General features: G+C 39.8%; 29 protein-coding genes and 1 pseudogene across 46 annotated transcripts; 20 read left to right on the top strand and 10 right to left on the bottom strand.

Moving 5' to 3' along the window:
- Window positions 1-429: 429 nt before the first annotated feature.
- On the bottom strand, window positions 430-6,223 carry cxcl12a (chemokine (C-X-C motif) ligand 12a (stromal cell-derived factor 1)). Its single transcript, XM_075478210.1, has 4 exons — window positions 6,088-6,223; window positions 4,445-4,562; window positions 3,377-3,460; window positions 430-1,715 (listed from the first exon to the last, which is right to left on the bottom strand). The coding sequence occupies exons 1-4, from the start codon at window positions 6,152-6,154 to the stop codon at window positions 1,688-1,690; spliced, it is 297 nt and encodes a 98-aa protein (XP_075334325.1). The 5' UTR covers window positions 6,155-6,223; the 3' UTR covers window positions 430-1,687.
- A 27,803-nt stretch (window positions 6,224-34,026) lies between these two features.
- On the top strand, window positions 34,027-40,344 carry tmem72 (transmembrane protein 72). The gene is made up of 5 exons (XM_075484236.1): window positions 34,027-34,202; window positions 36,882-36,948; window positions 37,517-37,588; window positions 38,225-38,364; window positions 39,625-40,344. The coding sequence occupies exons 1-5, from the start codon at window positions 34,127-34,129 to the stop codon at window positions 40,065-40,067; spliced, it is 798 nt and encodes a 265-aa protein (XP_075340351.1). The 5' UTR covers window positions 34,027-34,126; the 3' UTR covers window positions 40,068-40,344.
- A 1,902-nt stretch (window positions 40,345-42,246) lies between these two features.
- rassf4a (Ras association domain family member 4a) lies at window positions 42,247-62,770 on the top strand. 3 transcript variants are annotated; one of them, XM_075478206.1, is made up of 11 exons: window positions 42,247-42,334; window positions 49,646-49,714; window positions 49,857-49,932; window positions 57,226-57,332; window positions 57,977-58,047; window positions 59,180-59,349; window positions 59,764-59,865; window positions 59,943-59,994; window positions 60,081-60,202; window positions 60,919-61,016; window positions 62,317-62,770. In XM_075478206.1, the coding sequence occupies exons 2-11, from the start codon at window positions 49,662-49,664 to the stop codon at window positions 62,384-62,386; spliced, it is 921 nt and encodes a 306-aa protein (XP_075334321.1). In that variant the 5' UTR covers window positions 42,247-42,334; window positions 49,646-49,661; the 3' UTR covers window positions 62,387-62,770. The 3 variants fall into 3 exon arrangements, with proteins under 3 accessions (XP_075334321.1, XP_075334324.1, XP_075334322.1); XM_075478209.1 differs by lacking the exon at window positions 42,247-42,334 and adding an exon at window positions 42,781-42,801; XM_075478207.1 differs by lacking the exon at window positions 42,247-42,334 and adding an exon at window positions 49,416-49,480.
- Window positions 62,771-64,276: 1,506 nt separating this feature from the next.
- LOC142392517 (peroxisomal N(1)-acetyl-spermine/spermidine oxidase-like) lies at window positions 64,277-69,935 on the top strand. The gene is made up of 10 exons (XM_075478205.1): window positions 64,277-64,577; window positions 64,884-65,060; window positions 65,153-65,283; window positions 65,397-65,584; window positions 66,237-66,418; window positions 66,841-67,010; window positions 67,356-67,441; window positions 67,568-67,680; window positions 68,002-68,156; window positions 68,251-69,935. The coding sequence occupies exons 1-10, from the start codon at window positions 64,424-64,426 to the stop codon at window positions 68,401-68,403; spliced, it is 1,509 nt and encodes a 502-aa protein (XP_075334320.1). The 5' UTR covers window positions 64,277-64,423; the 3' UTR covers window positions 68,404-69,935.
- A 404-nt stretch (window positions 69,936-70,339) lies between these two features.
- Window positions 70,340-77,465, top strand: LOC142392489 (peroxisomal N(1)-acetyl-spermine/spermidine oxidase-like). 2 transcript variants are annotated; one of them, XM_075478203.1, is made up of 10 exons: window positions 70,340-70,553; window positions 73,702-73,878; window positions 74,302-74,432; window positions 74,547-74,734; window positions 74,845-75,026; window positions 75,237-75,406; window positions 75,506-75,591; window positions 75,697-75,809; window positions 76,346-76,500; window positions 76,610-77,465. In XM_075478203.1, the coding sequence occupies exons 1-10, from the start codon at window positions 70,400-70,402 to the stop codon at window positions 76,760-76,762; spliced, it is 1,509 nt and encodes a 502-aa protein (XP_075334318.1). In that variant the 5' UTR covers window positions 70,340-70,399; the 3' UTR covers window positions 76,763-77,465. The 2 variants fall into 2 exon arrangements, with proteins under 2 accessions (XP_075334318.1, XP_075334319.1); XM_075478204.1 differs by lacking the exons at window positions 76,346-76,500; window positions 76,610-77,465 and adding an exon at window positions 76,061-76,334.
- Window positions 77,466-78,246: 781 nt separating this feature from the next.
- On the top strand, window positions 78,247-84,181 carry mtg1 (mitochondrial ribosome-associated GTPase 1). Of its 2 annotated transcripts, XM_075478200.1 has the most exons (11): window positions 78,247-78,470; window positions 78,601-78,667; window positions 79,581-79,683; window positions 79,789-79,875; window positions 79,987-80,043; window positions 80,721-80,811; window positions 80,899-80,960; window positions 81,066-81,162; window positions 81,294-81,375; window positions 81,491-81,603; window positions 82,039-84,181. In XM_075478200.1, exons 1-11 carry the CDS (start codon window positions 78,368-78,370, stop codon window positions 82,134-82,136), a joined length of 960 nt encoding a protein of 319 aa, XP_075334315.1. In that variant the 5' UTR covers window positions 78,247-78,367; the 3' UTR covers window positions 82,137-84,181. The 2 variants fall into 2 exon arrangements, with proteins under 2 accessions (XP_075334315.1, XP_075334316.1); XM_075478201.1 differs by lacking the exon at window positions 78,601-78,667 and having other exon boundaries at window positions 79,576-79,683.
- On the bottom strand, window positions 82,292-84,685 carry sprn (shadow of prion protein). The gene is made up of 2 exons (XM_075478202.1): window positions 84,599-84,685; window positions 82,292-83,941 (listed from the first exon to the last, which is right to left on the bottom strand). Exon 2 carries the CDS (start codon window positions 83,939-83,941, stop codon window positions 83,477-83,479), a length of 465 nt encoding a protein of 154 aa, XP_075334317.1. The 5' UTR covers window positions 84,599-84,685; the 3' UTR covers window positions 82,292-83,476.
- A 747-nt stretch (window positions 84,686-85,432) lies between these two features.
- On the top strand, window positions 85,433-88,385 carry echs1 (enoyl CoA hydratase, short chain, 1, mitochondrial). Of its 2 annotated transcripts, none has more exons than XM_075484214.1 (8): window positions 85,433-85,605; window positions 86,233-86,433; window positions 86,543-86,670; window positions 86,963-87,062; window positions 87,136-87,240; window positions 87,563-87,682; window positions 87,770-87,837; window positions 87,944-88,385. In XM_075484214.1, the coding sequence occupies exons 1-8, from the start codon at window positions 85,515-85,517 to the stop codon at window positions 88,007-88,009; spliced, it is 879 nt and encodes a 292-aa protein (XP_075340329.1). In that variant the 5' UTR covers window positions 85,433-85,514; the 3' UTR covers window positions 88,010-88,385. The 2 variants fall into 2 exon arrangements, with proteins under 2 accessions (XP_075340329.1, XP_075340320.1); XM_075484205.1 differs by having other exon boundaries at window positions 85,497-85,605; window positions 86,236-86,433.
- Window positions 88,386-90,577: 2,192 nt separating this feature from the next.
- On the top strand, window positions 90,578-96,904 carry fuom (fucose mutarotase). Of its 2 annotated transcripts, none has more exons than XM_075478198.1 (6): window positions 90,578-90,843; window positions 91,006-91,074; window positions 91,158-91,228; window positions 92,246-92,344; window positions 92,445-92,518; window positions 94,508-96,904. In XM_075478198.1, the coding sequence occupies exons 1-6, from the start codon at window positions 90,759-90,761 to the stop codon at window positions 94,584-94,586; spliced, it is 477 nt and encodes a 158-aa protein (XP_075334313.1). In that variant the 5' UTR covers window positions 90,578-90,758; the 3' UTR covers window positions 94,587-96,904. The 2 variants fall into 2 exon arrangements, with proteins under 2 accessions (XP_075334313.1, XP_075334314.1); XM_075478199.1 differs by having other exon boundaries at window positions 92,593-94,579.
- LOC142392405 (uncharacterized) lies at window positions 92,894-112,205 on the bottom strand. Its single transcript, XM_075478197.1, has 6 exons — window positions 112,098-112,205; window positions 110,901-110,980; window positions 93,940-94,001; window positions 93,784-93,838; window positions 93,645-93,682; window positions 92,894-93,547 (listed from the first exon to the last, which is right to left on the bottom strand). The coding sequence occupies exons 3-6, from the start codon at window positions 93,945-93,947 to the stop codon at window positions 93,007-93,009; spliced, it is 642 nt and encodes a 213-aa protein (XP_075334312.1). The 5' UTR covers window positions 93,948-94,001; window positions 110,901-110,980; window positions 112,098-112,205; the 3' UTR covers window positions 92,894-93,006.
- A 1,220-nt stretch (window positions 112,206-113,425) lies between these two features.
- Window positions 113,426-114,869, top strand: msx3 (muscle segment homeobox 3). The gene is made up of 2 exons (XM_075478196.1): window positions 113,426-113,929; window positions 114,342-114,869. Exons 1-2 carry the CDS (start codon window positions 113,566-113,568, stop codon window positions 114,746-114,748), a joined length of 771 nt encoding a protein of 256 aa, XP_075334311.1. The 5' UTR covers window positions 113,426-113,565; the 3' UTR covers window positions 114,749-114,869.
- A 1,726-nt stretch (window positions 114,870-116,595) lies between these two features.
- On the bottom strand, window positions 116,596-119,255 carry znf511 (zinc finger protein 511). Its single transcript, XM_075478194.1, has 6 exons — window positions 118,969-119,255; window positions 118,506-118,579; window positions 117,817-118,018; window positions 117,578-117,699; window positions 117,082-117,321; window positions 116,596-116,807 (listed from the first exon to the last, which is right to left on the bottom strand). The coding sequence occupies exons 1-6, from the start codon at window positions 119,116-119,118 to the stop codon at window positions 116,735-116,737; spliced, it is 861 nt and encodes a 286-aa protein (XP_075334309.1). The 5' UTR covers window positions 119,119-119,255; the 3' UTR covers window positions 116,596-116,734.
- Window positions 119,256-119,991: 736 nt separating this feature from the next.
- Window positions 119,992-129,564, top strand: adam8a (ADAM metallopeptidase domain 8a). Its single transcript, XM_075478193.1, has 25 exons — window positions 119,992-120,119; window positions 120,231-120,340; window positions 120,448-120,521; window positions 120,923-121,001; window positions 121,431-121,507; window positions 121,838-122,069; window positions 123,006-123,083; window positions 123,230-123,298; window positions 123,652-123,821; window positions 123,899-123,980; window positions 124,081-124,223; window positions 124,338-124,515; window positions 124,602-124,691; window positions 124,863-125,058; window positions 125,154-125,235; window positions 125,338-125,518; window positions 125,619-125,705; window positions 125,794-125,878; window positions 126,215-126,326; window positions 126,455-126,653; window positions 126,967-127,014; window positions 127,104-127,160; window positions 127,273-127,323; window positions 127,424-127,504; window positions 127,792-129,564. The coding sequence occupies exons 1-25, from the start codon at window positions 120,002-120,004 to the stop codon at window positions 127,834-127,836; spliced, it is 2,724 nt and encodes a 907-aa protein (XP_075334308.1). The 5' UTR covers window positions 119,992-120,001; the 3' UTR covers window positions 127,837-129,564.
- Window positions 129,565-129,672: 108 nt separating this feature from the next.
- Window positions 129,673-133,564, top strand: spef1 (sperm flagellar 1). Its single transcript, XM_075484195.1, has 7 exons — window positions 129,673-129,848; window positions 130,067-130,178; window positions 131,024-131,171; window positions 131,288-131,333; window positions 132,406-132,484; window positions 132,590-132,695; window positions 133,085-133,564. The coding sequence occupies exons 1-7, from the start codon at window positions 129,740-129,742 to the stop codon at window positions 133,196-133,198; spliced, it is 714 nt and encodes a 237-aa protein (XP_075340310.1). The 5' UTR covers window positions 129,673-129,739; the 3' UTR covers window positions 133,199-133,564.
- A 5,495-nt stretch (window positions 133,565-139,059) lies between these two features.
- On the bottom strand, window positions 139,060-145,384 carry erlin1 (ER lipid raft associated 1). Of its 2 annotated transcripts, none has more exons than XM_075478191.1 (12): window positions 145,257-145,384; window positions 144,250-144,378; window positions 143,746-143,827; window positions 143,313-143,359; window positions 143,161-143,222; window positions 142,943-143,068; window positions 142,766-142,839; window positions 142,555-142,613; window positions 142,316-142,407; window positions 142,069-142,158; window positions 141,886-141,965; window positions 139,060-141,395 (listed from the first exon to the last, which is right to left on the bottom strand). In XM_075478191.1, the coding sequence occupies exons 2-12, from the start codon at window positions 144,360-144,362 to the stop codon at window positions 141,231-141,233; spliced, it is 990 nt and encodes a 329-aa protein (XP_075334306.1). In that variant the 5' UTR covers window positions 144,363-144,378; window positions 145,257-145,384; the 3' UTR covers window positions 139,060-141,230. The 2 variants fall into 2 exon arrangements, with proteins under 2 accessions (XP_075334306.1, XP_075334307.1); XM_075478192.1 differs by lacking the exon at window positions 145,257-145,384 and adding an exon at window positions 144,971-144,992.
- Window positions 145,385-145,510: 126 nt separating this feature from the next.
- Window positions 145,511-153,039, bottom strand: LOC142392314 (inhibitor of nuclear factor kappa-B kinase subunit alpha-like). Its single transcript, XM_075478190.1, has 22 exons — window positions 152,780-153,039; window positions 152,198-152,333; window positions 151,999-152,093; window positions 151,802-151,919; window positions 151,656-151,725; window positions 151,474-151,562; window positions 151,274-151,363; window positions 151,038-151,162; window positions 150,722-150,829; window positions 150,491-150,626; window positions 150,169-150,369; window positions 149,525-149,627; window positions 149,139-149,262; window positions 148,910-149,061; window positions 148,747-148,808; window positions 148,559-148,668; window positions 148,262-148,311; window positions 147,909-148,017; window positions 147,632-147,779; window positions 147,455-147,504; window positions 147,135-147,234; window positions 145,511-146,816 (listed from the first exon to the last, which is right to left on the bottom strand). The coding sequence occupies exons 2-22, from the start codon at window positions 152,300-152,302 to the stop codon at window positions 146,757-146,759; spliced, it is 2,205 nt and encodes a 734-aa protein (XP_075334305.1). The 5' UTR covers window positions 152,303-152,333; window positions 152,780-153,039; the 3' UTR covers window positions 145,511-146,756.
- Window positions 153,040-159,104: 6,065 nt separating this feature from the next.
- On the top strand, window positions 159,105-162,820 carry LOC142399475 (salivary plasminogen activator gamma-like). The gene is made up of 11 exons (XM_075484184.1): window positions 159,105-159,221; window positions 159,833-159,926; window positions 160,021-160,051; window positions 160,150-160,288; window positions 160,365-160,447; window positions 160,553-160,798; window positions 160,888-161,068; window positions 161,192-161,337; window positions 161,437-161,577; window positions 161,663-161,811; window positions 162,018-162,820. The coding sequence occupies exons 2-11, from the start codon at window positions 159,876-159,878 to the stop codon at window positions 162,210-162,212; spliced, it is 1,362 nt and encodes a 453-aa protein (XP_075340299.1). The 5' UTR covers window positions 159,105-159,221; window positions 159,833-159,875; the 3' UTR covers window positions 162,213-162,820.
- A 3,853-nt stretch (window positions 162,821-166,673) lies between these two features.
- LOC142392252 (vinculin-like) lies at window positions 166,674-192,700 on the top strand. 4 transcript variants are annotated; one of them, XM_075478185.1, is made up of 23 exons: window positions 166,674-167,145; window positions 174,232-174,302; window positions 175,178-175,328; window positions 175,922-176,030; window positions 177,450-177,572; window positions 178,733-178,893; window positions 181,797-181,887; window positions 181,986-182,133; window positions 182,254-182,407; window positions 182,684-182,859; window positions 183,762-183,952; window positions 184,266-184,292; window positions 184,585-184,784; window positions 185,005-185,133; window positions 185,284-185,433; window positions 185,533-185,641; window positions 185,773-186,075; window positions 186,161-186,285; window positions 186,729-186,914; window positions 187,956-188,132; window positions 189,164-189,367; window positions 189,859-189,963; window positions 190,848-192,700. In XM_075478185.1, exons 1-23 carry the CDS (start codon window positions 166,978-166,980, stop codon window positions 190,992-190,994), a joined length of 3,405 nt encoding a protein of 1,134 aa, XP_075334300.1. In that variant the 5' UTR covers window positions 166,674-166,977; the 3' UTR covers window positions 190,995-192,700. The 4 variants fall into 4 exon arrangements, with proteins under 4 accessions (XP_075334300.1, XP_075334302.1, XP_075334303.1 ...); XM_075478187.1 differs by lacking the exon at window positions 187,956-188,132; XM_075478186.1 differs by lacking the exon at window positions 184,266-184,292 and having other exon boundaries at window positions 166,675-167,145.
- Window positions 192,701-193,033: 333 nt separating this feature from the next.
- On the bottom strand, window positions 193,034-198,220 carry ap3m1 (adaptor related protein complex 3 subunit mu 1). The gene is made up of 9 exons (XM_075478189.1): window positions 198,041-198,220; window positions 197,384-197,661; window positions 196,171-196,342; window positions 195,938-196,075; window positions 195,747-195,832; window positions 195,504-195,637; window positions 195,035-195,242; window positions 194,577-194,721; window positions 193,034-194,023 (listed from the first exon to the last, which is right to left on the bottom strand). Exons 2-9 carry the CDS (start codon window positions 197,654-197,656, stop codon window positions 193,923-193,925), a joined length of 1,257 nt encoding a protein of 418 aa, XP_075334304.1. The 5' UTR covers window positions 197,657-197,661; window positions 198,041-198,220; the 3' UTR covers window positions 193,034-193,922.
- Window positions 198,221-199,212: 992 nt separating this feature from the next.
- adka (adenosine kinase a) lies at window positions 199,213-210,015 on the top strand. 2 transcript variants are annotated; one of them, XM_075478182.1, is made up of 11 exons: window positions 199,213-199,343; window positions 201,408-201,482; window positions 202,914-202,967; window positions 204,655-204,733; window positions 204,838-205,010; window positions 205,102-205,210; window positions 207,492-207,662; window positions 207,764-207,799; window positions 207,902-208,016; window positions 208,102-208,188; window positions 208,327-210,015. In XM_075478182.1, the coding sequence occupies exons 1-11, from the start codon at window positions 199,252-199,254 to the stop codon at window positions 208,449-208,451; spliced, it is 1,116 nt and encodes a 371-aa protein (XP_075334297.1). In that variant the 5' UTR covers window positions 199,213-199,251; the 3' UTR covers window positions 208,452-210,015. The 2 variants fall into 2 exon arrangements, with proteins under 2 accessions (XP_075334297.1, XP_075334299.1); XM_075478184.1 differs by lacking the exon at window positions 199,213-199,343 and adding an exon at window positions 200,153-200,304.
- A 926-nt stretch (window positions 210,016-210,941) lies between these two features.
- On the bottom strand, window positions 210,942-212,605 carry LOC142392194 (cyclin-dependent kinase 4 inhibitor B-like). The gene is made up of 2 exons (XM_075478180.1): window positions 212,341-212,605; window positions 210,942-211,439 (listed from the first exon to the last, which is right to left on the bottom strand). The coding sequence occupies exons 1-2, from the start codon at window positions 212,467-212,469 to the stop codon at window positions 211,188-211,190; spliced, it is 381 nt and encodes a 126-aa protein (XP_075334295.1). The 5' UTR covers window positions 212,470-212,605; the 3' UTR covers window positions 210,942-211,187.
- Window positions 212,606-218,133: 5,528 nt separating this feature from the next.
- On the top strand, window positions 218,134-219,702 carry LOC142392210 (dual specificity protein phosphatase 13B-like). Its single transcript, XM_075478181.1, has 4 exons — window positions 218,134-218,365; window positions 218,596-218,721; window positions 218,812-219,053; window positions 219,482-219,702. Exons 2-4 carry the CDS (start codon window positions 218,597-218,599, stop codon window positions 219,700-219,702), a joined length of 588 nt encoding a protein of 195 aa, XP_075334296.1. The 5' UTR covers window positions 218,134-218,365; window position 218,596.
- A 47-nt stretch (window positions 219,703-219,749) lies between these two features.
- On the top strand, window positions 219,750-220,739 carry LOC142392177 (dual specificity phosphatase 29-like; annotated as a pseudogene).
- Window positions 220,740-220,762: 23 nt separating this feature from the next.
- Window positions 220,763-224,968, top strand: LOC142392141 (dual specificity phosphatase 29-like). Of its 3 annotated transcripts, none has more exons than XM_075478177.1 (4): window positions 220,763-221,035; window positions 223,485-223,672; window positions 223,768-223,991; window positions 224,117-224,968. In XM_075478177.1, exons 1-4 carry the CDS (start codon window positions 220,976-220,978, stop codon window positions 224,338-224,340), a joined length of 696 nt encoding a protein of 231 aa, XP_075334292.1. In that variant the 5' UTR covers window positions 220,763-220,975; the 3' UTR covers window positions 224,341-224,968. The 3 variants fall into 3 exon arrangements, with proteins under 3 accessions (XP_075334292.1, XP_075334294.1, XP_075334293.1); XM_075478179.1 differs by lacking the exon at window positions 220,763-221,035 and adding an exon at window positions 221,050-221,322 and having other exon boundaries at window positions 224,117-224,966; XM_075478178.1 differs by lacking the exon at window positions 220,763-221,035 and adding an exon at window positions 221,050-221,322 and having other exon boundaries at window positions 223,457-223,672; window positions 224,117-224,965.
- A 626-nt stretch (window positions 224,969-225,594) lies between these two features.
- On the bottom strand, window positions 225,595-229,149 carry LOC142392099 (dual specificity protein phosphatase 13A-like). 2 transcript variants are annotated; one of them, XM_075478174.1, is made up of 5 exons: window positions 228,709-229,149; window positions 228,407-228,621; window positions 227,544-227,673; window positions 226,831-227,048; window positions 225,595-226,721 (listed from the first exon to the last, which is right to left on the bottom strand). In XM_075478174.1, exons 1-5 carry the CDS (start codon window positions 228,927-228,929, stop codon window positions 226,510-226,512), a joined length of 996 nt encoding a protein of 331 aa, XP_075334289.1. In that variant the 5' UTR covers window positions 228,930-229,149; the 3' UTR covers window positions 225,595-226,509. The 2 variants fall into 2 exon arrangements, with proteins under 2 accessions (XP_075334289.1, XP_075334290.1); XM_075478175.1 differs by lacking the exons at window positions 225,595-226,721; window positions 226,831-227,048; window positions 227,544-227,673 and adding an exon at window positions 227,964-228,315 and having other exon boundaries at window positions 228,709-229,145.
- On the top strand, window positions 229,129-235,322 carry LOC142392047 (sphingomyelin synthase-related protein 1-like). Of its 3 annotated transcripts, none has more exons than XM_075478170.1 (6): window positions 229,129-229,411; window positions 231,681-232,307; window positions 232,465-232,560; window positions 232,661-232,778; window positions 232,988-233,138; window positions 233,841-235,322. In XM_075478170.1, exons 1-6 carry the CDS (start codon window positions 229,335-229,337, stop codon window positions 234,143-234,145), a joined length of 1,374 nt encoding a protein of 457 aa, XP_075334285.1. In that variant the 5' UTR covers window positions 229,129-229,334; the 3' UTR covers window positions 234,146-235,322. The 3 variants fall into 3 exon arrangements, with proteins under 3 accessions (XP_075334285.1, XP_075334284.1, XP_075334286.1); XM_075478169.1 differs by having other exon boundaries at window positions 231,678-232,307; XM_075478171.1 differs by having other exon boundaries at window positions 229,129-229,823.
- A 154-nt stretch (window positions 235,323-235,476) lies between these two features.
- Window positions 235,477-237,706, top strand: LOC142392125 (beta-microseminoprotein-like). The gene is made up of 4 exons (XM_075478176.1): window positions 235,477-235,578; window positions 236,262-236,367; window positions 236,735-236,837; window positions 237,465-237,706. The coding sequence occupies exons 1-4, from the start codon at window positions 235,576-235,578 to the stop codon at window positions 237,586-237,588; spliced, it is 336 nt and encodes a 111-aa protein (XP_075334291.1). The 5' UTR covers window positions 235,477-235,575; the 3' UTR covers window positions 237,589-237,706.
- A 127-nt stretch (window positions 237,707-237,833) lies between these two features.
- On the top strand, window positions 237,834-243,695 carry npy4r (neuropeptide Y receptor Y4). Its single transcript, XM_075478173.1, has 2 exons — window positions 237,834-238,024; window positions 241,568-243,695. Exon 2 carries the CDS (start codon window positions 241,638-241,640, stop codon window positions 242,973-242,975), a length of 1,338 nt encoding a protein of 445 aa, XP_075334288.1. The 5' UTR covers window positions 237,834-238,024; window positions 241,568-241,637; the 3' UTR covers window positions 242,976-243,695.
- A 310-nt stretch (window positions 243,696-244,005) lies between these two features.
- mcph1 (microcephalin 1) lies at window positions 244,006-275,523 on the top strand. Its single transcript, XM_075478166.1, has 15 exons — window positions 244,006-244,096; window positions 245,227-245,291; window positions 245,381-245,472; window positions 245,565-245,683; window positions 245,806-245,890; window positions 248,721-248,832; window positions 248,913-249,044; window positions 249,144-249,224; window positions 250,182-251,309; window positions 252,703-252,818; window positions 255,947-255,984; window positions 256,140-256,302; window positions 256,403-256,480; window positions 274,697-274,934; window positions 275,023-275,523. Exons 2-15 carry the CDS (start codon window positions 245,258-245,260, stop codon window positions 275,073-275,075), a joined length of 2,469 nt encoding a protein of 822 aa, XP_075334281.1. The 5' UTR covers window positions 244,006-244,096; window positions 245,227-245,257; the 3' UTR covers window positions 275,076-275,523.
- Window positions 257,778-268,664, bottom strand: angpt2a (angiopoietin 2a). 2 transcript variants are annotated; one of them, XM_075478167.1, is made up of 9 exons: window positions 268,162-268,664; window positions 265,092-265,247; window positions 263,896-264,017; window positions 263,555-263,793; window positions 263,200-263,327; window positions 262,587-262,688; window positions 261,684-261,850; window positions 260,482-260,612; window positions 257,778-259,277 (listed from the first exon to the last, which is right to left on the bottom strand). In XM_075478167.1, exons 1-9 carry the CDS (start codon window positions 268,423-268,425, stop codon window positions 259,105-259,107), a joined length of 1,482 nt encoding a protein of 493 aa, XP_075334282.1. In that variant the 5' UTR covers window positions 268,426-268,664; the 3' UTR covers window positions 257,778-259,104. The 2 variants fall into 2 exon arrangements, with proteins under 2 accessions (XP_075334282.1, XP_075334283.1); XM_075478168.1 differs by having other exon boundaries at window positions 263,206-263,327.
- Window positions 275,524-276,186: the final 663 nt, after the last annotated feature.

Below are 276,186 nucleotides of genomic sequence, written 5' to 3'. Positions count from 1 at the left end.
CAGTCACTTAATGCAGTGATTACATCTGATCATTTTCCATTCTTGACTGTTACATCAGAGCTACTGTCCGCTTCAACTGGATTTCAAAGCTAATCAGTTGCAAAATGGGCTGCAACTCACATCCCTTTCTCTCTGATGTTTAAATCAGCACACCCTCTGACCCCCTGGTACAGTAAGATTACAGCAGCTGCATGTTGGCCCTGGCAAAACTTGCTTTACAGTGATTTAAGGAGTTGCTTAAAAGAGCGGCGTATATGCATGCATTAAAGAGTACAAGTATGATTATGCATGGTAAAAAAAAGGCTTATAATATGTACAGGAAAGCACACATTAAAACTGCAAAAATTTTAAGATTTCCTCTTTCCCTTTTTTTTTTGACTCACTAGCTGAATACAAGTTTCCCAAAAAAAAATATACTGGATGGCTCAATTGTGAGAGTAAAGTTCCTTCATATAAATGTTTGGATTTAATATATAAATGCAGAAGAGTACAAAAATAAAACATTTGTATAGCATTCATTTTACATATGAGAAGGAGATTCACACGAATTCATGTATAGATCTCCAGATTTAAACAGTTAACTGCAGCTACAGATTCAGTGATCACTAAGAAGAAACAGAACAGACACAGAACGATAATAAACACAAAAAGCACAACATAAGAAGAAAAATAATGATCAGACTTAGTGAGTAATTTGCTGTTATCGCATGAATACATCAGATATAAAGTGCATTACTATCTGCATGACAGTCATAGGTAGTCACATCCATCTACACCTACAAATTGTCAGTTTTGGTACTATTTTCTGCAGCTAACAGTGGTACACTCTGTGTGTTAATTGTGGATGTGGAAACAGCTGTCCAAATTGTTGTGCACCCTTCTTTTAAATTTTCATTCAAACAAGTGAAACTGATACAAAGGCCATCAACTGTGAATGTTGTGTGTCAGGATGTTTTCTCCCCCTCTGCTTCACTTCCAGTAAGTTTTAAATTATTTGTTGCCAAATTAAAACTTCTTGGGAACCAGATGTTCAGCTTTTCGTAATGATTTAAAAAGTACACACCAGTAACTCTGGGTCACATAATCACAGCCACAGCTCAGCTCAGGAAATGCTCAAGCTCTTTTGGCATCTTAATTTCCATCACAAAAACATTGTAACTGCCATTTTTATTAGAATCTTGTGCACATCTTACGTTCAGTCTGGGGTAGCTGGCACCCAGTGAAATTCCTCGGTGCCAATTAAATCAAACCTAACTTCTTTTTTTAGGGAAGAAACCACTCATTGTTCATCATTTTGTACAATTTTAAAACAACGACAAGGATAAACAGATCTGCAGCTCAGCAGACCAAACTCTCATTCTTAAAAAAGGGATGTAAAGTCATGCTCATTGCGGACGCACACCTTTTCCCTGTTAACAAAGTAGTTAGAAAAACATACACCTACAGATGTAATGGCACTTTGCATTAATAATATTTGCTATAAGTGTTGGGAGTGGTGATGGTGAAGACGGTGGTAGGACAGATGGCCCGGAGTTCATGGTGAAGAGTTGTGGGTTCATTCCATGCAAAAGGCTGCAGCAGAATAGCTGGGATAAGTGCTGTTCAACATACCAGATGATCTCAAGTTACATATCTGTGATGGCGGTCCAAATCCTCAGTGATGGCTCAGGAGGATCTCTGCAGCTTTTTAGTTGCCCTGTTTGGATTTCTTCATCCTAGAAAGCAAATTGGATTTAGAAGACGTACAGTGTTATGGAGACAACACTGTTGGAAGAACTCATTAGAGGAATAACTTTGGCAAAGTATCAGTATGGACCAACATCAAGATGTTAACCTGTTTCTAGTAAACATCGTTTTGAAAATGAGCGAGTATTTGTTCAAGTACAAATTCAGAAAACATCTCACTCCAGGTTGTCAAATGAAAGCAGCTGCATCACATTTACGGGGCCATAATGTTGTTATCAAGTAATCATGAGCTTAACTTCAACCCTATTAGATTTCATTTTAATTTTCCATTCTGATTTGATAAATTCAATGTTCAACAATGCATTTATGGAGAACATTAATTTGCAGAGTGGTATACGCATAGCTCTGCACGAACCGTGTACATTACACCAGCATAAACATTTGAACATGGGTGGGCTGCTTATTTGTTGACACTGGAATAATGCTTGGCCGTATTTAAATTTATATATTAAAAAAAAAGGTAATCATAGTTATGTTTACAAGACCAAATCTGAGCACGAGGATTAGTTAGGACGATGTGCATTGCTACACATTGTAAAACAGTTGATCCTTTTGACTCCCCTTTGGCCGTATGTGTAATTGGAAACACATTAGGTCTAGACCCATTGTAAATGAGCACCATCTACGCTCTACACGGGCTGTTTTGTTATGCAGAGGGATGTTCACACCTCAGCAGGCCAAAGACTCCACGATCTTCCTCAGACAGACAGTCTGACTGCGCTATCACTGCAGGACCATTCCCCTCTGGGTGGATCAGTCACTTGGTATTGGGCAAATACTGGATTGATGCAGGACTGAGTTTTGTTTTTTTTTAAATCCCATTTTCTGCATTTTTAAATTCTTTTATCTGCTGCCATAACACAGTTGCCAGTTTATTTCAGTTTTTGTAAATATAACTGCATATAGATGGCAACTTGATTCTCTAAACTTAATAGTGACATTTTATTTTGTTTAGCAAACAGCCAACTTTCTCAATGCAGGAAGGAGACAGTCATTGTTGGCAGTGGCTTGAAGCCCCCGCAGTCTCAGTTTGACTTTAAAATGAATGTCGATTGCCAAGTTGCTGTATTAATGATGACATAACTGGCAAAAAACAAAGCTACACTATTAAGTTCCACAGTTTCTCTTTTTTTTTTTTTTTTACAATATTGTAAAGGTAAACCTTTTTTATCAACATAACATCAAAAACCCTACACAGTAAACAGCAAGCATACTACAAAGCTGTATTTTATCAATACTTGCAGATGTAGTTCTTGTGTGAACAGTGACAGCCAGAAATTAATCCACAGCAGCAGTTAAGATCAGAATAAATGCCTTTTTAAGGTTGGTGCATCATCCCACATCAAAACCACTATTTGTGCGTTGAAGTGGAATTAGTCTCAACTCCCACTTGGTCATGTAGCTGCATGTTTAGAATTTGGGCTCCAACATAAATTGGGCAATACAGCGCTGTCTCTCCCACAAAAGGATATTGGTAGATGTCCAAATGCGGATTTGTTCTTTTGCATTCATGCATTCTATTCTTTAAAATTTCTATAGAGTGGAAGCAATTTCACAGTGCACCAAATGAGTTACAGATTTAAGCCTGATACCAGCTAACAGAGAAATGTATTGTCTTATTGGAACTCACTTGTTGATAGCATTCCTCAGGTACTGCTGCAGCCACCGAATCTCTGGGTTCACACACACCTCTTTGTTTGTCTTCAGCTTGGCACTGATTGGAAAAAAAGAAAAGATTTCAGTACAAACCTAAGATAAAAATGAAATAGTTAATTCTGCAAATTCAGGGTCACTTGATGATCTGATAATGATAAAATAGACTGAAATTAATACTGTCTTGCTAGTTTTACACACGCAAAGAAGTTTGTATTTTTTTTCCTCAAAAAGAGGCTTTTGACAGTAATATTAAGTAACCAATTACTCCTTTACAGCAATTCTTAAAAGATATCACCCCTTTAGTTTCATGGTTTACTCTTAATTGATAAAGCTGTTAATGTTTCATTACACTTTGGAACCCCAGCCCAGGCTGCGCTACAGTCTTACTTCAAATCCACAATAGAGCTGTGGTTATTAAAATAAAGGGTTAAAATTGGTCAAATGTCTTTGAGTGGGAGAGCAAGTTTCCTTTCATGCCTGCGCCTTGCTCTTGAGTGACAACATGAAATAATTTCTGTCAGTCCGGGCCTTTGTGAGATCGGCCAACTTTATTTCCCTCTCTTGGCGTGGGACTGTTGATGCTGTTCTCCTTCTCATAAGTAAACCATCTTCTGCTTCTGCTGTTGAGCACTATCCTCTGTGACTTTTCTCCACACATGAAATAATGATATGGACTGGAACCAAATGCTGTAAGCAATGTAAGGGGACCATACACAGTTGCAAAAGCCAAGATTAGTGTTCTCCTGTTGAAAACTAAACTGCATCCCCCTCTTTTTCACATTCAGTCATCGGACCACTTCCTGCGGATGCATCAATGTAGCCAGTTGTAAAAACGTCTTCCTTTCTGTGTATATGTGAGTGAGTGACAGCGGGGTGTGGGTGTACATATATATGCGTAGCTCTTTTCTCTGGCCTGTCACCACTCGGAGATTGATGGTGAGAAATGTCTAACTGGTAGGAAACCTGTTTAAGAGTTTTTAGGAGTGTGAAAGAAAACGTGTTGTCTGCTAACTCAACGCTGAATAAAAGCAACAACACTCACATCACTTGGAAGGGGCAGTTAGGCGTGTGGATGAACCTGAGCTCTCGGATGTAGCCTCGTGGGACGTTGTTGATGGTGGAACGACAGTAGCATCGCTCCACCAGACTGATGGGTTTTGCTGCAGAAGCAAAAAAAAAAAAAAAAAGTTGCTGTTACATGAAATGATACTCACAGCAAAGCCTGTTTTCAACAAGCATTAAAACGTGTTAGGTTACACTAATGATGCCCTCTGAAATTCAGAGATTACATCTGTTCTGTTGAAGAGAAATAAAAATAAACATTTGTCAAGCAAACTAAATGATTTACAACATCTTCTTTAACAGATCAACAAGTTGAAGCATGCATTCGGGCCTCTACAAACTGAAAAAAACAACAGCCCGTGAACTGTATTCTGGATTTGCAGCTCAAGTTTTACACCCATCCATCAACTGCATCATCCACTTGTCTCTTGCAGGGTCATGAGGCCTGCATTAATACCAGCTTTGAGTAAGAAAAAAAAAATCATGTTTAACCCGCATAAATTCTTGTTTTGATTCCCAACAGAACACACACAGAGGAAGGTGATAATCAGGACTTGTAGACTCACATTGAACACTGAACTCTTTTTGTCACACATTGGTCTGCACTGTGTGGTCTTTACATTTCATAATGGATGTTCATAATTTCCATTACAGTCTCGGCTTTGGGGGCTTGCAGACAAAGATCTTAACTATGTTAATTAACGTGGAAAAATGAATATGAATGCAGCAGCATAGAAGTATTTTCTCTCTTTTTCTTGAAACTTTCCCGACAAAGTGCACATATAAACAGGTGAGCTGTAGAAAAATACAAGAAACGACGTGGTATCCGCTCAGTCGTTGTGATTTTAGAATGAATACAGCAACTACAACTGTTTTTTGTTTCTTGTCAGTAAATAATTTTAAAACCAACTCGACAGCAACCGGCTCTCGCAACAGATGGTGAGACATGCCTCTGCAGATTAAACCCCAATGCAAATTGTTTTTACACCTGATCTAACGGTATTAACATGATAAAGGGCGCAACAGCCCCTAGTTGGGCCACCGATGACGCCACGTAGACAAGCACAAACCTCGTAATGCCTAACTTGTGCGTAATTAAAGGAAAACAAAGGCAGAACAAATGTTGATCAGTGATCCGACAGGGAATCTCTTGAGAGCCGAGAGCCACATTTGCAGCCTATTGGCGCTTTACGCATGCCAAAAAAAGTGTCTTTCCCCACTCCAGTCAAAGCTCGAGCACGCTTTAAAAAATGATGAAAATACTCGAATTTATGCTGCTTTTAGACCACATTTGCAGTTAAACTGTGCCTTAATAGAAATGATTAAGTGAAAGAAATATCCGAGTATTAATTAACAAATGTGTTTTCTGTGAAAGAAAATAGCCTGCAAAGCTGTGCATCTAATTCGTGATTAAATGTCATGAATAACATCACAAATTTACCTGGGTTGTGATGCACAAAAACCAACAAAAATAAAAAAGGAAAAGTTCATTTGTCCCTTTTCTTTTCTCATACATGGTCCTGTTCTTTATTTTTTTATTTCTTAACTCCACATGATCTGTTGTGACAGACAAAATCTAACCCGTGTCACAACATCACAAACCAGAGAAAAATAAAATCATACCTTGGGATGGAGGTGCATATATCACCATTGTGAGCGCAGCCACGACTGCCAGCAGCTTCACATCCATTTTGCGTAAAAGTCTCTGTGATTTGATCCCGCTCAGAGTAAAGTCCAGAGGAGTTGTGACGGACGGGACGCCGGCGAAGTGTTATAAATTACGCACCAAAGTCAAGTTGTGTAGACGGGTGAAGGAAAAGACTTCCGGTAGAAAAAGTAAAAGCCGTAAAGTGTCAAACGCGTCATTTCGAACAGTAATCATGTGATAACGGATTACATTAAAACCAACATTAGACAATGTTTTACAGCTCTGTTTTTTTATTACGTTTATTTTGTACATGGAACATGTTCGTCTCCCCTCTTTTTTTACTCAAGCCACCAAATCACGCACAAGGAAGGTCACGATACCCACTCCTCATCTGCGCTTGTCAACAAAAAGCAGAACCTCCCAGAAAAAAACCCTGAAAATCAGCTGATAACTTTTCCTTCGGGTTTGCATTTATTTAGTTGGGTTTATAACACGAACAAGTGGCCTTTCCGAAAATGTGCTCAGTATTATTCATCGTTTGTCTCCTAAAGAACTTGGCCCAAGTGGATACAAATTTTAAAGCATAATCAGAGAGGACTTACTTTCTCTTTGCTTTCTCTTATGAAGTGTAACGTTTTCTGTTACTTTGAAAGTTCCAGTAAATCAAAAGTGTTGTAGAAACACCTCCCAGCTTGTGTTTGAAAATCAGCAAAGTCCTTCTCAGTTTAGAATAATTCTTAAACAATTGCTTTTGCTCTGCCCTGCTTTAAAATCTTAATTGTGTTCCTGTGCACACACCCTGCCTTTTAGGCTATCAATTAATGGAGCATTTAATGGAATACAGATGTGAGTCAGTCTTCAGACGTTTGGCTTTCATCAAACACTCCAGTGTGTGTGTGTATGTGTGAATATCACACAAATGTGAACCTTCGGGATGTTTTGTTATGAGAGATAATGTTAGATAAGATGTGCATTCTGTAAATCCTAGCTTACATGTTAATACATGGAACAACTTTCTTTTTTTCTCTTAACAGGCAACTAAATGTCGATTAACAATGAAAATATAACCTGAAAGCCCTCGCTCAGAGGTCGCAAGAGCTTTTATTTACACAGACTGTTTTGCTACGTTTCTGTCTGAATCTCCGAGCAACATGAATAATGTGAATGTTTCTCGTTGTATTTTCTATTCTCTCTTTTTTTCAGTGATTGGAGACATATCCTCTCGTCACGCAACTGTGGGAAAGCAAGCCACCTGCTGACAGCACGCTTATCATGAAAATGTGTGAGGAGTAGAAAAGGGTTGTTCGAGTATAAATGTTTTATACTTGTGATTAACTGAATCTTTATGTACAAATCTTCTTTTATGTTAGTTTTTGGACAGTATCAGAATAATGTCTTGAGTGTTAATATGGATGAAGGCTGTTGATGACAAAGTGCCTTTTACAGCAGTTTCTTATATAAATGTTGGTTCATGATTTGATATCAGTGGAAACGGTCTGTGTTATGGATCTTAAACAGTTGTTATAGAAGTAACCATGGAGATAGACTAGAGGAGACGCACACAGGGTGAAATCACTTGACAGCTGAAAGGACGTATTGACTTCTCTCACAGGCCACAAAGGCTGCCTCCAAGTGTGTGTGTGCCTTTAAAACAGAACGATAGAACAAGCAAAGAGTTAAACTTTATTTGAGTAAGATTCTCTCAGCTTGGAGTGAAGTTTAACATCAGAGGGTTCCAGTTCGAAGTGCTCCCATCACAACAACTCATCAGCTTGCTTTCTCTCACACAGGACTCCATACTTTACCTTCACTTCTCTGCTCTGTCCAAGACAGACTTGTGAGTCTGCACAAAAAGGCAAATGCATTCTGTGGGATTGGTTTCTCTTCAACACCAATACACACACGCACGGGCAGATAAAAGCTGTAAAACAGAGGCCAAACTCCCATGTCATGGGAGAGAAGTGAGAGCACATTCAAGTACTTCAGCATTTCTGTCACAATCAGACAGATTTACTTTATCTTATTGGAGTGAATGAACTTTTCCAGTTTGGTTGCATAAGAACATTTGGCAGCACATTGCCCAATTGTGTCATTCTTGTTTGCGAACAGCATCTTGTTGAAATGAAACAGGTCTTTTCTCGGCACAAGTGATCATTTACATGAAATGGCCATTGAGAGCAACTTCTTTAAAACTGAAAGTAAAAGACGGTCCTATTTTTAGGTAGTTTTAGCGTCCCAGTAACAACTGTGACTATCTGGTATCAGGGTAACTTCTTGTTGTTTTTGGGAACACATTGCACACATTTTGAACATATATGCTACCTGTTATGAATTACTCACACCTGTCCACTGTCCACTTTTTCTTTGAGTTGCAGTGTAGTGCTCTGCGGCCCATCTGTTCGTCTGTTTAAGGAGGTCTCACTCCAGGGGTCCATCTCCTGCTCTCTGCATGACACATTTCTTACTGTACTCTCAGAGAGCTTCTTTGACTGCAAGAGTAAATCACCAACAGGTTTTTCTCTGAAGTTCAAGAAGAGTAACAGGTGTTTTCCAGGTCTTGTTAGAGACCCTAATGACTGATCAGCTTTATATTCTCTCCTATTTGCTTTATTTTCATGACATTTAATGACATGTATAGCAAAGGTAAATGATGGAAGAAAATGGAGGATGAATTAGAAAAAAGAATTGGTAATACACAGGAAGAATAATGATAAAAAAGACCCAGATTTGATAATATCTTGTCTTTGTCGCAAAGTTTAAAAAAATATATATTACTGTTGATTTTTGCTGTTATGAGGCGCTAGAAGAGTGTGTCAACTACTACAAGATTTTCCTTCATGTTAATTGATTTGGAATGCCATAAGACATCATTTTAGCAGAATAGCTGATATACCATGTTACTCTTTAGTAATGGGAGAAGATCTAACATGACCTGCATTCTCAAAATAGAAGGAGTCACGCAACACCAAAAACCTTTTGCAGCTCTTCATGTTTAATTCTTAATTTAGTTTGTCTTTGTTTCGTTAAATGGACACTAGATCATTTCTATAGCTGGAATGTTATCTTCCACATTTTTATTTGCATTGTGCCCAAGGCCGACGAATTTAATGTTACCAAATGGCAAAGAGGCTGTGCATCACCACGAGCTAATGTTGACATGCCATTATTTTGTTATGATATCTATTTACTGTTGGCTGTAATGAATGCTGGCTCTCAGACAAGTGTCACGCCCAGGGACTCTCATTTATAGTTTCATGTTTTAGGTTATGTTTTTGTGTTCAGTCCATGTTTAGTTTAGTCATGTCATAGTTTCCCTGCACTCTGTTTACTAGTTCACTCACTTCACCTGTGTTTTTTCCCTCAGCTGCACTCACTCTCCAATCACTCTCACTCCCTATTTAGGTGCTGTTTACACATACCCGGGTATTTTGATAAACGCATATTTTCTAACCTTCGTTTTAAAAAAAAACTAGGTGCACACAGCCCCGTTTTAAAACAAAAACCACGACTACATTGATCCGCTTAAATACGCTATCAGGAGCTGTTAAATTACGCCAAGCCTGACGGTGGCAGTGTTAGAACAATGAGAATTCCACACAAGCCAATCAGAAGCCTAATAGAGAACCGCTGACAGGAAGAACTTCCGGATCCTTTTCAAGAAGAAAATATGGCGCCAGGCTCATGTGTGTGGACTGATAGCGAGACTGGGCTACTTTTACACGTTGCGCTGGACTATAAAACTGCTAAAGCCGTGAAAAATGTCTTTGTTGTTCAATACATTGTATGACTGTAATTTTCAAAATCACACAAGCGAGTATAGCTCTCAATAACAGAAATGCTGCTTGTACCTCCATGCTTGCCAGATAAACAATGAATGGCGTTATCACGCTAGCATCCTGCCAATATGGCGGTTAGGGGCGGGGCTCTGTACTATGACGACAACTCCGCATTCCATTCTGAAAACTCCGTTTTCGTCTCTTTCAACCAGCTTACACACAAACGCTAAACGGAGTTTTTAAAAAATCTCCACTTTTGCTGGAGTTTTTTTTAGCTTCGTTTTCGGAGGAAAAAACTCCGTTTGTGTATAAACGAAAGGCACAAACGAAGGGAAAGGTCTTCGTTTTTCAAAATACCCGGGTATGTGTAAACAGCACCTTAGTTTTCAGCCTCCCCTCTCGTACCCACGACAACGGTAACGACAGATAAACGTAGAACATTTCGACAGATGTGCCTATCTTGCACACGGCAATGGCGTTTTTAGGAGTTCAAAACGGAGAAAACGCAAACGCCCCCCAGAGTGGAGATCTTGAAAACTTTCCAACCTCTCGTCGCCGTAGGAACAGTTCAAAACGCAGAAGTGCGTTTTTTGCACACGTTAAGTGGGTAGTTCTCCATGAACGACTCCCATATCTCACTATATTTATTTTGGACACTCTCCCAATCCACATTATCCACTGCCTTCCTGGCTTTGTAGTTCAGTGTCGTGTTCAGGAGCAACTGGACCTCATCATCTGTCCAAACAAAGTTTGAAGGCGAACTGTTGTTGCCGCCGCGCTTCGCCATTTTCTTCCAACTGACGCGGAGGAAGTAGCCACAAAACAGGCATTTCTCATATTTATTAACATATAACAATATAACTCATATAACAATACCAAAGGTATTGTTGCTACTGCCACCTACGTCCGGGGCGTGCATACTACATAGGCAAACTATGAGTTTTATACGTTTTCCCTGTTCCCATATCCACCCCCAAGATGCTCGTGAGAACGCAGATAAATTGTGGAGGAAAAAAACGGACATCTGCGTTTATGCTTCAGAGCGTTGTCGTGGGCACGTAGCCTCAGTTTGCCGGATCTTTGTCTACCTACCTGACCCGTTGCCATTCATGCCTGCCTTGTCGTCTCACCCATGCTACCAGTTTTGTCCAAAGTTAAGTACTTATTTATTTCATGCCATGTCCTTTTGTTTGTTTTGTTCATATCTACGTTTTTCTCTGGCCCAACCGCATTTTATGTTGATACTTTGTTTTTTGTATAATAAACCAAGCCTTTATTTTTGAAAGTCCGCATCCGTGTCCTCCCTCCTCACCCACACTTGACAACAAGTCCCAAAGGTTTTCCTTATTATTGTTATTTGGTGACATGCTTGGCTTGAATGATTTCATCCTCACTCTTGTGTGCTGTGCAATCCAGAAACATAAAGAAACAATAACAAAGATGAATGTAGTTATGCTGAAGAATGAAGTCTGACACTGATGGATAATTTATTAATCACAATAAACCTGATTAATAGTCTTCTTTTGATCTGAGCCAAAGGGTGACTCTTAACTGAACAGGTAATTTGGTCCATGCTTACATGTCCTGTGTTGTAACAAGAAACAAGTTGCGTCTTTGTTGTTGAGGAACTACAGACTGTGTAAAATCAACAGGCCTGTACAGATTACTATCTAACCTCTGGACAACAAAGCGACCAGTTAGTCATCCCTACAAGCAGCATTGGCAGACACTGCATGTGTCACATTTGTACTTATTTTTAACAAATTAATTTGTAAACATGTCTTTCTCAAACACAAACAGTTTATTCTGCACATACTACACCGAATTTCCTGTTCCAGCCCCAATTTCAAACCTGAACACATCAAACACTCTAATCATTACAACACTTTCATTGAGCTATTTCTAAAAGACTTTGCCATCTAAATACTTGAAAAGCTTCCATTACATCCCGGTGTTCATAAACAAATCTGCATGCTGTTGGAGACAAGGCAGAAAAACACAAATCTTCCCATGCCAATAGCTTGTTGAACATTCCTCAAGTGCTTTTTACTTTAAAAAAGGGACTGTGTGCCCAGGGGGGGGGGCTGGAGAATGGATGGCTGCACGTATTATGGTGAAGTTGCCAGTTTCCATAGATCAGACTTGGGTCTGAGAACGTACAGGCAACTGGCCCCAGTAGGGGATCGGCCACTACTCCATTGAAGCCGTGACTGGCTAAGGGCCTGCTGGCTCAGCCTTTTGTCTGCTTTCCTCTACATCCTTGAGAGAGTCACGAGCCCTGTGCCTCTATGCCACCATATGGACCACCTCAATGACCTGTCAACAAAGTCTTTAGCAATAGATGTCGAATCAAAGGAGAAATAATGCCCTGGACAATGGCTTTCTAATCAATGGTCATTTTTAAGATTCTTTAAGTAGAGTGGCAAAAAAAAGACAGTTTCTGCCTCATTTCACACCATCAAAATTTCAAGTCAAATATAACAGGAGAATTCCCCCATTTTTCCCACCTTGGCCTTTACAGAAACAATTCTTTCTGTTTTCGTGTTTTAAAAAAAGAAATAAACACTGTTAAGTTTTATCTTCTATATCATCCATCAAAGGGGTTTGTGAACCACACAAAGTCCTTCTTGCTTCATAATGCTGTCATCACATAAATAGTCACATTTTAATCTATTTCACAGCAAACTAAGTATGACTCAAGATTCTGCCACTGCAGGCAAGGCACCAGAAAAAACAAGCAACAGTGGACTGTCTGCATTCTGATAATCCTTGAGATATAGCAAAAAAGCGGCTCACTTTACACAACGCCATAAAGTCAGATTTAAAGCGAATGTCAGTTGTGATAGTTTTTACGATTTCAGCTGTACGTTTATGCCAGAGAGGACCACATGAAACACAGCTGGTGTAGATCTGGTTGATGGTGAATCCATTGAGTTTGACACCTGGTGCTGTCTGACCACGGGAATAAAAACCCCTCAGCTGCTTCAGTGATGTGAAAGAGGAGGAGCCGAGAAACAGTTCAGAGACACAATAACGCTCACAGAAACACTACTAAACCGGCTTCTTGAGGTCAAGCAGGATGATATACTGTTGTCATGCAGTTAGGGTTTTTTTTGTTTTTTTTTCGTATAAACCAAAGGAATGCTGCTGCGGTACATCGTCTTGATTCTTTTCTGAAAGTTTTTAAGTGGTTCAAAAAATATTTTCAACTCACTCACACAAGATGAACAAAAGAAGATTGTAGTTTACAGATTGTGCTGAAAATGTCCTGGATTCAATCTGATCTGTTAAACACATCATCTTGGTTTTGTTCCTTTACTGTAGTTTCCTAATTCTGTATAAGTTGCAATCAGTGAACCAAGAACTTGTATATGCAGAAGCATTTGTCCACACAATTGTTGCTATGTTGCAACTGTACATAAACACACATTAAATACGGAGACGGACTTTTTCTCACAAGGAAAAGCTCCTGCAGTTTATTTTGTCACCAGAACTGAAAACCACAACACAAACATAATGCCCCATGCTTTAGTCCCAGCCACATGTTTAGTCCTAGACAAAAAACACTGACATACAATCCCTTTCCACATTTAGCTCCCTTTTCTTTTGGTCTTGTACATTAGTTTATGTGTTCTCAAATAGTTGATGTTTTTGGCAAATCCTTAAACCTGATACATATCCGTGATTTAAAAAAAAAAAGCCTTTGAAACACATGGTGCCTGTTCATATTTCATTATTCATTCAGGTCAGTGTATCATACAGGTAATAGTGTTATGCACTACTCTGTTTCTGTCTGTCATCAAGCTGGTAAGTGGCCGTGTCCTCTAATGTTTCTACTCGTTCTGTGCAAGATACTAAAACAGGCATGGCAAGGCAATTTTATTTATAGAGCACAATTCATACACAGGGCAATTCAAAGTGCTTCACAGCTACATAAAATCACAAGGCAATAAAATCATTAAAAAGAAATAAAAAATAAAATAAAGAAATTAAAAACCCATTAAAATAATCATTAAATAATTAAAAAGCAGGTGGGTAAGTATCACAACACAGCTGAAATTTACTCAGACATGTGTTCCCTAGTTTAGGCTAAACAAAGTAGATAACAGAGCTGGCTGTGACTTAGATAAAAAGTCCATTTAATATCAAATTTCTTAAACTAATCTGGGAGAGATTGTCCTTCAGGGCCACTACTTACACACACTGTGTAAGAAAGATGTTTGTTGTCGGTTTTTGGATACACTGGATAACAGTACTTCATTACCTCAGATCTGCATGAGAAAATTAACCCACAAGGCAATAGCTCACTAACCACTGCTTGTTCAGTTTTCCATGGATTTTGCCAAAAAAAGCACAATGATTCTTTTTTTTCAGCAAATAGGAACATCCCTTATTATTCAGGAATACAAGATTTATAATAAATGAATTGCCCAGACAGTAAAACCACTCAGGTGCTTAAATTTAGCTGCACTTCTATTTAACTTTGACAGTATGATCTAAAACTCCCCCGTCCCAGAGTCCCAGGACAGATGTACTTAAAATTTGGAAGTCATACTAGAAACTCATCAAAGGCTAATTAGAAGAGTGGGAAAATTCTGTTTGATAAAACAGGAAAACTCAGTTCATCTGTGAATCTGTCTGACCTGCAGATTGTGCAGATTAAAAATGATTACACGTGAAACAATCAATACAGCCATCAGTCTCTACTGGATGAATTTGCCGAATGCACTGGACATATCGTGTTTCCTAGACTGATCAATTATCATGGAATCACAGCATATTTTCAAGAAAGCCCTTTCCTCCAATTTCCTACCCCCTTTGCCAACTCTGTTTTGGGACAACCCCCCAAACTCCTTCTATTCTCAGTCCTCCGCTGAGCTGTAACATCACAGCTGCTGCCTTTTTTACTGCTTTTTCATTCCCAGGTCACTACATAAGACACTTAAAGACCGTTTAAAGGGAGAGGTTACAGCTGTCAATCAGGATGATAGAGCCTCTAAACATGACTGTCACTTTTATGTGTTCTCTTTGTTACTTAGCAGGCTATAATAGTAAGCTGCCATACATCGCCCTGTGCTTGGGCATATGGCTGTAGCTGCAATCAAAGACCTATTTATCAGACAGAGGAAACAGCACCGTCAGAGGCGCAAAGACAAAGTATCTTGTCCCCTTTCACATTGACAAATATGAGATATTGTTACAAGCTATTCATCCTGCATGGCGCCTTTGAAAAAATTCCCAAGATGGGGAACTGATGGTGATTTGTCATGAGGGCATAAATGAACATGTGTACGGATTTGCTTGAATGTGCCTGCACACACACAATGACGTGCACATGCATACAAAGACACAAGTATGAGTTTATATAGACATAAAAAATGGGTTTCCTGTGTTTGCAGGATATAGACAGAGTGGCGAAATTACAAGCATTCCTTAACTGCCTGTGCAGCGAATGTTGACATGGTGGCTGGCTGGCCTAGAGGTATTTGCCTCTGCTCCTATGCTATTCCTAATAACCCGTGTGATCACAGAGGCCTCTTATAGGCCCACTAAGAGCAACTTACGTATGTCACCAGCATGTGGAGCAGAGTGGGTAACAAATGAATACGGGAAGTAAAGGAAAAGACAGAGAAGAGAGAAAACAGGAAGCCGAGTCCACAGCGGGTAAAGACAGAGGAGAGGAGCGGTTCAGATGATGTTTGGGGAAGGACAAAGTAAGAAGAGGTGAGGGAGAAAAATGAGCAGCCAGCTAAAGGCCTGTTTCCAGAGCTGGCTTTGATTAGTGACTGTAACCATGCTCTGTTCTTCATTAACTCACCCTGGCGTGGAGGTGCAAAACAGAGTAAGCTGAGTCTTTCTGAGAGGTTACACAACAAGTCTAAACTCCTCTTCTGCACCCCCCCCCCTCTTACACCTAAGGTTACCATAATTCAGAAACAGCTTCTGATCTGATTGGAGTTTCCACTCTGGGATTCACACCTTTTACTGATGATAAATATGCGTGTTGGAATAAAGTGATCTTCACAGGGGAACCTATGACCCTTCATACGATAAAAATCACAGGCATCTTAATCAATGGCGCAAAGCTGCCAGAAAGATATCCAGTTCTGTTTATCTTGGTCTCATTCTTCTAACTATTCAGTTGTGGAACAATATTAATTGCAGTCTTGACGACAGCATCAGCCCACTGCTCCTCTTTGGGACACATTGAAATTTCGGAAGAGAAATCTCTTAATTCCTATGCATAGGCGGTCAAACTGAAATAAAGTTGACAAACAAACAAACGGTAATCAGGCAAATTTTTGAGGAAAAGAGAAAATATGCAAAGATTTTTTTTTACATTTTATATCCAGTGTACAAAAAATAACTAGCAATAGTTGTTGCATATACAAAATATAATGGCACACTTAGTACATCCATATTTTAGCACTGCCACAATGCCAGATTTCTTTGGCATAAACCTCTGCGGAAACTTCAAAAAGATCGATTCATTCATCATGATGAGGGGACCAAAATATGTTGAAGTGATAAGCAGTCAATAGTGCTTCAGTTGAAGTCATCTTCAGAAATGACTTCAACACTCCCTTTCTGCTGATGTTTTTTTTTTTTTTTTAATCCTCCATAAAATATTTTCTAAAAAGAAAACAACTACGAGTCAAAGTGGTATTTACATGTCGACCATTTATGGGTGGTCTTTGAAGCAGCCCCATCAGCCACTGCAAGTGCTCTTTTCAACTTTCTCCACATGTGTTCTGAACAGTTGAGCAAGCCTGATCTGTGTTTTTTATGCTTTAAAGGCCATAAACAGCGAGCATGTCACACACCTGCACCGGGGAGTCAGTGTTCTGCTCATGCTGGCAGGTGTTATCAAACCCTGTGGTGAAAAGAAACAGAAGTTGGTAAACTTTCATAAGGAGTTTGTTTCTGTTGCAGCTCACGATTAGATGCATAGCTCTAAGAATCCTTCAAGGCTTCCCTTGAATAGAAACTTAAATAGACTCCTGCGTGGTGGTAAGACAAGATGGCACTGCCATTAAAAAGATAGTTAACAGGAAAACAATAGTTTTCTGCAGAAGTGAAACTGATCTTTCAGGAGAAAGTGCGATGTTTAAGATCACCTGCCACCCCTCCTTCTTCTTCTTAAAATCTTGATTGCTCCTAAACTGCTATAAAAAAAGTTGGTCATGCTCATCAGCAAGTAAAAAAGAAACATATAATACAATGAGGTTTTAAAGGGTTTCACAGTTTGTTCACAAATTTACCTTTTTTTAGTACACATATCTAAGTGATGAAGGTGTTCATCTCACAAGGTTTCAGTCGTGTTCTGACCACATGAGAACAACCGGAGTATGAAAACAGAGCACAGAAAATCGTTTTGAATTACAAAAGAATTCAAACGACTTTCAGACTAAGTTTGAAATTGTAAGTGGTTTTCCATCATTCCTGTTGCTTTTTGTTGTCTATCTTTGTACGAAGCTTCACCGTGGAAAGTTATTTCCATAGTATTCATGATTTCAAAGTGTAGAAACACAAAATGTAACACATACCTAAGTTTTGTTTTAGTTTTTTTTGCAAACTTACTTATCAGTTTAACTGAATCAGTGCATATGAGAAGGTGTGGAGGTTCCCAGCAGCTTTATCTCTGCCCCCTAACAACATTCAGTTAAACCCAGACTCTCCACACAAAAGCAGCTTTGTGTCTGAGGGCTGTATGTGAGGTGAAAAGATTTTAGAGAGGTGAATGAGAAATAAGGTTTTTTTCTCTTTTCCACTTTTTCAACTGCCATTAACAGGGAATGAACACCATTCAGGAGGTGTATAATGGTAAAGAAGCTGTGATAATCCACTGTTCAGATGTTGGCTGGCTGGAACTGTATGTTTTTCAGTGTGCTGGTGTGGCAGCTATTCAGCAACAGTGGCTTTCACTTGGGTCCTAATAAAGAGGACATGAAGAATAAAAGTACAGAGACCAATCAGCATAGAAAACCTTTTCATTCCCCACACCTCAGTCTCCCTTAGAAACCTCAATTTCTTTGTTTTTCTTTGGCCTTAGCATCAATAATAGTCATACAGACAAAAGCCACCTCTGCATTTATTAAGTTGCAATCATAGAAGGCTGGAGGGGTGACTAATTTAAATGACTCATGTACACTCACGTCCAAAAAATGAGATCCTGGGCTAGATAGAGTTAACTCTGGGTATTTCCTCTGAATCTAGACAAAGCTTTAGTTGTGTGGTCCAGTTAAGATGTCGAGGTTTTACTGAGAAACCCTGTGGAGAAAATGCACACGTTAAAATGTCTGCCTTCCAGCAGATAATGTCTGTCTCCCTAACAGCAAGTCTCCAGATTAAGTTATATAGAAGAGTGAGGAGAGCAACTGATTGCTTTCTGTGGCAACACAGGATTCAATCAATTGGCCTGTCTTCACATCATTAACATCTTAAGAGATTGTTGTTTAGAATTTAGAATCCAGATAAAACCCTTTGTGTTAATCTTGCTCTTTGATGCATCTCTTCCTTTCCATATTTCACTGATCCTGGCAACCTCCATCTTTTCCTCTGCTTGTACTGAATCGCCATTATCAGGTGAGATTAGTTAGCAGGTCTGTGTCACACTGGGATTTTGATAAGATACATCTTGTTCCCGAGCCTGCATAGGCCAGCATGGAGTGACCCCGTATCAGCTTCCTGCTGTACGTCAGGCCTGGCCAGACCTCAGAACCAGCAGGGGGCCTCTGGGAAGCATCACAGCACTAAGTTGCTATCTTGAACCTAATAAAATCTGATAACCTGATGGGAAAGGCCAGAGGAAGAGAGGGTATTGTTAGCTTTTACTTTGTCCAATTTTAACAAGTATAGAAGTAGTTGTGAAATGGTTAAAAGAAGATCAAAAGAAGCTGAAATTACACTGTAGACCAGCAGGACTGACTCAGGTACTCACTATAGTCGTTTCTCCACAGAGATTGTGGAAAGAAGACTTTGTTTTGTTTACCTTTTGCTTTTACTGACCAAATACAGTCAGATTTACACTTTATCAGTCTGTACTTTCAAATAGCCTCCTCTTGATGCACATACATCAAACTGCCAGCTTTATAGAGTGCCATTTTACACAGTAGTTGCACCGTTTCTGCATGAAAATGTTCCTCTGTGGTTGTTCATACTGCCTTATCAGAGGCTGTTTAGCACCAGATAAGTGTATGCTTCTAAAAAGCAAGCCAGCATTAGGGAATTTGCTGAATGACAACAGCCTTGTAGGTCAGAGCATTGTGTTCCACCTTGTAAGTGTAACTTACACACATGTGTCTTTTGTTGCTGGGCCTTCAATTGGAATACTTGGATTTAACGAAGGTTCTATCAGATAAAGTGTGAGGCCACTTTTAGAGAAATGCATGGTTAAATTGAAACATCCCGATTAAGTGAACATTTTACTTGTTATACCTAAGCTGATCCATCCTCAGATCAACCCTCTAAATATGATGCACCAGCCAGCAGCCAGCAAACACGACTCTATTCAAATACAAACTCACATTTTTCTCTAAATTTTTCCTATGTACATTCTAAAGATAAAATAACAGTCATGTTACAGGGATTATGTGCCAAACTATTTCTTGAGATGACAGTTTCCTGTCTTTATGAGGAATTAAGCCACACAATTCAGACAGATGCTTATATGTCACAAGGCATCGCATAATTTCAATTTCAAATGTTAAGTTATGTCTTCATGGCTTTTCATAGTAGTATAATGAAAATGGTGTCATCCAGCCCTCAGGACATGCAGTTAAAAAAAAAATCTGTTAACATTCCAGTCAAAATCTTGAGGATAAAAAACATCATTACCATATCTCTTTGATCTTCAGGATATGCTAAAATACTATACAGATACTTCTGGAAGATATTAGAAAGCTTGTCTTTGACTGGTTCCATATCCGTGGTAGAAGCTCCACTTGGCAGTTTCTATCGTCTAGAAATATTAGGCATCCCTTCTACATATCTCAAGTCTAGGTTTTCAACTCTAAATGCATTGGCTTATCTGTCAGTGTCTGCCATGGGTTTTAGTATGAAATGAAAGCTATACTCCCCATGGGTAAATCGTTCATATTTGCGCAGCTGGCCCAGGCTGTGTGGAAAAACTATTATAAGTATTTGGACAGTTAAACAATGTTAATTTGAAACCTATTAACATTCTACTTTGGTTCGGGTTGAGGAAGATATTTTCAACGCTTAACAAGCACCGAGAGCCGCATTTGTTTCCTGTTGAGGTGGCTTGCCTTACATTTTTATCCGTGAAATCACAATCACCATGCTGCAACCCCACCACACGATTTTTAGGCTGAAATGCAGGGCAAGAAGCGATGAGCAAACTTCAATTTGTTTGTTGAGTGTCTGTGACAGTATTGTTTTTTGCTGTGTTATGTAATTGTAGTAGAGCTAATTATTTTTCCTATAATTAAATCTGTCTGGGGCTCAATGGACTGATCCCGAAGGAGAAGGCTGGTTTCATGTCATCCCTGCCCCCGAGACACATACACACATACCCTCTTCTCAAGTAGTTATGACTTGTAACGTAAATACAGCCCACGGCCATAATAAAAATTGCTATCAAGCCAAACGGCATCAAAAAGTAGCTTTCACTCCCCTGCTGCAGTTTAGGATGAGGATCAGGATCACAGCTCAGGGTGTTAAATGGGTGTTCCAGGGGGCCTAAACCACAGCCCCCCAACAGATATCATTCATGGTAAGCTTCTAGAGAAAAAGGTTTGCTCATGTAACTATGCACTGCTAGGGTAAGTTTACACCCAACACTTGGGTCACTTTGATTTTTTTCAGTGCAGTGTTACAAGAATTGATACAGGGAGTGTGACATAGCTAAATTTTCTAGACAGCTGGAAAATTCCAGATGTAATATTATGAATACTAAATCATAAGAATAAATCAATATAAAATGTTTTTTCCCGTGAGAGAAAACAATTTATGATATTTCTGTCATCTACATTTTTGTGACTGGTACTCAGACAGAACATCCTTGTCTTGTCTGAAGAATAATAGCTCTGCAGAGTTAAAACAATGCAATATTGTCAACACGGTATGGTTTTGATAAATACAAACAAGTAAGAATTTGGTTCTATTTTTCAGGAATGACTGTCGCTAAACTTCTTCATGATATTGATGTAGTGGAAAATAACTTTTGTTTCACACCATCCCCTTCAGTTGTGTCTTTTATTATTCATTACTCTTGCTAATCTTTCAGAGAGACTAAATGTATTTTTCATACATCTTTCTTGTTGATACATATCTGGGTATATAGTGCACATTTGCATGTGTTTTTGGTGTCAGACAAAAGATATTCACATTGGGTTTATCTGTCTGGAATTTGTTTAGACTGTGGTCAGGCTTTTTTCATGGAGTCTTGCGGAAACATCTCAAACACAGACTCAAGTTTGTGAGGCTGATCTGCTCTTTTTCACCTTAAAACAGAATTGTTTTGTGTAAGTGTACTTGGGCTTTGTCAAGTGTAGGCGAGGATCTACATCAAGCAGGTGGGTTTTGAAGAACAAAATGGGCCAAGCGCCCATTGAAAGTGTTTGTTGTAAGTCATCATGCATCTGATTGCTTCTAATTGACTTGCCAGTCAAAAGTTCCTTTCCAAAAGACCAACTGTGATTCATACATTGACGTATTTCAGGAGAAGAAAAACATTTTGTCACAAGCTCATTACAACTGTTTTGTACCATTTTTTTATTTGTTCAACTGAAAAAGTAAACACTCATACAGCCCCATTAACAAAGTCAACCACTATTTATGATTAAGACGTAAAACAGTGTTCAGTCATTTTTTATCATGCTTGCATCATTTGTTTGTGTTACAAAGCTGATAACCCAACTGTTCTGATCTCACACATTATGCTTTTCTTTCGTTATTTTTTTTCTGCATCCGTGACAAATGGTAGACTTTAGCACTTGTTTTTATAAGAGAAACCGTGACCTCTGCATCAGTTCGCACAAGTCTGGCACATGTTTGTGTGTGTATGCAGAGAAGAGGTGCTCCATGTGTGTGTTGAAATTCATTTTTGTTAGTGTAGTAAAATAAGTGAAGCCTGTCATTTGCTTTACTTTGTTTGCTTTCTTCTCCTCCCCAACTCAACCTGTGATTGCATGTATTGTTTCCATTATTGTTCTCATGACATTCCAACAGGATGCTGTGATATTTGCTTTGCGATTTTTCTTGTTTGACATAACATTCCAAATTAAAGTAAAGCCTTCTGTGTGACAGTGTTGAGTCAAGATGGCTTGTGTCTGTCGCCAGCGAAGCTCTAGCTGTGATCTCACATCATGTTTGGATCACTCATTCACCGTTTTTTGTGTGCGATCGCCAGAGAGCACTGTGTCAAAGGTCAGGACTGTAAGGATATATCACAGGGCAACCCCCATCAAACAAAGTAACCATGAAATTTGGACAAGGTGCAGCATCAGGCATCACAAGCCAGCTAATCGATGAATGTGGTATGTGGAGATTTAAAAAGCTTGCTGAATTTCCCTGTACATGCAATTTAGAATTGACTTCAAGGGAAGTCAATTCCACAATATTATTAAAGTGCTAATAATGAGTTACATTTGATTGAACTTCTATTTAATGACCAGTGTAAATACTCAAAGTCAACTACTGATGTCTTATGTTTCATAAAAGCCATCATTAGTTTTACTTAATTCAAGAAATGGCCAACAATGACGAATGTTATGTAACTATAACACAGTAAATACAATATATTCTATTTTATTGTAAATATCCGCATATTGCATAGCAGCAAAAATGCATTATTGTGCATCCATAATTTTGTCCTTCTTATCCTTTTCCATTGCCATAGCCATAAATGGGGATGAATGAAACCCCTTTAAAGTAGATAGTCATTGCTATCCATTGCAGTGTCTCCATAAAAAACTTATACTTAAGAGTTACTTTCAGTATCAGCCTGTCATCCATCCAGATAAATAAATATCTAATCTTACTTTACACCATTGTTATTTTTCTTTCACGCCTTTTTTTCACAACTAGGCTGCTAACTGTTTGCACTGGGTCATATGTGCCTGCTTGATAAATATGCCAATTATCTGGCATGTTGTTTTTGAGTTTTTCTGTATCTGTTCTCAAATACTCATCCATCCATCCATCCATTCTATACCCACTTTTCCAATTTCAAAACAACCATCCACGCTCACACTCACTCCTAGAGACAAACTAGAGTCACCAATTAACCGGGAAGAAGCCGGAGTACCAGGAGAGAACCCACCCATATACTCGGAGAACATGCAAACTCCACACAGAAAGGCTCCAGCCAGGATTCAAACTAGGAACCTTCCTGCTGTGAGGCGACGGTGCCAACCACCACAATTTAGTATTTACTGCATTCTGCTGCATGCTGAAACCTTCCTAATACCAAGTGTCTATTTGGGAAACTAGGGTTGGGATGAGAAAAGGATAAATTATACTGTAAGTCATCAGGTACTTGTGGTAGTTGGATTAACTGCCTTTTGTGTTCTTGAAACATGGGACTTTTTCAGGTGGATTTCAGAGGTGTTGAAAATTACAATTATTGTAGTACTTCACAGAGGAAATCATGACTTGGTGTGGATGAAATCCAGAGCTGCTCTAATCAGAAGCTGACATTTCAGCACTGAAGATATTCAGAGTGGGAGTTAGACCATTGGTTCATTTTATAGTAGAACAAATAATCATGATTTTATTTTTCTTTCCAATGGAGACCACTTTTGCTTTAAGGTTATGTTATTCACGTTGGGTGATCATCAGCACCTACCACACTGGGAAACAATTACAGTCATTACCACTGATGTTATAAATGTAACAGGATCGTGTTCCCCTTTATTTACTCAACCTTTTACATCTACAGCACACGTTTAACTATTGAGTTTTGTTGCTTTGTTGTGTTAAGTGTGAACACCCATTTCATGCATGACTTATTACTGTGCTGAATTTCTATGTTTAGACAAATGGCACTGGCTGAAAGGAGGCCTCAGGGATTTTGCACCTCATATTCACCACTTCCAATAAACGTAGAAGCTTTATGCATAATGATATCTGACTGACCTGTTAACCTTCCACCAATGACTCAAATCGATCCTTTCCTCTTTCTCTTCTGTGCTTTTACATTGGAGTATCTGAGTATCCAATATCAATCAGGCTTCTTAAGTCACTACTTACAACTGACCCAAGCAAGGATCAGCCTTGTAGTCAGGGTCACAAGGAGACTGTTAAGAACATCCTTGCACTTATACATATGTCTTACAACATCAGAGCTGGTGCAGCAGAGAGGGTTAAAGCGTGGCCATGATCCTGCTGATGAAGTGCTTCTGTGTGGTCAAACAGGGTCGTAGGTTCAGCGAGGACCAGCGAAAGGTTAGGCAGGAGCGATAGGACACCAACACATCCATCCAGTTTGCATCAGTTGCTTACTTATTCTTTTATATACCTATACTTATGTATTCAGCATTGATTTTGCTAAGTGTGTGCATCAAGATATGTGAAACATTTCATAAATTTTAGCATTTCTATCTGATATTCTAGAATGGTCAATTTGAAAATATACATTATGAGCCCCCTCATTACAGATTTATGACGCACAGAGTGCATCTGCTTTCGCTCAAAGCTCGTTAGCACAGCTATGGAGGGAGAATAATTAAAGAACATTCTTCCTGTGTGTCCTCTCGTGTGTCTGACGTGATTTATGGAGGTGACAGGTGTTCAACAAATATACACACTCTCCAAAGTGTTTCTGTTATTCCCATAAAGTCAAAGCTCTCCTTTTATTAGGCCAGCATGTTTGTCCATGCCAGAATAAATGATTTCTAAATTTCTGTCATCAAATCTGTCTATTCTCATAACACCACAGAGAATTACTTTTCCTAGGAAGTATGTTAAATTCATGCTTTGGGAATTAAAATATTGGCCAGCATTCACAATACCATGAGAGAACTGTAGCCCATTGACCACAATGTACTGACTTATTTTTTTTTAAAACTGATCCAATAATAAAGCTAAGAAATCAGTTTCATTATGATTGACTCAACTCTTGCAGCCCCACAAAACGAACCAAAACATTTCATTGGCTCCCTGAACATTGATTACATTTTTTTTTTAAATCTCCATTGAGCGCACAAGTGTGAATAAATGGTGCATATTCCAATTCCACATGCCCCTGAAGCCTTTTTATGCACACTTGCAAGAAAATTGAGCAATCTGTCTTTCAAACTGTCCTTGATTGAGGCCTCATCTTAGTGGTACAATTCGGTAAGCAGTCGCAGTGAGATAAGCCCAGCAGTATGGAAACATTTACCAGGCTGAAGGATGGCCCTCACCCTGACCACCATGCACAAACTCATAAAACACAGCCATGTGTAAAGGATTTGTGAGGATCAAGACTTCTCTCGGCAATAGGCATGTCTAATGACATTGTGTTTATGGTGCAGAATATAATGAGACATTGTTCCCCTTTCTTAACCTGGATCTTAATCATCCAATTTGTTGCCTGTCTTTAAGCAGAGCAGATGATTGTAAATGTCAGCAACAGGATTAGGGATCGTGTTTTTGTAGAGTTTTGCTAACATGTCTGTGGGGTGTCTTTTTACACTGTCTAGAAGACATGGAACACACCTACAGTATGGTCAAATTTCCTCCAGAAAAGGCCTTTTATCTCTCCTGGAATTTGAAACTTTGTCAAACATGATTCCATCTAAATCAAGATGTAAAAGAAGTAAAACAGAAGCAAACTTTGTCTTGGTCCGTTTCCAGTGGCCCTGAAACTCAGAAATACTAAACTTATTAACATCTGTTCAGGCTTCTTCTGGCTGGAACTGTACAGTGAATTAGAGTCAATGTATGACTGAGGGCATAATGTCAGACTTACAGATTTATCATTGATGCTCATTTTTGTGCTGATACCTACAATGTCATGAATACATAATGTAAGCTATAAGATAAAAAATCAGAAGCTGTAAATTTTGTGAGCATGCACACTAGGGCACTTCAAACATCTGGACAGTTACACCTCTGTTCATCATGGGGTCATTCAGACGTTCCACGGTCTTAAGGGAGCTGGCTGACTACAGTCTGCACAAAGTCTGATGCTGACATCTTTGTTCTTATATGTAGTCCCTGTGGAGAGTATATGAAAGCCATGCGGTCAGTTGTAACTTGATGAGAGCCATCTTTGTAATAGTATTTGGTATATGTACATGTATATATCTTTGATGTGAATCTGTTTATCCCAATCTTTTGACAGAGCATTAAGTTGCTACATTGATTTACAGTTCAAAACATTATAGTGAAAGGCTCAAATATTGTACAATTACCAAATTTTCATCTGTCTGTTCCATACACAGATAGAGCTTAAGTTGTGATTTGCTGAAACATCAACATTTTTCATCAGCACATCTACATCCCATGTCTCCATACCTCTGCCTACGCAATGACGTCCACTTTCCACACTTCACTTGTGTTTGCTTGGCCACAAATTGAGGGCCACAAAAGTTCAACACCACTGACCTTTGTGAAACTCTAAACTCTTTTGTGCAAACATTACTGGTTTCAGACTTGTATATCTGAATGTTTTCAGCAGTTATGTACTTTTCTACTTCACTCCCACTTGTGATTCCTTACTTTTCTACTGTGCTCTCACATGTAAATGATTTAGGTTACATATCAAAAGTACATGGTTGGGGTTAGAATTAATGTACATGATTAAGTCTACATGTTACAAAACACATAATGAAACACAGTTATGAAAGCCTATGTAATTACAACTAACACATTTTTATAGTCATGCTTCCTCCTGTCCTGTCAAATAATGTTGCCTGACATAAAATTACTGCGTATTGGATAAGTGGACAAACATATGCATTACACATTTTCTGGTGATCTATTACAGATTTACTGTGTATGTGCGAACTTTAATTGTCTTCCATTTCCAAAACTGTCATTTACATGCAACCCTAAGGTTTGCCATGACAATCATGCAAAAGTGATCTTTATTATACTGAGAAATCTCCTGGTTGAATAAAGGATACATAAAAGTTCAGACCAAGTCTGGACTCTTACATAAAAAGTTTAACCACGTGAGATTATGCTGTGGTCTCAGATAAGCTTCCAGCCATCAATATTAATAAAATTCTATTTTATCATCTCCAAAATTAGTCTGGTTACAAATACTAAAATACCAGTGGGTAAAAAAGCATGCACATAAAGCCAATTACAATATGTACTGCGATACTGAAGATGATTTATGGTGCCTCTGTGTAACCTTTTATATCACTAAAGTTATCCATTTGGTAATGGTGTACTGCATGCGAACCATGGATATATTTTAGAACTCCCATGCGAACAATGAAGGAGGTTTATTTTCCACTTAAACTCCAAACAGTCCCTTTTTGTGTTACTTGATGGGAACGCGAATAGCCAGGTTAGCACTGTGACTCTACACACACACTGCACAATGATATACAGCTCACTATCCTTTGGAAGGAAAAGCCTGTCTTATCGATTGTCATGTTCTGGAAGCATGTGGCACCCAATAATGCCTTCAAGATTTCCGACTTTGGCTTCACTTTCTTCCACTCGTTTTTTCCCTTTCTTCTCTGAAAGCTCTTTGCTTTGTGAAATACAACTTATGTCTCTGAAGACCTCTTAGGAAAATCTTTTCAGTGAGGCCAAAATCCTGCGAATGCTTTTATTCCACTCCTGAGCTGAAATAATGTGGAAATGAAGAGCAGGTTTTTATGACAAAGGTCAATCAATAAATTCTGGGCTGTGCTATATATTTGTTCTGTTTGCAATGAAACACTGCACCATCTCAGATGTTATCACATTGCAGATTGTGCTACACGAATCTATGCTTTGAAAGAAGAATATTGTGGCATATTTTGAAATGATTTCAGATCCTTCAGTCTGACTTTAATAGCTGAGGAAGGCATGTACTGCAAAGCCAACAGGGCCAAATGAGGTTATCATCAGTCTGAGGGGAACAGTGGTATCTGGGTCTGTGCTACAGCCTCTTGGTTAAAGGGCATTTACTTGATCGTTAAAAACTTTACACGCTACCCACAGAGTAACTGCTCATGGGACAGAAATGATGTCTCTCAGAGAGAGAAAACGTTAAAGAGGAAATATCTGAACTTTGTGGTGCTAAGGCCAAAACTCTAAGTTATGTTCCCTGGTTATTATCACTGTGTGAATCTAGTTGTGTGCACACATGTGTGTTTAGGTTTGAGAGATATTGCCCTCTCATGCCTCATTTCTTAACCTTGCCTGTGCTGCACCGTGTGTAAGGATACTGCAGCCCTGTAAGTGCTCAAGATTATGGCCTGGTATAAAAAGAATCGGACAAGTCTGACAGGGTGTCTTTTGTCATCCTCTCATTGACCAAAAAGAAGTTCTTCACTGAAACTGACAGCTCATCTAATGCCATTTGTAAGAATCAAAGACTTGCGTTGTTTCCGCAAATTAGTCCTGTCTTAAAGATGAAAAACAGACAGATGAAAAATCTTTATGTTCAGGGTGAGACAGATTATGAGCAGGATGATGGAAAAATGAGATAACAGTTTCATCATAGTATGCTGGCATTTAAACTAAAATGGATAGAGAGAAATTTGCAGTATGGGCTGAATACACAATGCAGGGTCATATTTTACTATTGCAGATGATATCACCCTCTAAATTCAGACCTCTTCAAAGCACAAGTTGAACAGAAAATAAAAGTTAGGATTAGTTTTAATTTGAATGCGCATCAATGAAACTGACCCATATTTTCAAAATAACATGCATTGTCATGGAAAAATTTTAACCACATGTCCTCAGTGAAACAGAATTCAACCTGTTCAGAAACAACTGTTAAGAATATAATTGTTAAATTAGATAGGACTGGATAAATAATGTAAGTGAGGTTTTTCAACACCATCTTGTGGTTGATTTAAACCATTTATTACATTAAAAAAAAAGAGAGACAGTTTTTTGTTTTATACTATGATTGTTTTATTTAACAGAGCTAAATATGATTAGTATTTTCAGGTAAGAAAGGATGCTTAAAGTATTTTATGATTTTTCATAGTGGATTTAATTTAGAACCTTTAGAGACTTTAGAGTACAAGAGCTGCAGTATCATAGTGATGTTGGCATTGCATTGATAGTAGTTATGTCAGTTTGATCTAATTTCACATTTCTCTCGATGAAGTTATGACAACTTAGATTAAAAAGTAATAATGATAACGTTTATTTTGACCTAAAAAAAGAGTTTTAAAGCTTAGAGAGAGTTTGCCCCAAGACAAGCTTCCAGTCATTTGCTTCTGTTTGTTTGTCAGGTATTGTGCAGCCCAACGAGAGTACACAACCATGTAATGAAAATCACTTATGTGTGACAGAAATAAATCATTAAGGAGATTCATCCGTCTCAGAGATGTAAACTCTTTAGATTTGAATTGCTTATTGTCACCCCAACTGATGTGAAGCAAGCAAATGTGACAATTGATGGCAATTATTTGCATTCCTACCATCTCTTTTCATGTCCACGTACAGCCTAAGAAACACAGACATTAGTGGTGAAGCATTGGTTAAAACATTTCTGTATGAACAATGGATCATTTGACTACAAGCACATGTTATTGATTCATTCATAATGATGATTTCACCTCTCCATGTACAGACACTAGCTTACGCTTAATAATAGAATCATAGAATATCTCATCCCATATCTTTTGTGTTAAAATAAAAGCTCCTGTAAGGCATTCACAGAGTTGCATTTGGCTGTGCACATTAAAGACATGACATCAGTTATGGTGACCTTTTTTGTCATTGAGCTGCCTCTCCAGTAAGTCTCTCATCCCATGGATGAACTCCAACTCCAGATGGCATTGATAGTCTCTGTGCATTTCTCAACCAGAATCTGCAGCACATAAAGAACTCACGCAAAAGGCCTTCTACAAAGCTCACAGAGTCTGCAGTGCAAAACAAGGGCTGCTGTCACACACTGTAATCAGTGGAGATGAATTAGTCTATCCAGACGGGAGAATCACTGGAGAGACAGCTCTGTGAGGACAACCACAGCAGCGATGTAGCCAGCTCAAAGATAAAGATTGGACAAAAAAAAAAACTGACATTAGCTACTGACATTAAAAAAAATGTGTTTAGAATTGCCATATTGCATAAATAAATCATACTTAAAGTGATATTTCAGTATGTTTGAAGTGGAATTGGGTGAACTAATTATGAGGAGTAGACAGTAGTCAGGGTGCTCTCAGTACTCCCATTCTTCTTCTTCGCAGAAGAATGTATTTCTAACAGCTCAGACCTAAAAAAATCTCAAAGATGCATCACTTTTGCAACTGAGGGACTTCCATGTTATGTTGCAATGCCTCACTGCATGTCTGATGACTGTTGGATAGCTTACTTTTAAAACATGCTACATATGTGTGGACCAGCATCCTTTTTTTTAAATGATCTTTACTTCTTCTTACTTTCTCTTGCCTGTACTCCATCTCTTTGTTTGATGCAGCTGACTTTTTTGTATCATTATTAATGGTGTTTGAGAAAGGAAAAGACAAAAACAAGACAAACTCTCCAGTTCATTGCCAATGAATCAAGCTGGTCAATGACCACCAGGTCGCCTCCAGGCTGCAATGTATTAGTACCCTTCTACCACTAGGTGACTCCCTGTATTTGTAAATGTTGTACGAGGCTTCACCACACAGCAGTATATCTGGTACATAATCCCACATTTGTGGTCTTGCAATCACATTTTGCCTAGCACGGTGTCTGCTCTCCCTTGGCCTTAAGATAAAAAAGCATGTCGGAAAGGATAAAAAAACAGTAAATCAGGATAAGAAAGCTGCTGCTGTAATTAGGATTATAGCTGATTTCACTGGTTTTGACAGGCACCAGACACTCACCCTCTTCAGTTTCTGAGTGTCGCAGCAGATGCTGAAGAGGGTGATATAAGGAGGTGATTAGAGGGTGAGAGGACGTGTGAACAAGTGAGGAAACGTTTGAGAGAAGGGTGAGGGGTCAGGTGGTCAGTGATGCTAAAAATTGAGAGAAGATGTGTCTATGGCTACACAGAGCAAATCAAAACATGAGAACGTATTTATACTGTAACATGAGATTTACAGTCTTGCTAGATGGTAATCTCTCACAATTACTTAAACTGTTCCACCCTCTGGCATAGCCTGATGATTGCAATGAAAACTCACAATCAAAGGCCCTGGATTCATTTCAGAGGTGAAGGAGTCAAGAATTGAATACATCAGACATAACATGAACAACACAAATTTTATGCCTGGGAAGACCAAGACCCCTATTTGTTGAGGTTGAAAGACTAGTGCTCTAACATACAATGTCCCTTTGGCTCTCTTATTTCTGGTAGCCATCACTGTGAATAGAAGTCTGCATGATAGTGTGGTGGTTAGCACTGTTTTCTCAGAGCAAGAAGGTTCCAGATTTTTATCTTGCCTTTCTGTGTGGAGTGTTCCTCTTGTGTGTGCTTGGGTTTTCTCTGGGGGGAGACAACCTGCATGGTAAATTATTTGGTGATTCTAAACTGACCCTCGGAATGAGTGCATGGTTGTTTTTCTCATTTATTTTTGTGGTGGCCTGGTCATGGACTGGCGACCTGTCCAGGGTGCTCTCTGCATTTCTTTTGAAGGCAGCTGGGATAAGCTCTAGCTCCCCCGCAACCCTGAATATGATGAAGTGGGCATGAAAAATAAAAAACTGATTGAGTCTTTGTGATGTAAAATTAAATTCAACTAATCACCACTCAACACAGAGTGATTTATAACCATTGGTTGTGTTTTTATAAAGCCATTAATGTTATCCAGATTGCCTAAGATGACAAATAAGAATACACAAACACTCCGCTGTGGCCATGATGGGCATGGTTTAGTTAGTAGTATGCATTCCTGGCTTATGTTAATTTGATTCATGTGTGTGCGTAATGCATAAAAGTGTAAATATGCATGTGATTTAATCAAGATGTTCTCAGAATTTGTATCTCTTTAACAATGAATTCATATAAAAAGTGTGGTCAAACCTCTGTGTTTGGTCCAGCCATTTGTTTTATGTAAGTTGTGCATGAAGTGCAAATTTGGTGGTTACTCTCTTCCTGCTACACCTCCTCCCACTCTTCACACTTGAGAGTGGCCTTTAGCGAGATGCTGAGCCATCATCTGTGTATCAGCACATTAAGTGTTACAGAGAAACAGGCATATTGTAAAGCACAGTAGATGGACTGTATCATTTCAATGCAAGCAAGGCATTCAACATCAAGCAGCTAATCAGCAATCAAAATAAACCATCAACTCTACAATAATAAGTTGTGCTCTGTGTGCTGCAAAGTTCTATTTCTTCTCCTTTGGTCATCACTTCTGACATGTAAATGAAGGGAAGAGAGGTAGTCTGTAAAAAGAGGACCCAAAAGCCAGCACACAAAAATAACTTTTCTTAAATAAACGAAAAACCGCTGCTACGGCTCCGTGTCCAAAAACAGAAATCCAAAACATAAAGAAGAACGTGGCAGAAATGGAACGAGATTTTTGCATGTAGGAAAACTCAACACAACAATTCACACAAGAACAACAACAACTGTGAGGTTCCAGCACTAAACAAAGGAAAACTAGTAGAATATATACCGAAAGAAGTGATGATTAATACAATGCGGATGTGTGGCTTTCAGTAACTGGGACCTTGTGTAAAATAAGAGTTGGAAGCTAAACCCAACAAAATCAACCATTTGAATTGTTTCGAAATATAACAGGAAATAAGATGAAATAGGGAACAAGGAATAGCAGAGATTGAAAACAAGCACAAATAGACAAATAACAAAACAAAACCCATAGACCATAACACAATCATCAAAGCAGTGGAAAAATCCAATTTTTTTCCGATTATGGTACCACATGAAAGGATCACCGACATTTTGCACAAGTTTTTTAATTATAATGAAATGTCAATGAAACTTCACAAACTTTAGAGAAAAGTAACTAGTTAAAGGAATTCCAGCATAGCAGCACAAATTCTCATAGAAATATGTCCAAAAGATGTTATGACATTTCATCTGTACCCAAGAGAAAAGGCTGACAAACAGTAATATCAATTATAGCATTATATTTGGCTTTACACATTTAGTCTCAGTAGTTTTGTCACTTACACTCAGTATCGTAAATGCCACAAATACCCTGGATGCTAAGCCGGAAACAAGTGGAACTGGTACAAAAACACAAAAGTGTCTTTGTTTGAGATTTAAAGAGATTTATTTAGCTTACGTTGGCCCATTCCAGGAGTCAATGTGTGTTTGTGTATATGTGTATGTGGACTTTGTGACTGTGAGTGCTGGCTCCAATAGGCCTCTTCTGTGTCTGAACAAGCTTACACCTCAGCCAAACTTGCGTCAACCGATTATGTGGGCTTGCATTCACTCCTGTGTAAGTATGTCAAAGGGTTTCTGTTTGTTCATGTGCTGTTTTATCCCACATCCACTGTACTCTTACACCTCCCACAACATGTGCAGAGTCATTGGTGCGTTGAAGTTAACTGCATATTAAGTGGTCTTTGTTTATTATTTTTTCAAACTTGTAGATAACGCTTTCTGCACAGTGACGCAAGTTGTAGTCTATTTCGTCAATGCTTATTCTTACTGAAACTGAGTTCTGATCTGCAGGTGAAATTACACAGAAAAAAAGAACAAGAGAAAGTGGAAGAATAGGGGAAACAGTTGGGTTAGTCACTGATGCCTTCTACCATTCAGGCTTGCACACAATTTGCTATCAGTTCTGTTTGTGTATGAGGTAGTTTTCTATTAATTGTCTTCATAGATAATCTTTAACCATTTTTAATGAAAAATGTGACTAACTGAACACCCTGACCCTGAGCTGAACTGTTTCACCTTGATGTACAAGGTAGAAAGCGTGTGTGTGAGTGTGTGTGCGCTTGTGCGAGCATGTGTGTGTGTGTGTGATTAGCAGTTACTAGAGCAACGGGAGCACTGTAACAAGCTTTCTGATGTGAACTTGTCCAGTGTAAGAGGCTCCACATCATGGCACTGATGGATTATGCAACTTTAGCAGTTTTACCATCCATCCAGCTAACAGTAGACTAAAATGCCAGTAGAATACTACTTTAGAAAGTGTTAGACCACCAACAGCGCTTCAGTTTTTTAAAGCAAAGAGTAAAAAAAATATTTGAGGTCATGGGGAACTCGGAGAGTGCAGGGTGGACTATAGTGGAGTGTGCTTGCAGGATCCTTGGTGTTTCTACAGCAACTGGTGAGATGAATATAAAAATAAATTCTTAATAAAATTGCGTACAAGGAAAAATAAATTTTTTAGAATTCATATCCTCTCTCTGAAGTTCTGAGATCGCTGCTTTAAATTCACAGTATTTGCAGTTACAGTTTGATGAAGTACAACTTGTTCTGAATGTTTGTATCCATCTCATCCCCAAAATAGATTTTTTTTTGTTTTTTTGAAAATCTAATGAATCCAAAATGTTAAAAGACAAATTGTGATGTACACCAACAGTCTTTTTGACCTTAAAGACCACTAATCTGATTTAAAGTGCATCAAAGTATATGTGATCTTTTTAGTATTATTGTCTTTCCTCCTATAGTCTCTTCAGGCACAAAGCGACTGATTGCACAAAACCCATCAGATCTTCATGAGAGAAATAGCTCTTTGGTTGCTGCCACCTTGACAAAATATAGGACCCCCTATTTTTAAATCCAAACAGCTGCAGACACTGAGCATTAACTCGGAGACATGTGCCTCACATCATACCAGCACTTAGTCTCTGTATCCAGCTGTGTTATTTGGCCCAAGCGATCAAGCTGTTATGCATTCACACCAACAAGAGCTTTGTGTGCATTGTTTTCATGTGGGTGTTCATGTGTGTTTACTGTATGTGTGCACGTGCCTCTGTCTGACTGACTCCGTGCACACATGTCTGGCTAGCCAGTCTGTTCTAAACAGAAATTCATGCAGGGGAGCACATGTATGTTAATATCCAGCTGGGATATATGCAGCGTTAATTCCTCTCACACTACCACCAACCATTTAGCCACATTCTTGCTATTTCCCTCTGGTGGAGATTGCATCTTTGAATTTCTGGTAAGCTGGCAGGAGAAATTGCTTCCATGTGTTTAGTAGTGATCACTGGTTAATTGTGCTTATTTCACTGGGAACAGACTGGTTAATAAAATGGGCCTTCTTTGTGATTTTAAAGACTTTGTTGCCGTATCAATCTTCATCTACAGTACAGTCAGATTTGAGGATTACCTATGAGAGCTGCTGGCACAACGGCATTCAAGAGTTTGTGGTACTCCATTTAAAGTTTTGGCCTGTGTGAGAAGCTAAACATAGAAGCTTGACCTGATTTCCAAAAAGCAGAAAGAGAAACGTTTCTTTAATATTTCAAGATGAAAGTGTTGTGTTCTTCTTATAGAATTTCAAAATATTAAAAAGTCTGATGATAAAAGTTTGGACACCTTTATGACTCTTGCAAGTATCACAGTTTTTAAGCACTTTCGGTAGCCAACCAAGAATCTCTAAGTTCTTGTTTGGGAGTTTTTCGCCCATTCTTCTGTACTGCTGCAGTGATATTTATCTAGAGATTTTCTTATGATTGTGTGCCAGGGGGCTGTTCAAAACCTTAAGATTGTACCCCCTAAGATTTTCCATAGTCCATTTTGAGATGTATCACGCTTTTCTAGTTTTCGTTATTGAATTCAATCATTTCTCTATCAGTGCAATGTTCCCTGTGTCAACATACCCACAAGCTTAATAATTGTATTTTTTCCCGTGAAATTCAGAATCCCTTTCTGCAAACATACCTCTGCTCATTGTGGCCAAAATGCATCAGGCTTTTGATAGTAGAAAGGTTTTCTCTTCCATTAAACCCACATAAGAGCATGTGTTGCTGAGTACTGGAACATTGCAGCAACACTCCAGACTCTTTAGTCTTTCTGAACATCTTTTGCATCCAAGTAGTGTATTCAGTTAGCCTCTTTAGTAATCCACAGTGATAAAAGAATTTCTTGTTTTTTTTTTCTTCAAATACTCAACTTGACCACAACTTCAGCTACCATTCGTGTTAGCAGCTTCTTTTTCACATTAACTTTTTTACATCATCCGGATGTTATGCAGCTGCTTAGAAGAGTAAATGGGTGCTGATTTTTACGACATGGAAGTCCTAGTAAGTCAGTCACAATGTGAAAGTTTTTTAAGTTGTGACAGCTAAAATCTTGTGGGGTGCCCAATCTTTTCATTAGTCCTTTTTTCCTTCTTTTGCAGACTGACACTGTCTAAAACAAATGTGATATACTGCTTAAAATGCTGAGAGAAATGTTTTGTCTTAACTGTATGTCATAAGTTCATGTACTTTTAAGATCTGTAATGGACTCAAATATTCATTCAAATTAAATTACGTTGCTTCCTGGCACTGATTTGGAAATTGTAAGCATGAGTAAGTTATTATCAACATTTTTCAACCAAGGCAGAAACAATTATGATAATTACCAAATGACGTGTTCTTGAACATCTTTCAGAATTGTACTTCATCAGACCGTCATTACTCCCTGCCTGATAAACTATGGCTTGAACTTGGCTCTTTTTGTCACTTTAAGTGACCAGCCTTTTTTCTTTAATCATAAGGGAAAAAATGTTTTTCAGCCATTACGTTAGTTATCAGTTGTATAACAAATATATAGATTATATATAAAAGTGCACAAAGATCAGAGCAATAAATATATATTAAAAAAGTCAATGAACCATAAAAGCAGAATATTTCAAAGGTGCGTCATTGCAGTATTTATCTAGGTTTGAGACCTTTCTCCTCCACTTCAACCCTGCCTCCAGATCATGTACCAAGTCTGACATCTGGTGGACAGAATCTGCTCATAAGCTACTCCAAGAGTAAGAGAAGAAATGTTTATCTTGTCTGTTTTTCAGTGTTGTGTGGTGTGGGAATAGAAACAGTACAAGAGGGGAAATTCAACAGCCTTGGAATCTACCTAATGTAAGTGCTTAAGTTATGAGTTACGTCATGGCATATGCCACTGTGGGAATTCAAACCCACCAAAGCTAAAATCTGACCTACTCAGAATAAACTGGTGGCATTCATGCGCTACAAATATCAAACCAAAGAGCATGTGTGGCCTTTGGGCTTTTAGAAAACAGTTAATGTTGCTGTGTTCATAATCTGTCAAATACACACACTTGCTAGGGGATGAAAAAAAGTCAAAAGAATGAAAAGAGAAGCAGAAGGAGAAGGGGAAAAAAAATGCCCTCCTATGCTACTTCTTATTATCTCTGTGTGTCACAGCTCAACTCCCTCAGAACCACAGGAAAACATCTCCCCAAGGAGTCCAGAAATGCAAGACTGTTTATTCTATCAGTACACACAAAGAAACATAGATGGATGCTACACACACACTCAAACAAAAAATAGAAACTGGAGTTTTCATCTGTGGCTCCAAATACATATTAACTGACCTATTTAGATTAAACAGACATAATCTAAAAAAACCAGATTGTATCGCTGAGACTATTAGTTTCGCTTCACTCACAATTTCTCCCCCCTATAGAGCTTCATCAGTTTGCATCATGATGTTTGAGCTGGCCTACTTCCTAGATGCTCTCCTGTCCATGTGTCTGCCGTAAGTACATAACCTTTAAATCCGCTTGCAAATCATTGTTTTTAATGGAAAATTCCACAAAGACCACTTGTCAAATGTTGAGACTGAAATCTTTTGAAAGTTTTTTGAAAAGTTCTTTCAGTATTATTTAATTTAACTATTAGTTTTTCCATTTCAAATATGGTTCCTATTGAATCGAAGTGAAGTTTGAATGTGATCTGTTGGTTTCCTGAGCTAGGCAACTTTTTTAAACTGAAATTATGTGAATTTGACGAATTTGGTTTTTAATACTTTTGATTTCATTTGTAGATAATTGGCTTGAATTGGGCTGTCAAGGGCCCTGTGGTTATTATATATATATATATATATAAAAACTGAATAAACTGCACTTTGGAAGTTGCATCAAGCTAAACAGCAGTAATAGTAAAAGAAAACATCGGGTGCAACAGCACATCTCCAAGGTTAGGTTAGCATCCCAGAAGAGCTGGGTCATTCAGAAGTAAAGATTGGGAGTCATTCACCAAACTGTGAAAGACTGGTCTGGTAAATTGTTCAAAAATCTAAAAAACCTGAATCCATGGTGAAAGTCACAACACTGAATCACTACATAGACTGAGGAGCAGCACTGAAAACCATTGTCACTCTTTGTCTCCACAGCTGTCCACCAGACTGGCAGCTGTTTCTCTTGTGGGGGAAGATGGCGCGCATTGGAGGCTTCCATAAATTTCTATATTACTCCATCATGTCAGTTGTGTGCTTCTTGCACCCTGTGTTGATGTGGCATGCAACTATCCCAGGTAAAATGTCACCAGACACAGAAAATATTTAGTACAATAATGCTTACTGTCATTTATATTATTATTTAAAAATGTTTTAGTCATGATGAAATTACACCATTGTCCAATTCTGAGGTATCAGGACATAATAAAAAAAAGATATTTGGTTCTCATCAGAGCTTTAAATGAGGTGAATATGATCTCAGATTAACAAAAACACATGACACAGTCATTATTCATCTGACAAAATTTAGAACAAAGTGTTGAATCACTGTGTGGAAAAAGTGCAACCAAAGAAGCAGGGAGGTGCTGCTAATCAAATGCACACAAGCCAACCTTGTGTGGAAATAAAACACCTCTCTACAGCGGTCATTTGGTAGGGGGCTGAATGCCAGTTGATTACTTTCACATTGTACTCAAGAGCCAGATGTTAGTTGATGTTGGCAGATATTTTTTGACCGGAGTAAAAATGACTTTAGCAAAAGACTGAACAAGTTTGGCTTGTTGCCAGAAGAAAGCCCCTTCTCTTAAAAAGAACATGGCAGCACAGCTTTGGTTTAAAAATTTGCAACTGAACAAACCTCAAGACATTTGAATGGATAATCGAGACTAAAGTGGAGATTTCTGGCCACGATGCACAACACCACATTTGGTAAAACACTAGAAACAGCATAACAGCACAAACCAAATTTCAAGATCAGTGTGCTTGCAGTCACTGAGTTGACTATTTTTAGGTTCAAGTATCAGGCTGTCCAAGTGGAGGACGATCCCAAGCACATCATCAAATTTACAATAGAATGACTGAAAAAGTCAAACATCAAGGTGTTGCAGTGGCCCAGCTACAGTCCCAACCACAACCCAGAGGATTTGATGTGGCGGTAGTTTAAGAGAGTTGTGTTTGAACAAGTGCCCACAAAGCTCAAAGAACTGAGGTAATGTTGTAAAGTAGAGCAGGAGTAAATTCCTCCTCAATGATGTAAGACACTGATAAGTTTTTGTTGCTAATTGGGGTTCTATGAGGTTCTAATACATGGGATAAATTTAGAATCTTACGCACTGCTTCAGCATTTTGGCCTAGTGTTTCTTTAATGGATAATGACATTACAGTACTCATAAAAGGTTGTATTTGACTAATTTTAAGATCTAGTAGGTATGATTTTCTCCTTCAATTTAGTGTGAATTAAAAGCTTAACACTGACAAAAGGTGTACTTTTCTTTTCATGACTGTGTTCTGTTGGGGAAAAAAAGCCAATTGGACTAGTATATAGTTTCTGAATGCAGGGTCAATGCTTCTGGTGACAGCCTTTTTCAACTTCATACTAAGCAAGAAAACAAAGACCAAGTCTCCCAAAAGTCCACAAGAGAGCAACAGTGAACAAGGGCCAACCACTGTGTACGTGACAGACAGATCAGGCTCAGACAGCACAGTCTCATTCCTCCATGCGGTGACAGGACGAAGGATAGAGGGGCTGGCCTTCTCCGACAAAGGCCGCTGCCTTGGAATGGCGGAGAGAGGAGAGAGTGTTCAAGCCATGTTGGAGCGGGAGCAGACATCTGAACCTAAAGACACAGACGGGAAGAGAAGGTGGAAGTGGAAAGAGAGGAGACCGATATGGTTGAGAGGGAGGGAGGAGCCTGTGGAGAGGGAGATGGAGGAGATGGATGGGCACAGTGAGCCCGGGCCAGAAACCACCTCAGACACTGCACCTATGATTACAGACTGAACGTCTGCCTTGCACTCAGATTAAGCTCTTCACTGATAACACACAATAGAAAGCATGCATAATGTATTCCATACTGACTGTTTGCAATGAGCTAATGCTATACAGAATTTCAGCTGAGGTTGCATATTCTTTTTTCATATATATATATATTTTTTTTTGTCTGGCAATTTTGTTTATTTCATGTGATCATGCATCTTGAATATGAAGATTGTTGTCTGTGCTGATATTTTTAGTATTTTTTTCTCAAAAAGAAAGATACAAATCTTGTATTTTTTGTTTTTCTTAATAGCTATTTGTAAATTCTAAGAAATTAAACCATATGTATCTGCATGTGCATGCGTTTGGCTTTTAGTCCGTCTGTTTTTGCAAAGCCGGCATTGATTGAAGAGCAGACGTTAATGCGAAGCAATCCAATCCAGTTACGGCAGCATGCATTATTCATAAGGTGATAAATTGGATCAGCTGTTTCGTTCATTCAAAGAAAGCATATGAGGATGTGTGAGAGAGTGGCAGGCATTAAAGCGTGTGCAGATGCATGTGTTGGTCACATTCAAACCTTCTCATTGTGCGTTTGTCATGTGTGAGCGGTGACCATGGAGACAGGGCCCAGGGAGGAGCGCTCTAGTTATTATGATGATGAGAGCGATGGAAGATATTCCATCACAAGTCGGTGTTTCACCAAATCATGGATTAATAACATGTCATAACATTGATAATATTAACAAGGTGGGTAGATTGGGCCAAACCTTATAAATCACGATAAAATGTGTGACACAAGCGCTGATAAGCCAGTCTTAACATTTCAGTTGTTTTTCTGCAGGTTTTCATCACCGTACTACAAAGGATATGTTCCTCTACACACACATTCCTCTTTTGTTCAGGTCATAAATCAATAGTTTTGTTCTGTCAAAACACACATACAAGCACACACACTGTACCCACTGTACCCCTTAGTCCTTTGTTCACTGAACTGTAGGTATATAACATGCAGGCCTAAAAAGCAATCTCTCAGCAGCATCAAAACTACAGGGAGAATCAATAAAAGCAGAGAGCCTCATTCATCAGAAAGCTCCTCAGTGAGAACTAGAGGCAGACAGCAAATATGTGCAAAAACACATTAATAGCCTGAAGACAATAAAAAGAGTTATTTTCTATGTTTGACACAAATTCCATTCCCATTGTCTCACACATCCCCTTCAACTTACTTTTTTTTTTCCACGTTTTGTGTTTTGTCACATGAATCCAGTCAGGAGGGATGAGACGTTCTGGTATTTTATGGCAAGAACACAGAGAGTCTTTGTCCAGAGTTTTCTGAAGTCGCTCACTGAGCTGTGTTATTATGTTCACAATCATCTGTCGTCAATTAGCAGCTGAGTGACCCAATAATACAATGAGGAAGGAAAAAGGGCACCAGTAGCTCCAATCTGCTTCCATAAATGTTGCACCAGCTTTGTCACATCCTTTACAATGATCTGTTCTCTGTGAGGGAAGCTGGTCAGCTGCTGGAACAACTTACTTCCTCTTTGCACGTTAAATCATAAATCCTATTCAGACACAGGGAGAGAGAGACTTCCTACAGTTTGTGTTTCCATCCTACAATAGTTTCCTAGATGGCAGGTCCAGACTCAAAAACAGGATGAGTGAAATAAATCTCCATGAGCCACAGGAACTTTTTCCTTTCTGCTCAACTCACAAAGACAGAGAGGGTCTTTAGAAATGTAAGAAAATACCTTTTCTTATCAGTGCATATGCAGTAACACAAAATCAGATATTTGTCAAATTCAAGCATGATACCAAATAAAAGCAGTGGTATGACAGAAATCTGCACTTTTGATCGCAGGTAAGCAAATTCTTTCCCATTTTTAAAAATCTGGTGCATTGTAGATACATTTATTTCTAGGCTCCAGTTGCACAAGAAAGAATACATATGGCCTAACTGAGTGCACTCACATTAAACATGAATTGTCCTGTGTACACCCCTCATTGCAGATCAAAATAGCAGAGTTAGATAAAGAATAACCTAAAAACTAAATGGCAATGACCTGACTTTTGAGACTGTGTTCAAGAAGAGGTACCACGATTCGCCCCTCACGTACGCTGATTGGCTGATGCGGATCGGTATGTTTTTCTATTGGATCATTCTCTGGTCAGTCTTATCCTCAATCTCTGAATACCGCTTTTGCAAGGAGGCATGAACACTGACAACGATAAACGGGACTCATCGTTGGTAGATATACGGAAGAACACGAGGGACACGCTCTGTTATGGTAAGAGACAAACTAATCAAATGTATTGCGAGAGTTACTTTTAATACAAGTCAAATAAGCAGGCAACTTCAGCGAGGCTACATAACCCCGAAAACCTTTAAATGCTCCGATGACAACAAATGTTCAGAAGTTGGATTCGGGGTTAAAAAAATAATAGGATTCCGTTTTCTGCTTTTAAGAAATATCAATATCTTAAATTGGCTGGTTTGAAAGAAAAAAAATCTTCATCACCTCCCATCAGCTGTAGCTACTCATAGCTTTCAGTTTATTACAGCATGAGCTACAACAATAAGCGATATCACCGCACCAAGGGGTATGCAAGATGCTTTCTGACCAGTTGCGATTGTCACGTAATGTATTGTTGTTTAAAAGAAAGGTGTAGTCAAAATTGGCTTTGTGTGCGTCTTTAGATCTGTCCTGGATATTTTACGCGTGGGAACGTTTTTTCATCGGGCACAGCTGCAAAAGTAGGTGCGATAATTGGATACGAATCTCAGGATGATCAAACCAATTAGAACCTGCAATGAAGGTTCTTTGTCCACCGAGGGAGCTTATACACATACGGACTATAAAAGAGCTGATGTACTTATAAAGAGAACAGAAGAGAAGAAAAGAGTCACATAATTTCACCTAAATCACCTCAGTACAGTGAGTGACCCCTATGTTCTCCTGCCAATAAGCTTTTGGCCTATCTCCTATGCAGATTTGTTCAGTGGCTGAATAATTCATTGTAATGGTGACAGACTGAAATCCTTTAAATTATGGAAAATTTATACATCCATTATTGTGTATTAATATGTATGAGAAGTAGGCTGACCATCCCATTACGCTCATATTTTATCAGTAGTTTTCTTGGATGACAGTGGAAATGCGCAGAGGTCATTAGAGGACGTGTTGAGTGCAGACAGATGCTGCTATGGCCTCAATTAACATAATTGTTTGGGATTTTAGCTAAGATTATAAAAGAAGCCAATGTGATAAGATTGAATTTGATTAATGAACTGGATTGATATTATAGGAACAGCAGCAGTTTAACAGATATCTTATCAATTTTCCCTCCTTTTGTCGTTCTTATTGTGTTAAGCGGAATTAGTGCATCACCTCTCAGTGATCACTTCCCAGTCAGACAGTACTGGACAGTCTGTTTCCTGGTTTTTGTGGTGGCTATCATTGCTCATGCAAGCAGTTTTTTTTCTTCTTCTTCTTCTTCTTCTTCTTTTTCTTCTTTTTTTAACAACCCCTGTTTAAGTTGCAAGAAATGCAAAATGATCACTTCCTGTGCGTTTTCTTCTGAAGGTTTTAGCTCATTCGCATGAACGAGGTTTTGCTGGCCCAAGCTGAAATCAATCGGAATGGTTTAAAATAAAACTGAGTGTATCAGAGTGTAACTTTCATTACACAAGCCTCATATCATTAGTTCAACTAATTAACTTCCCCTTCCTGTGACCAAATGATAATCTGCAACTACATGGATAATCTCAAAAAGTACTGAATCCTAACCAATCAGGCGACATAGTTCTCTGGAGTAAAGTATACATTATAGTTGCCATCTACCGTGCTGGCTGTGAACCTTAAGGTGCTATCAGTGATTTAAATGATTTCCCATTAAACATGACAGAACTGCCCATCAACAGAACAGGCCATCAATGATTAAGAAGTGTGTGTCATCTTAAAGACACTAGATGGCACCATAACATCATCACCATCAAGCTTAAATGCCTTAGAGCAGGGGTCTTCAACGTTTTTCAGGCCAGGGACCCCCAAACTGATGGAGAGTTGGAGCAGGGACCCCCCTACTTTTTATATGGCATACAATTGTGTTTTCTATTTAACGGGGCCTAGTGCCGTGTATAAACATAGCTACTCTGTTATTGTACATTCAATACTAAGCTATTCAAATAATACACAGGTTAATATATTCATGTTTTTATTTTAAACATGTGCAAGGTACAAGGTGGCCGTGCCACTGCCATTTATAAACAAACATCTTGCATACGACAATGAGCTATTCAAATAATCCACAGATTTTAACTTTAAACATGCATGTAGATGGGACAATGAATCCTCAAACCATCTGTGGATGCATATGCCAACTATGCGGTCGCTTAGGGCCCCCACGCCACCAGGGGGCCCCGAGAACAATTTTGAATTTAATTTTGATTACAACTTTATTTTTCTGTAAGATAATGTGAATGTCATTTGATTCTATTTTGTATTTGGATTTTGAACATTTTGCACACCATTGCACATCTGAAAGAAATTAAACTATTTAACGTGTTTACTATAAATGCAGTCTCCAGCCTGCTGATGTTACTTTCAAATAGTTAAATTAATGAGCCATACTTATACATCACTCTTTATGTAGAAGTTAATTAAACCATATTTATGAGTTTGCTGACACCTGTATAATGTAAGATGATTACAAATAATGCTAATGATTGTGGGTCCGTTACACACATAACAAGTGTAGCCTATGGAATAATGAGGCATCTGGAGCTGAGGTGATGGTAGGGCAGCCCCAAATGAAATTCTGCTTAAGGCCCCATAAATGCTTGGGCCGGCCCTGTGTGGATGGCACACGTTTGCACACAATTTGTGAGAAAAAACTGTTTAAAAAATAAAAAATAAAAATTTAAATTTTTTTTTTAAAAATAATTTTTTTTTTTTTTAAATCGTCTAAACAACCAAATATTTCGCGACCCCCCTGCAGTACCTCCGCGGACCCCCTGGGGGTCGCGGACCCCCTGTTGAAGACCTCTGCCTCAGAGGCAAATGTTTAAATAGCTAAGTTTATCTAACATGGATGTTCATACTCAACAACTGAATATTAACTGAATATATCCCTCATAATTTTACAGAAGAATAAAGCAAACCATGCATCCATTTACACACGCTCTTACATTCATACTTGCACATACACATTTTTCACAAATGCAACATATATACATTTTATAAAGCAATTTAGAAAAAAACTAAAAAAGACACAAGTTTGTGAACAAACCTGGCTTTAGCTGATTTTTTTTTTTTTTTTTTCTTTCTTTCAGTACTGCATTGTACAGTTTGATCATTGTAAGCAGACAAGCTGTTTTCAGTCTGTTTGTTCTGTCCTGGATGAGTGTCTGTTGCTGCTCTACTAAAGTGTTTGTGTTGTCAGGTCTTGCCCGTGAGGGAAAGCCATGAAGTGGATGTTGTGAATTTGTTATTTTTTCTCACAAGAAAAATAAGTGCTTGTTCCCTCCTGCTCTAAAGTGAAATGTAGTGCTTGGCTTTGGCCTCTGGATTCAGAAAGCCCTTGTTTGTTTGATTTCTACCCTGTCCAGGTGTGGCTTTACCACAGCATCACAAGCTATAACAAGGTCTTTGCAAAGGTATGCCTTGTCTTGTTATGTAGCAAGGTCTGTGGTAAACTATAAACTGATGTCAGAGAATTTAATGGTTGAAATATATCAAAGATTGGACATACAGTATTAAAGCTTTACTTTCAGATAAGACAAGAACCACATAAGTTTGTCATGACTACTGTACCATTGCATTGTAAGAACCATTTTCATATGGCTGCAGTTTGTGCTAGTAGTCTCTCCATTAGGTAACAAAAAGAGAAAAAAAAAACTTTTAGCTGGTTATTGATATGGATCTTTTTTTTCTTTTTTTTGTGTTTTTGCACAAAGGGATTTCCATGTATAAATTGAATTGCAAAAGTAGTGGATGAAGTGGAGTAGATCTAGTTTGTGATTTTCATGCTGTGCTGATGGGCACTTAAATAAGTAAATAAACACAATAAAGCAACACAAACCGAGGTTTGATGTACTGTACTTAAAAAAAATAATAATATGAACAAAAAAATCATTGAAGATTTTTAAAAATAGATGTCTGAAAGTATTAACTAACTGGGCTTAGTTACATCTATTGATTAAAAAGGGGTTCTCTTTTCACATAACAGTTATCTTTACAGCTTTCCGTGGACCGGCTATGTCAGTATCCTCTGTAACCTGATCCCACATGAGTAATATTCTACTTTCACTCAACTGTCTTCACCGTGTTCACTTAAAATACAACAGGAATGAAAAGTCTCTGTCCATTTATGTCGGTGACAAAGCTAACTTTGTTGTGCAATTTACTTTCACTTTCCCGTTTACCCACCTATTTCAAGCGGTGACTGGGGGCAGAATCACTTGATAGTTTCGCAAGAGTTCACATATCAGTGTAAATAGAGATGTCTGAATGAAAGCAAAGCAGGTTAGTACGTGCTTTAGTTATTCACTTTATCCAGCCAACATCGACATGGGTGAAGGACAAAGTATTCTGAGTGTGAGTGGGGCGGTTGTAGTTGTGCATTAATACGCACATTTTTTTGGCTTTAATTGAGTCTATCCAGTCACGTGATTTACAAGAAATCTCCACTGATTATGAAACACATTGATAAGCCACAATAAAAGACTTCTCTCCGGATGCCCCAATTAACCTGGACAATACTAAAGAGTCTATAGTGCAACACCAACGACATAAAACTATTACTCCACATGTGAAAAGTTTTTTTTAACAAAGAAACCACTTCTGCGGATTTTCCTACAGATGGCTATATTATTGAAACAACACAGTTTTCTTCTGTTACAACTTTGAGTTACAGTATTTTTATGGAATGTGTTTGCTTTGTGCCCGTTGCTGACTCATATCCTGTAGCACATTAACTAGCTGGGGTCTAAATGACCTATTGTGTTCTGCGGAGGAGGGAATCATCCTCCCCTTCCTTTAACTGTGAAGGAAGATCAAAGTCTTGAACAGAAAGTCACACAACCATAGCATTGTTCTGATATATTTATTTAGAAAACAATGTCTCAAAAATTCCCATATTCATACAAAAATAAATAACCAACAAAGTCTTTAGTCAGTCAGATTTTCCCGGTGCTTATATTGGACCATTTTACAATACTTTAAAGCAAAATCTGCCATCTTTTATGACAAGCTTCCAGAGCTTAATTTTTGACATTTCATCACTCATATGCACAGGACAAAATAAAGCCCCCTGCTGCTGGCCTAGAAAGAGATTTACAGCTCAGACAGAAACTCAGACGAGCATAATATCTGAGCCTTGTGTGACATCTGTAGAAAGAAAAGTGGCAGCGTGCTGTTTACTAACAGCTACTGATGGACTGAATTTACATCAACAGCCCACAGTACAGTAACAACCTGTACACATGTCTCTCCATGCTGTAGCTTTGTACCATTTTTCATTCTTCTTAAGTATTGGGAGTCTCAGGATTATGTTTTTTGTGGCCACCTCTCCTTTGTCGTGGCTGCTGGCGCCGTCCACCTTTCCCTCTCCTCCTCTTCAGACACAGCTTCAAATCACGGCCCAACTTTTGAGCTCTAGAAAATACATACAAAAGCACAACACTTAGCTTTGCTCTATGTATGAGGGTAGAAACTCCAGATTTCAGATCAAACCTCTCTGGTCAGATCTAATTTCTAAATGTAAAACTTGTTCTTGAACTATTTAATCTTACCTAAATGTTTGGCTATAATGTGCGTGCACTGGCAAACATAACCTTTGTGGAGGAATCCTATTTAGAATTTGGGGTTGTAAGATAAAATTGGTTGATTTCCACTGTTTCTTTCAGTACTAACTGACACTCTAGTGTCTCCCGAGTAACAAAAGCTACACAAAAGATCAAGAAATTGCACAACCCGTTATTACAAGAACTGGTTTGACAGCAAATAAGAAACTGTTGGTTATAGTCTATGGGAAATAGACCTATAAGGTGGGTGGATTACTTCTATTATCCCTTTTGGCATTTAAGTTGAGTATTGCATATTCCTATTTCTTATGCAGATTTTCCTTGTATTCTAAATTGAAGCAATGCATCTAAGTGAGTTTCCATGAGTGCTCATCCTCTAAACCCGCTATACACGTAAGGTTTTCAGAATACAACTAGGTTGATAAATGTGTCTATTAGTTTATTATAAAGGGGTATTGACCAAGGCTCTCACCTATTCCAGCAGCGAATCAGCTGTTTGCCCATCGCCGCCTCTGGATCCAGACACACTTTCACATTATTCCTCTTCAGTGTCACCCTGGAAAGCACATGGAAAACCACACATTTAGCCCAACGCATGTGCTTCAGTCTGTTTGTATGCATGTGGATGGGTGCATGTGAGCCTGCAGCCTCTGGTACTCACATGACTGTGACATTGCTACAGCTGGCAGTTTTTGCCATAACTGAGAGGTCTTTCAGTTGCCCCCTGACACCTGGCTGCGTCCTTGGACACAAACATCTTCCTGGGACAAACGCACTGTTTGACTCCCGTACTGCACAGAGACGATAACAAGAGGTTAATTCAATACAGCACAACACAGACAGAATTCATTTATATCATGCTCGCATGGTTTGACAGCTTTGCCCAGGAGAAAACAACTATCCTCGCTTTAAATATAGCATGAATCAATTCTTATATTCTTACCTGTGGTCAGTACACAGTAAAGACTCAGGAAGACGAGCTGACTGACTAGCTGGGGATTAAGCTTCATGCTGGAGACGAGCTGATCGTTTCCACTGAGCTTCTGTTGAGCCACATGTTGCTCTTTATACTTGAATCTCCTCCCCCACCTCTCAGAGCTGGGTTTTCCAAACCAGGAAATTCCCCTAATGCACCTTTCCTTCTTTCCCTCTAAAAAAAAATATCTGGACACTGAAATCCGGATACAAGGATCAGGGACGGCATTCTTCTTGATTTTTCAGATAACACTTCAAATATTGAAGGACTCACTGATTAATGTTTCCTTGTTTTCTTCTATGCACTGAAAACTGAAGTTTTGTAGTAAAACTCCTCTGAAGTGAGGAAGGTTTATTTCCATGATGATTTATTAGCAGGTTAAAGTAGCAGCAGTCATCCTTGAATGAGACAAAGACGCTGCTCTCAAGGCTTTGTATAACTATGCAACAACACAGCGGTTCTATCTCCCAGCTGGCTCTGTGTCAACAACCCCATGTGATTTCTCCTAATTCCCTGCCCCTGCCCTTAACTCTGGAGCAGTTGCTTCCTTAGCTTTTCTTTTAAAGAAGACTTTCCAGTCCTCTAAAGTTAAATTAAAAAAAAGGCATTCGATAATTTTATACTACTGTGCATATTTTACAATAGAAGCATTAGGTACTTTGTAAAATAAGTTGTCTATGTCTGATAAAATGTTTTTGTTTATTGCCTTTTTTTTAATTCAGATTATTTGTACCTGCATATCATTTTCTATAATCTTAGACATTTGTTTAGATTATATTCAAAGACCATATAAACTTTATTTCTCTTTTTCTGCAACAGCTGGGCTCTATTTAAAATGGGTGAGCAACGATCCTATGTGAAGCTGAGTGAAGAGAAGCTCATACCAAAGTAAGTGCTCAGTTTAATCACTGCACATTTAGTATGAACAATGAAGTGAAATCCAAGTGGAGATTACATGTATTATTTTTAATCAATGCTCACTTTGTCTGCGAATTCTTAGCACTAATCTAGCCTTTGTGTGCATATTCAGGTCTGACATCCTGTCACTACTAAGGACCTACAATTGTTACCACGAGGGAAAAAACTTCCAGCTGAGGACTCGCGAGGTAAGAAGAGCTGAGAGTCAGGAGCTAGTGCGACTGGAAATAAAAAGGTGAACAGAGGTTGTCGCAAACTGGCATGCTGCATTTAGAACGATCCCGAAACATTTTGGACTTGAAGGTAGATGGTGAGAACTGAAAACCTAACACCAGATTGGATTCCCCTGTGGTCAGTTCTGAGACCAGACCTGTGAATTCTGGGTTGTTTTCCAACATGGCAGGCAGCTGGTAAACCACAAAAAGCCCCCATTTCCCCTCAAAATGAAGATGGCAGGAGAGGGAGAGTCTCACATTTCGGTCATAAAACCCGACTTCGCAAAACATTTTCCAAAGCGAGCGTTTTGCTGTTGCGTCTGTCAAGCTGTTAGCAAGAGTGCGGTTATTTGTATGATAATCATTCTATGGGTTTTATGGTCGGGAGTTCCCCTATGGGTTCACCGGCATGCTTTACAGTGGGAGCAGTTGCATGTATGTTTGTTTGTGTGTGACTGTATAAGGGCTAGGCAGAGTGGTCTAGATGTGTCCTTCATTTTTGTCCCCCAAGTCAGACCCACTACATTTCCAGTCTACATTGTCACATTGTGGGAAAATCCCCCACAGCCACACAATATGGATAGGGGAGAACCACTGTTGTCACAATAATGATATAATATCAACCACAAAGGATACAGCATATCTGCCCTCTTACAAGAATGAGCCGTAGCATTCAGTAAGGACAATTTAAAGAGATTTATGTTAATTCGGATATTATAGACAATGACTGAGCGCAGATTGACTCAGCACTGGATGGAGTGAACACAATATGTCAGAGGCTGTTTCAAGCTTTGATGTGGGAGAATTTTAAAAATGTGTCATCCCTCAACTTTGCTGAGGATTAAATAAAAGTGAAAGGAAAAGAGTGTTAATGTCTTTTCACAAAAATTTTCTCCACTGAAAGCTCCATATCTACACTGGTGACAAATAAAAAGTCCCCGCCTGGATTTTACAAAAAAAATTATCTGGAGTTGCTTCAATTTTTTTTCTTGACTGATGGCATGGGCATTTTCCAAGATGAGAATGCCAGGATTCATCCTGCTCAAACTGTAAAGGAGTGGTTCAGTGAGCATGACGCATAATTTTCATACATGGATTGGCCACCACAAAGAACAGACCTAAACCTGATTGAGAATCTTTGGAATGGGCTGGAGCAGACTTTATGCTGAGGACCAGCTCTCCAATCGTTGATACAAGATCTTAGTGTAAAATGAATGCAGTTCTACAGGGAACAATAAATAAGAGCAATTTCCTTCTGCACATTTAATGTAGAGATAATGACCATGTCATCTCTCCTGATCTTTTACCTGGTATCAACCCCATATCATCAATGACTGTGGAACGACCTGTATGATTTCCTTTTACAGCCTTCCTATTTATGTTTGTACTAGCTCCAGATTTTAGACACAGCCAATTTGCCACACTCCAAATTGAATTACCTTTTTAAAGGAGTATTGTCCTTTCTTATGCATGGGTTCTGTCTGGGTAATCCAGCTTACTCCCACTGTCCAAAAACATGCATTGGTGATTCTAAATTGTCCTTAGATGTGAGTGTGAGCCAGGCTCTGGGCCAACGACTGTGTACCTGACAGGTTCTTGTGAGTGTGTGGACTTGCCTACCCATTTGCCTGCTTGTGCACATACACTAAATAGTTATTTCTATAGATTGTGATCTACTGAACATGTACAGACTGTGGTCCTTCCAGTGAATACTATCAGAACAACAGCCTGTCCCAGTTGTCTACAGTCGGTCTTGTAAATGTCTCCAGTTAATCATTACAGGCCTTTAATGTGTATCTTTCAGTCTTTCAGTTTTGTACACAAAACCAACAAAAAAAAACTACATCCTGGAGCTGCAGAAGTTATACTAAAACAATCTGATCATCAAGTGATATGAAATAGAATTAACATTCTAGTGTAAATAAAAATAAGTTTATTTTTGTTTTACTGTTTTAGAATGCAGCTTTTATTCCCCGTAAAGTTCACTTTGCACAAGATAAAGTAGGAGCTACTTGCATCTTGGCTGTTTTTTGTAGTCTTGCATGAATGCTGTCACAAATTGAATTCCTGAGAACTTGATTAAGGTCAACTCTTTTTTTCTTGGTTCTTGAAGAAGTCTAAAAGAAGTCCAGTTGCCCTTATTCAAGCTCTAAGGATATTCACATGACCTAGATAACAACTTGCATGAAAATCAACACAAGTGTACATATTAGATTTCACTGGTAGTAGGCTTAAGTTAATCTAAGTCTACATGTCTGTTCATACAGTAAGTAAGATCTGTACATTATCTATTGTTCTTTACCTATTTGTCTTCTTTGAGGGCTTTGCTTCTGTCCTTTGACTCTGTCCTACTCCACCTTCCGGGGCAGAATGAGAAGTGGGAAGAACCGAGTATTTTTGAAAAGATTATTGCCTTCACAACAAAAAAGTATTAAACAGATTATTTAATCAATCATGAGCCCAATAAACCTGCTTTAAACTTAAATTTGATTTCTGACGAACGGCAATTGGCAAGGATCTCTCAAGACAAAGTTAAGCTGCATCTCATTTTCTGAGGACTGACTCATTATATTTTGTGGGAATGAGGAGCAAAACATTACTCAGCAGTGACATTCTTTGGTTAGAAGCTTGCCTAAAGAGTAAAGTGTGGAAATTTTTTTTAAGTAAATATGTTGACTATGTGAATGAGACTTGCTCCGTCACCCCAAACAGAGAATGATTAAGATATGTCTGATGCAAACAGGTTACGTGTGGAAAAAGAAGAGGAAGATTGACCCCGTAGGATATTTGTGTTGTTTCAAAGATTAGGGCATGACCGCACTTTGCAGGTGCAGTCAGGTGACGTGTTAGTCATGTTGAGGGAGGACATGTCAGGTGATTTAACTTTGCAGTTCACTGTCAATCAGAGTAAACTCATCCCAAACCAGGAAACATGTTCTAACACGTTCAACCACTCAGGGTATAACTGCTTTCACTATTATAATGCACATTTCCTATGTTGTTGGATGCTCTATATATTTTCCATTGACTGGAGTAAGTCTGAAGAGTCGGTATAATGTAATTTTCTTGATCTAGAGCAGTTTGGCATAGTTGATTTATTTATTTATTTATTTTAAGTGCTCCACACAGGTGGTACAATGTGAGGAAGGCTTGCATAGAGCAGTGTGAGACTAATTGTTTTCTTTGAACCATTTGAACACTTATGTTGATGAATTTAGTATATTTGTTTTATGTCCTAATTTCCACAATCATTTTGTATGCTCTTATTGCATTATAGTTATCTGTGGATCCTTGAAAAAAGTGACCTTGCTCTGCTAAACTAAACCCTGAGTTCCTTTTTTTTTTATTCAGAATGCTAAAATCATATGAGTCTCAATGTGTTTGCTCTGGCTTGTGGTGTATAGTATCCCAAAAATTAGTATACAGTACGATCATGTAGCTCACTCTAGTGGCAATATCTGGTACTTTTCAATTCAGAAGGCCACCACTAGATGACAGTGGATTGCTGAGATTTCATGGAATAAATCATCCATCCATCCATACCTGCTTAATCCAATTCAGGGTCGTGAGGCGGGGCTGGAGCCGATCTCAGCTGTCTTTGGGTACACCCTGGATGGGTTGCCAGTCCATCACAGGGCCAGACAGAGAAACGAGACACACAACCATGCCTCGGGACAATTTAATCACCGATCAACCTGACTATCTTTTTGGACGGTGGGAGGAAGTGCTAACCACCACACCGCTGTGCAGCCCTGGAATAAATCAATCAATAGATAAACTCATGTGGGTTCTTTATATATTGCAGCGGTGACAGTAATCAGGAAGTTATAGCACTTAATCTACATCAATATACAAAAAATATATATAGCACAAGCATGTACTATGTTTTTTTTTTTAACAAAGTACTCGCTTTGTATTGTGCTGAGTTGTGACCACTGATGCTTTAACATGTCAGTAGCATTTTAGTGTAGAACTTTGTGTGGCAGATCTTATGAAGTTATTCTTAACAACTGTGTCAGAATTTACATTTTTTCATTGGCTTTGTATTAATTGGACTAATTTGGAATTGAATTAATTTAATTTGATTGGATTATGATTGGATTCAATTTCAAGTGGATTGTAGTTGGCTGGAATTGGACAGTATCTTTGAAGTGCCTTGAGATGAGGTTTGTTGGAATTTGGCACTATGTAAATAAAACTGAATTGAATTGAATTTATATTAAATAAAAGCAGAAAAATATCAGCGTGAAATACAATTTAAGTAAGAAGTGAACACATATTCATTATACAGAATGCTACATATCATATTATATTTATTTAAACTACAGTACCTCATCTATCTATTGCTTTCATTTGTCATTTCCTGATTATTGTACTTTAAAAGAAAATATATGACATTTTCCCTTTTTGGATTGGAGTGAAATGACATTTTACAGATATATAGATGTAGCCCACAGTAGAGAGTAACCTTTGGGTGAATATGTTTCACTGCCCTGTACATGTAAATAATGGATACAATAGTGTAAATAGTAAATAAATAACTTAATAAATCAATAAATAAATGTCACAAGTTTCTCAAGCCCAAGAAAATGTCTTCAGATTTGAATTTCTTTCTTTTCTTTTTAAAATTTTGTCTGACCAGTCTTTCATAACCTAAAGCAATTCATCTAACAGTGTAGAACAAGAGTCACAAAATATTTGGGTTTTTAACTAAAAAACATCAAACACGTTTTATTAGATACCTTACATCCAAATAAAATAAAAACTATGTAAACATATAAACCTGAGTTCATAGTGCATAGAAATAAATACTGTAGATCTTCACTTTTGTTCTGAGCTACATAGTAATGCAGCCTGTTTTCAGCCACGCACCCAGTGCGTTTCCTCCTGAGGTTCCTCAAGTCTTGTTTGCTTACTCCGCCAAAGTACTCACAGGGCTTCCCAAAACAACAATGCATTTTTTCAAGTTCTTATCTGTCCAAACAGCCAGTCTACGGGGTCTTTGCCCCTGGAGTCTCTTTCTCTGCTGATCCTGGGGGAAAGATCCTCTGTGCTGTTTGCATTCAGACTGGAGGGTCTGGAAGTCCTTAGTGTGCGAGGAGACGCACGGGCAACTGAGACTGAGACAGAGAGCTTCATCTGGCCCTTTGAGAACTGCCGTAGCCGGGGCAACCTCTGCAGTCTGACAGGACCATAGCTAGGGGCCTCAACAGTGCATGCAAGGGCCTGAATGCTCGACATGTAGTCCTCTAGAGACTGGGACCCCTGGGTGGGCTGCGTGGTAGAGGGGTGGACAGGCAAGTCCTCGAGCGTCTCAGTAATGGTGGGTAAGAGTGGCAGTGACGACAACCTCCTGCGTTTCATGCTGTAAAAGGAAAAAAAAAACTATTAGGCTGTGGTTTTTCTTCATTTAATAATCTTTTTAAATGGTCCTCCTGCCTTTCATCCTTTGGTTTATTTATTGTATCTATCTGTTTTCCCTTTTTCTTTTAAAAAGTATGAACTACAAATAAGAAAAAGTGTTGAAATTGGTGTCAAAACAGTTAACTCTCAAATAATTTATCATGTTGCTGCCACTAATTTATTACCATTGTTTTTTAGATTGAGAAACTGTACATTCTCTCCAAGAAAGAGCAGCTCTTAATGAATAGAGAAAATAACTATTGTGCTCACCTGTGGTGCTTGAGGTGTAGCTCTTGAAGGCTGAGATAAACGAAGTGATGTCTGGTCTGTGTAGCTGAGTATGAGTGGACTTTTTTGTGTATCCAGGCTTTATAGAGGCAGGCTGCAGCAGAGTGATTAACCGCTCCTTCCAAAAATAGCCCAGCTGACCTTACTTCCATCTGTGTGAATCAGTGTGTGCATGTGAGGGTGTGTTCATGCCTGCTCAGGAAACTCAGGAGTGGCGGGTTAGAAGGGTCGAGCGCTGCAGCTGTGTTGAATGTTTACATTCCAGAAACAATGAAGCTCTGTAAGAACCACCAAAAATGGTTTATGTTCTTTTTGATTTTCTTTCGAGCAAAAATGATTCCAATGAAGATTATCAGGTTTTTTTTAATACCTTGCACATTTCTCACTATCAGTCCCCCACTTGGTATAAAACTATGAAAGGCTGTTTAGAATTGTAAAGGGGAAAAAATGTGTCAGTCACAAGTTATCCACGCAAATAAAATCACTAACTGTGTAAGAAAAGAAGACATCTACAGGGCACAACAGAAAGAAAAATGATTAAATTTTGTGGCTATTAGGAAGCTAATCTGCATGTGACTTCACTTGTCACATGTTTCAAGAAGGTTCCCTGATTAAATCCTACCTGCTACAACAATATATACACCCATGTATATTTTTAATACCTTATGCCATCTAGATAAGATTTTGACTACTCACATTGTTTCCTATAGTTTTTTTTATTATTATTATTGAGCTTAAACATTAAAACTGCTTTTTTTTTATTTTATTTTTTTTTTAGAGATTTTGTGACGCTTTTACTTATTATTTTATTACCTTGTATTTTGTCAAAAATTCTCCAGGCTGACAACAACTTTTAATTTGATCAGAATGACTGCCTAGATTTAGAAATGTTCTCTCTTATCTTTATTTTACTTGAGTGTTAAGATCTCTGTGAGGAATCGATTTGGACTTTTCCATCAGCGAAATCTGTGTCAAAAGGTCTGCAATTTATTATGGATTGTTGAATCAGTTATGATGATGATATAACAACCTGTGTCAGATTAGATAAAAGTCAGTGTGACAGAAGGCAATTACAACATTATCAGCGGTGGTGTAGCATATTTTTTATTACTGGTTTAGGTGTTCAGGCGTCATGATTCAGGTCTGATTTTGAAGATTATTATTACAGTTATTTTAAGTCTTATTGCTTCCGAATAATGTGCTTTTAATTTAACGTGTAAACTGTCGCAGTTTTTTTCTCCAAGCACGTACAACTCGATAATCATTTTTATTCTAAATTTAGAGTTTCATAAATGCGAAATGAGACACCTCCTACTTCATCTACGTGACCCACAGTAGTCATGGCTCTTTCACTGCTGCCTTCACAGACATGACCTCACACTTGATCTGTGGAAAAAAAAGGGTGGGTCGAACCTGAGAGAGTTTCTCAAAGATGCAAAAGTTCACCCTGCAGCTGTGTGCGACTGTTCCAGCACGTACACCTGATATTGAGCCGCTGTGGCGGCCAGCCAGCAGGATATCCTTTGGGACACTGAGAGCTGATAATTATTGTTTTGTGTGTTTCTATGTGTGTAGGAGGATGCAGAGCTCATCCTGGAGGGGCTGCTGAACATCTACTGGGGTCTACGCCGACCAATAAGACTTCAGATGTACGATGACAATGAGAGATTCCGTCTCAACAGGTACAACCTGATGCAGACTGGCATACAGAGGCCTTAATGGGCTCAACAATAAGATGTGGCCCTTGTAATAAGGAAGCTTCTTCCAGGGACCTCTCACACAATAGCAGAAAAAGTCAAACACCAGGAACTTTAAACTCGCCTAGTATTATTCAGAAGTGAAATTAAAAGACATTTTCAAAAAGGCTTTGAAATGTTTTAGTGATGAGTGATACATTTATCAAGAAATTGAATGAAAGGCTAATGAAAACTGATATAATTGTTTTACTCGCTGACCATTTTCTTCCGGTCTTCAGGTTGAGGAGCTGAGCTAATCATCTTTTTCTACTAGCATCACATTTTTCTGCCAGATATAAATCTGCTTATCAAGCTCAAGGGAAAAAAATCTAATAAACTTAGTTGAATGTTTTTAGGATTCTTTTAAATTGGTGTCTCTCCACTACATTTACATCTTCCCTTTTTCATACACCTTTGTCCAAAGCAAATTACAAATAAGAAAACACTGGCAACATCCAGGCTTTAAGCCTTATGTGTCCTTTCCAGAAAGAGTTAACACAATACATTACGATGTAAATGTTGCTGGAAACATTAAGTCACAAAGATAAAACCTGCTTCTTTCCTCTGTCTTTCTGCATTTGAAACAATAGATCTGTTGTGGCAAAGCATTCATCTGCAGAGTCCAACAACAACTCCCTGAGCAGAGAACCTGGATCAGCTGGTGAGTATAAACATGTGCAGCCCTTTGCACATGCACAGACCCGCCGGATTAATCGAGATTACTTACACGCTCACATTCTCAAAGAGATTACAGTTTCACAAGCGCTTCCTTCAGTATATCTGGTGGAAAGGAAGGCTCACGTGTTGCAGTATCTTTAGATGCTGCCCAGATCAGTTCACCAATGCTATACATAGGCAGAGTAAGGCTACTTACTCGTGGCCCTGAGAGCTTGCATCTGATGCTCTCCCTGGACCAATGATATACAACTCAGCAAAAATATAATTAATTTCAGTTTGTTCCTGAAATGCCATTTTCACTGGCATTTCTCCAGTTTTGGAGTGTGTCATGATTCATTTCCAACATACAAAAAATTAAGAGGATGTAATATATAACTCCTTTATCAATTCATATTTTTTAATCTTTTGTTACCATTTTTACTGACTGTAATACTTAAATCAATGGTTTTATTTCAGAGGAAGGTTTGTATCACCTAGACTTCAAAAGTTATTATTTTTTATTTTTTATTTCGATACCTGCAGTCACTGACAACTTTATGAAGCCAGTTTAATGCAATCCACTTTCACTTTACCTTGTACATTTTAAGATTTTGTTGCCGTGGTAAAAAAGATGACAGTTGAATGCCATGTTTGTTATCGAGGTTATATTGGGTGCTGATCTGGATTACATATGAAAATGTTACTCTTATTGAAACCAAACTCTGTATGTGAACTACCGCAACTGTAAAAATAAAGTTCAATTCAATCATGGCCTTTTTTATGTTAACTGAGGATTAGGTGAGTTGACATGAAAGGACCCTTTAAAATCTGTATTAATTGTATGAAACAAACAAAAAATAATTTATTTATATAGTGTCATTGGATGTGTGACCTTGGGTGGCATTGTTTTTTGTTGACGCGGACATTTGTATGAGTGATATTAAAATGATTGTTAAAGAAAACAGTTGTTGTCCCACTGGCGACTGGCGATTCTACAAATGAAGTGAAACAGAAAAGAAGAGTTACCAGAAGCTTGTCTGGGAAAGCACTGAAAGGCTTTATAGACCGGACAGAATGATATTACTACTTATGCGTGTGTGACCAGAGATGTGTTCTGGTTTAAATGCATCCTGGAGGTGGTGACTCAGGGAGCCAGGAGGAGGAGGACTCCCCACAGCTTCTGAGGACCAGAAGTGATGCTTCCTTTATGCGGGTTCAGAGACGGTCAAACACACACACTGCCAGAGACTTGCAGCGGCTGCGCACACACAGATTCTCAATCAATGGTCACTTCTACAACCACAAGGTACAATGAACCGAACACACAGGCTAGCATACATTAATGTATCCCTTGTTGACAGATCTCCAGGTGCAGAGGGGCAGAGTTTCCTTTGACTGTACTTGTGCTGAGCTTCACAATAGCCTGCTGCAGGCTTACTTCATTAATGTGCTACCAAAAACAGCATACACAGAGTGCCTGCATTAGCTTTTCCTGGATACCTCATGTATAAATGTTGATGTTGAACAAATTCCAGCTGCAGACGGAGGGATTTCCTGTTTTAGATTTCCTGGTCAAAATGTCCAAGGTGTTCAAATGCAGGAATCTATACACAAATCAAAGAGTGTACTTGATGTCAAGTAATAACTAAGGACACTGTGTACTCTAGCAAGATATTAACATTTATATTTGTCTGCATGTTCCCTTTTTTCTCCTCTCCAGACATCTGTATTTACTCCAGCCTATGGTTCGGTCACAAATGTTCGGGTAAACAGTTCTATGACAACTGGACAAGTGCTCAACCTGTTGCTTCACAAGTTTAGGGTGAGCACTAACTACTGATCTCACCTTATGTGGTCTGTAAGCAAAACTTGACATAATTTGTATCCTTTTTTGTCAAGGTGGAGAATAAATCTGAAGAGTTTGTCCTTTATATGGTGCATGAGACTGGAGGTAAGTCTTGACCATTATTGTGGTATTGTAACTTTTTGATTCTGTGCACTTGTTAAATGTTTTTCTTTTTGTCTGTGACATTGTAGAGAGGACCCGGCTTAGGGATGGTGAACACCCTCTGGTGACTCGTGTGCTTTATGGACCCTGTGAGAAAATCTCTAAGATCTTCATCACGGAGGCCGACCTGGGAGAGGAAGTCACATATGATGTAAATATTGACCTTGCGGTACAACTCTCTGTTCTGTTCTTTGATGTTGTTCATAATATGTGACTATTTTGCCTTTTTTTTTTTTCTTTCTTTTTGTGTAGTTCTAAACATAGATGCTCAACAATGATACAATAGGCCACTGATAGATAGTTGGGTTAAATTCAGCCGCGCAAAGAACAATATCCTGTTTTGGGACAGATGTAACAATGGGCTGAGATGATTGAATGCATGTTGTGACCATGCTGAGTAATATGACTTAGGACGTTTGCAGTGTAACGTTTCTGAATAGTTTGTCACTCTCATTTATGTATAATCTCAGTTACACATCTTTAGAGGTCACTTCTTCCTATTTAAAAAAAAAAAAGAAAAATCAACAAATTGATTGAATATTGCTCACCTTTAGCAGCATGTAATTTATTTATAGGTGGATTGATTTTCAACATCTTTGTATTATTTCTTTCTCAACCCAAGTGAGGCAAATAGACAGTCGTTTGTGTTACTCAGAGTATTAAAAGAACAAACAACAGAACTGCCTTCATTTTAATAGGAACAACTTTGCGCTGAACTTTTTTGTTCATTTTTTTAGAAACATACATCTGTGTTGGCTATTTAAATATAGTTTGAAATGTTTTTTTTCAGAATTTACTATTAAAAGTAATTCACAGAGCAATTGAGGATATCACCCATGCTGATGTTTGAATTTTCTTTTTCCTTAGGTTGCCCAGTATATAAAGTTTGAGACCCCTGTTTTAGACAGCTTTGTAGAGAAACTTAAAGAGGAAGAAGAACGGGAGATTATCAAACTGACCAAAAAGTAAGTCCCGTCTCTCTACTCAGCTAAAAGAGCTAAAAGAGTCTACTCAGCTAAATGAACTGTGTAATGTCATTATGTAAAGCTAACATGTGTGTCTCCTGCCAGAATTGTGAATTCAAAGCAAGCAGCAGACCTTCAATGAGGACAGTGTTTGTTTGAAATGCTTGTCACTCACTGTTTGAAGGCTTGTCCGATCAGTCAACTCATATGACTGAGATTTTAGTCCACTAAGACTCCCGTTGTGTGTTTTATTGCTCTTAGAGTGACTATAGTAACCAACATTATTTCTTAAATTGTAAAATCTTAGTATGAAGGCTGGATTTAAGGTTAGAGTAAGGTTGTGCTTGGATTGAGGTAAATGCACGTCTCCGGAAGTTAAATGTATGTTCCACTCATAGTTACAGTTCAATGTCCGCATGTGATCTTAAAACATTGTTGCTGTTTACTCCATTCTTAATGTTTATACCTTAAGAAGAAAGCTTGTGAGGGAGAGAACATTCTTGGTTTGTTGTGGGATTTGATTAAACTAAACATGAACACTAGCCTTGTCCTTTAAAGACCTCATATTAAGCTTGTTTGCAGGTTTGGAATGATATTTTGGGAAGGTACAAGAGCAGGCTTACAAGGTTTAATGTTAGAAAAAATGTTTCTCATACTAAACACTCGTGAAAGACACTGATTGGTTTGTTAGTCCTGATGAAATTCATTTTTTTAAAAAGAGAGTACTTCAATAGATGTTGGACTTTTAAACTTTTCAAGCTTTTTACATGGACAGAAATGCATTATGACTCACTGAAGAACAGAGGGAAAATCAATACATGATTTCTTTACCATCGTATGAATATTTTGTGTGTTGTGTTGGCAGAAATGATATGTCATAATTTGTAATTGAGGATTAAAAGCTTCTTTTAATCAGTGAAAAATCAGCTGAAAATATGATAGGCTGTGTTTCATAACTGTGGAATGAGCTATTTACATTCAAAGACACCACCGGTCCCTTTCCTCTCCCCATGCCATGTTGTAACTGCCATATAACTACAGTGTCCTATAAGGAAAAAACAGCCACAGCTCTGGAACAGGCATTTAGCATTTTTGCCACTAGTTTTTCCTACATTAGCAGAGAGTAAAGGGAAAGTTTGGAGAAATCTATTGGTAGGCATCTCCAATGTATGCTGCTTTTATGCTTAAGTATAATATCACTAATTCCCACGTTATACACTGGAAAATAATGATGTGTGTTTTTGAATTTGTTTGCGGGTGACATGTGTCTGTAATTGTTTGTATTTTTCCCCTTCTCTAGGTACAGTGCTCTGAAGTCAATGATTCTGCATCAGCTTGAGGGCGGAGCTCACACCAGTGACAGAGTATGAGTGTTTCTGTTGGTGTCGACTAATGTGTGTGCGCGTGCGTGTGTGTGTGTGTGTGTGTGTGTGTGTGTGTGTGTGTGTGTGTGTGTGTGTGTGTGTGTGAGAGAGAAGGGAAGGGAGGGTGCAACATTAATGATTGTCAATTTACCATGGGAACATTGCCAAGTACTTTTGTAAATGTAAAGGTGAACATGTGTTACTACTTCTCGAACTCAGTGCTTTGTACGATCTCTATTCTTATTGTATGATCACAGTTTTGGTATCTGCTATTAATATATTCACATTTTGTATGAAATCTCCTTCTGCACATATACATATTTATACAAAATGCTTTTTGTAATGTTTTTCTCTGACTTAGACCTTTTAAATAAAACTGCTTTAGTGTCACCTTCTTGGACCTTGTCATAAATCATTGTAGCATTGTACATATGCTTAACCTCTACTGACAACAAATATTATACCAACAGCAAATTTCCCACAAAAAAGAAAGAAAGACAGATTTTTAGTATTTCCTGTACTTCCATGGACTGAGCACAGATTAGCATTGTTCTTGAGCAACCGACTTTGCCAGCTAGTTCCCATGAGCTTTATGCGTGTGTGTGTGTGTGTGTGATTATCACTATTACACAATGGGGGTATGCTGAGAGAGGAGACTGGTTCCTTTTTCCCACAGTTTCACAAACAGAAAAATTTTTGTATTATTAGATGGACCCACCTTGACCATAAACACTGACCTACAATCAGATGACCAGCATTGTTATTAGATTTATTGGATGGTAAAAACACATGCATGCGCGCGCACGATTTTCAAGATGTGAAAAATTCTGAAAGTCTGAAAAATCATGCTCAAGACACTTCTTTGTGAAGAAACTCAAATGAATGAATATGCTAAGATAAAGAAAATTGATATCTTATGAACTTTATTGTTTATATTCGAATAAAATTAATCAAATTGACAGTTTACTACAAGTGATGGATTAACAGATAAAATGGTCTTTTGGAAAATCAGCCTGCCACACATCTTACTGTGACAATACTTTCTAGTGGCCATGAAAATACTTATTAAAGCACAGGTGCTGCAAGTCTTGTGGCATTGTTAAAGGGCCTCAAAAGTCCAAAGGACATGAGCTTATTCATACTGCAAGCTCTTAACTACAATACTAGTTAGTTACCTGTGATTATCAGTCTTGAACATCTTTGACTTTTTCAAGTCGAGTCAAGTCTTTTATTGTCAGATACACAGAACAACAGAGTCGGACTGGGCACTGAAATTCTTAGGACAGGACACCGTACAGCAGCTACCATAACAAGATAGGACATAACATGCCGTAACATGTCATGTCATAAGTACTCTACTAAAAATATTTACAAGACAGTAGAATAGATAGGCAATGTGGAGACCTATACTAACTATAATATAAGGAAAATAAAAAAAGAAATACAAGAAAGAAGAAAGAAAGGTTTTATAAAAACAAGTTTCGGAAATGTACAGAACACGAGGTTAACAACCTGTTTGATCAAAAGTTAAAAACTATTTTGCTTTCCAACAAAGTTGCAGTCCATAACTGCTTCTCTTTATCCCAATGAAACCTTGTTTTATTCTGTTAACAGTGGTTTACAGATTGTTTTTCTGTACGTGAGCCTCAATTCCTTCAGCCTATTTCTTACAATATGATCACAATGGGCCACGTGGGCTCTTGTTTCTGTCTTTTTAGTGTAATTTAATAGTTTATAACTGTGTTTTTTTATTATTATTCTCAATGCATGTTGAGCGCTTTAATAAGATGTGTACAGCATGTAGAATGCGCTGTTCTATACTGCAGTCCAAAAGGTGGCGGTAAATTGGCTATCAGCTGATTGTCAAGCGGCAATAAAAAGCCAAAAAGTAAGAAATACGAGACGGTTTAAAACTTTGGCATGTGATCGAAGTACAATGCGATAATGGTACAATGGTAAAAGAGATATATAATGCAAGGTGAAGAGTAAAGATAAGCAGAGGCGAGGACGGTTCACAGGAATAAAAGTCATTGCGAAGCAGCCATGGCTCCAAGTGTGAGCGCAAACGTAGTTATTATAGGCAGCGGGATGGCAGGTGTAGCGGCGGCGCACAGGCTCGTCAAAGCTGGCTTTGAAAACGTGCAGATACTTGAGGCGACTGGAAGAAGCGGGGGACGAATTCAAACAAGTAGACTCGGTGAGCAGTCGTACATTTTTTTTTTTAAAAAAAGGCTGCAGTTACACCATCTGTCGATTTAAACAAGGAGACAACATATGCATTAACTTATAACCCATTGCTCTTCACAGTTACGGGAATACGAGAAAAAGAAAAGAAAAGAGAAAAACTCAAATATTAGAATCCACACTCCACAGACCTATGTATAAACACTTCTTATAGAAAATATTATTCTTATATCAACACATAGACAAGATGCTTCCAAATAAAGAAACACAACACATAATGAGCTGTATTCATGGCAATGTTAAATCTTTTTCTCTTTAGGTGAGACTATTGTGGAAATCGGGGCAAACTGGATCCATGGTCCATCTCAGGAGAACCCATTATTTTGTCTCGCTCGTGACTATGGCCTCTTGGATCCAGAGGCTCTTAAACCAGAAAACCAGGCAATGGATGTTGAGGAATATCCTCCCTGGGTCTCCAACTGGTTCAGCAGTTCAGGTGACCAGATGCAGAATCACATCACTACACCACATTTGCTATGGAATGGCTGGGTGAAAAAATATGGTTGTGATGAACGTTATGTACTTCAGGTCAGAAGCTGAGTGCTAAGTGCATGAAACCAGCTCTGCAGTTTTTTTTCGAGCTTCTGGACAATACTCCAAAATCTGCGAGTTCTGGAAAACAATCCTGGACCAGTGTTGGACATTTCATCCGATCTAAGGTCCATTTTCTAAGATTATATCTCTGTTCTTGTTGATTAACTGAAGGCAAAAAGTATTTTAGCCTGTGTCTGTGCATGTCTGATCAGAGCGAGTGTTTTGGTATCATGTGCAGGCACAGCAGCGAGCAGCGAAGAGGTGGAAAGACAAGGACGAGGCAACCAGGCAGCTTCTGCTGTGTGCCATCAGTACCATGCTGAAGGTGGAGTGCTGTGCAAGTGCGACTCACACCATGGATGACATAGACGTGGTTGGATTTACTATGTACAAACATCTGTCTGGACTGGACTGCACATTCCCAGGGTTTGTACTCCATCATATCACACATGCTCTCTTGCAAGACAAATAAAGGTTACAATCATGTCTGTCAACAGAAGGAGGGACTGACGCTGCCATTAGTTTACGCTAATGGGGACGGGTTTATGCAGTCAGTCGCTGTTATTGGCTGACATTGGACACATGGGAGAAATTCAGACGCTTTTTTTTTTAGGTTTTAATTTAATATGTACAAATTACTCTACAAATTGGGCCTACCTCTGTTTTCAGCACTCATCTTGCTGAAGGTGCTCGTATTCAGCTGCTCAAATAGTGTTGCCTCCCTCCGTAAGCCAGATGCCATCCTCACTGATTAAATGCCAAAGCCCCCTACAGTTCAAATCAAGTTTAGCGTAGCTGGGATTTTGTATAGAAGACTTAACATGGGCAACATAAACAGTTTTTCAAGTAAGGAACTGCAGTACACTGACTACAGTCAAAAACTAAAAAAAAAACAAAAAACATCAGTGTAGAGTCAGAGAATAGCACAAATTTGTGAAAAGTGTCACATTTATAGAATATCTGCATTGTTACTACTGCAACATAATTGTAAGTAATAGTAGTGATCTCTACATAAGTCGGTGAGAAGGCTATGCAGATGGACCCAAGTAACTTATCTGTCTTGTTTTTTTTTTTTTAGAGGCTTTGAAGGCTTCATCAGCAACTTGATGTCAGAGCTCCCCTCTGACTTAGTGACCTACAATCGACCCGTTCGCTGTGTCCGGTGGAACAATACGGAGAGCGGAATGAATCCTGTGACAGTAGAGTGCGACGATGGGGAGAGGATTGCCGCCGATCATGTTATTCTCACAGTGCCTTTAGGTAGACTCCTGCTCATATTTTAACTTAGGCAACCTCTCTGTGTTGAGGCGCAAGTCTGTTTATGTTTATAAAAAATACCCTAAATCCTTCCCTCTGCGGGTAATGAAAGCAGTACATATGAATATCTCTTTGCGAGCATAAATGGACCCTTAAAGTGAATGATTTTGCGAGTAAAATTGGAGATTAACTGCAAGGTGAATGAGGAAACTGGCAAAGAAAACAAATGACCAAAAGTATTGAGTGCTCCAGGCTCCACTCCAAAAGCTGAACTCCTAACAAGCACTGTTTTGTGCTACATTGTTTATTCCTGTTCCCTGTGGTGGCAGCACAGGGCTGCAAGGTTGTGACCTTCCAAAGGTTTTTTTAGTCTCGGGAAAAAATCTTTGCTCAGCTTGTAAAGTTTTGTTTTGTTTTTCTGTCAGGTTTTCTCAAGAAGCACCACTCAACCTTGTTCTCTCCTCCACTCCCTGTCCACAAGCTGCACTCCATTCACAAATTAGGATTTGGAACGTGCGACAAAATATATGTTGAGTTTGAATCACCGTGGTGGGATGCTGACTGCGGAATCATCTACCTGGTGTGGAAAGATGAGGTCTGTCGCGTTGCCTTGAGCGAAAAGGATATTATAAAGTTATTTGTTTATTTAGAGCCTGTGTATAAATTCATACGTCAGCACAACAGATTGTTTCCACTACTTTGTAGACAGGATTACACTGACATGCGTCTCTAAAGCTTTTAACATCAGCCGTTTTGTACTCATCAAAACACGCCACTACTGAAATGATTTCCTGTGATTGGATTTAGTTTTTCAGTAGAGCAGAAAACGGGTCATCTTTGAAAATTCTACATCTGCAAATAAGCTAATGATCCATTTCTGTTCATTTGTGTAACCGTGGTTTAGAGAATACATATTTTGTTTTATGCTCTTTGTCATCAGGAGGATGTTTCAGACCAGGTGTCGGATATAAGCAAATCCTGGACAAGGAAGATACCTTCGCTCACTGTGCTCAAACCCTCTGAAAGGTGAGCAACACATTCATCACCTGAGCGGTGACAGTTCTTTCTTTTCAAATGTTTCTTTAGACTTTCAAGGATTCATGAAATGAACCAGCCAAGTGACCTTTCTCTTGCTAACTTTCACACTCACAGCGGAAGCCATGTTCTCTGCGGCTGGATTTCTGGGCATGAGGCAGAGTACATGGAGAAACTTCCTGAGCAGGAAGTCAGGCGCGCCATCACAGAGCTCATTCATACATTCACAGGTGAACCTCACATCTAATCGGAGAGAAATCCAAATTACTGTTGTGCTGGCTTTGATTATGGGAATTACATAAATTAACATTTTATAGGTCAATAAGTATCAGGTATTACTAATATCTTTCCACATCAGTTTATATGGAGCAATACTGCTACATAATGAAACCCTAGCTGCCTTTTTCTTTTTTTTCTTAAGGTGTAGTTGATAAATCAACTTCTAATTCATGACGTGCACTTAATTTCTTGCAGTGATGATGCTTTCTAAAATGTTAGAGCCTTGGTCATTTGAGGATGCACCATGTTAGCATAACTTTGTGTGTTTTTAGGAGACTGCACCATCACACCAAAGAGAATCCTGTGTACCCGGTGGTTTCACGATCCCTGGACGTGTGGCTCCTACAGTCACCCGGCAGTAGGTTGTTCAGCGCAGGACTTCATGAACATGACGGAGCCCTTGCCTACGAAAGAAAAGCAGTTACAGGTACACGGATGATTTTATTCGCACACTAATAATTGTGTACAAAATATCACTTCTGCAAATCTTTTTTGATATCAGTGTCTTGGGTGTGCATCAGCCCCTGCAGGTGTTGTTTGCTGGAGAGGCGACTCATCCCTGCTACTACTCCACTGTCCATGGGGCACTTCTCAGTGGGTGGAGAGAAGCTGATAGACTCATCTCTCACTACTCATCTGTCAATCCGTGTAACGACTCAGACCAGAAAAGTTGAAGAGCCCAGCACAAAATTGTCTTTCAGTGTCTTTAAATGACATCAAGTGATACTGAATAGTAAGCGTCTTCATACATGTTTGATACTCAAGCCTAAAGAAGGTGAGGCTGTGTTTCAGTTTTATGCTCCTAAAATCTGGAACATTCTTCCAGAAGATGAGACAGGCCTCAACTCTGACAATGTTTAAATCCAGGCTGAAAACAGTTCTGTTTAGCTGTGCATTTTATCTGCACACTTCCCTTTTAAATTAATTCATTAATGATTATTTTTTATGTGTTTTTGGAATGATTTTATTGCCTTCTTTTGATTTTAAGTAGCTGTAAAGCACTTTGAATTGCCTTGTGTACGAATTGTGCTCTACATATAAAATAGCCTTGCCTTGCCTAAAGCTGCTGCTCATAATCCACCCAAGTCTGCACCTGCACCTGTCTTTAGAGGAATTGCACTGAGGGTAAATTAGTACCAGATTTCACAAATAGGACAAAGGTATGCAATAAAAACAGCTTCACATTAGTACAACAATTCTGTTGATTATTTAGAACAGCCTATGCTGAACCATTTTAGAGTAAACAAATGAGAAAATGAAAACGTCAGTAACACACAGGCATACAAAAAAAGTGCCAAGTTCATGTTAAGGAAAAATTTGTGTTCAGCAAGAGGTAATCGGGAGCACAAGTGAACACAAAAGGGGGGCTCAACACATACAAAGTCCAAAAACTGCCAGGTAATCAAACAAAGTGGATCAGTGAAAATTCTGTGGGGATAATGTGTTAAGTTCCCACTGGAGATTAATGAGTTGGTGAAACTAAGAGCAGTCCACACCGATTGTTTCCACATATTTCTGATACTGCCCCCAAGTGGCAACTAAACTCTGTAACATGTAAGCGTGCATTTGCAAAGCCCCAAGGCAGAGAGCCCGCAGAGTTGTGTAAATGTGTGAAAGGGATAGAACAATGAAATCAGTGAGGTAGGAAATGTTTAACAGCTTTTCTTACCTAATTGGTTAAAGCTGCAAATGATTATCCTCGTATCCTCAGATCTATGATCTCAAGTGTTCATATACCAAAAAAAAAATCAAACAGGCTGGAATTTTCGACACAATGCCAAAGTCTGGGGATGTATATTGGGAACCATTTTAAAGGATAAATCAAATGAACTGTAAATGAGGTTGAATACAGGAATGGCATGAAAAAAAACAATGCTATTAGATGCACTGTAATAATCAGATGAGTAACCAATTATAACTAAATCTAAAATTAAATATTGCTTAATGTTCTTCTTTCGCTGTTTTATTTGCAGCTGTAATGCCACTTTCAAGGTGAAAGGGTTAATGAAAAGCGAATAAAACTATTAAAGAAATTTCTTAAAAGTATGATCGTAAAATGAATTTTAGGAAGTGACTGAAAGTGGCAAAGATATCAGCCAGCGTGTTTGTGTCCTGTTATGTTAGCAGTCTTTTCTGAAGAATTAAAACCAAAAAAATGCCATGTTCTTACTATTTTCTATATAAATGAAGTAATGTTCGGACCCATGCAGGACTCTGCTTTCATGTCTAATTCCAAGATCTACAATGTCTTATTGTACAGAGGACTGATCACTGTCATAATTTAGCGTGTTCTCTGAGACTTTTATTCATTTTCATGTACTATCATTTGATATAAATATTATGCCAGGCCAGGCCATAATAAAGGCAAAAGCAAATGGGAAAAACTCCAAAACTAGACTTTTTATTGACTTTCTCATTTTGTCACGCATCCCATTTATGTTATCACTTATTTATTTTCTGCGCTACAATTCCAAACTTATTTTGTTAGAGTCCCATCTCACCATTAACATTATTTAGAATCGCTGGTCAACACATTTGTACATTCGAAGTCTCTGAAAATTAAAGCTTATTTTGAAATTCTTGACCGGAAAACGTTTCAGTCGTCCCTTTCGCTTTGCTGTCTGAAGAGGAAGTGGAGCTCGGTGTAGCGGTAACTAAAGTGAGTCAGCTATGGCCTGCGGCGTAAACTCAAAGGTAGTTATAGTAGGATGCGGAATATCAGGGATAGCGGCGGCGCAAAGGCTCGTTAAAGCCGGATTCCATCACGTGAGGATCCTTGAAGCCACTTCAAGGTGCGGAGGACGAGTCAAAACAGGCAGTTTTGGTGAGCGAAAGTGCAGCCACTCAGTCAGCGGCAATCAATATGTTGTTTTTTTGTACTGTCGATTTTTAGCTGAACGGAAAACCACATTTTCTGGCAGGAGGTCAAAGGTCACGATATAATTTCAACACGACTGGATCTCGCACAGGCTGACAGTATTTCCTGTTACAAAGTTACAGAAGCTTATCAAAGTGGTCACAACTCGAGCGGGCGCAAGTTGGGGTTAATGATAACGGGTTGTAAAAACCGAGACCTTATTGTGAAAGAAGAAGACAAAGCATCGCGTGTCATGTCTACAAGGTGAACTCTCTCCCAGCGGCTGTTGCAACGATACAGAGCAGATGAAAGTGCATAAACCAAAAAGAAATACACAGAGTCGATGAATTGAAACATCCACACCAGAAGAGTCTGAAGTTCTTTAGCATTTTATCTGCTTTAGTTTACTGTTTAACGGTAGGATTTCATACATGTAAGGAAAAAAAAATAAAAATAAAGATAAAATGAATCCTAAAAATCCAACTGCAGAAGCTATTTTTGAACTGAGTTTGTGTATCCAAACCGAAACCGAGAGCTCATACATGACACCATAATGGAAGGGTCACATCACTTCAATAACCCTCTCGGTAAGGTTATTTGCACCCCTGGTACAAGCAGCACTGTATGCTGATTGTACCCTGGTGCAAATAGAAGTGAATGCTATTCGTACCCCGGTGCACTCAGCAATGTGTTCTATTGATACCCCGTCTGGTGCAATTAGAAGTGTATGCTATTTGTACCCCAGTGTAATTAGAAGTGTATGCACCGGGGTAACTTCAAATAGTTTAGCCTCTCCAAAACCGGCGCCAAAATGCCTCTGACCAGGGCTCTTCTCTACGCTAACTTTTTTTCCAGGAGCACTGTGCACCTAAATTAAAAAAAAAAAATGCCTCTTCCTCTACACATATTTGATCTTGAACGCGAAAATGGAAACATTTCTCAAAACATGGACTTTATATCCAAACGTGAGGTGATCAATAAAGGGATACCAATACCGGAGGTTAGTGATGCTCCGATCGATCGGCTGCCGATCAGATAATGCCCAAAATAGCCTGATCGGCGATCGGAAAAATATGCCGATCAAAAAACCGATCACGTGACGTAAATTACTAGCTTTTTTTTTTTTTTTTTTGAGTAAATTACTAGCGACCACTTTCTAATGTGGTACCTGATGTGTGTACAGAACCGAACAGGCAAAACCTCTACAGTGCATCTCAACAACATGACCTCTCCTGTCTGGAATTTCTTCAAAGTGTGCAGAAAGATGTGAAACTTACTGCGGTCATGCCATCTGCGCTTCGGAGAGGCACGGTCGCGCTAGCTACACTTGAATCGAGTGCCAGTTTACATCGCGTCGTACGATAAAGCGTGTGAGCAATTTATGGTGCATTCAAGTGCACCCCGTAAACTCAGAAATCTATATCGAAGTTATATTTTTCATTTGTTGGAAAACATACACCTGTCATTACTTGGTTGTTTTTTTACTACATTCTTTTTAATGATTAAAACGAAATGATAGAACAAAATTATTGAAGCATATTCAGAATCAAACCAATTTCTGCATAGTCAGATTTGAAAACTTAATTTAGAACCAAATCAAAATGTTCTCTGCCGACTCCACCAGATTCTTGTTCTACATGTCCCCAGCTACCTCTGTGGTGATTTTCAAGTCATTTCACTGCATCATCGTTTAATAATATGATGTTGAAATCATACCCAATGAATGGTGTATATGGGCAGATTAAAATATTAATAGAAAATAAAAAAAACAATTGTTTTCTGCAAACTTCACCAGATTCATGTTCTACATGTCCCCAGCTACCTCTGGTGGTTTAATTTCTATAAATGGTGCACTCTCTGCTAGATGAAAAGCATGGAAATGTCAGATTCCTTCCGTGATCGGCAGTGATCGGCAATCGGGCAGATCATGATTTTGGTGATCGGTGATCGGTCCAAAAAATGCTGATCGGAGCATCACTACCGGAGGTCAATATGCTTCAAGCAACAGGGCATAAGATATCTCAATCTACTACTCGCATTCAAATTGAACCCAAGGATGATTATGAAAAAATAAACTGAAATGGCAGCTAAAGTTTTGTTTCATGGTTGCTTTGGTTATATAGCTAATAATCATAACGAAAAATGGGAGAGGTGGTTTAGCATGAAATGATAGCTAGTTGAACTACTGTCTCCAGTATGGAGGATTACGTCGCTATCCATTAGGCCAGAGATGTCCTCAGCTAAAAGTTAAGAAAGACATCTATATTTCAATTTTAAAAAGATATTAGTGCCATCAGAATTCTTCGCTTTCTGATGAAGAAAAAACGAATGTCCGCAATGGCCTTTGTGCTCACGAGCAAGGTGTTTTTGGTGGTAATTCACCTGGTGTGAAGAATCACAGATCTATAAAGAACCTTCTTTATAGATCAGTGGTGTGAATAGTGTAAGGCTATTGTACCAGGGGTGCTAATAGACATTCAGAATAATGTAAGCTATTTATAGCAAAGTGTGCTTTTTACAACCTGGTGCACTAGCTAATTGTTGCAATCAAAACTTCCGTTTGAGAACTGAATTGTTTTTCAAATTGCGCGCCTTCTCTGCAGAGACGTTGGTATGCACACTATCACCTCTCACTGGCAAAACGCATCGGGCAAGAATCGAACCTGGGACTCCTGCATCTTTGCCCAAATCGCTTACCACTACGTTAGTTGATCCTATAACATATCTGTGGTGTGCAGGTAATTTTATAGTTCATATGGCTGAACGTCATGATCGCGAAATTTCTAAAAGCTAACAAACTGACGGTTGTAATGTGTTCACTGAACATAGATTATGAAAATAAAACACAATGTTTCCATCTAGTTTTTAATTGGAACAGATATTAGTGCCGAAACCTAGCAGTATTCTTCACTTTCTGATGACGAAAAAACGGATGTCCGCCATGTTTTTTTGTGCAAGCCATGAGCTTTTATTTTGGTGTTATGTCACGGGGTGTGAATAGCTCAGCTGTGTGGCCAAGGCTATTTGTACCAGGGGTGCAAATAGACACTCCGAAAATGTAAACAAAGCTGCTGTGGGGGAATGTCTTTATTTGTCAAAATCTGTCTCTCTTTAGGTGATAATATTGTGGAGATTGGGGCAAACTGGATCCATGGACCGTCCGAGGAGAACCCGGTTTTTCGTCTGGCCCGTCAGTACGGGCTTCTGGAGCCAGAGGCCCTCACCCCAGAAAACCAGGCTTTGGACATCGGAGGACACCCCCCCTGGGTTCCTAATATCTTCAGCAGCTCAGGTTGCCAGATGTTTTGAAGAATCAGTGTCTGTTTTAAATGTAGATTGAATATGAACACTTAACAGACAGAATAAAAGCTTATCATAGAGGGAATCAAAATGTCAGACACTATAGAATTTAAATTGTCACCATTCCGTGGAAACTATGAAAAGATAGATGAGGTTCTAAAAGGGCAATATAGGTGAAATATAAAGGCATAATGTGTTTTTGTTTAGTTTTTTCATCTAGTTTGGTCACGGCCAGTTCTGCTGAGACGGGATTGGATTTCAGCTGTAGATTTTAATTTTTTTTTTGCAATCACTGCATTCAATGTTTACAAACGGCTTACCAGTCATTTCTTCCTGTAGCATGCAAGTGAAGTAATAGAAGTTGGTGAAATCGAATGGTATTTTTTCTAATCGGTATCCTTTTTAATGTGTGCAGGTCAGAAGCTGAAGGCCGAGGACGTCTATCCAGCTCTGGAGATGTTTGCCGAGCTGCTGGATGAGAGTTCAGAGTTTCAGAATCAAAAAGGAGAGCCATGTGCCTGTGTTGGAGATTTCATACGCACCCAGGTCTTCTGCTTTCAGTGATGAGGAAAAAATGACTGTCGGCGTGTGTGTGTGTGTTGATCTTCTTGCAGAATCTCACATAATTTAAGGCCTTGTTGTGTCTCTCGCTGTCTGGAGGTGAAACAACGAGCAGCGGAGAAATGGAAAGACGTCGACATGGCCACCAGATCTCTGCGACTGTGTGTGATCAGTAACATGTTGAAGGTGGAGTGTTGTGTTAACGGGACCCACAGCATGAATGAGGTGGGCCTGGGAGCCTTTGGACAATACAAGACTCTGCCTGGACTGGACTGTACATTCCCAGGGTTTGTACATTGTAGTGCAGCAACCTTTCATTTAACGCACTAATGAACTGAATGCTTCAGCGCACAGTCTTTAGGACACTGGCTTAAAGATTGTTCTCTTTCATGTGCAGTGGCTATGAAGGTCTCATCAAGAACTTGATGTTGGAGCTCCCCGATGGTTTAGTGAGCTACAACTGGCCTGTGCGATGCATCTACTGGAACAACTCAGAGAAGAGAGAGAACCCTGTGATGGTTGAGTGTGATGGCGGGGAAAGAATCGCTGCAGATCATGTTATTGTCACAGTGCCTTTAGGTATTGGCGGCTCAGTCATTCTTCTTTCGAACACTCACACATGTATCACAATAAATCATCATTTTCTTGTGAAATTCTACTAATTTCTATTAGAAACTATGTCCTGTCACTCACTGCAGTCTCAAGCATTACCTTTTTGTCTTCCTGCATGTTAATCAGTGTTAAACTTTTTTTTTTTTGTCCTAACCTAAAACCGTTGTGTTTTGTCAGGATACCTAAAGAGACACCATGCGACCCTTTTCCACCCTCCTCTCCCCCTACACAAGCTGCACTCCATCCAGAGGCTCGGATTTGGAACAAACAATAAGATATTTGTGGAGTTCGATGTGCCATGGTGGGATGCTCAATGTGAGGTCATTCATCTGGTGTGGGAAGATGAGGTGAGATGCAGCCACAATCTTGAATAAGACCGCTTTGGGCCGCAGAAATGCTATGATTCAGCAGGATTACACCGAAACACCTCTTTTGTCTCTTCTCAGGATGCCATGGTAGATCAGGTGCCCGACATACAGAGATCCTGGATAAAGAAGTTGTTTGGCTTCACTGTACTCAGACCCACTGAAAGGTGAGCAGCCAGAAATAGCACTCAAAGGCTGATACTCTCCCTGCTTGTTTCTGCTGCGATTGATGGTGAATGACAGTGAAATCGTGTTTGTGGTTCAACCTTTAGGTATGGCCATGTCCTCTGTGGCTGGATTGCTGGGCACGAGTCCGAGTACATGGAAACACTGTCTGAACAGGAGGTCACACAGGCCGTCACGCAACTTATTCGCAGGTTCACAGGTGAGTTTCGATGAGTCACAAACAACACCAAACCCTTGTAGTGAGATCTTTTCAGATTCATTATATTCTCCGACCCAGCAGTGAATATATTATCCGTACATTTTCTGATACATCAACTCTTTCCCTTTTTATCTTCTTATAATGAAGTAAAATGTAAAATGTTGCTGTTTTGAGTTACATTCACTAAAACTTTTTTCTTAGCCCTCTAACCTGATCTCTGTTCCCCTCATGAACTATTCCTTTATGTTCAGGGAACCCTACCCTGAACATTTTTCTTTGCATTTTATGTGAAATAAGAAGATAACAAACAAACTATTGAATCTTAGTTGATTAGCCCAATCGTGTGGGAACCAGTGTTTATTTATTGTAACATGCAGCCAATGATGTGTGATACTGCTGACTGTGTGTCCTTCGTTGCAGTAAAATACAAATGGATGTCGCTGGTTCTGTCAGCCCAGGCATTTTGATGAAATTCATCAGATACAGATTTTAAGAATACACTCTGTTCCCCTCATGAACTAACCCTTTATGTTCAGGGAACCCTACCCTAACCCCACGAAGAATCCTGCGCTCCCAGTGGTTTCATGACCCTTGGACATGCGGGTCCTACAGCCACCTTGGAAAAGGCTGCTCCGAGCAGGACCTAGACAACATGATGGAGCCACTGCCACCAAAAGGATCACAGTCACAGGTACCTCTAATATTCATACCCAAGCATAAATATGTGCCCCGTGCATACACTCCACCTGACACATGATTAAAGGGTTGACTCTCCTTACTAACCATTCGACCTCTTTCAGTCCATGGAAGTGTTGTTCGCTGGGGAGGCCACACATCCCTGCTACTTCTCGACTGTCCACGGAGCGCTTCTCACTGGGTGGAGAGAAGCCGACAGACTCATCTCTCACTATTCCTCCATAAATCCATCTGAGGCTCTCAAGTCAAAGCTTTAAAAAGAGCAGTGCTGCTGTGCCAGGAATTTCACAAATTCACTGTCATTTCATCTGGTTTTATAGATAATTGCAGCTGAGTGTCATCAGCACAGCAATGGAAATTTATGCCATGCCGTCTAATATTGTTACCGAATGGAAGCATGTATAAAGTGAAAAGAATTGGTCTGAGCACAGAACCCTGAGGAACTCCATCACTTACTCTGGAGTGCGAGGAAGATTCTTCGTTTACAAGAACAAACCCGAATCTATCAGATAATCTTATCTCTGCATTTTATGTGAAATAAGAAGATAACAAACAAACTATTGTATCTTAGTTGATTAGCCCAATCGTGTGGGAACCAGTGTTTATTTATTGTAACATGCAGCCAATGATGTGTGATACTGCTGACTGTGTGTCCTTCATTGCAGTAAAATACAAATGGATGTCGCTGGTTCTGTCAGCCCAGGCATTTTGATGAAAGTCATCAGATACAGCTTTACCACTAATATACCATAAAGTCTTTTTTTGTATATATAATTTTTTAAGAATACACTCGTAGTCCTGATTATAAATCACAACTTATATAAATTTGTATTGTCTTTGTAACGTCACTGTTTAAATATAATTTCCTGTTGGGATAAATAAAGTATTTGCTTAATTTCATTGATAATGATGGAATTTTTTGATTGAACAGTTTTGCTAAGTACTTCACTTTGTAAGTGATTTTCATTCATGAACTGATGCAATTAACTAAATAAAAATTTTTGATTGAACATTTATTGATCATTGTTTTTTCTTTGTTCTATTTTTTTATTGATTATTGTGTGAATTCATATAACTAGCTTTTAAAGTTACTGGCCAGAGTTATTCTGCGAGAATTTGCCATCATAGGCTTCTAAAAAATGACTGTTTATTAGAAGATCTTACTTGTGTGAGAAGTGTGTGTTGTTTTCCTCTCTACAAGACAGTCAGTGCAATAAGAGCAATTTATCTTAATGGACCAAACTGGATTTTTACTTATTAAATTGTTACTTTTCTGTATTCAGTTTAAATGCCAACATCTCTATGACTGTAGGGAAATCTATGACTATGACTCTATCATCCTTTTACAGAAAAATGTAAAAGGATGCGGCGCAGTGGTTAGAGTCGATCATCCATTAACCAGAAGGTTGGTGGTTCAATTCCCACTCGCGCCACTCAAAAAACATTGGTGGAACTGATAGCTGTAGGGGTGTCAGTCCACCTCCTTGTCATGGCTGCGGTGCTCCCCATGCTCCCCGGGTGCTTCATGGCTGCCCACTGCTCCAGGTTGGCATCTGTCTCTGAGTGTGAGACCCTGTGCATGTGTGTGTCAACAGGTGGCAACCTGGATGGGTTAAAAGCGGAGGACAAATTTCGTGTGTGTGCATGACCAATAAAGTAATAAATATTTTAGCCAGCAAGGGGCAGCATTGTCTGTATTAAAGATGTGTAGCGGAACGGAATCTTTCGAGAACAGATTCAAGTCGGTATGTAAACAGTGGAGCACCCGAGTAAGACTTTCACGCAGCTTGTAGGGACAGGATACCTATTTACATACGACAAAATGACAGCCGGTTGTTATCTTTTGTAGATTAGCTGTAACCATGAAACTGTACCAGGTTCTCCGTAATGTCGACAAGTTCAGGACCGTTTTCGACTTTGGTGGACGGGATGTGGCCCACTGGTTCCCCGGACACATGGCTAAAGGTGACACAAGGCTTAGCTTAGTTACTTCCAGAGTAAATAAAGTGTCTGTTGCTTGTGGGGCGTAAACTCTCAGATTTGTAGTACAATGTCCCGGTCACGTATGCGTTGTAATAATGGTTATAATCTGTAGGTCTAAGGCAGATGAAAGCCAGCCTCAAGAATGTGGACTGCATCATAGAAATCCATGATGCCAGAATATCCTTTCCAACGCGAACAGTGTCCTTTTTTTTATTTTTATGAATTATGGGTTCAACTAATAGCCTGTGAATTTTATGTTATCATATAGTGTCAGTCGCATCCTTTCAGTCCACAGTTTATGTGTTTGCTCTAAGTTGAGTTTTTCCCTTTTCGTGCCACTCTCTGCTCCAGTTGCTCTACATTTCAGTGCGAAGGATTGTGAAAAATGAACATTTTTGCACACAAAAAAACTTCAGAACTTAGAGAACCTAAAAGAGCTTACAAACTTAGAAACACCAAATTTATAAGTGGCGCTGCGAGGATTAATATTATTATTAAGTAGTCAACTAACAGACAACTAGCAACTATTTTGAACATTTTTATAAAGAAACTGTGATTACTTGGTATTTTCACAATAATAATAAAGTCAACTCGTGCAGAAAACAGCTACCAGATTGATCCATTTTTTTAAGCGATCAGAAATCTCATTCTTATGCCTTACTCCTTCAAAGTGAGCTTCATCTTTACATTAATCTATTAGTAATTATGAAACAAAAGTTTATTATTTAATACTGCAACAGTCATAGGACACATTTTTCTGTGTAGATGTGTACATTATAGTAAAGTAAATATGTACTCTTAAACAAATAACATTTTCACTAAATTGTCCGTTCTAATATGGCACCTTTTCATTTCTTTGAGGTTTTACTCAGTACTTTAGAATGCGTTTCTCGTTCACCCATTCACACACACTCAGAGAGCACCTCTTCTTCTGTACATATAATACTGTTTCCTCTCTCATACACATACCCTCACAGCGATTTAAACATTGGGGACAGCATTGGGTTCAGTGCTTTGCTAAATTAAAGTGCCCATAAGGGTCCCAGCCGGTTGGTCTGAGGATTGTTGGTTTTTCTTTGACATGAAGCAAATCCCCTTCTCTGGAAGAAACCCTGTGTTTCAGGACACACTGCATGTGAAACCACATCTGCTCATTCTCAACAAGATGGACCTGGCTGATCTGTCCAAGAAGCAGGTCAGAAGTCTCGCTGGAATCTTCAGTAGTCGCATGTCAGCAGCATTTTAAGATAAATTCACAAACGCAAAGGTTTTCTTTTGTTTTCTGGTTTTCATGCTGCAGAGAATCCTAAAGAAGCTTGAAAAAGATGGCATGAGGAATGTTCTCTTCACGGACTGTTTAAGGCAGAGAGATGACAGCATCAAAAAGGTAAAGCTGACTTCACTAGATACAAAACGTTTGGCTGGCTGAAGCTAAATTAAAACTATGAGCCAAAACACGGTTGACGGTTGTTTCTCTCTTTTTTTTTTTTTTTTTTAGTTGTTTCCAGCGGTGCTGGAGATCATTGAGAACAAACCACGCTTTAACAGAGAGGAGGTATACCTATTTTGGGGGGGCTTAAACAATCTTTTGTTTGTTTTATTTTATAGATTCTGCTCACATTTGAGACAAATTAGTTCAGTTCTACACAATTTTATGTCTGTCTTTGCTCATTGTGGCAGAATCTGCCCTCTTTCCCTGTTTCTAAACAACCTCAAATGTTGTTTCCTGTCACTTTTCTCCAAAAAAATCTAAACAATAACATGCTAATCTACTTAGAAATTACATACAAATACAAAAGTAACACCTGTCGTACTCTCAGAGAGGTATTAGCGATGCTTATCAAATAATATAATTCCTCTCCCCTTATCGGATTTGGCTCTTTGAAGAGACGTAAAGGCTCATTTCATACACGGGATGAAAGTAGTTGCCACATAACAGATCGGAATAGTATAATCCAGGATTTTATTCTTCATTGTGCAAAATAAATCTGGTGGAGTTTTATAATAAATTAACATTGTAGGTCTCTTGAACGTTTCATACTACAATCTAAATTAAAGTTCTGTTTTAGCCAGAATTATGAAAAATAAGATGTTGAGCAAATTGCTGCATCAGTGGCTGTTTGGCGCTTGATTTCTGTACCTTCAAAGAGCTTAAAACATATCGAATATTAATTCCCACTTCATAGTTTTTTTGACTTGCATCCTCACATCTTTTTCATGTTAAACTTTCAGAGCACAAATTACTGCCTGATGGTGATCGGAGTGCCCAATGTTGGAAAGTCGTCACTTATTAACTCAATGAGGAGAACAAACTTGAAAAAAGGTTTGGAAAGAGGAGTTGATTGTTTATGTTATTGCATGATAATTGTCTTTCTAGCAATATATTCTGTGATTTTTGCACAAATTTCAGGTCGTGCTTCTCGTGTGGGTGGGGAGCCAGGAATAACTAAAGCGGTCTTAACTAAAATTCAGGTGCGTAGAGGACACATTTGTCTGTTATTTGGGATCTGTTTTCATTAGTTATTTGTGTGCGTGCACTCGTACCTGTACAGTATTTCTCGCTCTTGTTGTACTCAGGTGTGTGTGAGACCCTTCATGTACCTGCTGGACACACCGGGCGTATTACCTCCTAAGATTGAGAGTGTAGAAACGGGCATGAAGCTGGCTTTATGTGGTGAGCAGAATGTTGTTTGTTTAATCTTTCTCTGACATGTAAAGTGCTGTTATGTAGGGAAAACAATGTGGACAAGTAATTGTGTTTATAATGGCTGGAATAACTGTCACACTTGTCTTTTTTGCCTCCAGGAACTATTCTGGACCATTTAGTGGGCGAGGACATTATGGCTGACTACTTGCTTTATTCCTTGAACAGACTAGGGAAGTTCAGGTGTGTTTTTTCTTTTGTTTTTGTTTTCTCTCTTTCTTCCTAATGGTCTGGTAAACTTGTTCTTTTCGCCTTGCATTATTCTAATTATGTCCTGTATGTGTGTGTTTCTGTGTAGTTATGTAGAGAAATATAATCTCCAAGCGCCCAGTGATGACATCCAGCATGTCCTCAAGCACATAGCTGTAAACCTCAGAAAAACTCAGCGAGTCAAAGCCATCACTGGAGTGGGTAAGAAAGGGCAAATCCTGCTCCTGCTCTTGCTGCGTGCAGTATTTTTGTCTTGCTATTTCTGACTTTACTCGTTCTACTTATTACCTTCCTAAGGGAGAGTAGCACTGATACAGTGAGCATTAAACCACAGCCAGCAGATGGTTAACTTAGCAGAACAGAAAGATTTGAAACAACTAGTCAGGCTTTGTTTCAAACAGATAAAGTCAACTCACCCGCACCACTACTGTAATGCTTACTTAGAATTCAGAGTTCTTTTAAAGTCTGTCACGGTTCGAATAGCTGGAATAGTCACAGGTTTGTGTAAGTTTGTTGTTTAGAAATCACTAAAGAGAAATAGAGGTAAAACTCACTCAGTCTGGACATGCTTGCTTTGTTTACCAAGATTTTATACTTGACATAATATAATAATAACTGTTCCTCTACCCTTTTTAGGGAATATCACTGTCACCATCCCAAACTACACAGCAGCAGCTTATGATTTCATTAGAGCCTTCAGGAAAGGAGAGCTGGGACAAGTAATGCTGGACTGACCCGAGCCGTGTTTATGTACTTCACTACTACAGTGTCATCAAAAGAAGATGGTCTGTCTGCCCTGATGTGATGCAGTGATCAAACCCGTTTTTGTTTGTTTGTTTGTTGGTTGGTTTAGTAGGGCACACAAGGCAGATGCCTGGCATACCGTAAACAGGATATTTATTAGCATAAAGACAGTGATAACAAACTTTATTTAGTATGTACATACAGGTGGCAGAATATAATTGAGTGCACTTATAGCTATGGAACAGTCTGTTGCTCCTGAGTGTCTTATACATGGATGACGGGGTCCTTTGGGATGATGGACATACCAGGAAAACTGAGAGCAGCAGCTAGTCTGCCATACTCTGCTCATACACAGCTTTGAGACAGTGATTTGCTAAATTCAAGGTGTTAGAAACAGTTATTAAAAAGATGATTCAGCTTTTCTCTAATTGGCCAGTCTTCTTTATGGCAACGCAACAGGCTGCCGTCATTAATCATTCAGGAAAATGAACATGATCTTAAAACCCAGGCTGGAAATTACATTGAGTGGAAAGAAGGAAAAAAGCAATGTTGTTCGAGGTTGGGCGATTACTTTCCTCTCTAAAAACAAAAGTCCATCTGACCAGAAAATCTCTAGTTGGGGTTTTAATGTCAAACAGAATAATGTTTAATGGAAAGACAGTTCACCTACAATCCAATAGTGTGCGGTCCAAACACGGCCCACAATGACAGTGCTGCTGTGGCCTAAACTCAGCCACGTATCTGACAGACATGGCCCAAATCTGCATTTCCTTTGGGCCTTTGTGCCACATCAGGCCCTCCCAACACTTGCTGTAGCCCATGTAAACACAAATTCATGACATCTGGCCCACTGAAGTAACCCAGATTAGACTCCAGTGTGTCATTTTTCTCAGGCGTGCAGAACTGCAGTAGAAATCTCTTTGCGTTTTTTTTAATAATAAAAATAGAGGGTTTTGGGTTATCGAGTTTGTTAAACACTGTTAACTGTGGCAGGAAATTATTTGATTCGACGGTTTGTGAGGGTATTTTTACATGTTTCAAATCAGTTGGATACAGGAATCAAACTTTTTTGTCACATAGGATAACACAGTTTTGACAAAGGTCCACTCTTCGACAGGTGAAATATGCCCAAAAATACAATGCTGGTAATGCATATTTGTCCACTTACATCAATGACTTTGTGTAAAAACATACAGTTCAGTGATGTCTTTGTGATTGTATCCTTCCACCACGGTATCGCACCTCTAACTGGTCTTCCCAGCGCAGCTTCTGTCCTGGGTTCAGTCTTAAACCATATCTGAGTTTTATCCTAAGATTTTCGCTTGAACATCTACAGTATATAGTCCACTAGTCCATATTTGGGGGAAAATGTTGCAATAATGATGGAAACCACTTGAGAGAGAAAAGATCCATTTTGAGTCGAGCTTGACATGAGCGCATCAAAATAATTGGTCCTGTTGTAGTAATCTAGCTCCTCCGCGGAGCTGTCGGCGTTGCTGCGGCGGTAGGCGGACGCGTACCATTTGTCCGCCGTCAGTGCCACCGCGGCCCCCGCAGCAGCCGCTGCGGCCACCCTCACCGGCGACGACCGCCCTGCTGCCCTGAAACGGGAGCGAGTCCCACCGTAGGCGCCCCCTCCGCGGTAGCTCCCAGCTGTGGAGCTGCGCGAGGAAGTTCCACGCGAAGATCCCCGGGACCCCCCACGGCCTCCTTTCGACAGCGCAGGCTCAAAGAGGAAAGCAGAGAGCAGGAGGCAAGTCCAACATGTTGCAACCAGCTGGTTCATCCCTGACATCTGCACGAAGAGGAAGCAGTGAATGAATGCATCCATGAATTATGAAGAAAACATAAATTACATAAATAAACAGATTATTTTCCACCTTGGTTTCGGTGGTGGTACAACATTTCAACAAGAAAACTGGCTCCTTGCTCGTGTTGTAGCCTATCTGATTTGTAATGGAGTTCGCTCTTACGCTCAGTGTTGCTGAATAAATTCACGAAGAAATATTTTTTGTGTTGCACGTTGCTTCTCTCCATTAAAGTGGGTCACTGCAAAAACAAAATATTCTCAGTAGAGGATATGTCTGTTGTCTGCAGGCTTTTATGTCCATGGCATAGAATTCCCTCTGTGTAGGCTAGGACTATGTATGAAACACTCTGTGTTTTGGTCAAGATCAACCATAAATTTGAAATGCGTGATTGTGTTAATAGGTAATTGGGTAGAACTGTTAATTATATCTTTGCTATTGAAAGGATTTACCAATATGGACAGTGCAAATAGATACATGCATGCATTAGGGTCGTCTCGCTGTATTCTCATAAATTAGCCTGCAAGCTACCATTGCAGAATGAATGGATCGATGCATTTTTATTTATTTTTTTATGAATAAATGCATTACATTCATACACCCATAGCCGTGTTAATGGCAATCTCCTAGTGGCTGCTACTTACCTTATTGCCGTGTATTATCCTTGCTGTTTTTTTGGCCCACGGAAGAGAGATGAAAGGCAATATCGCAGACGATGCCAGGTTGCTCACGCAGACGTTTGTGAGAACGCGCAGCGCGCCCACACAGGCGCATCCGAGGATTTAAAGTCAATCGTCAACTAGCTTTTACACAAAGGATTTCACTAGTCTCTTACCTTTCCTGAGTTAAAACATCTTGTTTTGCATGTCTGGTCATTTCAATTCGTTTCTGGTCGTTTCGCATGGCTTTATGTGATAAGTTTCCATTTGTTCCTAGCTCATTTCAGTATATGTAGAGATGTGGCATCCATTTATGTTCATTTTGCATCTCTAAGGTATTGTGTCTGTAACCATTTTGCTTCCCTGTGCCATCGTTTTGTGTCTGTTTGTGGTCATTTCTCCATGCCCCTGAACATTTTTACATCTCCTTGTTAATTGTCTACCTTTTATTGTGACATATCATCTCTTCCCTTTCAATGACGCGTCTGTTTATGGTCATTTATATCTGTCTTGATGCAGTCTCTACAGACAGACGCCTTTGGTCTCCCTGATCCATCAGCTGCCGCTGTGCACGCCAGTTTAGTACATTTTTACTAATGATACTGTTATGGAAAAGTAGGTCAAAACGGCAGGCTAAAACAATTAAATAAAACCCTGGAATAAATAATAAAAAAGAAAGCGTGCTGCAGAAATTGCATTCATTTAAAAGAGATTATTGATCATTAGAGTTTTGACGAGGGTAACTATGGCAACTACACTCCCTGTCTTACCTCACGTTGCCGCCAGGTGGCGGTGACGTGACTTGCTGGAACATTCCACGATAAACACCAACAAAGAAGACTTTGCAGAAGGAAGGAGCTTCCTACGGTTCTGTGGCAAAGTTCAGTGTCATTCTGCTATCATGGCTTTTCTCTGCAGAAGTGCCGCTGTCCTCCTGAAGCCCTCCAGAGCAGCGCCAGCTCTCCTGTCTGCTGCCCGCCTCTACAGCTCAGGTGTGTGGTCAGAAACCAGCCAGAGGTCACTGTGTTGTCGCTGCCCGAACTGCTGGCTTCACCACAATGCCAAAAAAAACCTGCGTCACTGAATGTGTGACTCGTGGAGCACACAAACAGATCTTGAACTTAAGTTTGTTGCAACGTTGTATTCGTGTTATTTTCACCCAAAACGTTTCTTGTATAAGCATCGCGTAAGAGCCCGAAGTGTGTGAAGGGAAATCGCACTGTAAAAGTGTATTCACATGTGTCATATAAATGACATCGAATGGCTCAGAAGTCAAGATGCTGCCGTCTTAATCAAGCGGCTTGATTATCACAAAGTGTCCGAAGTCCAACAACGTGGTAGCGTGCAACATGAGAAGTGTTAATACGGTGATTTACAGATGTATGTCCTCCTCCCCTCATAAAATGATCAAATCATGCCGACTTCTCATATGCCCAAGTGTGCTTTTTCATCCTTTTTGTTTAAGTACCTGTAGATGTGTCTGGCTTAACTTTTAAAAGGTTTTCCCGATTAGTGAGACAGTTACTGTAAATACTGGATGAACTGCATACAAAATACTTCTTAAAGGATTGACACAAATACAAGCTCATCTGATCCTCACTGTTGGTTTTATTGTTAAGCAGGTGGTCAGTATGAGTACATTTTGGTGGAAAAGCGAGGCGAGAACAACAACGTGGGTTTCATTCAGCTGAACCGGCCCAAGGCTCTCAACGCTCTGTGTGACGGGCTGATGAAGGAGGTGGGACAGGCACTGGACGCTTTTGAAGCCGATGCAGATGTTGGCGCTATTGTCATCACCGGCAGCGACAGAGCCTTCGCTGGTGACGAACCCAACACATTTTCTGTCCTTCTGTTGGCAGATGGTGTAATAAGCTGATTATAACGATGCACAGTCGTGCTTACTTCAGCAGGTCTGTTTTGCTTTTTTAGCCGGAGCAGACATCAAAGAGATGCAGAATCGAACCTTCCAAGAGTGTTATGGCGGCAACTTCCTGGCTCACTGGAACAGAGTGTCAATGGTGAAGAAACCCGTCATCGCAGCCGTCAATGGATTTGCTGTAGGTGTCAAATTGCTTTACATTTGTTGTTGTTGTTTAGTACAGCGTTTGAATCACAAAAAAACAGTTAAACCAAAAGAAAACTTCAAGCTTGTCAATTTCGGCCACACTAAACCTAAAGTTATGCAAAGATGTGCAAATGTGTTCAAACAAAAAAATCCTAATTGTATCATTAAAAGAGCTCCAGAAAAAAAGCACATTATTCAGTTTTATTTACACAAGATGCACTAAGTCAAAATGTGGGTACGAGACAATAAAACCTCCTGGTCCTGTTTATGTGTTCCTGTCCCAGCTGGGTGGAGGCTGTGAGCTTGCCATGATGTGTGACATCATCTACGCAGGAGAGAAAGCACAGTTTGGCCAACCAGAAATCCTGCTGGGGACCATTCCTGGTAAAGATCACCGTCTTTACTGCGCAGACTTCACTGCCTATTGAGCAGCTCTTCACTATTTTTCTCCCTGCAGGGTCGGGCGGCACCCAGCGGCTGACTCGTGCAGTAGGCAAATCCCTGGCGATGGAAATGGTGCTAACAGGAGACAGAATTAACGCTCAGGATGCCAAGCAGTCGGGTAACAACAATGTTAGAAGGAGAATTTACTGCAAACTGTTTTTGTTTGCTATTAGTGCAACTGTCCTTTTTGGATATTGAATGAAAGATCTTTATTTGAAATTAAGTACTTTCTAAAAGCCACGTTGGTACCTTGAGGTATGCATAAGTATCACGACCACTACTGGGTAACGGAGATGTTACCTGCCGACAGAACACTGCTGACTTGCACTTCACTAAACACGGAATGCTGTATAAGCCTCTTTGACTAGTCTGTACCTGATAAACTAACAAGTGTTTTCTGTGCATTTGCCATATGTGACTCTGCTGTCTGTGCTTTCCAGGTTTGGTGAGTAGAATTTATCCCGTGGAGCAGCTAGTGCCTGAAGCTGTAAAATGTGGGGAAAAAATTGCTGCAAACTCCAAGCTGATTTCTGCTATGGCTAAAGAGGCTGTCAATGCAGGTGTGTGAAGTTTGTAATGCTCATTTCAAAACTGACACATCTGCTGTGTTTCAGTTTTGTCTGACTCTTTCCTCTGTGCCACTCCAGCTTATGAACTGACTTTGGCGGAGGGGAATCACTTGGAAAAACGTTTATTCCATGCCACCTTTGCAACGGTGAGGATAAAAGCCCACTTTATTCTAAGCAAAAAAAGGCTGATTCTGATTTTGAAAAATAATCTGTGATGCATTTCTTATTTTTTCTCTTTTTTTTTCTATACAGGATGACCGTAAAGAAGGCATGACTGCCTTTGTGGAGAAGAGAAAGGCCATTTTCCAGGATAATTAGATGAGGAGCTCCACAAAGAACACAAAATTCCTAATATCTGTTGATCACTTCCTCGTCTGAGATACATCGAATAATGTATAAATCCTGGCTGTAGTGGAGCAGACAGCCTGTGAAGACAAGGATTTGGCACTGAGTGAGTGCACAAGAGTGTCTTTTCACAGTGAAACCCTGCGTGCTGCGGCCCACTATCAAAATCCAATGTAGTCTGGGTGCAGGAGGTTTGTCTCCGAGTATGATTTGAGAACTGTTCCAGCCTGTCTGCAGCACGTCGAATCAGTCCGAATGACTTGTACTAACTTTGCCTTTTCATTTGTCAAATGCTTGTAGCAACTTATTCTGTGTACATTTTACAAATAAAACTAGAGAGTGATTTTCAGCACTGCAGCCAAAGTGTGATGAGAATGATATGATATGAAGGCTTACGTTGAAGTTCAGTAATAAGTACTTTACACCACTAGATGGGGCCCTTGTAAGCTTTAAGAAGGGTGCAGAAACATGAAGAGTAAAGTCAATAGACTTGTTGCACAGATTAAGGCTCAGTTTAGGCCTGTAATAGAAAACAGCAACTAAACAAAGATGAATGCCTTACAAATTTAGATTGATTCTAACAAGATTAGTCAGTTTCATCAGTTCAGTGGCCCTGAGGTGCAAAACAACACAAGAAAGAACGCAACATGTAATTAACAAGACAAGTAAACGCATTATTCAACAAAAAAGTTTAGAAAATAGCTGCATTTTAGCAAAAGAAAAGAACATTGAAAAGATTTTTTTTTTTTTAAATCACGAAAACATTTATGATTTTGTATATGTGCTGTGTTTTACAATCCAAGACCACTGCATTAACCTATATCAAATAAGATTTGGTGTGCTTTCTTAACTTAAAATAACAGGACTCTATATATGTTATAGTGGTTGACCGTTGGACAAAATTCTAGGGAAATCTCTCCAGTGGAGTTGCTTGGTGTAAAATGTTCCTTTTTAACTGGGTTTGCCGAAAAGGATCATGATCTCAACAGAAGTTATTCAAATACCATGGCTTTTATTGAAAATACAAAAAAAGTAACCACACTGATCTGTTCATAAACTCTTGCGTCTCGTCTGTTGGTCGAAATTGTCTGGTGTGACATTCAAATGTCATTTTGACTTCAAAGAGAACACCAGAACAAATTTGGTTAGTGTGCGCTTTCTTTTGTTGCTCCAATCATCAGGAGGCATCTTTTCTCTCTCTGATCTTCACACGGCGGCGCCCCATATCTTCACAAGGCCATGGCCTAATTGATTTTTTTTCTTTTAATTCAATATTCCCCTGAAGCTTGCTCACTTGTCAGCCCCCCGGGACAAAAACTTTTAAAAGGGAGGAGAGAAAAAAACCTCGTCTTCTCACTCAGCGGGGAAGCACGAAAGTTCGCAGAGGGACCCCGAAAAGCAACTGCTCTTTGAGGCTGCCGAAAGGTCAAAATAATAAATGTAGACTCAATTGAGGCACTCCTCACACACAAAGGAGGCAAAACGTTACAATTTGGCAGCGCGGACCCTCATAGCGTGATAAACTTATTTAAAGAAGCCGAAATAAAGTGAGAGCAGCATGGGTCCGGAGAGGGGGAAGGGGCTTCCACATTTGGCAGACAGGCCCGGCTCCTGCAAGGTTCTTTTCTCTTGCCCAGCAGAATCCAATATCTAACCCAGAAAACACTCTCACACTTCGAAACAACACTGCAGCTGTGACACTCAGTCATGTTGCTGACTTTATCTGCGCTGCTGAGCCAGTGTGCTGAGGAAAAAAAATCGTTTGAGTGTAGAAAGTGTGAGCAATTTTTTTCCGCGGTGTCAAAAAAGAAAAAAAAACCTGTGCATTAGGTACTCATAATTATCATCCCTTATAAATTACAGTATAAAGACTTGCATTAAAGCTTTTACAATATATTTAACTTGGTTATTAAACGGAAGCTGCATGACGATTGTTTACAATACTCCAAAACATGCAAATGGGACTTTTATTTATTTATTTTGTAAAAGCCTTTATAAACCCAGGTTCTTCTACATTTAAACAGCTCATGCTCTGCGGTCATGGAAAGGATTCCTCAGCATTTTTTTTTCGCCATCCAGCTGAGAGTTTTTCTGGCTCGGAGGAAACAGGCCGGGTTGCGTGGATTTCTTTCATCTGACAAATATTTTCATTATCTCACATTCTTGGAATCAGACAGTGTGTCGGAATAACACATTCACCGGAATCTGTTTTGAATTATGCCCACCCAAGGGTGGGATCAACGAATCACTACACTGTACTATGATGACACCCTTTTCCATGTTCAGATGATACACCAATGGGTAAGTCAGAAAACTACCTTTTGCTCGGGATATTTGCAAACGAGATGGCAAAACATAAGCTACATCTTAGCCTCAAGTAACATATGTCAAGGAAAGTTGCACTTTTATTGTGCAACTATATTTTGCCAAATGTTAAAGCCAATAGTTTTCGTCTCCATATCTAACCAATCACATGTCACGTTTCCTTACGTACTGCGTCCGTCTTTTAAAATAATTATTGCAACGTCTGTGCAACAACGAGCTGAAATTTTGGCTTTAGAAAACATAACATTATAATAGATACACCATACTCGATAAAACTGCATTATAAGTTTTCTGTTCGGTACTCTTTTTTTTCGAAAGCAGTGTCTAAACGAACACGGAAGTTGGTGGAGTAACTCCTCTTGCAGCCCTTCAAAGTCCGCGTTACTGAGCTGTCAGTATGGTCGTCCTGAAAGGAATCCCCTCTGTTTTGTCGCCTGACCTGCTACATGCTCTCGCAAAAATGGGCCATGGGGATGAACTGGGTATGGTTTCCAACTGCATACACATGCTTTGGATGCTAACAGCGATAGCGTATAACCTTTGAACACTACTGAGCTTAAGCTAATATCGCTGTCAACACAATGTAGAGATTGACAGAATCATTAAGCGACTGACTTTTGGTGAATGTCTTTTTTTTTTTTCAGTGCTTGCAGATGCTAATTTCCCAGCATCTTCTATTTGTATGTGTGGCCCAAAAGAGATAAGAGCTGATGGTATGTTAATACACCGACCTGTACACAAAACTGTCAGGTGAGTGTGTCACTGCATGTTCTTACTGTGTCTTATTCTAATGTAGGTTTGGGAATCCCACAGCTATTGGAGGCCATTTTGAAGCTGTTGCCCTTGGATACCTACGTCCCCAGTCCGGTACAGGATCAATAAAAAGTCGTGTGGAAAACATGCACCCACTTTCAGTTCCAAGGTTTTACATATCCGTACATCGTGTAAAGTAATTTGGTTCCTACCACAGTTTAAGATTAGGTTAATAAAAGTTCAGATGAACAACAACAAATATTACACTGTCAAAAAAAAATTAATTAGCTCGTTTTTTTTTTTTTCAGCTATTGCAGATTTGCTGCTGCGATTGTAAACCTTGTTCTTTTTTTTTCATGGCCCAGTTTCAGCCAAGCTTTTACTGCCAGACAGATAACTTCACACTTAACTATAGAATTTTGTGCTGTACAGAGGAGTTCATGGACGACTCAATGACAGCAAGGTGCCCAGGTCCTGTGGCTGAAAAACAAGCCCAAATCATCGGCCCTCCACCACCGTGCTTGGCAGTTGGTATACATTTGTGCTGATGCCCTGTTATTTATTTATTTTTATTTTTTTACAAATGTAGTGCTTTGTATTGTGACCAAACCTCTTCACTTTACTTTTGTCTGTCTCAAGGACGTCGTTCCAGAAGTCTTGTGATTTTCTGAGATGCAGCTTTCTAAGTTCTTTTTAGAGAGAAGATGCTTTCTCTTGGAAACCCTTCCAAACAAGGCATTCTTGTTCAGTCTGTTCAGCACCTGGCTGCTACTTACCCTCTTAAATCCCATGACTTAATTTTTGTTAAATGAATAGTATGTCGTGCTGTTGTTCATCTGATATTGTACTTACTTAATATTAAGACTTAGCGGGGACCCAATGATTTTTTTTACTATGTCCTAAATAGGCATGCACCGATAGCAATGCCCATGTTGTTGCTGACACTGATTGTTTTTTTTCATTAATTTTCTCTTTAATGCCAGAGAAACTATGAAATATGCACACATGTCTGTATGCCATAACCACTGAGTACTGTGCTCTTACATTTCTTTTTGTTGCAGCTACTTTGATGTGGATATTTTTTTAAATGATTATTTCACATGTTCAATCTATGTTGACATGTTTCCACAGGCAGCAGTCATGGATCTGGTTGACAGTGACAAACTGAGATGTTTAGCCGTCCCCGTGTGGGCGACTTACGCTCAGCTCCTGAGCGAGGCGGGGTCTCAGGTAGGACAGCCCGTATACTCCATGTTTAAAACAGTAAGCGAGTAAAAGAAAATGAATTTGTGTTAATATATGGTTCTCCATCATTTCCGCTTGCATACAGACTCCTCTTGAGAAGGTGGAAAGATTTTCCTTCTATGAACGAGCCAAGAAGGCATACGCTGTTGTAGCCACGGGGTGTGTATTATCTCTGCCTTTTTTTATGTTCACCCCTCTGTTTTTAATATTTTCCTGTTTACTGTTTCTTTCAGGGAAACTGCTCTATATGGTAACCTGATACTGAAGAAGGGAGTCATTCCTGCTGAGCAGCTACAGTGAAGCACAAAGATCTTGATGTCGTCATAATTTACTATTTTTGTTGATCAGAGAATAGTTTGTTTTTTAATTTCTGTCTCACCCATTTTGTTCAATGACGTCACTTAGTTTTCCTGTTTAAATCAGGTTCATATTTCTGCATAAAGAAGATTTGTGGTTTTGCTCAGCTTCCACAAGAAGCTGAAAATTTATTAAGATACATATGTGTGACACATTCAGATCTTTGTGTTAATTCAAGGTATTTTAATAGAATCAAATGACACATCTGATTTATTTGCGTGTTGCAGCTGCACTGTGTCAGCCTTATGTTTGAAATGATTGGGATCTACCCGTGTTGAGTTGTCACAGAATCACGGGTGGTAGCGATCATCCATATCTTCCTCTGGCTCACTGTACTTCGCTTGAAACGGCACATCAACAGCAGCGGCAGCTCTTGGTTCTTCTAGGTTATGGGCAGGCATGATGGGGTGCTTGTGGTAGAGATCATCCATATCTTCCTCTGGCTCACTGTACTTGGCTTGAAACGGCACATCAACAGCGGCGGCAGCTCTTGGTTCTTCTTGGTAAAGGGCAGGCATGATGGGGTCTTTGTGGTAGAGGTCATCCATGTCCTCCTCTGGCTCGATCTGTACAGGTGAAAGCTTGTCAGCATCCTTCTCTATTTGAGAAGGAGGGTCCATATTTTGAATTTGATCTTGGAGCTCAGCCAGGGAGGGATGATACAGCTCATCCAAGTCTTCTTCGGCCTTCAGGGGCTGTTTGTCCTGTCCATCGCCTGCCATGCTCTTCCAAATCCTCATTCTGGGGTCGATCTCATGGTGAATCCCATCCATGTCCTCTGGAGGCTCCACCTCCACTTCCCAGGTCAGCTTTCCGTTGTCATCTATAGACCTGAAATAAGGACAATTCAGTGTCCGTTTTCATTTCACAATTTCATTTTCACATTTTCAAGATTATTTACTTTTAGTTTAAGGAAAAGGCAACTTACAAAACAGCTTCCTGGAATGGCTTGTCTGCAGGTTTAATCTGAAAAGGAGCAACAATATTACTCAACTAAAATGAAAAACAAATTTGAGACTGTAACTGCAGTGCAACAAAGCAGATAATCAGGTGCAATATATACATACCCAGGGCTTTGCTGTGACGCAAAATATCAGTGAAACGCTCACTGTCAGAGAAATCCTGTGAGTGAAGAGATTCTGAATTAATGTGTAGTGCTCGTTCCCATGTATCACAAACGTTACACACTGTAACATGTACAAAGGGAGTCTTAGCTTTCTTACCTGAACATGATGCCTCCGTATTCTTTCAGTTCGACGTTTTGGACAGGAATGTCTCAGTTCACCTGTTGTGGAAAGGAAGGGGCAAAGTTCTATCAATGTTCTATGTTTTTTTGACCTTTGTCTTCTCTGAACACAAGGAAGTCAGCTCAAAGTAATACAGCATACTTGCAATATGTTGCAATGTGTAATGTGTTGGTCCCATTCAGTCATTATCTCACAAATATGAACATACTGTAAGTATGTAAATATGTATGTATATCACTTTGAGTGAACAGTCAAAAAAACTAAAATGATATTGATATTACGGGTACACATTTTGTGATTATCCTTCTTTATCAAGGTTATAAGGCCTTTAAGGCTGAGGTTAAGATGATTTGTCATCAGACCGTCTTTATCATGTAGTGACAGTTCCACCTATTTCCCCAAAGATATATTACCTTTTGCCAATTTTACCTGCAGTGCAATATCAGTGAAGTTTATTAAGTATTGCATAGACATCTAAAAACAATTTGCTTTTCGCTATCTAGTGTAAGTAACGATCATTGATTTCTTCTTTGTCTCTCCTCAGCTTTGAAGACAACAAATTATGCACTGATGCAGTCTGCCATTTCACATGGATTTTCACAGGTGAAGAAGGTGTGCAGTAAAAAAAGAAAAACTGACCCTGTCACTTTGAGAGAAAAAACAGCTACATATTCTTAACCATATTCTTATAAAATCTTAGCCCCACTTAACTGATTAAGTAAAGGTAATTATAATAACATCATAGTAACATTTGTGTCCAAGGCCCAAAGTGACTGTGGGTTATGCTTATAAGGCCTTTCTCCAGTACTTCTCCCGTCACATTTATTCGACTACTTAACTAATAGTTTATTCAAAGGTGGAACATTGCGCACAGAAAGGAAAATCAGTTCTTGCATATACACACCATAGTATTACAGTAGCATGAAGCAAACGTACTCTTACTTATACTCTGCTTAGCTTGCTCTGAAATAGCTGATTTTGTCATCTGCAGGCAAAAGTTTTTTTCTTTGTTTTTTTTTTTACTTTCATCAATTTCAAAAGACTAATTACCCTTCAAATACACATCTACTGTAGGAGGGCAGATTGCAGTCAGGTTATCAGTATGTAATTACAGGGACAGGCACCACACATACTGAATCGATCCAATCACACTCTAACACTGCTTCAGAAAAGAAAAGCTTCATGTATAATAAACAGAGTAAGATGTTTAAATTACAACCCAATTATGACAATACAAGTCTACTCGGAGATTACGATGAACCGTTAACAAATTTAACTCGGAATCTTCCCTTAACAAGCACATCCCTCGGGAGCTTAATTACATCTAAGCATGTGTTGTCATTGTTGGCATGAGAACTCTTCCATGCACTCCTTCAGTGTCCATGCAACATCAGGAGAGTCATTAAGTTAATGCGTGAGTTAATAATGTGCGATGACAACTGGATTCAGCTCACTGTATAACAGAACAGGAGCGGTAAGACACACCAGACACTTCCTGCTCTGTTTTGGGGATGGCTCCAGCTCGTCTGCTGCTTATCTGTCCTCTCTATCAGATCCATATGTACGAGTCCAATATTGCTCCTCGACCAGCCTCTCTCCCAGGTCACTCAGTGGTCTGCTTGCCCAAAAAAGGCAAGAAAATACCAAACATCTGTAAGACAGTCTGTGAAATATTGGCAAGGAAATGAGTGCTGTTGGACTGTAATATTCTACTCTTGTATTTATACTATACCATCATATTTTTGCTCATTCACTTTGCTGCACGGAGTTAGATGTAAAGATATGTATATGAAGCTACAGGCATCTGCAAGACTGGATAGCAATAAGGGATTATTGTCATGGAGGCAATCTTGAAACATTGTTGCTAAAATAATTCTGATAACAGACATGCGCTGGACATCAAACGAGTGGTGAGACCTGCAGAATCTTTAAAAGGACTTCCTCGCAAATCTTGAAAGTGTGCTTTTATGAAAAAAGTGTACTGAAGTTTCTACCAATCTGCCCCTTGTGTCCTGCATTATTCTGCAAACATCTTTCATGTGAAGCTCAGCAGCGACCAGCAGGGATTAACTCCAAGAATGCTTACTGATCTTCTGAGATCACAACAGGTTTACTGGCAAATATGCTCCTTTATAGTGTATCTTGTTGAAATGCAGAGAAAACTTTCAAAACTAGGGAATTATGACTTTTAAAAAAAAAAAGTTTTGAAAGCTGATTTCTCAGACACGTAGATTTGTACTTTTTTGTGACGAAGAGGGATTGGATAAATTGAGCCAAAGCAAATGAAAGATGAGTTTTCAGATTATTCTGTTTCCCAGGCAAGCACACAGACATGAAATGGATATTGAGTTTCTCAGTTAACTTTTGGTAAGAAAAGTGGCCAGTGTGCTTTCACAAAAGTCAAAGACTTGAAATAATTTTGAAGCCACTCACCCTTCCAGGTTCAGATGTTGTTTTACAGTCTATTCTCACAAATTAAACATAAAAATGTGATATCAACAACAACAACATGATGATTTATTACTGTGACATGAAAAACATAATCACCATTTACCTTGTTGGCAGTGACGACATTCTGTTATTATCTAAGACTAGCAGAAGCAAATTGTGGTGGTGAAATATTTCTTAATGAGCCTTTAACACCCCCTCAGAAACTGGTGCAGATTTTTAGCAATATGCCAAATGCATGAAGACCAAATCTGTATTCATCTTCCCATCACAATGCATAACTCTACTTGTATCCCATTATTGCCAAGTTGTGGTGCAATATATGAATGTGTATGTGCTGCATCATGTTAATAAAAAGCCTTTTAGAGAATGTAAGCAGTAAGTAATGTCAGCAAGTAATGACTGCAGCCAATAAACTGCAAAACACACACACACACTCAATGTTATTGCACAAATAGCAAATGAGAGCCAAGAATAAATTGCTTTTCTGTAACTGTTTAAATGCGTAAATCATTGAGGCATGATTTATGCCCATAACTGAGTTATAAAACATGTTCTGCACATGTCATGCACTTGATGGGGGAGACCACCAAAACGAATATTTGACTAAACTCCCATTTTAAAATGAAAGATTCAGGGTTCACTTGCCTTTATATTCCTGCCCTGCATTTGTTGCATATGTGTGTGTTTGAGGACAAAGGCAAGTGTGGACAGTTTTCAGAACCACATATCTACAAACATGCACAATGTGTATCCAGAAACAGTAGATTACTATGTCACAGCAGCAATGACTTATTAACCTTCTTTAAATAGTAATTGTGGTGCTGGATCTGATGCCCTGGCATTGCCTTAAATCCAATGACAGTTTATTTCTGCTTTTAGGAATGCAGCTGTCATGTTTCCACTTGACTTAAATAGGCATTGTTATCTTGATGTCTCCAATTAAAATGGAAACAAATAGAGAACATATTATTTAACAGGTGACAATCAACTGGAGACATCAGACTCCACTCTAAATTTCGGCACAGTATGAATCGCTGTTTGAAATTTAACCAAAACAGAAACGTCGCTCCTACATACTAAAACAATCATCAGCACCGACACTTCATCATCACCGCCATTACTATCAGTAAATCCCATAAAGGTCGTTCCAGAGCACAGAGCTGTTTTTGAGGCTAACCACCCCTCCGCCTCTGCACACAGTCTTCCGTCACCTCCCCCACACTTACAACATTTAGGAAAGCTGGGGTTTTCTAAATAACTAAAATTAAGTCAATGATCTACAATTAACTTAATTGATGCTTCACCAACATCCATTAAAGACACATCTACATCTAACAGTGGAGTTTATTATGAATTACAGGGCTGGGGGAGGACCTCCATGGAAGAGCAAAGGCAAAGATGAAATTGAGTGACTATTCTTTAATATTGCGATTTCTTTAACAGAAAATGTTCTCATCAATGAACAGGGGGGATTTGAATGAGGTAAAATGAGGGGAGTGATGATCCAGTCAGTCTGGGGTCTGGAGCCACCTGATTATTTGGCTCCATATGTAATGCCCAGAACAGTTTTCCGGCAACAATGGTGCTGACGACAGCCGAGGCACAGGAGAGGAGAAGGACCAGGAGCTGCACAGCCCCACAGGAGACAGATAGTGGACTCTGTTATGTAACCGATGAAAGAATAGTGGGAAGCTCTTTGTTTGAAAGGAGACACAGAAGAATGTGGTTAACCTTTCTGTTCAGGGCAGCTAATCTGAAAGGCTGATGTGAGTATCTGCGTGAAAGATGACTATTAGCTATGCTAGCTGCTTGAGCTGACACAGAGCCAATACACTGCTTTAACAGTGTGTGTCACGCATGGAAATCATACATTAAGGACACAATAATGAGAGGGAAATCTCAGGTGGTCTCTCTTTTTCTCTCTCACACACACAAGCATGCCGTACACCCTTCTCCTCCCTCAATCACACCCCTCATAAACACAGTAAACATGTGGGAGCTGTTAAAGTAAGTTTAATAGCTATTTACTGTGTTTTGTGCGCTTCTCATTAAATAGATTTTCCACTCAAAGAGAGCTAATGTTTTGGAAAACTCTGTTTAATGAAACACACTCCCTGCCAACTCTTGGCACATGTGGCTTTTGTCAGTAATTAAAAGATCTGCCAACCACTGGAGAAACCAGGAAAATGCAAAAACCTGACAGTTGACTTGTCTGTTTCTGCAATAACATTTTTGTCATGAGTTTGGGGAAGCAGAAACAACTTGTGAATATATAAAGATGAAATAAATAATAATCTTTTAAGTTGGCGTGTCAAACACTGGCCACCAAAGTTTCTCTTACTGACTCAATTGGTTGCGATAATTAACTTTATCACTAGATGTGACTTTGGTTGGTTTCACGCACAATGGCTGGACATAAACAAGAGAACGTGCAGACAATTTGATCCAGTCTCTACATGCTCATCACAGCAGGAGTTTCACTCTCTCTCCTGGAAATGCAGAGAAGAGGGTTGAGGTGTACGGGTGTCTCAAGAGCAGATGAGGTTCTTCTTGTGTTGATATGATACTGGGTGTATCTACACACATCCACAAAAGCAGAAAGTAAGCACAAAGCAGCATACAGGTTTGCAGAAAGGATAAACTCTCACATGTACGCTCAGAACGGCTGCAAAAGCTCAGAAATACTCTATTTGCTGACAAATTCTTACATTGTCTGACTCATTGATTTTTCAGAGATTCCATTAGGATCTGGAAGGAAAATATCCACAAGATGTCTAGAGCAAATGTTGCAGACATTTGGTTCTCACATGAAATGTAAAATTTCTCCAAAAAATGAAGGATCCCAGTATGTGTGTGGAAGTGGCTTAAGACGAGCACACTTCTCTTTTAAGTCAGAGGACGATTACCTGGTAATATCCTGGTTTAATTCCAATTTGAGATATTTAGGCTAGGTACACACAAACACTGTCAATTATAAGTTTATAAGATACTAATAATATTTTTCCCTCTTTTCCCCAAAAATTCAGCACAAAAAATTCTCTATTTCCATGATAATGCACAGACACAAAGTGCATGGAACACTTTTGACAGGACTAAAAGGTGATCTGAGTTTTCTTGCCCTTCAATGTATGGGTGAAGCAGCTCAGTCAAATGCAATAGTTATGTCCTGGACATAAAAATTGCTGTTGTTCAGCAACAAACCACTTCTTTCTCAAAGTAGCCCCACCAACTTAGAACTTAGACTGGGTCTGGTCCAAACTAGTGATATTTGCTTTGGCTTCTGTGTCATTGGACACAGATATTTATTTGTCATGCTACTTTGTCTAATGTAGTATTTTACTCCATATGGTCCTGTGATGTCTTTATTCCCGTATGTAGTTGGCTTGTAACTGTACAGCTACATGCAAACAAAAAGCCCTTCTAACAAGAGAAGCACCAACATTGGCTAAGTTTACTAAGATGACTATACTACCATTTACTGTTTGGTTAGGTTTAGGCTGCAAAATAACTTATTTAGGTTTAGGGGAAAAAAATCATGGTTCCAAAAAAAGAAGGTAGCTGTACAAAACCTGTATGGGTCTTACATAATGAGAGGTCCCACTGTGAGAGTGACCCTCGCCTCTGTTGGCAGAGAATCATTGAGACTATATTGACCACTGAGGAGGCATATGAAGGCAAAAGCCCACAATGAACTGGAAGCTGACCATGGACAACTCAACTAGAAAACCATGGTTTATCCTATAGAGGCTTTGTGGGAAAGTCAGCTCAAGGGATATTTTTTCTTTTTTTTTTTAAGTAGGGTTGTGTGAATTACTTATGAGTAGTCAGTGTCTAACAAGCAGCAGACAGCCGTCAGAGTGCTCTTAAAAACTACTGAGAATAGGGCCAGAAATGTAGCTTTAAAATGTGACATGTTAAAATAAACATTTGGCCATTGACTTGATTATCAGGGTGAAGAAAGAAGAATTTTCTTTAAGATGGTAGTGTTGACACCACTTTCAATATAAAGTTTTTTTTGACTACTACTGTAACTTTTCAGTTGAGAGTCTGCTGTTTAACGCTGTACGATCTTTTGTTTTCAATTTAACTAAGTAGTTTTGGTTCCTAATCTAAACCATGCATAGACTGTATAAAAAGTTCAAACTGCTTGCTTTATCAAAACCAATCAGAACTGGAAACTTAAGTCATAAAATCCAAAAAAAAGAACAGAATAACAAGTACACTACATCTAAAAATTATGATCCAACATTGGGCACAAACCCCAACATCCAGGGTGTTGTTTTAAAGCTACGCTACAAATATTTTCTCTGCCTCTGATTGGAGACTTTTGGTGGTCTTTATATGACTTCGCCTGAATCAGGGAATTGGTTATAAAGCTGCCAACTGACTTTTCATTGGCATTGTTTACGTGGCGCGGCACTTAATTTGATTTAATTTGGTGTGCAGTATTGCCTGTTATGAGGTTTTGGTCAATTAATAAATTCCTGTGAGACCAAATTTGGGAAAGTCAGGAGATAATTATCTGTTTATCACTATCAGCGACCCCTGTTACAGAGAAGAATTCATGTTCTGCATTAAAGATCTCAATTATAGCTGCTTTAACTTACGGTAATCAAGCTTCTGTACAATATCTGCTTTTTTCATTTTAATTTACATGCAAGTGTGGAGTACAGCGAACATTAAACCACAAAGACACAGAGGCAATCTTAGCCCTCCCTCTCCTACCCCAATAACTGAATGCCTACTGACTGGAGTCTGATGTGAGCCTAGCTGCCAGCTGGAGTACCCCCTGACCTTTAACCTCTGACCCTCAGCCCCACAGCATTCACCACAGAGCCATCAGCTGAATGAACCCAGAGGGGAACCCATTCTGAAAAACCCTGAGCGAGCACAGGTGTTAACGAATACAGGTGTCACACCACCACTGCCCTTTCCCCGACATCCGCAACACGCTGCATCCAGAGACATCCTCTCAGTGTTTGTCACGCTCTGAATTTGTGTGTGTCAGAGTTTGCGTGTCACAGTCCCATCTGTTCTGATGCTCCCGCTTTAAAGAGAGGATCCTGCTGTTCCTTGATGTAAAGCTGCCTGCAACAGAAAGATCCGATTACAAGAGAGCCGCGCTTTCATCCTTATTGAAGAAACATGTGCTCGCTCTGAGCAGTTATGTCAACGGATGAAACTTTTCATGCTCTCTGCTTTTAATGTAGACACAGATTTTACACAGATTTGTCTGATGAGAATATGAGAACACCAACACCATCAGCTCACAGACTTGTTGGTGACAAAGATTATCAAGCTGAAAAAATGAGGTAATCATTTTTAGTCTTCACTTATAAATACACTAACTGGAGAGCTTCCTCTCGGGCTATTTACATGGGCCCTGCAATGCTGTTTGCTACCATAAAGGAAAAAAATTCAACTAAATTTGAGTATCTATTAAAGCTTGTCTGCTGTCTTTCATATAGTAAACTAGAGCATGACTTTACAAAAGAAACCTTAGAAGACATTGCACTGTCATTAAGTTTTCAATCTTACCCAAAACTACGAGATTACAGGGCACCACACATATTGTAAAGAAAACTGTGATGATGAAAAAATAAGTTCTATCACTCTGAGAGAGATTTTTTTATTTATTTTATTTGACTGATTATGCACCTGTGGGTTTGGTCAACCTTACACACATGGATGAGATGAGTTCTTTATATCTGCTGTTCCAAATGAATTAGTTCCAAAGTAATAAAATTAAAATGACAGATATTTGTATTTCATATAGCAAAAAAGACAATCTGTATTCAAGTTTTGATTGCGCCTATGGGCAATTGTAAGGTGAATGTTGAGGAAAGAACATCAGGATTTTTTATCACACTGTTTTTTTATTGATTGTAACCATTTTCTTTGCTCCGTTATACACTTTAGAGAGTTTACTTTTGTGTTTTTATGTTCTGTAAATGTCATTTTTACAATAGCAGTCTTTTTGGAATTTTTTTTGTTTCACACATCAACTGTAGTCCTTACAGGAGATTTTTTGCATGTAAGAGATTGTAGTCTCTCATTTCACATGAACTAACCCAGCCAGAGGATATGAGTCAGACCTCTGAATCTACTCCACTGGCAGACTGACGATTGTCTCTCTGTGCAGTGTGTAGTCACCACGCAGCCCCTGTGCTCTCTGACCTCTGCTCCCAGACCCCGCTTTGTTCCCACACTGTGCCCCGTGGAAAGTCTGGCTCAGTGGCTCCAACCTTTTCAAACCATAATTACATACCTGCAGAACACAGACGGCAAAGTAAAGCGAGGCGCAGCATGAAAGACAATGGGTTTGCCATCGGTGATATGTGATAGCTTGCTGCCACTTACTTTCTGCTGTATCTAATTGATGTTAAAAGGATAACAGTGTATAAAATTTACTTTTTTTTAATTCACTGCTTTATTGGAGTTTCAATTAACTTAATCAGAAATATTAAACTGTTGTATTCAGCTTGTCACCAATGAGATGTATTGCTAACTTATTCACCTGGTGGATAACACTAAAACAGGTAGTAGGTACTGCTTTGTTGAAAATGAATATCTGCTGCACTTTTTGTTGGGATTTTAAATGAGAGTTTAATAAATTGTTTTAAGCATCTGTTTACACACCTCCTCCTTTGGGTTGGAGAGGGTTATGTTTTGTTTGGTGGGTTGGATTTGGAACTGTGTAGCTGCTTTTTTGGAGAGGGGAGAAAAAGCCTTGAAGTCATATTAGTAATATTTATTCTCCTCCTCTTTGATTTATTCATCATAACTTATCACATGGGATGAGGAGAAAAAAGTCTGAAATCAAGAACTCAAATAAAACCTCTGACAGGTGCACAATGCAGGGTATACGCTTGCTGTTTGTACTGGTTTTTAATGACCTGGCTCCTAGGGAGCGAACTTAGCATAGAGAGAGAAAGATAGTAGAGTTTATAGATAGAAGGATTGTATTTCAAATAGTTTGAGTGAATCTCTATAGAATACAATACAAAACAATTGAAAGGAAAAGCAGCAAGGCCATGAACTGGCAACAAAAAGGTATTCAAACACAGAACTCCCCAGGCATCTCTTCCATCCACACCTAGTTAAGTGTAAATGATTTATAGACCATTCCAGCAGTCATTTATCCCCTAAGAAAATTCATCTGTGTTCCATCTGTGTTCCCGTAAGTCCATTTGTTTATTTTGTTTGTTGCCACGGGGAAAAAAAACAACATCTAATGGCTTTGGAATACCTTGGGGATCTATGAATATACACTTCATCTCAGCCAGGCCAAGTCCTGGAAGCTAGATCCATATTGCTAAGATAGGCTAGCCCCCGTCTAACTTCTCTGTGTGAGCTTGTTAGTTTCTGATTTCATCAGTTCCTCATACAGTACATGCAAAATATATGTTAAACCTCAACCAAAAGTAGTTAGGTTTGGATCCTTCAGTCTTGTATATGAAACGTAAGGACTATCTCACATACTTTAAAACAGCAAAGCCTGTGTATTACACATTATTGTACTGTCATTGCGAGGTTACTGCGGGTGCAGAGGGCCATAACACGGCCTTCTCCTCACTGAACAGGAACATTAAGGGAGAGTCAAATGTGGCATTTAATAGTAGCACATTTACAACAGGACCTTTTGTTTAATGATAATAAAACAATAAATATTACACCTCTGTTTTCAGTGTGTACCATCATCATGTGTACATAACTTTTGTTAGCACACGTACACTATAAGCTACTGTATGTGTCTTAGCAGCTACTGACATCAGGCAGTTAATTATTTTACCAGGAAAGGTTCAATTCAAGAGTCATTGTGAGGTAAACTAACACAATAATGATGCTGACTGCGTTCACTCAAATGAAGCCATCACAAGATAATGTTACATTACCGTTACATTAATAGTTTACATAGCCCTATGAACCTATCCCTGAGGAAAGATTCTTGCCAGAATGGGACTTTACTTATGTCAATAAATCCCTCTGAGCTGGCCCTATTGCAGGAAATGCTTCTCTCTCCTCAAAACCTCGGAGCAAATAGTACATGAACTGTGGTGCATTTGTGAGTGTGTCTGTCCTCAGAACTTATGTTGAACTGTCTGTACTGAATTCCATAGCATCCTCCACGGCTGCGGTCACAGTCTGTCTGGCTCTCGTCAGTCTGTCTGCAATGCAATCAGAGTTTCTATTCTCCACTTGACCTTTCAAATCTGGTCAACTAACTTCAGAAGGAAAAGTCACTCTTGGCTTAAGAAGGCGTAAAGTGCCTCACTGTCAGAGAGCATTTATTCCATAATGATGGCAAGGTCAGCCACACAGTATTTAAAGTGTCTAATGGACATTTGAGCAGGCTTTGGTCTCGTGCTCAAGAAAGCAGTTTAGCAATGAGGCAAACAGCCCCAGGGCCAGCAATAACAGAGTGGAATTGATTAGAGGAGAAAAGGGAAGGAGGGAGAGAGAAAGAGAAGAGAGAAAAAAATAGACAGGCACTGATAGCATCTTTTTAGTCAACATAATCATATTAGACAGCTAAAGAGTCCATAATCTCTCAGATGATGTGCTGTTTAAAGTCTCACGTGGAATGTAAACAATAACAAAACAGTGTACTCTGAAAATATTATAAAGCCATTTTGGAGTCTGACTGGGTGTTATCGTCATAACTGAAATAACAATAACCATCATTAACTTTGATGGGAATATTTCTGAAGTATTAATACTCCTACAAAAGTAAAAAGAAAAATCTTACCGAGGCATAGAGATTGTCCTGATTTACCAGGACACAAATCTTTAGCAGAAATATACAAGTAGATTTTAATATTTAACTTTGAAATAAGAATATCTTTTTCGAAAATAATTAATTCAGAGAAAATGTAAACATTTTGCCAGTGCCAACCTGCTATTGCTGTCTTTGTCGCTCCTTGCATTTGAAGGTTTTGTTGTATTTAGTGTACATGAACACAAACCAAAATTAAAAGTCATGTCCAATTCATCCAATCATTTCATTACATCTGAGGAATATTTGTAAATTACAGTGATATTGTATTAGTTGTGACACAGGTCATTTGTGAAAAGGTATAATCATTATGTGTCCATGGAGGATATTACTCACAACATTATTAGTAAAACAATATACAATGCTGAATTATTGTTCTATTGTAATTTTTTTTTGTAGAGACTCAAAGAACAAGAATGGCAGGTTGCATTTGTTTGGTTGTTTTTTTCAAGTTTGACAGCATGTTGAACTGAATACAAAAGACAAAAGATAACCAGAGACAACCAATTTTCCCCTCCATCATTGCTCCTCTCTTTCCCCACATTTATAAAGCACCTCACAACCTCACACACCCCATCTCTCTATTGCCAACTCTTCATATGTCAGTGAAAGCTGTTGCTAATAAAAGCTAAAAAGCAAACTGTGAAAAGGAGGTAACGCGGAGCAGAAGGAGGTGCATTCTTTTCTGCCTGCATGGAAAGAGCTTTGCAAGGCAAAAGGGAGTCCCAGTGGTCTGGGACAGGACTGGAAGAGGGGGTGGTGGAATAAGGGGTGTGTGGATAGGAGTGTCACCTCTGTCACCCCGGGACATGGAAGAAAACATTAAGTTTCATTAGATTTCAAAGGCGCAGCAATTACAGCGGGGATGCTGGGTGACAGGACATCCTCGCACAGCAGAAGCAAGGCCAGAAAACGCTGAGGGTAAAGAACCACGCCTTCAGAAACTTAAAAGGGGGGGGGATCATCCTCTTCTCTCTTTTCTCTCCTCCCGTCACCTCTCCTCGACATGGCTATAAGGAACACTAAAGCAGCACCCCAATAGCTCATCTCCATCTTCTCTGTGTCCAGAGAAGGCAGCCATTGTGTGCCGGCTCCTCTTTCCCCAAGTCAGTTTCCTATTGAGACTCTGAAAAGGCCTTTCAGGGGCCCTGTTTTTGGCTGTGCAGCTCACCTGCAGAGTGGAAACTTTGGTTTCATTCTAAAACTCAGCAGCTGCCAGGGCAGAGAGGCTGGCACCCGGTGGGAGAGAGAATAGCAGCCACAGAGCCTTTCAATATGAAGCCACTTAGTAACAGAAGGCATGTGCCAAGCCTGCAAAGCCAGAATGAAGAGTCATCCTTTGGAGTTCACCAAATATCAGAGTAGATATAGGCCCATCTCCTCCTTTCTCCTTCATCCACAATGTCCTATCTCTTTCAGTACTTTGTCTGTCTTCACTATTTATAGAATAATAATCCAGCATATTAGAGGTAACTACGTTAAACTGGAACATAAATCAACAGGTGGGATGGTAGAATAGGACAAAATGTTAAGATTCTTATAAGGACAAGCAAAAATGCTACCCTTGTTTATGTCTAAAGAGTAACCACCAAACTTCTTGCTGTGTGACATATAGTGCTCTGAGACCACTGTGAAGATCTCAGTGGATGCAGGCCTTTAAAGATGCCTTAACCACACAAAGCCCCCTTTCTGTCAGGAGGCTAGCTCCCACACTGGCGCTAATTTACGATGCCCTCACAGCAATTTCCACAGTCAGAGAAGTTCAATTGTGTTTTCCAGCTCATTAAGCATCAACACAACAAAGCTTTCATCTTCTCCTTCATTTAATTCGTCCCCCTCGTCTCTCCCTCCGCACGTCAACCTCCCTTTTTCCCGCTGTACACTAATCTGCCACTTTCACACTGCATCCAGTCTAAAAAGATGAAGTAGTGAAGGTAAAATGGGCTTCCTTATCTGAACAATTTTTCCTTTCCCTACATTTAATTCTGTTTTCTGTCTGGCTTTTGTGTTTTGGTTGGTTTAAAGCACAGCCTCTACTCTGGAGACTCCCCTCATACCAGCACAGGGAGAATTTAATGGTTGTTTATTCAGGGGCCTCTGCTATGCCCTCCCATCCCTTTCAGAGCTTCATGAGACGACGTGGAATCTATTGTAATCTCAGAAGAATCAACCCGGCGTATTTGTTCAAGCTGTCACTGCACTGAGATCACAGACCAACGCTCAAAGGCAAAAGGCAAAAGCTAGTGCCCTAAATATCTTTTGATTAAACAATATTTCTAGATTAAATCTGTACTAATGTAAGGTGTACAAGACGACTGAAGTTCAGTTTTCTTCAACTTAGAGAATTAGGCATGTGACCAAATCATTACACTGAGGGAAAGTAATTGCGGAAGGCATTTCCCAGTATCTGGAGCAAGTGCACAAATATCCAAGAGAAAGGCATGATACACCAATTAGTTTTTGGGTCCTTCTAATGTAACAAACATCATCAGAGCCACTGGTAGATGAAACCATAAATTACTGTTATAATCAATGTGCCTGGAGCATCTTTTGAAGCCAGTGCGAACATATTGGAAAATATGTAAGTGGCAAAATATGAGTATATCAACACTGACAGCGATATTGCCAAAGATAAGTCAACACAAGTCTCAACTTGTTATATTAGCAGTTATACCATAAGTCATGAATGTCTAAAACACAGTTAGTCAATAAATACACACCATGATTTCCACTTAGAACAGGATGTATAGCATGTTTGACATTTAGTGTTGTTAAAATCAAATTGTCTTATTAAACAACACTGTTTAGTTGTGTTTAGGTTTCAAACCGTTTAGTTCTGTACTGTACTTTTTCCATAACTACAACACAAAGTAAACAGATGAGAATATGACACAGCTATGAATAATGCATTTTTCCAGAGTATTCTGAAACTGATTAAACTTGCTCATTTTATGTAATCAGATTATGTAATCCCAAAAAACATTACTCAACCTTGCTTAAAAACATGCATGTTCAATGCCAGATAATATCCCAATTGAGTGGACTTTGGTAACATGCACATGAACTGTGTCTGCACATTTGGAGAGAAAAAGAAACAGAATACTCAGGCCAAAATACAATATTAAGACCATCACGCATAGTCTGATGATGATTTTACTTTTACTTTTAGCTTTTTAAAATTGATTTACGTACAAATAATGACCAGCTCACAGGACATGAAGTCTTGGACAGCTGGCTATGTCAGAAACTCCAAAGCTTTGGCTGTTGTTCCTAAAGGAGTCGTTGGCAAATGATAACTGATGGGTTCCCAGATAGCATTAAATATGAAACTGTGGCCATCAAATTTAATCTTGATCCAAAGGCTGGGAAATAACTGGCCTGGCTGCACCCAAAAGCAACAAATGCTGCCTATCAGCACCAACTCACTGACACATTACATACTGTTATGAGTTATACCACCAAATTGATGTATGAAAGGAATGCATCATGGTGGGTAGATTTTATTACCTTTCACCAGAGTCAAATCTATTCTTCAAGCTAGGCAAGGCTAAACAGGTGCTGGTCAAACAACATATTAATCACACAGAAATAACTGACAAATAAATCCAGATGAATGTATTTTCCAAAGTGTTTAAGTATTCCTTTGTTTGTCTTCTCATGATAATGAACATAATTAGTAGTCAGCCCACATTCTGATAGTCTGTTCCAACAGTTTCTTCTGCTGTTTTTTTTCCCCAAGTTAGATTTTCAGCAGATGCCAACCTGGTTATTATTGTTTAGACTTGAACTTCACATTTTAGAATTGCACTACTTTGTTCATTTATATACTGTCACACCTGTTAGTACAATTTTCTTTTGAACTCAAAGAGGTACGATGGAAATCTTGAAAATAGTTCAAAAAGTTGAATGCGTCAAGGCCAGTCAACTTCCAACAGATGCTGTTTTGTGATTTGTCACAGTTTAGTTGGTCACGGCAAGTTAATGTGCAGCTGCCATCATATGAGATTAACCTAATTTCCACAGATCAGCGTGCTTCCAGTAAGTCAACAACAAACAGTGTTCACTATTGTCTCCACTGTGCTTTGGCCTGATCTCACTTCACAATTCACAATGAGGAAAAGATAGTAGAGTCTTGTTGGGGCAGACTCATCTGTGCAGCGAAACTCTGCATTCAACTCATGAAACTGATAAGAGGGAGAATGACAGTATAGAACGTTCATTACATAATTATACTGTGTGGTGACATCCTTCAGTCATTCACATGACCACAAAGTTGCTACAAATACTGTTAGGACACACCATTTCTCTGTGACTCACTCTAATGCTCCTCTCATTATGCTCAGACTTCTTCAGTAGTCTATAATCAAACATCTGTGTATTTTAAGACACCACATGGGAGAATTGTACCTCGTACCAGTGTTTTCCCGATGTGTGTCAGGTTTGTCTAGCTTCCTAGATGCCTACATCTATCATGGCCAGAAAATAAAGAGCCTGCAGTATCAAAACTTGACATTACCAGTCTGTGTTTGTGGGTCAATCTCCAGCATCATCTTCATCATAATTTTCACCGAGTGCAGGCTGCCATCTGAGTTCCCCCCCTGCTGTCAGCACCGCCACTGAGCTCACTCTAACCCCTGGCTTGTTCCAGGTCCAGAGAGGGTGTCTGGTTCCCTTTATCCCTCTCCATTTCTTCCAAACCATAACAATACAGCAACAATATCTCTGTGTTCACCTGTTAGCGCCTGGCACAGCGGACAAGGCTCCCTGCAGACGCCCTGTCAGCCAGACACTCTGCTCATCTCTGTCAGACGCCATGTGGGACGCGCCCTCTTGTCACCAGACCCAATATACTACATAGAAAACACACTGTAGCATAACAAACCACTCTCTGCTCACCTGTCAACACCTTTCCCTGACAGCCCAGTCATGCCCACATATATTAGATAAATGAAAAGCACTTAACCAATCAGCAACCCATCAGGTAATTACAAAGGTCTATCTGCCTTGTGAGTCTCCAGTGTTTCCTGCTCTAGAAGGAAATGACTGAAATATTGACCTCAAAAATAATCCTTGTAAGAAAAGATTTCAATATCTCATGTTATCGCAATAGTATCATATCACATTATTTGTTTTTCTTTTTTTTTCACAGCACCTCAGCTTTTTTGGAAATGGTGTTTTTCATTAGTTTTGTGTTTAATAAAACAACACAAAACTTTGAAAAATGTCCGTCTATGTGTACCAAAACCCGAGATGAAATCTTTGAAAAAAAAGTCATTTTCTGTCCGCAACCCAAAGATATATAATTTACGGTCATCTTGCTTATTACACTACAGAGAAAATGGAAAATATTCAAAGAACAAGACGAATACAAGATTACAAGAAGCTGGATTTAAAGAAACAACTTCACCCACTTGTTTGACAGCCGTCCATAACTATGTCAACATTTTGCTGCATGACGCCAAGGCACAGCTGAAGCTCACTTACATAAATCAAGTTTTACTCTGTGACACGATGACAAATGTTCTCAGGTGATAACAATATCTGAGGCATGTGTGAGACAGGTGAAAATGTAAGTTTTAATGGTGCAGTGGGTTACAGTTAAACTTGAGTGAGGATAGAGGGAGTAGCAGCTGTCACGACACATTGTGCTGACGGTGGAAAAGATGACACAACTGATTGAGACCGACATGTTGATGCAGTTCCATTTTACCTCACATCAGAAAAGGAGACACGTCACATGGAAGACCTCGGGCCCTCCACATCCTCTTTGGCTGGTTGGCATGATTGGGCCTGAGTGAAACAGAGCAGGAGTCAAGTGAGCCTGTACGCTTCACTTTATCATTCCAGTGACTGATGTAACACCCTCATCAATCATCCATATACATACTGTAAATGCCGCAAGTGGTTACTGGTATGTTTAACACAATTAATGACCCTAGTTTATCTTATGGAAGCTGTTATTGAATTTTTTTTTTCATTTTTATTTTCAATCCCACATTCATTGACATTTTGACATACCAATGTTGTCAGGTCCACATTGAGAGGAAATAATGTTGTGTTCTGCTTAACCAGCAGGCCTCCCATATTCTTTAAAGATTATACACTTTGACCACCACAAGTTCCCCACTGTGTGTGTCATAAATGTTGTGCCTGTGACTCCGGCCCCCTCCCCAAAGTTTGCTTAAGTCCTGCCAACTCCATTGAAAGAGAAAGATTTACAAAGTGACCTAAATAGAACCTGCTTTAACGTGTCTGATTGGAAAGAAAATGTCCCAATTGATTCTTTAAACAATTGTCAAGCGCATGCAAGCAGGTTTAGAGGTGTGCCTGTAAAATTGTGTATAAAAGAAATATAAGGTTCGTTTGGGTTTTTCATGCAGCGCCACCAACAGGTAAATGTCCACTCTCATCCTGCAAATTATCTCAACATCTTTGGCCTAAAATAAAACAAAGTGGTGATGGTTTCTACATGATGAGTTTTAACTGACTTGGCCTACATAAATGGCAGCATTAGAACTCATCTCAGTGCAGTCAAAAATGATCTGGTTTTGACAATTAATCTGAAATACTAAAAAGAACTAGCTATAAAAGGGCAGGTACACTTTATTTTTCATGAAACTTTAGAGCAGCAACTGTGCTATGAATGGATTTTAATGTCTCCAAACAGAGTTTTGACTTTTTGGGGCGTGTGAGCTCAACTCAAGGAAAAAAAAAAGAAAAAGTAGGGAATATTTGTATTTACATTCTGAGTCCTTCATTATAAAACAATGGAGAAGAAACAAAAGATTACAGACAGCACAACATCTCCTTTCCAACAGACAGCGAGTGAGAGTGGTAATACTGGCAGTAAATAGAGGAGAATGTAATGTTGCACTAAATTACAGTCATTGAAAGCTTGTATGGTTACCCAGCAATCTATCACTGTCACAGAGAGGGGGAGAGGGGGAGGCAGAGCAGACAGGCGCCAGGCGCAGCAGGATCAAAGCAGGAACATACCTCAGGGAGAGAAACAGTTAACTCCATTTAACCAATTGTCCGATAGACAGAAAGACAGACAGACAGACAGACAGTGTGCTGCTGCAGGCCCAGCAGAAAAACTCACATATTTGGTTTCAGTGGAAATAATTTGACTTGATTTGAAGAGCTGCAGAGCAAAACCAATTTGGACGGGGCTCTTCACTGGGTCCTTTACAGTCTCTCAAAGGGATTAGAGACAAAGAGTACAATGGGCTTAAAATATGGCCATAGACAATTTGATTGTGGGCCACAAAATAGAAATTTACAGTGATAATAACTCTTTGGACTATAAAGAGTGCGGTAAACTGCAGCTTGGATCGCCTTGCTTGCTTTATTGAAAAACAGGGATAAACTACTGTTTAGCATGTTCTCAAGCACAATGTTCCAGATGAGGCTCTACAGCAAATAATGTCACTGGTTTTCATTGTAAACAAAATACACGATAAACAGTGTTGAAAAAGGAAAATTCCATTCAATGCTGTCACGCACACAAAATATAGAGTTCCTGTTTCTGTAGCCAAAGGTCCAATTGTCAAAAAAAAGTACCCTGTAAGGCACAAAAATGGTCCTGAAGGTTGTTTAATGTGGGTGTAACTAAATTTTAAAGGTATGAAATTATCACGGACAACTAAGGGGTACATAAGTGAACTTTTATAGATATTTGTTTTCTTTGTAGGCTTTAACTACAGCAAAAAAAGGTGCAAAAATGTACTCTTTGTCAAGATACGTTGCTTGAACCCTTGGAGGTTACAGCCTTTTATGACTGGAGTGATATGTTTCAATATAACGGTTCCTTGATATCTGGATGTACAAATATCTCTTTCTTAAAAAGTGAATCTGAGACACGTGATCACCAACTTGAACCTTTCGGTCTTTCTTGAAATATCTGATTCTTGGCATCTGAATTTAAATAAGAACCTTTCAAATTAGTAAATCTAACGGTAACCTTTAAATGTTGTGTAAGGCAGCTTTATATTTATAAGGAAACTGTTTTTGGCGGTGCTGGTGCAGCAGGTCGACATTTGACCTACGTTACATGACATGACTCTGCGCTCTACCACTGGTGATAGGTTTACATCTGTCAAAAACCACGGCGCACGAAATCAGCCACATCTCTGTCATCAGAACACTAGCCTATCAGTAACCGGTGTCACCAAGTCACGTGAAGGCGTCTAAAGTCTGATAGGCAGACGCCGAGATTGGGAGCACTTCATTGAAGAAAAGGCAAGCCTGTGCGTAAAACCTGAAGTTTACCACGCAGCTGCGCACCATCGGAGGTATCTTGGCGATATCGCTACTATTCCTCTGGTGAGCAAAATATAAACAGTAACAGGGAGAGCGAAAGGAATATTAGTTGCATGGCACCGCAGTCGTGCGTAATGAATCTTGCGCAGGCTTCACCGCCCTCGGCTGCTCCTGGAGAGACATCTCCGGTGGAAAGAGCCGCTAGTGGGGTTGAAACTGACGAACTGGACCTGTCACCTGTTCGAAGATGTAAAACGAAAAATCTAGATCTCCCTTTCAGCGTGGAATCCCTCATATCGGACAGAACTCCTTCGTGCAGGAGCTTCCACTCCCCCGAGCCTGGCTCAGGCTGCGTCCGCACGGAGGAGACCGAGTGTGCGTCACCGAGTGGAGTTTATAGGTCCAAACCGGAGGCGGTGGACCTCAGCGACAAGGAGACGAGTGACTGGGTACAGGGTCCTTACGCATCCCCAACAAGTGAGTGTAGGATGTTTTCTGTCTTAATAGGTTCTGAGAAATATCGAAGATATCCAAGGGTCTGTTTGGTTTTGGAACGCAAATAATTCAAGAAAATAAATAAACTTTGACAAAAAAATAGGTCAGTGTTAGTGTGAAATGATACATAGATATTTCAGAGCAGCCACACTTATCAGGAAAAAAATGACGTGGCAAGCGATGATGCTTGATTATTTCACCCTTTAATAAATCTACAGCTGATTAAAGAATGTAGCTTTGCAATGAGGTTTTATTTTTATTTTTTTATTTTTCAAGTCTACTAACTGATTGACTGGTTGTCTTGTTGGTATTTCCCTGGTCTAGTTGATGTAGTTATTGCGTAATCCAAACATTAAGCTAAAAAAGTGATTTGACTTTATACATCAATTTCCAGGAGTTCCCAGTCCGACCACATGCAATCTACGGAAACACAAGAACAACAGGAAACCCAGAACCCCTTTTACAACTTCTCAGCTGCTTTCTCTGGAGAGGAAGTTCCGTCAGAAACAGTACCTCTCCATCGCGGAGAGAGCGGAGTTCTCCAACTCTCTAAACCTCACAGAGACCCAAGTCAAGATCTGGTTTCAGAACCGCCGGGCCAAGGCCAAGAGACTGCAGGAGGCCGAGGTGGAGAAGCTAAAGCTGGCCGCAAAGCCGCTGCTCCCGGCCTTCGCCTTCCCCTTCCCACTCAGCGCACCCATGAGCGCACCGGCCCTGTTCGGGGCTCTGAACGGACCGCGACCTGCCTTACCTGTGCCAGGACTATTCAGCGGACCTTATGGGATGTACTATTTGTCGTAACTTTCACTAATTTAAAACTGCTTGGACGGAAGAGCTGCAATTAAAAATGCCTTCTTACGGCAAAAAGACAAAAAAGAATTGCAAAAATATCCATTTTGTGAAACCTTTTTTCTTTCCCTCTTAATAATATAACTAAATATTAAAATAATTTTTCGTTATAGTGAAAAATCTAAAAGTGCAACAACATTTTTACACAGATTTTTGACTAAACAATAGGCTTAATATCAAAATAGTCAGTTATTTAAGGAACAGAAACAATAAAACGTATCTCTACACGACTGTAAAGTGTTGATTTCTAATCAAATTGCTCAGCTTTACTTTATGGTAAATCATTTTAAAATAACATTTCATTTAAAGCTTTTATGACGGATTCGCGCAGAGCGTATTTTCGGATGCAATTTTCAGACTTAATTGTGTTGTTTCTGTTCCAGAGAAAGTTTTTCTTAATCCATTCATTCTATTGTTGCGACAGAAGACGTTGTAAATATTTGAAGACATTCAGCTTTGGACTGAAAACAATAACTCGCTGCAGTCATTAAAAGGACCATGTGTGCGTGTTTTTTTTTTCTTTTGTTTTTTTATTCCCATCCCAGAGGCCTTAGAATATGTTTAACGAGCATTTTTGAGATTACAAAACACTGATGGCATCTATATTAAAAAAGGTAACTTGACTATTTTCTAAATTTCTCTTAGAGTCAACAAATAGCATGAAACTGATCCTACTAACCACCAATATCTCCAAACCTTGATCCAACCCCACTGTTCTGCAGAAACTTGAACTTGTTATGTGTACTTTCATTTTTGAAAGTGTACTAAAAACAAACACTTTCACAGACTTTCAGGAGCTGTGGGTCTTAATTCATTGATGCATTTGGTATTTTCAAAGGAGTTGTCATCCTTTAATCTCTCACTAAGAGCCCTGACAGTCTAAAACTGAACTTTTTGTAGAATTTGATATCATTAACTGCTTATACAGACCAATACAGCCCAGAATATTCTTCAGTGTCACTGACAAACCTGCCCTTGTGCAGAAGCAGTTCTTAAATATGGATCAACTCCAACTTTATTATGGATCATATGTAATGTCACATTTCCATTCCCCCAGCCTTAATGGAAAACTAATAACAGCTTGCCGGTGCCTTTTAGATGTTGTTTTCATGAAAACTGTCTGTAAATCATGTTTTGCAGTTTTGCTCCTCAAAAGTATGTTTACTTTCTATACTTTAGCTCTCAAGTGCTGCACACTGACTTAACTATGAAACAAATGATTCTGAGGTGAATTTTCATCAACAATGTCTAAAACCATGCTGTTTCTGTTCCCACTGGTAATCAATTTCTGCATTTCAGCAATACAGATCATCTATGAATCCGCTTTACTGTTTGTGGCCTTAAAAGAAGAATGTTTTGGAACAGTTAAGGGCTCTCAAGGTCATTTAGTCGTGTTACTAAATGTAAGTAAAACCATGCCTATATTTTTCTATACATACCCCAAGTGCTAAACATGACTGACAGATCCATATCGGTCATTAATGTACAGTGTATTTTATATATGTCAAGGGTGAAAACATGTTTTGTAAGATTATTAAAGCCTATTATGTTAAGTCCGACATTCCTCTCATTTTTCTTCACTTCCTGTGGATTCAAAGAACGTCCACATCATGCCCCAAAGCTGCATTGCATCCTTCTGACACATTTTCCACCTACACAAAGCTAAGTAAGTGTATCCCAGTTAGTGGAACTTTTCTTTAGAAATGATTAAAAAAAAAATGTATCACCATAACTGGTCCCGTCACCTTCCCAACACAGGAAGATGTCATCACGACACCCTCAACACTTCAACGAGTGATTCTGTGTTGCACATTTATGTTGCAAAAAAATACTTTTATTCGAAGACAGTGACACACATGACAGCAAGTAGCTTTTGTTGAAAGGGCAGGAGGTGGTTTCTTCCAAAGGACAGCAAACAGAAAACTCAACAGCAATGGTTCATTTCCTCCTGCCTCGTCGTCCTCTGAAGCCTCGGACTGAGCCTTGACCAAAGCACACAGTTGAAGGAACCCTGAGAGAAAAGAAGACCAACGATGTGAATCTGTACCTTCGTTTTTTTTTTTAAATAAGAAAAACTGTGCTAAATTTTCCGACGATAATAACTCAAATTATTCAGATGATAAAATAATCCATATAAATGACAAAGTGATAATTAGCTGAGCCAGACTGAACTACATAATGTCACTAATTTTACCTCGCAATGACCAGACAATGATTTTGGTGGAGAAATTTCCCCAAATTTTACTCTTGAAACTGGCAAAACTTTTTTTTTTGTCGTGACCAACCTGTAGGAGTATTGTGGTTTTAGCGGCGCTGCGTTTGTTTCTGAGCCCGTAGCTGCAGCAGAAAAGTCTGCAGTGCGGGCGGCTTCTTCCTGGGACACATGCGTCTCCATGGATTCGTCTTGCTCAGGTTGGTTGGACAGTGATTCGCACATAACCTCACACACACCCTCAGATTCACAAACATCGCCTACTACCTCCATTGCGGCGTCCTTCTGCTGCTGTCTCTTTGCGTCTCTGGTTCTAGCAACGGAAATATGAGATCTAAGATATGCATATATAATAACTTCACTCTTTTTTCAGCTGTAACTGTGCCAGGAAAATACAGCTAATTCACATTTAACGCACTGATTTCAATAAAGCATCAAAAAGACACAATAACATGCATATTTTGTCTTGAACACAGCCACAGGCTCATGAAGGATGACAGCATGCAGGCATATTTGTACGCACACTTTGGTGCCATCTAGTGGACAAAATATGGTACCCAAAGTCCTACCTGTCCTTCTTGTTTTTGTCAAATCTGAAATCTGGAGGATACTTGTGAATTCTTATTAAGTGGTCTTTCCTTTGTTTTCCTGTCCTGAACTTCAGTCCACAGCCTTCCACCAAACACTGGTACTGAAAAGTGCAAATAAACAAAAGAAGAAACAACAGCCTGAGTTATTGGCCTCAAACTATGTTCTAAAAATTTTCCATCAGCCCAACATGTTGAGACGGTGAGAGCCACTGACTTACCATGTCCTGCTTCTGAGCAAGGACAGCGAAGACAGAGTCGTGCCACTCCTGAATGTGAATGTCGAGGAGTCGTGCGCTCGGCAGGGAACGACGGCAGGAGCAGCACACGTGTCTGTGCAGGGAGTTGTAGTGGTGCTCATACTCCTCCAATGTACTGAAGACTGCACTGCAGCCAGAGATGTGACAGGCAAACTCTGACACACTGCAACGGGACAAGGGGAGGAGGACTGTGACTGCCAGCATAACTACACCTGTAATTACACTGGGGTGCGATTAAAGAGGAAAACCCACTGTTGATGAGTAAAATTGCTACAGGACGTTTGTTTAATTTTAGCCTTTGGGAAGGATGTGGACCAAGGATGATTATTCATGATTACTAAAATGAACTGACTTTGAGATATTCAGCACTACCCATCGATTATGTCATGAAGACACAGATCAGTCACAAAAATCAGTGACAGCTACATTTGATATTCGCATATCATGGCATTTTAACATAGATTCAGACACAATGTGATGATAACGTAACATTTCATTTTAAAGTATAATTCACAGGTTTCTCTGGACAGCTTTCGTTCAAGTATATTCTATCACTTGTTTTGCTGCACATTCAGTATTCCTTGCTGTGTTGTGGCGGACATACAAAGGTCTGGTTCACTGAGGCCCACTTCAGCCAAGCAGGGTCATACCTGAGCGCTGGCCTGTCTTCTGTCTCTGAGATGTAGAGGTCTTGTAGGTACAAGTGTCGCTGAATGTCCCCGTCCTTTGAACAGCAGACGCGTGCACATTAGTTGGAGCATATTAGTGGAGATTAAACTTTCACCAAATGTAGACATTTTTAAATCCAGGTCGAAAACATTTCTTTTCTCATGTGTCTATGCATGAAATCTGCACGATATCTTTTAACTTATCTTGACCGTTGCTTGTTTTTAAATTCATTTAAATGATTTTATTTGTTTCTCTTTATATTCTTTTAATCCTTCTTCCACTCCCTGCTGCAATGCTTTTATTTTATGTGAAGCACTTTGAATTGTTTGTACATGAAATGTGCTATATAAATAAATTTGATTTGATTGGATTTTGATTTAGTTAGCAGCTGGCTAATGTAACGGCAAACATCATCACCACGTACTTTATCGTACTTTACGTTACCTCAAACAGCTCGTGGTCCTTGTTCAGGTGGATGCGCTGGGGAGTGAAGCTGAACGGGTTTCCCTCCTCAGGATGCGTCCTCTGCTGCTGCTCCGAGGCTCCTGTCGGACAGTCTTCATCTCTGCTTCTTGACGTGACAATTTCCTCCATTAGAAGCTGTGTTGACTCCCACTGCCGCACAGTTTGGAGATAATGAAATTATCTCTTCATTGGAAAATTACTCACGGTCAGTTAACACGCATGGATGTGTGTTTTGGTTATATTTGGCGCGAGATGATAACGTCACAGACATTTCGGTGGTGGTTGTCAGCAACAAAATGGCGCGTTACCGCCACCCACTGGACAAATTTAAAATGCAAACTATTTTCATTTAAAAAAAGGGAAAAGTTGTCTGTAGCCTATTTCTTTCTTTGAACTTTCATACTACTTTCTGTAATGATTAATATTTTCTTGAACAAAAATATATGTTAAAGAATATTATATTAATATCCTATTTCATGTGCGTGACTTTTACATAATGGTTGCTTTTCAGTAAAAGATATACTCACCAGTTTGGCATGCTAGTAATGACAAAAAAGTCACTCGAAGTCCATACAGTCCATACAGTCCGTACAGTCACTGCAACCAGTGTGCGAGTACCATCTACCATTTTACCACTAGATGGCGACAAATCTCAATGTGAGTTTTACAACACTGAGTTTGAGTGAACTTTCTGACAGCCGGGAAAAAAATATTTAAAATCAATGTAATTAAAGAAATGTCTGTTGTGTAACAGATCTATACTCATAAATGTAGCAAGAATAAATAACTCCATCATTAAGTGCTTATCTTACACTAAACTAAAAAATAAAATAAAAAAACGTTGAATGTATGTTTTTAAACGTGAACGTGTTTTAATTTTCCATGTCTGTAACTTAATTTTGCTCTCTTGTGATATCACAAAAACTCGGGGAATTTTCATTTTTTACCACGTGAGAATGAAACCCCAGGCTGCTCAGCTTCTGATGCTAATTTACAGGATATTACACAGTAGATGGGCGGAGAGCTGAAGACATTTCCCACAGACTTCCAGCACACAATGACAGAATCCGTCCAACCGCGCAACATGACACATTTAGGATATTTTACATGTATTTTCTTCTCTTTATGGGGTAAGTAGGACTTTCTTTCTTTCTTTCTTTCTTTCTTTCTTTCTTTCTTTCTTTCTTTCTTTCTTTCTTTCTTTCTTTCTTTCTTATAAACCATCCCTTATATACTTGCAGGAATAATTGCGGCCAACGTGAAGACTCTGCCTCATGTCATAAAGTACCAAACAGCGCTACCTCAGAGGCTAAAAGATTCGTCTCTCATCAGTGATGCTGCTACACATAAGGTCACTCTCGCTATTTCTAAATGTCTTATAAGCCAACTTCAATATGCCTTTTACACTTGTAAGAATGTATGACAAAACTCTAATGCTTTGTTTGTGTGTTTGAATAGAAATACCCTGATATGCTCCAGTACTTTGTGAATATCGCAGGGGGAAACTACACTCTACACCTGGAAAAGAACAAGTGAGAAATGTTGTCACTTTTACTTATACAGGGTCCATATCAAGGCAAGTTTATTTGTTGATCACAATTCGTACACAAGGTAATACAAAGTGCTTTACAGCTACATAAAATCACAAGAATGCAAAAAAAAAACATTCCAAAAACCATCAATAATGATCTTTAATTAATTCAATTAAAAGCAAAGAGTGGAGATAAAATACTTTAAGTTGTCATATGCACAGCTAGATAGAACTGTTTTCAGCCTGGATTGAAACATTGTCAGAGTTGAGGCTTGTCTCACATCTTCTGGAAGATTGTTACAGAGTTTTGGAGCATAAAACTGAAACGCAGCCTCACCTTGTTTAGTATATATATATATTGTACTCTCAGTGTTTTTGATATACCAACCACTGTCTTTTCAGAAATCTTGTTGGGAAACACTTTACTGTGACGCACTATACTGATCAGGGAACCCAAGTGTCAGCTACTCCAGATCTTGGGGTATGTAGCTTTTTCTTCTTTTAATTTTTTTTCATAAAATGTATAGATTATTGTAAGTAGTTCTTATTCAAATTCAGTTAACCATAAGAATAATTAAGATCCAAATGAATGAAGATCCTCCATTGAGCATTGTTGTCATGAAATTTGACCGTTATTGATTGTTACATCAAAAAATGAAAGATTTATTTAATATTTTGTCAACCTTTGCAACCTTTGCCATGCCTGTATATCCTGCTTATTGCAAAATATTAGAAAACTTAAACATAACTTGCACAACAGCAAAGTTCCGCATAATGAGAGATGACATGCAAGGATATGTAAGGATAGATTAGTCATTTCCTCTGACCAAGGCACATGTTGTATCTCATGTGTAATCAGACGGCAGATTGCCAAATTTGTCCTTCAATTCTTTTACAAATGTCTTTTCAGGTTCACTGCTACTACCATGGGCACATTGTGGGAGTGGAGGATTCCTCTGCCAGCATTGGATTGTGTTCAGGAATGAAGTGAGTAAAGGAGCTTTCAGCTTTAATTACAAAAAGGCGACCGTTCCCCTTAAGTAAGTGCCAAATGGGACTCCTGCTGTGACACATGACCAGTTTGTCCAGTCCAAAGTGAAGATAAGTTCTTCAGGATCCATGTACTTCCTTACACAAACCCTTAGGTTTGCATGTAGCTCTGCATCTAAAACTTTATCGTCCTCTCTTATTAAGAAAGACTTTCATTTGTTTGTGTCAACAGGCTTGAGAGTAAAAAAAGCAAACAAAGACAATCATGTGATTTGATCTGTTGTGGCCAGTCAAATATGCTCTGAAGTTCTTTTTTCTGCATTGCAGGGGGTTTGTTACCCTCCAAGACCAGATGTACCTCATTGAACCCCTGACTAGTGAGGAGGCGGGACAGCAGGATGGCAGACAAAGCTCTGAGGCTCACGGTGATGAGGGTCTTCATGCTGTTTACAAGTACAAACACCTGAGGAGGAAGCGGAGCTCCTGTTCCCATGGAAACACAACCACTTTCTATGATCATGGAGCTCGTCCGTCTGGACTATTCCAGCTTGGCAGTCTGGTAAAGACACAACATGGACACATTAATGGATTAATGGACTTATGATGCTAATATTTTACTGTGCAGTTTTACAACTGTGCAAACGAGAGACCATCAAAATAATGTGTAGAATAAAAGTACAGTGCGTTAGTGCTCTTAAATTTCACAATACGCAGTTCTCTAGCAGTACTGTGTCCACTTGCTGTTTTAAGAATGTTGAAATCTAAAACAATGAGATGAAAAGAAAAAGAAAACATTGGAAAATTCAAAAAGAACAAGCAATAACAGAAGTCAGACAACAAATTTAGCTAATTATTATAAAAAAACAATGAAGCAATACAAAATGGATATGTAACAAAGAAATGGAGCAAAAATTGTTAAGACCTAAAACAACCAAAATCAGATGTAAAACCAACTCAAATTCCCAAAAATGTGCAAAAAAACCTGTGAGAAAAAATACAAAATAAGACACGTTGCAAAAATGATCACATAACCACAGAGATCCAAAATTAGCAAAAAAGATATATGAATGGCCCAAAATGAGTAAAAACTGCAAACAAAATAACCAACGAATCATATCTGTTAGGTTTGTGGTTGTTTTGTTCTTCTTTCAGAGTGCCAATCTTAATCCTTGGTCAGAGAAGTGGGAGGCATTCTGCGCCCACTATTTCATCATCAAACAATGTGAAAAATTTCACCAGAATCCAAGAACAAGCAACACAGTAATCATTATCATTCAGTCTGATCATTGTGATGTGTATTGCGTTACAACATTTAAGCACTCTTCTAACCAAAAGTACATGACAAACAATAATCAAACACTGAAAGTCTATATGAAAACCCCCCTGAGTATTGTTACAATAAACAGTCTCGAACCGATAAATGGGTCTAACTAAATACATGCATACATGCATATGATTATCCTTGTTAATATCCTTCACCTTTTGTGTTTTTCAGAAAAGCAGAGCTCAGACCAAAGAGCAAACAGGAAAACCGAGGACGGTGGAGCTGGTTGTGGTGGTGGACAACACAGAGGTTTGATTCCCCATTTCCTTTTTCTTATTGAATCTGTGGATGTAGCTTATCCGAGATGATTGACAGCAGTACTTTGGAACCAGTGACCGTTTTATATGTGAGATGCAGCCGATTGTAACACTAATTTGCATAACAATTTGTTCTAGTATAAGAAGTTTCGAAGTAAGAAGACAGTCGAGGCCAGAGTGCTTGAAATAGCAAACCACGTGGGCAAGGTATGTTTGTTTCTACGTAGTCTGTCAGATAAGGAGGGTTTGTCATTCAAGATATTTTGTTCTTTACTGACTGGAATCTGACAAGAAAAAGGAAGAGGGGAAGGAGATGTTCTCTCACTGTGAAATCTAACTTCAACTGTGAATCTTCACACCTAAACTGAAAGTTTTCACACATATCTCACAATCCTCTTTGCATACTAGAGCTAATATGAAAGAAACACCAGACTGCATAAGCCCCAACAGTGGCTGCCTGCCAGAACTGTGGCTTGTTGCATTACATGTTTTACACACTTTCACATTCAAAAAACTGACTTTAACTTAACTTAACCTTTCTATGCTCTGTCATTTTACAGCTGTATCGGCCTGTGGGTGTTCGTGTGATGCTGGTTGGCCTGGAAATCTGGTCATACAAAGATCAGATCGACGTCAGCGCCAACGCTGAACTCACCCTTGGTCGCTTCCTCGAGTGGCGTCAGCAGCACTTGCTGCCAAGGACCAAACATGACAATGCACAGTTCATTACGTAAGATGTCATATGCCACAATAATATTTTAAGCGGTCAGAGTGGCTATCTAAACATTTTACCTCTTCTTTGTCCAGAGGTGTGGATTTTGATGGCTCCACTGTTGGCTTAGCAAACACCAATGCAATGTGCACCTCTCACTCCGGAGCTGTCAATGAGGTATTTCAAATTTTCAGATTAAAAAATGTGAAAGGGAAGGTAATGGAAGGGAATCTTGCGATGTACGTTTAATATACCTTTATCTCTTTAATACACACAGGACCACAACACTAACTCAATAGGAGTGGCTTCAACTATTGCACATGAAATGGGTCACAATCTGGGCTTGACCCACGATACTGACAACTGTGTCTGTGGCTCATTCACATCAAAGAAAGGCTGCATCATGGCTGAGAGTGTTGGGTAAGCTCAGTTTTCCTGCTGCTCTTTAACTCCCCCATATCTACAACTCTGACAGCAAAAGATAAGATAATTGTTTCTTTCTCTTTTCCCTGGTGTTGTTATCTCCCTCTCTAGTCTCGTGTATCCAGAACTGTTCAGCAGCTGCAGTCAGCAGCAGCTCAGCAGGTTCTTGGAGCAGGTCAACCCTGCCTGTCTACTCGATACTCCCTCCACTAATCGCATCTATGGTGGGCCAGTGTGTGGAAATTCCTTCTTAGAGCCTGGAGAGGAGTGTGACTGTGGCACCGTGGAGGTTTGTCCGCGCTTTGCTCAACAAGAATACATTCGACATAATTAAATCCCACAAATTAAACTGATTTGTAATATTCTGCTTCATAGGAATGCAAGAATCCCTGCTGCAATTCAACCACCTGCAAGCTGAATGCAGGAGCCCAGTGTGCAGAAGGAGAGTGCTGCCGCAACTGCCAAGTAAGTACTACTCACTATGTCAAGGACTCACTAGATGTGCAAAGTCACACTGATGCTAATTATGCCAGCATGTATCTAGACACAGTCTGACTGCCGTCTGGCTAGTCATGTGTGAGTGGATGTATTTCAGTAGTTGATACATCACCATCTGTGGTTCCCTGCGCTCTGCAGCTGAAACCGACAGGCAGCCTCTGCCGACCAAAAGCAGGAGACTGCGACCTGGCAGAATATTGCACTGGCCTCTCTGCAGCTTGTGCAGCTGATACCTTCACCCAAAACGGCCTGCCATGCAACCGTGGAAGAGGATACTGCTACAATGGACAATGCCCGTCACGGCAAGATCACTGCAAAAGACTTTGGGGACCAGGTAACATACCCATGAGGGAAGTTTGGTTGATATATGCTTTCATACTGATGCATCAAGAAACATCACCCCATCTTCCTTCTTATGATTCTGTTCAGATGCAGAAGTAGCTGCAGATGCTTGTTTCTATCAGTACGGAAGCTGTAGAAAGACACTGTTTAATCAAAGATGCTCCAACCGGTATGTTCTTTACACCACAGCAGTGCTTATGGAGGCACATTATAACGGTACTGCAGTTGTGTTCTTTTTTAAAAATCATTGCTTGTGTTTTTTCGGTAACAGAGATCAATCTTGTGGAAAGCTTTTCTGCTCTGGAGGATGGGAGTTTCCAGTGACATCCAGGAAATCCTTTTACAACGTAGGAAGTGGAGTCATATGCAATGAGGCAACCATGAAACCGGAAGATAACTACCCTGCAGATCTGGGCATGGTACCTACTGGCACCAAGTGTGGCAACAATATGGTACGAAAACTGTTTCTGACAGTTAGCATGAATGAAACCCTCAGGTACAGCAGATTCTGTGGGGGTCATTATCATCACAATGTCTTTATCTATTTATCAGGTATGCTACAATCAACGGTGTGAAGATGTCAGAAACATAAAAGCGTACGGAACAAATGACTGCTCATCCAAATGCAACAACCATGGGGTGAGAGCATGTGTTAAAGTTTTAAAGTCTCAAAACTTTAGAGTGCTGTGGAGGCTAACAACAGAGCTAACTGTGGGCTCTCTGATAGGTATGCAACCATGAGAGTAAGTGTCACTGCGATCCTGGCTGGGCTCCGCCTTTCTGTAAAGTGAAACAGTCAGAGGTGACTGAAGGTATTGTACTGATTACATTTTTTCTGTCTTCATATGCACCCATAAGCACTGATTCTTCTCTGTGTGTCAGCCTCTTTATATGCTTGACCTTTTTAAAGACCGTGATTTACTCATGACTCTGATTTTCAGGCAGATTTATTACTTCTCATAGACCCTAAAACAACTGTTGTCTGTTCTGATGAACAAATACTGACTGATTGGAATTTCCCTATTAGCCTGTACAAATCCAGTAATGATGTTACAGTGAATTTTGCTTCCTGAGTCGGTGACGTATGTTATTTCTCATCCTTGAGCACTGAAACGCACCGATGTAATCTCTTTTGTATCTGTGTGTAGAGTCGAGCCTGGTTGTGTTCATTGTGTCGCTGGTGGTTGGCTTACTTCTGCTGTTGGTGCTGGTTATTGGGAGCCTGATGTGCTGCGTCAGGAAAAGGCAACCAACAAAGAGGTGCAGCAGCAACTTGTTCCTTTCTTTTACTTTTTTAAAACTGAACAACTTCTGGCATTATGACTTATTAACGAATTTCATCATCTTGCCCATCTTTATTTTTAGCTCATGTCTGCTTTTCTTTCCAGATGCCTTCCAGCTAACTCAGGACAATCAAACCCACTGTTTCGGTCAAGCAGTACACGAGGCAGTCCTCGTCTCGGGACCACACACATTAGCCGACCTACATTTTTGGAGTCATCATTCACTCAAGTCTGTAAACCACTTTCGTCTGCCACCATCAAACCACAGTCTGGAGAACTGAGGCCATGCAGAGCAGCTCCAGAGGTGAGCTTCCATTTCAGACTTTTAGCATTTGCACCAGAGTGAATTTATACACTTATACACAATATGTGGTAGCTTTATAGTATCTCCTCTTCATTAGATGTAATGGCAGCTGGTGTGAATATAAAGCTGTAGACACAGCAAACATTTGCCTTTTAAGTTTTCTTGAACCACATTCTGATAACCAGTGAGCAATTCTAAATCATAAATAGGACATTATTAAAGTCAAACCTAAAAACCCATGAAGTATTTAGGTTGAAAAAGACTATTAAAGCTTGTGCCTCCTGTTCTTTCTGTCTGTTTTCTCTCCTTACAGCCTCCCAAGAAGGTTCCAGCTGTACCTCAGTCATCAAAGACTCACCAGGTAGTTTGAGCTCCTGTTTTGTATTGATATAAATGTAATATGACATGCATCTTTTGTTTTTCGGCGACTAAATAAATGTTTTTATTCAGATTGCAAGAACATTCATGCAGCCACCAGCTGTTTCTAGACTGCCAACTTATACTGAGGTAAAATGACACAAGAATTAACATGTTTTATTTACTTTTGAAGAAAAGTGATTGTTTCTTTTTCCAAAATAACGTATTCCTTGTTATAAGTGTTGCTTGCTTTCCCTGTCAGAATAAGCCACTTGCTCCATCTAGACCTCTTCCTCCACTTGCAACAAAACCAGTAAGTGATATTAAAAGCCACTTAAACCTCTTGTTGGCATTCACACATTTGTCTTTGCCTTCGCTACTTTTTTGTAAAATATACATTCCGTCTCTTAAAGATCACAAAGCCGAAACCTCCGATGCCTCCGGTGAAGCCAAAGACATCTGCTGTCCTGTCTTCCCTGCCACACACTCAGCTGGTATGTAGTCAGACAGTAGACAGAGTGACTTGGATTTTCCAACCTTCAGCTTCACAGCAGTTGGCATTTAGACATTCTTAAACCCTAATAAAGCCAGTCACGTTTATAAGGAAGGTTTTGGCATAGTCCCAACATAGCGGTGTTATGAATAAGCAGTTACTCATTATTGGTGAGTTCGCAAGCACACGAATTCTTCTGACTGAAAAGCTGGGACTGAAGCACTGAAATAAACACATAAGGCCGAGCTTGAAGAAATAAATGTGTGCTAACAGTATTTGTTTTTCTAGCTTGGAGGTAAATCTGCGCTGATGCCCCCCAGCAGGCCAAGATGACAGAGGGAATAATTCACCCTGGTGTAAACACTGAGATTCTCCGGCAAAGGAGATTTTTTTTTTTTAATCTCACCTTCAAGGACCAAGAAGATTCTCTCAGGAGACGCTTGTTTTAAGGTGGAAATAAGATCCACTGAAGGGTTGGCAAACATTAAGTAACAGAGCTTTTCTGTCAATTATGTCCCCCCCTGTGGAATGCCATTGTCTGTGTCATACTAAAGCCAGCCTTCAGTATGTTGATGCAAACCTGAAGCCGGGTTCAACAGACTCAACTTGAGTGCTTTATTAATGACGATGATTTTTTATTTAGTTTTTAAGGGAAATGATTCACTGCCTTTTTTCAGGGATTTGGGAACTCTTTTTGAGGGCAACTGCACTGTCAATATTTCTGTTTACATGCGGACCAATATCCTGGTTATTACTGGATTTTTTTAAATGATCATGGTTACGTGTTGTACATTGCATTCTGCTTTCAGAAACCTGAATATAGTACTTAAAGTACTCTGAGAGAAAGCAGCAATCTGTGGCATGTAAACATCTTATCCAGGTTTTTAAACATCTTCTGCTGGTTAAGATCACAGTGGCCAAGATGATAAGGAAATTAAACACAACTGTGCACGCACATAATCAGAAACCTGGATATTTACAAGGCCATGTATACAAAGAAATGTATAACCGGGTTTCTCATGTTTCATGTAAACTTAGTTTCCAGAGTATAATCAAAACTTGGATGAGACTAAAAATCCGAACGATAATGAGAATGTAAATACACTCAAATGTTGCAACTGTTTAAACTATTGCTATTTTTACTTGTGGTTTTGGTACTGCCTTTAAAAAACAATAATAATGTAAAGGGATTTTAAAATGTTGCTCCAACACTGGACATATAACAGTTTGTCCCCTGGGACATATTTGTAAAAATCCATCCACTGTCCAACAGAGGACCAAGACCTCCAAGCTGAAAGAGACATGAAACATCCACAAACGGTGCAGCTGCTATTTAAGGCAGTTATTTATCAAGCAGATATTTTGCATTCTTTTGTGTTGGATTTTTCTTGTTGTTTATTTGTCCCTCTTTACATAACCAATTTTGTTCATTTCACATCTGTTTGTCATCATGTCATCATCCAGAAATGGTTATGTGCCTTTGCTTGTTCTGTTTTAAAGTTTTGTTTTTTGTAGTTGTTGTTTTCAGTTCGTTTGTTGTTGTTTTTTGCATCTATTTGTAGCCAGTTTGTGTCTCTTCATGATCATGGTACATCTTATAAGGTTGTTTTATGTCTCAATTTGGCTGTTCCCTTCATAGCCATTTTGTTTCTGTTGGAAACCTCTGGTGAAAATTTCGCATTTCTTTATGGTCTTGTGTCTATTAGAGTTAATTTTGTGTCTCTTTGTGGTTATTTTTATGTCTCTTCTGGGGATCTATATTGCAATTATTGGAGCAACCCAGTGCCTATGGGTCCCTGTGCCTAGTCTAACCACTGCACCAACAGGGCACTCTATATAGTTTTAGTTTTTGGAGAGCGGAGATATAATTTTTGTTTCTTTTGAGTTTTTTTTGTACTAACTGAATTATCATCTGACATCTTGATTGTAATTCTTAAAGAGATTTTATATTTATCTACACTGCCAATGGAGAGATTTTTCTTTGATTTGTCCTGCAAAGTTTTATTGAGATTTCCTGTTTGCATTTATGTCCAATATTCAATAAATGTGAATCGTCACGCATTGTTGGCTCCCTTTTTTTCCCCCTCCACCTTTTCCATCTTCACGCCATAAATGGTGTCGCCATGGTTTGTTCATCGGTCGCTTAGCAACGTCTCAAACAACCTGCGTTGAGGGAAGCTAAAAAGCTAACAGAATTTTTAACAACTGTTAAGAAACAGATGTTTCTTTAAGAATAATGGACCGAGAACTCACTGACGAGGAGCTGCAGGATTTGTTCGCATGGATAGACAAAATACCTCTGTCCAGGCCTAAAAGAAACATTTCAAGAGACTTCAGCGACGGAGGTAGCGCACTTAGCTTTTCCTTCGGTCAGCAGTCCACAGGAAGCTGACAACCAAACAAGCATTAGGAGTAATATGATCTCGCATTCATTTGTCACGTATCTTTCCCTCTAAAAGAAAATAATCCTATTTGGCTGTTTGCGTAGGTTATCGGCTCACGTGTCTGTCTGTGCATTATTTACTTGTGAACTGACTGTGTCTCCTTGCTGGACCCTCTGCAGTGATGGCTGCTGAGGTTGTAAAACATTTCATCCCAAAGCTTGTTGACCTGCACAACTATATACCTGCAAACTCCGCGCAGCAAAAGCTCAGTAACTGGAACCTCCTCAACAGGCAAGACAGTCATCACTTATCTGAAATGTGTTTATGTGTGTGTGTATTCATTATGCATAGGCTATAAAGTTTGCTGAATTTATTGACAAATTAGTGCTCAATCTACAGTCCTGTTAATAATTATTGGCACCCCTTTCTGTACAGTATCTCCGAATATCATAAATGATTGAATAAAGAATAGAATCCATCTGTTTTGTTCCACAAACATGACAATAAAAAAAAAAACTCACCTTTTCACTTGATATTAGTGAAAAAGAAACAATACATTTGTCCAGGTTACATTTTGAGTTTGTGATATATCATGATGAATAATGATTAATGAACAATTAATGATAAATGATTGATTCATGATAGTAGCTAAATTGTTCCAAAAATACTTATCCATTCAAAGGGATGTTAGAGGCGCCGGTAATTCTTTACTGTACAGTCATTCATAAAAAGGCAGAGATCACAATCTAAAAAGGGTTACTCGGCAGCTAAGAAAATATCTAAAAAAAATAAAAATTGAGTACATTTTCACACAAACACATATTAAAAAAGTTACAGCCCCTGTTAACAGCTCTTGACAGAAATGGTAGACATTGCTAACATTCTTCCTTTTCAGTTTTTCTACAAACACTAAGACTAAACTTGTGCTGGGCCTACTCATCTGGTCATGAGAACACGTCCAAAATACACCCACTCGACCTCTCCCTGGTCACTGGTATGGCTCAGAGTGAACTACAGATTTTAATGGGACTGTAGAGTAAACACAGCGGTGTCTGTGGGCTCATCAGTGAGTTGCATGCTATCTGCTTTTCCCTTGTTTTGCCGCATTAGAAACATATGTTTTTCTGTATTAACAGGAAGGTGTTTTCTAAGCTGGACTTTCACGTGCCCGAGGAGTCAGTGAGGAGAATTGTATTGAGCACTGCTGGGGCAATCGAGCCTGTACTGAGCACCCTCAGGGAGAAGATAGACAAGAGACTGGAGCACAATACAAACAATATACTAGTGTGTACTAAGACATACATGTTAGAAGTAATTTTTTGTTTGAGACCTAATTACAAAAGTTGAATTAATGTGGTCTGACTGCCAACACTTTGATTAGTTTTCTCCTTTTGATCCAGAATATGGACTACTTTGACACAAGGAACCGGGAGAAACCTCACACAGGTGAAGTCGTTATTCTCTTATTGCCTTTGAACATACACTAAAATGTCTTTTTTCTTCTTTTTTTTTTAATACGTGAATACTTAGAGCAAACTGTATTTCGCTCTCTTACTTGACCTTACAGCCAATCACTTCACAGGAGAGTGATTAAGATTTTGTTGGAAGTAACAAAACTATTTTTAAGTCAGTGAAATCAAGTGGATTACATAGAGTCAATCTGCTGAATTAGAAAAAAATGCGATGACTGTGTTTTGACTCAAAGCTTGTGCGGCATATATAATCGTGTTGCTGTATTTTGAGGGAAATGCTAGCTGACATTGCTAAAATGTGCCTTTTTTAGCACTTAAAAGGAAGGGAGTGTCATTTTAAACTTTTTCTATAATGCTGCATATGCTGGTTAGCTGATAAACACCAGATCAGCATAATCCAAATGACACTGCAGTGCTTTTTGCGTTTTAGAAACCCATTTAATGACTTATGTCAATGTCAATGCTGACTGTCACTGTAATGACATCTTCTCCTGCATGCTGATCTTGTCAGCATATGTGCCCTGCTAACAGGCCCAGAGATAGCAGTGGCCTCTCAGTGATACAAGCATAACCTCCTTTTGAAGGCAGCAGACAGCACTGATTAGAGAGAGCCACAACCTGAGGGTGTGAATCGGTGATATGCGTCTCTTCCGTTTCCCACACTTCATCTGTTCCTGAAGCTAGTCTGTGAAGCTGACCTCAGTCCAGCACCTCCTCCCTCTGCTCTTTCCTCTTCCATCTGCACCTCACCCACTGTCAGAGACGGGGCTTAGGTCCTCTTATCAGTTACCAACATCCAGGCGACCCTTATCACTGGCCTGAGCTCAGCACTGCTGACTGAAAGCTAGTATTTTTCCTTTTTTTCTCTATTCTATTATCCAGCTTCCACATTTCCTTCTCTGTCTGCTCATGGTCATTACCTACTCTAATTCCAATCTCTTTACCTTATCTTACCGTGCCCAAAAGATTCATCAGCTTAATCCTTGTAGGTTTTTTTTTCTATTCACATCATAGTTGGATAAATGTTTTGTTTTGCTTCTTTTTAGAGGTTCACCAGACTGAGGCAAGACTTCTGGCTCAGCTGGCAGAGATGAAGAAAGATGAGAAGAACGTACAGAAAAACATGTACGTCAAGCATGTCGCTTTGAATTAATGATGATAATTATAAAAATAATTAGGATAATCATAACAATGATGATGATACGTATGTTTTAAAAATACACTGGGCAGGAAACTGCAGCACGCTGTAAAGTTTTCCTCAGAAATGGACCCTACTTTCCGGCTGATCCTGCAGGAAAAAGACCAAGCTGTCATGGCTTTGCAGGAGACTGTGGAGGTATGCATAAACACTGCAGGAAACACACACTGCTGACTGGTAGAACATCTGCAAACAAAACTATCTTCCATTTTGCTATCCTGTAGGGGAAGAGCTTTGTCATACAGACTCACCACCTGTAGCATTGTTACAGATGTGTGTGTGTGTCTGTGTGAGCGTTTGTGTATGTGTCACACCCTGTGTCAGCAGTGGTCAATGAGTCAGTATCAACTCAGCGGATGCAAACTTTTTTTTTTTTCTTTTCCGTCTTTTGCCACATCTGCATGAAAAGAAACAAAGCAGAATGATGACTCGTTTGTACAACTTCTCCTTGAACCACACAAGGTTCTTTAAAGCTTTACAGCAGCTTCCTCTGGTTTAACCTTTTCATTTTGTATCCTTGTGTATAGATCCTGCAGATGAAAGTGAACAAGTTAGAGCATCTGGTGCACTTAAAAGACATGCGTATTGAGGATCTGACACGGCACCTGGAGATGTACAAAGCAAAAGGCAACACACGCTGATACAAAAATGGACACCGACAGCATGTAACTCATATTAACTCATAATTTTGATCCTATCTTGTTTTCTAAACTTAGTTTTGTCATTTCAGTCTTGATAATCTCCCACCATTCACACCAAAGAAACAAGTATTTAGATGGTGTAGTGTGTCACATGTTCATAACATGAAAAGTGTTTTCTGTGAGGCACTGATTTGTCTCATTTGACTTTGTGATATTTGTATTGTAATCATTGAAGAAGGGCAGTGCAACAACCATCAGTATCCATATTATCTCATTGTGTCTATCTGACTTACCTACGAAAATGTTACTGTAAATGTTATAGAGAAACTGTAACTGTTAAAATGTGATGATTATAAATTGTTACTTATCTAGGAGAAGTGTAGAGGTTTAAGTGGTTTTCATCAGTTTTTGTTTTGGTTTTACTCGTTAGATTAGTTTTGACATTAGTTAATTGCCAACCACATAAACGCTGCTGTCGCTTTATTCACGTCACTTCTTTTCAACATTCTATGAATCACATTGCTCAGTTTTCAGGAAACACTGTCTAAGTGTGAAATTTGTTTCAGGGTAGAACCCGCTTTATGGGTGACGCCATTTCCACTTTTCAAGTGAATTTCAAAATGAATGTAACGAGGAACCGAACACACTACCAAATATAGATAAGTATTCTTCAGCCAGCTGCCACAGGCCTACAACCCATCCCACACATGGCCAGTGGTCTGTCAACGGAATGAGCAGAATTTTCCTAAGAAGAAAAGCATTCACACCAAACTCCCATGCAAAAAGTAAGCCCTTTCAGTTATCACATACAGTAAGAGTAAAACACAGTACAACGTCTTTCAATCTATGTATCAGGACATAAAATATCATCTGGCCCTTACAAAGTCTTAAAATTGAGTCTATACTGCCGCAAATGAACAATGCAACATATTTCACTGTTTCATTATTTCTAAGCCAAAATGTTGATGCGCTGTGTGGAGAGATAAGTACACCCAAGTATTCAGTCACTCATAGATCCACCATCACTTAAGCTATTTCTTTTTCTCATTTCACATAATCAGCCTCCAACCTCGTGGAGAAATTTTGTCCCTCTCTTCATTACACTGTTATCACTGACTGAGTTTTACAGGTATTACTTTATGTACAGTTAATTGTAACATCCCAAGACGTTGTTTGACCCAGGTTGAGCTCTGGAAACTTAGACCTGGCCATAAGAACACCTGGATTCTTTTTATCACAGATTTTTTTTTAAAGATTTGTTTCTGTGGTTGCAATCACCGTTTGATGACCCAAGTTTTAGCTGTCAAATAGATGGCCTCACATTTGACTGAAGAATACTCTGGTATACAGAGGAGTTCATGGTTTACTAAAGTATTGCAGGTCCTGGGGCTGCAAAACAAGCCCAAATCATCACCCCTCCACCACCGAGCTTGACAGTATAACGTGCTTGAGCTAATATGTTTGCTTTTCACCAAACACGGTGCTGCGCATTATGACCAAACGTCTCCACTTTGGTCTCATTTGCCCAAAATACATTGTTCCAGACGTCTTGTGGTTGGTCCAAATGCAACTTAAAACCTAAGCAGCAAAGAGGCTATTCTCCTGGCAATCCTTACAAGCCAGAAATACTTGTTCAGTTTTTTTCTAAGTATGCTGTCATGGACTCTGACATGTAGCTCTTGAGTGTTTTACAGTTTCTGAGCATTGCCCAGTCAGACCCTGTGAACTTGCTGAGAGGATTGAGAACTGTCTTGAATGTTTTGTGTTTGTGAATAATCTTTCTCACTGTAGAATGATGAAGTCCACGTTAGAGTAGAGTAGAGTAGAGTACCATTTATTAATCCCGAAGGAAATTAAGGTGTCTAGTAGCAAACATATGTCAATACAAAATACACACAAGGTACTATACACAACATTGCACAAATAACAGCCATATAACTCTTCCATATATTACACATATATCAGCCATATAGCTCTTCCATACATTCAGCAAAAAGGCAGATCTCACACACACACACATACACATACACAGTATGTATCTATTGTCCAAGTGAGAAGCAGTAAAAAGCAGTAAAAAGAGTTCTGGTGCAGAGAAATTGTTCCTGATTATTGGGATTATGCGGTCCAATCACCTATGGCAGTCTCTTTCTGTGTGGTGTTGAACAGCTGGATTGCCCTGGGGACAAAGGACCTCCGTAGCCTGTCTGTCCTGCAGGGGATGGCGCGGAACCTGTAGCTGAACAGGCTTCTCTGGTTGGCAAACACAGAGTGCAGAGGGTGACTGTGGTTGTCCATTATAGAGAAGAGTCTGCTCAGTGTCCTCTTCTCAGCTGTGGTAGTGAGAGCCTCCAGTTCTGTGCCTACAACAGACCCAGCCTTCCTCACCAACCTGTCAAGGCGTCCAGCATCTCTCTTCCTAATGCTACCCCTCCAGCATGTCACAGCATAGGAGAGCACACTGGCCATGACAGACTGGTAGAACATCAGCAGGTGTCTGTTGCAGACATTAAAGGATCTCAGCTTCCTCAGAAATTAGAGCCTGCTCTGACCCTTCTTGTAGAGAGAGTTTGCAGACCAGTCCAGTTTGTTGTCCAGATGTACCCCTAGGTACTTGTACGTGCAGACTGTCTCCACTGTCTCCCCCTCGATAGAGACAGGCACCAGGGGCGGGGTGGTTCGCCTGAAGTCATTATAATGTCATTCCTCCTTGGCATTGTGTTAACACACACCTGAGCGCTCCAGACAAGTAAACTGCCAAAGCCACTGCTTGATCAAGTTCATTTGATTAGCAGCACAAGGCTACCCTCTTAATTCCAATTAAAACTGTATGGTTGGACTTAGCTTTTCATACATTGCTTCTGTATTTTGGCAATCTCTTTACTTATTTTTAAGACCTGATAATGTTGTTTTTTTTTTTTACTTTACATCTATAATTTTTTTTTTTTTTAATTGACTGTGTGACTCACTTTGAATATGTGTCTGTGTATTTCACTGCAGATACCCTGCCCTTTGACTCATTTTCCTCTTCTTTTGCTGGAAATTTTTGGGTTGCAGCCTTTGAGTGTGTTGCTACTGGCCAGTAACACTGAGACTTTACTGCCTCCTCACTCCATTCTGTTTTCTGACTTTGTCAAAGAGCTGCATGACTGTTTGATCTGGTGAAGCTGAGCCACCTATCCTTAGATGTGCTGAACAGAGATGGGACTGCTTGTGATTAACACAAAATCAATGTGCCAATTTCTTTCAGTGTTGTACAAATGGGTTGTGGGGAGGTGAGGGCTGTTAGTTCTTCAGAAAGTAGCTTTGATAAAACAATTAATAAATAAGGTTTTATTCATTGAACACTACTTCTCTGAAGCATAGGAGGAGCCAAGTTTGTATGTTGAGTTTACAAACAGGAACTAATAAATGTTTCTTCTGTTACGTTAAAAGTAAGGGATTTAATTTTTCTTTGAATGATTGGTGAACCACACTGCATCTTCTGCTGCTCACCCACCTAAGATAACAAATGGTTCCATTTAAAGTTCCAAAGAATGGTGAGTGGAGTGCTATTTGTTCCAGATATTTTTGTAATTTAAGTGGGTAAGGAGACCCTGTCTGCTCCTATTCGTTATTTCTACTGGCTTCTAAAGGCACAGTCCAGCATTCAGCCTCAGCTTTGCTGACATGTTACAATTCATGAAAATATTTCTTTGGGTACAAAATGGGTGTACATGGTGAGTTATCAACACTGTTTTGTTGATTTACAGAAAATAGCAAACTCTATATCAAAATAAGCCTTTTCTGTCATTGTTGGGCCCAATGTGGGCATATTGATTAAGTAACGCATACAGCAAAATATCATACTTAAAAAAGAATTCAAATTTCATTTGATCGGAATTTCAGAGGGTATCTTTTTTTGTTGTTACACAGTTGTGCATAAGATATAAGCACAGAAACTCGAGCCACTATAGTTTGAAATGTATGCCATCAATGTTCTGTATTCAGGGCTGGGCAATTTATAAGACTCCAAAGCTGAGGCAGCTGAGGCTGAAATATCTTGAGCTTTAGTCACTCTCAGACTGGAGCTCCACAAACACTGAATCAGACTTTTTTTTTTGTCAAGTCAGAAGCTGTTAAACTGCCTTTGGATGTGAAATTCCCTAATCTTTTAAACAACTCCCCCAGTTTATAATCCAGTTTTGAGGTCAAACGTTTAAAGTTTCAAGTTCAACTGAAGTTTGAGGATCACTTCAGTCAGCCTGAAAAGTCATCTTTACGTGTAGACTGACCTTTATATGTCCCTTCAATGCATCTACTGGAAAGACTGATCACACGGGAGAATGGGATACGAGAACAAAGCACAAATAAGCTTATCAAAATGTGCAAGAAAAAGAAAAGACATGCAGCACAGAATTACATCTGACCATTTGTACAGCTGTCTTGACTAATGACTTGAGGATCAGCACAAAAAAAAAACACAAGGAGACTCTGAGAAGTTCTGGGAACTGGCACCAACACACAAGATAAGAATGTGATAGAGAACTGAAGAACAGAGCAGCTATTGAAGAAAGTACTTCCACCCTGATGAAGCAAATACTGATGATTCACATTTGTGTCATACTGCTGGTTGAGAGCTGGGTTCATTTAAAGATGAAGAACCACACCCTTCTGTGTCTGGGGAGGGACATATCCCGGAAGATGTCAAGGTAAGATAGATTACGCATGATATGATGTGGGACGATCAGGGACAGAAGGAAGGAAAGCAAAGTGATGGTTCAGCCAGGAAGCTGAAAAGCCTGACCTTCACCTCACTTCCCAGAGGGGGAGGGATTTAAACCTGCTCAGTTTATTACCCCGGCAGCAATTAATTAGACCACCCAATGAAATTAGTACAAGCCAACAGACAAATACACAGAAGAAATATTCGGTTAAGTAAAGAGCTGAAGACAAGTAAATCTTATTTACATGTTCCTTTATGATCTTATCAATCTCAAGAAGAACCTGATCCCGGTCAGACAAAAACTAAACACCCTCCCTAAGGAAGCAAAGATCAATGTTTTTGTGGTTGAAGGATAGCAGAGAGCTCCACGGGGGCTGAGAGGTCATAGGAGGAAGCTATCACTCATCCAGTCTCCCACACCGCTGTCTCATGCAGCAACACCTTGGAAAGCTTTTGCAACTCTGCCAGGCTGAGGGCAGGACTCACAGCTTAGAGTTGTTGTTTTTTTTTAATGTTTACGCCACATGTTGTGGGTTAGAACAACAGGGACTGTGTGATAGATTATTTTTATGGGTTCAGGAAGCGTTCACAGATTCATGCTCACACTGCCACAGCCATCCAGCCAATAAAAACAAATGATGAATCTCCCCGTGCAAATAATACGAAAATTCTAAACGATTCAGTGTGCGTAAGCTCAAATTCAGGTCAGTTAAATTCTCAGCTTTTCAGTGCATGAGATGTATCATCATTTGTAAGTATCAAAACACATTTGCATATTACTGTGTTTTAATATAAAAAAACTCAAAACTACATCCAAGATGCAAGTTATATTGTGTAATGTGCAAGATGTCCCACCGACCAGGGCCCTTTTCAATATGTTTAAACATACAATTAATTTCTCTTGTAATCAGACAACATATCCATTGCCATTAATCATATTTATTTTCCTTCCCTTTTCTCTGAACTTGGTCCATAATTTGGTCTCTTGGCTTTCATTGCTTTGGTATAGAACTATATATATATATATATATATTTTTTTTTTTCTAGTGCTGGCTCACCTCCTATTGGCACCCAAGTGTACTACACAGTGACTGCCCACACACACACACACACACACACACACACAAAAAAAAAAAAAAAAAACCAACAAAGAGAGGAGTGGTACCAAAATAGGTTTTATTTTACATAAGAACATTGTCAAAACCTGAAAACATTTTTGCATATAAACCTTTTAAAACAAGGAGACAATGTTTAAATTTCACAGATTTTACAAAACATTGACAAAGAGAAAAAAAAAAGAAAAAAGAAAAAAGAAAGATTTCATAGCTGATTAATACCCCCCTTTGCATCTTTATTTGAACCCACCACCAAAGCATTGCAGAGTACAGCCTTTTAACTGTTCACGTAGACAACATGATATCTTTCAAACACTAGTAGTGTGCTCTGCTAGTTACATCTTTCTCAGTTAATACCCAAGTGGAGCCTTTTGAGGTTTTAAAAGAATCACTTGATGTTTCAGTCTGCAAGCCTGGGGTAACTTATTTACTTAAGGCTTAAATTCTGAGTACTGGAAGTATTTCAAAGTTTGTGAAGACCAGAGCCGAACAAAATCAAAAGCTTAAACACACTAGAAACTAGCACCAACTTGCATGTTTTAAACCCAATCAATATCAACTTAAATCTCTAAATGGAACAAAGCTGGTTTCTATTAAGTGCTGAAACGCATATTACCACAAAACAGAGCAGAGAATAAATGCTTTTTTGTCTTAAACAAAGTGTAAATGACTGTTCTAATTCGAAACTGGACGTAGCCTTTGAATCTTTAAAAATGAAAAACAACCATTGGCAAAGACTGCGGAGTTTTCCAATCAATCGTTTCTTAAATTACTGAAAAAGTAAACAATGACTAAAGACAATCTTGATTTAATTATTTCACCTTGACAGAGCATCACCCTCACCCACCCAATATTGTTTTCAGACTGCTAATGCCAATGGATCATAGTGGAGAGTGGTGGTGGTCCAATTTCTTTCATCTTCACTCGACATTAAACCACATCACCGATTATCCTCAAATCTTTATTTGTCTATTTTAGCTTCTGGAGAACACACGCTGACCAACAATGTGCAGCTGTCTTATCAAACTAAAACACACTTCCTGAGAATTGACATTTACCGTGTCTGAACGAGCCGTTAAGAAGAGGGTTTGGCAAACAGACACGGGCTCTATTAATCATCTGAATCAAGCAAGACTACTTCCGCATGCACAGCCCTGACAATCAAAACCAAAAAAAAGGAAAGAAACTTGCTGATTTGCTAACACAGATAACAAATCACAGCGTAGTGACGCACAATAATCGCATTGTTGTTGCACCGACATATCAACCACCGAGTTAGTTTTTAGAAGACAAATCGGGTTTCTTCCCTTTTTTTTTTTTCTAACTTTGCTTCACAGCAAAAATACCACAAGTCTCAACAGATAATCAAAGAAAACGCCAGAAAATAAACTATACAACTAATAATCTTATATCCACTGCTCCACTGTAATTCAATTCTTCTTAGCACATCTTAATGCTTTCAGCCAAAGAGAAATCAAGGTTGGCTCCATGTAGTGACCAACTGCTGTAATCGCTGGTTCCAGTTTTAACGCTAAAATGGTCCAAATGTCAAGTTTCACAGCAAGCAGCATTTGACATAAGATGTTAAGAAACGGTCCTCGCACCAACTCACGTTGAGACCAACGAGCGACTCAGTGCAAGGGAACATGGCACGGAGATGACAAACCCCTCGCTCCCGTTTTATTGTCAATCCAATTTTTTTAATTAGTGTCATCTGTCAGATTCCAGTGCCGCTAAATCAAAAGTTAATTCTCACAAATCAATAACTAATTTCCATCGCAAATCTTTCCTCTCACACGCAAACAATAAACACAGCTCCAAAAGCAAAGTTAAATGCTGCAATGATATAAAAAAAAAAAAAAAAAAAAAAAAAAAAAAGCACATGTATATTAGGGCGACTACTTGCCGTCACCTTCCCAGGCATAAGCATTTTAATGCTTTTGATTTTACCTATGGCATCATTCTAGTTCCTTGAGCTCGTTGCTCACAAAGAGTCAACTTTGCGTTTTTATCCCATCTCCATTTCACTTTCACACTTCTTTCACCTTTAATTTTCCTCACTCTTTCAATTTAAGACTGACGTGTGCGACTCATCAAACTAGCTGCAAAGCTGCACCCCCCCCTCCCCTCCCGTCTCCTCCCCCCACATCATCTTCAGTGACAAGACAAGTCCTCACTGGGTTCTCCTGTCCTGTGCAGATATAGAGCTGTGGACTCAGCGCTCATCTAGCTTTGCTTTGAGCAAATCTGGGTCAGGCTTCGGGGGACCGTTGTTTCCCTCGACAAACATGTTGGGAATGTCCTGACCGAAGTAGATCTTACTATTAGCCGATATGGCCTGATATTTCATCAGCTCCAGGTATTCTGGCGTTAACTTCAGCTGAAAAGATTTAGGGGAAAGACAACAGTATATTAGTGCTTAGTCATATCACCGCACACCACAATACCAGCATGATTCTTGACACAATCATGGAGGGGAGCAGCTTAGCCCCAAATAAATGCAACAATGACATCGGAACAACTGCAGCAGGCTGAGAGTGGTAAATAACAGCTTCAGAATGGGATTACACTGTACTAAATATAATCTGCATCTTTTTAAATATGATCCTGTATCAGTCACATGGACTGACTTGTGTCATTACAGCAGTTATGTGTATATTAACACTCTGGATTTCAAAAGTAAAAAAAAATTATAAATAAATGAATACAAAAATAATTTCTGGCTAAAGAGTTCCACCACAGACAACACACAGGACTGTGGTAGAAATCTCCACAAGCTGAAATTATGCTAGCAAGACCTTGTGGTATTTTTAGCTAGTTTAGTACATTTAGTTTAAATGATGTGGAATGCATTCTAACAAAGTTTTTACCCTGTTTGCTTCTGCAATCTTTTCAGCACCGTAATATTCCGCATCAGCCTTCGCCTTTTCCCTGGCCAGAAAGGCACCATCTGAAACAAAGGAACAGTGTTGAATGAGACACCCAGACAAACTAGCACACCACACAAAAGTCTCATCCATCTCAAAGCCAGAACTGAGAGCAATGACGCTAACCCTCTATTTCAGAGATCTTCCTCTCCGTCTCCTTCTCCATCACCTTCTGTCTGAAGTGGATCTGTGCCACCTGAGCTAATTTCTCAGCCTCTGAAGGAAAAACAAAACAAAACATGAGGTTTAACAGAGGGTGACAGTGGGGTTACACATGACTGACAGAGAGAGGAAAAACGCTTAAATTGCACTGCAAATTGTCATGCAAATAAAAAGCAGGGGGAAGTGATTTACAGTAAAACACCACATTTACCAATAATAGCTCTCTTTCTTTCAGTCTCCGCTTCCTTTTCCACCACCTTCTGTGTCTGAGCTGTTATCATCAACCGAGTCTTCTCTGCTTCCCTGTTCACATAAACCAAACCAGCATTGGTAATATTTTGCTCAAATGCTTTTTTTTTTTTTTTTTTTGAGTGAACTGAGTGGATGGGTTACAGATAAACTGAAGCACGCACCACACCAGTGAAGGTGAGCAGGACTTCATAAACTTACATGAGTTCAAAGTTCCTTCTGATAGATTCGGGGATCTTTGGCTTGGTGACACGGACTGCCTTCATTGGATGATGAAGCAGGGCAGAGGCAAAAAACAAAAAAAGAGGGAGAAACTATATAAACCTTAGCTCTTTTTCACAGAAGGGATGACTGGTTACATTTTGACGACAGTAATGTGATCAAAACTGGAGTTATGTGTGTGCTTCCATACCTGTATTGTCAGTCCAGGAGCCATACAATTGAGATCTTTCTGCAATGCAGTCTTCAGGTTCTCATCTATTATATCTGAAATACACAAAATTGAAAACCTCTTCAGTATACAGTCTACTGTGCATAATACTGTACAAATTTCAGGGATTAACACACAATGCACTGCATAAACACTCACCAAAAAGCTCAATGTAGACCTCCTGTAGTGTGTGTACACTGCAGAACTGGTTCAGTTCATGGTGAATCTTGTTGAAAATGAGAGTTTTGTCATAGTCAGCCGTGTAGTTCCTCACAATCTCCAACACTGCAGACAAAACAACGAAAGCAGCCCGCAGGTTTAATGAGTCGAGTCAATAAGAAGCTACTTCAATGAAAGAAAATTTTAACCCGTTTTACCTGCTAAAGGGACCAACATATTAACAACTTCTATCCTGTCAAAGTAGATCATTACACCACCACTGTGGGGAGAGAGAAACGTCAGTTTAAAAGAGAATCATTTCCAAAAAGGGGAATCAATATCTGAACAACTACTCCGAGTTCAGATGTACCTCGTTCCACAAGGCACATTCTTGATCTCATCAGTTTGGAGCGTAGTCTGGGGAAAAAGAAAGAAAAAGAAGGTCCAAAACATAATTCTACAATGACTTAACATAACAACAAAAAAGTCTTGCATATGAAAATACAAAAACGCACACGCAACATCATAAGCACTGAAAGTTCAGTAAACAGTGTTCTGAAGCAATCTTTACTGAAGTTCATCTCAGTCTTGTGGTGCAATGACGTTTCCATAACAAATGGGCCAAAACTGTCAGATACAAATTTAAAAGATAAAACTCCAATTTCATCTTTTATATGCAGAGGCACAAAAATGCTGCATTAACATGACGTCAAATCGAGCCACCGCAGACATTGATGAATGTCAACCGTTTGCACGTTCTCGCTGACATGAGGCGGACCTCTAAAATGTCGGAGTGGATTTACCTGCACTGATCTGTAGGTGGTAATGAAAGGCAGCATAATGTGATATCCAGGCCCATTGGGAGAAGTCAGCAAAGCCCCACCTCTGAAACAAAATACAAATTGTTGGGTCCCAGTTCTCAACATCAGCATTTATGGACAACTGTACTTGAGTCTTTTGTTTCCTTGGAAATAGCCACCTTTTCTATCTGTTGTTTCTTTCCATTACACAAATCGATAAAAAAAAAATAAAAATAAAAAAAGGATTGCTTTCAAAGGCATAAACATAGATAAATCACAGAAGTATCTGCTTAGTATATTTTGCTGGGGGAGAGAGCAAGACTTCATGCCACAATAAGCCTTTGGTCAAACAGGTTTGAGCATTCTCATTATTCCAAAGATAACATTTGTATATCCATGCAAATAGTTATAATAAGCTACTTTCTTATAATAACATGCAGTGCACATCCTTAGCATTGAGATGCTATTTCTACCAAACACGGAGTTAAAGGTCTGAGTTTGGGATACCTGTAGTACACAGCAAGGTGTCCTTCCTCTATCTTGTGAATCGAGGAGTGCAACATGATGGCCACCACTCCTGCTATTGCTGCAAATACTGCCCCTACATGCGGCATCGTCATCCTCACTAGCACTCACCTGCATGGAGAGAAAGAAGCATAAACACACTGGCAAATTTATACAACATTGAGTGCTCAAGGTAACACAACACATATGGTCAGACACCAACAAAGTCAGCAGCAGAACATGCAGCCAGTTCCCAATTTTCATGTAAACCTGGCCAAAACCGATGCAGTGTGCCAATGAAAAAAAACTTTACCTGCATGATCAGCTTTGTATGAGATGTCTGATAAATAGTTTTGACTCATGATAAAAGCGTTTGTAAAATTTAGAAAGGGATAAATATAATCCAGTTTTAAACATATAATGTAAACCAACAAGCACAACACAGAGCACTGGCATACAAGTAAATTCCAGACACCAATGGAAACCTTAATGATAAAAAGGAGGACATAAATGTTAGGTCCTCCCCAAAGTAAATAAAATATGCATTGCACAACCTGCTATATCTGCAAGATGGCCCGCTATGTTAATTATATCAATTATCTTCATTTCACAGCCGGTCAGCTAGTTAATGTAATCTATCCAGACTTTAGCACAGGTGCACCCAAGTCAATGCTGCACCTCACATGAATGTTAGTCGAACGGCTAACATGCACCATTTCCTTACAGAATAACTTTAAGAAGGCGACGAAGGAGTCGATCCTCTGCGAGCTAGCAACGAAACATATATAAACTATAACCCTGTGTCATCGTGTATATTCATGACTTTACCGAAAAGCAGAAGTTGTACTAATATTCGTTAGGGTAACGTTATCCTAGCAGGCTGGGTTAGCTAACTAGCTAGCTAGCTCTCCATATAGGGTGGGTTCGAAAGTCAGTCACTCCGTCAGCATCTTGTAGCTTAATGCTAACTTTAGCGTGCTAGGCTGTTACAATAAAGTAAACACAATTACCTCAGCTTGCACGGTGCTCAAGTGTAATTATAATCATGTGAATGTAGAGTAACGGACTAGCTCTTGAATTTAAATCTAAAAAAAACACAAAATCAAGCCGCGTCCACCTCTGGTTTTATCTTTTATCATTCATCGGCCCGCCCCCTCACCACGCCTCCTCCCACAAGCTTTCTGGGATTATGTGTTTTTTGATAATCCTGCGCAACTACGTTGAAGTAAAATTACACTCGAGATATGCGTCCACAGGTATTTTGAGGGTAGATTTTAAGAACCTCTTTATTTATTCAAGCAAAAAAGTAAAATAATTTCCTGTTATTTGGTAAAATAGTAATGATGTGGCTGAGGAAATGGCTGGGAAGCAAGATTGCAAGTAATCGAGATTGTAAAATCATATTACAAAATGAAAAGTAAATCTCAGCTGGGCCTGGGATTAACATAGAAATATTCCACAGGTATTTCAAAAAGACACACAGCCAACATGAGACATAAAATGTGACACAAAGCAAGCAGAGACTGAACAAAAAGCCAAAACTGTGCAACAAAATGAGTAGTGAAACCAAATAAGACACAAACAGAACTATCCATGGAACTATCCATTTGACTTACAAAGTGAGCAAATGAAAGCACAAAACAAAACCAAAGGCACAGACGCAAAATAAGAACACACCACGCATAAGATGGGAAATGGCCACAAACAGAAACATGACTACAAATTAATTAAAAAAAAAACATTAAAATGTGATGTGAAATGAGATGTCCCCGAACATCTAAAATAGCCCACCAAATGACCACAAAGATGTAAATGAAGATGTGAAAAAAAAAGATGCAAATTGATGCAAAAAAAATAGCAAGATGCACAGCCTGATACACAAATTGTAGAAGTATTTTTAAACAAAATAATAATCTTGTAGTTTTGTGTGTGTGTCCTGATTCTGTGCAGGATGAGTGGGGCACATTTTACATGTCTGTGCCCAGGGGCCTGTTGTTTTATAATTTTTTTTATAACATCTTTTGACAGAAAGATGTAAGTTGGTCTTTAAACATCCTTGCATTTTGGATTTCAGCAGCTATTTCATCTCATCTGCCGTCTGCATATAAATAGCTATTTCAGTACTATTTTCAGTGGTGTTGCCCATGCTGAGAAAAAAATGTGACATTAACCAAGAAACAACTCGGCAAAAACAGTGCATACGTTCCATATATCTATAAAAATTTATTTGCATTCCTTCATTCACAATCTCTCAGCAGCAATGTTTCACTCTGATCAATAGTCCTATAAAAATAAATATGTCATTGCCACGGATGGAAAAATATTTCAGTAAATTTCTGAAAGTTTTTTTTTTAAGTTGAATCATGCATAGCTTACCAGGTCATGATGTTTTATACATTATTGTCTTACAGCATCACATCCGTGTAAGTAGCACTGCTCTAAAACACAAAGCTTTCATATAGAGTAACTCCGGCAAAGCGCTTATTACTCGTCCATTCTTTGGAAAGTCTCTAAAGCTTTTGAGACTCAATTTTCACAACTCCTAACTGAGTCCAGCTCCAGTCTTGAGCCTGAAGAGAGAAGAAAACAACAGTTCACACTGCATCACTAAACTTCCCATTCTCCACGCCATCCATTTCCCGTCATTTTAAGCAGGTCAACCTGCATATATTAGTAAAACACTGCATGATAAGAAGTTGTTTTTAAGATGGATAAAAAAAAAACTGTCTCATGTAATTTACATATGAGAAAGTTACTTAATAGTTACAGTGCTAAACTATTATTTTTTAAATCAACAGTGAACTGGTGTGTTTATACAGTATATTAGGCATTATTTCAGAGATCTGCTTATACACATTAGTGCAATATTTTGTGCCTGTATACCGTACCATAACACCGTGTTCCATCTCCTGGGTGGCATCTTGCAGCAGAGAAGTGAGATGACTCAAATAACGCTGATTTTCATCTAGGAGCTGATTAACTGTTTGACTGAAAATAAGACAACAAACTCTGCAGTGGCCGCATGACTTCAAGACATTTGTAATTAGGATGTTACATTGTAAGACCATATAGTGGCCTCCTGTGGCAGTTTTTGTGAATAAAAAAAAAAAAGAGCTAATCAAAAGAAAATGACAGATACAAATACAACCCAAACTTGTTCAGCTCTCTGAGGCTTGATGCAGTAGATTTTGTCTTCAACCGATCTTACCTGTCAGCAGGTTGTTCTGTAAGTGACAGAGCTGGAGAACTGTTCTGGGCCTAAAGACACAAACACACTACATTAGCTACATATTTAACTACCTTCAACATTTAACACATGTATTGCACCAAATATGTTGCGGATGTTAAAGAATATTTTTGGTACTGTTATTTATTACAAACTCACACAAGCAATCCTGAGAAGGTACCAGAAGTCTTTCTGTCTCTTCATTTGCATCTGCATCACCGCCGCCTCTGCAGTTTTTATGTTTTCTATCGCCCTTTCCAGCTTAGGGATCAAGTCCATGATGCGCCTCTTACAAACCAGGATTGTACTACAGAGAAAGAAAACGATGGGGGAAAATCCCAAATGACACTCAGGGAAATGTAAAATGATATCAGAGTTGGCCTCCGATTTAGATTCTTGCAAAAGCCTTCCTGAACTTAACCTGCTGATAATTTACCTGAGGTGAGTGTACAGGTCTTTTAGCACTCTGTCCTGGTTCTGAACGGTCTGGAGTATAGTCTTAACCATGTCTGAGCTATCACTGTAGCCATGAGGAGGGTCAGGACCTGCAAAAAAACACAACAAAAAAACTTTTAAGAATCATTCATGGACAACAATCGGACACAGTAATGTCAACAATATATGCGATTTCTTTAAGAATCCAGCTTTTTAAATTCACAGCCATGCTGAGGAATTTTTCAAACGATTGGAATCTTGTGACATATTTGTTCAGCTCTTCCAGCTGTATATTACAACTACAGTGTATAAATAACAACATTGATTATAAGATTAGATTGTAAGATTACTAACTTTTGCATTTAGCTTTAAGTTGCTTGTAGAGGTCAATAGCCTTTGTTTCACTGGAAAAAAAGACAAAAAGAGTTATCATTTGCAAAATGTTGTTATTTTTAGAGAATTTTGGCATAAAGTGCGCCCCATCACATACATTCTCACTAACTTGGCTGTGGATTGGAGTTGAAAGGCAGGATAAATATGAAACAATTATAGGGGTAAAAACAGTTTCAATACACATGTGAACACCTGACTGCTGTTTTGCGAGACGCTTCAAAAAAACATATGCGATTACAGTTTCTCAGAGATACTGACAGCTGTTCCATCACATCCCCTTGTCTCCAAGCAAATGGACTCCTCTGCAGCTCCACGATCTCAGAATGTAGAGCCACAATCTCCTCGTCCAGATACCTCACATCTGCAACCTACAGCAGGAAAAAAACATTATTGCACCTTTTTTGAACAACTGCAAGATATTGCCTTGAATTTTACGAATGTCCGACCTTTGCCAAACCGTCGAGCTTCTCTTCATTTTCTTGCCACATCTTCAGCATTTTCTCGGAAGCTTCAAACAAACACACAACAACAGCAGAAAGTCCACTTGAGGCTTTAGTAATGACCTAAAAGTATCATACGCATCACAACGGGTTATTAACATTCACTCACAAATGCCACTGTTCCTCTGCTTGGAGTATTGCTCCAGATCATACTGGATGCTGGTCTTGAAGAAAGCCAATTTGGCTCGGAGCTGCTGCGACTGGGAGAACAGCAGGTTCTTGTAGCGTGTTAAGTTGGTGTTATAACGCAGCAGACTCAGCCTACACAAGCACAAACACAAGTTAACAAAGTCTACTTGTGTTAGCTTGTGTTTCTGCTTGAGTGCTAATGTACTTACATGGCAGCCCTCTGCCCCTGGTACAGGCGAAGGTAGTCATCTTTCAGTCCGCATATATAGCTGACTGCTTCACCCCACACCTTTCTAAGAGCAGACAGGGGCAGCTGTGTCTTAGTCTCCCTGACTGAGAACACAGACAGAACAATGATGCTTAATCCACATTAATTTGGACACTGCATCATACTATTTACTAGAAATGAACTTCAGTAGAGACATGGAACCTTTTGTATTTGTCACTACAACTTCATGAGATATAAACCGAACCCACTAAAATAATATTTAGAAGTTTTAGTTCTTCTTTTAGTTAAGGAAACACTCCAGAGTCCTCATCAGCAGGAAAAAATGAAGAATAACGTGTAAGCTCAGGGTAGAGGTACATGTCTCACCTATAAAGTTGACACTGTCTGGTAGTGGCCTGGCAGTCAGTGGTCCGGAGTACTTAGTAAGGCTCTTATCAAACATGAAGACTATGCAGCTGTCCCAGCCACGCTAAAGACAAAAAGATAAATGTCTCTATGGATACTCAATATGCATTAGAGGTAGTTTGAAGAATGATTAAGAACAAAAAAACTTGGGTGGAAGGCTATGATCAGGGGTAGAATACACACCTGATCAAGAGATGCTAGAATCAGGCAATTCTCAAACGGTCAATCATATAGTGTAACAATGCATTGTCAAACAATTTGTTACCACAAAGCATTTAACTTTATATATTTTTACTCCACAAAAATTGACCCAAAACACAAAGTTAAATTTACCCTTGTTAAAAATGACCTTCTTTAAAATGAAGTGAAAATGTGTTAATGTTCCTATAACCAGAAATATAAGCAGATTGTAATTCAGGACAACACAATGCTTCAAAACAAAAATACCCAGATGAAAGCAAAAAAAAACAAAAACAGTAAATACTGTTGTCCACGGCTACATCTGCAACCGCTTGTTTGATTCCAGATATTTTGGCTCCTGTTTCTGTTTCTGTGTGTGTGTGAATGTGTGTGTGTGTGTGTGTGTGTGTGTGTGTGTCACATACCAAACCATCTGGCAGACATTGTGCAGGCGGCCTGCGTGGATCCAGGGACATTCCCGTCTCCAGCAGCAGCTCTTGATTCAGTGGCGATATGTGTGCCTGGGTGTCAGTTTCCAGACGAAGCTGCAGGGTGTGTAAACTCTCCTCAGCACCTAGAACCACCGAGTGCAGCTGGGCTGAGGTCATGTCCAACACATGAATGACCTGCAAAAAATAAACAAATGAGAGGTTTGCTTTGTTTATTGCCTTGTAGTCTAGTACAAAAAAAACCAAAACATTCCATTCAGTCAAATAAGAGAGTCCAGTGCAAATTCACAAGCTTAACCTTCATGCTGAGAATATTTTGCAGAGTGGTGTAGCAGTAAGGCTTGTTTGTTTCGGGATCCAGTCCTCCACCACGTGTCGCTGGGTCCCAAAGTAGCAACATCTGAAGAAGACACTCAACTGGTTCCAGCATCGGCCTATGAACACACACACAGACACACACCCAGGTCAGACAGAAGTTACTTAGAAGGAGACAATACTGAGCGTATTTAAAGCGTCTCTTTGTCTCTACCTGCTGAGATTGTTGGGATACGGAAGATGTGATGAGAATCGAACTTCTCCATTCATGTCCTCAACTGCCACAATGTCTTTTGGACCTTTGTTCTTGACTTTGCTTGTCCTACAAAAGCAGGAAAAAAAGTTTTTTCACTGCGTCCCTGCGTGGATGATGACATAATCATTCTTGGGTAAAAACTATCAAAAACAACTTGTGATTGTTGGCCAACAACTGTAAGCCTACTCTGGCACAAATTAGTTCTACATAAAATGGAAGCGTTCTGACACGCAGGCTCGTAGATGCATAGATGGGAGACGCATCTTCGGCTCACCACTGTACGGGCTGCATGTGGTGCAGAAAGGGCCGGAAGCCACAAGCGCATTCGAAGATCACTGTCCCAAAGCTCCAATAGTCCACAGTCACAGTGTAAGGGATACTCTCGAACAGCTCTGGAGCCTGCCAAGCACCCAAGAGTGATTTTCAATAAAAAGGGCATTACTGTTGGCGTTTGCTGAAAACAACAAAAGATTGCAGGAGAATGCGTCACAGATGCAACACTTCACTTACCAGATACTGGAGAGTTCCAGCAAAGGAGGTACAAAGACTTCCCTGATCCAGATCTTTTGCATAACCCAGGTCTATGATTTTATGAACAAGCTGAAGGAAACATATGTCCATGAAGAAAGCAAAGCATAGAAAAACGTGAAACATTTATGACATTGCAGATTCTAAAGGCATCATATATGTATAAGGGAATATTAGTTCACCTTCCCATCAACCTCCTGCAGGACAATATTCTCTGGCTTTAGGTCTCTGTGAATGATCTTATTTTCATGGAGATACTGAATACCAGAACCTGTATTAATTAAAAAAAAAAAAACATGTACACTATGTATCATCGTGTCATTAAGTCAACTTTTCATCAAAGTACAGATGATGGAAGCTTTACCAATGTCACTGAGCAACGAGAGGACTTCACTCTCCTTTAGGCCACAACAATTTTCTGGTTTATTCAGCACCTAACAGATACATCAGTTACAAGCAATGGCTTCAAAGATGGTCATTTCAAGTGTTTATAAAGTGCTCATCTGGTACCTTGCGCAGATCTCCTCTTGAGCAGTACTCCATAGCAAGCAGCGGTAGATCATTTACAGCAATGGAGGTCAATTCTTCTGGCACTTCTCTGGCCTGAACAATATTCCCATGACTCAGCCTGTAGGAACACATGCACCAAACACTAAAAAAAAATTGCGCAAAGGGTATTTTGGCGTACAAGAAGATTTGTCACTTACTTCTTCATTATCTGAATCTCTCGGCTCCATCGGTCTTTATTCTTACAGCTGAGCTCCAGGCGACAGATTTTCACAGCAATCTTTAATCTCATCTCCTGTTCCGGACACAGAGTAAAGGAGTAAAACAAATCAACACACATCTGGGTCTTGAGTTTATGCCTTTCAGGATGTACATGTACAAAAAAATGGCTGAACTTACAAGGTGCTGGTAAAGGTAGACGTGCCCAAAGCCTCCCACACCGAGTCTTTCCTTCATTTCCCAAGAGCCGCACAGCTGGCTCTGTTTGAGGGCAGGTCGCTCCATGTTGTGAGGTCGGCTGCAGTCTGCTAAACACCTGAGCAACAAAGAGCCATAACAACATAAACTTTTTGTTCAAGCCTGACATTTTTAACTGCAGTGTGGATCTTCTTCAAGGCTAATCTTCTTTTAAATCGTATTGATTTTGCCTGTTGTGCGCTGTTTGAGGTCTTCCTTTTATCAGAAGACGTGAATGCACATTAGTGCTTCTCATCAAAAAATAAGTTTGTACAACTTTTATACTGTATTGCACATGTACATCAAAGCTTAATCTAGATTGCAAACTATTTTTTTTAACTTGTTTTCCTTTTTCTCTTACTGAGGCTAACTAGCTGTTTGGTCAGTTGTTGTTTTAGTATTGGCAATATTAGGCCAACTAAAGTTAAAAAAAAAAAATTTAAAAAAACTTAAACCCGTCTTGACTGTCTACAACACATTATGAGCACGAGGTAACATCTTAATCTGTAAGCATTACCCACTCACCTGTCTTGTAGGTCAGAGTAAACAGATGGCAGCGTACTGTGTATGTCAGAACATTGTTGCTCCTTAGTTAGCTAACCATGTTGTTTACAGTTCTTTTTCTGAATTAGTGTTTGATTAAAAGGGATGGGCCAACAAACGTATGCCTTCACCCAATAACCATAGCTCTAAAGCTGAAGTTTGCGTTGTGTTTTTGTGATAATTTCGAGTGAAAAGCTACAGCGAAAATGACCGCGAGTCAGCGCAAAGTGAAAGCACATAATGACAGTGTGGAAATTGCCTCTGCGCATGCGCGTCTAGCCTGTCTGGCGCACTGTTCCTCCTGGTGGGGTTTTCCCTGCCGACCTACACCCAAAGCAATCAACAAAGTGTCGGTTTGTGGATTTCAAGTCAACAGGGGTTAAGATTATGGCTGCTCGTTTTACATTTTTATCATGAAAGCTGGGAAACTCCCTGGCAGCTAAAAAGCAATCTTTCCAAAACTTTAACCATGTCTTATTTTGCTCACTAGATGGAGCCATATACAATGATCACGAGCCCTTGGTTAAACAGTACCTTATGCAGACTGATGAAAAATTGCAGTGATACCAAGCGCGCATAATCGAGTATTAAAAGTGCGAAAAATAATACGTTTGCAGTACCTGTACCACACAGCAGCATCATATGGGCAGCTGTTGTTGACAACATTTCAAATCCACTGCACATATCTGTGAGTGTTCTTTGAAAATCCAATTATCCAAACAGAATAAAAAATAATCAGCCAACAAATTATCAGGGTAAGGTACAAACTGACTGCATACTAGCAGGTGTGTGCGTATTCCTGGAGAAGTGGTTGTACTCTTTAACTGCTGTCTAGTTTTCTTTCTTTAAATAGCACTTTTGCCATTTCCATTGATCCCAAGATTTTCACATTGTCACCTGTCTCTTTCTGCTTGATATTCAAATAAGCATCAGCATGAAATGATAGGCCTGAATTTCACACTTAAACCTGAGCAATGAATCCAATGAAAATAAATCAGTTTGGAGCACACTAGGTTAAAGGCACACCAGAGATGATTTCATGTATACTCTGTGATGAGAAAAAAAAAGTGTGGAAACATTCAGTATATCCGCCAAACTCTGCACTACACCACTGATCACAAGATTCCCCAAATTAAAAAAGTAAGTTCCGTGTTAGATTATTTTACACAGTAATGCATCACTGATTATAATCCAGGGACACTGTTTGTACTGTATGATGTAGGGGACAAGGTAAACAAGAGGTAGTTTAATAGAACTTTAGTTTACTTTAGGAAGATATTAAGATTGGTAGGGGCAGTAACTTCAGAGAAAGCTATGTTCAGATAGGCCAACAAACAAAAGATCCAGGGAGAAGACAAGGGGGTGAATCTAAAGGTATAACAGGAAGCAAGGACACGCATCAAACATGGAGTTAACTGTCCAGTTTAATGGCTTTTTTTGTAGTGACCGACTTGGATTCTGACTCAGATTAAACGTGAGTTGACTCAGGAACAAGAGGTATGCCAGCCAACTCAGACCCAAGAGTTGAACATTTATCAAGTGACTCAGACTCGGAAACAGGAGAGCCTTCAGAGACAACCCGGTACAGACTAAGAAACAAGAGGATTGTTAGTAGGCCCCAAGGCTCACTTAGTTGTTGACTGGCACGAACACAGGAGAGATGTCAGCCAAAGTTTTGGACAATGGAGCCTCCATAATACTGACCAGTGAGGGGGCTGGAAAAACGAAATTATGTCAGCGGAAGTCTCACTTCCGTCTAGAGGACATCATAGAAGTTGGCTCCAAAGCAGGATCAGGCAGGGAACTGGCTGGTTCTGTGCCAGCTTACTGGTGTACTGGCAGGACACAAGTAGGCCAAAGACTGGCCAACTTGAAATGAGATTGGGGGGGGGGGATCCCTCTACAGACTTCACAGGGAGCTAATCAACAAAGACAACACGGGGACAAAAAAAAAAGAAAAGGGTCGAGAAACAGAAAAAGACAAGAAGCAAAACAAAATATCATGCATGAGAAAGACTGCTTTATCAAAGTAAATAGGGAACCCAACAGTAAAAGAAGCCTGTTACTGCAATGATGAAAATTTCTCATTCTCTAGTTGCAGTATGATGACTTCAGTGTAGCTTCCTTCTATAAGAAATACTGTCAAATTTATGTAAAATTATCTTATATTAGCTTTTTCTTTTCATAGCTCAATTCTGTTAAAAAAATAAAGACAATCTTAACTATTTTCCATAACAACATGTCATGTTTCATATTGCAAAATATCAATCATTTCTGTGTGTAAAACTCACAGAAATGTCATTTGTCTGGGAGAACTCAAAGTTTCGTAATCTTTTGCACAAATGATGAGCTCAAAACAGACCTCAAGACATATGCAACCGACCAAGAAATGTGATGACATGGCTACAAGTGTGATTAATGGCTGATGCAATGACGGCCAAAGCGTTTATTGGTAACAGATCTGTATGATTATTTAGTAATCATGTAATAATTATATAGTAATTATCAGATATCCCAAATTCAACATTAGATGCACTAAAAAATAAGACAGTTCAGTTTGTTTCTGACAGACGATCAGGATGTCAGACTGCTTTTAAATAGAACGTTGATGGGAATTTAGAATTATTTTTAAATTTACATTAGAAATCACCTGAACAGTCATACAGTGTGTAGTTTATGAGTGCATGTCTGAGTGTGTGTCTATGTGAGGATGGAGAAATTAATTGTACCCATCATCATCATCACAAAGTATTTTAGTACATTGCATAATTTTTTCTCATCTTTCGATGCCTCATGTTTGTAGTCTGCCTGTTCAGTGGTGTGTGACTGTGTGCATATATGCACACACACAACAGCAGAGACAAGCTCTAGCCTTCCACCACCCTAAACAGGATGAAGCAGGCATAGAGAATGATGGCTGATTACATGTTCCTGCCCAGAACTCTTAGAGATAAGACACAACATTTTCAATAGAAGTACACTTTTTTTTTTTTTTTTTTTTACAAAGAATGTGTATGGGGATGAAATCTCCACATATGCCCAAAGCAGACTGGCAAGTTAGAAATACACATGTACTGGTCTGTTATTAAAAGAGCATAATTTTCATTAGATAAATGTGATAAATGAGTTTTTATCAATGCAAAGGTGCTTGGAAGTTTGTGAATACTTTAGCACATTTCTGTATAATTATGACCTAAAACATTATCAGAAGAGGGTGACACAGAGGTGTGATGCTCACCGCAGTCGCCTCCCTGTGCTTTTGTGAATTTTCTCAAGGCACTCAGGCTTATTGTGACAGTGCAAAAACATGCAGGTTTGGTTAATTGGTGATCTGAAATTGACTAAAAGAGTGAACATTCAAGGTGGTTTGTCTCTTTTGTTTGTTGTGTTGGCTCTTGACAGACTGGTGACCTCTTCACACCTCTCGCCCAGTGGTGGATGGGATTGACTCCTACCCTCCTGTGACTCTGAATAGCACAAAGTAGATGTAGAAAATGAATGAAGGAACCTTGTTAAAAGTCCACCAAGTATATAAAGAGAGCCTTGTTAAAACAAACCACAAGTTGTCAGTTGTTTATTTTGAAAAAAAAAGGCTTGAGATGTTTCTGAAATCATGCTGTTTGAGTTTGTCTGCTAAAGAACAACAGACCAAGAACCGTGTTTTTTGTAAGCAGTGTCGATTTGGTTTTAGGGACATGAAATAAGAGTGACTCATTATGAAGAAGATAGATTAAACCATAATGGGTCACTTGTGAACTACTTTGAGGTTGTTTATGCCATTTCTTTGAGACGTGGGTGATCTGACACATCTAAAGGCGTCAGTTCACAAGTGGTATTAACATGTATTCGCATTCAACTAAAGTGACCACTTGTGGGTAGATGTGACATCCTGAAGGTTTTCATTAAATACATTTTCTTCTTGAAGTATTGGGTACTTTCCAGAATCTAGTGTGTATAGCATAGTGGGTTAATTTTAGATACAAGGCACAGAGAATTATATACATAACTTTTACTCAGTATATCATGCATAAATGAGTTGAAATGTCACATATATACAAGTGATGCCATAGTTTGTACCTTTTAAAAAGTGTGATAGTGAAACATTAAAGATGTGTTTTGTTAGAAATTCAGGAAATAGATTCATGTTCTTTGCTTTGAGGATGAAAAATGACCAATGAGATTGTAACCACACTCTAATGCATGACAGTGTGCAGCTCTCAGAATTAATTCCAATTTTAAATTTTTAGTTCACACTTTTTTTTTCACAGAAGTATTTGTCATTTTCTCCTTCCTGGTTTTTTATGCTCTATAACACAGTTCTTGTGAGAGTGTGTTTCCTCTTTCTGTTTAGATCTAAAATCCCTCATATCTTGGATTTGAGCCCGGTTTTAAGGACTGATAAGGCCACAGAGTAAAAACTATGCTCAACACAAATTCTTTTTATTTACATATGTGTGTTTTTAAGCAATCCATCTACAAACCCTGCACACATTCTCTTGGTCAACCCGAAGCTGTTAGATAAAAATGTTTTATGTTTTGAAGGTGAAGGTGAGTCAAATTTACTTTGCAGGAATTGCATTTTTATGTGTATTTAAATTTCAAGCTGTATTTCAAGCTTAATTTCAATGGGATACAAAATATCGTGAGCAAAAAGTGATGATATCAAACAAAAAGAAGGAAGATTATTTTGTCTGACAAAGACAGACCTATATTATCTATATTTTCCTGATCAAAACAGGACACATAATTAGGAAATAAAGCAGCAACTTAGAGTGAGTTTTGAGCCTTTAGGACAGTTTTTGGAGTGTGACTGGTTTGGATTGGGGGAGACAGGAGCCTTTAGTCAAAATTACAAAAATCACACGCTGCATGCTACAGCTGGCTCAACCACAAATATCCTGGAATTTCCTCGGTTGACTAATTTTATCATATAGTTCCTCTTTTGGTCAAACACCTGTATGAGATAGACCTTTTAAGATACATGAAATTACAGTTAAATATAATACCATTAAGATGTGTTGTACAGCTGTTCCTGAACTTGGCATCATGTCCGTATTTTTCTTATCGGTTAAAGACTTCCAGCCTTGCACAAAGGAAACACGTCTTTCTTTGTTTTTTTTTTCTTTTGGTAACCATCAAAGTAAAGGAAATGTGAGTAACACTAGCGTCAGAGTTATTAATGAGGTAATTTATGGGGAAGATTTCAGTTGAGAAATGCCATTACAAGATGCTAGACAATACCTATTGTTTATGGGGAAGTTGTGATTTCATGTCATAATACGGTGGGAAAATAACATTGTTGAATGTTGAGGCCGAAGCACTGGTACTGAAGCCAAATTTTCTGTTACTTATCAATATCTACTCTCAATTGAGGATGCAGCTCTACATGTAATAACAAGCAGAACATTCAATTTAATGTATGCATCATTAATGTATGTATCAGATGCAGTTCATTGTCACGTGAAGAAGGAGGTGAGATCTGATAACTCTACATAAACTCATTAAGTGGCCTCTTTGTCTTTACACTTTTCTATGTAAAATCACTTTAAACTAATGAAAAATATTACACGATGATATTAAGATTCATAAAAAAGATCTAATTTGTTAGTCTTTCACAACAGAATGTAACAATGAAAGTAAATGGTACACGGTATAGAGAAACCAATTGGAGCTAACTTAATCTTGTTGAAAGTCGTGCCTGAGCTGTGTGTTATTAGTTGGACAATGAGGCATTGCAATGAAATGGAATTTGTTTTAAGTTGAGAGATGGCATTTTAGAACAGCTGCTGAATATGAGCTCATCCCCTGAGAAATAAAACGACGTGCATTGTATTTTTTATCGTAAAGGTGATGATGAAAATATATTCAACCCACATATTTTAAAATCTATCTAAGGTCTTAAAAAATCTTTGATGCCTTGAATGCGCTTAGACTTCAGAGCCATATTACAGCAACAGATCATGTGTTGCAGAGCTAAAAAGATTCCTTAAAACATTGTTTTTCTTGTGTCTTTACGGTGAACAGACTGTCCACTCAGCAAATTTCTGTTGCAGTTACATGTCCGTCTCAGATTTGTCACTATTTCTGATGCTTTGATGGTACACATTGCCAATTATGGGTATATTTTCAACTGAATATTTTTGCTATAAGAGGAATTGGGTGTTCACTATATGTGTCACAGGACATGACAAATTCTCTGATTTGCTCAGCAATTGGATGTAGGGGATGTTTTCTTTTGCGGTCTAAACACCTCCCACTTACAGCTCTATCTTTTTAAAAGGGGAGGTAACTGATCAGTACTGCAGTAGCAGAACAACTGTGGTGTGAGTTAAAGTCAGCCCACATAATAGCAGCATAAGGAAACAGAGAGGAGAGGAGTCACCTCAACTAGGGGAAATAGAGTCTTCATAGAGTCTTCAGAAAGGTAATCAATTCTCTAAAGCTTCATAGACTGTTGCATTCTTAGAAATATCAGTTGTTGTTTTAGTTTATCTCATAGATGCTTACGACAGAACCTGATACTGATATTTACACATAAGAAATGTTCTCGGCAAGTAAATCCAAGAGAAGTAAATCTTTCCCCGTGCAGACGTTTTCTTTTGTCATTATCTCTGCGACAGCACATATCTAGAATATCTGGAAATTCAACACTTGATATGTAATGATGTAATGATGTGCACAGGAGTCGCCGTAATCTACTAACCTAAATTGATACTGCACTCACTGCTCAGATAGAAACTATGTTTACAGTCCACAGCATGCAAAGTGAACATCCTCCAGCTGTCACTCACACACAAAAAATCTTCAAGGAATGTTGAATACTTTGCACTTTGCACATAATGGCTGTTTGAACTCTTTATGCGCTTTCCACTTCAGTCCAGTTCAACACACCATGCAGGCACCTCATTTACAGCTATGCTGGCTTTGACATGTGCTTTTTAAATATAAACTCCATATAAGGACACAGGAGCCTAACACCCACTCCTCTGGTTTTAACATGTTCCATTTCTGTTATTTTGTTGTGTCCATTGTCAGACAAAAATATACCCAGTAAGCAGAAGTGAAACGGGAAGTGAGGATGAACCTATTTGTCATCATCTCCGTCCTTGCATCGCTCAGTGTCAATGTGGTAAGCACCAAAGAGGGGAGCTAATCTTTAGTTTAAAGAAGATGCAGAAGGTTGCATAAAAGTGCCTAACTGAGTTTGTCTCTACTTTTCTCAGGCCTTTTCTCGAAGATGGTCCAAAAAGAAAGGTAAGTCACCTGTCCAGGCCATATTCTCACAGTGATTTTTATGCTTTATAGCTAAATTAATTGAATGTTCTCGCCTGTGTTTGCATGATGATCTGCAGTGATGTGTTGGTCTGGGGATGGGAGCAGTTACAGAGGATTAGTTGACAAATCATCAAAAGGACGGAGGTGTCTTTACTGGAATCGGGTGATGCATCCCTGGGGTGCTCCGGAGGGAATTGGAACCCATAATTACTGCAGGTATATTTTAAATCTGATGCCTTGACTTGTTGAAAAGAAGTGCCAAATTTTTAATGCAATTGCACTTTAACATTAGGAATCCTGATCAGAGTGTGATGCCTTGGTGTTATGTGAGAAAAGAGAGGTGGATTGTGAGTGAATTCTGCGATGTTCCCAGATGTAAGAATTCATATTTATTTATTACTTAACATAGAATTAGTCATTAAAGTATTGAGTGTTTATCTAAGATATCTCTACAGATGTCCGTTTTCTGCTCCAACACAGGTTCTACATCAACAGTAAAACCAACAATAAGACCAACAATGAGACCAACAGTAAAACCAACAACACACTCAACAGTGAGGCCAACAATAAGACCAAGAATGAGACCAACAATGAGACCAACAATGAGACCAACAATGAGACCAACAGTAAAATCAACAACGCACTCAACAGTGAGGCCAACAATAAGACCAACAATGAGACCAACAGTAAAACCAACATTAAAACCTTCCGCACCGGTGGACACAGGTAGTTTAGCCTTGTAAGTCCACGTTTTCTCATTGGCACCAAGATATTTCCTTCATCAGTCCATTGATCCTTTCTGTATTTCCCTCCAGAGCGGACGTGTGGCGAGCTGTCTAAACGGAGGATGAATAAAATTGTGGGAGGCTCTTTTATACCCATAGAGTCACATCCATGGATTGCTGCTATATTCTCTAAGCGACGTCGTTTCCTTTGTGGGGGTTCCCTCATCTCGCCCTGCTGGGTTCTCACAGCTGCTCACTGCTTTCCCAATGAGTGAGGAAACACCTTTTCTCTACTGCAATTATGATACTATAATGTGACATATATTGGTACGTAAGATGTTTACCGTTTGTGTGTCTGTGTGTGTTTCACCCATTTGCATGTGGTTCTGCTCAGTGAGGATATTGAACTCAAACATCTATCCGTGTTCCTGGGGAAGACTGCCATCAATGACACGGATGCCAACAGGGAGCAGAGATTTACAGTCGAAAAAATAATCATCCACCAAGATTTTAACGACACCAGCTTCAACAACGACATAGGTGTGCATGTGCATTGTGTATTCAGATACGGCACAAATGAGAAAATGATCTGTGTGCAGACCTCATCCATGTGTTTATTGTTTTATTTTTACATTTCAGCACTATTAAAGATCAAAAACTCAAATGGAGGATGTGCAATTAAGACAGCCTCTGTGCGTACAGTTTGCCTTCCTCCGCCTCACACTCAGCTTCTTCCAGGATTCACATGCAGCATTGCTGGATTTGGGAAGGAGGCATTCGGTAAGAACAGCAGAAACCATTGGACTCATGACTGATATCGCAGCCATTTCATTGAATCGCATACCTGACACTGTGTCGTCTGCAGGCTCCTGGAGGTACTCACAGCTCTTGAAACAGGGTGATGTAAAATTACTCTCCAACACCGAGTGCAGCGGAGATTTGTCCTATAAAGATCGCATCACTGAAAACATGCAATGTGCTGCGAGCCCTGACTGGAGCACAGATTCCTGCAAAGTAAGCACACAGTCCAGTGATTGAATATAAGCGTTTGACTGGTTTCCCTTAAGTTGAACTTTCATTGCTCTGATTTATAATGGTAACAAAGGTGAAATATAATTTTTTATGCCAACCATCAGTCCATTATTAACTGATTCCTTACACTCCTTTAGAATTTGAGCCACTTTTCATGTCTAAGTGATTGACTGACCCTTTCCTCACAGGGTGATTCAGGTGGTCCACTGGTGTGTACAGCTTCAGGCCGTATGTTTCTGTTTGGGGTGGTGAGCTGGGGTGACGGTTGTGCTAAGAAGAACAAGCCAGGTGTTTATACCCGGGTGACCAACTACAACAAGTGGATCGCAGAGAACTCGGGTCTCTTCGAATACACGAAAGGACTGATGTATCCTCAAAAATAAAACCGCTTCCAAAGGTTGTAATCTGCTTGCACTGCATATTTCTAAAACCAGAGTTTGGCAGCTGTTTTGAAAAGCTCTGTATGTTTGCAAGCATGTACAGATGTCACAGGTTCAGTTTGAAATGAGGATGCCAGATGATGTCATTACTGGGCCAAAATGAAATTTGGCATTTAGATAAGACAAATTTACCTTTGTTGTGTCATCTTTGTTTCATGGAGAAAATCATCCAAGGATGTTAAAGTAGGACAAAGTTTGCATCTATGTTTGAAAATGTAAGTTGAAATAGAGGTTTCTATGCAATGAATTTGTACATTTACATCTCATGTTTAAAGAGCAATTTGCTGTTAATGTAAAGTGACGGTATTTTTACTTTTACAGTTGTCGGTGAATGTTTTACGAACATATTTTATCATGATATATTAGATATGCTATTATGATAGTGTATAGTATATTTTGTATACACATGCATAAGCTTTCCTTATAACAGGATGGATTTAGAAATCTATACACACTTTATTTATCTTATTTAATAACTATATTCTCTTTTGGAAGGCTGGCCCTGCTGTTGAGTATTTTTCTTAATGACAAATAAAAACAATTACATATCAGATTGTTGTCATACACGTTTATGTCTAAACTCTAAATGTTCCTGTCTTACACACATGAAACCATACACACCCTCTGACACTTCAGAAGAGAAACACTGAGCAGCTGAGAGGGAACATGCATGTCCGTGTCCTTAAATGTGAAAAATATTCAAAAAACTGTCTTTTATTCAGTTAAATGCAGATTGATCCAAACAGAACTTAGCCTTTAATAGTTTTAGCTTTTAATGCTTAAAAAAGGGGAAAGAATTGTAGTATGAGAAGTGATTGTGTCACAAATTGTGTCACTATAAAAATGAAGAAATCAGATTGAGGCCATTTGACATTCTTTTCCCTAAGTCAAACACTGGAGGACAGTATTGTGCAAAAATGACCTACAGACGCCTGTACAGTCGCTAACATACAGTCCATTGACTATTTTGGTATAAACCATGATGGCATGAAAACTGATAAAGTCAGGTGTACATAAGTGTGAATGAATACAGCAGTGCTGTTCAATTCCTTATGAAAAGCAACAAAAGTCAAATAATAAATACATTTTTAAAAAAAAATACATTTTAAACTCTTGGCCATTTCCTTTTAATAATTCAGAGTCTTTGGGGTGCTTGCTGGTTGAGTGGTAAGGAGCATGTCCCATGTTGGCAACTCCCATTTACAGCAATTGCCTGTTCAAGTCCCAACATACCTATCTTTACTGCATGTCCTCCCTTAGTCTTTTTCCTCTCTTCACTGACCTGTTTGTTAAAGGTAAAAAATGCACCCCCCCCAGAAAAAAAATGTCACTGACCAACTCTATTATATTTGAAAAATACAATTAAATCTAAAATCTAATGTCATCTACACATTCAAAAGTTCAGGAAGCGGCAAAGAATGCAGAGAAGGTTATCGTCGCACTGTTTGTTCATTGGGGACAGCTGAGCGTGGGTATAAATGAGAATTTTATACAGTTTTTCAGCATCTACTGTGGATAATACTAAGAAAAGATTCATGGTGTCTGAAGGAAATCTCAGTGCCTTCTGGACTAACTTTTAAGGGTGAGGACCTTTACTGAAAGTGTTTGTAGGCCCTCTTATGGTAGCACCTGGATTGTGCATGTGCTGCTTGCCAGGCCTTGGCTTCCTGCATCTTCTAGTACAACTGAGCCAGAGCCCATCCTGCTAGTATCAGCGTCTGCAGATGCCCCACCAGTCCAAGTCATGGGATTATAGATGCCCCACCTGGTCCAGTTCCTCCCATGTAGTCTGCAGACATTTAGTCAGTCATTAAGTAAGCTGGCATTCAGGCAGAACCAGTTCAGAGATACAATCTCTCCCATTACGGTCAGCTCAGTTGATTTTGTCCCACTTGCTTTCTAGCTGACACCTAGAGGGGTCCCAGCCTTTTCCTGTCTGTCCCATCAGCTGCTTGGCCTACTCTTGGAACGCATCTGGCTAGTTAGTGTCTGGCCTGACGGGTGACCCAAGAGGATCCTCGCCTGTCATCTAGCCTTCACAAGCAACCCCTTGAACTGTTCTCTTGCCTGCCCTTGCTGTTGTCCTTATGATAGCCCTTGCCTGTCTCTCCAGCATGCAGTTTTTTTTTTACTGGGTTGTTTTATCTCTGTTCCAGGTCTGTTATGCAGAAATGAATGTATCGTAACAAAATTATTTAAAAAAAAAAAAAATTGTACTGGCTACTGTGAAAAAAATGTAAAATCAATAACCACGGTGGAGGATTTTTCTGCCTTTTTTTTTTTTTTTTGCTTTTGTCTATACTGTCCCAACAATTTGTCTGGTTTGAGAGTAGCAAATAAGACATCAAAGAATAAAATACATCCACATAAATGTGTTGACCAATTTCATGATCATTGAGAATATAACTGTTGAGACATTTCACTAAACTCATTAGGATTCATCATACAAACTATAATCACAATGCAACAAGCAGGTGTTAATATATACATGATTTTAGATCAAAAGGGTGACCCGAGCGACATACAGACATTACAACTCCTTGAGAATTGCTACTATCATGGCCAAAAACTATAGTTTGGTCAGAATTATTGCAGTTTTACCTGATTGCCAAAAGGAGGATCTCTGCCGAAGGGTTTATTAAAACAATTGCTTTTTCACAGTATAAAAGATTGTGTTATTGCAGCAGTCCTGACATGCATGTAAACTATTGTATGAAACATGACTGATACAATCTTAAGGAAACAAAGCATTATGCAGTGGGAGTGACAATAACGTCTAAATGTGAGTGTATTACTTTACTCTTTGTCTATATAGACTTTGAGATTGGTATGCATATGATGAGGTTACATTTAAAAACTCTGAAAAGGTTTATATATCCATGTAAGCACAGTGTAAATGAAAGCAGTTCTACTAAACATGGTTCTTCTGCACAGTGGCAAAGGCCAAGCATCCCATCTTGTTACACAGTCTATGACTCACACCTCTCTTATACCCCATACCTCTAACACCCACACCCACTCTATAATAGAAACATTTCACGGGAAGGCTGCATCACTTCTCCATCCATGACAAATATTATCATTGTGGTATAAGCATCTTAGTACACTGTGAGCAACCGCAATCCAGCTGGTAATTACTAAAAGTAACACTTCAAAATCTACCAAAGCAACCTGCTGCAATGTTTTCTATCAAAGCCTGTTTGGACAAGTCCACATATACAGATAGTTTGCAGAGGGGCTACTGGAGCCAATCAGGGATGGTCCTGCACCCCCTCAATTACTCACAGACACCAGTTTACTTTACTGCTTCTCTTACTGTGCCTCAGTCCATATATGGGTTTGAGATGCAGCGAGTCTAACTCTTACTCCTCTTTAAGGACAATTCCTGACAAGAGGAGATGAAATGAGAGGATAGACACTGGGTCCGTTCCATCCAAGTGGACCGGACATTGCATAGCATAGCAATCTCACATGCAAACCATTCATGAAAGGTCTCTTTGGTACAGAGTCTTTGGTCAGCATGGGGTCTCAGGGGTATAAATACTGCTGTTTTGCTTTTTGGGTCTCTGGTTTCCTCAACACAGACTTAATTTCAGGAGAAGGGACAACCCTACCACACACACACATACACACACACACAGAAACACACACACATACACACACACACACACACACACAGAGAGAGAGAGAGAAAGAGAGAGAGAGAGAGAGAGAGAAAACCAGTGAACATACACCTAACTACAATGGTGGGTAAATTTATATTTCTTCCATATAAGTTGATTTAAAAGGCTTGGTTTCACTTTGATGTTCCCAGGTATTAATCATCAGGTGAGTGTTAAAACATTTGACGCCAATCAAAAAGTATCTTAAATGTCAAAATGAAGAAGTTAAAGAAACTCTGTGCTCTGTGGTGATCATTGAGACTCCTTTCAGTTTCAGCCAGTAGCAAGCTGAATCCTTGGTCTTTATTTAGACCTGGACATTGAGGCCTGGAGACATGAACTCCTGACCCACCTTTTAATGAAAATAGATCATATGTCAGATGTAGGTTTAAAGCAACATAAGAATCACTTCCACCCTTTTCTTTCACATAATAGTCTTCTATAACATTTCTCTTCTCCACACTCCCTTAGATGTGGAGCCGACCTTTACGAGTCTGCAGGGAGTAGCTTCACGTCACAGTTGTGCTTCTAACCTTTCCTTCTTGTAGATGTTGCACCTTCTCCCCAACCAGATCTGTTTCAGTATCTTGGAATTACAACCTCCTCGCATTAAGGATCATTAAGTTACCCCAACACTTTCCTTTTTGGGGACATTGGTATGTATGACGTAATTTGGGAAGAGCTTTCCTTTGCAGTGTATGTATGTTGTGTGTGCGTGCAGGGGGAGCGTCAGTGCGCACCGACACCAACCTGCTTGGCAGCTGTATTCCTTCACTGTGATTGGGCGGAGGGCGGTGATTCCTTCTATCACGATTTGGGTCGCTCCCACCGGAGGACGCCGATCGCCTGACTGAGTCCAGCCTTTGCCGAGGTGCTCATCAGAGGAGACGGTGCCCACCAGGAGGAGAGGGATTCTTCTCAGAGGGCTGAACTGACAACTCGGTATTTGTCCGCCTGTGTCGGCGGGGAGGAGAGACAGGAGATCATCAGTGCTGGAGCTACCAGCCGTCTTTCTTCTATTAGGGCTGCGGTAAAAGTCGTTCACGATGCCGGTGTTTCACACCAAGACCATCGAGAGTATCCTGGAGCCGGTGGCCCAGCAGATCTCCCACCTGGTCATCATGCATGAGGAGGGGGAGGTGGACGGTAAAGCCATCCCAGATCTGACGGTGCCGGTGGCGGCGGTGCAGGCGGCAGTCAGCAACCTTGTGCGGGTGAGTCCCGAGTTTTGAATCAGGGCGTCAGTTCAGCTGGAAGGTAAATGGCATAAAGTAGCCTACATGGACACAGTAACGGATCAATGAGAGATCTGACAGCAGCCTTTATGGTTTATTTAATGATTATAATAAATTACCAGAAGTGCAAGTCACAAAGCTGTCCAGCACCACATATGAAGCAGATCATGGTTTTTTTTTTCTGTGGCTTTCAGCTAGGCTATAGCCTAAGGCAAGGAAATCTCAAGTTGGTATTTACTCGCCATTAAAATTATTATTACATAGATAGATAAAGTCATGCATCCAGCTGATGCTCATGCGTGTTTGATGGGCTCCTGCAGTACTTCTTGTGCGTCTCTGTCACTGTGAGTCTGTGCGCACACACCACAGCAACGCAGCATGTCAAACTTTAACCAGATCGATAATCAGATGGCAGCTGAGCTCAATGAAGTTCCAGGGCGGACGGAACGAGTGCTGATTGAATTAACAGGATGTGTGTCTCTGTTTGAGATCAGTAACAGATACGTTTCTGCGCTCTCGTCTAAATTTTTTTTTTTTTAGCTTTATAAGTGCAGGGTATGCAGCTTATTAAAAGAAAAAAAAATCAGACTAGGCTAATCACCCAAGATAATAGAGATACTCTGCAACTCCTTCTTTCTTATTTTCAACTACACTCATCTTTGTGTGTCGCTGGGCCTGTAATTGGTCGTTTTGAGCTGAAAGAGTCAAGCTTCAGTCGGCTACTGATGTCTCCTGTGCGTGCACTGGCTGGAAAAATCAATACGGCCCACATCATTAATGCTGATCTGGATCGTTGCTATTGATGCATGTACGACCGGGCTTCACTCACTCGGGTGAAATCAGCAGCAGACTGAAGTAAACACTCACTTGCTTACACTTTGATCAGGAGAGGAGGACAAAAAGGTAGTGAAACATATTCCCTCTTAAAGTAAAGGGCCACTTGCTTTTTCAAGTTTTGATGATGTCAGTGTGACTGTGGGTTAAAGGGACTATGATCTCCTCAATTCAAAGATGCTTGCTTTGCCCCTGGTTTTATTGTTCAACATCTGCAATGATGCATCACAGTGATTCCATTGTTTGACATATGGATTATGTAATAACGCATATACATAGTGCAGTGGACGGAATTTTGCAGTGTCCGCCTTGACTTTAGACATTCATGACTGCAATATTTTGCAGTGTTTTCTTTATCTTGTGTCTTACGAGAAACAAATTCTTCTCTAAATTCTTGGTTTGGAAACAAAACATCATAATAATGACTGGATAATTGCACTGTGTTCTCTCCCATGGGGCTTGACTGTACAAGGACACAGCAAATCATTTGGATAAATATCTCATTAACTGTTAATGAAAAGGGCTGCTCAGTTTGAACCCAAACACCTAATGAAAAATGTCCTCCTATGAAATATCATTCAGATAGATTGAGTTCTTGATGTCCGTTGGCTACCAGGCACCCTCTCTCTCTCTGCCTGTCCTTGTGAATGCACTCAGTTGATCCATCCAGATAATGAGCAGAAAGAGGTTAATAGCAAGGCTTGTCACTGGGTATCAGATGATGAAGATATAAGGCTGCAGGGAGGGATGAGTGAGTTGTACAGGAAGGAGAAAGTATTAGGATTGAGGCATTCAAAATAAGTAAGAAAGATAAGACGTGGTAGAAAACAGGAAAAGTAAGATGAAATGAAAAGTCAGAATGCCCTTATTTCTCCTTAGTCCCTGGAAATACCGGTGTGTTTTTGGAGGGATATAAGTTTTTAGGCATGCTGCACTCTCAGACAGTCTTAATAATATCTCAAGGCAAGAGAAGAGGAGAACACGGGTTCACTGATAGAGAAGCAAGAGTGAAGAAGAGGGTGACAAGACACTGTTGAAGGAAAGCACAAAAGGGGCTTGAGAACAGAGCATGTAAAATGTAAAGTACTTGGTTGCTGGGCAGACAAACTTAATTGGATGTAAATGACACCTAAAGCTCAAACTGACACGCTTCTGAGCACATATGCTTTATTTTGGAAAGATGATTCATTTCTAGCCTTGCACAGTTTGAACTAATACCCATGGTATACTACAAGGCAGCATGCCACCTTCACCACCAAAGTCCCACTGCACACTGATACAATTACACCGTTAACCCCATCCCGGGTGGGCTGGCTGAGGGGGGCACTTAAGATCTAGGTCACTGAAACACTTAGACACACTCAAGATGGTGTCAGCCTCGACCTGTCAGTGGTTGTACATGGGCTGATGCATTTTCAACTTAAGATGCTGCTGGTGCATTTGGTGGAAAAGTGTGAATTTTCTGAAGTTCTGCTGATGACAGAGCTCCTTTAGTGGTTTAGGAGAAGTGCCTGCTCATGAAGGAGTCAACATAGACCCTGAGTATGTCTTGGGGGGAGGGGGACAGAGGAATAAATAGATTTACCGTTGAGTGAAGTAACCACATACTGACTGAACAGAGCAGAAAGAGGGGGAGAGGGGGAATGTGAGCAGTGACATGGTCGACAAAAACAGCGTGATGCAGAATAAGTCAAGAATAGGGGGGAAATCAGGAGAAAGAACAACTTTCAGAAGGACATCACTGGCTCCATCTGAGGGAGAGAAAGGGCTTCTGGCGTTTCTAGACCAGGCTCTGCCAAGCCTCGTGGTCCACCCTCCCACTCATGCTCTCCTCTACACACACACAAACACACACACACACACACACACACACACACACACACCAACTGTCCTCAGCCAGCTTGACCATGTAAATATGAGACACCACTTCTTGTTCTTTGGCAGACCCAGGATGATTCTTAGTTTATATCCACTTATCTCCTCTGCATCTTAGTTTGCTTATAATCAGCCCCTGACTTTTAGGAGAATTTCAGAATTTTTTTTTAAGGGCCGATTAGTGTAAACTCTGGAAGTAAGTTAAAATTATTCCCTGGTATTTTAGATAGAATATTTTTGTCCTTAAAGCTGCAGTAAACCATGTTTTTAAATATATTACAGATGAGAGGAATGTGTCTAATATAGAGACGGTCCCACTTTGAGGTAAAATAACAAAAACATCTCCGGTCTGCAGTTCCTCTCAGCTTCACAGACTGTTTTAGCACCTTTGAGCAGTTTGTGTTGGTTTTACATCCCACAACTATAACATGTCTTCAGTGTCACAGGTCTCGTGAGTTGTGCTTGCAGCAGCAGTCATCTGTTTTTAAAAAAACTGAAAAATAGCTCAGCATGATAGACTTAAGGAAAAAAGCTTGCGACTATCTGCTGTCGGACATGAAGCCAATACCAGCAACAGGTGCTATGCTATGGCCCCAAGACATCTGCTCCAACTGACTTTCATTTGAAAATTAAAAACTAAGTCAATACATTTTTACTATGAGTCAATATGGTCTCATTAGCAATAGCATATTTGTTTAGTGTGTGAAAATACTTCCTTTATTTCTATGATTTTCATCCTCAAAGGTACACACATTTATCCAATCAACTTTCAAGTATTGCTCACTCGGTCCACTGTTTTGTCCAAATATGGTCACATCTGGCTAACATGGAGACTGAATGTCAAACTCAGTACCAACAGGGGATAAAAGGCTAATTTAAATTTAATGGATTTGATCTGGATTTTTCTTTTATATCTAAACCACAGATCACAGTGTGGAATAAAAAAACAAAACTTGTTCCGAAGAAAGAGAATGACTATTTGGATCAAACTAAATCAAACTAAGTCAATTTCTAGTTTGAAAACATGGGGAGAGATATGGGAGATAGTCCCATCAATATTTAAAGGGAGACAGCACACAGTAGCATCTTCCAGTGATGCTGGTCAGAGAGCTTCATGTCATTATTGGCACACATCAATAACTGTTTGGTGTTATAACATTTTTTTTAAATTTTCATTTCTTTTTTATATATATATAAAATGGCTGAACCACTCGTGGCCCCTTATCATATGCTTATCGCTTATGCTTGCATATCCGTGCCAGTCTGTGGCCCAGTGGCTGCGGACAGCTTGTGTGGACTTTAAAACAGCTCTGCTTGTGAACAAGTCTCTTCGTGGTCTAGCACCAAAGTACATCTCTGATATGTTAGAGCCATATGAACCAACTCAGGGAGGAGTCTCCTGCTGGTGCCAAGAGTCGGGACTAAACAAGGTGAGGCTGTGTTTCAGTTTTAGGCTCCTAAAATCTGGAACAGTCTTCCAGAAGATGTGAGGCAGGCTTCAACTCTGACAATGTTTAAATGCAGGCTGAAAACAGTTCTATTTAGCTGTGCATATGACACCTGAAAGTATTTTATCTGCACTCTTCGATTTAAATTGAGTGAATTAATGATTATTTTTTATGTTTTATGGAATGATTTTATTTGCCTTCTTGTGATTTTATGTAGCTGTAAAGCACTTTGAATTGCCTTGTGTACGAATTGTGCTCTACAAATAAACTTGCCTTGCCTTGCTTAGAGTGCTGTCTAACATGTGGATCCAAAATCTCCTCCCATTAGGATCATTAGGTAATCTCAGTTTGGACTTTTAGGTTAAAAAAGGCCCAAAGTTATCAAAGAGTTTGTGAAAATATTGAGCATTTTTACATTTTATAAACTTAATATTTTCCTAAGGGATTGGTGGAAACGAAAAATGGGTTTAAAAGAGAGAGTGTGTAGATGTGATAGAAGAAGAAAGTGTGCAGAACTCCAAATAACTTCAAGCCCATGACTATGAGGTCAATTACTGTAATAAAAATAGATTAAAAATGGTTATCTATCTTTATGTGAGATGAAGACTTGTGTCACATTTTACTGCTTGGACATAAATTATTCACTTTAACACAAAATACAAACGGAATAAAGTGAAAAAAAGACTGGATGAAAGTTGTACCCTCACCTCAGCTGATTTTACAACCACACATCTCGCTTCACTGTGTCCAGCAAACCACTTAACCACGCATTAATAATGTATTGAACAATCAATAGCCAGTGTTGCTGCTTACAGGAAACTCAGGTTATCTCGGGGGTTTATTATGTGGCTGTACTTGTAGAGCTGCATTTCTTATATTTAGAAGCCTCCAGTGTTTTTTCGAACACAGAAATTCGCCAAAACATCTCAAAGTATTTAGTGTTTTTAGACATCTTACAGTGAAAGAAGTGTGGTATGGAATAAATAGATTACACCATTTTTTTTAACTGCACAGGGGATGAAAGTCAAAATTAAGGTGGGTTGCCAAAGTTTAGCGTGCTCCCAAACATTTTTGGGAGACACTCACGGTATGATTGAAGCACATCACAGTACATCACACAAAAGTAGCCCAGGAAAATGAGTTTGTTAGGTTTTAAATCATAAACCAGCAGGTACACAGCTCAAAATAAAGACAGAAAATACACACATATATCAACAAAGATCCAAGGTATAATGTTTAGCATTAAGCTGAAATTAAACGATTAATGCTTTCGCACATGCATATTTTGCGGTAAGAGAAACAGCTGTAGACTTTTACCTACAGATATAATCTCAAGGAGCTGCATGGTGGTTAGTACCATCACCTCACTGCAAGAGTGTTCCAGTTTCAATTCCCAGCTGGGGCCCTTCTGTGTGGAGTTTGCATGTTCTCTCTGTGTATGCGTGGGTTCTCTCCAGGTACTCCGGCTTACTCCCATCATCCAAAAACATGCATGTTTTTATATGTGCAAAGATGTCGTTCTTTGCACATATAATGTCCAAGGAAATAAAAAGTAGAAAGAACAAGAACGTCTATGATCTTTTTATAAGTTGAAAGGTGAATAAATTAGTGTTAGAATCATAAAAGCACATTATAACAACTTATCTACCAAATAAAATTATGTACCGTACAAAGGGAAACATGTCGTATTCCATTCACTTCAGCAGTGTTGCACAAGAGTAATTCTTTGTTTAGTAAATGAGTAGTACAGACCTTAAAAACGATAAAAATATATTTTTGATGATGATCATGAAAACAACCACAAGTGATGATTTATTGATGTACTGCTAGTGCAAAACAGAGCAGCATAACACTGAGCGAAATCTTAGTGTGGCCAGAATCAGTAAAGCCTACAGCGTACATACAGAGTACAACAAGTGTATATGAGATAAGATAAAAAATCACAGGTAAGGGCGAAACTGGTTGGAGCATAACTGTTCTTCAAATCTCTGGAGCCAGAAAAGTCTATTAACCAAATTTCACCGATGCAGCAGCAAGAGACTGATGTCATCATCTCTCTGTAATTGCATCTCAAATATACGTGTGTGTGTGTGTGTGTGTGTGTGTGTGTGTGTGTGTGTGTGTGTGTGTGTGTGTGAGAAAGGGAGTGTGGGCTTTTTCTGCTATATTTGTTGAGTCTGCAAACCAGGAGCCCAACATACTGGTGGGATCCGGCAGCTTTGCAGTGATCATATGCTGAATGGCACACATTTGTTTAGCTTTTTGTGGGTGTAGGTTTTAGGGTTAGACTCAGATTAAGGTTAGAGCTAGAGTTCATGATAGGTCTAGGGCAATGAGCTAGAGAATGCAACATGACAATGGAGACTAAGACAAGGACGTGCGTGTTTGCCCATGTGGGTGGATGCGTGCCTTTGTGTGTGGGATGTATTTTGTATTTGAGAGCTGTGTAACTATATGAACATCTGCAGGAAATTGAGCCTTTTTTCCGTGCTATGTACCTATGTGTTTAGTTGTGTGACTGTTAAGTTCTACTTGTTCAAAAACAACATGCACATACATTTAGCCTTACCTGGTCCTGGATATCCCCTTTGCCTGATTTAATGTAAACATTCATTACACCTCTGCATATATAATGATGTGTGTTAATGATAGATCTGAAAATTCAAAGGGCTGCTGAAGAGCAACATAAACCCATTTCCCCCGACCTGCCTTCACACAGAACAACTGACAGCACAATTCACCAGAGCCTGAGCTGCTTTCCTCAAAGATATGACATGCATGCATTGTTGAAATAGGTGTAAATTGATACACACTCATTCACCTCCCGCTATTAATAGCGCTCTTTGAAAAAACTATTTCCTGTCTTGCTGCAGCTAATGATGATAAAACAAATCTGTGTGTGTTGCAGGTGGGGAAAGAAACAGTTCAAACCACAGAGGACCAGCTGATGAAGAGAGACATGCCTCCTGCTTTTATTAAGTAAGTCCGTCTATGAGCTGCCACAAATGCTTTGGAGGGAAGAACTCAGCTGCTGTTTCTCCCACTCGCAGTGTCAAAATTCTGAATTTGAGCCACTTTATCTCAGCAGACGGAGAACTTTTTAAAAAAGGGGATTCCAGGCAAGTGAATGTTTGGAAACGTGGCTTCGTTCCCAGCTGCAACAAAAGGCCACTTCTGATGTTGAGCTCACGCACATGTCCGGCTCTAGCATCCAGACCTCTGAAAGGCCATTAGTTATTTTCCAGCTTGCATCCAAAGAGCTGACATTAAGTCAGGGTACTGGCTGAGAGCTGCTACTCAGCAGTTCTGGGAATCGCACATTAGGCTGTGTGTTTGTGCGAATGTAATATCATCCATTTCCAGCTTGCTCTTACCCTCATTTCTTCGTCTATCATCGCTTGTTTTTCAATTACCAATTTGTTTAGCTGGGGTCCATATCTTAAACTGGTCTACATACCAATTTCTTGCTTCTCGCTCAAACATACATGGAGCGCTACACCATAAATCTCACTCACAGGGCTTTGGAGGGGGCGTGTGGGAATGTGAACCCACCTAAATATAGACAAACCAGCAGCCATTGATACCCTGACCAATGGGGTCAGAAAGAGGAGGGATGTAGCTTTATTTGAATGCTTTTAAAAATGTATCACCCTCTGCAGGTTTATCACATTCTAAATGAGTATAGAAAATTTAAGTTTAAAAAGATGTTTCCAGATTTAGCTCTTTAGATGGAGGAGACAAACTTTTAAGTGGAGAAATAAGTTTGTAAAATCTTAAGCCTCACATTTTGGCCGGTTGTTGTTTGGGTTTGCATTTGTTTGGTAAGATGTTTAAAGCCAGCTGTATGTTTTCAGGGTGGAGAACTCATGCTCAAAGCTCATCCAGGCAGCTCAGATGCTTAAGGCAGATCCGTACTCTGTTCCTGCTCGGGATTACCTGATCGATGGATCCAGAGGGATACTGTCCGGAACGTCCGACCTGCTCCTTACCTTTGATGAAGCAGAGGTGTGTGTTTTCAGCCCTACATGTTTGTGTCCTGACTCTCACCATTACTTCAGAGGTGCTTTGGTATCTTTCAGGGAAATAAAGCTTTTTATAGAAGCTGCACAGAGGAAGGAAGAACTCTTGGAGCTTGAAGCTGTAATGGAGGCTCGGATGCAGCCAGATCTAATCACTAAGATCAAATGACCTCCCTCTGTCATAACTCAGGGTGTGGGTTTGTGTGTGTGGCTGGCTCTGTGCCTGTGTGTGTGTGCATTCATGTGCAAAGGTTCAATGGTAGAACCATAAGTGGAATCACATTGGGCACGTGATTAAGCTCACCATGTCTCATCACTAGCCTCATTTTCGAAAGAGCCCCTTTTCTCAGTCACAAGATGTACATCACAAGACTGTACAGACACACACACACACACACACACACACACACACACACAAAAACAACCAAGTAACTTCATCTGTGTCTATAAAAAGCTTATGCGGCTTATGAGTAAATTTTGTTGTTCTTCCAAGTTAGGCATTAGTCACCTTTATGCTTTTGCTTTATGCCTGTGATCTCACCTGGGATTTTGTGTGTGGGTGTGTGTGTAATTTTCTAGGTGCGTAAGATAATCCGTGTGTGTAAAGGCATCCTGGAGTATCTGACAGTAGCTGAAGTGGTGGAGACCATGGAGGACCTCATCACTTACACCAAAAACCTTGGACCAGGTCAACAGATGTGTTTTCTTTAAAAGAAAAAAAAATGTGTTTCACAGCTGCTTGGCGGTGATGATGGGTCCAAAAGATTCTTAAGATACTGGGGTGAAGTTTCACAAAGTTTGACTAAAATTAGAATCACTGAATCCTGCTAATAGAACCTCCACCCATCCTTAATTGAAACTTGTGTTTTATTCATTTTACTCATGAATGTTTGCCTTATTTAATAGTTTATGGTAGAAAAAGTTTTGAAATATGCAATGATTGGGATGGACTGTTGCAAGAGACCTCCACAAAACCATTTAAAAAGGTGTTTTTCTGCTTCTGCTCGAAGCAGAAATGCAAACAGAAATCTTCACTGGAAAAACTACAATTAATTGTTTCAGGTGGCAAGAAGCAAATAAAATGAACTTTATCCAAGAGACCAAAATGTAATTTTCAAGAAGACTGAATGCTCAAAAGTACGGTGTCCTAACCAAACCAAAAAACTAAATAAGATTTACATTTAAAAGTACTCTATGTCAACCGTAGCTTAAATTTCTTCTTACGGTGAGGAATCTGCCATGAAAAATTTCCATTTCAAAGAATTACAACTGCCTGCAGCAGCGGGCTTTTTTAGCATAAACACTATCTCTTGGAGTAGAATAATTCATTAGTTCATCAGTGAGCACATTGGCAATTCATACATATATTCTGATAAGCAATCTATGAGGGGTTTTTTTCCAAGCAGAAATGCTCTAAATTCAGCTTTTGAATTTCATCATAGTACACAAATAAAAATATTTAGTTTGTTAGATGCTGATCAGACAATGCAAGCAAAAAAATAGGTCAACTTTGAACTCTAAGGAACATTTTTCACATATTTCCAGACAATAACCAACAGATTAAATGATGATATATATGATATATTAATATAATATTAAAACTGTTATACATCTAAGATAGATCATATGATTACTGTTTGCTTGATGATATAGTTGAAAGGATTTGGTGCCAATGTTTTGTAAGATCTTCTTAAGTAAACCAGTCAACCTTTACTTTGTATAATTCTTTGGGCTTAAAATCCATTCATCATGATGGAAAAACTAAATTAACCACTGACTGTTCCTTTGAAACTAAGATCCTGGCAAGATGACCATAAACAGGCTATTTATCATCAGAGGCATCAGGCTAATTACATTTTCAGTATAATCTGCCTTCATAAGCTGCTCCCAAGGTTTCCGCACACTTGACTAATGCAGTCATTGTAGAAACTCAGTTATTTGTGAAGTAATAAGGTTTAGATATGTTGGTGAATCCAAGCAGTTAAGCTGTGTCAAAACCAAAGTCACTCACATTTTCTACAATCCGCCTTCTGGTTGGTTTTGATGTTGGAAACCACCAACTATCACAGGAGAATCAATTCTTCCCTTTTTCCTCTGTTTTCCTCAGGGATGACCAAAATGTCAAAGATGATTGAGGAGAGACAGCAGGAGCTGACGCACCAAGAACATAGACAGATGCTCGTCAACTCCATGAACACTATCAAAGAGCTGCTGCCTGTTCTTATCTCAGGTGAGTATATGTGACTTTGTGTGGGCAAACGATAGTGCAGGCCACTGAGCATTCTGCAGTTGTTATAGCAACACTGATAATTACAGTGATTAGGTGCTTGGGATGTGAAAATGACAACGCATCGCCCACTAACAGCTCTACTGGGGTCTCACATACTATGTGCTGCACCAGAAAAGAAGAGGAACTATTTCAGCTTGTACAAGCTGCATGTTTAAACAAACATTTTCAGTACAGCTGTTCCAACAGTTCTGATCAATATTTTAGTCTAGCAAGATATTTATTTTGCAACCTTGGAGAGGAAAAAAAAAAATTTAATATGCTTACATTAAATCCCATAATTGTATAATTAGCAAAAATGTGTATACCATTATGAGAAATGATTGCTCCTGATGATAAATGCACAAATAATTATCACCTGATTCAACTGTTTCCATAAGTTCCGCGGACCCTTTTAGCATTTTTTGCCTCTTTGTTTTGGACTTACAGCCCCAATCTGATCATTTGGTTAACTGTCATCACTCTTGTGGGATTATGTAACACCACAGCAGGTGGCAGTCTTCATTGAAGCATCTCATGTCACATTCATATTAATCCTTTGTAACCTGCTCATCATCAGAAAGAGCTCAGGCAAAGTTGGTTCCTTTAGAAGCAGGATGAGACCAAAAGTAGAGTAAAATGTTTAGCAGCGAACTCATAAGGTGTGTTGAAGTTTGAATGAGTGTCTGTGTTGCTGTTTTTGAGGAACTTTTTTTCCTGTATTCACACAGGAATTTATGACGATATTTTTCAATGATAAGCCAAATTTGACTCTTTTGCACCAACATAACTTATCTGCAAGTGGCATATTTCTACTAAAATATGGTGCTAGAGCAAGCAGTTGGCACTAGCTTAGCCTCACAAAAGGTTGGTTCAATTTGATAAAACTGAGAAACTGCTTGTTTCCAAACACCAATAATGTAAATCAGCATAATGCCTCGTATTCAGCTCTTAAGTCTGTCAGCTCCCAGTCAGCACGAAGCTTGGTTCTGCACAAGCACCATTGCAATAAAGGAGAGGCAAGAGACCTCTAAACAAGCAGTGGCTTTAGAAATTGTTTATTCTATAGCACTCTAATATGGCTGTAATTATAAGTGTAATAATTGTAATTTTTAAATCTTCAGCTATAAAGATTTTTGTTGCTACCAAGAGCAGTCGAGGTGCCGGCGTTGAGGAGGCAGAGAGGAACAGAAGGTTTACCTTTGAAAAGATGAGCGCTGAAATCAACGAGATCATGAGAGTCTTACAACTCACCACGTGGGACGAAGACGCCTGGGCCAATAAGGTAATTGTCCTGCACATAAGGATTTTGTTTTGTTTTTATTTTATATCCCCAAATCTTTACAAAGAAAAAATAAAACAACTTTATGAAATCCCCACTTTCCTAAAGCAGAATATCACTTTTCCTTTGGAGTACCCGTTTGCACACACATGCTATAGACACACTCTCAGAGAGTTGCATCTCAAAGAAATTCACTCTTTACTTTCTGTCTCCACTTTTCTTTTTGCTTGCTAGTATAACTCCTGGTTTTTCTTTTTCCTTTTCTTTCTTTACCTTCTTCCTCCATTCTTTTCCTCCTTGTAGAAGGTAAGCCTGTTTCTCTCCCCCTCTGCAGTTTCCAGCATGCAAGTGAGTGTATGTGTGTGATTTAGGAAATCTGTTCTCATGCTGACATATCTGTCATTCAGGTAATCAACAGTAAGTGTGTGATGTGTTTTAGTCCACTGACTGTTAGCTAATGTGCAGTGCACATACTTCATCATGACTGTATATATTGTACTTTTGCATCTGTTTGTTGTCTTTAGATGTCCATTTGAGCAAAATGGCCAGAAACTGATGACAGATTACTTTTATAATAGCAGGTTTAAAAATTCAGTCTGTCTTTAGTCATGGTGTTTTCTCTCTTGTGTTGTTCGTTGTGTGAAAGAGCTGGCCGTAGAATCAGTAACATGCTGTTTTGAGCATGGATGACTTCCTTGGAAAGACATTTTGGGCATCAGTAGAAAAGTTTGCAAAGAGGTCATTTATAGAAAAGATCTGTTTTGCTTGTCTAACCTGTAACCCTGCATGTTTTTCTGCACACAGCTTCCTCAGACAATGATCTGTCTGTCTGTCTGTGTGTGTGTGTGTGTGTGTGTGTGTGTGTGTGTGTGTGTGTGTTTGCTGTGGAAATATAGCACACTCAGTGTATGAGCTCTGATAAGCACTTACTGTCAGTGTGCGAGGGAAATCGCTGGCACGCTATGACTGCAGTCCTCTGGGGTCATGAATTATAGAAATAAGCTGGTTGGTGTCCAGACACATCCATAATAGATGGCTGTGTTGAGTGGTTCCACTTATGCAGTTCATTCTTCTCTTAGCGGGAAAAAAAGCTTTTTTTTCTTTTTCTTCCTACTGTGAGGAAATGGCAGAGTAGATGTGAGGTGATTGAACTCCACTAAATGTCTAATTTTTCCTTTTATGTTTAGTCGTTATCTTTAGTCAAACATCAGCTAAATTTTGAATAATATCTGATCGAAGTTTCACTTTCTTAAACCACCAAATTATGTATAGCAGTGTTTTAAATATCTGTTTTAATAGCTAGTAGATATTTCCCCGCTGCTTTACATATTAATACAATTCAGATTTCTTTTTTTTGACTGGAAATGTTTTGCGATGTTTGAGAAAAAATGGTGAAACGGTTCACAAATGATCAGGTTGATTGACAAAAAGGTCATACCGGAGAGGCTTAGCTGAAAACCAGTATTGACCATCTACAATAGCGAGAAAACAACAGACAATTATCTGGTTCAAATTCTTCCATTATGTTATGGAACACTTTTGCAGACCAAATGTAATTCAAAACTGAGCTATACGAAGAATAGGTCGTATAGAAACAAAACTCAGAAACGTTGCCACCTTCTCTAACGCCAAGCTTATTTAAGATGGAATGAGGTGAAGTGGAAAACTGTCCCGTGGTCTGACAAATCAAAATGTGATTTAATTCATTTTAGAAATCATGGATGCTGTGTCCTCTTGTCTGAAAAGAAGAGGAACGATTCCACTTGTCATTAGCACATAATTCAAAAGTCTGCATCTGTGATGGTGTGAAGGTGCATCAGTGCACATAGCATGGATAACAAGCATAACTATGATGACAGCATTAATGCAAAACAACATGTACAGGTTTTGAAGCAACAGGTTTTTAATGCCATTTAGTCTTTTTCAGGGAAGGACTTGCTCTTCGTATTCTGCATGTATTACACCAGCATGGCTCTGTAGTAAAAGTCTCTGTGTGTTAAACTGGCCTGCTTGCCGTTCAGATCTGTTTTTCAGTAAGAACAGAAACTATGACAAAAGACTTTGCACACTGTTAAGCTGCTGAAATCTAGTAAGAACTGGAGGCAAAAAAAAGTTTTCAAATGCTTGAGATTTTCAAGTTTTCATCCTCTGAAGAGACTAGAAACATGAAGTAAACACTGTTTCGGGCTTTAAGCCTTCAACTTTATTCAGTAAATTCTTCACTTTTCCCATTAGTTCATTAATGTTTGAATAAGGTAAAAGCATGCATATCGGGTCTGGATTGCCTGTACATATTTTTTTTATTTTATTTGTTCCTGTCATCATATTCAAAATTAGTACACATGAACAATAACATTTATATTGTATATAACAGATATATTGTTTTACAACTATTTTGAATAAATGCAGTTTAAATAATAGGAAAACCACTGGCATTCAGATAGTATTTACATTTTAAACAGTCTCTCAGCTTTATTGAAAACAGGTTTGACCAAATATTTGTAACCTGCCCATAAATCAAAAATAATAAAATCAATATGCTAATTCAATATCATTATTTTTAATGGATGAGGCAAATTTTGATTGTTGTTTTGATCTGTAAAACACACGAAGAGTTCAAAACAACATAGCTCTAACTGGTGTTTCATTTATATAGAGCTCACTGAGCCTCGCTGTTGATGACACTTAGTCCCTCAAAAGTGTATTCATCCACAGCTTCCCGACACTTTTCTAATTTATAAGATAAATCAAAAGTTATTTTAACAGTTTTACAAGTAAAACAGTTGTGAGTCATTAAAATATGAACTTTTTGTTTATAGGAAACCAAAATGGTAACTGTACTGATGTAATGTCTGATGCTGCTTTAACAAAGCTTAATAGAAATCGAATTTTTGTCCTCACCTCAGGATATGGAGGCTTTGAAGAGATCCCTGGCTTTGATTGAATCAAAGATGGCACAAGCTAAAAACTGGCTCAAAGACCCTCATGGACAGCCAGGTAACCATGTGTTCAGTATTCTCGCCCAAGGAGCCTTCAGCTAAAGCAGCCAGTCAGTGCTATGTGTTATAAACAATCTTTTGCTGTTGCACTCTCAGGAGACCCTGGTGAGGTGGCATTACATGTGATACTGGACGAAGCTGGTAAAGTGGGAGAGCTGTGCGCTGGGAAGGAGAGGAAAGACATACTGGCGACCTCTAAGGCTCTGGGACAAATGACTGACCAGGTCGCAGATCTACGAGCCAGGTAGTGTGTCTGTACAAGAACATGTGAGTTTAACTGTTTTCCATACTCCCTCTTGAACTGTGTTCATCTTGTGTATTCTGCCATCATGTTTCAGCTGAGTGTGTTTGTCGTTTCTGACAGAGGCCAGGGTCCATCCCCAGGGTGTGTGCAGCGTGCAGGCCAGTGCTCTCAGGGCCTAGATTTGTTATTTGGCAAAGTGGACAGTGCTGCGCGCAGATTGGAGGCTCTAATCAATGCCAAGCAGGCCATTGCCAGGAGGCTGGACGCTGCACAGGTCAGAAAGAACAACATCAGAGTGATATCGTGAATGGTACCATCTAACTCAGTTATACTCATCCTATTTGTGTCTTTTTTGTTTGTTCCATTTCTATTTTCGGAGTGGTTTGTAATTTTCTGTTGATAAGCCAAACTGAAGTGGGATAAGGATAAAAACTCAATGCTTAAATTATCAGTGTTCAAGGTCTCATTCTCATCCCTGGAGCATGTGTTTGTCAGGTCAATAGTTCTTTTTTCAGCAGATGTACCTTGTGTTACACATGTGCATGGTTAGGCATGGCTGGCTGATCCCAATGGTGGTCCTGAAGGGGAGGAGAACATCAGGGCGCTACTAGCAGAGGCCAAACGCATCGCCGATCTATGTGAAGACCCCAAAGAGAGAGATGACATCCTGCGCTCTATAAGTGAGATCGCAGGACTCACCGCCAGGCTCGTGGAGCTCCGTAAACAGTAGGCATCAACGAAACTGTCGAATACTTTCTTTAATTCTTAGTCCGAGTTGGCATATTTGACCTACCTGGACAATATGTTGTTGCTTGTCAACCCAGGGTGTCAGTCCTACAATAAGGTTTCTAAGTGTTTGAATATGGTGTGATGGGGTTATTGTATTATTGTATAGGGTTGGCAACATATTGAAGAATAAATCTGGGTTGAGTTTAAGGGGAAATACCACCTAATTGTAAAAAAAAGTCATAAGTTTCTGTATTTTATTTTTATTTTGCATTGCAACTTTGTTGCTGCAGTTATTAACCAAGATAAAAAAAAAAATATTTACTTTGAAAAGGAAAATGATCAAGCTCTCCAGGTCTACACAAAAGCTACAGATCTCAACTTCAAATGAAAAAAAACATGTCTGTGCTGGGGAGAATTATCAAGCGTTTTCTAATCTGGAACAGAAAGTACTTTTACAGCACAATACTCACAGATATATCACCCCTATGTGGTCCCATAAGAACTAACAGTACAAGGCCACTAAAGAAATTCTACACTTGTAAAATCTCTTATCTTTTACATTCATTCTTTATATTCAGAGATTAATTGTTATTGCATTATTTTGTCCTTCTAAGACAGAAGTGATGATAGTATTTGTAAAACTGTGCAAGAAGAGCCCAGTCCAGTGCATACATATTCACAATATAAAACCATCAATAAAATGTTTATTCCTTCTACACATGAAACTGTGTCATCAGTCTTCAAAAGAAGTATTTCCTTTTAAATCTGCTATCCAACAGGGTTGTAGAGACACATCAATCAGTTTTGGTGTTTAAAGGGCATAGTTAAGTGCTAATTTCCCTGCTACAAACCTTTTTTGCTTCTTGTCACCTCAATTCATCTCTCTGTTACTCTCTCAGGGGTAAAGGTGACAGTCCAGAGGCCCGTGCACTGGCGAAGCAGATTGGAGCAGCACTGCTGAACCTGCAGTCCAAAACCAACCGGGCTGTAGCTAACATGAGGCCAGCCAAGCCTGCGGTCACCTTGGAAGGCAAGATGGAGCAGGCCCTCCGCTGGGTTAACAACCCTGGGGTAGATGACAGGGGAGTAGGTAAGCAAAAAAAGCTGACGGCTTTAAGGAATGACAGTATAGTACTCTGACCTCCCAAACCTTTTTTGAGCCTGTGTGGTGGTGAAGAATGTGAGGTGTTTGTTGTCCATGAGAAAACCTTGAAGTGTGACACTCAGGAAACTATTGGTTCAGAAATGACTGTGCTATTTCCTCTGATGCTTTTCATGCATGAATCACTGAATGACTAACTTGGTTTGCTTGAATTATTGCTTTCATGCTTTGTTATATGCTGTCTTCCTGTTCTGTCATTTGATTGTTTCCTCTCCTCTCCCATGCTTCCTTGTGGGAGCAGAGTGTGAAAGGCTAGAGTGGAACACAGGTACCTGACAACTACAAGCTGTCCTTGAAGATAGAATCAAACACTGTATTATTTCATTATGACTTCCTAGAAATGTTAAGACGTCAGCATGTACCACAAAATAAAGCACCCGCCTCTCTAATTTATAAGAACAGATCTGAAAATGAACAAACCGTTCACAGCCTTTGCATAAATTCAATGCCTACATAATGGGACCTAAACATGTAATTGTTGCTTCTCCATATTTATTGAACACCAAGATAATATATCAGATCTTCAGCTAGTTAGATCTCCATCTTGTGTCACCCTACAGGTCAGGCAGCAATCAGAGGGATGGTTGGGGAAGGGAGGAGGCTGGGAGGAGGCCTATTAGGCCCATATCGACAGGACATGACTGGACGCTGCGACCGAACAGAAGCACTAATGACATCTTTGGCGGAAATGGCCGGCAGGGGTGAGGCTGAGGCTCCTCATGCACGAGCGACCGCTGCACAACTGCAGGACACCCTCAAGGTATCTCAACATGCCACAAACCCACACCTGAATATATGAACAAATGAGTGCTTGAGCTTAACTCTAAGACGAATTTCCTAAACCAAGATCACCAAGTTTCAAAATATATTTAAGAAAATTGGAAACAAAAAATATGTGTGGTACAGGCAAGGTTGATATTGTGGCAAGTGTTTGTGAAGCGCTCCATCTAGTGGACAGATTCTATCTCTACTTCTACCAGGACCTGAGACAGCATATGCAGGAGGTGATGACCCAGGAGGTGTCAGATGTTTTCAGCGACACCACCACCCCAATCAAGCTGCTAGCTGTGGCTGCAACTGCTCCACCTGATGCCCCCAACAGAGAAGAGGTCAATGATGAAAAAAAATAAGTGTCAATGATAAACAAGAAAGTAATTCCCTAAAGGTTTTAAGTGTTGTTTTAACTGATCCTGTGCCATATGTTCTGGTTGTCACAGCATGAGAGTAAAGGTTGTAATCATAATGTGTGCATCCCAAAGGTTTTTGAAGAACGTGCAGGGAATTTTGAGACCCATTCAGGTCGTTTGGGAGCAACCGCAGAGAAGGCAGCTGCCGTTGGAACAGCCAATAAAAGTACAGTAGAGGGCATACATGCTGCTGTAAAACATTCTCGGGAGCTCACACCACAGGTGCGCCGATTTGCCTCTGCATGCCTGATTTGCATAAAGGTACAAACTGATGAGGCATGTGGTTGTTAAACACACTGTGACATGTTTGTTAATGTTCAGGTGACTTCTGCTGCTTGCATCTTGCTGAAGAATCCTGGCAACAAAGCAGCTTATGAGCACTTTGACACCATGAAAAACCAGTGGATTGACAATGTGGAGAGACTCACTGGTGAGGAATTTCTCAGTTTTACATTTGAACCACTTACAGTGTAATAACAGCCGGCGACAAATGGCTTTTCTAGACGAGATGAGGCATGAATAAAAGGGTTAATGTGTTTGTGTGTATGTGTATACACTCAGGTCTAGTTGATGAAGCCATAGACACCAAATCGCTGCTCGATGCTTCTGAGGAGGCTATAAAGAAAGACATTGACAAGTGCCGTGTTGCTATGGCAAATGTTCAACCTCAAATGCTTGTTGCCGGGGCAACAAGCATAGCAAGACGAGCTAACCGGGTTCTATTGGTGGCTAAGAGAGAAGTTGAAAACTCTGAGGATCCACGCTTCAGAGACACTGTGAAACATGCCTCAGACATCCTCTCACACACCATCTCACCCATGGTGATGGATGCCAAGGCAGTGGCTGGGAATATACAAGATAAAGGTACAAAACAAATACTGTATTACAAAGAATGACAGTTTTGTGTCCGGTTTAATCTCTTTTTTTATGCTTCACCTATTATCCACAGCTTTACAGAAAGCTTATTTGGACTCATGTTTGAGGATCCTGGCTGCAGTGGGAAAAGTTAGAGAAGCCTTCCAGCCTCAGGAGCCAGAATTCCCTCCTCCGCCTCCTGACCTCGACCAGCTCCATGTAAGCATGGAACCTTGAATGATCCACCACTTTGAGGTGGATCCACAAGCTGGTAACTGAGCCACAGGAGCTTCTCAGTATCGTAAACTATAATATCTCGAAGCACACCTGTGACCTTTATTTGTGTTTCATCAACATTTGATGCTTGTTGGGTTGTGTGCTAATGCTGCTACTGCAAATCACACCCACACAGCTCCAGTGCAACTGGTTTGGTGAGCATTAGAAAAGGAAAATGTTTTTCCAAAGGATGCAGTTATAATATACAGTAATTAGTGGTGGGAATCTTATATAGTAAGTTTTTGGACTCTGAGTATCTAATCAGCCAAAGCAGTAATAAATCTAGGAATTTGGGGGAAAACAGACAATATTATTTCTGATCTTCATTTCAACAGGTCACATGTGTTGTGTTCTTCTGTTTATGTCTGACTGTTTTAATTATCCAGGTTAGTGATGAGCAGGCTCCACCCAAGCCCCCCTTGCCAGAGGGCGAAGTGCCCCCACCTCGACCCCCTCCTCCAGAGGAAAAAGATGAGGAGTTCCCGGAGCAGAAGGCGGGCGAGGTGCTCAGTGAGCCTATGATGGTAGCAGCCAGGCAGCTGCATGACGAGGCACGCAAGTGGTCGAGCAAGGTCAGTTCCCGCAAACACACGCAGGAATTAATAGCGTGTCTATTTAGTTATTAGTTTCTTGGCTATAAGACATCTCTCCAATGACAAAGTGCCTTCTTGTGTTCTGAAAAAAAATCTGAATTTCCTGAAATTGTGTTGGTCCCACTTCCAATTTCAGAGGAAAACTGGAAACTGTCATCTGTTCAAGCTGAAAGCATGTAAGGTTATTAATGGCTTACGCATACACACATGCACAAGTAGAAGAAAAAGAGTCACCCGCGAAGGAACAATCCAGCCATCCGTCCACAACAGAAGTATATAGCACAAGCAAACTATATTTTGCAGGAATCGCTTTGTGTGTGCGCACTCGGGAACAATATAAATAACTGTTTATCAAGGAATAATGCCCTCTTGCTATATTTGTGTATCTCATAACCATTTTCACTTCAATAGCACTCCTAACAGTTTTTCCACAGATGTTTTGATCTACACATTACAGGTGTCACTGAAAACGAGCACAAAAAAAACCTCACAAACTTCATTATTAAGCTGTGCTGGGCTCAGTTTCCCAGCACTCCATAGACTCCTGAATACACTAAAGGGATGCCAGACACTGGTTTTTGGTTACAGATAGACCTTGTTTGATTGTACTTCATCAACTGTCAACTCAACCATCACCTCAGGCACATCACGAGCCCGCTGCCTTCCCCGACATACTCCTCTTTCCTCTTTTTTCCCCACCAAAGCTGTTTGTGCTTTTGCGTGCACTTTCCCCTCCCTGCTCCTTCTCCATTCTCTTCCTCCCTCCTGTAAATCTCCTGTCCACTGTTCTCCATCCAGTGCCTCTCATGCTATACTAAATGCCTTCTTCTCCCATGCTTTCTTCCCTCCTGCCATCCCTGGCTTTCTTCTTCCCCCTCCTTCTTTTTACCCTTCTGCCTCCTTTTCCTCCCACCCTCTGTTGCCCTCTTTCCTTTCCGTCCTGTCTCAATCAATTCTCCTCCTCCTCCTCCAACCACCACCAACAATCCCCCCTCCCCGTCTTACCCCTGCCTGGCCCAGCCTGAGGATGAGGAGGCAGTAGAGGAGAGGGAGGTAGATGATGAGGATGAGTTTACTGATGGTGAGGATGACTATGAGCCAGAACTGCTGATGATGCCGTCCAACCAGCCTGTCAATCAACCCATTCTGGCAGCTGCCCAGTCTCTGCACCAGGAGGCGCGCAAGTGGTCCAGCAAGGTCTGCGCACGTACATGCACATGAGCGCACACACAAGTCCATGCGGGTCAGACAGTACTTGTAAAAGGTTCCTAGTGTTTTGGTAAGCTGGGCAAGACGGAAAGTACTGTTTGACCCCACACACACTCATGCACGTACAGCACACCCACGCATGTGAACAGATAATTGCGCCACACTAAGAAAGCCCTGCAGCAGGACAAGAATCACCCTCTGGAGTTCTAGCTGACAGTGACTGCGGCTGTGCAAACTATGAGCTCTGCATCTGCCACTACCATGGAAACCACCAAACAGCTGCGACTGCTGTTTTACTGATGTTGCATTCTACTCAGACATGGTTGACACACGGTTATGCTGCCATGCTAGAAGTTGCACTACAAGTCAAGGACTGTGGGAATGGCAGGTTTGTTTGTTGCACCACAAACTGGTACTGGCTTCACAAGTCCCTCCCTTATGTTCATGATTAGGCTAAGTGGTTCAAAGGAGAATCCGGGAGCTCTGTCTCGCTGTAACCTCTGTTGTCAGGCATTGGTTGTCTGGACAATCTGTGAAGCCAAGGATGACAGTTTCCCAAAGACTCCTGGGTGACGTAGCTTTGACATTAGACTGCTTGCTTATCCAGTATGTTCACCTGCTTCTGCTTCTTAGTCCCAGGGTGTGCACTAATAACCTCAACAATGTGAACATCACCTTATGGGTACTAACCTTAGCTTGTAGGTGATGTAAGGACAACGGTTAAACTACATTTCCTATCTTCATCTGTGAGTGTTGTTGAATATGTGATAACTTGCACTGACACTGCATGCAGCCTGCTGCTAAACACCCTTACTGTGTTGTAATCCAAATGCTTTACCACAAAGCACTAACATTTACTAAGCTTTTTATAACAGTATTTTCATTGTCCTACACATTTTCCTCGCATTATTAGAAAAAGGAGAGGAAACGTGGCTCCTACAGAATGTTTCCATTCTATCCAAAGGTGGGCTCCTCTGATCGCAGCTCTTACTGTCTCTGTCTCTGCCCTTTCTGCACAGGGTAACGACATCATAGGAGCAGCCAAGCGGATGGCTCTTCTGATGGCAGAAATGTCGCGGCTGGTGCGTGGAGGAAGCGGGAACAAACGAGCGCTGATTCAGTGTGCTAAGGACATCGCTAAGGCCTCAGACGAGGTGACGAGACTGGCCAAAGAAGTGGCCAAGCAGTGCACCGACAGGCGCATCAGAACTAACCTGCTGCAGGTAAGGACACAAAGATATTTTTGTTTATTTGTTACTGCAGTCAAATTGCCATTGCTCACCTTCTTTTGCCTCTGTACATAACTTTTCAAAAGCTCAATAATCCATTGTCACTTTATTTTTTCAAATGTGATAACTGAGGAAAACCTTAAAATGTTCAAATTACATTAGTCACGTACTACATCATAATAATTAACTCTGTAATTCCTGTAAAATTTGTACCAAGCATCATGCAAATCAAGGTGTCAAGCAAGATAATTGGTTCAGCCAACCTGCTGTTGGGACTGGAGACGAGTCGGAAACTCAAAAGAGCCCCTAATGTTTCAGCCGGTTTGCTGAATTTAACAGAGACCCTCAGTGGATTATATGGTTATGCTATACCGCCAGCATAAAAGATAATACAAAAGAAATATACAGTCAAACATCTCTGTTGTCAAAAGTCATCCTAGAACAGGCTCTTGGTTTAATCAAACTCACACTCTCTCCTCAAAAAGGTCTGTGAACGAATCCCTACCATCAGCACTCAGTTGAAGATCCTCTCTACGGTCAAAGCCACCATGCTGGGACGAACGAACATTAGTGAAGAGGAGTCAGAACAGGTAAAAGCACAACAAGGCACATGCCTCGGAGGGATGCAAAGTTAGTATTTTACTCTGTTTTCCAAAGCTTCAAAGCTGTATACCTCACTGCAGGCACTGGAATCCCAGTTAAGCATTCTTTCTGCACAAAATGGACTAAATGACCAAACAGCATGTAAAGTAATTCAATCTGGCTCCACATCAGCAAGCTACAAAACTAGAATGCTGCTCATACACTGATGCATAAATGAAAAATATTGTAATATCAAAAAATATCAGTGACAAAGTACATTTTCTCTACTTGTGATACTTAATTACAACATTCTCATAATATTTGTGTTAGAGCTTGTATTTAAAGAGGTCACATTATGCTTTTTGGGTTCTCCTCTTTCCTTCAGAGTGTTTCAAATCTTTGTGCATGTCAAAGACCTATGGTGTTACAAAGGCCACAGCAAAGGGAGTTTTTCTCTGTCAGAGAAGAATCTGCTCCAGAACTGTCTGAAATGCCTTGTTTGTGCTCCAGGCTTAAAATGTAATGTCCTGCTTAGTGGTTAGTTTGGCACACCTCAAACAAAGAAGGAGGTGCTGCCCTGAACTCTGCCATTTTATAATTAGATTTACCAGTCAGAGCAAAAACTGACCTTTGGGAACAGGATTTTTAATGTGACAAGAGCAAAAACTGAGCATTTCAGACAGAGGGTGACAAGGAGTGCTTAAGCGATGTACAGTATGTGGGAAATATACCCTCTTTTTTTTGGTTAAAATCATTTTCTTTTTCTAGTATACCTGCAAAATGAAATTATGAACCTGTAACTAGGCATGATAAGAACTCTGTAAGTGGATCGCTTAACCTCTGTTGCTACTTTAGAAATAACTGCTTCAATTCCATCTGTTTCTCTGTCCAGGCCACTGACATGTTGGTTCATAACGCTCAGAATTTGATGCAGTCAGTGAAGGAGACTGTCAGAGAAGCAGAAGCTGCCTCCATCAAGATCCGTACTGATGCAGGATTCACCCTCCGCTGGGTGAGGAAGACCCCCTGGTATCAATAAGTATTCGTGGACACTGACGCCAGGAACACCCTAAGCTTGGAGTCATTAGCACAAACCTCAGTTAAAAGTAGCAATGTGTGCTCTCCTTATGAGAAAGCGCCTCAAGTGGAAAACTACAGGATTATGAGCCATTCTCCACTGTAGTATAGGTGTGAACACCAGGAACCATTCAATTTGATACCATGCAGGTTTTATTTATTAGAGTGAGTTCAGCTTTGCTCTCCTTGATCTGCAGGTGTGGAATCACGCAAGCTTATCAGAGACAGTTTTTAATATATATTTTTGGTATGTTGTGTTACAAAACTTTAACAAAGTCCCAGGTATATATTTTTTGCATGGAATTTTTTTCTATTTTCTAAAGACAAATTCTGATGTTAGGGTACTTAACTATTTGAATGTTTACTTTGCATTGTTTTTTCAGTGAGTTTCTTATCATCTGTTGTATATACAGTAATTATTTCCATTATGGATAATACTCAGCATTGTTCACTGAGTTTGACACTAAAGTGCAAAATCGTGTGTGAGCTGATGAGCTCTCCTCTCATCATGTTTACTTTTCGTAATAAATAACTGAAGATCTGTGGATTCAAGTGTGAAACATCATCACCGTAGGCACTGATGATGTTATATACTTGACAAACTGAGCAGTCTTTTGGATAAAAACGTTGTAAAAGTGATAAAAAAAATCAATGGTTGTCAATCACAAGGCTAGACTTTGTTGAATGCAGGAAGGTTGGTTTAGTAGAGAAAACGATAATAACATTGGTAAAAGTGACAATAAAGATTAGTGTTTTTAATATTTTAATTTCATTGAACTGTAATGATGAGTGATACCAAAGGATTTGTTTTACATTACTTTAAACTCGTGAAGTTCTTTTAACTCTCAAAATCCAGGTTATAACAAACAACAATGCAGACTGCTTTCTCTATAGATAGTGTAATCGTTTTTGAGGTGTTATTTTTTAGCAAAAAAAGATTTGAGAACATTTTCCTCTGCTTTGCCTTATTTGTTTTACTTTGACTTTTTTTTTTCTATCAACTTGTAGTGCTTTGTGTCTGCACTCTCTGTAACAGTTGAACTGTTTGGGATTAGCCTACCAACGTCCTGTTTTTACCCTCCTCCCCATTATATCCACTCTGAATTCTCTCTGATGCACTTAACCCCGGTGGTTAATAAATAACATTAATATGTGACAGAAGGCATTGATGCCAGCCCAGCAGCGTATATTTTTTCGTGTTTAAACCAAAAAATGCTCGGGGTGTTAGTCTGAAATTAAAGGGGGGGGGGGGGGGGGAGAGACAGAGAGAGAAAAATACATACCTTCAACCCAATCAGTGAAGGTATATTTGAATTCCTTTTATAGTTAGTTGTTGTTTTTTTCTTTTTAAACAATGACTGAGTAAATAAGGTGTTGAATTGAGATCATGTATGTGTGTCTGTTTGTGATCTCTTCACTTTAACAGTATTAGTGAGATGCCCCCTGTAAAGTTAGGGACAACTTTGAACAGCAACAGAGTTACCGATATTTTGAGTTTTAGTTTGGCCTACTGAGCATGTAGCAGTCACTGGGTCCTCACGGAGAGCAACAGGGTGTAGAGCTGTGTGTAGTTAATGTGTTCAGTCACACCCCAAATGTATTCTGATAGACGCTAGCCCTGCCAACACATCTGATGTGCCTTGGAAGAATAAATTACTATAATGATGACTGGAGTCGGCCTCTTAACTCACTTTTAACTACCGCCAGTATGCTGACAGGAAGTGTTTTTCACCTTTTTCACTGTGATCGAATCCTGGGTTTGCATGCCAGCATTTTCCACTTGGCATTGAATGCGAAAGCTATAGCTTGTGGCACTCTCTCCAAAGGTATCATTGCAAGCGCAATGTCTGCACAAACATTTTGTGGTAATCCATCCAGTACACTTCAAGAAATGTCACTCTAAACTACAACCTCAAGGTGGTGCTGGAGAAACATTGATTTGGGATATTTTGAAATCTATTTGTAGCAAATATGCTTCTATGAGAAAAAATAAAACACACACACGTTTTCAAAGCTTTTATAAGACATCTTATAAACTGGCATATTGCTTCAACTTCATATGAGAGCTTTAAGTAGTATTTTTCATGGGGACAATTGATTGTGCAAACGCTGAGTAAAGAAGTTGCATTCAGAATTATGTGAGGCTCTTAAAGATGTCAGCGTGCTTTTTACGCAGCTGTTCCCAACAACCTGCCTGAATTACTAATTTGTAACTACACCATTGCTATGTCAAACTACACTATGTACCTTGAATAAGAGATATGTTTAAAGAGAACGTCCTTCACATTTTCTAAACATGCAGTTTGTGCTGTAGTGTGTGCTATACAGAGCACCAAGGCCACATTTACACGGTGAATATGCGCAAAAATATCTGCACTGCAACTAAATTGGATTTTTTAAAAATAAACACATTTATACGTATAAAAATGTCTTTCTCGTGTAAAAAGTTCCTCAAAGGCGTGTCTGCTAACTCTCAAGCAATGTGCAGGCAGTATTGTTCAGGTGTGGTGGTGTAGTGAAGAGCAAGGCGATGAGCTGAAAGCCAAAATATTCAAATCACGCAGCACTCAGAAGGTGTTAGGTAAAGAAAACAAAGTAATGCAAATGGTAAGAAATGATCCATACAAACTAGCTCATGTAAACTGGATAGAAACTAATAGCACTTCAGCAAGGTCACATTGATTATTAAGGCTTCCCTTTATAGGCCACAAAACCATCCAATTACATTTATGTAATGCCAAACACATAATAAATAGCTGTTAGAGTGCAGAAGTGTTCATTAATAGCAATGCTGACGTGGATATTTAAGACTTATTGGAGAGCTGACATGACAGCGTGTTAACCTCGCCCCTTTTTTTGGCACCTTGTTTCGTTGATCATTGACCATTTCTCAGGTCCGCACTTGGAACTTTCCCGCTTTAGTCAAATATTTGACCCCTTTAAAAGGTTTGTACTTCTCTCCGTACATGTCGAGACGACTCACTTTAAGACCTGCACAGAGGGGAGAGGGGGAAAGTGAGGAGACTGGAAACACAAATCAAATCTGCAATGTGAAATCCTACACTGGGTTACCGCTGCCTCAACCTTTAACATTCACAACAACAAAAGGCGCAGGGAAATAACAAGGCTGAGTGAAGCGGCGAGCGAACCGTTCTTGAACTCCAAACTTGTCTGAGCTGCAAATGTAAACTCCCTTTTAGGCCTTTATGAAGGCACAAAAAGCCATTTCCTCACATCAAAACTACCAATTTTGCCTGAACAATTCACAAATCTCTCAGTGATAATTATATTGTCACACCATGAAATGTTTTCCCTTACTCTACATCTCTGGCCTCACTGGATATGCACAAATAAGATAGAGCCCTGCCACCATCTTCATGCTGACTTCAACTGCTCACCCTCCACTCTCTTCACTTCTTGGATTGACGATCTACATACCTCTACTAAGACTTCTCTACAAAAACACCAAATTGATGTGTTGACAAGCTTAAAAACTTGAATTTTGTTGGAGAGGGTCTTCAAAAGGTAATGAAGTGAGGATTACCCGATATAGCCAGCTGCTGTATCTTCAGATCGATGTTGAGTGAGGGGTTATCTTCAGGTTTAGGGACTCCGACCTGCACACTCAGACTGCCTCGCAAGTTAGGGAGCTTCTGGAGGTTGAGTTTCCCGATGTCCCAAACCAGCAACTATCAAAACAGATGTTCTCGAAGTGAGGCCAATGAACAATTGTGGCTTTTTGTTTCTAAATCACCAGCTCTAATGAAAAATACCTCAAATACCTCTGCGCTGCAGAGCCACTGAGGCCTCACATAACTACATACACAAGAATTTAAAATTACAATAGCTGCCCATTTACCATGTAGGAGGAAGGGTGAATAAGAACAAAATGACAAAAACTGAGTAGTATGATGAACAGTGACTGGATATAAAAGTCCATTCTAATATTTTCTTTAGCACAGTGAATTACTACTTAGGAGGCCCTTGTCAGTGGTTGGTTACCTTGGTTGTGAGGTCATAAGTGTAGTTTCCCTGTGTGGCTGTGAGATTGACACTGACAACAGATTTTGGCATGTGGATAGTGACCATCAAGCCCTCCACTGTCTTCCCCATGGTCTGCTTGGGTCCAATGGTGATGTCCAGACGACCGCAGGATCCTGTCTCTAAGAAGCTGATGTTCTGCTTCACATACACCGGAATGGCTACGAGACTGAGAAAGGAAACGAACACAGAGATGGCCTAAAGTGGAAGATGGTAACGAGGCTGGACAGTTCTTTTCACTTGCAAGAAATAAGTCTGTCATCCGATTCTTCTCTGCTGAGATGAAAAAAATGTATATAAAAAAAAAAGAGAAAGATGTTCTTGTTGCTCGTGACCAGAAAGGAAATTAAGGACTGGCTACAATGTGAATATTTACAGAATCTTATTCCATTTAGGTGTGAAATAAGATACGGAGCAAAGTGATGCTTACTTTTGTGAGCTAACATGATACGACATGAGAGTGAAGTTTCCATCAGGCGGGATGAAGGACAGGACCCGCTCCGCCTCCCAGCGCTTAAACCGCACACACGGGTGGAAACTCACGTCATCGAGGAGACGCGGATTCTGTTATCAACATCGACAACTGTGACTGAATTGTAGACTCGGACAAACATACAAGCTGACTAACAATGCACATACAGAAAACCACAGAGCCAAAGGAAATTGAACCCACCATGAAGGACAGCGTGAGATCAGGCATCCCAGTAAGCCTCACGCAGGCTTCAATCACACCCTGGATTTCTGCAAATACTGTCGTACCTGAGAAGACACAATTCCACTGAGGTGACCGAACAGAAAAGAACATTTGTAACAGGAATGAATATTCTCCTCATCTATGATAATTAAACATGTTGTTCTCTGTACCCGATTTGTCCAGAATGGCATCAATTTCCTCTATCACATCAAAATATGCCTCATTATTAGTGTACTTCACACCAGCCCGCCTCCATGGAATATTAGACAGTTGACCTGTAGGTAATGTGTCTCCAACATTACTACCTCCTGAAAGACACACAAAACCCAGTCAATATACGCTAAACTTTGGTATAGAGGTAAGTAGCCAGCAGTTCATGCAGCTCAGGCTGACCTCAGTTTACCTGTGAGCGTATTGACGACTGAGCGCAAGATGGTGGGAGGCCTTATCATCTCCTTGAGGACATTGGACTCTGTTGCCAGCGGAAAGCCGTTGTCCAGCATCTCCTCCAGCAGCTCGTAAACAATCACCACGTTGTCCTTGATCACACCTTCTGAACATTCTCCAAAGTAATCCTGTTGCCAGAAATGCCAGAGACACAGAAAATATGTATTCTTGCCTGTTTGGATTTTTTTTTTTTTTTTTTATCTTTAATTTAAGAATTTAGCATCTTATATTGGTTGTGTTCAATGATCTGTGAACAGTATAAGCAACATACTAAATGTTTTCTGTTTTTGGACTAACTTTACAATTCTATTCTAATTTTTATGCTCTGCTAAGAAAATTGGTCAATATTTGCATCAATTGATCAATTAATTGATCAAACCACAACTCTGGAATGTTTCTGTTTGCATGCTGTTGCTAAGTAGCTCCTCCATTATCTTAGTGCACTGCAGATTACACCACAGAAGCCCTATAAAAATGTTTCAAATTACTATTTGGTCACGTTACGCAGAACAGTCCTTACAAAAGGAAAAAGCGCTACTCTAAATATCTGCTTGAAATCACAGACATTATTCCTTTGACCAATATTAGACTGTTTGTAATATGTCTGTTTCATTGTCTTTTCTTGCTGGCAAAGTGTGAGTGTGCTTGTTTTTGCTACTTGATATGGACCTTTTCCAATATATCCCCAACTTTTCTGGGGGCAAATAGTCCTCCTGAGAACCAAAGCCTGGTCCTAATGAAGCATAACAAAATTTCCAACACTGACCCTGTTAGGGAGTTCTAACTCTCTCAATGCCCGCCTCCCCAACTTGTGAAATGAGGTGAGGTTTAGGGTTAGGTATTAACTGGTAATGGCTGCCAGTTTGTGTTAGGCTATCCAAAGTGAATGGAAGTCGATGCAAAGCCCTAATAAGGAGTACTGCGCAAGCTTGAGAGTGTGTGTGTGTGTGTGTGTGTGTGTGTGTGTGTTAGATTCTTATTTGAATGTGTGTAGCCTATGACGCTGGATATGACAGAATTGTAACACAAGGTGAGGAACATCTCTTCATTAATTTTGCCCTCAAGATTTTCCGCAAACTTGGTCCACTTTTAATCATGGTGCATGTGTTGTCTTAGAGAAAACGGGGGAAAACAATAAAGACTGCATTTTAAACCAGTTTAAACCTCACCTGGACTGTATCTGCCACTCTGTGCAGGAACTCAATGACAAAGAGTGGGGGGACTTCAGTCTGGATGACAGAGAGGAAGAAGAGCTTTCCCCTGTAAATGCTGATGAGATAGTGGTGTGGGGTCTGCAGCACAGGGGGCACATTCTCATTGTCCACCGCTTTCTCCTTCGCCTCAAAAAAGTAATCGCACACACTCCGGCTGATGACACTCTTCCAGTGTTTCTCCAGGAAGATGTCTCCCGTGTGATTAATCAGGAACAGGCTGTGGATCATCTCAGCTGCAACAGTGAGGTTATTGTTGTTGTTGTTAGTGGTCTGCTTAATGAGTGACACACTGAGACCACATCAGCTGTTCTACCAGCACAACTCCCATTCTTTAACTTTTATTGTGCCCCAAATCAAAACAATGAAACCAATGTAAATATCAAGCCGTGCCACTGGCTGGTAATATTTACCTCCTGCCAATCTGCTAAACTAACTTTAAACTCAGGTAACTTCACCGGCTGTTTAGCAATCTGCCAGAAGAATTCTCGCACATCTTCACAAACTTATGATAACAATACAAGAATCTCAAAACCTCGAGGTGTTACAGTCGCACGAAAACTCTTAAGCAAACCATAACATGAACAAATATTGACAACTTATTTAAACTTTTACCTGCTTTCTCCAGTTGACTGTGCCAAAATTATTACTAGGTGCCAATATGGCAGAACTGCCCGAGTCGCTGAGGAGACGCCTGCAGATTTTTGCAGACGTCAACGCAATGAAGTCACCAGTAAACGTCGTCACCGCATGAGAGTGGAGCCCGCGTGCGATGGGTGAAGTGTTGGGATATATTTAGAGCACATTAAAGCTTTAGTAACTCTGTCATCGACCCGACTGACAATTTCAAATCAAAGTTTCAGTCTTTTAAATCAGGCAGTGTGCGCGGGCAGCTACATTTTTCAGCGTCTTGTGGTCTTTGGGTTATCATACCCTAAGTAAAGCCTTACAGGTGCTCTCGATGGGCCTTTCTATCTAGCAAAACAAATATTTTACTGGCGTGGCAAATATATAGATCCAACAGTATACTTTATTATATTTGGGGAGTTACATTTTTCTTTATGTTTTTTGTGTTTCTTAAACTTCTAAAAAAAAAAAAAAAATTACAACTAAAGCTGATTACAACACCCCCTACAACCCCTAACCCTACTGACCTGTCCTGCTCAATGACCCCCCCCCCCCTAATCCTAATAGATGGAAAGGTATTGACCGACTTGCAAATCATTTAAGTAAACATTTGAGTGGAAATGTTTCACATGATGTCAAATGATAAAACTGAGAAACGATCATTTTCAAAAACAAAAAAAAATGTTGTCTGAAGTTGTCTAAATAATAGCATACATTACCTCCAAAACTGCAATGCACGATTTAGCTTCACTGATGACTTCACACTGATATCCAAGCCATGTACACTCATTCACCCTCACATATGTTGACTTTAACCTCTTTTTCTTTTGAATCATTTCTAAATTTGACTATTTTTGATTTACATATCATTGCCCCTGTGTACATTTTACCAAGCTCTCCAGCTTTTTGGCAACACGAAACAAGAACAAGTTGTAGCTTTATGTAGTAATTTGTAATTCACTGTTTATGTGATGAGTGCAGAGTTCTTGTTTCCAGTTAACATTTACACTGTCAGTGTTTTATCTTCACTTTGTGATTATTGGCTGTTCTTTAAGAGGCTTACAAAGCCTTGGAGGGGGGGCGTGTGGGAGGAAAGGAACACGCTGCCTACGAGTCTCTGCTCAGGGAAATAAACAGAACCTCTAAATGTGTGACTGCATTTTCGTAAGGTGATTGCAACGTGCTCAGTTCACACAGCCATGGCTTCTGACGAACCCAAAGCAAAGAAACTTAAACTTTCGAGGGAGGAGAAGAAAGAGTCTCCGACCAAAAAGGCTCCTGCCAAGCTAAGGTGACTGAAAGCTCTAGAAATAATGATAATAATAACCTTGCCTCTTGTGTGGAGCGAGGAGACGTAAATCTCTGGTCAAATAAGCGCGAATGTGCGCGCGGATTGAAACTTAAATGTTTTACCTGTCTGTACATGCAATGAATGGTCCAGGTTTAAAAAATAGGGATTCAGGAGTCTGTCGATGTGTGTTGTTACCAGTACGGTGGGTGCAGGAGGTCGCAGTCGGTAATGACCCAGTGTAAAGTCCTTTGCTTTTGTTATTATTGAACGGGATTGAATGAGACGCGGCTAACAGGTAACCCACCAAGTCAGAGGCGTCTCGGCAGCACTGTTGTTGCATGAGCTGCTTCAGCTGTAGAAGTTCGGGTTTTGGCATGTCTGCCAACGTCTGATCTAAGTTCGGCGCGACCGCCGGCTGCCCTGCATGTTTAATGGCTGCAGAAAGACACGCTTGGACCAGTCTGGAGACGCTGCCCATTCATTGCCAAGGATCGCTCCCCCTGCCTGCTGCAGCGCGTACTCGAGCCACCCTGCGCCAGCCTCCAAAACAATGAGATGCAATGCACTCACGTGGCCGACAATGTATTTGATTTTGTGCTTGTATTTCTTTGTTGTGCGTATGGAAAGTAGCCCGCAGCCCTGCCTGCAGCCTGCTGTTCCATATCACAGGAGCCTCGATCATCAGCACGCTTCTCACGGTGTGGTTTAGCTGTGAACGGGTGGGCGAAGCAAGCCAATCGACAGACAGTGGCAGAGTGTTCTGGCCATTCCTCCTTCAGATGCCTCCAATCAGTCAGTCTCGAGTAGGAGGAGCTGTGGTTGCAGGGGGAAATTGATCTGCTCGCTCGCTGAGCTGAAATTGTTCATTTTTTGAATGCTTTGCCTTTTTCTGAGCTGGGTTTAGGTTGTTCAACAGGTCTGTCAGTTTCTAGCTGGAAAGGAACATCATGTCTGCTGTCAGGTAAGAGCACGCTGTGACATACAGTATGGGGAGCTGATGGGAAGACAGGAATGGATTCTGGGTTAGTGTAATTGGCTTCACTATCCCATTAATCATCTGAGTGCACTTATTTGCAGTGGGATTTATAATTGAGGGTGTGGCATCTGTAGGGTAAATGCATTTTCTGATCTTTCTTTGACCATCGCTGTTGCTTGAGTCACTGGCTGGCGGGTCATCGTGTCTCTCCTCTTTGCTTTTTCAAAAGCAACTCCTCTATGTCAATTCCTCTTAGTGCAGCAAGGAAGGCTTATGGGCAACATGACCGTGCATGTTCATGTGAAAGTGGCATCTGTCAGGGGTTGTGTTCAAACCCCATCTGGGGTTTTCCCAGAAAAACCAAAAAGATTGTGTTGACACCAGTGGCGAGCGTGGAGGAGTGCTATCTGCACCGTGGCACAGATCTGAGGCTTTATTTGACTAATATGCTGATCCTGTTGCTTTTGTGCACAGCTTATACAGTGTTTGTAGCCTGTTAGTGATATGTGTCCTCAGGTAGAGGAGCAGAAGTTGCACAGTAACTCTCGTCTGTTACTGGTTACTGATGTTGACGACGGGTTCTAGTATGAATGTTATGTGATGACACAAAGCGCAGACGTGTCGTTTGACCATTGTCCCGTTCTGTTTTTCACCCCAGTGGTTGCTGTCTGTTGGCATCACAAGACTGATTTCCTCTGATGGTCAAGCCCTGCAGGGAGTTTTGTGCTCTGAGAAAACCACAGACTGCACAGTTACGCACTGTCCTCATTTAGTTACTTGCCTGACTGCCCAGATGCTCGGCACAAATCCCATTTATCTTATTTTGTAACTGCTCTGTAGCTATATCTGCCTGATATGTGCAGCTTCTGCTTTTTCTCTCCGTGTTTTATTTGGTGTAATTGAAGTCACATGGGGGAAAAAAAAGAAGAAAAAAAAGCTGTTGACTTCACAAATTACGCCTAACGCTATAGTAAAGGGAAATGCTTACTGTTGTCAGACTGGTTTGGTTACTGTAAAAAGGCCAAGTTAACTGTCCATGCTGCTACGATGTGTGTTTTTGTTTCTAACTTTCAGTCTTTCTGTTTCAGTCCTAATTCACTCTTTGGGATGGGAAACCCCCTACTGGACATTTCTGCTGTCGTGGATAAAGACTTCTTGGACAAGTAAGTCAAACGATCGAGGCAGTGCACTAAAGCAGCTATAAGGGCCTTAAAGGTGGGGTAGGGGATCTTTTTCTGGAACATTTTTTTACATATTGCTTGAAATACTCTTCACACCCCCATTGCAACCAATTAATTAAAAGTTTTGACACGAATATGAAAAGTTTTACTGGCCTCTAGAACGTACAATCTAGGAAAAACAGTATCCAATCATACTGAACGGACCGTTCACAATGATTGGATTCTGATGCCGTCTATCAAACTGCAATCTGCTCCTCTCTCCCCCTCCTCCCCCCTGTGCGCGTACCCTGCTCCGTGAACGAATTACGCGTCCAGAATCTTGGCAGGAAGCTAAACTAGAGCCAGCTTGGCTAGCACCTAGCATTATTAAACGTATAGTTATCATATACTAAATACGACAACGATCGATGCTTGCTGTCAGAACAGCGCTTGTGCACCTTCGTGCGCGTTCATGTACTCTAGAAGCGTGCCTTCAGGGGGAAAGTGAAGAAAAGGGTTGGGACTTTTTACCTGTGTATTTTCAAAATGCAGCTGCCCTAGACTCAAAATTCAGGATCTCCTACCCTACCTCAGTGAGGATCAGTGAGGTCACGCCCGTCAAAGGCTGACCAGAACAGGGAGACATGCCCTGATACTCGTAATCAATGGAGAAAGAAGATAATGCTCTTGATAAAAGGGAGCAGAGCTACCTGATAATCAATGCCCGTGGAGCTGTACAGAATGTCCAGCTGATGCATTGCCTAAATGTATCCTGAAATCAGATAGTGGTGCTGCCATGCATGAGTAAAAATAACATGCCTATTATTGTTTGAGCACCAAAAAGTACCTTGTGCTGTCTCTTTTTTTTTTTTTTCTTTTTTTTTTTTTTAAAGTTTTTGAAATTCCTGTAAGTGCAGTTATCCCCACTGATCCCACGTTTGGCACATATTTATTATTCCTTTGGTTGGCTGAAATGGCAGAAGCAGTGACCATTCCGAGAAGACGCCTGCTCAGAGTGGTCGTGCTCGGATCGGGGGCCACGTGCTGTTGTTCTTGATTGGACCAGATTTAACTGAGCAAAGAGCTCCTTTAGCCCCCAGCTCAGTGTGCGCTCATATGCTCCTTGCGTAAACTCATGGATTAGAACTGAACCAGCCAACCAGAGCTCTAATTCAGCCTCACGAAAGAGGACTAAAAACTGCCCTTTAATCCCCAACTCACCTTTGTCTTTATTTCGAGGAAATTACGTTATGATTAGCTCTACCGGCCCATATTATGGTTTTGACTGAAAGTGTTTTTCAGTGATAATAATTTGTTGTGGGGGTGATTGCCACTGTGTTTGTATGTGGGCCATTTTTATTCAACATGACTTGAAGAATCTAATCCCCGTTTTTGTTTTTTTTGTTTTTCTTTCTCTCCCCCTCTAATTCACAGGTACACTCTGAAGCCCAACGATCAGATCCTGGCCGAAGACAAACACAAAGAACTGTTCGTATCTCCCACATTGCAACATTTGCTTTAGTATAGAAGCTGTGGTAGAACTCTCACACTGTCTTACCTAATCTTCTGACAGAGTTTGTGTGCCCCACAAGGAGAACAGTACGTCTAAATTCATGCCGAGTTTGTGCCTCCCTGGTCTGGAGAGGTCCAGTCAAAACAGGCGCACAGCACATTCACTCACACACACACACACACACACACACACACACACACACACATAAGAAATCGCTACCATTGACCTCTGGTCCTGTTCAGACAGCCAATTGCAGTGCAGCAGATTCAGCTCAGTGAGACAGTCTGATCCAATAGCAAACTGGGAAACTTAACCTCCCCAATGAGGCAAGAGCCAGAAAAGCAAACATTTAACAGCAGGAGATAAAAAAAAAAAAAAGTTGTGTGTGTACTGATTCAATGTAGCTCTTCAGTTGCATGTTTAAAAAAAAAAAAAAAGCATTTTTTTTTTTTTAATTCAATATTAGCTCTGTGTTGGTATTAGTCTTAGTATGAGAAGTTATTTACGATAGAACAAATATCTTGTTAAAGATAAACGTACCAACTTCAGATCAGCCTCTACATCTCCATATCTGATATTTATATCAGATTTCTACTAATGATTCCCAATTTTAGAGGTGGAACAGTCATGAAAGCAGGGAGTGAGTGGTTGGCCGAATAAAAGACTCCCTCAGCTGGTAGGCATGACGGTGTAAATCTCGTTCACGTTCAAACTTGTCACTCTTGCTTGTGGTAATCGTGATCATCAGGGATGACCCCTCAGGCATCCTCTTAGTATCTTAACCAGCTTGTTACAGTATCCAGTTATATATTTAAACACACAGCCCTTGCCTCTCAAATAAACCACTCAAACAAATGCTGGTCTTTTAGGTTGATGCTGCAACTATATTTAGGCAGCGTAACGTGGCATATTAGGGATGCTTTAGCCCAAAGGGGAATATAAAAGTGTGGCTGCATTATGTTATGTAACAGATGGAAATGGCTCAGATTGTGTAATCAGTGGTCAGTCATGCATGTGTTGTTGTTTTTTTCTTTTTTTTTTTTTTTTAACCCAAGGCTGCCATCTGCAGAGATGTGTAGTCTAATGCCAGACATGGTTACCAGCCCTCCGGCTGCATTCATCACCAAGCGCAATGAAATAAAAGCAGTAACGGCAAACTGACGTTCTGCCTCTATAAAGCTTTTACTGTTAAAACTGCTCATCTGCAATTAATGAATTATGTGTTGCTGATATAAGAGAAGCAACCAAGACCTTGATGAATATTTCACCCTTTTCATACAACAGTGTAGTTGCCTTCTGGTAGAGAGCTGAATGAGAAGGTGGATATTGCTCTCTTGGCTGTCTGTCAAGTATTGAATTAATGAACCTGCTAAAGCTCAATATTTTCCTCTGTGGCCAAAGAGGCTATGTTTTTTGGTTCTGTTTGTTTTTCTCCAAATGAAGCATTTCATATTCAGTTTTCAGGTAGATTTACCGTATATTTACATTTGCATTAGCGATTTCTCCGGCAATTAGCCTGACAGAATGACATTGGTACGTTGTGTCTGAGTTCAACTGCTTTATAAACTGACATGGAATTACCCCATTTGAATGTTTTATGTGACAAAAATTCCTCTGCCGATGTATGAATGATATAAATGACAAATTTGTCGCTTTGTGTAGATTTGAGGAGATTGTGAAGAAGTTCAAAGTTGAGTACCACGCTGGAGGAGCCACCCAGAACTCCATTAAGATTGCCCAGGTGGGTCATAAACGCACACGCTCGGTCATTTCACCACAAACGTTGTCCTCTGTGGGTAGAGTTATTTGTCAGGTGATAATCTGAGCTGCTGTGGCTCTCTCCAGTGGATGATCCAAGAACCCCATAATGTGGGCACGTTCTTCGGCTGCATTGGGAAAGATAAGTTTGGGGAAATTCTGAAGCAAAAGGCTGAGGAGGGCCACATCGACGCTCACTACTATGAGCAAGACGAAGAGCCCACAGGGACATGTGCTGCCTGCATCACCGGAGACAACAGGTGGGTGACCAGTATGCTGTACAAGTACATGATGTTGAGTCATTCTAATCTGTCAATAACACGCCTCGTTGTTGTTGTTTCCTCCTCTTAGGTCACTGGTGGCTAACCTAGCTGCTGCTAACTGTTACAAGAAGGACAAGCATCTAGACCTGGAGGAAAACTGGAAGTTGGTGGAAAAAGCTAAGGTCTACTATATTGCTGTGAGTACTTTTTATCGCTGTGTGGTAGATGGGGCCATTTTCTTCTCTCATCAGACCTTTTGACTGACCGGGGTTATTAATATTCTATAACTTGATATTGACAAGGACCAAGGAATGGGAGGACTCAGATGCAGAGAGTAGCGTAGTTCAAACAAATTTATTTTTAATAAATAAACAAAAGGGGGCTATGAAAAAGTTATAACAAAAAATCGCTCCAGATGGAGGAAGAACAGGATCTGTAAGAAAACTGAAAATCTCTCCTCAAAAACTGGAGGCTGTTTGCTATGGCTAAAGCGCAAAGAACAAAAAACACTCCTAAAGGGTTGGAGGCTATAACAATGAGCTTCTTCTATAACGATTAACTTCTTTGGCTGTGAGCTATGAAAAGGCCTGGCATGAACGATAGAACGAAACACACTGGCAACAAGACAAAGGGAGACGCAAACTATAAGACACATGAGGGTAATGGGGAACAGGTGGACACAATCAGGAATCAGGGAAGACACTCCAACATGTGACACATGAGGAAGGGCAAGTGACCTGAAACGAGAGGAGAGTTATTCTTCAAAATAAAACAGGAAATCACAAGACAAAAAACAACCCCAAAATAAAACCACCTCACCGCGGTGTGACAGATATGTGCCGTGGCCTTAATTTATACGTTATTAAACAAAAGAGAAAAGCCTCAGTGTAGAAAAGCAGTTTACTATCTAAACTCTATATTATGCCCTCTTTTCTCAAGCTAATACATGTCTGTGACCTGCTTTGGTTATATTAACAGAGGTCTCCTGTTTCATCCATTAATTTCCACCTCCATTCAAATGGATCATTCTCGGGGGTTGGAGTGACCCACCCAGCCCCTGTTTTCCTCAGGATCCGTCTCTTTTGAGTTATCTAGAGCTTCTTAACCCTCGGAACACAGTATTACAGTTTGAGAGAGCTTAGACCCCACACGAAACAAATGTGTTCTCAAATACTCACAATTCCCTTGTTCGTAGTTCGATCCTGGGGAGTGAGGGGGTCTTCTTTTTTTAAATTTCTACCAGCTTACATTAATAGCTGTTGCTCATATGAGCAATATTTCTTCATTTTTGGATGTAAAACATGATACAAAGTACATGTAGAGTGTTATTTCTTGAGTTTTATTGAATAACTAATAATGAGATTTGACATTAATGGCAAAATGCAGGAACAAAAGAGTTTGAGCTTCCCACCTCCGGAGTACAGCAAATGCGGTATCATCTTAAGATGAAGCTAGGCAGAGAGGAAGCTTGATAACCTTGTAAAGTGACCTAGATTTACTCCTGAAAATCTAAATGGCTCACTGCAAGTCACTGAGGGCCCAAAACAAAATGAGTATTTGAGTCTGTAATGACTTCAGACACACATATATATATATATATATATATATATATATGCTCTTGAGCACAGAAAGAAAACAACTTTTCCATAACATGAACTCTTCAACCATGGCACACAACCATGATGAAATTCATTAACCATGGGAATGCAGACGCATTCTTGCTTTCCAGTGCTTCTGCCAGCAGCATTTAAAAGGCGGGGATAAACTAATCAGTCTGCAAAAGAAACTGAACTGACCAAAACAATCGTCAAGTAAATAAAATTCTAATGCAGATAGCGACGTTTTTCCTTTGCCTTTAAAGGGGAAGTTTATTTTTTTTAAACCTGGATCTTATTTCTGGCATAAAATACGTTCATCTACTCACCTACAACAGTTTGGTGAAAGTCGGCGTCCTTTGGAAGATATTTAGATCATTCGAGATCCGCATATATCTATATAACGGGAGTGAACAGGGCATAGATAATACAGCCTCTAAATAAGGTATTATCTGTCTTTAGTTCACCAATACTTTAAGCCGAATTAATGAATGAATGCGTACTATTGCACTGTTAGTTCAGAGCTGCCATGTTGTTGTTATTGGGGGCTATCGGTGGGCTTATGGGGGCTTTCTACACACACTCGTCTAGTGGGATGAATTCATCGACGCACACCGCTGCAGCACAGCTCATTCACTCCGATAAGAATGTCCATCGTACTCAAAGTCGTCGTCAAAATCTGATAAATATTCTGCCATGTTGCGCAAAACTAGCAGTAGCAAACTCCGTGTGAAGTCAGCCGGCCGTTAGAGTCCAGAGCCCTGGTGTTTTTTTTCACGACTCGACTGCAAGTAATTCTTTAGATGTATGCTGATATAAAGAGGGGAGTCGTCTTGACCCAGTGTCGTTGCTGCTTTTTTTTTTTTTTTTTTTTTTTCTCCAGGGTTTCTTCTTGACCGTCTCCTTGGAGTCCATCCTGAAAGTTGCAAAGCACGCTTCTGAAAACAACAAGCTGTTTTGCCTGAATCTCTCTGCACCCTTCATCTGCCAGTTCTTCAAGGACAACCTCATGCAGGTCATGCCCTACGTCGACGTGCTGTTCGGCAATGAGACGGTACGCAGCTTTTCCTCTGGGAATTCTCCACTTGCGCTTGTGTGTCGTACTTTGTGGCAACCAAAATTCTCGTGGTTTGAACAATCTCTCTGTTTCCTCAGGAGGCATCTACTTTTGCTAAAGAGCAAGACTTTGAGGTAAGTGGGCTTTAATACATTTTGGGCATCGTCAGCTGCACGTGTATATGTATTGATGTTTCTTTTATTTTATTTTATATCATTATGTGCTTTTATTTGTAGACCAAGGACATTAAGGAGATTGCCAAGAAAGCCCAGGCTTTGCCCAAAGTCAACACAAAGAGACAGAGGATTGTAGTGTTGACCCAGGGGAAGGATGAAACAGTCATGGCTCTTAGTGAGTCCCTCTTATATTATTCTGATTAATCTCAGTCTTTTGTCCAGCTCTGTAACGTATACATTTTCTTCTCGTGTGTGTTCAGGTGATAAGATTGAGACTTTCACCGTCCTGAAGATTGACCCCAAGGACATTGTTGACACTAACGGTGCAGGCGACGCTTTCGTGGGAGGTAAAATTTCCCTGTGTTTTCACTCGCGTCCCTCAGCGGTCGTATGCATGTCCTTTGTTTTCCCGTATTTGTTGTCTGTGCATTTTTTTTTTTTTTTTTTTTTTTTTTTGTTCTCAAAGAGTTTCCTTTGTGACGCAGGTTTCCTGTCTGGACTCGTCCAAGAGAAACCTCTGGATCAGTGCGTGAGGGCAGCGCACTACTCTGCCAACGTCATCATCAGACGAGCAGGTTGCACCTTCCCAGAGAAACCAGACTTCAAGTGAGGAGTTCCAGAGAACGTTTCCGACAGCCTGAAACCTCATGTTCACACTGCCTCCACAACTCTGAACTATTTTATTTTATTTTATTTTATTTTTTTAAATCAGCCACCTGTCCATGCCGTTATATATTTCTTAAATGCATCCTCATAACCTCTTACCTCATTTTGCCGGTTTCCATATTCCCCCACAAGGGGTCAGTAGAGGATCACCCAGCCAAAAAAATAATAAAATAAGGATGTTTTGTGCTTTATTAATTGGGCCTTTAAGGTATGTTATCATCAGGGAGAGATCATTTTGCTCTTAACAAGGGATCTAAATGTAATAATCTTTTTTTTTTTTTTTTTTTTTGTGGACAGATGCTGTTGGAGTTTTTTTAAATGTGTGGTGGCTCCAACACGTCTGACATCCATTAGATTTAGATTTAGCTGCGAGCACTTGTGTTGAGGTCTCATGAGTCTGGGGTTGCTTCCCCTAAAAGACGAAGCACAAAAAGAAGACTAAAGAATAAAACACCACTGTCAAGATTTTAACATTTAGCACTGAAAGTGCAGCAGTGACTTTTTTTGTTTGTTTGTTTGTCTAGCTTTTTCTCTTGATTTAATAGGCCAGTTTTGAAACCAAATATGTTTTTTAAATGTACGCCTTTCAAAGGTGTCAAAACCTCCGCCCGGTTTGTCTGTTTGAACGGTTAAATGTCCACTCTGTCGCTGAAATTCAGAAGGTACCTCATTTAGTCCTGGCAGTTTATGGGGAACTGCATCAAATGCTGAGTGTCTTTCTCTCTTCCAGTTTATGAATTACAAAGTTTGAAGATTTGGGGAGAAGAGGGCTTCAGGTGATATGTGGACCTGCATTTATCTGTAGGGAAAGCTATAAGCTAGGTCTGTGATAGCTAAGTGGTGGATAATGGCGTGATCTAGATAGACACTAGACGTATTGAAAAAGTAAGATCTTAACATTTGGAAAATTCTCCGTCAGTAGGCATTAAAACATTCATCGTCTGCCTTTTTTCTTTTTCTTTTTTTCCACGTGATTTGGCCAGTTTTCTATAAATCGAATATATAAATGAAGTAGAAAGTAGTTTTTACCAATCAGATTTTGATGTTTTTGTTGCGTTATTATAACCTCTGCTACAAATGAGAGATGCAATTGGAGAAGTAATAACAAAGAAAAAAAAAAACCTGACTCTAGCCAACATTAATTATGGGGCCAAACATTTCAAACTATCAGCATTTTTCACAAGTTTGTGTCACGTTATGATCTTTGAAACGCTGAATACTTGAAACATAACAACCTGATTATGGACATGCCTCAAATTTTTAAGGTAGGGGGGGGTTAAGTTTCTGGATAACATGGTGTTTGTTAGTTTTTTTTCTTAAAGTTGCCTGCTCGTGGTAAAGTGTTGTAATGTGTCACTCGACTTAAAAGGGTTTTTCTTTGTACGTTCAGATGCACCGAAAAGCCTTATGTGACCTTTTATTCCTGATCTCTATGACACGCAAGGTGGTCATCACTGTGTGAGACTGGTGCTTGAAACTGACAAATAAAACTGATTTGGGGTTCTTCACTCTTATTACTGTTTTTTTTTTAATCAAATATCTAGATAGGTTCCAGATTTTAAAGCGAAATCCACGTGAATGCCAGGATACAGATTTTTATTTTTACCGTCTCTTATGTTGTATTGACTGCACATATAGTGTACAAATAGTACCTGCTCATGCACATAATATATCCTCCCTATAGAAATGAGATTGTATGTATTTTAGAATAGATGAATGTATTTATTTCGCCAGATTGAATATAAACTTAAGCACTACACCACTGCATGCATCGGTGTAAAACCCTCACAATCGGAGAAACCAAATGTCACACAGAGGAATAGCAGCTTTTCTGTCTTGATTTGTAAGTATGTTAAATGTCCTGCACGTTTATAGCGCCTGTTAAAGCACCTTTTAACATGCCTATATGATGCAAATCACCGCGTTTCTCATTGACCCGGTTATAGGTCCAGCAATGAAAACAAATCCATTTATATTGTTGCAAAAGCGCCGAGGCCTCCGCAATAACTTTCAGCATCACACGGAGCGGTGGCGGTGGCGGTGGCGATGACCCGGGCAGGTTTACTTATGTGCATTTTCTGTTTACCCAGTCTCTGAAATAGAATAGCGGAACATTAAGGAGTGAAAAGAGAATATGAGACACAGTGTGGGACACACGAGAGCAACACTGTCAGACGCACAGCTTTGCCTGACAAACGCTGGCTGCAGCCGTGCGCCATTACGCAAATACCGTGATATACGGAGCCTGGCCTTTATTTCACTAAACCAGTCTGACTAAACGAGTAAGTCAAATGAGCAAAAATATGGAGAAATACTCAGATGATAATATAACTTTGGAAAAAAAAATATATATATGTATAGGCCTATATATACTTCCCTTAGAGGGTGAATGAATGAAACATTAAAAAGACGAGACAAACATCATTTTCAGCTGCTTTATTTATTTTCACATTAAAAAAATGTTTCTTTCTTAATTTAAACATATCAGATAATTGTATTAATATTTAATTTAAGTTGTTGTTTTTTTAATATTAAATTTAAGTTGTTGTTTTTTAATTCATGGTATTCAAGATTCCAGTCCGAACCAAACAAAGTCAAATGACAGACTGCATAACCGAGGAGGTGGGGGTGGCATGGTGAAGATGCGTTTTTAATCATCGCAGCGTTAGGCAGGCTATTTTTAGAGACTCTCCAGGAAGGCAACAACGTCTTCGTAGCCGTTCTGCCTGGCCAAATCAGCGGGCAGTCGCATTTCACGGTCCCTGACTTGCGGGTTAGCTTGAAACTTCACCAACAGGCGCACGGTGTCCAGAAAACCCGCCCGAGCCGAGTCGTGCAGCGGGGTCGCAACTGTTGTTCCATCCGCCACGTTGGGATCTGCCCCATGTTCCAGTAAGGCCTGAGCCACCGGCGTACTCCCCATCATCATGACCTGCAAAAGAGCATTACTGGAGTTACAATGTGAGTTGTTTCTTAGTGATTAAGGGAACTATAAAAAATGGAACTATTTATTTTTAGCGTTATTACACTGTCAGACCTACTTTGCTTCTTTTTTTTTTGTTGTTGTTGTTTTTTTTTAAAAAAAATCAACGGCTATTTGAGCATCTAGAGAGCGGCCTAGACGCTGGCACATTGCCAAATCGGAGAAATGGTTGGATATTTTGCACCACATCGAAAAATTCGAGCAAGCAGAAGTAGCAGATATTAATCCCTGGATTTCCCCCCAACTATTCAAAACAATCCCACGCGATATCCATTCTATTATGCACAGCAGGATCAATGCTCCTGTATTCATCCCAGTTTAGAAAGATTGAAACTGTTTTAGAGGACAGCATTTTCCCTTCTCTAGCTTCGTGACTAATATATAAAATACTACTAGGCCTACTAATAATAATGATAATAATGACGCCTTTAAGAAATCAAATCTAAGAAGTTTCGTTATTGGTAATTGCCGGTGGGAAATAGGCTAACAGCTTTGAGGGACAGAAAATAAAATTAGTAATTTATTTATCATCATGCAAGAATGTTTTTTCGATGATAAAGCTCTTCGGCTGTAACGTCACATTTGAAAGGCAATTGTTTGCAGCCCGAATAAAAGCATTCGGCGAGCTCCAGTGTTATAGTTTATAACTGCGTCATTCTGCGGGTCTGTAGGCCGCTGCGCGTAAACTTAGCAACGGGCCTGCTGGTTTCATGTCAAAATTTTCAATCGTTATCTTGATTTTATTGGAAGACCTTAATAGTGTTAACTGTTTCCCTCATATGCATAATTTTGACATAATTTTGTGTGAAAATGGTCTTTGGTTGGCCGATGAAACTGGTGTGTGACTAACCTGCACGGCAGAGTGCCCAAAGCTATTCTTCCCGTTAACATCAGCTCCGGCCGTCAAAAGCTCCCGCACCGCAACCACGTTCCCATTAGCAGAAGCAGCAGTCAACTTGTCTTCAAGCGACAATGCCATGTCAGTTGTGCAGATAAGTTCCTTGAGAGATAGCCTGTTGATGTTCAGGCTATTTGAGGGACAGGTACAGCCAAAGGAGCTGGCTTTGCGCTGGTGTGGTCTGCAGATTGGCAATTAATCGCTGGATGGTGTCCATACGCCCACTCTCCTCCCTCCTATCATCCCTCTGTCTTCCTCTCACCCCACTTCTGGCTTTCCCCTCAGGGAAACTACTTTTATTTTCCACATGGCAGCAGTCTGAGTCTGGGTTATTACCCCAAATACTTTGCAACTCATTCTCCCACTATGACTGTGGTCATTTTTCTCTGACATATTAGCCTATATGTCAATAAGGAACAGTCGGCCACACCCACTTCCCTTTTCTGTGGATTACCATGACAACAACTCTGGTCTGAGTTGTCGGCTGTGGTTATGGGGTAAATTGTCCACATGGTCACACCAATCTGGAAGTGCAAAATCACAGACTTTTCCCTTTTGGTCTTGATCTCACATCTCACTGAAATCTCAGTATATTGTAAAGAAAAAAAAAACTTAATCTTCCAGATCTCCAATAAAAGCAATGAGAAAATCACCAAATACAAGATAAGCTTCCCAATTTAATGAACCTTGTGAATTACCATGTTATCACCCAACCTGTCTTTAATTGTCTACATGCTGTTCCTTTCATATTAAGGGGCTAACATAGCTGTCAGTGGAGTGGCATGTGCTCAACAATATGAGATGATCAAGATATCTGGACAGTGACTAGCTGAAGCTGCTTCCTGTTTAGCTTTTGGGATTTTGGGGATTTTTGTATTCATTGCATGTCTGACCTTGTTTAAGTTGACACCCTCTAATGAATGCTTTATGCTGGTATACGCATAAGAGTATTTTTTTTATTGTTGATATGAGTGGAATAAACTGACATGTGATTACTCCTGTCTTCCTGAATTGGATATTTAATGCACTACCTCTTATTTTTTTAAGAAAATGTGTGAAATTTTGGGGATAGCACTCCACCAAAGAGAAACACAACCTCTTCTTTCTTATTTCTGAAAGCCTTTAAAGGAGTCCTCCTCTTGGTCTGACTTCAACTGAACAGGCGTGTTGTAACTTTCATGTAGCCAAACATTACTATAACTCTAAGATTGAACATTTTACTCTATGAAAATTGATCAAGAAGTCCTCCATCAAAACCACCGAATAGGTCATTAGTTGATACCTTTAAATAGGACCTATAAAGTAGGTCATGTAAAGTAGCTGTAAAGTACCGTATGGCAGGAGAGAAATGCAAATTATGTGAGCTTTTCTACATCAGATCAAACCTCTCTCTGGTGAGAACCCACAAAGTCCTCTTAACGAGGGAAGAGGGAAAGTGGATGGCAGGATTAAACACAGCATCATCCACTACGGCACACAGTTTGACACCCCGATGCACCACCGGTGGTAATACATGGTTAGGGTTAGAAATCACAACTCCATGGTTTGAATTGGAAAACAGTCATGGTGGGAAATGTCACCCGAGACTATTTTGCTAGTTACCTTGGTGATATGTCAGCATGACACAGCACTGCAATACTGTTAGAAGTATAATCTAATTCTGTGAGAAATAATGAGCTCTTATCACATTGAGAGTCCCACTGCCATGAGCTATTAAGGGTTCCTCAACCAGAAGTTCCTCATCCCTCTCCCTTCCAGTTTCTCATTTTCTCACCTTCCGGTTAACTCACTTGCGGCTTGAAATTCAAAGGTTTTACCTTGCAAAATATTAAGATAAGCATATTCCAAGGGACACAAACAAGTTCTCTTACTTTCTAATTGATTCAACCTGTAAAAGAACGACAGAAAGACAAAACATACCTAAACATCACACTCTCATGTTTCATGAAATTTTGCCAAGCTATTGAACTTGAACTGATTATAAATAAACACTGCATGGTTCGAGTTTTACCTATGTACAGTAAAGCCATTTATTTCACTTACTTTCATTAACTGCCTCTAACTTATCTTGTCAGTCCTCCAATAACCGGAAGGTTGGCGGTTCGATTCCCACTCTCGCCACTCAAAAAAAAAAAAAGATTGGTGGAACTGATAGCTGGAGGGGTGTCAGTCCACCTCCTTGTCACGGCTGAGGTGCCCTTGAGCAAGGCACCGTACCCCCCTTGTTCCTCGGGCGCTTCATGTCTGCCCACCGCTCCAGGTTGGCATCTGTCTCTGAGTGTGTGACCCTGTGCATGTGCATGTGTGTGTCAACAGGTGCCAAACTGGATGGGTTAAAAGCGGAGGACAAATTTCGTGTGTATGCATGACCAATAAATCGGATCTTAAATCTTAAAAAAAAAAAAATCTTAAATTCTGACCTTTGGGACTTTTTCCACAAAACACTGTTGTTGTTTTGTTTGACTTGTTTAACAGAGCAAATAACCAAGGCTAAAATTTATAGTGCTATAACTTATAAACTTATAACTGCGTCATCCTTTCAGCACGTCCTGCCGGACGCTAACTGTATATACTGTATATACTTAACGCTTTGTAAGACATAGTTTCCATGTATTTAGATCTACACTTCCTGTGCCGTCGGAAGAGCGCCACAATAAAGGTTTGTGACTTTGAAACACGCCTTCAAAATACAAGCATGGAGGAAACTGTTATTGTAACACTTAAAAAAAAAGGCTTGAAAATAGTGATAGAAAGATAAACAGACCTTTAAGTCATTTACATGCCTCTCTGGTATGTATTGTAAGGTCAGTGAGCTAACTTCAGCTTCAGATGATGCTGCATTTGCATTGATTTATAGGTCACATAACTTAATTAATGCTTCTATCCCAACAGGAAAATTTGACTTCCAATTGGTGCTTTTCTTTATTTTTTTCTTTAACATTTGGAGTTAGAAAGTCTTATTTCCCACTCGACAAACAAACATTGGTGAAATATTGCCCATAAGTACAACAGCTCTTATTGTTGCTAAAAAACTTTTTATAATTGGTCTCTTTGTTCCTATCACGTTGCAGACAAATGTAGCGACAGTAAAGTCCAGACTTTATGGAGCCAATATGTGACAGATGTATTATGACATGAGTTTGCAATAGTGTTGTTAGCCGATCAGCAGCCTTCATGTTCTGCGGATCAACATATGACTTGTGACGAGACTGTGCCTAAAAGAGAGATTCGTAGTCTACCAGCTGTCGATAGTTCAGCTGCAGACAAGGGAAACAAATTATTTGAGAAAAAAAAGTGCCAGAGAGGGCTGGAATGCAGTTCAGTGGGTCACTTGAGGACACGTGGCGACCCACCACTACTCACTGCCCCTTTAAGAATGTAGACAGTTTGCCAGTGTTAAGCAGAAAGGAAGTCTAACTATCCTGAAGAAATTTTGTTCTTTTTTCTGTTGGTGAAGGCCAGTGAATGGCTCGAGGCCAGTAAATATGCTGTTTACTGTTAACTGGTCTTCAGTTTAGTTTTTGGATAGTCAGCTACAGTGTAGGCTACTGTTGTTTTAGGGTGAGGTTGCACTGCCTTTTTCTTTGTGTTTTTGTGTCACATTAGGTAAAATCATTTTGTTTTTGTAGCATTAGAATTTTGACGAGGTCTTATTACTCTGGTGTCCAGCTGATTTTCATGCACTGCTGTTAGTATCTGCTACTCTTGTATCCTCAGTAGCAGGCTGAGGTTCAGGGGTTGGTGTGTGAGGAGACTTCTCTCAGCTCAGCTCCTGGCCTTTTATCCCTTCTGGGGGTTGCTGTGCTTCTGGCACAGCCACTATCTTATAGATATTATCTGAAATGTTGACGGTAATGGGAGTTGACCTGACTCAGGTCTGAAGATGTTGTTTGTGTTTTGGTATTTTTGCACACTTGTTGTGAGTAAGGGTGTTGATTCCATTGTATAAAATGTTAGTTTGTAAAGGCCCCCCTGAGACTTTATTGTTGTATAGTAGAATTGGATTATCTGAACAGCATTTTTCCTTTCTCACAGTTGTCTCCCCAGGCTCATGAGAAAAATAGGAACAGACTAAAAAGACAAAGGGCAGCTGCTTAGCTACAGGCTTGGACAAAATCAATAGTCATTCAGGAATTGTTGTCATGTCAGTCTACTCAGGTAAATATTAAATAGATTTTCATGCATCGCAGTTGCAATATTCTTTTGAGTTTATACTTTTTTTCCAGAGATAAAATATGAGAGCACAGAGAGAGCACAACATAATATAATATGAAATTGTACTAATACAAACAAAATTGATATAGTAAGACAAGCAATGTTATCATGGCATGGGTAGATTAAAGCAAACTAAACTATTGTAAGAAAATAAGGTGTGATGTATTTGCTGAAACAACAAAAACGGGCATTTCCAATTTTTAGTGTTTACTACTATAGTACCAGTCAAAGGTCTAAAAAACCCTGAATGTGTAGTTCTGTCTAAAGGTTTGATTTGTACTGTAATCAGTAAAAGTCAAAGTTTCACAAAGACTGTTTTCACTTAGACTGTCTTGTTTTTTATTCTTAGTCAGCATGCTATGACACATACAGGAATTTGACCTCTGCATTTAACGCATCTAAAGATGTGGCTACATCCACATTCCTGTCAGCAGATATTGCCTCAAAGAAACTAGTTGCCGTGGTGACAGAGTTAGATGGAAACAGAGGAGCTGGATACATGCAGAGGCAGCAGTCCCTAGAGTCCGAGAAAAACTCTGCATTTTTCAAGAGTTTCAAGATGCATTAATTTGCCAAATTTCCTGTCGTCAGTGTGAGTCACTTGTCACTGACTTTAATCCGTCTTATTTAAAAACTACTCGTTAAAAAATCCTGAACAATCATGGGACTATTAAAATGAAAAATTTAGAACTCAAAAGCATTTACTGTTGATGAAGATTCTCAGACATCCAGGTCATGGTACTCATAAGAGCTTGAATAAGGGCTGCTGGACTTCTTGAATCTTGAAGACGTTTCACCTCTCATCCGAAAGGCTTCTTCAGCAGCTCCTATTAGTGTGTCCTAATGAGGGTAGACTAGGAACAAGTGTGGTAGCAGGAGCAGTCCAGTCTCCGCCCAAGACTCCCAGGAGAACAAACGACAACAACAGCCAGACATGACCATGACACTATTTAGACGAAGTGGTGCTCAGCGTTTTCTTTTTATTCACTGTTCGGCATTGTTGGGCTAGATACTGATGTTTAAGTGGCATATGGGCTAAGATAAATCATATTATAAAGCAATTAGAATTTGACTTTTGATTGACCAGGGTGTTAATAATCTATTTAAATAACTATCACAGACAGGCAACTGTTGGAGCTGTTACTAGTGGAGCTCCAAATTTGAATAAACTTCACTGAAACACAACAAAAGTTACAGTTTTCAAAATGGCACTCTGCTTGGACTCTCTTACGACAAAGCAAAAAAGATCTGATTGCGAAGTAAATGCCATCAAGTGAGTTTCATGTGACTTCAGACTCAGTAAATAAAAAAAACTAAAAGATGACAAACAAATCACAACTGATATCATTTTACAGTCATAAAGAAGTTAAGAGAGTGTTAATGTAAATGATTGGGCATAGACACAACGAGTTATTGAATCGGATGGTAATGTTATTTATAGCTTTGATCTCTTAAAGGAGCAGAGCAGCAGCTGTTTCACAGCTCCTGTTGGTGACTCATGCAAACGCAGAATCCCAGCGTGTTACACAACAGTGTCTAGTCAACATGGAAAAAGACAAGCTAAAGTTCACAGGAAAATCAGTTCAATAAAAGTACACAGGAAGCTAGGGTGTCCATAAGACCGAGATCTGAGGTATGTAATGTCAATGGATTAAAGGTGCAGGTGTAAACAGAGTGACTCACTTTTCACTTTGGTGTAAGAGAGAAAGTTGGAAAAATAAGAGCGGGCAATGTAGGAGAATTTGCGCGGCCTTGAAGTGAGGTAAGCCTCATTTGATTTACGGTCTAAACAGATTAGCTGGGAGATCTTTCTGCTTTCTGTCATCTCTGGCTAAAAAACAAGCTAATGTAGTTTTTTGAGGAAAAGTGTAGTCTGAAATGTGTTTATTGTTGAGGTGGGAAGCAGTGGCAGGGAATCGTTAAAATGTTTTACTTTCACAGAACATATTTCACAGATGGTGATCTTCACTGTGTGTGTTTGTGCCAAAACAGAATGTCCCTTCGGGATCCTCCTTATGAACCTCCCTCCGTCTCAGAGCTGCAGGAGGTCCTGCTGGCAGACAGACAACCGACTGGACATGTCAATCAAGTCTGGCCTAACCTTTACATAGGCAATGAGTGGGTTCACACAAAATAACAGGCATGCACATGCATCTATAAAGTACACACGTACACATGCCTCACACAGACTGTGTGATCGTGTTTCAGGGTAGCGGCTCGGGACAAGAGCACTCTTCACAGTCTGGGAATAACTCACATTGTAAACGCTGCTCATGGACCCCCCAACCCCTGCCCCGGACCCTGTTTCTACGTCAACACTGGCCCACGTTTCTACAGAGATATGAACGTGGATTATTATGGGGTGGAGGCTGATGATGCAAAAGAGTTCATCCTCAGTCCTTTCTTCTATCCCACAGCACGATACATCAGAGCTGCGCTGGCCATGGGAGGCAAGTCAGGACGCTAACAGTTATTTTCCGGTGTTGTATGACTAGACCTGAACTCCACTTTATTAAGTACTTTTATTAACGATCAAGATTTTGTGGCATTGATGTTAGAGTGCAAAGTGGTGTTGCATAACACTGAAAAAAATTTCAAATATCTTGCCACTTTCATCAATATAAGTTGGAAGGGTAAGAAAAACTAGACCCATCTTATAATATAACTCAGTGAAAAAATTATTAATGATTAGATGACTGATGATTTAAAAAATATGTTATTAATGATTAAATTTATATTTTGATATTGACTCCAAACACATCATAACCTTTTATAGGCCTTCATAGAGAATATTTCTGTATTGAAATGCATCAGACACTAGGAGTTTATCTTGATGCATATCTGTGGCCAAAGGTAACAGCAAATTACTCTGTCCCAGGACGGGTGTTCGTGCACTGTCTGATGGGTGTGAGCCGCTCTGCAACCTTAGTGCTAGCCTTCCTGATGATTGCTGAAGGCCTGAGGCTGCAGGAGGCGGTGGCTGTCGTCAGGCCGCACAGAGACATCTGTCCTAACCCAGGCTTCCTGCAGCAGCTCCGCAGTCTCGACATGAGCCTGGAAAGGGAGAGGAGGAGAAAAAGACAGTCCAAAGCCCAGTAAAGACACTCAGACACACCAAAACCATTAGCATCAGCATATGCACACATATGCACACAGATCTTTATTGCTGCAGAAGTTGCTTAGACCAGCAAGGAGAAACACCGTCTCTGCCAGAGCTGAGGGAAATTCTCTGGGCAAACAGGAAGCCAGTGGCATCTCTTAGTAAAGTCTGGCTGAACCTATACATTGGAGATGAGTGAGTAGAAAAGTCCCATTGAACTTCATGGAATGACGCAAACATACGTACAGATACAACCCCATTGTATGTGTTGTGTGTCAGCAGGTCTGTGGCACGAGACAAAGCCAGACTCTCATCTCTGGGGGTGACTCACATACTGAATGCTGCTGCAGGCCACCACAGAATCAACACAGGTCAGCTGTTCTACAGTGACATTGATGTGGAGTACCATGGCGTTGAAGTTGCAGACCACCCATGAGTTTAATCTCCAGCCTTTCTTCAACCCTGCTGCACAGTTCATAGACAGTGCTCTGAAGAAAAATGGTCAGTGAGACAATATAATCACAGAATGCAGTACATACATCATGAACAAAAGCATGACGGCAACATTTTTGAAAGGACAAAATGTCCACGAACACAAATCAGAAAAACTGCAGAAATGTTAATGGCATAGATATCATCTCGGCATGAAATACAGAGACTCACACACAATGTTGTCATTTCCACACATTTTAATTAGCTTGTGTCTTGTTATCTATTTAGAGCTTAATGTGCAATTTTACTTTGAACATTTGAGACAGGAGATGTTTCATAATGTCATCAAATATACTGATTCAAATTCATTTCAGGGAAGGTCTTTGTGCACTGTGCCATGGGTGTCAGCCGCTCTGGAGCTCTGGTTTTGGCATATCTGATGATCTGCCAAGGCCTGTCGTTGGCTGAGGCCATCATCGCCGTGCGTTTGAACCGAGACCTTGCACCCAACTTGGGATTTCTGGAGCATGTCAGACAGCTGGAGCTAAAGCTCCGTCCTCAGAGCAGACAGATGCAGGAAGACATCATTGACACTCTTTGATAAATGATCAAGAAAATGCTGACTCCCTTGTTGGGCACCTCCACTGCATCTCTCATAATACTTAAGACAGAGAGAATGGAAATATAGTCTGTGCCTTGTAGATTCTCACTGTTTTAACAATAGCTTCTAAGACATAACAACCGTTATTTCTATCCAGAAATATCTGCACTGACAAATGCCTTTGGATTATCACACCTGTCCACATATCAGTGACATTCTTGGGATGACAATGATGCCACATGCAGCTTGCACTATTCTTCTGCAAATTCTTTGTTTCACGGAAAAGATTTCTTCACCATGTAAGATAAAGGAAAAGGATAGCTCACAGCAGGAAGACGTGTGAGAAAGCGTTTGTGTGCTTGTGTGTGTGTCACGTTGTCCAGGTCAAGTGTTGCAGCTCAGCTGCCTAAAAATATCACCTGATACACAGTCGTAGAGAGCAGTTGCCACACCAGATCTGTATTTCAGATGTATCTCTCTACTTCCTGCATGAGGAGGTCTCATGTGTATGCTGCACATACAGTTCACACATGTCCTCTGAGGACAATTGAGTTCTGCTTCCTGTTTAGTGACTGATTTGATAGAGGTGAGTACTTTCTTTCTGACAATAACCGAATGTGCTTTAAAAAAAAAAATGTAATAGCCAATGACAGAGTTTTACACTGGAACAGTTTCAGAAAGATACATGAAGCATTTGGTTGTGATCGGGTACATCGAAGAGGATCTAGATATCTTTGCAACACAAGCATGCATGTTATGGATTTATCAACTCACACTAGGCGGGAGATTAATAAAGAATACAATCTAATTAGAATTAGAAATGTTGATTTAACATGGATTTGTGAATGTCAAAGAAAAGAAAAAATTACTTATAAAATCCCAATGTTGTGTTGTGCTGTGCTAGTTATAAGTGGAGGACAAAATTAGTTGAGTTATCTATTTTTGATATTTCATTTCAATCATGATCTTAAAAAACATCCATTTTGAGTTATGTGTAAATACACTTTTAAATGTCTTGCAGCAGAGTTTATTCTGACTGGTTTCTCACAATAGACTGGGCTGTGTAGGAAAATTGCTGCTGAAATTGTTTGATGGACATACAATGAACATTGTGCAAAATAGAAAATGTATCATTTGAATATAATGTAGAATTAAGCTTTTATAAAGTTTCATTCAGATAAAATCATAGATGAATAATGAAACTCACATGAAGGAGGGGGCTTCAATTTTTAGTGCCATGTCAGCACAGGGAGGTTATTCATAGTTCAGAACCTTACTCGGTGAATTAAATTCTAACTTGCACAAAGCTTGGTAAGATCAGTGTGTAAAACTGGCTCTAACTATCTGTCTCCATCTGAATTCATGACTCTTGGAGAAGGATGGTAAGGGGGTATGGTACGTTGTGGTACATTATGGGAATTTTCCATGTGCATGTTAAGGCATGTATGAGGGACTGAGCCGGTTAGACCTGAGGACACAGTGATAGTTTCCAGAAAAATGGGTTTTATTTACCCCCAAAAAATGCAAAAAACACACGCAATCAACTAACTACACAGGGCCCTTAAAGCGATACTCCGGAGTAGATTCAACCTGGGGTCATTTGAACCGTGATATCCAGCCAAGTAGCCCACCCGCAGTTTTTTCGATATTGGCTGAACATCAGCTGAGTTACTGAGTTATCCCGAATAGCTTCGTACAAGGGTTAATGGATCCTGGCAGTATCTCCAAAATTACCACACTAAAATCACATGCCATGACACCAAACTTCTACAGTAGTACAAATATGGTCTGTACTCACAAAACGATGCATTTGGAAGTTTGAAAATAGTCCAGGAGTTTATTATTATCAACACAAGCCTGATAGCTTCTCTGCTGCTAAAGCTGCGTCAACGTCACTTCTGGGAGCTGGGAGCTTCAAAGTAAGATGAGGGTTGATCTACTACTGTAGACAACAAAGTATATGCTATATTCTACATGGTTTTTTATGATTTTTTATGTTGTAGAGTTGTGAAATTATTTTATCAATGGAGAAATTAAGCAGCCTTGCTTTGTTGTCCATTAATTGATCCATTAACCCATGTACTAAGCTATTCGGGATAACTCAGTAACTCAGCTGATGTTCAGCCAATATCGAAAAAACTGCAGGTGGGCTACTTGGCTGGATATCACGGTTCAAATGACCCCAGGTTGAATCTACTCCGGAGTATCACTTTAAAAGAGGAAAAATGAACAAAACTGAACTGAAACAAAAGGGACTTAAATACTGGCTGATCAGACCAGTCTGACAGTTTTAGGGAAACAAATACTAAGAGATAATCCAACAAGTAAGTAAGTGACTCAGAAATGGAAGAAAATACAAAATTGCATGAAGCAGTTCTTGAAAGGGCCAATCAGCTTTTCATGCATGCCACACTGCTGCTTCAGAAACCTCTTATCCCAGAAGTCAACTGCTAAACAGCTTCCCCAAAATTTAACAAACAAAAGCCAAAAATAAAACTTATGTATTTAAAAAATGTCAAATAAATATATGTAAAGAATAATGAATCACAGCATATGAACGTAGTTACTCATTGTGTAAAAGTTTTGGTGCATGGGGTTAACTGTGTGGCTGCAGGTCACATCACAGCATGTGAGTGTTATTTTGGTTCTGTTTGTTTTCTGTCTAAATGTGACATTAAGTGTAGCCTATAGAGGTATTGTATTTCTGCATTTCATTGCAGGGATGTGTGTTTGTTTTCTGGATGGCAGAAGAGAGACATGTCCTCCTGTGTGGTGAAGCCCCGAAGTGGGAATCCATATGCAGCTGTAAAGGTGGACCCAGACAGTGATTACATCACCCCAGGAACCTTAGACTTGGAGCAGATGTTCTGGACTGGCACAATAGCTCAATATGCACATGTCAATCAGGTCTGGCCCAGTGTCTACATTGGAGATGAGTGAGTAAACCCTAGTTTCTATATATGAGCAAACACTTTAAATCAGTCAAATATGTTCCCGCAGACATTTTTGAGTGTGTGCTGCATGAAAACAGGAAAACGGCTCTGGAAAGGCCTGGCCTGATGGAACTGGGTATCACACATGTCCTGAATGCAGCAGAGGGAAAGTGGAATAATGTACTGACCGGTGCTGACTACTACAGTGACATAAACATCCAGTACTTTGGCGTAGAAGCTGACGACAAACCCACCTTCAACATCTCTCAGTACTTTTGTCCTGCAGCAGAATTCATCCATGAGGCCCTCAGCCACACACACAGTAAGACTGAGCGGAGAGTGAGAGTTGATTTGCATTTGTTGTTCATATCAAGTTCATTCAATAGTTTCTGTCACTTATTCTTTGATCAAATGAACTCTTCTACTTCTGTTTTTTTTCTCTTCCAGACAAGGTACTGGTGCACTGTGTGATGGGTCGGAGCAGGTCAGCGACTCTGGTCTTGGCATACTTGATGATGAAACACAGTTTAACTGTAGTGGACGCTATTGAGCATGTGCGACAGCACCGGTGCATCCTGCCTAATCACGGCTTCCTAAAACAGCTCAGAGCTCTGGATCTCGCATCGCAAGAGGAGAAGCTGAGAAAAAAAAGACAGATGCTCGACAAATAATACAAAACTGCTTCATGATATGACTGTGCTTTCATTTTGAAAATAAACCTTTTTTTTTTTCTTTTTTTTTTTTATCAGAGATCACATTATTCCTTTTTCTTTAATGTGACTGTGTAAAGAGGTCAGAGTTATGGGCATAGTCTGTTGTACATGTCCAAAGCCTGCACAATCACAAGACCAAAGCCCAAATCAAAGCAAGTTATTGTCTGCCTCTGTACCGCTTGCATCCCAGGCGTTTCTTTCATCACATATATGGGTCATCATATAACACACTAGCATTAGCAGTATTCAAACTTTTCATCAGAGCAGGAACTCAGAGAGGTTTTGATTCACAGTTTTTATATTTAAAGAAGCTCTACTTAGGTTATCATTCCAACACTTACATACAGAGACTGACGGCAGCGGGGGTCAAGATGTTAGACGATTAAATTTCACACACTAAAGGTAAGCGTTCTCTTGAAGTTATCCAATGATACATTTTTGGTGAATGAAAACAAAGAAACAGCCTGTCAAATTAAGGGGATATTACACATTAATTTATCATGGCCATTTTTTTTCTGGGGTTTCATTTTTAGGATTGTTGTATATTGTCTTGTAAAGCATTTATGGCATTTTGAATTACTACTAAAAATACTATGAATAAAGTATTTTTCTATTCTATTCTATTCATTTTAAGGTACTTGACTGAGGAAATAGCACAGCCTTGCAGTAGATGCCACCCCACGCTCAGCCAGCATTTATAAGGTCCAAACAAAATGTTTGACCCTCGCAAAATTATTTTTACTGCTGCATCGTAGAGATTTTTAAGCCTTCTTCCACTTCCTTAAAACTAGTACTTTTAAAGTCAAGATGACCAGATTTCCTGACCCTTCTACTCCAACAATGACAAATATCTAGGCCACTGTTTAGTCTTCATCCAGTTTGAACCCTTCATTACCACTACCCCTTTTCAGGTATATTCATTTATTGTAACACAGATCACAACATGACACAAACTGATGTGAATGGAAATAATTTGAAACATTTGGCCCCATATCAGAGGTTCCTCCAATTTCTTCCATATCAGCCATTTGCAGCTGAGATTGTCATGCGACAAAATTGTTTTATCCAGCTTGATTAGGCTGACAGTCCTGAACACATACTCCATGATATTGTAAGAGTTTTACAAACACTCATTAAGAATGCAGCCCTATAATTCAACTGAAAAATAAACAGCAAAGAAAGTTACAAGTGAAAAGACACGGGGTGACGGGGTCATAGCTTTTTGTGCTCAACAGAATCAAGCAGCCCAAAGTTAAAGTTGAAATCAGCTGCTCGAAAAATTAAGCAAAGCTTTTTGTAAAGCATTTGCACCAACTTTTGTGTCCCCATGTGTAGTTCCAATGCACAGCAGATAAAACAAAGGCATATAACGACAGAAAATGATGGGGACGACATGCCTAAACTTCGTACCATTTTGATCGGTGGCAGCTTAAAGTTTTTGGCTTTTATCAAAGATTTGCCTTGTCTAGTCACAGAATGCTGTATGCCAAATTTGGTGTTGTTACAGGAAAAATAGAAAAAGTCACTGTCCCATTGATGTAAATGTAATATTATGCAAACATTTTTAGAGTAAGCAAAAGGAAATCCCTCATATATTTTTCACATTTTTGGTCCAAGAGGTTTTTCGGCACAATGAGTTGGACTTTCAAGTCAGTTGGACTGTTGTGTCTTAATCAAAGCATCTATATGTGTCCTGCAGGGGCTCATATTTCTAAGGAAATTTTATTCACCATTTCCAGTTATTCTAGTTTCATGTACCTGGATCACTTCAGCTAACAGAAAAATAAGTTTTTCTTAAAAATAATTAAAACATGTTTGCAACTACCCAGTCAGCGGATTTGGGCTCATTATTGATAATTATTTGGGGACTTAATGGGTAAACTTACAGACACATTTACAAAGTGAAGCAACATAACATGGGAACAACTGATGGATCCAGATGGTGAAATCAGAATGGTCTCAAAATATAGGATTTAAATGTTACCATGTGGGCTCAAAACTACATATATCAAACACAAAATAATGAAAAATTAATATTTACAGGCACTATCACTTAATAGGTTGGAGTGTAACACACAGAGAGATCTAAGAGGTAACTAAGAGCTAATCAGTGAAAAGAAACGGTTGTCAGAGAAGAGGGCACAAACTCCTTTTTCGTGTCAGCTGTTCATCCAACTTGAGGAGGAGAGACAGGAAGTTCCGGTTGGGATAAATGGCTCGTTTTTGGACAACGTGCCTTAGAGCATCTCTCAGAGAGAGATGCTGCCTCAACATGAGGTAGGCCAGGACCAAAGTAGCCGATCGACTCACCCCCATGATGCAGTGCACCAGCACTTTTCCTGTGGAGAAGCGTGGAAGATGCAAAGGAAAATTAGGGAAATGAGATTCACATAAGATAAACTACCAAGGTTGGTAGGACACTGGAGTGCATATTCAAATTCACTTTACCGTCTTTACTCTTCAGGCCTTTATGTATGAAGTCAGCTGCAGATTTGAAGTACTGACTCATGTCGAAGTGGTCCGAATCCTCTGCTGGGATGCCAAAGTAAACACATGTGTCCTTATAGAAACTCTGGTCACCGATGCTGCCCTGCTTGGAGTGTGCTGCATTCAGGACATGAGTGATGCTAAGTCTATGTAATGTCTTTCTATTCTGTGCAACAGCCCTGGAGAACACATATGGGAGAAATATTTAGTAAAAAAAACAAAGAGGAAAACTAAAACACTGTCATGCAGTTATATAAGACACCCACAACATATCGTACGTGAGCAGTCTAGTCTATTGAGTATTCTGTGACTGTTGTGTAATTTTGATAAACAGTAGGTGTGAGCATATACGTGTTCATAAATTCATCTGTCCCATGAGTTGAGGATAATGTAAAAACGATGACAGATTCTAGTAAAAGACGGTCATAATTATATATTCTATCTGTCAATGGCATATTTCATAATACAAAAACATTTACGATGCAATTATATTGTTAATGGCTGCATTGTATAATGTGTTATAAACTATTTGTTATACATTGATATAGTCATCACAAATGTTAAATTGAGCTACTTAAACTCCTGCGATTTAACAAGCCAATAAAATCGAAGAAAATTCTCTCTTGCAGAGCTCAGTGACATGTCGTTTCTACCTACAAACACAGGCCACTCACACATTTCCAATGTACAAGTTGGGCCAGACTTCATCCACTGTTGTAAGTTCCAGTGCGCAGGAATCCAAGATGAGCTCCAGTTCTTTAATGAGCACAAGGTCCTGTTGCTGGTTGCTCCCTGACATTCCGCCTGTACACAGAGTGCAACCTTCAGCAGACGCCCAAGTTGCTCCTGAGCTCTCCTTCCCTTCCGTACCAGAGTCTACAGCTCTGTGAGGGGCATGAGCAGCTGCTAGGCTCCAAATTTAGCTCCCTGTAATCACTGTGTTCTCCCTGACTGGATGCACAGTTATTTAATGTTGCTGTTGGATTGATTGGCCTGTTCACTGATGCCATTCACCCTGGGGGAGTTGAGGGGGGCGCGATGGGGGAGGAGGTTCTTTGTCAACACTGAGGTCAGATCAAAACAAGACAACGGAGGGGTGGAGATTGCTGAATGCTTTATACATACAGTAAATATACATGCAGTAGATGATACAAATGCAAACAAGCTTCACTAACTAAATCAATTAAAAGAGAATGATCTTTTTTTTTTTTTACACAGGGTTGTTTCTTTCTTTTTGCAATTTGAGCTCATTTAGCCTTTCTTCCTGCAGTTCTTGGTCCAGGGCAATAAGCTGTCGTAGGAATCCTCTATTGGGGAAAATCCAGCGCTTCTGTTGCACGCAGCGTACAGAAGAGAGAAGACTGAAGTGATGGTGAATCATCAGATATGCGAGGACTAATGCAGCTGAGCGACTCACACCCACAGCACAGTGCGTAAAAACCTTCCCTGAAATTCCCAAAACATACAAAGATACTGAAAATGACAGCGCTCCACTCATGCCATCATTGAGTCATCTTCTAAGGCGTGACCGCATTACCTCCTGATGTCAAAGCCTGGTGTATGAACTCCGAGGCAGGGTAGAAAAAAGGGGAGAGGTCAAATGTTGGCAGATCGTTGGCGGGGACTCCATGATATTTCACTGTGGTTCCATAGAAATCATCACTACCTTTACAGCAGAGTTTACCATGCGCGGCATTCAGCACATGAGTGATGCCCAGCTCCCAGAGCCCAAACTTGTCATGGGACATAAACCTGCCACAAATGCAAAAATATAACGTGTAAATTAGAATCTACGGGCAAACATGTGACCTTATAAATGCAGCACGAGATATTACTCACATGTCTCCCAGAAACAGGTTTGGCCACGCCTCATCTCCATGGCGACACGAGCGTGGAGCTGAATAGAGAACCTCTTCTAGCTCCTGGAGAGAAGGGATCTTACCCGTCTCACATGTGTGCTCTTCTTCGTCTTTGGGCTCTGAGTCACTCGTTTGCTTTGAGTCTTGTGTAAGACATTTAACCCCCTTTACAGCAGCTGAGGGGAACTTGCTGTCCGTCATTACAACATTTGCGTGCTTTTCACTGCTCTGTTCACTGCTCTGTTCTTTCCCTGGAGTTAAATCATGCTGCTGGTTTGTTGTCCTCTTGCTTCCACTTCCCTGTGACCGTCACAAACAGGTGTCCGCTTTGGCAAACTCTCCAGTATGGTAATGTGCCCACGATTACCATACTGGGCACATTACCATACTGGTAATGTGAATAACAGCATGTGAATAAATCTTGAACTTGCCCCTCTCAGATCAAGTGAAACCTGAACTGTCATCAGATCCTAGTTTTTCCCTAAAGGTGGCCAGCAGATGTCAGTGTGCTCCATGGAGTTGTCCCGCATGGGTTCACCAGCTCTTCTTTGCTAGTGTTGTTTATTAGTGCTTCTTCCTGTTTGGTGTTGCCTAGTTGTCAGAAGCATGTTATTCATGAAATACTCTTGGGAGTGGAGAAACAGGCAGACATCTCCTCAACACCCTCTGACAGGGAATTTTTGGTAAGAGAGGCAACTATTGCTTAATGTTACTTTTTAGAAGGATTGTCAAACAACCAAAATGTACTTCCTGGGACTTGCTTGTTCTGACTTTATCATGTTCACCCTTGCATCTGTTTGTGTGAGGAAAATACAGATTTATCCACAGCTGAACTCTGTGGCTCGGTGGTGAGCAGGCCATGAGCCCTTTGTCAGACTGTCTTTGTCTCACGCACACTGAAGGGCTTTCTCTTCCACAGCTGTGAGTCACTGCTCGCTGTCACTCACTGTAAGCTGGCCAAACAAGCTGACATGGCACTTATTTATCCCAAGTAAAGCACTGGGCAGAGAAGTTGCGGGATGTTGCCAGTAAGATCGTAAGGCTAGTTAAAAATAACTTATTTCTCTTAAGGGGGAATAGAACAGCAGCTGTCTGGTGAGTTACTTTAGGTTTCAGACATGTAACTATTTGGTACTGGTCAGCAAGTTTTGATACTAGTTCTGTATGGATTATTCCCTGTTGTAGCCACTGTATGATCTGCATAAATATGGGACAGAATCATGTATGAGAAGCATCTAGAAAAAAATCTGAAACTGTACTACTCCCCATATGTTTGAACCAATACGACTGCTTTCAGTGATGTAGGTGTGGCTGTTAATCAAAGGGTGACTGTCTGAAAAGGAATAATCTTCCACCATGGCGGGACACTGACAAGACGCTAACACATCCTTTAAGAAAAAAGTAGAATATTGAAGCTGTTTGATAGATAGTCGCTTTAAATGATCACAAGATTGGAAACAGACCTTGAAAAGGTCAAATTGATTTGTGAAATATATTAATTTGTTTTTTTTTTCTTATGTCGTGCTGTCAGTGTTCTAGTGTTCTGAGTTACAACTCACAATAAGTTTTAGAATTTTCTTCCTTTTTAAAAAAAAAATTGATTCATATTTTCGTCCAGAGACTCAACCCTTTAAAAAAAAAGAGTTTGCAGTATGATTCATTCTAATTTTTATCTGCTTTCCTTGTTTTACATCACAATAAAATTCAGATTTTCACTGTTGCTTGGACATAAAATCACATCTAAAGACATTTAAGCTGATGTGTGGAGCAAATCGATAATAGACTGGATCAATTAAACTGCAGGTTATTCTTGTTTATTGATTCTTTGGTATGATATCACTTAACTTTAAGTCAAATAGCTGCCTATAAGCCAGTGACATTTCAAGCATTACTGATCGTAAAAACCTGCTTACTTGGGTAATTTTAACTCTGTATCTAGAGCGCAGTCAGCACGCAGGCTATTGCTCCTACTTGGAGGTCAACAGTTACACAGTCATGTTGGTGAAATGCTGCAGACCTTTGGAGCGGTCGGAGGTTCAGGGTGAACATCGCCGTGGTGAGCTTATCAGAAGGTCAAAGGGCAAACGAATTGTGAAAAAAACAAAAAACCCTGAAGCATTACTGATTCATCAGTAATGGGTCTGTATGCAGAAGAGGAATTATCGTACTTTGCTGATTTTTTTTATTTTTATTTTTATTGAATTTTGTTTTTGTTCAACCTGTAACTGGTTCGTGTGAAATAGGGTGTTGGTGCCTACTTATACTATAAGCTCCGGCTCTACTGTGCTGTCAGTTGACACGGACACAGATAATATGATAGGACCACAGTTTGTAATGCTGGGTCACGTTAAATAAGAGCACAAAAAGATATGCTGCCCAGAAGATTACCTCAATGCAGACTACTCCAATTAGTCACGGTGACGCATTTCCTTTTTTTCTTTAATGCCATTTAAGCCCATTGATTATTTTTCATTTGCATTTGATTTATAAAATAACTACAAAGTGTGAAATTTGTGAAACATCCCAGTCATAATAGACTTGATGAATATGAACAAATACATTTTGAAAAGAAATCCTACCAGCCAGCAGTTATCTTGATTGTCCACTAATGTGTCTTTTTTTCAGACCAAAATAGAAAAAAATTGTTGTACAAAATGAGGACTGGAAAGTAAATGTTTAGTTTTTGTGATTGAATTAAACGTGACTTTGGAAGATATAACAATTGGCTTTTTTTTTTAAACATTATTTGGCTTTTGTGCTAAAATCTGAAGATGGTGCAAGGAATGATGAATTGTGGCTCAGTTATCAAGCATGATAGGTTGCTGTGTCTGCTTATCTTTTTGACGGCATCACTGTTTATGTTTCCATCTCAGACCTTGAGTTGTGCGCTTCGCTATCTCTGTCATTTTCATCTACATGACTTAATTCTCTTTGCGTTTGTGTCTGCAGCAGCATGGCGCAATCAAACGGCAGTGTGATTGCCTGGAGCTGTAATCAGGTGGCCCAGTGGCTGCAGGAAGAGGGTTTTGAGCAGTATGTGGAGTTATTGTGCACACAGCACCGCCTTGACGGCCTCAGTCTGCTGGCTCTAACTGAGGCCGACCTGCGGGGTCCTCCTCTGGGCCTCACTGTGCTCGGAGACATCAAACGGCTGACTATTGCACTCCGCCGGCTCCAAAGACAAAATCAGGCCCAGCTTCAGGAGCTGGGTCTCCAACACTCAGATAGCGTTCTTTCAGGGCACTCACTGGGTACTACTGGGGTTGAGTGGAGCTGTGATGGAGCTGACAGGAGGGGGTGTGGTGGAGGTGATCGCTTGTGCAATGGGACTGAACTGCGGCTCAGGAGCAGAGAGAGATCTGGATGTTCAGCTGGAGCTGCGGCGTGTCATACACACTCCAACGGGAGGTGTCGAGAGCAGTTGGCCGGTAGATTGGACCCAGAGGTGTGGAAGACAGTCATCAGTTCCGTATATGTGTTTTTTGTGTTTGGGTTCACCTCTTTTGTCATGGTCATCGTACACGAGCGTGTCCCAGACATGAGGACGTACCCGCCACTTCCTGACATATTCCTGGACAGGTATAAACTAGCCTGTGTTTCTTGCAAATTTTGCACAGATCTGTAAACTTCCACACCAAGATTCTAGCATTTGAGAAACTTCAACTCCTTAGTTCAGTTGCATATTTTCATGCGGGTAATATCTAATCTGATAAAGATGTTTTTTGTACTCTCACAGTGTACCCAGAATTCCATGGGCTTTTGCAATGGCTGAGGCTTGTGGGCTCATCTTGTGTTACATGTTTTTGTTGATCCTGCTCCTTCACAAACACAGGTAATCTCTCCTCCAGCTGGTTACATCACATTATACTTTACTCAGTGTTGCATTAGATTCGGTGTAAATGATATGTGTGCTTGTCTGGTCTCTGTGCTAGGTCAATTCTTCTCAGACGGTTGTGTTCTTTAATGGGAACAGTGTTTTTGCTCCGCTGCTGCACCATGTTTGTCACCTCGCTCTCAGTGCCGGGGCATCACCTGAAATGTGCCAGCAAGGTGGGACAAACTCGAGATTCTGTAAAGTCTTGACATGTTTTTTGGACTGCAGTAGGTGGCAGTTCCAGTTTCTGGTGGCAATGTTGAACTTCTGATTTTGTCTGAGTATGTCTGCTTTAATAATGACTTATTAGGTACCAGTGGGAGCACTGACAGGATTTTTTTCTCCCCCCTCCCCTCCCCTCCCCTCCTCTCCCTACTCCCACCAGACATATGCCGATAGCTGGGGAAAGATACAGAGAGCACTGGCTATCTGGAGTGGTTTTGGAATGACTCTCACAGGTGTAAAAACCTGTGGAGACTACATGTTCAGCGGACACACTGTTGTCATCACATTGCTCAACTTTTTTGTGACTGAATGTGAGTAATATCTCTTTTGTTTGCCTACAATGATAGAATGTTTGACCTGCGTATGTGTGTCGTTTGCTGAAGGATTGAGTTAAAGGAACTGCTTAATTCTTCTTCCCTGGCTTTTGTTTGACTAGATAATCATAAAGTCACACGTAGGACTACCTAAGTATTAAATGGCATAATTCCAATTTATGAGCTACGGTTGAAACCTGGACACAGCTCCACCTGGGCAACAACAAAACTGGTTGTGAAATGAGTAAAAGGTAACACGAAACCCTCTAAAGTTTGATCTCAACAAACAATATTTCTTCAGACAATATATCTTTATTTCTTTAAGGCATGTCTGTGTTTAGTTTACGTGTTTGGAAACGCTAAATGACTTCCATGAAAGTGGCAATTGTACTTTCCAGCTAATTCTATCCACCCAGGAAGAAATATTTTTGGGGACTATTTTAAGACGAGCAATAAAACACAATTTGGAAATTACTTAAAGTAGGAGAAGACTGTATTGAAGAACAATTCAAAATAAACGGTAGTAGTATTTAGCTTTACAAAGTGATATGTTACACATTGTACTGGTGTGGAAGTCTATGCTGCTAACTGTGTTGCAGTCTTTGCATAATACAGAAAAAAACTTGAGAAAAAAAAAAGCATATCACCAGATTTGATGATTGATTCTATCAATCATCTATTGATTTCTATCATTTGCAGACACACCACGAAACTGGAATATGATTCACACCATCTCCTGGGTGTTAAACCTCTTCGGGATTTTTTTCATCCTGGCGGCTCACGAGCACTACTCCATCGACGTGTTCATCGCCTTCTACATCACCACTCGTCTTTTCCTCTACTACCACACATTAGCCAACACCCGGGCGTACCAGCACAGCCGCAGGGCGCGCATCTGGTTTCCCATGTTCTCCTTCTTTGAGTGCAATGTGAACGGACCCGTCCCCAACCAATACAACTGGCCCTTCAACAAACCTGCCTTCATGAAAACTCTGATTGGATGACGAGTTTTCAAAGCTGAAGATCTCAGCTATGAACAATGAACAACTCGGCTATTGTGCCTCGAAGTAAAACTTTTTAACTTATAAGATGCAAGTTTTTTTCCCTCTTTTTATAAAAATGGAGCCGTATTTGTTTGTCGCCAGGTTTATAGGAATAGTTTGCACAGTTTGGGAAACATACTTTAATGCACTGAGTTAGATTAGATGATTAACACAACTCGTGTTTCTGTAAGCTAAATGTGGAGCTGCAGCTAGCTGGCCTATGAAAGCAAATCTCATAAAATGCTCCATCTAGAACCTCTTCATATTTCATAGATCTGTACAAGAACTGAATGAATTTTCACTACACTGCAGAATAATGCTTTTTCCCTTACAGCTTTCATATTTAGCATATTCCCAACAGACAGTGATTAAATTAATATTCCAACATGTTGAACAGTTCCCTAGAAATTGAATTGCTCTCTACCAAAGAATAAAATAGAAATGTGATTTATTATGGGAGCTGAAGGTATGTACAGTTCCTCGAAGATTTTTATTTTTTTTACCTTTTAACTAATCAGCTTTATCAATTTAAGCTTCCACTTTGGGGATGTTTACACTTTATTGGTGGTCTAGATTGTTTTTCCCACTTTAGATATTCATGTGGGCTGTGGGGAAGGGGTTGAGTGTTGTGATGTTATGGTTTAGATTGTTTCGTAGCATGGGTCATTTTAGTAAGTAACACCACACTTTTCCTATGATCTACTGATGGAACTCAGATTCTTTCACATAATCAACATTTTCTTTAATTTCAGTCACACTACTTAAACTTTAAAGCTGCATTGTAATTGATAGACACTTTTGGGATAGTCGAGCTTTGTACACTCACAGTTAAACAAATTCAAAATTTGCCATTCAGCTGGTTAGTATGTACTTACATCTTTATCCTAATTTGTTGTAGAATTTTTTTACTTTGGACTAATTGGCTTTAAAGATATGTGGGGTTTTCTGGTGTTGCTTGGGACAGCAAATAACTTTCCATTAACAGTTCGTTAACACAAGTTCAGGAGTGTACTGTTTACTGCAGCTGATTTTTACATTGTGTAGCCTCGTAGTGATATTCTATCTTTGCATTTTGGCTCAGTGCTGATTTGCATGGATAGGGAAATGTTTTTATTTTTCAGGTTGATCATCCACTACATTTTCAATGCATTTGTATCTGGGTGTGAGCGCGTGTTCCTAGAGGAGCATGCTGCAACTATTCCAAATGAAAATTTTATCATTCAGAGAGGTGTGCCTTTAATTTGCAATATCAACACTGCGGCTGTTCCCCACCTTAAAACAAATATCGCCTATAAAGGTTTGCAGGTCTGCACGCCTTTATATCAGCCACTACTGTGGACTTCTCACACACACCATAGTCTCCCGTTGACTTTGTCACATTTCATCTGAAGATGGTATGTATTTGACTCAAACTTTATGGGAACCTGCTGTAATTGTAGTTAAAGTGTAATTTTTGGAATAAAGAAATTGTCCTTTTTGTAGATTCTGGTCCAGGTGAACTTATTTTTTATCCTAATATAAATGTAAATGTGCATAGATATATTTTCAAAGACTTCTTGCTGTCAGCGTATATGCGTTACATCTTGCAGATCCTCACAGACTCCGTTTGTTTTATGTCCACTTTATTTTGTTAGTATTAGTTCTAAACTTACGGCCTTAAAAATAAAAAGAATTATAAAAAGATGAATTGGCTTGCAAAGTTCATACTATAACATAGTACAGACATTATACGGTTAACTGACTTAATATCAACCATCATTACTTGATTGTATCTGGCAATCCTTACAAATGTTACGAATTTATTGATCTTGTTACCATCAAGACCAAAATTATATATATAATCCTTTTCTGTACTGTTATACAGGAGGATTTGGATTGATGTCACACGACTTTAAAAATTTCATGCAAATTTGCTGTTGCTTGTGAGACCATAATGATATAAAAAAGATAATTTCTTATCAACGTTAATGAGAACTTAAAAGGTTGTAATGGGAGAAATGAATTCAGGAGACAGTAGCTGATACACCACAGAGACTTAAAAAAAAAATACAGTATTCACAGATGTCTTTTCTTTCAGATCTCTCTTCACGTTCTCATTTGTCTGCTGGGTCTGTTCGTCCTGTGTCACTCTGACTGCTTCTTCCACGAGCTGGAGAGCAAAGATTTGAAAAAAAACCCAAAAGGTGACTAATACTTGCAGAGACACAACGGGTCATATAATAAAGTGCCTGCAGGAGGTTTTTTTTAGGTGTACATTTTTTTTTCTGTTATATTTTGCAAATATTAAAATTTGCATCTGTGTCCCTTAAAAATAAGGCAACTGGGCTATTTTATTTATTTTTTTGGTCTCAAAGACCAAAAAGCTGTCCAGTTGCCTCTGAGCACATCGGATTACCATGACCTTGATGACTAAGAATCTACACAAAGAATAACTGGCACACCTCAGCAATCAATAGACACACACTTGCTGCTATGAATTTACCAGCGTGATAAGTGAGGAAGCAGCTCCTCTGAACAATAGTCTGATTTTTTTTTTTTTTTTACAAACAGGGTGTGTTGATGAAGATGGAAAGCAGCATGATTTTGGCTCTGAATGGGAGAGGAACTGCATGGAGTGCTCTTGCACAAAGGAGGGTTTGAGCTGCTGCAGCAAGTAAGATTTTGATGTTTTACTTGATGTTTTTTATCTAAAAAAGGTTCTATATCTCTTATCAATTTATTTATTTTTCTATTATATTTTTCTCCCTTTGGGGATGCCTGACTATAATAGTTATTCAAGCACCTAATAAATATGACAATATTTGTTGTGAAGCAGGATAAGAATCAAAGGGGATGCATCCCCCAGATGGACAAGTCAAATGTACAGTATATCGTGCAGTCAAAAGTAATCACATGGTTAAATGTTCATGGATAAAGGAAGAAGGCAGCTAAGTGGGATCATCCTCATACCTCATACTAGCTCTGCATTGATTTTTTTTTTCTTTAATAGGGAAAAAGAGCTTTGATACAGAGAAAAGACATACATTGCCTGAATATGAATAAATATGGTCTTTGTGATCACTGTCTTTTAGCAAAAATCTGAAGTAAAATACAAATGTGAAGTGAGAAAAAATATTTGTCACCTCGCTTACACACAAAAGTTAGATTTGCCCCTCTTTCAAAAGAACATACAGTCATCTTTTCTGATCTCCACCAGCCTGTCCCTGAAATGTGTTTTTTTACACTTTGTAATTGTAGAAAACCATTTTAAGAATGCTTTTCTTTTCCCTGTGTCCCTCAGGCTCCCTGATGCGGGCACTGTAGACATCCCTGAAGAATGTGAGCTGGTTGTTGACAAAGTCTCCTGTTCTTCCAAGATGGTGCTGAAGACAGACAAAACAAAAGAGTGTAACCTTCTATTTTAACGGGTGCACATGAATTCAATTACCATTTAACAAAACCCACCACCTTACCAACCATACTCTTCTTCTGCGTTGTCATTTTTGAAACTTTTGTGGCAATAAAGTTGAAACCTGCATCATCTCTGATTTGTCTTTGTTTGCTCAATGCTTCTTCTAACGGTACTTTCAGCAGGTGTTATTCTCAAGATGTAATAAAATGATTCTGCCACTATGTGACAGTAGAGCTCGGCACTCAGAGGGTCTCAGGTACCCAAAGGGCTCAAACAACCCAATTATAGCTGTGCTCCAGTCGCTGCTGTCTCTGACAGTAACGCTCTGGTTATTATGATGTTCAGCTCCTTTTTCAACTCTCATCCCTGAGGATTCACACCTGTTCAAAGAATCGTCTCCAGACATTCTGGCATCACAGAAACTCTTTATTCTGCCAGCCCACACACACGTGAGTCTTTTAATTTCTTTACTCACAATGATGTTCTATTGATTACGCTCATGATCTTTATGAAGGAAAGTCAGCGTCTTCTAAAATTGAATCATTTAAGAAACGCATGCTGTACTGTGTTTCTACTGTCATCTTGAAGCTTCTTATTGGCTGCGTTGTGTGTCTTCATTTACCAGTGTTGTTGAGATCATGCATTCAAACAAAAGCCCCCAATAGTGGGCATTTCTGAGGATGCGTGTTCAATTTCAGCAGCAAAACTGAAATAAACAGCAAACCAGGGGAAAATATCTGTCTAATTTGCATTTCTGTTTTATAAACTGTGTGGCAATGCGACGATAACAAAATTTCATAACAATATTCCCGATGGAAATATCTTCAGAGGAAATCACCCACAATCCCTGACACCCCCAGCAGAGAACAATGAGGCTTGGGTCATTATCTCAGGTTGAGCACACGTAACAGTGCCAGCTGCCATTACTCTGATCCTCCACAGGCGGGAGAGAAGGAGAGAAGATTGTTTCTGAATATCATGTGTCAGGAAACTGTTTTTCTGGATATGTGCACGACGGATTCTAGTAAGTGGTAAAACAGATGTCAAAATCTAGAAAAAGATAATAGAAGCAACACATCTTATAAGAGTAGATAAGACCCTCAATGAAACATATCTATAAGAAAGCCTAGTCTTTGTATTTTCATTTTCAGACGCATTCATTTGCAGTCTAATTCATTAGTTAGATACATCGGGAGTATCTGTACGTTTACATTTTTTACTCAAACTAAGAAAGATTTTACAAATGGAAAAAAAATTGTTTTGCAAGGAATAAATTATATTGTGTTGGCATGATATGATGAGAAATTGTCTTGCAATAAGAAAAAATTTGGTCTCGCGAGAAACTAAGAAAAAAAAGGCAAACCCACTGTTCACTGCAGAGTACAGCTTTTATTAAAAGCGAAAAAAAAAAGATCTCAAGAGACAAAAAATTAAGCTGAATGTGGTCCAAGGAAAATTACTCTCAGCCATTGCTTCACTACAACATCTATCTTTTCGAGATGGAGGACTCTTTGCTGAAAGAGAAAAGAGGGATACAATGGACTAAATGGAGCCGGGTCATGGTGTTCCTTACTCTGCAGAGAAACAGCTCAAGTGTGGTGCCATCACAATGACACAACTGCTGGCTGGATGTGAATCCTACAGTGTCACATCTCTGTTATACGACAGTACTCGAATGTGTCCATGTTATTGGCTTTTTTTTTTTCTTTCTTTCTTTCTTTTTTGCCAGTGTTTCTTGCAGCTATTTTCTTTCAATGGGCCATTACATCTGGTTTGGGGTGACATTACACTAGCTTCTCTTACCCTGAACAAAGGATTATCAATGCTGTGCCATCACTGCCTGCAGCTCACTCAACACACTGACAGAATTGGTTAGTAATGATGCAGTGTGAAGTGACTGATAGCGAAGTTCTTGTGCCATTAATGGAAAGTGACAGTCTCATTTTGTTTACGATAGTGGCTGCCACAGCACGATTCAACGATCCATATCTAGGACTCTGACAATGTCATGCCCTTTGACATTTATTTGCTGTGCACAAGAAGAGAAGAGAAGTTAGAGCCTGTCCTTCAGTAAATGCATAGAGATTTTATTGTCACAAAGCTATTATCTTCATTGTGAAACGTGGGCAGGAATTGTCGGGAGAGAACTGACAAGTCTTGCATCTTGAGATTTGGGAGGGAAGCACAATTGTCACTCTAAGACAATATGCAGTATCTCTATCATTTTAAACATGAAAGAGTGTCTCATCTTCTTCCCTTTCATTGTGTGTAATTCTAACGTGATGACTGCATTTTCAAAGATGCAGACATGTTCACAGTGATTATGCTAATGGGCTGTTCAAAAATGTTGCTGATCTCAGATTGAAGTCTCATTTAGTATATGAACATCTAATCATATACAATGACTGATGGAGGAAGTATTCAGATATTTCATTTGAGTATTGGTAAAGCAACAGCAAAGCATGTTTTACCAAAAGGTGAAGTCCAGCATGAAATAAATCCTATGTTCTGAGTATTAAAAGCACCTTGTGGTTAAGGTATGAAAGTAGTGGTCTGTCACTGACTGATTTACTATGATCAATGTGATAATTAGATCATTGACATAAGGAATGTGTCAGAGGCATGTTACCGTTTGAGCTGCTGCAGCTTTAAGTGTGAATCAGAAGTATGAATCTCAGGTGTCATCAGGTGATTAATAGGAAAGAAATTAATAAAAACAACGATTGTGCACAAATCTTTTAGTAGTTTTTAGACTTTTGATCTTAGATTTAAAGTGCTGGCTCATTTGTTGAAATGGACTGATGATGGAGGGGAATCACTAATTGTTGGAGTCTGAAATGTGACCCTAACCATATCACAAAACCACCGTTTTTTCTTTTCTTAAAGATGCTGTAGGCTTACAAGAATGGAAACCACTGATTTACTCCTCAAAACTGTGTTGCATTTTAAGCCATTCAGACATAAGCCCTTGTTTTAAACGTTTTTGTGGAAAACTGTCCACTTATACATTTTACTTGTCAGCTTGAAGAAACTCGAAACATGAAACAGAAACCCCTTGAGAGGTAAAACCTTCAGCTCTTATTGAAAATGAGTTATTCTAACCTAATTTTTATCAATATTTTTTAAAGGATCTTTCATAGGTCTTGGAGATTATGTTATACTTAATTACATGTAACTCTCAAGTTCTTTGTAATACTTCATGTCAAAGACAGTAACTAGATCTATCAAATAAATTAAGTAAAAATGTTCATTTTCAGAAATTCTGCAGCAATACTTTAGTTAATGTTCTGAGTTATTATCATTATGTTTTGGGTCAAGGAGAACTTGTGAAAAACCTCTTTAAAGATTGACATAACTTATGTGGTTTCAGTTATCTTGCATCAGATACTTTCTCATTAAACCCACTTATCATCACAGGTATGACAGTTGAGCTATCGAATCCATTTAGTATTCTAAAGGCATAATGAGTGTGTTAGTCTCTGAGCATTTGCTAAGCTGATGTAGCACTCAATTCTGGATCTGAATTAATCTGTGCTGCTGCACTGCTAAAGCTCTGCAACACCCTCTATATAGATCTGAGTTGAACATAAATGTCTGAAATATCAGTGGACAGCTCACTAAAAAAATTAATTCCCTGATGGTACTATGAATATGGCATTCACTCTAGTCTTTAGGAAGCACCTTTTGAGGACAATGAATGCCCGTGCAACATTTGATATTAATCAATCAGTCATTTAATGTTTCAAGTACTTTCATGACTCTGCTTTGTTGCACCTAAGTGATGTCTGGTTAAAAAGTTCAAATTTGTGGCATCTTGTCTGTTTTTTTTTTCCTCCTCAGAAACAGGATTAGCTCGCTGGACTTGCTCCACTCATTGCTTCTCTCACAAGAGTATCACTTCTACGAGAACAGATCCATTGACCTAAAAAAGACATTGCTTAAAGTAAAGAAAGATTTTTCATGTCTCCCTCTGTGCTTTCTCTTTGTCTCAGATGCACGTTGTCAGAGAACTTAGATGGATGGTTAGATCCAGGGAGTTAGTGGCACCCAGGTCCTGGTGAGATGTCTTTCAGCGGCAACACAAGCCGGTCCTCTTTGTCAACATCGCCTCAGCTCTTCAACGCCTCCACCCCTCCATATTTCCTACTATGGGAAAAGGAAATTGCCGGTGATGAGTCTGTGCAGGAATGGCCTGAGAACAAGACCCAGCTCATCTCAGATTTCTCGGTTTTGGGGCATGATGAGCATTGCCATATGTCTCCTATCCTCACAGCATGTCTAGTAGTGTGGTACAGCCTCACAATGGTGCTGGGGTTGGTGGGGAACATTGGCCTCATCTGCATCATCGCCCATCGCAGAGAGAAAGTCAATGTCACCAGCATTTTCATCTGCAACCTGTCATTCTCTGACATTCTGGTGTGCATTTTCTGCCTTCCCTTCACTGTCATATACACGCTCATGGACCATTGGGTGTTTGGGTCGCTTTTATGTCGGCTAGTGCCGTTCATCCAGTGTGTGTCTGTGACTGTATCAGTGCTGTCTCTTGTATTCATTGCTTTAGAAAGGCATCAGCTCATCATTAACCCCTCTGGATGGAAACCAAGCATTCCTCAGGCCTACATGGCAGTTATTCTTATTTGGATACTAGCTGGCTTCACCTCCACACCTTTCCTAGCTTTTCAACTGCTCACAAATGAACCCTATGCCAATGTAGCCCTACCACTCCATCACCAGCCTTCTCCTCGTGCTTATCTCAATGCTTCTTTGCCTCGACCTGTCTCATATACATTTAAAAACTCATCTGTGCCTCTCACTTTGTACCGCTCCCTCTTTTCTTATGTCCCCACCACTCCACACATGGAAGCCTGTGTGGAGCACTGGCCATCCCAGGAACAAAGAGTTGCTTACACCACATGGCTCCTGCTGTCTCAGTACTGTGGTCCACTTTTATTGGTCCTTCTCTGTTATGTAAGAGTTTTTGTGCGCCTTCGCCACCGCAAAGACATGCTGGACCGTGCCAGGATCCCAGAGAGCCAGCGGATGACCCACAGTCGACGAATCAACATTATGCTGGTCGCGCTCATAACTGCCTTTGCGCTTTGTTGGCTTCCACTCACCATCTTCAATGTGGTGGCAGACTGGAACCAGGAGGCTCTGCCTGTCTGCCATCACAACCTTCTTTTCTCCCTCTGCCACCTGCTGGCCATGTCCTCCACCTGCATCAACCCCATCATCTATGGTTTCCTCAACTCCAACTTTCGGCAAGAGGTGCGAGAGGTGCTCCTGCACTGCCGTTGTTTCCCACTAGGAGAAGAGTGTGAGCATTTCCCTATGTCCACAGTGCACATGGAAGTGTCTCACACCTCTGTGCCTCTCCACTGCAGGAGTAATTCTGTCTGATTTTGATGATACAACGTAAAGCATGCCGCTATATAGAATGTAGTAAAATAAACTACAATTGTAGGAGTAACTATGGCTGTTTGAACAAATAACAGTGCAGCAATTTTGTCAGTGGTTTAAAGTGACAAGTGCATTGAAGTGTCGCTTTTTCTTGTTCTAAAGTGTCTCATAATTATACAAGGCATTAATAGAAAAAAGTATTTATTTCAACAGTGGGCTTGTTTAAATTAATCTGTTGCTGTATCTAAATTTCATACTGAAGGACTTAGCACTTAGTTGTTGTTGTTGTTTTTAATTTGTACTGAAAATGTAGACTACAGCATGTTTGACTTAAACATGTTAAAAAACAGAGTTCTTTTAAAGTAGACTACTGCTGTAAAATTCATATGTCCCATTATTTATTTTGTGTTTTTGGCATTTGTGCAGTGAAATCTGTGTGACAACTCTTGCAGAAAAGTAAACACAGGTATAGTTTGTGATTATTATTTATTGTGATTATTATTATCATTATTTCACATGGTTAATTTAGCTTTGAATGAGCTCAGACATTCATTGTATAGATGCAGCTTTTAAAAGAATATCAAAACCATGTGTACATTCTCAAGTTATTTCCATGATAGCATGTAGATTTGTTTACTTGTTTAAACTGCATTTCTATCTATTCCAGATGTTGCTTTTGATAGTGTGGAACTGTAGTCATGCATATGTGACTGGTTTAATTATCCTGCTGCAGGCTGTCACTTAAAAGTAAACTGCTACTACCTCTAATGCCTTCCCTCATTCATTTCTTCTTGTTAATGTGACTATATAATGGCAAAAAAAGAGAAAAAACAGCCACAAACTTAGATCAAAACCTGTCCAAAATAATGTTTCCTCACACTCGAGTGGCAGGAAACAAATAACTGTGTCAGCACAATCTGAAAAGGATAAACAACGGATACCATACTATGGTTCCACCTCTGACCCTTCGCTATTTAACGGAAGTGACGTTTTTATCTGTTACCCAATAGTCCTCGCCATTTCCCAGAATTCCGTGTAATACAAACCGCACGCGCCAACAATGTACATAGTAGTCAGTTAGTTATTTGTAACGCGCAATTTAAAACCCGCTGCCACATAAAGTAAGTACACGAGAATTACTAACTAAAAGTACCGGCTGATACGTCCCTCCATTTCTTTGTTCGACTAACAGCAAAAAAAAAAAAAAAAGGCGAAGACTCGTATGTCAGCATATTACGGAAGTATAAACCAGTGCTGCTCATCTCAGCGCAATGCTAACTTAAACAGTCACTAAGTTGCTAGCTTTATATATTAGCAGCGACATGTCTGGCGATTACAGCAAAGTAGCATCAATACAGGTGTTATTAGCTTGAGAATTATTTAACAAGTCAGTTAGAAAGTCATTTGAAGAGAGTGCCAACTGTATTTACTGTGTTACGTATAAAACTAAGTGAAATGCTTAACAACCTTTCTTGGTTCATAGCTCTCGGAGATATCGGTTTATTTGAGCAAATATCGACTCTGCTCTTTGCATTCATGATGGTTTTCATTTCATTTGATTTATAATCGAAAACACAACAAAAACAAATACTGGTAAGAAGTGTCTTAAAAGCAGTGATTTTCTAGTCACTGGTTTCTTATATTGAAATTGAAATAGCACAAAGACAATATATCAGACGATTGAGTTAAGAAATTGAACTGTTTTTTGGAAAATATATATTAGTATATATATAATATATATTAGTGATATAATGCTTCACTCACTTTCTCTGTATGACAAGTCTGGACTCCAGGCAATCCAGTATAGTACAATGACTAGTATTCCTATATTGTTGTAATATGTGGAGAATATGGTTTGGCATTATCTTGCTAAAATTTGTAAGACACTTCCCAGGCAGTCCAGGCCTTTCTCCAACACGTCCTGTGGGACCCAGAAGCATTTCCAAGCCAGATGGGACATAGAATATTTCAAATCAGACACACTCCTCTCCAATGTTACGTCTCGAGGTCCTGTCCATGAAAACCACAAACCCTGGGACTGTAAATGAGCAACACATGCCGCAACACATATGGCCAAATGACTTAGCCTACATGTTATTGTTATTGCAAAACTGCTATCTGATAACCTGTAAACAGAATTATTCCCGCCTGGCTGAAATAAAAATATTCACAGCTTTGATCTGGCCTCGCTGCCTTGCCTTCCATTTTGATAAAATGTCTTTCGATTTATTTTTATTTTCAATTTTTTTAGCTACCGTAACTTGAAGCTAAAGAAGCTAGTGATGACCACAAGCAACAACTCTTCAGTTCTTAAAGGTATATTGGACGTCCGCTTTGCCATGAATTCCAAAATGAATCTTCCAGCTTGTGGTTTCATCCTATGACTTCGCTCAATGTGTCCACAGATGTTGTCGCCTATGTTGACGTGTGGTCGTCGGACAAGAGAGCAAACTATTCAAAACCCTTCATTCAGCAGCTTCAGGAAATGGGCGCTGAGGTCAGACTGCGTTTTCGGATGATCGTCTTTTCTGTGATTACACACTGTGGTTGTGTTTTCTTTCCATAACTCAAATGACTCCTCTTTTAAAGGTATCAAAGAGATTCAATAAACAAGTTACACATGTCGTGTTCAACAACGGCCATCCGGCAACATGGAGGAAAGCTAAGAAAAGTGACGTGCGGCTTGTCTCCGTTCTGTGGGTGGGAAGGTAAGAATAGGGCCAGAGGTTTTGTTTTTCCTTTTTTTCATCTCAAACAATTATATTTTCAATGGATTGTGAAGAAGCCTCTCAAGTTCTGCCGTCAACTGTCTCTGTTGAAATGCGTCCAGATGTTATGATGATGGCGTACGTGTGGATGAGGACTTGTTCCCAGCCTTAAATGACGAAAGCAATCCTGTGATGAAGAACAGAAAAGTGAGTGGATTTATATTCACACATTATTTTTAAGCTTGTATCGTAATTTTAAGAGTTAATATTTAGGCTGTGATCTGAAGCTTCTTTCGTATATGCCTTATTGTGATATAGATTGTGTCATGACTCATGTGTGAAAGTACAGTGGTGGAACGGGCTATCAAAGTTGAGCCATCACTTAGCTGGCAAGAGTGGTAGTAACCAATGCAAAACGGACTCATCTTGTGTGTGCTTACACATCTAATGTTACTGTTTGACTTGTGGGAATTACAAGAAGGAACGGTGCATGGTGCAACCAAAGTTTGAAAGAGGCTTGAAATAGAAGGCTGTCTTGTAATAAAACAAAATAGATAGATTACTTTATTCATCCCCGAAGGGAAATTAGGTCGTCATAACAGTATATTTGAACACAATAGAATAAAAACACAGAATGGGACAAATAATATACTATGAATATGATATATGTATAATATCAATATGGTTTATATAACCACATATCACATATGATATGAAGTAAATGTTCCAGTATTAATCAGAATCAGAATCAGAATCAGAATAACTTTATTAATCCCTTGCGGGAAATTCTTATGTTGCAGTGCTCTCATTACAGGAAAAGAAAGATTAATAAGAATAAGATAGGGAAAAAAAAAAAAATAAGAATATCAATATGTACAAAAATACAATAAATAAGAGTGGAGTGTTGAGGTACAGAGTGCAAAATGTGACGGGTAGATTTAGTCCAGTTCTGTAATAGTGGCTCTGACAGAGGTAGATAAGTTGTAAAGTCTGATTGCGGTTGGGAGGAACGATTTCCTGTATCGTTCCTTAGAGCAGCGGGGTTGAATGAGTCTGTTGCTGAAGCTGCTCTTTAGTTTGTCCAGTGTTTTGTGGAGGGGGTGAGAGGGATTGTCCATGATTGCCAGCAGTTTTTCCAGCACCCTGTCCTCAACCACCTCCTCCAGGGTGACAAGCTTGGAGCCAACAACAGACTCTGCGTTCCTGATCAGTTCGTTCAGTCTGTTGGCATCCTTTGCTGTGATGCCCGTACCCCAGGACAGCAGCAAAGAAGATGGTGCTTGCCACAACAGACTGATGCTGCGTGTACACCAAGAGCGACCTACGCTACCTGAGCGCCGGAAATCATTATTTCTCTATGGAGGGTGAGCTAACTGAGCTACCAGAGCGGATTCCAGCGATTAAACTCAAGCTAACATTATGGTAATGAGCTATGACGCGGTTCGGTGAAAACCAATGACAATCCACAGATTGTAGGGGTCCGACAATCCGCGGGGTTCGCGGAAACAGACGTGTAAACTTTGGTTCCTATCCAAACAATAGTCGTTTAATCCTGAGACTGTTGCAATTGCCGTGTCGAGTGCTTCAATACAATAGTGTAGTAACCCCACGCATACCTTTCTCACTGCAATTAAGTTTTATTTCGGATTTATTTCGGATTTTATTTCAAATTTAGTTTATTTTCACAGCTGCCTCTGCTATTCCTGCTCTTCTCAAGTGTACCTAATGTAGTTTTACATAATTTGTAACGTGATGTATATCTTGTATAACAAATTGTAAATAACAACACGTTTATTCGTGTCCCTGCCCTCTCTTTCCTCATGTTTTTTTCCGCGGGGGTGCTGCACAGCCGCGGGTTCTTTAAGAATTGAACATTCTAAATGTGACGTCACGAGCTACCAAAGCTACCAAAGCAAATTCTCAAGCGAAGCTTCTCCAGCTACCTCCGCTACCAGGTAGATTAGGTCGCTCTTGGTGTACACGCAGCATGATACAACAGACTGCAGCATCTTGTTGCAGACGTTAAAGGACCTGAGCCTCCTCGGGCAGTAAAGCCGGCTCAGGCCCTTCTTGTAGATGTCCTCCGTGTTAGTGGACCAGTCCAGTTTATTGTCCAGTGTGAAGTGTGACACCTGTATGCTGGTACCATCTCATATAGTGCTGTTTTTAACAAATTAGGTCCTTAGGTGTAATCTGCACGTAGACACAGGTACATTCACACATCACATCAGGTCTCAATGGGTTGAAATGTATGCAAATCTATATTTCATGGGTTGATAGTTTCTTAATCACATAGCCTAAAACAAATGCCTCTATATGTACAATATTGAAAAAAAACAGTGTCTTTAGTGGGATTCTGTAAACTTAGCTTATTTTCATTCTAAACCCTTCTGATGTCCTCTCTTGCAATTTTACTCTTCTCACTTCGCAAGCCAAGCTATTTGGCATTACACAATCTGTCACAAAACTGTCAGATTGTCAAATTTAGTCCGAAGCGCCATGTTCTGCTAGCTCAATTACATTGCTGATGTCTGCATACGAAGGGAGAATCCTTCAGCTCAAAAGAGCACCAACATTTTTCAGATTTTTTATTTTTTTTTCACCCTCATATTATGCATAAAAACAAGATCCGGAGGTCTCTAAGTTTGATGAAATTAGGATTTATGGGCTTTTGAGTTCAATACAGTATTAGCATTTTTGGGATGGAGAGGCGTAATGCTTTGCAGCAAGGTCTATTGTTTAGCTCTTTTTTTTTCTCCTCATTTGACTTTAAAATGCAAGTTATCTTAGAATTGCAGAGAGTAATGTTTAGCATTATTACTCTCTTCTTTCTTTAAATTCTGCTCAAATGAATTGAATTTATCCTCCAGACTACTTTGAATGTCTCTGTAGCCTCTGAAGTTATATAAGAGAAGCAGTTTTTTATAGGATAATTGAAATGTTCTTTGTTTTGTCTGAAAATATATCTAGTAGTCTGTCCACTGCTCTGCTTTCTTCCCATTCAAAACATTGTTTTTTTGTTTTTCGATCCATGCAGCATCGTTGCATGTTGCCAAAAGATTCTCCGGAGAGGACGACTGAAAATGACTGGCGCATGAGGAAAAAATTAGACAAGATGATGAAAGATTTAACTCCAAAAGAACCCCTGGGTAAGCAGTTTTAACAGCATCCGAGCGTTTTCTTTACAACGACGGTATGTAATGACTCATATGCTTGTTTTTATTCTCAGTTACTGATATGTCGCCCATTATTATCGACGAGGAGAACGGAATAATCTACAGCCCTGCTTTAAAAAGGTCCGATTACATGGCGCAGCGTTTGAAAGACATGAAAGACAAACGGGAAAACCTTTCACCTACAGGTATGAGAAGCTGCAGCTGGACTGGTTTTTGAATCGACTTAAAACATTTCAGGACTTTTGAAATGACGGCAGAGTGAATCAAATGTCACTGCCTTTCAGCTTCACAGATGGCTGAATCCTGCTCGCCTGCCGGACTAAAGCCTTCTCTTGGGAGCACACCGACTGTCTTCAAATTTAAGTGTAAGAACACTGGATTTAATCTATTTTCTATTGACCTTCTGGCAGTTTGTTTGTCTACGTTATGTGTCACAAGTCAGACTGTTAGCCCCTAAATGTCTATGTAGGCAAAGTGGTCTGTAATTCTGCGTCAATAACCCCCCTATTTTTTCTCTTGAGTTATGTAGTGCAGTCTTTAAGTTTTTATGATGCTGGACTGTGTCAGGGATCTAAATTTAAGTGCACGGAAATGAAGGGGAACATCATTGGTGCAGAGTTTTAAATCACATCGGGAGGTCTGCAGGGTTTCAAAAGACACTTGTGATTTGGAAAAACCAACAAAAGAGCACCATCATCCAAGATGAAGGAGGGCATTCAGGCGCCGAGTTGAAAAAACGTTTTTGTGCCGTTTTAGTGGAAAAGGGCCTCGTATTTCTCTACGGACACACCTATCAATCACCCTGGATTGACAGGGACTCTGTCAGACACCATTTATACCATTTGCATGCAAGTATTAACATAAAAACTCACGTAAAGCAGCTTATATAACACGATTTTGTGATTGAAAAAGTGCTGGATAGATTAGCAAATACTACAGTGCAGTGTTGCTTGTTTTGGAGCTGTCATTTCTCGTCACAGCTAAGGAAAATGTTCCGCTCTCTATATCTTGCGACACAGTTCTCTCCACCAGCTTCATGTTGGTTCCTGTTCCTTTCACTCTTCACAGTTTAACAGTGGCTGTGTAGTGTACAATCTGGATGTGTGAGCTTGTAAAGGATGAGCAGCTGCCTGTGTTTTTTTTATTTTTTATTTTTTTGGTCTTGGTGTCAGTGAAAGCCAGTATCTGCCAAACTCACCATGAAACAGTATGACGAACCAAAACTGGCTGAAAGACGCTTCAAATTCTTCTGATTTAAAAGATGCAGCTGACCATTACATTTCAGTTTCTGATCTGACTTTATTTTTTTCTCCAACATGCAGTAGATGACCAGTCAGATGACGATTCCAGCGCTTCTGTTGCCGAACTTGGTTGCTCACCTGATAAGGAAGAGGGGAGATCGTATTTTGACGTTAAAGACCTTGGGTGTGTTGACTCTGCGACGCCCTGGCTCTCACCTTGCCGTAATGCGCCAAAACGGATTTCAAGTGTGCCGGATTGTCCCAACTTTAAGGGCAAAGAGGATGAAGACGGGAATAAACAAACAAAGTCCAGAATAAGTTCATCCAGGAAGAAGGCAGCAGAAAAATTCCAATCTGCAGACTTTTTAGAGAGTCCTTTCAAGGACAGACCTGACAAGAGCAAGAATGTTCACAAAGAACAAAGCCAGTCGCAGATAGAATCATCGAGCCCGTTGCCTAATAAATCTGAAAAGGGAAAACAAAGAGTGACAGACACTAAATCCCATCTTTATCCTGACACTGTGAATTCTTTAAGTTGCCTTTCATCATTAGCCATGTCAGTTGATGCCGCAACTGCAAGGTCAAGGGAAACTTCTGCCCTGTCAGCGAAAATGGAACGGAAAACACCCAAACGAACCAGATCGTCACTTTCTGCGCTGGTACGATCTGCCACTCTATCCAGTGAATGTAAAAGTTTAGCCTCTGGCTCTGCTGAAGGAGACAATGATGTGTTTGAGGACTATTTCTCTCCAGCGAACCACAAAAGGCCCATTTTGCCTAATCTGCCCATGAAGGGCAACATTCAGATCCCCTTTGAGTTGGACTCTGTCCCAAAGAAGAGAAAACATAGAAGAAGTAAAAGCTTTGGATCTGAAACTAAGGGCAAAAAAACCCAGAAACTGGAGGAAAGTCAGAGTGGCGAAAATGTCCATCAGCAACCTAACGCAACCAGTGAACCTCAAAGTGTTCAACAACAGGATGTAAAAACTCTCTCAGCACTGGATAGTCCCACAGACAATCTAACACTGACGGCTAAAAGGCGAAGACAAAGCACCGTGGCATTTACAAGCTCCACTAAAACCACAAATGATGCAGGAAGACGGAGCACAGCATCTACATCAGGACTGCCCGTTTTGCAAACAGATGATCTCACAGTGTCCGAGATTCAGAAAAACTCTGATTTCACTGTCCTTTCTCACACCTTGGAAAGTGAGTAATAAGGATGTCTAACTACGAACACAGCACTTGATTTCCAGTCATTTCAATCTGGTTTGAAAATAGTAATAATGTTAGAACTTTAACAATGGTGGAAATGTGTTTATATGTATGTTATCCTTGAGTGATAGTTGGTTTCTGGAGGTTGAACCTAGTTAGTCTCATCTGGCATTAGTAAATGATTCACTGCTGCCAACATAAAGCAGACCTTTTATTTCTGAATGTTGCATGAAAGAGACGAATAAAGAAGTTCCCCGAATAAACGAGGCCTTTTGATATGAACTTTAGAAAGGCTTACAAACCCACGTATAGGTGACAAATTACAGGAAAAGGTATCTACGGGTCACTGCTTTGTTTAAAGTCGCTTGTGGCCTTGAAAGAAGCTCGAAAGGAAAAGGTGCAGAGAAATTGGGAAAAGACATGCAGCAAAGGGCCCCAAAGTCAGGACTCGAAGCCTGGCTGGCTGCTTCGAAGAACTATATCCTCTGTATATGAGCAATATGGCGAGAGGACCTTCTCGCTCTTTAGCGCTGTACAGGACACTTCACTTGCAAGGTTAGTAGTTTATAGTTTTCTTGTAATTAACCTTACAAGCGAAGTGTCCTGCACAGCGTTAAAAAGCGAGAAGGTCCTCTTGCTCAAGGGTTCACAAATGTAAGTTGTCTGTTCTGGTCTTTTTGGAAGGGTTCTCGCTCAGATCTCAACTGAGGCCTTTCTGGGGAGATTCTGCTATTTTCTCAGATATCCTACAATTCAGAAAAATGTATGTTGAGTTTATCGGTTATTCTAAATTGACAGATGGACAGGGAGTAAATGCGCATCCTCTCGGGTGATCCCCACCCCCCTCATCCCATTGCAAATGGTGTATTTTCCAGCGCCCTGCGACCCTGAAAAAGGATAAAGTCGTTATCGAACATGTCATGTGGTACACTGGTTATTTGACGCTTCCCAAAGGCGCGCTTGGGTCTAACCCCCAGACCCGGAAAAGGATAAGTAGTCTTTTTTTGACTGTAAGACGTTCTAGTTGCAACCTCATCGGTGAGCACAGTATGTCTATCAAGGTCTAAGGTTTCTTTAACAATGTTTTTAACATTGTTAAAGAATTGAGTTTTATTCTTTCAAATATAATGATTTAAGTTTATTTTATGTTATTTTGTTGAACTGAATAACCTCTTACTCATCTTATTGCTAGGAACTGAGATGAATTCTTGCAGTTTTGAGTTGAAAGATATAGTTTACTGCTAGGTGAACAGAAATGAACACGCACACACCAGATAGCATCAGCTGTATGATCGCTTGAGTGGCGTTCCCCCCCCCCCCCCCCCCCCACACACACACACACACACTCCACTCCGTTTTAAATTGTTTGTCTTGTTTTCAAATGTAGGCGGAGGAAATGAATGCACGGTTGCAGCTGGTTTCACAGAGATCCCCTCTGAAACTGAAGAAAATTACAATAAGCCCGTCAGCTTAGGTCTTCAGAGAATGGTCAACAAAACAAAGGTAAGCGCACCCATTTTGTACTAAATTATGTCCATTTGTACGATGCGGTAAGTAAAGATCGAGAAGAGGTTGTAAAAATGGGATGTTGCACACGCTAAGTCGTCGGTGTGAAGATTACTGATTTATTGTCTTAAATTGTTGTCTGACAGACATGCATTGATTCAACATGCAGTATTTATTTGGACAAGCCGGTTGAATGCTAAATATACTGCATTTTTACAGTGTTTATCCAGACTTGTTGACCACACAAAGCACTTTTACAGTAGAAAGCCACATTCACACACATTACATGCAAATTTCGACAGCACTCTGTTCTCTATATTGTGTTTCTTTCACTCACTTGCATGTCGATGAATCCTTCAGAGGAAGTGTGGGATGCTGCATCTTGTCCAAAGACATTTCAACATGTTGGTTAGGAAGTCTGGGTTCAAACCACCACCTTCCAACTGACAGATGGACCGTTCTACCCCCTGAGTCACGGCTGTCTCAGTCTGAGCTTTGTGCATTACATTGTTTGTCTTCCCTCATCACAGGCATACATGAGAGGGAACACAGTCTAAAGAAAATGTACATTTCTGTGATCTAGGAAGTTTAGGACGTAAGCTAAACATCAGCTGTGTTTGTGCAAGTCCCATTCAGGAATTTCCTCCTTAAGATCATACGCTCCCATAACTGTAGGCGTTTGATGCATCCAGATAAGAGTTTCTGCGTCTGGTCCTGAGGGTTTCCTTTGTTTTGACTGTGTGATGGCAATGTCACTTCCTTGCTTGTGAAATGCACCTGTGGCTCTGTTTTCGTTACGCCGGTAACCTCAACAAGCTGTCGCTGAAAAAAGGCACACATTACGCCGTGGCCTTGGGGACCTTTTTATCAGTTAGTGTTATTTTATAACCTGATCAGAGATGTGGCAGTTGGTCTGCTGATTCTGTAAAATCATGATTGGATCCACATGTTGGATGTGATCCGGCCAACATTTGGTGAACGTGGCCAGGAATAAGAAATACTCGTCTCAGTAACCATTTTAGAGCTTTGTCAGTTGAAACTGCTGGTGAAGATTTGTGATGTTCTTGGTGAGCAGTTAGAAGAAAAAGGGGAAAGAAAACCCCGCAAATGTAATCACCTGATGATATTTGAAGAGTTTGTCTAACTGTTAGGCTAAACCAAACAGAATTACAGAGCATCAAGATTCTCAGGTTTCAAACACTGAGTAGGTTTATATGATCATTAGGGGCTGGAAAAGGGAAGACAAAAAGTGTGTATACAGTATATATTATGAGACAAAATCTAGTCTAAATGTTAGACTTTTGAAATGCATTTCAGCACGTTATTCTGACCACAGCTTCTTTAGAGATGGTTTTGCCTTTCTTTTCTTTTCTTTTTTTGTCCAAGGACATTTTTCTGAGGTCCTTTCTTGCCGCTTTGCATCTCCAAAAGCCTGTGTCGTTAAAATCAGACTTCGATGGATCCCAGTTCTTTTAAAGAAAAATAAAAAAAATAAAGAAAAAGGCAGAATCACGTCTGATTGTCATCCCATTGATAGAAACCACCTGACCCTGGAGGTTCTTCTGCTTATGTGGTTCTTAGATATGTAAAGTTGAATATTTCTCTCTGCAAACGAATAACCAAGTTAGACTTTTTTTGTCTCATATATGTGGAATAAAAAGTTTTCTACCTTTCCTTTTCCACGTGGTATCTTGTAAGGATGCAGTTCCTTTGAAAGATAACGATTAGCCTGTTGAGGTATTATCAGTTATAGTGGATAAAGCTCTAAACTCGTCTGTCTTTAGATCCTCTAAAATACATTTTGATGGTCACTCTCTTCTCTCTGCCTCACATTAAATTGCCCTTTGCGGCAAGAAGTTCTAATTTGTCATTTCTGCTCTCTTAACTGATTTTTGTAATTGGCTATCATCGTCCATTAGATCTCAAGCTTAGCAGAGATTAAGGCCTTTTTTTTCTTTTTTCTTTCTTCTCTTTGATTGTCCGAGCAGTGGAACAGGGTTAGTTTCAGTGCGCACCAAACAGTAGCCATCAAGGAGACCCAGTCATACAGTGAAGAATTTCCTTCATTTGTGCTCAGAGCCGTGCTGCCGTTCACACCAGCTCCTTGTCAGAGGCTCATTATGTGCGGCTCATTCTCTCCTGTGCCTTATTCCTGTGCAGTTGCCAGAATCTACGTAAGATACGGCAAAAGCCCTTCAGAGGAACTGTCGTAACGGCGGCCCACATTTTAATTTTTGAAGAACATCAAAATGAGCGGCGTCTCAGCTCACCCTTTTTATTTTGGCAGTATCGACAACACGTAACCCCTCTGTGGCTCAATAAAGTTGGAATTGGACAAATAAAAAATAAAAAATCATTTTGCTTTGAAGAGAAAAGCGGCCGAACAACCGAGAGGAAGTAATAATCTGGGAATGTTATTAACTGAGTGACTTCTCACCCTGTCATGTCAGGGGTGGTGTGATATTTGACATGCCTGGGTGTGGCTCGTGGACTGTTTTGACACCTTTGTGCTCAGCAGGCCTTAACCCCTGACTTTCAGCTGTGAGACCAGATATCAGAGTGTGGCAGGAAAAGGGCTTGGTGGTCCTGTTTGTGACTGTCGCTGAGGTGTTTGTGTCGATGATAGCTGTCTGCATTTGAGCTGCAGTATGCGGCTGGATGGGCTGCAGTTATAAGGGTAACAAATACACAGTGTTGCCTTTTATGTTTGATTGTAGGTTAAATTTTTATTTTTATTTTTTTACACTTTTCTATTCTAGTAGATGAAGCGTTTGCTTTGCCCCGTACAAGTGTAGTTTTGGAGAAACTGGCAGATTGCACCCTGTGATTTCTGCTCCGATTAAAAACGCGAGCCAAGACGCGACTCTGTTTTTATCAACACTGTCAAGCTTGCTCTATTTATATTTCACTGCCAAATATGTGGAGGATGTGACAAAGTATGGTTTGTTTTTCTTACGTTGGGCTGTGAGGCTGAGAAGTACCCAAGAAAAATAATACACTGAACACAGATACTAATTTTAACGCGTCTGAACAACATATTGATTAAACTTTAAAGAATTAAATGCATTTTTTAATACATATGTACATTATGCCTGACAAATTTTGCATGTTGATCTTTGTTTCAGGCCATGAGAACGCTGGTCATGACAAGTATGCCCTCTGAGTAAGTTCTGCTTGTTCAACTGTTTGTTTCTAAATAAATCTTGTTAGTGTCATGCACCATCACTCTGAATAATAGGCAAGCAAATGGGCAAAAAAAAAAGATGACCTGCGTAAATGTCTATGTAGGATGCTTTCTAACCTGTTTGCTTCTTGTAGGAAGCAGCACACTGTGGTTCAGGTGGTGAAAGCACTGGGTGGTTTTTCAATTGTTGACCGAGTGTGTGAGAGCACAACTCATGTGGTGTCTGGGGGACACAAGCGGACTCTCAACATCCTGCTGGGCATAGCGCGTGGCTGCTGGATCCTCTCTTTTGAATGGGTATGGAGGCTGGACAGGCCATGACATTACATGACTTTATATAAAACAGAGGAGGTTGTGTTAAACTGCTTTTTTTCTTCTATACGTTTGCCTTGAATAGATTCTCTGGTGTTTGGAGCAAAGGCAGTGGATTCCAGAAGAGCCATATGAACTTTCAGACCAGTTCCCTGCAGCACAGGTGAGTACTGATCAAGTGGGCGTTCGGGTAGTATTAGTAACAGTCCATGACACCAACACTACCCAGATTAAACGTCACTGTACTCATTGTTGTAGTTTCTTTAAACCTTAGTACGTTTTCAAATAGTGCAGACAACTGACATGATGAGTAATTTTAACCCAGTTAAAGTCTGTTCCAACTGACCCACTCTGCAGCATTAAAACTTTGCTCATGCCTTTTCCCAAATATCAAGAGCTGAATTTGACAAAATGTAGATTTCTGTGCACTGAATATATACAGTGGCTCCCTTTTCAGAGCTTGACCAGTGCCAATATTAGTTTACGGATGTACACTTATGTTTTTTTTACTGGCAACATCTTTTTAAACCAGAGCCAAGAAAGTGCGGTGGAAACCTGCGCAATTTTATGACTAGTTGTCCACTAACAGCCTGCTTGTTTTTCCTGAAGCATCCTGTGTGAAATGTGGATGTTGCCTCTTCCTGAGCCAGTCATTCATGAGTCACTGTCCTGTAATATCATTGTGAGAGAAGACATACGGTCCTGATGTAGACAAATGTCAACATGTTTCCTGTTGAAATTGCATGAAGGCTTTTGTTGTGACACAAAATATTTTTATGTCCCCAAGGCTTTTTATCATTCTCCCACTCTTACGGACGCATCTAGCATTTGGCAAACCTCCTTCTTTCCTGTTTTATTCAGTTCCTGTTGAGTGTGGACTGTGTTGTTACCTTCAGCTGTGAGCAGTGTGAAAGAATCTGTTCCTAGTTTTCAAAAAGGTTTAAAGAACTAATGCATGTGCACTGTGCAAATATTATACATTATTTTTCACTTTAGTTCAACTTTAGTTAATGGTTCTGTATTACTTCAGAAATGGTTGCTTCATTGAATCAGTAACGTTTTGGTCTCATTGTAGAGGCTGAATGTCTCTGCAAGATTTTTAATTGAAAGGCACCAGAGAACCATTTGTGGAGTTGCAAATGCGCTCTTTCGGCATTTCGATTTCATGCAATTCCATAAATCACACAACCAGCGTACCTCAGCGTTTGACGTGCTCCATCCTCGCACAGACCTACCGGTTATCCAGCAACTATAATAGAATTTTGTACACGTGGTGCAAAGCTAATTTTCTCAACGTCTGTGGAGTGAAGGCCTCACGTACCCCCTGAAGTCTTTAGGAGTTCAGTTCAGAATTAGCTGAACTACAGTCAGCATCCACCAGCATACAGTTATACATTAGTGTTATAAAGAACCATAAACCAAACTTTAGATTTACAAATACTTTAATTTTCATTTGTTTGATCCACAGGGTTACCCCAAAATGTACATTTAGTCATTTCATCCATAGTAATTGATTTTCCTCACAGTTTAATCTGTTTGGGAAGGTTCAGTAGAATATATTACAGTAATTCTTCTTAGTTTATGTGCAATAAAGTTATTTAGTTGCTCGGACCCTCACTCGACATCTGTAGCAGTTCTCCTTCATATATAATAAAGTTAAATACCGGATTTAAAATCTACATATAAATTAAACAACAAATGTACATACATTCTAGGATAAAAAATAATGTATCCGAGGAGAAACGCTATTTTATGGCACTTACATTTTAAGCACTCCGTAAAACTTTTCACCTACATTTAACAATCTTTTTGAGCCGGTTCTTTATCTGCATGTTGTACCATAGTCTGATCTAACAAAAACATCATCAGCTGTCATTCAAATCATAGTTAAATGGGTGCTTAAACTGTAATGAAATATTCAAGAAATAATATTTAGATATTGTTACATTCTACTCTAGCGTCTCCTATCCCGTTAGCTAATCGTTATAACCTAATTAAAATTCTAAGCCTATAGTGGGACTGTATCTTTATTTGTGTTCTCAAATTCATAAATAATGACAAGTAGGTATGAAAATATATTAAAGCTGCAGTCTGCAGGATTTGTTGTTGTCATACGTAAAGTTCTAATTTTTGGCATTTTAAGAGTTTACATGATCTATCAGAACGCTTGAAGTTGAAAACGGTGACCTCCGTAGTCGCAAAATGCAAGAAATGCTTATTTTTTAACCGAAAAATAAAAAGTTATTCAACTTCCTGTCCCGCCCCTTCAAAACACATGAGAACTCGTGCACGTAGACGTGCACGCCAGATGCGCCTACACGACTCCTCATTCATCAACTCACCTGTCATTTGCGATCATGGAAGACACAGTAAGTAGACTAGCCCGTAATGAAGTTCAATAGTCTGTATAAATAAGCGTGGGGACGAGCCTACCTTGTATCGCGCGTGCACAATCGGTGATTGACAGGCAGCAGAGCCCAGCTCGTAAACCTGATTGGTTACCTTTTACCGGTCCGGTCTGCAATTTTGTAAACAAACCTGCTGGCTTTGGAGGGACCTAGCGGGACATATAGGGGACCTAGAGAACTCATTTTTTTTGTATTGGGGTATTTAATGTACTACTTTCAGAATCCCCGGACAGTTCCAGGCATTATGCTTGAAAAAGAGTTGCAGACTGCAGCTTTAATGAAGTGCTTTGGATCCCCTCAGGCAGTTTTTGTTTTTGGTGTGTGGTGTCTTTTGTCAGGCAGAAGTATCCTTCCCACTTTGTTTCATCCGAGCATTATTTCAGAGTGAACCTGAAAAGTCCGCTGGTCTGATCATCATTGTAGTCGACTTCAGAGAGTAGCCCGAGCCTTTCCAGTAGTACCATTTGATTCCATTGAAGCGGTTGGCGTTTTGGCCTTGTTGGTAATACATCCCATTCAAATTGGATGGACCGCAGGCATCGAACCACCAGCCTGGAACATCAAAACATAATTAGTTTCGATATATTGACAAAGAGCTAATCCATAGAGCTATTTGTAAAACAGGCCTAGTTATTGCTGTCTTTTTAACAGTAGAGCCTTTTCTCTCTGTTGTGGCTACTTCTGTGAGTTTTAGTTGACCTGAAAGGGAAGCTCTGTATTAAAATCAATTTTAATACAACTTAAATTCCCTGTCATATTTATATATATAGAAGCCTCACATATTGACTTCCTATTATACTCTTGTTTGACAAATTAAAAAGATATAAGATCTAAATGATTCAATAGAAACGAGGATAAGATCTTTTTGTTTCATATATTTGCCCCCTTGTCAAGACCCATAATGCAGCTCGATCAGTTACAATTCAGCCAGATTTTTGGGGGTGTTATACTATCGGTGTTATGTGGGCAGTAGCCTTGAGTATACTGCACAACTTTGCTCTTTCAAAATTCATTCCTGTGCCTCCTTTTCATTTCTTTTAACTACAGTTAATTGTATGTGTATTGACATTGCTTGATGCAGCTTGTTGGACTTTGTAGGCCTCCTTGTGGGACAGGTAATGCAAATATGTACCAGTTCTCCCTAACACCTGTTAAGGTGCTATCTATTGAGAGGTGTATTCATTTTGTATACATTCATACACAGATTTATTTCACAGACTCAATTTGATCAAAAGGTCCAAATTCACACCCGTAGTAACAGTTTGTTTTTTTCTATTTTACTGGCCCAGTGCCATTTGGTCACGTTCATGTTTAATGTGCCCATGAGAGACCCCTCATGGGAAAAAGAATGGGGTTACAGTTTTTATCCTTTCAAACTGACTTGGCAGACCCTGCTGCAGAGAGAGAGACAAATGTCTGGCAGGAGAGTCACTTTCAAGGGAACAGAGGAGGACTTTTAGGCTACAAGAGGAGAGAGGGAAAAGCTCAGTTCCCAGGCTATTAATGTCAGCTATTGTCGAGGCTGAATTCCCCAATGAGCTGGTCAGTGATTAAGTCTGAGCTAATTGTGCTCTTTGACACGGCCACAAAAGTACAGCAGCTCTTAAAATGCCCTTGAAGATTTTTGGGCCGAGTGCCAAGATTTGCGTTAGTGGGAAACAAGTGCTTACCAGTAATTGATCAAAAATGATCGTATTTGTTTTCGACAAGGAGAATATTTTGGAGAATAGATCATGTGGAGTGATGTGTTTCTTACCCCCTGTTGTCAGTTGTGAACATTTGCAAACACATTTGTCATTGTCTGCATCCTTTGTACTGAAATCACTTCCTGGCTGCCCAATGCTGCTTACTTTGCCTGCCGTTCCACCGTAGCCTTTAAGGTGTATCCTGTAGAATGGAAAAGGAAAAATGAAGGAAGAGGAGGAGGAAGTCTGTGATTGCCGTTCCTCAAAAGGCAAGACTAGACTTACTTGTACAGTTCTTTGGGTAAAAGCTTTTACCAGCACTGCATCTAAAATGGATTTTGTCACGAGGATGAACTATTTATTTTACTTTCAGGCCCTTATTTACTTCACATTTTTCTGTTTATTTCTGATGATTCTTGATAATTTAACAAGCACCTTGGTTTCATATTTGATCCTTTTGATATTTCTCTTTTATGATAAAGGATTTATTTATATGAATTTCATTACTTAACTAAACCAGCATGCTTAAGAACAACCCAGATACATATGAGTGGAAGGCTTCCAAAATAATGCTATTGAATCCGGCTTTAAGATCCTTCAAGGTCTCTGCCCAATTCTAAGGGAGAATCTGTTCTACTGTCAGCCCACATTATGATTTGAAGGTTGTGTTGTGGCCAAGAAACTCAGACCGAGCCTCCGCAAACCCATGGAATTTTCTGTCTTTCCTATTTTTCAAATACTGACTAGTTTTATTAGATTTTCTTTGGGCTAATGCCAGTGCATCAGTGTCAGCGTGTGTAGCCATTGATGTCAAGAACCACCATCCAGAGGAATTTCTGTTATGTGTTTGGCTTTTTGAATAGTAGTGGCTGGTCTGCATCAGTAATCATGAGGAGTTCTTGTAATAGTTGAATTAAATTTTATATTAATACAGCTTCTATGCTCCTAGCTTTAGAAAGATGGTAAATGGAAAAGATTGGCATGGCAGTAAACTCTACTTTCTTCAAAATGTCCTTTGATCATGTTGCTTAGCAGAAATAGTCTTTTTTTGCACATGTTCAGAAAGCACACTTCAAAAGCAGCGTCGTTAGAGAAGTGTAATATATACCAACAGGCATCTTGGTTCTATTAATTAAAGCTTCATACGTTTGTCGATTTTTCCGCGCTTGAGGCTAAAATCAGAGAAAATGTTTGGTACCTGCCAAATAGTATTCATGGCGCATAATTGAACTTCCTGAAGGGAATTGTCTTTGAAACTGCCCATGCAGCGTACCTGTAATTTTGTGCTTCGTTATCAAGAGAAAACTGATCGTATTGTGAGAACGCAGAGTTTCCCTCCCAGTCACTCAGCTGCACCCGTAGTTTGTAGGTCTGCTGATTTGTCAGTCTGGAGACGAATTCATTTCCCAGCCAGAATTCACCTGAAGGTTCTCCAAATCCCTGAAAAGACGAAAAAGAAATGTAATCAAACCCAGTGGAATTCCCAAAGGGCCGCTGCGATTGCTTTCTTCCTCTTAGCAAAAGGGTAGCCCAGAAAACAGCCGTAGCTGTCATGTCTGAGCCTGAAATGAACTGAAAGTAACTGTGATTTTTCTTTAAAACACACAGCTTTTCTGTCAAGAAGCAAGCATAATGAAACAAGCATGGACATCATCGCTGATGCTATAGATCGATATATCTAGGCTGTCACTGTATTAGAAAATGACATAATAGCTTTGTTTTCTAATAATTTCTCGTAATTGTCTTGCCACCCTGGTGTTAGTCTGTTTATGTCTTACATGGCATCAGCAGTGCCGATCAATGTTTTTGGGGACCTTCCAGGTCCTTGAATGATGGCATATTATGAGCACAGTTTCACGTGCTCACAGAAATAATAAAAACAGTACGCAGCGACTGACTCTCTGACTTGAAAGATTGCAAATAGTTGAAATGATTGTGGTTTTGAAATGCGGGGAGCCCGCTGCAGTAGTCTAATAAATAGTTCTTCTTTCTTGGATTGTGTTCAGCAATAAACTCGGAGTGACAGTGAAAAATCATCAGATCCTGAAATCACAATCCACTCTCTCAACAAGGAGAGAAAAAAAACCTTCCCACTGTTTGGTATATTTGGAATGAGAAACCCGTATCCCAGGCTGCGTTTTTCGAAGGGCAGAATTTTCTTCTTGATTGCACTTACCTTTTTGTACTCCTGCCACGTACGGTGAAAGTCAACACGGCCGTCAAAGCGTTTTTGTAGAACTGTCCAGCCACCTCCTTCTGTCTCCATGTCACAAAAAGCCTTCAAACGCAGGGAAAAGGTCCAATGGGATCAATCTTTTTTTTTTTATTTTTTTTTTTTTAAATGAGGTTCTAATGAAGCGTAATGCTCATTTATATTGTGACACTGGCGTCCCTTTTTGTGTTTAATCAAACAAGCGTTATGTTTCAGGGAAAGGATTCAGAAATGAAGTCCAAGCTGCTGAAAAGTTTCTATGGCGATCACAGTTTCAGCTGAAGCATGCGCATCATTAATAAAGTCTGAGAAGATTTTAATGAACCTACTTCACTCTCAAGCATAGTATTTTTTTCAAGAACTCCTCACCCAGTAGCACGCCGTGTTTTGAGTTACAGAGTTGTGTTAATGAGGGTTGGTCATTAACAGGTCATTAATACAAGGTCTGTAGGTCTGTACTTTCAGACTAAATCTGAATGATGGGGCGAGGCCCTCTTCCTTATTGTTTCCTTATTGCTCAGAGATTTGGCGGCTGAGTGCCCCGCACATAAAATGTGAAACAATCAAACTGACTTACCTTTACCTCCACGGTGGTATTTGGTATTGTGAGAGTGTAGACGCCGCTGTGGGTGTTCCCTGACTTGTAGACTGCAGCGCAGTCCATGTACGTGGAAGGAGTGTCCTGCATCATGACAGTTTTGGGCTCTGCAGATAGAAGTTTTTTTTTTACTTTGACACTTTAATCATATGACTCATATGACTGAGTTCGTGTCCACCCTAGATGATATCTAGCAGTTACAGCTCCTCTAAGTCTACTGGTCAGGTCTGTTTTTATACTCGGTTGTCATATGTGAATGTGTGTGAATATGGTACATGACGCCTGTTCTCGTTTTTATCGATACCTTTATTGTTTACCCGAAGTGATGACTCACCTTGAGGAGAGCCAGCAGACAGGGTGTATATGAGGCTGTTCACTCTGCCGAGCAGCTCCTGCTGCTGATGATGTAAGACGGAGTTGTTGGAGGAGACCTTCAGCAGCTGCTGCTCCAGCTGACCTATGATTGCTGTTTGCCTCAGTATTAGAGTGTTAAGCTGCTCCTTTTCTTCTCGGAGTGTCTTCAGCTCCATTTGCCTCTGATCCTCCATCTCTTGCACTTTCTTCTCCAGAATGCTGGCGGCGAGAAGCAGGAAAGGCCAGGAGTGAGCTTTGTCTTTTAACTCATCGCTGTAGCTGTAGTAATCATGGAAATATCTGATGTAATGTCCTCCTCACCTGTTTTTGCCGGTCAGTTTGTCGATTTCATTCGTTTGGACGATGAGTTGTTTTTCCAGTTTGTTGGTTGACAGCGAGTTTTCAAGAAGTTGACGCTCAAGTCGTGTTGTATGCTGAATGACCTAAAACCAGAAGAACAAGGTAAAGCGGTTAATTGCGTGTCTCCCGGTTGCATCTTGCGATGGCTCATTCGTCCATCATTCAGACATAAAACAGACTTTTAAACTCTTCTAAGGGAGATGTGAATGGCTCAGGATCTTTTCATGTGAATTAGTTCATGAGGGCATGAAAGAGCCCCCCCCCCCCCCAAAAAAAAACTTTGCTTCCCAACTCACCACAATTTTCATTCTTAACCAAATAGAGGATTTATATTTATTTGTACACTGAAATGATTCATTATCTGCATGTTTCTGTTTAAAACAGTGACCATATTACAGGGTCCTAAGAGGCACTATATAAGAAATGAGTGGATGTGAAAAATGAGCTAATACTATTTAGATTCAGAAATAATTATTTTGAAAAAAATCCTAAATATGTGCCAGGTCACCTTGCACATTTAACTCTTTATCCCAGGAGGTTCGCATATCTAGACTGAGGGAACATCCACCTACACAAACGGGAATAAAACCGCACAGGAAAGAGCAGCCATATTCTAATACAGCAGACGTACCTGAGCGAGGGGAAACAGTTGAATTGTATTTTCACAGACCGATGTATTGAACTGAACTCTGGGGTTGGGGACCTTGCCACTAATTTCCCAGTTTAGAGGAACTGAACTCAGCAAAAAAGCAGATTGTTTACATGGATCCTAGCTGTGTGTCTCCAATGGAGCTGTTGATGTCTTTGAACAGACGGATGTGTGATTGTGACAAACTGATAGACCCTTTCTCTGGGAATACGAGTGTGCTAATAACAGGAAATGCTGTACAGTTGGCTCACATAAGGTCATTGACGTGTAGCCACAATAATAAACTGACGCCATCATGCCTGTTTTTCCCACTGCTTATTTTTTTAACACTCTGAAGCTACATTATTTATCCGAGTTTATTCCCGAGCGCACTTAAGCAAGACGCCTTTTTTTTTTTTTTTTTTTTTTTTTTGGATGTGCGGAGCAGGAAGGCTTAACAATCGCATGTGCTGTGCCTTCTAGCATGTTATTTCCACATGTTAGGAAAAAACAGAATGTGCAGCCTCACCTGTGCCTCCACATTGGTGAGTTTCCTTGTTTGCTCAGCAGTTTGACTCAGCAGGTTTGCCCCAATTTCAATCATCGTAGCTGTGTGGTTGTGTACGGCATTCTGCTGGAACTGGACGATGTCCTGCTTCATGCTGTCTTGAACATAGCTCTCTAACTGCAAAGCAAAAAAATAAAGAGAAAGGGGAGGAAAAAAAACTTGAGGAAACGATCTTAAACGGCGTGACGTTGTAGCAGTAAATCACCACATTACGACTACACAGGCCCTCATGCAATGGTTGTGTTATCAGTTTTAAGACATCTATAAGAACCATGACTGTTTAGTTTGTGCTAAATGTAGAAGCTGAATATTGAAAAAATTTGACTTTTGTGAAATTAAATGATAATGTGAAATGTGAATTTTTTTGTCTTTGAGGCACATACTGTAAATGCAAATGTTTCCCTGCCACGGTTGTGACGTAACACGCCAATAAGCTATATGAAGATAATGTAAAGTGTTTAGAGTTGTGATGTCACAGTGTCTTATCTACCTTACTGAATGGCCAGATTTAGACCCAGACTAATCATTAAGTTATTTCCTGCATGGTGTTCCTGAGTGGCAATCAGGTCACACGACTCGTAAACAGGATGGAAGTGTTGAGTGAGGAGTTACATCCTTCATGACAGTCTGACTTGTTTGCATCTGGAAACTACCATCAGTTTGAATACCTTTGTCATCTACTCTAAGTTTGCACAATCTTTTTGTTGTTGTTGTTGTTGTTGTTTACCCATCAGTTGGTAACACAACCCCAAACTTTGTTGTTGTTACTATTTTTGACCAGTGCAAATAAGAGATGCAATTAGTGATTTTGTTTGTCTTCCTTTCTTCGTGTCTGCTTTGTTTATGTTCTTGGACACACACAGATGTGTGGAGCGTTGTCATTTGAATTGTCGGCAGGATGTTCCATTGACAGTTTGCGATCTAATCAGTTGTTTACTCCCTGTGCCTCAAAAGAGTCGGTAAAGAGTGACGGAGTTCCTCATTCATATAAGAGCGTGGCTTTTTTGTTTTTTTAGGCTGTCATCAGCTGGTGCCGACCAGTCATTTTTAGAGATAAAATCACTATAGAGATCAAAATGTGATGTGTTTTTTTTCATTGAACAAAAACTGTATTTTTAGCCTTTACTGTGAACCTATTTATGCTTATTTTCTCTTTATTCTTAGATATTTTTTTCTCACCGATCTCTCATCCATCAGCCCACTCCTGCAAAAGAGGTTAAGTCTTTTATTAAATCATATATACCATCCATCCATATATCAGTATGTGCTCTTTACACGGATCGCAATCAGCCGACAACAACAAGTGCGAACAACAAGAAAATTGAATCTTAAATTTCCACTCGAGGGTTAAAGCCAGGCCAAACTTGCATCCGTACAGCGCCTGCAGCTTTTTTTTTAATAATTTTTAAACATTTTTTTTTAAATCCATCAACTGTTTGAGAATCATGACTTTCATATTCCATCTTTGATAATGTAATGCCTCACTTCTGCTCAGCAGCTGGCCCATTGAAATGATTAAATAATCAAGTCGAATACATTTTGGATCGCAAAGATATTTGTTGTCCAACGATTAAACCCTCATACAGGCTAATGCCTCTCATTTGTCAATCATGACTCTGAACAGTGAGAATCTGCATTGCACTGAGCTTCTAAGGGTCCATGACTGTCCGTTATGACATAGAACGAAGTGAATTTAATTGGGAAAATCTTGCTAAAACAGTAACGTAAGAAACAGAAATATGTAACATGGAAATTATTGATGCATCGATGAAGCATAGCTGCATGCAAACGTTGCCTCTGTTCGCCAAGCAGGTTTTATTTTTCATGTAGCACCAGCAGAATGTGTGTGAACAGGTTTTTGTGCGTTGTCTTTTTTAGTCTTTACACCTTTGCTGCGATTTTCTCGCCGATCTTTTTTTAACGTGAGAAAGTTGTGCAGCTTGGGCGGATACCCGTGGTCCTTCACTTACACTCACGTACAGATACACACAAAGCTGAACTTTATTGACACATTATCAGCGGTCAGCAGCAGCCTTCTTTGTAAGAAATGTGCATCCTGTCAGTTTTATGACATGTGCTGTTGCACTTTGTTCATTTGCACTGAGAGCAGGCTTTGATATTTGAGAGCAGCACTTGAGATTCTGCCTCACGTTTCGATCCATCAGTGATGCGGTTTTGCCTCGTCCCACTTGTCTTGTTCCGTTCTGTTGGATTATCACTCTGAGAAGGGTGAAAAGAGGGAAGCAAGAAAAGTAGTGCCTCGCTTCTTTCCTTTGGACAAGCAAGGGTCCGGCAAACTGGGATAAGAATGCATCCTGCACGTGTTCAGTTTTTGTCTGTCATTAAGCACGTTACGCGCCAACTAAAAGTGTTACACAGACTCCCAGCACATTTTTTTAGTTTTTGTCAACAGTCATCCTCCATCAGTGAATTCAAAGTTTGTCAGCTTCTAAGTGAAAGTAAAAGCTATATTTGAAAGCTTTTAGATTCATTTAAAAGCTGACAAACGACACAGTAGGGCTGGTGATACTATGCCTCCTTTTTTTCCAAACTGTACTTCGGCAAAATGATACCTTTGCTCATTTAATCTCATTCTGTGTTTGTTATTTAGTGGAACAGATTTATTACTGTTTTTCAGTTTGTCAAGCAGCTAGTGACTCAATTTGAGCCTGAGTCTGCCTGTTGCATGAAATGGGCACAGTTCACATAATGACTGCCAACTTCACTTGACGATATATTCAGAACATCAAAGGGGAAATGTATTCACAATTTATTAAAGTTACATGTACTCTGTGTACTAGATGTAGAGCTTTCCTTAAAATGTTCAAAGAGGACAGAAAGTGTGAACATCTTTCCTCTGATACCTTTGTCAAGACTCTTTCTCATCAGAACACTTTCTTTTTACACATCATTGCTGTGCTTCTCTGACACCTACATATACTTTGTTCTTTTTTTCAGATACTCTCAAATCCCTGTGATAAAAACAGCTATTGTTATCACAGGGATATCGTGAGATGAGACAAAGCTTTACCTTAAGCAGCCACTCCGTGTTGTTCTTTAGGCTGACTTCCAGTTGTTCCAACCTCAGAGTGGACTCGTTGTCTGTGGGCCCATCCTCTTGAACTGGATAGTTGTAGGTGTCCTGACTTTGGCAGTTTTCCTGCTCAGGCAGTAGGAATGTGTAGCTGCATGGTCCGTTTTGGATCTGATATTGCCTCTTAGCAGCAGCACCGTATCTTATTCCCAGACCAAGGCAGAAGCTTAAAACTAGCAAGTCCACATTCATCATCTTCATGACAGAGCTTTTTACAAAAAGTTAATAAGCACAGCTACAGTCCCTTGGATTGTCAGTTTTTCTTTTTTGAATCTTGAAATGATTGGATGTCTTTCCCGAACAGCATCCAAGTGTAAACAGCTCTCTTGAGGTTGTGGAGATTCCTTTTATTACCTCTTAGTGGTAGGAGGAGAGAAAGCCATCTGGAATTTGAGGTAGTGTGTCCTTAGATTATTGGTGCCAAACCGCATGTGCTGGCCTCTCATCAAGCCCCCAACCACTTGCTAAAGTGGTTTAAACTCGCTAGCAGTGATTTTTAAACCACACCCCCCCCCCCCCCCCCCCTTCACTGAGGCCAGTCACTGCGAGGAGCAGTGAAGTGGAGATTCCTTTCAGTACACGCATAACAACACACAGGAGCAGATGCACAAACCACACATCCTCCACTACATCCTCTACAACACCCACATGTTGTTTTCTGCGCCAAGTGAACAGCCACTCAGGATGCCGCTGTCCACGTTCAGCACACTCTTTGATAGTAACTGCATCCATCCCATTCATTGAGAAATGTTTCCCTGCAACACACAGGAGCCTTGAATGGGAGATTCAAAGGAAAAGCATCTATTACCTCATATTTCCTGCTTTGTACTTATATGAATCTTCAAAATCTATCGATTGACCCTTTTTATTAGACTTTTTATTTTTATTTTTTTGCTATTGTTACCCCCCCACACACTCACAAACACACACACACACACACACGTGAATGAAGCTTTTATTACAAGTACAGAACAATTAAAGATTGTCGAGCTTCCTGTGGGCCTCCTGGTCCATAAAGTCTCCGTTATCTGCTACTGGTCTTAAATGAAAGTGTCCATCTGGGGACCACAAAATAGTTTTTTTTATATTTGTAGATTTCTGCCACGAAGTTTAGATCACCTCAGAAGAACTTGTGAGAATATTGTTTGCTGTAAAATGCACGTTACAACCGTCAGGTTCGTCATTCTGTCAAAGTTTGAATGTTTTTAAGTTGTGGGTGTTTCCTGTATCCTGGCTCATACAAGTCGACACAAACCTAAAATAGCACAACAAACAGAGATCCCACACACACGTACTGTGCCATGTCTAATTTTATGTGATTTAAGGCAAGTGCAACAAACTTGATATTGCTAAATATTTGTATAAAAGACCTGGACTTGTTTAAGGCGGCACAGCCTTTTTCAGGCATGCTCTGATGTTGAGTGTTTCCAGATTCTAGTTGGATCATAATGTGACTGAAGTGCCTTTGTTAGTAAATTATTCTTTTTTTGTCGTGTAAAAAAGATCATTTTTGGAGGCTGGCTGCCACCATTGTGTAATGATGCAGGTTTTTTTTTTTTTTTTTTTTTTACACACCTCAAAGCTATTTTGTACAACACTTACCACAAAACTGTTTTTTTTTTTGTTTTTTTTTTTTGGATTGATCGTGGCTGTAATAACGTTTTTGGCTGTTAGTCAAGTTTATTTCACAGCTCTGTTCCATCGGAGAACTATCAGCAGTAAACATTACGCATAAAGCTTTCTGTTGTGTGTGTGTTCAACAGTCATTTAAACTCAATTTAACCACCTTTAGTGTCAACTGCAGCATGTATCAGTCTTTTATAGCAAAGGTTAAGACTTGCTCTGTACAGAATTGTAGGAAGTAGACTGATGTAATGCGTACTGTATCAGGGAAATGCAGCATATTTATGGCGCATTACCAAAGAGGAGGAACTTGTCGTCATTTCAAAAACATGATTTTTTTTTCAGGTGTTCAGACTGAGTCAATCACACAGTAGATTCATCTGCACGTATTATCGGTTTGTTGTATTATTATCGAAAGCACAGGGAAGGCAAATAACAGGAACCCTTGATTCATTCAAACAGACATCACTTCCAGGGGCCGTTCATTCATTTAATTTATCACTGAGCCACATCCTATGCATACCACACACCAGACAGTCCCCTCACGCTGCGAGCATGTGTAACGCCTGCTGACCTGTCAAGCACACACTGCGTTTCGCTATAAAGGAAAGTCACATTTAATTTATTGTTGTGTGGTTACAGCGCTGAACAAGCTGCCTGCCTGTTCTCTCTGCCTGCGGGCTGAATCGCTGCTCATAGCAAGAATAATGTAACTGTACGGTATGGCAGCAGTGATATTGATTGGTCAGTTGGAGCAATAAATCATATGAAAAATGAATCCGTTCATGCTGGCATGATAAAATGCAGGTCTTCATAGCCGTAAAATGTTTAGGAATGTGTGTCAGGGAAGCTTGTTCACACTGTTATCTCTGTGTGAGCTGTTTTGCAGAGATTAAACAACTTCTATCAAGTGAGAATGTATAGACGGTGGTGACACTGGTGTCTCATTACGAACATGTAACTAGTTATGCTGTGAATCTGCTGTCCTGTCCAGTTTTGCAGAGCTTCATGTTATGTTTCAGCTCACTTTTTAACATCAGCACAGTAAAGGTACTGGGTTGAGCCACTACCGCTGCTGTTATAATGGGGCTTTTGGCTATTTTCTGCAAAGACACTCTACACTCACACTCTAAAGATCCACTGTAGTCTGCCTGCTCAGCAGCAAACAGGAGACTGGCACAGGTTTCAACTACCTGGTGAACATAATAGATCTTTTAGCAGATGATGAGCTATGTGGGGTTAGGCACTGGTGGAGACCAGAGTGGATACCAAAGGCAGAGTCAAAGAAGATTGAATTAGGTTTGGTTTGTCGGACAGTTAAGCCTGGTTTATAGTCGGTAACGCAAGACGCAACGCAAGCCCTTGCGCGGTTTGCAAGCCCCCCCTTGCGTGCTTGCGTGTGTCACCTCAATTTTCTAAACTTCACGCAAGACGCGAGCAGAGCTATAGAGTAGCCACTCTGGACGCGAGCACAAGCCACTATCTACATCACATCCGGCGGCGTGTTCATCTTCCGGTTTCATCCCCTAATAAAAGACCGCAGTTTTCAAACGCCAAGGTAGAAAGCGAAGAAGAAGAAGAAGCATGAATCCCATAGACATAATATATTATGTCTATGATGAATCCACTCGAAGAGAGACTTGCTGAAGAGGTCCTGGCGGTGAATTTCCTTTCATCATAGTAGGCTTGTCATTGAAAAAACCCGCTACTCCACCTACTGTCCTGGCGGTGAATCGCTACGCAGCACACGCAAGCGCCAGCAAAGCTAAATGAAGCATAAACGTCTCGAGCCATTAACACAAGCGCAAGACGCAAGCGCAAGGGCAGTTAAAAGAAGTATAACTCCGCCTTTAAAGGAATGTCTAATGAATATATTGCCCAACAATTTTGCTCTGTAACTGCTCGACATTTATTTGAGCAGCTGTTTGCCAACATTGCTGTCATATTAAGTTGTAAAGCTGGCTCATATTGAGTTCACAGCTTGTTTTTGTTGCTTGCACACAGATAGGATTATTTTATTGTGTGAAACCCAGAAATGTTTACTTTTGATGTTGAAAGGAAAAGGTTACACTTAGAAAGCATAATCACACTGTGGCTCCTGCCTCTTACATTTGCAATTAAGTCCTACTACCAAAGCACCATAAAAGTAATTTTAATTAATCTAATCAGCCACTGCGGCCGTAATGAAACACAGTCGCAGAAACTAAGGATGTTGGCAACGGATCTTTTGGATCAGGCATGGGGCCTCTGTCGATCTGGGGTGCTTTGGCACATTCCACAGTTCCACAGTTCCACAGTTATCAGACCTGATCTTGGGAGTCTTTTGGCTGATTAAAGCCTTGCGCTCTTTGTCACATTCGCTGAGACGTTCTTCAGCAGTTTTGTGGCGTGATGGGGCACATTGACCTGCTGGGGGGGGCACCTTTGTCAGGGAGTGTCGTTGCTAAGGGGGTGGGTGGTACAGGTCAAAGTAAGACCCACATGAATGCCAAGGCCCAAGATTTCCCAGTGGATAACTGAGTTGTAGCTTGATCCATGCTATTAACTTTATCTGGCACTAGTTTAATGTTGAGGCTGACAGGTGTATGTTACAGTTCTTATGACAACATTTTTATATTAGACAAGTTCAGTCCAACCCAAAATGTGGGTTATGATGAATATTTTTAAATACAGCAATAGTAGTTAATAGTAATTTATTAGCAGCAATGAATTATGCAACAATATAACTTTTCTTTGGGACAGATAAAGTATTATTTGATTCAACTGAAACTTCTGACCCCTCCCTGATTTCTTGAACACTTAGAAAAGACCAACATTCTTTAATCTTGTATCCATTTATTTGACTGAGAACTGTTTACAAACTAATCCTTGTTGCTGGATACCAAAGTACCAATCTCAGACTAAGTAGATCTATAGTCTGAGATTATATCATCATTCACCAAAACCCAAAAAAGAATAAGAGCTTCAAAGAGACCCACATGCTCTCATTCAGTCAGGCAGAGCTGATAGTACTATATTCTGAGAACAATGAGGGTTGTTTTAAAAAAAAAAAAAAAAAATAGAGACGTAAGATTGTCTTGTACTTCTCCTCTGAGAGATTCAGGGGTTATTCTCTGGTCAAATTTATTGTTGTTTCAACTGATAAATATGAGATTAATCTAATAATAGAATTACACTTCACCTGAATGTCATTTTACTTTAATGAATTTTTATTAAATTTAGATTTAAGTTCAGCAGTGACTGATGAAGGCTTACTCATCAGCAACACCTGTAACGTTGTCAGTTTGGCTTTAACAGTCAAGGCGTTGGTGAGACATTTTTGTTCCGGCTGAGAGGGTTTCAAAGTCATGACGTTGAACTTCTGCTGCAGCTCCTGCAGCCACCTTCAGGCCAGTGGCAGTAGTGCAGTGCTGGAACTGGCTAGAAGGGGTCAAATTTGTGGCTGTGGTGAATTACAATTGAGGTTCTTCAGTGTTAAAGTGGGATTTATTTCATTTAAATTTTGCCCCACGGGAGATGGAGACCGTTCTTTGAACTATTTGATACAGTAAGTGAGTGTTAATGTGCCATCCCTGTTCCTGTTAGTGATGCACAAGTTGATGATGCTAATCCTTAAATATGGTAAATATGTTCTTTATGTTTATCGGGAGAAAGTCTCCATGGTGAATCTTCGCTCAGTACAGCTACATGGGTGGATCTAACTAATCTAATTTGATAGTTAAAGCTGCAGTCTGCAGGATTTGTTGTTGTCATACGTAAAGTCCTAATCTTTGGACACAATCGGTGATTGACAGGCAGCAGAGCCCAGCTCGTAAACCTGATTGGTTACCTTTTACCGGTCCGGTCTGCAATTTTGTAAACAAACCTGCTGGCTTTGGAGGGACCTAGCGGGACATATAGGGGACCTAGAGAACTCATTTTTTTTGTATTGGGGTATTTAATGTACTACTTTCAGAATCCCCGGACAGTTCCAGGCATTATGCTTGAAAAAGAGTTGCAGACTTCAGCTTTAAGTGTGTAATCAGCAGTGTCTTAATTAAATTAATAATTCACCTGCTCAGGAGCTATCATAAGGATCCTGTGAGGACTTTGTATGTGTATCTGGACTGTGATAGACGGGTAGCTCCCTCACTTTGGTGAATGTTTTGTTGTGGGGGTTTTACTGAAGAAAATTTTATGCCACACTTGATAAATCACAGGCATGTATGGAGTCATCTATACACTGCATGTGTTATCTCCTGTTCAGTGTAGTTTCATGGAGTCCTCTCTGGTCCTGCCACAAAATCCCGAATGTAGCCTTTAATACACACGTGTAACAAATGAGTGAATAAGTAAGCTACAGAATATCTGGTAGGTTGGTTTTGTTCAGAGAGAGACGGTTGAAGTGCGTCCCCTTGCTTCTGTTCTTGATGCTAAATGAGATGACTGCTGCGAATAGCTTCTTATTTAGTGTACAGTTGTTTGGTGATATTGATCCTCTCACTTTGTTCATAATAAGAGAACAAAAGAAAACCATATTTGAAAAAAAATGATCTACTCTTTTGCAAAAAGTTGAAAGCTTTAGCTCTAGAGCTCTAACGAATGTCTCACTGATAAGTTTGCATTCAGCGTTTCAGCCTTCAGTGAATCTAAACCAACCTGGTTTGTTTGCTGTGAAATAAGCGGAATTATACAATCTTATGCATCACCACTAAAACATGTTACTTTCAAACAGTCAGAAGACATCTACAGAAGCTGGATATTCACACCCGAGCACAATAATTATTCAAACTGAGCTGTCAATTGATTGTCATTGGTTTAGTACAATGTTTTTGTCAGTACAATGGTTAACTATCAGTTTCTACTCCAGATCTGTCGTCTCCAGAGGCACCTTTCTGCTGGGGAGCACCAGCAGGACCTGTTCCAATGTCAACCAGCCATGTTTGTATCGCAGCATTCCCAGCCGCCCACTCAGAGTCTGGTGGAGCTGATTGAGCTGTGTGGAGGAACTGTCTGCAAAACTGTGCGGCAGGCAGGTATCTGCATCGGAAAGTACAGCGGCAGGAGGCCTGAGGGAAGCAGGATCCTGTCTGAGCAGTGGATTCTTGGTAAGATTGAACCAGCTGTGATAAAAGCCAAATTCCATTACCGTCTCACTCATAACTGTTTCTCTTATCTTGTGTGGTTTCATTTCAGATAGTATTTCTAATCTGAAGATAATATCATATGAGAACTACAACTTGGAGTAACGGCTGGTCAAATTTCTTTCATCGTCCGGGATGTTGGGTTTTATTAATTTTGTCCTGAAAAATGCTTTTAGTGCTACCATACAGTGTTCCTCTTTGCATGTTTATTGTCCTCTTTCTCAGAAGTGGCTTTACACAAATCATATAATAAATAATATTCTGTTTCCAAAGACTTATGGTTACCATGTAAACCTGCTATTGTCAGAACTGTCATTTATTCAACAATGGTCTGCGTTACTGTGAAACACAAATGGCTTTTACATGTTGGTTTTATGCTATTTACATGTTTTTACAGAAAGTATCAACCACTACTGTGACTGTTTTTGACCTGTACCAATGTGAATTTAGACATTCTTGCTGAGCCAGCTGAACATCCTAATGGTCAGTAAGCACTGTGTCCTGATAGAAATGTTTTGTAATGTCATTTTAATAAATGTTTATTTTAATCTTTGATATTCTTGTTGTATATCAGGCAGTGGTTCAAAAACAAGAATTCAAAGACTTCAGATGTGCTCCGGGCTGAAAGAAGATCTATTTGTGCAGAACACATTAGCACCTTGCACATCAGTCTGAAGGTCTTCTTAGTTTGTTTTTCATTTTATGAACAAAGATGAATAAGTAGACTCGGGGGCGGGATCACTTAACAACATAATGTAAACTTTAGATGCACTACAATCAAACAAACCCTCATTTAAGCTTTTTATTTTTGCCCACAATCATCCTTTTTTTTTAATTATAAATGTGTTGTGAACAATGACATTAACCTTGTAGCACCCAAGCATATGAATAATCATTGAAAAAAATCATTTTGGCTCTTCTTGCATCTTTTTGGGTGGGAATAAACCCATATTTTTGGAATTGGGCTATTTTTGATCATTTTAGACAATGTTGCATATTTGCAACTGTGGGCTTCCCTGATTAATTTTGTTCACAACACCAAGTCATTCTCTGCAGATCGTTTGGCAAAAAAGGTGTAGTGAAAGTTCACCAGTAACTGCTGCTACCACAATAAAATGTATATAATAGACCTTTATTGAACATTCTTAATACAAAGTGCGGAACGCAACCTTCATAAACTTTCCATTCAACAACAAATCAAACAGATTTCACAGAT

Source organism: Odontesthes bonariensis, chromosome 2 (assembly GCF_027942865.1).
Source record: "Odontesthes bonariensis isolate fOdoBon6 chromosome 2, fOdoBon6.hap1, whole genome shotgun sequence".
NCBI classification, from domain to species: Eukaryota; Metazoa; Chordata; class Actinopteri; order Atheriniformes; family Atherinopsidae; genus Odontesthes; species Odontesthes bonariensis.
Note: the sequence above shows the minus strand (reverse complement) of the source record. Positions and strands in the feature narration are given on the sequence as shown.

What these genes read in the sequence shown, in the direction of transcription:
- LOC142392314 (XM_075478190.1), bottom strand. Translation starts at nt 152,302, where the DNA reads ATGGAGCGACCTGCCCTCAAACAGAGCCAGCTGTGCGGCTCTTGGGAA. An exon ending in CAAGAGGAGATCTGCGCAAG is followed by an intron (nt 151,726 to 151,801) that starts GTACCAGATGAG and finishes TGTATCTGTTAG; the next exon opens with GTGCTGAATAAACCAGAAAA. An exon ending in CTCGTTGCTCAGTGACATTG is followed by an intron (nt 151,563 to 151,655) that starts GTAAAGCTTCCA and finishes TAATTAATACAG; the next exon opens with GTTCTGGTATTCAGTATCTC.
- LOC142392517 (XM_075478205.1), top strand. Translation starts at nt 64,424, where the DNA reads ATGGCTCCAAGTGTGAGCGCAAACGTAGTTATTATAGGCAGCGGGATG. An exon ending in CTGGACTGCACATTCCCAGG is followed by an intron (nt 65,585 to 66,236) that starts GTTTGTACTCCA and finishes TTTTTTTTTTAG; the next exon opens with AGGCTTTGAAGGCTTCATCA. An exon ending in ACCTGGTGTGGAAAGATGAG is followed by an intron (nt 67,011 to 67,355) that starts GTCTGTCGCGTT and finishes CTTTGTCATCAG; the next exon opens with GAGGATGTTTCAGACCAGGT.
- LOC142392489 (XM_075478203.1), top strand. Translation starts at nt 70,400, where the DNA reads ATGGCCTGCGGCGTAAACTCAAAGGTAGTTATAGTAGGATGCGGAATA. An exon ending in AGTCAAAACAGGCAGTTTTG is followed by an intron (nt 70,554 to 73,701) that starts GTGAGCGAAAGT and finishes GTCTCTCTTTAG; the next exon opens with GTGATAATATTGTGGAGATT. An exon ending in TATTGTCACAGTGCCTTTAG is followed by an intron (nt 75,027 to 75,236) that starts GTATTGGCGGCT and finishes GTGTTTTGTCAG; the next exon opens with GATACCTAAAGAGACACCAT.
- ap3m1 (XM_075478189.1), bottom strand. Translation starts at nt 197,656, where the DNA reads ATGATCCACAGCCTGTTCCTGATTAATCACACGGGAGACATCTTCCTG. An exon ending in ATCTCACGCTGTCCTTCATG is followed by an intron (nt 195,638 to 195,746) that starts GTGGGTTCAATT and finishes TGTTGATAACAG; the next exon opens with AATCCGCGTCTCCTCGATGA. An exon ending in ACAGCAGCTGGCTATATCGG is followed by an intron (nt 194,024 to 194,576) that starts GTAATCCTCACT and finishes CCCTCTGTGCAG; the next exon opens with GTCTTAAAGTGAGTCGTCTC.
- LOC142392252 (XM_075478185.1), top strand. Translation starts at nt 166,978, where the DNA reads ATGCCGGTGTTTCACACCAAGACCATCGAGAGTATCCTGGAGCCGGTG. An exon ending in CACCAAAAACCTTGGACCAG is followed by an intron (nt 176,031 to 177,449) that starts GTCAACAGATGT and finishes TGTTTTCCTCAG; the next exon opens with GGATGACCAAAATGTCAAAG. An exon ending in ATGCCCCCAACAGAGAAGAG is followed by an intron (nt 185,134 to 185,283) that starts GTCAATGATGAA and finishes TGCATCCCAAAG; the next exon opens with GTTTTTGAAGAACGTGCAGG.
- LOC142392194 (XM_075478180.1), bottom strand. Translation starts at nt 212,469, where the DNA reads ATGGCATTGTCGCTTGAAGACAAGTTGACTGCTGCTTCTGCTAATGGG. An exon ending in TTGGGCACTCTGCCGTGCAG is followed by an intron (nt 211,440 to 212,340) that starts GTTAGTCACACA and finishes GCTCTTTTGCAG; the next exon opens with GTCATGATGATGGGGAGTAC.
- LOC142399475 (XM_075484184.1), top strand. Translation starts at nt 159,876, where the DNA reads ATGAACCTATTTGTCATCATCTCCGTCCTTGCATCGCTCAGTGTCAAT. An exon ending in ATTCTGCGATGTTCCCAGAT is followed by an intron (nt 160,448 to 160,552) that starts GTAAGAATTCAT and finishes GCTCCAACACAG; the next exon opens with GTTCTACATCAACAGTAAAA. An exon ending in CAGCTTCAACAACGACATAG is followed by an intron (nt 161,338 to 161,436) that starts GTGTGCATGTGC and finishes TTTACATTTCAG; the next exon opens with CACTATTAAAGATCAAAAAC.
- adka (XM_075478182.1), top strand. Translation starts at nt 199,252, where the DNA reads ATGGCTTCTGACGAACCCAAAGCAAAGAAACTTAAACTTTCGAGGGAG. An exon ending in GAAGACAAACACAAAGAACT is followed by an intron (nt 202,968 to 204,654) that starts GTTCGTATCTCC and finishes CGCTTTGTGTAG; the next exon opens with ATTTGAGGAGATTGTGAAGA. An exon ending in AGGCGACGCTTTCGTGGGAG is followed by an intron (nt 208,189 to 208,326) that starts GTAAAATTTCCC and finishes TTTGTGACGCAG; the next exon opens with GTTTCCTGTCTGGACTCGTC.
- mcph1 (XM_075478166.1), top strand. Translation starts at nt 245,258, where the DNA reads ATGACCACAAGCAACAACTCTTCAGTTCTTAAAG. An exon ending in GGAAAACCTTTCACCTACAG is followed by an intron (nt 249,045 to 249,143) that starts GTATGAGAAGCT and finishes ACTGCCTTTCAG; the next exon opens with CTTCACAGATGGCTGAATCC. An exon ending in CCTTTCTCACACCTTGGAAA is followed by an intron (nt 251,310 to 252,702) that starts GTGAGTAATAAG and finishes TTTCAAATGTAG; the next exon opens with GCGGAGGAAATGAATGCACG.
- LOC142392047 (XM_075478169.1), top strand. Translation starts at nt 229,335, where the DNA reads ATGTTATTCATGAAATACTCTTGGGAGTGGAGAAACAGGCAGACATCT. An exon ending in CCTGACATATTCCTGGACAG is followed by an intron (nt 232,308 to 232,464) that starts GTATAAACTAGC and finishes GTACTCTCACAG; the next exon opens with TGTACCCAGAATTCCATGGG. An exon ending in CTGCTCCTTCACAAACACAG is followed by an intron (nt 232,561 to 232,660) that starts GTAATCTCTCCT and finishes TCTCTGTGCTAG; the next exon opens with GTCAATTCTTCTCAGACGGT.
- sprn (XM_075478202.1), bottom strand. Translation starts at nt 83,941, where the DNA reads ATGTCAGGGATGAACCAGCTGGTTGCAACATGTTGGACTTGCCTCCTG.
- LOC142392141 (XM_075478177.1), top strand. Translation starts at nt 220,976, where the DNA reads ATGCAGCTTGCACTATTCTTCTGCAAATTCTTTGTTTCACGGAAAAGA. An exon ending in AGTGTCTACATTGGAGATGA is followed by an intron (nt 223,673 to 223,767) that starts GTGAGTAAACCC and finishes GCATGAAAACAG; the next exon opens with GAAAACGGCTCTGGAAAGGC. An exon ending in GGCCCTCAGCCACACACACA is followed by an intron (nt 223,992 to 224,116) that starts GTAAGACTGAGC and finishes TTTCTCTTCCAG; the next exon opens with ACAAGGTACTGGTGCACTGT.
- tmem72 (XM_075484236.1), top strand. Translation starts at nt 34,127, where the DNA reads ATGGGGAACTCGGAGAGTGCAGGGTGGACTATAGTGGAGTGTGCTTGC. An exon ending in TGGTGTTTCTACAGCAACTG is followed by an intron (nt 34,203 to 36,881) that starts GTGAGATGAATA and finishes TCTGTTTTTCAG; the next exon opens with TGTTGTGTGGTGTGGGAATA. An exon ending in AGCCTTGGAATCTACCTAAT is followed by an intron (nt 36,949 to 37,516) that starts GTAAGTGCTTAA and finishes TCCCCCCTATAG; the next exon opens with AGCTTCATCAGTTTGCATCA.
- znf511 (XM_075478194.1), bottom strand. Translation starts at nt 119,118, where the DNA reads ATGGAGGAAATTGTCACGTCAAGAAGCAGAGATGAAGACTGTCCGACA. An exon ending in GAAGACAGGCCAGCGCTCAG is followed by an intron (nt 118,019 to 118,505) that starts GTATGACCCTGC and finishes GTCCCGTTGCAG; the next exon opens with TGTGTCAGAGTTTGCCTGTC. An exon ending in GACAAAAACAAGAAGGACAG is followed by an intron (nt 117,322 to 117,577) that starts GTAGGACTTTGG and finishes TTCCGTTGCTAG; the next exon opens with AACCAGAGACGCAAAGAGAC.
- cxcl12a (XM_075478210.1), bottom strand. Translation starts at nt 6,154, where the DNA reads ATGGATGTGAAGCTGCTGGCAGTCGTGGCTGCGCTCACAATGGTGATA. An exon ending in ATATGCACCTCCATCCCAAG is followed by an intron (nt 4,563 to 6,087) that starts GTATGATTTTAT and finishes TTGCTTCTGCAG; the next exon opens with CAAAACCCATCAGTCTGGTG. An exon ending in AACTGCCCCTTCCAAGTGAT is followed by an intron (nt 3,461 to 4,444) that starts GTGAGTGTTGTT and finishes TTTTCCAATCAG; the next exon opens with TGCCAAGCTGAAGACAAACA.
- LOC142392125 (XM_075478176.1), top strand. An exon ending in TTTGAAAAAAAACCCAAAAG is followed by an intron (nt 236,368 to 236,734) that starts GTGACTAATACT and finishes TTTTACAAACAG; the next exon opens with GGTGTGTTGATGAAGATGGA. An exon ending in GGTTTGAGCTGCTGCAGCAA is followed by an intron (nt 236,838 to 237,464) that starts GTAAGATTTTGA and finishes TGTGTCCCTCAG; the next exon opens with GCTCCCTGATGCGGGCACTG.
- spef1 (XM_075484195.1), top strand. Translation starts at nt 129,740, where the DNA reads ATGGACCGAGAACTCACTGACGAGGAGCTGCAGGATTTGTTCGCATGG. An exon ending in AACTGGAACCTCCTCAACAG is followed by an intron (nt 130,179 to 131,023) that starts GCAAGACAGTCA and finishes CTGTATTAACAG; the next exon opens with GAAGGTGTTTTCTAAGCTGG. An exon ending in CTTTGCAGGAGACTGTGGAG is followed by an intron (nt 132,696 to 133,084) that starts GTATGCATAAAC and finishes CCTTGTGTATAG; the next exon opens with ATCCTGCAGATGAAAGTGAA.
- LOC142392099 (XM_075478174.1), bottom strand. Translation starts at nt 228,929, where the DNA reads ATGACGGACAGCAAGTTCCCCTCAGCTGCTGTAAAGGGGGTTAAATGT. An exon ending in AACCTGTTTCTGGGAGACAT is followed by an intron (nt 228,622 to 228,708) that starts GTGAGTAATATC and finishes CATTTGTGGCAG; the next exon opens with GTTTATGTCCCATGACAAGT. An exon ending in AGGCCTGAAGAGTAAAGACG is followed by an intron (nt 226,722 to 226,830) that starts GTAAAGTGAATT and finishes GCTTCTCCACAG; the next exon opens with GAAAAGTGCTGGTGCACTGC.
- npy4r (XM_075478173.1), top strand. Translation starts at nt 241,638, where the DNA reads ATGTCTTTCAGCGGCAACACAAGCCGGTCCTCTTTGTCAACATCGCCT.
- angpt2a (XM_075478167.1), bottom strand. Translation starts at nt 268,425, where the DNA reads ATGAAGATGATGAATGTGGACTTGCTAGTTTTAAGCTTCTGCCTTGGT. An exon ending in GTCTGCTGGCTCTCCTCAAG is followed by an intron (nt 263,328 to 263,554) that starts GTGAGTCATCAC and finishes TTCTATCTGCAG; the next exon opens with AGCCCAAAACTGTCATGATG. An exon ending in TTCACAACTGACAACAGGGG is followed by an intron (nt 259,278 to 260,481) that starts GTAAGAAACACA and finishes TTGATGTTCCAG; the next exon opens with GCTGGTGGTTCGATGCCTGC.
- rassf4a (XM_075478206.1), top strand. Translation starts at nt 49,662, where the DNA reads ATGGGTGAGCAACGATCCTATGTGAAGCTGAGTGAAGAGAAGCTCATA. An exon ending in GTCACTTCTACAACCACAAG is followed by an intron (nt 59,350 to 59,763) that starts GTACAATGAACC and finishes TCTCCTCTCCAG; the next exon opens with ACATCTGTATTTACTCCAGC. An exon ending in TATGGTGCATGAGACTGGAG is followed by an intron (nt 59,995 to 60,080) that starts GTAAGTCTTGAC and finishes GTGACATTGTAG; the next exon opens with AGAGGACCCGGCTTAGGGAT.
- echs1 (XM_075484214.1), top strand. Translation starts at nt 85,515, where the DNA reads ATGGCTTTTCTCTGCAGAAGTGCCGCTGTCCTCCTGAAGCCCTCCAGA. An exon ending in CAGCGACAGAGCCTTCGCTG is followed by an intron (nt 86,434 to 86,542) that starts GTGACGAACCCA and finishes TTGCTTTTTTAG; the next exon opens with CCGGAGCAGACATCAAAGAG. An exon ending in TCAGGATGCCAAGCAGTCGG is followed by an intron (nt 87,241 to 87,562) that starts GTAACAACAATG and finishes TGTGCTTTCCAG; the next exon opens with GTTTGGTGAGTAGAATTTAT.
- mtg1 (XM_075478200.1), top strand. Translation starts at nt 78,368, where the DNA reads ATGAAACTGTACCAGGTTCTCCGTAATGTCGACAAGTTCAGGACCGTT. An exon ending in CACGCTTTAACAGAGAGGAG is followed by an intron (nt 80,044 to 80,720) that starts GTATACCTATTT and finishes TTAAACTTTCAG; the next exon opens with AGCACAAATTACTGCCTGAT. An exon ending in CGGTCTTAACTAAAATTCAG is followed by an intron (nt 80,961 to 81,065) that starts GTGCGTAGAGGA and finishes TGTTGTACTCAG; the next exon opens with GTGTGTGTGAGACCCTTCAT.
- erlin1 (XM_075478191.1), bottom strand. Translation starts at nt 144,362, where the DNA reads ATGACGATGCCGCATGTAGGGGCAGTATTTGCAGCAATAGCAGGAGTG. An exon ending in GGTCTACATTGAGCTTTTTG is followed by an intron (nt 142,840 to 142,942) that starts GTGAGTGTTTAT and finishes TGTGTATTTCAG; the next exon opens with ATATAATAGATGAGAACCTG. An exon ending in CTCCTGGACTGACAATACAG is followed by an intron (nt 142,614 to 142,765) that starts GTATGGAAGCAC and finishes CATCCAATGAAG; the next exon opens with GCAGTCCGTGTCACCAAGCC.
- LOC142392405 (XM_075478197.1), bottom strand. An exon ending in GCGTCACAGCAAAGCCCTGG is followed by an intron (nt 93,683 to 93,783) that starts GTATGTATATAT and finishes GCTCCTTTTCAG; the next exon opens with ATTAAACCTGCAGACAAGCC. An exon ending in CCATTCCAGGAAGCTGTTTT is followed by an intron (nt 93,548 to 93,644) that starts GTAAGTTGCCTT and finishes TCCTTATTTCAG; the next exon opens with GTCTATAGATGACAACGGAA.
- msx3 (XM_075478196.1), top strand. Translation starts at nt 113,566, where the DNA reads ATGGCACCGCAGTCGTGCGTAATGAATCTTGCGCAGGCTTCACCGCCC. An exon ending in TCCTTACGCATCCCCAACAA is followed by an intron (nt 113,930 to 114,341) that starts GTGAGTGTAGGA and finishes ATCAATTTCCAG; the next exon opens with GAGTTCCCAGTCCGACCACA.
- adam8a (XM_075478193.1), top strand. Translation starts at nt 120,002, where the DNA reads ATGGGCGGAGAGCTGAAGACATTTCCCACAGACTTCCAGCACACAATG. An exon ending in CAGCTACTCCAGATCTTGGG is followed by an intron (nt 121,002 to 121,430) that starts GTATGTAGCTTT and finishes ATGTCTTTTCAG; the next exon opens with GTTCACTGCTACTACCATGG. An exon ending in ACAGTCAGAGGTGACTGAAG is followed by an intron (nt 125,879 to 126,214) that starts GTATTGTACTGA and finishes ATCTGTGTGTAG; the next exon opens with AGTCGAGCCTGGTTGTGTTC.
- LOC142392210 (XM_075478181.1), top strand. Translation starts at nt 218,597, where the DNA reads ATGTCCCTTCGGGATCCTCCTTATGAACCTCCCTCCGTCTCAGAGCTG. An exon ending in AACCTTTACATAGGCAATGA is followed by an intron (nt 218,722 to 218,811) that starts GTGGGTTCACAC and finishes ATCGTGTTTCAG; the next exon opens with GGTAGCGGCTCGGGACAAGA. An exon ending in AGCTGCGCTGGCCATGGGAG is followed by an intron (nt 219,054 to 219,481) that starts GCAAGTCAGGAC and finishes ACTCTGTCCCAG; the next exon opens with GACGGGTGTTCGTGCACTGT.
- fuom (XM_075478198.1), top strand. Translation starts at nt 90,759, where the DNA reads ATGGTCGTCCTGAAAGGAATCCCCTCTGTTTTGTCGCCTGACCTGCTA. An exon ending in AAAAGAGATAAGAGCTGATG is followed by an intron (nt 91,075 to 91,157) that starts GTATGTTAATAC and finishes ATTCTAATGTAG; the next exon opens with GTTTGGGAATCCCACAGCTA. An exon ending in TGAGCGAGGCGGGGTCTCAG is followed by an intron (nt 92,345 to 92,444) that starts GTAGGACAGCCC and finishes GCTTGCATACAG; the next exon opens with ACTCCTCTTGAGAAGGTGGA.